The 212,706-nt window shown below is 35.6% G+C and overlaps 7 protein-coding genes and 1 long non-coding RNA gene across 12 annotated transcripts; 5 read left to right on the forward strand and 3 right to left on the reverse strand.

Moving 5' to 3' along the window:
* The first annotated feature begins 15,683 nt into the window (after positions 1–15,683).
* Positions 15,684–18,058, forward strand: LOC142972301 (uncharacterized). Its single transcript, XM_076113291.1, has 2 exons — positions 15,684–15,928; positions 16,203–18,058. Exons 1-2 carry the CDS (start codon positions 15,926–15,928, stop codon positions 17,856–17,858), a joined length of 1,659 nt encoding a protein of 552 aa, XP_075969406.1. The 5' UTR covers positions 15,684–15,925; the 3' UTR covers positions 17,859–18,058.
* Positions 17,902–19,496, forward strand: LOC142972302 (glycolipid transfer protein-like). The gene is made up of 5 exons (XM_076113292.1): positions 17,902–18,396; positions 18,512–18,567; positions 18,656–18,768; positions 18,965–19,121; positions 19,200–19,496. Exons 1-5 carry the CDS (start codon positions 18,270–18,272, stop codon positions 19,386–19,388), a joined length of 642 nt encoding a protein of 213 aa, XP_075969407.1. The 5' UTR covers positions 17,902–18,269; the 3' UTR covers positions 19,389–19,496.
* A 1,156-nt stretch (positions 19,497–20,652) lies between these two features.
* LOC142972303 (uncharacterized) lies at positions 20,653–21,431 on the reverse strand. The gene is made up of 3 exons (XR_012959448.1): positions 21,366–21,431; positions 20,926–21,039; positions 20,653–20,677 (listed from the first exon to the last, which is right to left on the reverse strand). It is a non-coding gene; the product is annotated as an uncharacterized LOC142972303 (long non-coding RNA).
* A 342-nt stretch (positions 21,432–21,773) lies between these two features.
* mRpL16 (mitochondrial ribosomal protein L16) lies at positions 21,774–24,598 on the forward strand. The gene is made up of 5 exons (XM_076113295.1): positions 21,774–21,931; positions 22,027–22,104; positions 22,294–22,451; positions 23,473–23,715; positions 24,333–24,598. The coding sequence occupies exons 1-5, from the start codon at positions 21,898–21,900 to the stop codon at positions 24,546–24,548; spliced, it is 729 nt and encodes a 242-aa protein (XP_075969410.1). The 5' UTR covers positions 21,774–21,897; the 3' UTR covers positions 24,549–24,598.
* A 282-nt stretch (positions 24,599–24,880) lies between these two features.
* On the reverse strand, positions 24,881–102,264 carry dtn (transmembrane protein 132C dtn). 2 transcript variants are annotated; one of them, XM_076113294.1, is made up of 21 exons: positions 101,804–102,264; positions 41,473–42,304; positions 38,634–38,780; positions 37,086–37,353; positions 35,049–35,192; positions 34,796–34,970; positions 34,336–34,484; positions 33,446–33,641; positions 32,697–32,869; positions 31,966–32,134; positions 31,291–31,563; positions 30,419–30,550; positions 30,102–30,142; positions 29,779–29,983; positions 29,102–29,399; positions 28,604–28,709; positions 28,304–28,422; positions 27,933–28,225; positions 27,767–27,850; positions 27,492–27,649; positions 24,881–26,957 (listed from the first exon to the last, which is right to left on the reverse strand). In XM_076113294.1, the coding sequence occupies exons 1-21, from the start codon at positions 101,835–101,837 to the stop codon at positions 26,943–26,945; spliced, it is 4,011 nt and encodes a 1,336-aa protein (XP_075969409.1). In that variant the 5' UTR covers positions 101,838–102,264; the 3' UTR covers positions 24,881–26,942. The 2 variants fall into 2 exon arrangements, with proteins under 2 accessions (XP_075969409.1, XP_075969408.1); XM_076113293.1 differs by having other exon boundaries at positions 29,102–29,414.
* A 3,576-nt stretch (positions 102,265–105,840) lies between these two features.
* Positions 105,841–108,605, reverse strand: LOC142972307 (rRNA methyltransferase 3, mitochondrial). The gene is made up of 5 exons (XM_076113296.1): positions 108,063–108,605; positions 107,597–107,844; positions 107,062–107,217; positions 106,469–106,763; positions 105,841–106,074 (listed from the first exon to the last, which is right to left on the reverse strand). The coding sequence occupies exons 1-5, from the start codon at positions 108,464–108,466 to the stop codon at positions 105,909–105,911; spliced, it is 1,269 nt and encodes a 422-aa protein (XP_075969411.1). The 5' UTR covers positions 108,467–108,605; the 3' UTR covers positions 105,841–105,908.
* A 749-nt stretch (positions 108,606–109,354) lies between these two features.
* Nop17l (PIH1 domain-containing protein Nop17-like) lies at positions 109,355–113,878 on the forward strand. Its single transcript, XM_076113297.1, has 3 exons — positions 109,355–111,493; positions 111,889–112,009; positions 112,584–113,878. The coding sequence occupies exons 1-3, from the start codon at positions 109,473–109,475 to the stop codon at positions 112,953–112,955; spliced, it is 2,514 nt and encodes an 837-aa protein (XP_075969412.1). The 5' UTR covers positions 109,355–109,472; the 3' UTR covers positions 112,956–113,878.
* Positions 113,879–124,193: 10,315 nt separating this feature from the next.
* Positions 124,194–209,955, forward strand: Elk (Eag-like K[+] channel). Of its 4 annotated transcripts, none has more exons than XM_076113299.1 (17): positions 124,194–124,513; positions 126,383–126,569; positions 175,842–175,955; positions 197,833–198,063; positions 199,312–199,449; positions 202,221–202,477; positions 202,625–202,859; positions 202,930–203,093; positions 203,276–203,492; positions 203,890–204,069; positions 205,108–205,307; positions 205,748–205,997; positions 206,115–206,230; positions 206,368–206,654; positions 206,890–207,088; positions 207,476–207,625; positions 207,711–209,955. In XM_076113299.1, exons 3-17 carry the CDS (start codon positions 175,880–175,882, stop codon positions 208,194–208,196), a joined length of 3,186 nt encoding a protein of 1,061 aa, XP_075969414.1. In that variant the 5' UTR covers positions 124,194–124,513; positions 126,383–126,569; positions 175,842–175,879; the 3' UTR covers positions 208,197–209,955. The 4 variants fall into 4 exon arrangements, with proteins under 4 accessions (XP_075969414.1, XP_075969416.1, XP_075969417.1 ...); XM_076113301.1 differs by having other exon boundaries at positions 202,221–202,468; XM_076113302.1 differs by having other exon boundaries at positions 202,335–202,477.
* The last annotated feature ends 2,751 nt before the right edge of the window (positions 209,956–212,706 follow it).

The following is a 212,706-nucleotide window of genomic DNA, read 5'->3' on the forward strand; positions in this document are numbered from 1 at the left end:
CTTAAAACCGTAACACGTTCTAGAACATTTATATTACATAATATACCGAAATAAAACACAAAAGAGTCACGTCCAAATATTAGACAGCGCGCGGTTTCGTAGGCCGTAGGCGCGTAGTCCGTAGGCACACTGAAACCGCTAACATTATAGACCCATTTACTTCGTAACCGATCAACCGACTTATGTTAATTTAATACACACGAAATTTTGTTACCAAAATGTGAATCCCCGTTATGTACCTGGTACAAAGTTGAAAGTTATTTCCCTATGACATAACGCTCGTAGCACGATGGTAAAACATCGAAGTTCACTTCGCAATTTTAACTTGAATATTCATTTTAGTCGGCATACGAATTGTTGTTTTAAAGTGTTATACCCTGAGTATGAAGCATTGAATAAATGCATAAGTAATATTGTAGTAGCAGGTAATATATTATTCGTTTGTGAGCGACCTGTACCAGAATCGTATCTTATGAATGCGTACTAAGATGTATTTCATTCAAAAAACATATCTAATCTCTACAATAGCCCGCTCAAAATACAGTAAGTTAACAAAAGCAACTTCGAAATATATTTCAGAAACATTTGCGTGTAAATTCGCTACAAATAAAGCGATCAGCAATCCCAATCGATCAATAAACAACCGTAACAATCTTATTGATTCTTGAGATCCACGATTTTTGAGATAAATTCGTTTTTTTATGAACATTATACTGATTTTTATAACACTATTCATAAATTTATTGTAACGTTACACAACTGTTAGTTTTTGTTTGCAAAACATTGATAAAGCTTATTTCGGCGCATAGCAACTGCGGCTGAACTTTCAAAGAATAGAAGTAATTGACTGTACGAGTGTTTTGTACTTATTTCAAATATCATACACATCTTGTCCATTAATAGTAGTTGAATAAAACTTAAATTATTAAGTAATTATAAGCGGATCTTGTCCGCTTATATACTGCCGTTTTAAACTAGTACATAGCATGTACCGTATTCGAACCTTAAGTCGTATTTACTAACCAAAAATAAAAAGGCATTAGGTACTTCCGGTCTCTACATTTCTTCAAAAAGCTATTGGGACTTTATAGTTTGTTTGGTTACTATGCAATCTAGATAAGGTAAAGTAAGGTTTTAAGCATTTGGTCAATAAAGTTAATTTGACTACAATACACAATTCCCAATAGTACGCGATTTCATTGACAAGCATATTCGAAAAGTATGGATATTTTTTTCTACTTTCGAGCGGTAAATTAAAAGTTTTTACATAATAGGTGTATCGATAAAATTATTAATCAGCAGCAAATCATTAAATCTTCATTGTTAGTCGTTAATATTATTTAAAGTAGCGTAATCTCGTAACGGAACTGAGGCGTAACTTATAAACAAATTACGTTCGATGTTAGTGCGCAGCGTCTTCTAAGACTCAGCAGGTAATTTCATCACGTCTATAACTTTTACTTTTTAAAATACTTTCTTGATTATCAAATTATTATGATCTCATTATGGTTACGGTGTGCAATACCAGCGCGGGCGCGTCCAGTGCACGGCTAAATGTCGCGCGCGCGGCCTCAGCACTCACAAACGGCCTTTGCAGTTCGGCGCGGTCGACGACCCGCCGCGGGGTCGTTGACTGAGCCCGCATTTAGTTTTCACTTTCGTTCACTAAGGATAACTGTACCATATACGTCACGTACATGCCCACAATTCCGTAGCCGGACCATTCGGTTCCTTACACCTGCGAAGAATACGCAATACCGCCGTTTTGGACACCACGCTTCTCTCCAAATGCTCGCTCGAAAGGCTCGACTGCAACTACTTCCCGTGATATCGTATGACGTACGACTATGTTTTCTATATGCAGATTGGAATCCGACGGGACTGGGGTCTTTAAACTTTAAGAGGTTTCGATAACCTATGCCAATTAAATTCTAATTGGACATCCTATACAAAATATACAGCAAACTTGGTGAACTCTATCCTATGTATGTGAACGTTTTTTTTTATATTATAACCATTAAAACTCATGCTCAATTTGACAATCAATTTAAAAATAATCAAGTGGAACGAAATTTCGCATTGACCTAGGTTTGTATAACAGTAACTCGTAAACTAATCAATATTACTCGTGACAATGAAACGCAATTGTAATAAGTTTATAAATATATCAGATCACGTTATTATAACGTTATACGATCGCATACCGTGTGAAACGTTCAAGCTATATCTGTCACCGGGCTAGGCAGAAGGTTGTTGCACTAATGATTGGCGGTGTCGTAACTCGGGCGTTGGACCAGTGTCCTTTTGATGCATTTTGGGTACAATTAGGTAATTTTGGCGGGTGGTGGGAGAACGGCGGTGGTGAGGGGGAGGTGCGGTGCGTGGGGTTGCGGGTTCGGCGGTGGTTGCGCAAGCGCCGGTCGTCGACTCGGTTATGTCAGCGGTTTACGTAAGCGTCACCTCGCAACGCTCTCGGGGCAGGCGCCAATTGTAGCCCCGCGACTGTTTCGCACTTCTCGCGTACTATTTGCGGACGGCAACGGTTCGTTAGCGCTCTGCACTCGCACCTCTTGACCGACTCGCTGCATTGTTCCTCCGCGCCCACCGCGCCCCCAGCGCCCCCAGCCCCGCCAGCGCTGCACGCTAAGTGTTAGCTTCATTAGTATCGCATCCAGTGCGCCGTAATCTGATGAAGAGCTGATATTATGAAAAATATTTAACCTGGATAGATCACAATAGGTGATTCAAGTATTATTTATTTGAAAGGTGGTTAACTTGGTCGGCATACATTGTGTAATGCTTAACAACCTCCAATTAAGTTCAACCTTTCATGAATCGATTAGCGCTAACATCAAATCGTCCATTGTAGCCGTTGTTAAGAACAGGTGTGCCCTAAAGGAGTAATTATGCGATATGGTTGCGGTCGAAGTAGAGAAGGGGCTGGAGCGGTTGCGTCAGCGTGCGGAGAGCGGTCGGGCTCAACGCACAAGGTTGCAGAGGTTCAATGCTCTAGAAATACGACACCCGACCCCGGGCAACCGCATGCTGCGGACCAAACCTGCGTGCGCGCAACGCGCGCGCCTCGCACACCGCCGCCGCGCAGCCGCGCCGCGCGCGTCTAGCGCACCGCTACCACCGCACTGCTGCCTATAAGGGGAAAAATATGAACATACGTAAATGAAAATGCTGTAAATTTTGAACATAGCTAGTTCTTAACGATACATTTTCTATGGATTTTGAAACAAGAATTTTATAGCGTTAAGCTTATTGAAAATAACTCAGGGATTATGCCTATATTTATGTTTAGACAAACCGTTTAACCATTAGCAAAACGGTTAATATTATTTTATCAATTTGTTGAACTAGTTATTCTAAACGATGACAGTTTTGTTTTAACGGTACACGCACAGCTTCGCAGAGTAACCTTCAAAAGAGAGAACGTGGCGTCGTAAGCACGTCCAATGTGCCAACTCTTTTTTATGTAGTTGTTTCGCAATTTTTTATAAATAATTTTGCCTTCGACCTTTGTAAGCCGCCCAATTTAACCCGATTGGTATTCCTGTGGCGGGCAGCGACGTGTGCTTTTCGTAACTTGTGGTTCAGCAACGCGCGAGCGCAACGTGATCGCCATTACATTAGCGCGAGAACCGCACCACACACGCTGTGGACAAAACGCTACTCCAACTAACATTCAGCACGCTCTATATTACTTAAATACATAAATAGTACTTTCAGTTTTATTTCAATAAATTTAAGATTTTAAGTTTGATTCCAAAAAAGCATCAATCACCAAATATGTATCCCAATTTATATCTGAACATTATCAAAAGTGAAAAACAATAGAAACAGTATTGTGGCCTTTTACTATCATACACATAATATTACCATATGACAAAATGTTCCTTAAATATGCAGAAAGCCTTTACAAATACATATTTCAACAAATATATGTACATAATTTAAATGTCACGCGAGTTGCTCATCTCCAAACTAAGCAAATATGTACTTAACGAGGACCTACTAACGTACTAAATTATAATACAGGTTTGTGAATTTATGTGACACCAAAGTAAATACAAATAATTTGTTATGTAAAGCGTAAGTCAACAAAGTTAATTTAATGTTAATCAGTCATTATAAGAAACTGAAAACTATAAAGATCGGTATTCCACGGCGTCCAACATTCTCATTTCATTGTTTCTTTTTTTAACTGAACCGTTAAACGTTGACAATTTCTCCGCTCACTTCTTTGCTCATTCTGATTACAAGAAGGCGTAGAAAGCGTCGCAATGCTTATACAACTCTTTAACCGCGCACGTGAGCGACAACACCAGGGTTCGATTTACCAAGTTTCTGCTGATTCGCGATTGCCACTTTGGCCAGAGTTCACCGACCCCGTTGGCCCGTTCTACGAAGATGCTCACAATTTTGCAAACCGGCGCCAACCATTCACGACAACAAATACAATGTTGCCATCCTCCGTGTTAATACCAGGCGAAGTAACCGTAAACGGCTCAATCGAGTGATCGATCGCATCAACATAGTAGTGGCAGATAGAGAGGTACTGTAGGAAGGGTGCGTAAGCCGCGGTGCCAGAGCGGCGTTACCGGAACGGCCGTCCGTAGCCTTTCACGCACTTAATTTGGCAGGACCCCCTTCTCGCCGCGCCTGCCTCGCACCTCCTCGCCCCAACACTGAGAGAAAGTAGCTAGCCTACGCAATGCTAGGGTCATTGACCGTACTCGAAAATGCTTACTTCTGACAAAAGTGACACATTAACAACGGGCATTTCATATTCAGTATGTGTGGTCAGTTTCTTGCACGGATGTTGAATGGTCGATGCGATTAGGTCAACCGGGCGAGGTGGCCTATATTGCTGCTGCGGAGCATCGTGGGCGGCCACGTAGGCAGCGTCTCGTCATTATATCCAACACTTTACTCCTTATTCGATGAATTTGTGGCAGCGGCCATAGCACGACAACTGTTAAATTTGTTACATACGCCACTAACTGCGATAATAGTCCGCTAACGTCCCTAAGAATAAAAAAGTTAAGTTTTGAATTATGCATAATATAAAGAAAAGGTTTACAAGGAGATCCATATCTTTTTACAGGCAAATAAAAGTTGAACATAATGATACAATTATGTGAAGTCTCACCGGTGGGAGCAGTTGTCGTGTACACGTAAATAGTATCCGATCAGATAACGAAGGGCACGGCCTAAATCTGGGCATGATCAGGGTCATCAGAAAAAGTAACCGTATTAAAAATATAACTGAATAATGCTCCACTAGTCCACTAAGCGAATGACAACGCGTACACGCCCGAGGCTACGTCGATTCGATAATGTAACTCAATTGAAACATAATAATTTACTACTATTGTTGTTATACATGCTGAGAATAACACTGATTACAGTAATTATAGCTTTCTAAAACACTTTAAGTCGGACTCGATGCGAAATAAAATGCTGTAGGTCAGCTCGCCTGGTATTCCAACAAGAATTGGTGGTGCGGATTTAGAACTACAGTAAAACAGTAATGAAAACTGTGGTTTTTGAAAGACTGTTATTTTTCCTAGCGCTTTGATTGGTGTTAATGAATTTAGCAGTTTACAATGTTTTATTCGTTGTTATAGTTTTGTTCATTTATTTTAGATTACTGTATAATCTAACAATTTTATTCTTACAAACCATTGTAAGCTAACTAAACGTATATTTTAAATAAATTATAGATGCATTCACCATTAATTATTATAATTATCTGTAGATCACGTACCGGCGAGACGGTGTACTGCATCGCTTAACATTATTTGATCGGACACAGAACGATACAAGCACGTTATTATCTGCGCAGTTGTTCATCTGTCCGTGTGCAATCAACTGTTAATTTATTGTATTGGCTTGCATGAGGAATGAGATATCCGTCTTAACGTGAAGAATAGTTCACAAGAGCGGTGTCGCACGTGCCATGGAAAAACACAGAAAACAAGGACACAGTGCAATGGTTCATTCAACCGGACGTTATTATTCAACGAGCGCACTGTGATGAAACTACGCAAATCTTCATTATTATTAACAAAGAACAGCGTTTCGAAATATTGGACCACGTACAAAGTCGTAGGGCACGTAGCGGGCCCTAAAGCAGCCGAAATATGACACGAACAACAAACGCAATGAAACCTACGCAGGCTGTTTACTGAATACGTAACATAATTTATTGGCGTGTTGTTTCATGTACTTCCAACATAATATTTTTGTTTAATTATGACCGTAGTCCAATCATGGAAATATACCATATCCGTGTAGTATAACGGCTATAAACTGATTTGCAACGAATTCGCGACTAAAGGTTTTTTTCCATGGTTTCTATTTTATGGCAGTGAGTTTTGGGCACTTAATAAATAAAAGCGATTCTTTACTAAACAGATAACAGATAGCATAAAAATATTAAATTAATATTCATACATAACTATTTTCATCATTCGGTGTTGAAAAGGTTAGAGATTAATAAGATGGGAAGTCGCTCATGGAAAATTTAGAGGAAAATATTTCTAGAAGTTTAAAGTTATTTATTGTAATGAGTGTATTCACCCTTTTACGATTACTTAACATGTCTGTGTGATATGATAAAAATTTGTAAAAACAACTTCAGTAGGCATTCGTCCCTGAAAATTTGCTTATTAGTTGCTCTAGTTAAATTCGTTTAAATTTATATGTTACGGTTTAGTTCCCGTACTATTGTCAATACGCGACAGTTACTATTGATTGACAGACCTAATTGAAAGATGATAATAGATTTCGCATGTTTCCTCAATATTTCGAACACGGACTTACCAATATGTCGAGTAAGCTCTGATTAGTTATAGTGGTTTGATTTTAACACTCACAGTTATAAAATTGATAGAAAGTGACAAAAATATGTTTAAATTATCAGAGCCTACATGACGTTTATTAGTAAGACATAGTATTTATAAGATAACACTGATTACTGCATTTAAATACTAGAGATCTAAGCTTTTTCATACGTTTATGTCACCGCTTGACACTATAGGCATGCAAAAAAGAAAGCAGAATAAAAAAGCCACCAGGCTTTGCATTACAAAAGGTATCCGGCATCGAAATGATATTATGTATTAGCAAAATTAACATTATAATAGGCGTATTCAATTTGTCATAGCAATTTCTTTTAGAACGAAATGCAGGAAGTATTAGCTTATAAGGAAATTAAAACGGTATCGATTACACAAGTATTTGGTACCTAAACTTATTTATAAGAGCGGAAATAATAATGAACTGGTGCCATTTTACAATTTCATATCATTCGTCTCACCTGTCTAATCACTGAGGTCGTTGACACGGTACAAATGTTGATTACTATTCTAGAAATAACGACGTACTAAAAATAAACACAGCTGTAAAAGATTCTTCTTAGATACTTTCAGAGGAACCAGTTTCCTTTACTTTCGACGTTACTTGTTCACATGTCTTAGTGCTATTTTGAATAATTTGCAGCATTGAAACATCGACAATATACATTTTCAATGTATTTCGAAGTTCGCGGTATAACATCGTTTTAGCTTTTTAATTAAAAGTCTAATAGCAAGGTGGAGTCGTAAAGAACTTACGATTGAACCTCGCTAGTCTAGCTCGACCTACAAATACCTTTCTGGATCGTTTTATACCATTATCATTGTGCTATGTGCTTTACGCTAGGGAAGCAATCTATCCTAATTTGTTTCAGTATTTTCGATGTATATTACCTACTATTTTTTATTACTCATGCTCAGGGTCGTATTCAAAGCTTGATAATATTCTTGCCAAACTGTAAATTAGCAATGGAGATTCTTCTTTTCAGGTATCTATAGGTACAAGAAAAAAGATAGTTTTTTTACAATCCTAGAGTAATTTGAAATGTAAATGAGTTTTCTTTTAAAACTCAATATTCAATAGAGATTGCTCTCTATCCTTGAATCAGCCATTACTCGGTCTAGTCAATGCGAAGAGAATTAGAATATTAAGTACGGGGATAAAATATAATGGCCGATCGTTCTATATGTAACTAGAGATGAATACAAAACTACTCCTTTGAAGATGACTTCATCAACTTAGCGATATGCTTCTATAAACGTGTTACTCGCTTTGATTTCACAATTTCACTAATAAATACAAACGATTAAATGTGACTGTTAAGAAATGTCTGAATATTTGTATGTATATTGGTAAATATGCAATGATTATGTACTCGCAAGTACTTAAGCCTCATTAATCAAGATTCTTAACAAACAGTTGCATGACTGGCGAATGTGTTAGAATAGTAAATAACTATTTGAATTAAAGAACATAAGATGGGGTTCAAGTAATTGAGCACTGCTGGATCATGATTTCTGTGGTAAGATGTGTCTTTAAAACTCAAGCGCGATTCTCTACAGTCTGTACTGTAGTGTATCGTGAGTTTAACATTTAAATTGCGCTGCAAAAATAGTGCCAGCGGCGCTCGCTAGAGGCGCTGATCAGATTTTCATACAACATTTATCGATAGCTAGCCGGTTGCCGATAGTCGGTAGTGTAAAGACATAATAATATCGTAAAAATAAAATCTATATTTATTAAACGCCACAAGTACAAAAAGGCGTAACCACCACACCCGCTGACGTCATTCACACACGAGACCCGTTTAGAAACCTAACATGGAAACCTAATTCATCGGAGCAGGGAATCAAGTCCGTTAGCTTCCTCGCACAACTAGCCTTATTGGTTTATATTGAATATCTCGTTTGATACCATCATACCAATATCCTGACTTGCTCAGATCTCGTTTGGACTTATACTTTGTAACTTTTGCTCGTAATTCTACTAGTACGGAAATTTATTTGTACCATCCTTCCTATAGATGTTTTTCGCGGAATTGAACAGTTAATGTTGTCCATTGTTTTATGTATTTTTTTAGTTTCTAGTATTTTTTTTTATGCAATTTCACACAGGTATAACTCTTACATTCTCATAATTCCTATAATAATTAATCAATATAATTAATTTAATTATACAAAATGTTTGTATTTTTTTGACCCAATACTGTCCCACTGTTTGAGCCCTTGAAGAAGACCCTTAGTCTTCTCCCTAAATAATTAATTTAGCTATCAATAACATCCTACCAATGGCGTGCCTTAAACTTTTCCTTGAAGCCGCGATGAGCCTCAAATAAAAAAAAAATACCTCATCAATTTTTGCCAACACAGATCACAATCTGAAACAATCGGTACTAGTTATTGACTGTTATTATTCATTAATCATTATAGAATAAAACATTTTAAATTAGTCATCTGACCGTATATGGAGATGATACTATCTGCCCATTGTTAAAAGGTACTGTTAGAATCATACGCAGGTGTTGGGTATAATTAAACTTTTATAAATTGTTCCTATTCGCCATTACGGTTATTGGTTATCTGAACCGTGAGTCGATTCGCATGTTAGTATATGTTGAATCTTTTACTGACGGTTCATTTTATGCCTATACCAATACTTTACTTATTATTATATCAGCATAGCCTTTCTTCAAACTGAGCTTACAGTTTCAACTATGGTTGCCAGATCCAGGCTGATCATTTCCGGGACAATCTTGGGGAATTTTTTCATTCCGGGACAGCTAAGTAAAATTACGGGACAATCCCGGAAATCCCTGCCATCTGGCAACCTTAGTCTCAACGGATGCCGCTGAATACCAGTATCTTACATGGAACGATTGTCCGACACGGTACCCCTAGATAAGACTGGTTGTCAGACTTTTAGGTTTCTGACTAACAGGAAACGACTGTCAAATGTCTTCGAAAATAACAGCCCATTTTTGATAAATTTGAATAATAAAAGCAATACATCGTAATTATAGATATTTGATAAATAGTAGATATTAGATGCGTCACATGATTAGACTAAATAACTACAGTATTTAATCATGTAACAACAATCCATTCATAAAATACTTAGTTTATAAATTTTTATTTATAGCTAATACCGTACTAAATACATAAATGTACATAGTAGAAGCATATTGTAGGATTTTAGAGGAGAAAACTAAACTCAAGCACCTATAAGAAAAGTTGGGGGTTTTAGCGATTTTTTTCTAAAACGAGCGATAGGAGTTCACACTAAAAATGGAAGAGTTTAACCAAAATTAATGCAATTACTTCGTGTACAAAGTTAAGTTAATAGCTCCATAATATGAAAAGTTATCTAGATACATGCGAACAATGCATATCATTGAATGAATTTAAACAAATTTTTCTATCCATGTATTTTGGCAAACTAACCACTTTCGCGTGCCAGGATTACTCTGAATTATTATAGTATTTAATTTTCACATATAAAAGTTAAGCCAACATGATTCTCATTTCATACAGTCGCTTATATAAATTAAGCCTTTTGCTAAAAGCCTCATAGTGTGGCAGTAATTTCGGTATAACAAGACAATAAAAGTTTTACACGCAATGTTTGTCGTGAAAAGCTACCAACAAGGCCTGGACAATGAATCATCATATTAAAATATTTCACCCATGAGTAAGTTGTTAAAATTCGCTGAGCTCATATCGCACTTTTAATGGAAGAACGACATAAAATACGCGTCCAGCACAGCCGCTTACGACTTTCTTCTAATTAATAATATATATGACTTGTAGGCATTTAATTTACTCGTAGGCAGTTAATATAAGGTGCATTGTTAACACGTGTACATAAAGTTCCGTAATCGGTAAAGCACCGAGCAGGTTTTATTTAATTTAATATTGCCTATTTCTCATTTAATTTTAGTCGACAGCCTAGATAAGATTTGTGAATTTTGCAGTTATATATGTTACTGTAAAAGCCCGGACTGTGGTAAATCCTAAGATTTTCCGGTATATCCTAAGATTTACCAACTCTTAATGGTAAAAGTCCGAACAATTCTTTTATTTCGAACTTTTACCCCTATTCACTTGGTAAATCTTAGGATATACCTCAGAGGCAGGTAAATGTAGCTAATATAAAATAATTTTATAGTTATAAAGAAGGAGTTTTGGGCAAACCGACATGGGTAGGTTAGGTTAGAAGGCTGAGGTGGGAGCGAGCGAAGCGAAGCTCCCACCTCAGCCTTCGTGGTTATTTTTTTTAAACCACCCAGAAGGAGGAGCCCCGCGAAGCGGGGCTCCGGCGACATCTTCAAACTCTCATTATAACTATATTACGGCATATAATTATATCCCTAGCAATATCATTATATTACGGCTCAAACACATGATAATCAACTTTTACCGTGTCGTTATGTAAATCCTAAGATTTGCCAATGAAATGGTGGTAAAAGTTCGAAATAAAAGAACGTTCGGACTTTTACCATTGAGAGTTGGTAAATCTTAGGTTTTACCGGAAAATCTTAGGATATACCACAGTTCGGGCTTTTACAGTAACATATAGATATGGTGCCGAAACTATTCGCTATGCAAGCATTTCTTACAGTTTGAACTATTCAGCTATTCTGTGATTGATGAGAGTACAAAAACATATCTTTTGAACAAGGACTTCGAGATGTAAGATATTTTGATTAATAGTTGCAGATGTAAAATGATATTCATTTCGGTGGAATATTGAAGCGCGAAACTATTAAAGTTTCAGTGAATAATTTTGCTGCATGTTGGGGAGGTAGGGTCCGTGAGAAAATGTAGAGCCTTCCTACAAACTTCCCACATTGCTATGAATTTACTCAACCTCTCCATTTCTAATATCAAATGATCGATTCGCACCAGGACGCCCACGAAGAGATTAATGGAACCCATCTATTTCACTGAAACTAATACGAAGTAGAGCCATTGTGAATCGAAAGGCTGCCTAATATTTATACATTCTTAATGAATAATCGAATTAATCACGAATTTCGATAATGAACTTAAAATTAAGGTTTTCATTAGCAGCGTGCGTAGCTGATTAACCGTCAAATTACCTTTTAAATGAATAACATATGTTTTGGTTTCATGAGAAAACCCCGTTATTAATTACATTATTTAGGTATGTATCTATGTTTTAGTTTTTCGCTTACTAACCTTTACTAATTATACCTTCAAACGTCAAAGCACACTATTACCTAATTGTATAAATCCAAAAATGATTTTTACTCGAACAAAATAAGATGGAATTAGCGATAAGTCTACTTATGTCATTACTCCACTGAACGTGCAAATTGTATGCATTACCTTGCGACACTTCGGAAAGAACAACGTGAGTAATGTAAAGTATGTGATTACGCACATAGATACCGATACATCAAAGCCAGCACCCAACGCTCCGTGTTACTAACCGCCACCGAGAAAATGTACACGCAACATGATTAATATGTTACCTATGCATCAAGTTTATAAATAATACAGTTTAAAAACAATGAACGGTACGTCGGCCGTAGCGTGGAGAAATCTAAACATCACAACCCTAAATAAAATGCTATTAGTATGCATGCCGTAGCGACAAACGCAGCCAAAATCGAACGGCGTAGTGATGGTGTAACCGCGTGAGTGAGGTAGTAATGGGCCGGGTTCGTTCGCCGATAAAAGCGAAAGTGCTCCGTTCACTGGGACAACGACCGACTCCTGCGGACAGCCCTGTCGGTTTCCTGCATCCAAGTCATCATCATCAAGCGCTAGCTGCGTCACCGAGCTCTTGTTTGCTACGTTGCGTCTACGCGCATAGTAACTGAAACCGACACCTACGTTGTTTGCTAACGAGTTTTATATTTATGAAGTGTATCTACTATTTTTTTACTATGTGTATCACATCGTTAAGTTAGTAACAAGTGATATAACCTTTTTGGTAACGTTTCATAATAATATATCATTGGCCATTGAGCTTTGTTTGCTGGGCGTAGAGACTACTATTAGCATGCTCACTGAAAATTAAAAATTAACTAACTATTGAGTACTTATTTATATTATTTCGACGTTAATTTAATATGAAAACGATCGTAAGCATTATGAGAATTTAAAATCCCTGACATTTTACCGTAAAAGACTCAAGAATCCTTTTTGAAAAATACATGTGAACGACCGGTACGCATTTGAGCGTGATCCGTGAGCACCCGAATCTGTTCGATAAGTATCAATATCCAATGAATTCGGAAACATGCGACAATGTTAGGCTGTGAATTATCAGAGTTATGTCGTTGAGCCTCATCAAACCATGAAAATATGATCGTGGGCATTTTTCTGACAAACTACTACAGGGATTCCGTAAGCACTGAAGTGAGGTATAAATTTTAGTAACACTCTTAGCTGCTTGTGTAATATATGAAAGAACCATAGACCTATACATAATGTTACTAATCACTAACACCTATGTAATAAGGCAATCCTTAACATATCTAGTAGGTACGTATGGAGACTTGAGGTTCAATCTTTTTTTCTCTAAATAAAGAGGAAACTATCAGTTTTCGTCAGACTGTTATTTGACCTCGAACCCGAAAGGATAAGGATAACCATAAGTTATTCGATAAGAAGTTATTTGATTCCATTTATCAACTGTCATTGCAGATAGCAATCATGACCGAGGACTCTGCATGGTGCGTGAGACCCTCGAGAAACGATTTGTAAATGTTCGCCCACCAAGTTTTTACCGTGGCTACCTTGCTTAACCTTTCTAATGGATGTCCGCGGTCACGCCACGTGGTCACGGCCCCCTCAAATTATAATATCTATGCACCAAAATTGGATGGTGTGAGTGACAGAATGCGGGCAGCAAATCCGCTAGGGGATCACTGAGCACTTCTGGGTCTTCAGATTAAAGTGAATGATTGACAAAGAGAAACATCCAATATATCAAATAATTATAATTGCTTTGCTCATAACCTACAGTTTTCTAAATAGCTTTAACTGTCCCGTTGTGTACTTTAAAGCTTAGACCCTAGTAGGTAGGTATCTGTTTTAACCAGGGAATATTACAATATCAACTTATAATTTACATAAAATTATAATATGTGTGTATCTGCTCAAAACCTTGCGTTTTTACATAAACCTAAATATTTAAATGTCATCTTACTGTTTGTTTTCTAATATGCAATCACCAATAAACACCGTTAAATTAATGTTGCGTATGACTTGCGAATTTCGCAAAAAGTAAGTATAATTTGGCAATGACGACGTCTATTGACAATGGTTTATTTATATGCGGCTTAAGTACGTTTGTATACAGCATCCTATATTCGAATGTGCATATTTAACAAGCTTGTTTGTGCTCCGAGTCAACAAAACAAAACATTAAAATTGTACAAATATACCGCTCAGAGCGCCGCTCGCGGGGATCGTAAAGACTCGTTTCATTTCAAGTAATATCGTTAGCTTTTGCGCTCTCGTCGAAAATGCTCGCTTATTCCACCAAAAACAAGTTGAAAGCCTTCCTGAAAATATAAAATCTGACTATAAAAACAAAAAGGTTGATTAAAGCTGCTAACAGGTACCAAACCAGTTTTATGAAAAGTATATACTTAGTTCCTATTTGTTCAGCCGCACCGTTAAAAGAATATTTACATTTTCACAATGGCTTTTGACTGTAGCAATTAGTTCAGCATTTTTCAAGGCGAATATTCTTATATAAAATGAATTCAGAATCGTGATATTAGATTGTACGTTTTTTGTATAGGGGGAAATGTAGAGAAGTTGAGAAAAATACGGTTCAAAAAGATTTTTTATACAATACCATTAAAATTTGTAGTAAAAAGAACTGAAATAAATATTGAAAGAAATAATCAGAGCTTAAACAGTGCCCAATCTTATGAGAGTCGTTTGAAGGCGACAGCGCCGAAGTAAATAACATGAAATATGTAGTTAGACATATTGCTACTTGGCTCCACCAGGCGCTTTGTTGTCTGGCGCAAACCAATACATTGCATTGATCGCGTTTAATGTTTTAAAATATTATTCCTTGCACTGCTTCAGTACCAATAACAAAAGAAATAAAAACTTTAGTTACGATTCGATTGGATCTTTGTTTGAATTTGCTGCACTCCTTGACTTTAGTAAGTAAACACTTGAATATACCTAACGTTTGAAATTAGCAACGTAATATTTTGTTTATAAGGCGCTTTCTATCGACTTTTTATAAAATTAAGTACATATTTCTTACACTGACAACATTTATCGAAAATATTGATTCCCTACATAGCACCCGCTATGTAGAGTTAGATAAAAATTCGATTAAACAAAAAAAAAGTCAGTTGTCTGAAAAGAGTCAAAATAAGTACCTACCTAATCAACTATTTTTAAATTGAATGCTTAAGCTACTTAATATATAATCTTAAATCAAAGCCTATTCAAATTAATGTCCTTGGGTAGGTAGGTACCTAGGTAGTATACTATGTAGGAATATTCTGAAACATTTTTGCAGTTTTCATGCCTATATTCAATTCTATTACACTGAAGTATCAGTGTTCGATGAAATATATTAAGTAGGTACTTATACAAGTAAGATTTTTTGTGTTTTAAAGATCATTCCAAACAACGTGTAATAAGTACCTATCTACAACAACTTCGGAAGCAAATACCTAGGCACGGCACCGGACTACCTTGATCGCAATGCTATAATGTAAACAAACTCGTCGCAAAACAAACAAAGATTTCATAGAAGATAGTGGCGCATTCTCATCTGTGTTTACTGCATTGTTCAAATTTCCCTCTTGCCAGTGGAGACAGCTAGTCGCGTACCTGTCTGGTAAGCGCAATCGTTACCGAGGCGCGTCGGTCTGCATCGGCGGGCATGCGCACACCAACCACACGAGCGTTCGACCAAGTTTAGTGAGAAGTGAGGAGGAACGGCACTGCACGCTGGCTGCGAATGGTCGCCGAGTCGCCGTCGCGCCGCGCCGCCCGCACCCGCAGTCCTCCCGCCGCGCCGGCTCTGCGCGCTCCACGCTAACCGCATCATGGTGAGTCATTCCTACTCAGTGCGACCTTTAAAGTTTAGATACAGATAAAAATAAACGATACGCTCTATTTAATAACAAAAATGCCACTTCATAAAACCGCCGCTTTAAAGCCACTTCGTTTGATTAATTTCCATCACAGAGTGGCATTAACCTAATTAAGTGCTGTTAGAATCACTAAAAGAAATCGAGGAAACTGCGTATTGATGCATAATGAAGGTCAAGCGTTGGAATCTTATTGTTTCTTTATTCTAACGCGTTGTAAAATGATTTTCAGGTAATGGACAACCGAGTGAATGAAGATAACGAAACCGACCACAACTCCTCAATTTTCATAACAAATTTTCAAAATGGAGATATCGTAAACTATTCCCTTGTTTTGATAAAGGGAATTATCACTCGAGGAAATTCCAACAACCAAGACAAACTATTATGCACGCTTAAAAGTGACAATATCCAAAATAAATCAGAATGGAATGTTTACAATGGCGAATTCAAGTTGATAATCGAATTGAAGAGAGGCGAAAACATTATAGAATTGGAGTACACGGAACAACAACGCAGAACATTACTACTTGATTATACTCCAAGAAAAACCAATCTTCGTGTAACACCGGTGTATATCATCTGTCAGGGACATGATGGATGTTTTCAAAGTCCACCTGAAGTTGATAACTCAATAGAAAGTGCTTGTTCACGAATAGCGCTTGGGTCCAAATTAATTCAAAGCATAACAGCTGAAAAACTGTTTGAAAGTGGTGTGGGAAGAAAAACATTTCAACTAGAACATGAAGTCAACAACAAAAAACCAGAATGTATAATATTTAAAAGTAATCTCAATGTAAACAAGGCGAGGAAAATGAAACAAACAGAACTCTGGTCGCATTTTGGAAGAGAATTAATGCTGTCTGATTTGGGAAGTAATGAAAGAAAATTCCTGGGCTTCATTTCTTGCACTCGGTTTAAAGGTACTGACATTGATAAGCCTATGACGCATGAAGAAATTACATCTATAACTGAAGCTTATGCTGCATTAGGTGGTGGAGGCTTAGCGCTATTCGGCACAGCTTGTCTCTATACATGGCCAACCACCGTTGACGATATTATCCCAAAATTCTTAGACTCCACGCCAGTGAACTCCAGACGATTTATGGATGACAGTGGTTATCGTGGAACCTTGGGAGGATGTTTTGCAACTACCTTAGGATCAGTGTTTCACGAACTTGGACATACTTTCGATCTCGGACATACCAAAGATGGAATAATGGGAAGGGGTTTCGATAACATAGATCGAGTGTTCATTGTTGGAGAAAAACGGTCAGCCTTAATTAAAGATAACATGAACAACTTTAATGGGAAACCTGTACAACATTCTACGGTTTCTCTGCAACGCAATATTAGTGTAACTATGAATGTAGCTGAACCTCTGCGAGTCTTAGGACCACGAAGTAAAACGACACTGGGAAATTTTGCGTCCATGTCTAAATCTGATATAATAAGAAGAAGCCCGAATGTCACACCAATAACAAGGCCATCCAGTGTTTACTCAAATATAACCAATAGACTCACAGATTCTAAGAAAAACATTAGTCGTACTAACGGGAATGACTCAATCTATTGGACGAGAAATTGTGCAGTATTATTGTCTTATCACCGGTGGTTCAATAATGAATTTGGTAGAGAAAGACAAGCAATAACGAGATACTTGAAATTTGATAAAAACAAAATGATGATTATATCAACTGCTGGCCTCAGAATAGTTGAAGTAAGAGATGAATCAAATGGAATGGTAATAGATTCATATGAATTTACAAACCTTGTGCCAGAAAAAAGGTTCTTACTGCCCTTTACATTTTCGCCTAAAACCAAAGTTTTAACTATAGTGGTTGAAGATGATCTAGGAAACGTGTTGAAACAGACTTTTTCGTATTAAAAGTTGGCGTAACAGTATTAGGAAAGTTGACAATAAAGTGAAGAAAAAGTTTGAAACAATGACATGTATGAAGTACTATAAGAATGGAAAGTTTACTTATACAGAGTTGTCTTTTAGTCTAGGGATAAAATAAGTTAACTATTAAATCTGTAAAATATAATATTAATCAGTGAAAGAAGCAATTACAATTACATAAGTGATTTAAGTGTGATCATTTTTTATAAAGCGGTAACCCCAGTCAGCAGTGGGCAACTGGAAAAATGACATTTCATGCATACTCAATAAAAATAATTCTCACCACTTTGTTTTGGAGGGCTTGTGGCATAGCGGTCTTGTGAATGTGTGTGATATTTATTTATAAGTGAAATAATATATTTTAAAGTATTTAACGGACTCGGATTCGCCTTTAAAATGGCTAGCACCTCTACGAGTGATGAATTTTCATTTTTATCAATGAGACAGTTTCCTTCTGTTATCAACGGGCGAATAAATATTGTGGAATATTTGGCGGCGGCTTCGGATTTAATAACTTTACTGGGTATGTACAAGCTTATTATATTTTACGCATAAATCAGCACTCCCATTATTTTCATGAATTGTTTAGAATAAAATAATAATTGTATTCAATAATTAAACTCGTATATCTTTTACAGAACGCTTTGGCACAATATTTACTCCAGTAAGAATCGACTTACAAGGAAATATCGATGTAAGTCCTATGAGTCACATAAATAAAGAGTACTGGTTCTGCAAAATATTTAAACCCTTTTTTAATAAGCACATTTTCCTTGTTTCAGAAAATAAAGAAGCAATACAAATATGATGAAAATTCCTGCTTGCTTGAATTAATGTTAGATGAAAAAGCTAGAGGAGAGGTAATTGCAGCTGGAGGCTGTCTTTGGCTTAATAGGTAAGCATTGCAACCACCCAACTAATCAATATTCCTAATATCTATTATTATAATAATATATTTCTTGAACTATGAATGTGATACAAAATTTGGTCTAACTTGAGAGTTGAGTTTGCCACAAATACTTCTGACAGGCTGTGTAGTATGCTATTGCCTGGTTCAATAATTAATCTTATAAAATTTGTTGCTATTTCAGGGGTCTGCTGTTTTTCGAAATATTATTTATGGAAATGAAAAATAGTTTGCAAAAGGCACTAAACCCAGATGATATAAACATGAAGCAAGTGTTCACAAGAGCATACGAGGGATCAGTGAAACAGTTTCACAACTGGGTCACCCAACAATTATTTACTGTGAGTGTTACTGTTTTATTTAACATTTTTGTTCTCAATACACTTAACTTGTTCTAAAAATATCTTTCTTTGTTTCAGATTATATGTAAAATGTCACCAAATATGCCTCAAATAATGAGGTCTCTTAATGTTAATCAAAATAATGTTAAGGAATTTGAAACAAGTTTAGAGAGTTTCAGTATAAGTTTGCATTTAGTTAGATGTAAAACAGACGATTTCTTTAGAGATACCAATATACTAAGTGACATACCAAACAAAAAAGTGTAAGACATCTAAACATATTTAAGAATATATTTTTTCATTTTAAAAGTATTATAAACTTAAGGGATGACTTTATTAGAGTGAATATAAATTGTGTTTGAATGCAGAATTGTACATAGTATTATTTATTAATGAATTAATGTATTATTATAATAATGCCTACAAATGTACTAGAGTGCTGTGTTAGCAACATTAGAGAGTATGCGCCATAGGCTATTTCCTAAAGATATGATAAGGATATGAGGAGACATTATTTATTATAATATATTTCATATGAAATAGCACCTATGCATTGCAGTACTATGTAGCCCAGTCATGTTATTTTTACACTTTAATTTAATCTATAGAAACCTTAACATTCTATGTCCAGTGCCTTGTGAAATATATGAAGGCAAAATTTAACAATTTTATAAAAGACTCAATGCATACATTTTACCAAGAGGTTATATTTGATACAATTAATTAATATAGGTCCTAGTTCAGTTGAGAGTGAAATATACCATTAGTGGTGTTAAATAGAGGTGCTCATTGTGTTATGATATATTTTTTCTCAATGGAGTTGAGACCATAGTATTTTGTGTGATATGATAAATGAATAATATGTAAATGTTTGTGACATTGAGTGTGTATATGAGTTGACATTTTGTATTATTGATATATTGACTATGGTAATTAATTTAACATTATGTTAACCATGTTTATCAATTAATATTTAATTATATCATAGATGTGTTGTATATTTTTTCAATTATAATACTGAAGCTTTGCTTTCATTCACTTTCACCATTGTATTCAAGTCCTTAATTATAAAAAGTGAGCATTTAATGTTGTGTAACAACATAATAAAAAATCTTTTCATGAAATTGTGTGTCCTTTATTTTCACTTGCCTATTACCAATTAGCAGATTAGGTGCTCCAACTTAACAAGCTTAAACACAAGCCATAAAAGAATAAGCTTTCAAAATTGATCTTCTAAATTAACAAGCTAGAAACCTAACACATTTTTTAAACAAAATTAGGTTTAATAACAATATAGTCATTCTCTTGTTTCAAGAATACTCAACTTACTGTCACCTGTCTTTGGGCTGTGACAAATAAATGCTTTTCGCGATATTAGAAGCTTGTTTCAAAGTCATATAACTGAAGACCACTTCAGTAATTGTGAGTAGCCACAACATAGCATGAAGTGTGACCTCCATTGGAGTACTCAACAAATATGGGTTAAATAAAAAGAAGCTTACTAGAGGCATTTGCATTAAAACTGATAACATCAGAAACCCTGCTAGTTCTGGCACCTGAAAGTAAAAAAAGATGTCAGTACTTATCTTGTTTACCACTCCCCTCTATTTACAGATTAGCTTTTAATAATAATTTAGTGATAAGATTAGAATTTCGTGTTATGACTAACAGAATAGTTAGTCACGTATTTTTCCGAAAATAATGTACTCATAGTAATCATAGTCATAAATTTTAAATAAGTCAGACAGACTCATAATAAGCATCTTAAATCAATGCCTTGTTTTTAAGATCATTTAATACAGACCCTGCATGATAAATTTCCATAGTGACCAAGATATATTCGTGGCGATTCAATCACTATCAGCAAAGTATATACCGTCAATGATAAATACTTTGTAAGGTGTCCAAGGCTATTCAACTGTAACAAACATTCATTTATGACTTATTCAGATTAATAAAGCTGTTATAAAATTATTATTGTAGTATTCTCTTTACCCTAGAATATAAGAAGAAACCGACAACTATAAACCATGTTATAAAAAGGTAATAATTGAAATACAGGCATTTCTGTAATCGAAGCAACGTTTTAAATTCCATATTCGCAGACTGTATATATTACTTTTATCCGTATTTAGTTACTGATAAAGCCTCTTAGCACTGATGATAATTGGAACACCTGTCCTTATCGATTTTTTATAATTAGATGATTAGATTACTGATAAAGTAAAAACAACTCAATCTAACCTCAACGATCGGTCTGTTTGTTATTGTTTATCTTTAACTGTCACCCATGACAACCAGCGACTATCAGAGACAAAATAGAGCTTTCCAGTTTTCTACGTAGTAGATTCCTTATTTACTAGGCACGTAAGCTAACACAGCTTAAAAAGCTAGAACTGTCGACATAATGCAGAGAACTGATAGGTAGGTACCTAGTTATATCAAGTGATATTGTTATGTAAATGAATTGAATAGGCATATAGTTTTTTTTTACCTATGAGACCACCTGTAGTTATTTTAGATCGCAACTAATTAGGCTCCTTAGTTAGGGGCTATTTGATAAAGGCGATCGGGTTAGGTACTAAGGAACTAAAACACTAACAGCTAAAATAAATATAACTCACTTTATAAACAAGTGGAATCTGTCAACCGTCAAGTCCAAAATGTCAAAATATATTCTTCATTTGATTCAACATAACCTAAAAAACAACAATAATATAGTTTTTAAGAAATTTTAGCATTAAACACACACATTGAATCTTATATTAAAAGCTATATGATGCTGTCACAAACGATTCGTTTGACTATAGGTAAGTGAATTTACCTACTTTCACACACAGAAGAGTCGCATAACGGCTATTAAAATGTATGAGTAAGGTTCAATATTCTTTATTTATATTTTCAGGACTGCTACGACCAGAAAGCAGCCAATTGGTACTCGCAGCTGGCATCAAATATTTCCCACCACCAAAAAATTATGACCGTAAGTAGTTTAATTATTTATAAAATTAAGAATTCAGTACACCACCCTATATTTACGTAATGATTTCGTTGCTTAGCACTGTCTGTCGGTCAAACATAAAAATAATTGTAGCCCTATAACTACGGCCACATATTTTAAGTTCTTATTGATTGCAAATATTTATGAATGCATATGCTCGCGTAATTTCAGATATTGAAATTCCGGAGCGTCAGAGGCTGCGTGTCTATGACAAGGTACCCATGTACCCATCAAACCTGAAGCCACCGAAGATGCAGAAACGTCTGCGATACATGAGAGGTCCAGAGCCCTTGCACACTAGTCTGCAATTGAAGCAATATGGTGTTGTTGTAAGTTCAGACTGTTTTTGATCTTTTATTTGTGTTCACTATTTCCATCATGAAAATCCAATTGTAGCTGATTTATTCAGTGATTATTAATACAGTACAATTCTGCGAGTACCTACATGTCTCTACACAAGAATAGGTTACACCTTTACCAGAATTACATTCTGCAGGCCTAATAATTCACTGAAACTTTGGTGTTAGGCATTATAATTGTATTCAACATTGTGATTATGGTATGATGGTGGGGTTAGTGAATGCAATCCCGATCTCGCGGGATCCCGATCTCGCGAGATCCCGTGTATTTTTTCGGGATCAATCCCGAAGCATAATATGACGAGATCCCGTTCGGGATTGTCGGAGAGGGCATTTTCAGCAGTTGGCTACATTGCAATAGACTTAAGATGCCGATTAGAAGCTCGTACTATTGATACACTTTGTATTTTAAGAGGCTACTTTCAAAATGCCATGTGATTACTTTTTATTTTGATCTCCTGGAGCTACACCTACTTTTTTGATTATGTTCATGTTATTACACCTCTTAATTATGTTACGTTGTTAGTAATATTGAAAAATAAAGGCTTTTATTTTCTTTCAAATAATAATTTATTGCATTCACCACACTATCACACACATATTACATTAAACAAGCCGTTCGAATTGTATTATTTTTACTAACTAGACGGGATCCCGAAAATCTCGGGATCCCGCGGGATTGATATTTCTGATCGCGAGGGATCTCGAGTTGACGATCTCGAGTCGGGATTGCATTCCCTAGGTGGGGTCAATACAAAGAAATTCCAACCATTATTATATTACGAACAGCTTCATACTGTAAGAAATTCTTCAAATGAAATTCAATGAGCATTTGCTATCACTATTCTCAAGACATCATTGCAATAACACTCAAAACTAAACCTTTCTTATTTAATGTAGCAAAATTGAGAAATCATGTTATATTGTCATATGTACTCCATTCTTCAATTACTGAAAATATAAAATAAAATCTGTTATTCATCTTTTTCAGGCTACAGGAGGAGGGAGAATGCGTCATCAACATTTCGAAATGGCACGTCTTGTAGTTGCAAGGAAACTGGATCAAAAGAGGATGTTTGCGATATGGAGGGTAGATCCTCCTTGGCAACCTATTACTAAGAAAGGGCAAGGCCAACGTATGGGTGGTGGTAAAGGAGCCATTGATCATTACGTTACTCCTATAAAAGCTGGCAGAATCGTCCTTGAAGTTGGAGGCAAATGTGATTATGAAGAGGTAGGTTATATGCCTATGTAGTTTAGTTTTACTTAATATGCATCTACTGCCTTGGTGGCAACTACTGAGCTGCAAATGAAACTTCCAGACCTAGATATGATGGATTTGTAGGACTCATAACTGGCTGTCCTTTATGACGAGTTGTATAGATATGAATGGATTTTGGGCAATGGAGTTTATAAGAATTGTATGAAGTGGAGTCCTTTTGTCTCTGTCTGCTCCTATGGGGAAAAGGTGTGATATTATGTACATATTTATGGTGGATTCTATGTCTATGTCTTAAAAAATGATTCACTTCTGGGTATTTTGTTCAGAATTTTTCAGCAGTTCCCTGGAGATTACAGGTTCAGGGCAAATGCGTCTCGGAGAACAAGTTTGTCACACTGACTATACTGCACAACATATACTGTCTGTGCAATAGTGTATTAGTTTGCCTATAGTGTGGTGTCACTATTGATTTTTAGTTAGAACACTGTTCCAACTTCTCCTGAAAGATCTATATCAAATCAGGGTTGGGTTAAGTAAAATGAGATTGTACTCACTGATTATATTATACTTACACTACATATACGAAATTTAAAAATTCCATGCCTTTCATATTCCTTTCTTCTTTACAGGTGTATCCAATGTTAAAAATCATTGCTGAGAGATTACCTTTCAAAGCTGAGGCAGTTTCTCATGAAAAGTTACAAGAAAAGGTTGAGGAAGAGAAACGGTTGGAAGAAACTAACCAGAATTATTACACAATGAAATATATTATTCAGAACAACATGGGAGGATGTCACAGGATGTTGTCGCCGTTCGATCACCGCTGGTATGGCAAATATCTATAAATTATTATGTTAAGTAATTAATAAGTAGTAGAAATAAAAGATTGTTGATATACAGTGATTTTATTGCAGTGAAGCAGTGTAGTTTCCTTATTGTAATAGTATAGATTTTAGGCATGCATCTTAAATTAGATGACAAGGCAATGATATTTCCGAGGTTGACTTGCAACATTGAATATTTAAAATTCTCTCTTACACCTTAATTTAACAACTATGAGTAGAAATATTATGTATTTAGTATTTTTTAGACTTGATATGTATTATATTTTCAAATTAGGGCATCAGGGGTTATTTTCAGCTTGAACACATATTCGGTTATCAAATAAAACTCGGAAAAATTAATAATGGTTTATTAAATTTGACATTTCATGAAAGGATTTTCGTGACAAGCGTCAGTTTGCATACATGTATTTAACCTTGTAGCAATAATTACTTTATAAACTCCTTTCTTACAATTATGGCAAAAACTCAACAAAAACAAATGTTTTATAGTAACAAATACTACAGCGTAGAGTACTTAGTATCTTATGACTCGTCTAACCTAACGACAAAAGCCAAACAACACGCTATTAGTATTTAGAGAGTATCATGGGTCACAATAAAGTTGATAGTGCAAGCGTGTCCGACTGTCCGGCCGACCAGGACACCAGGCTTCAGATGGTTGCTAAACTTAAACATTACACGTTCAGTAGTGTCTGGCTCCTATTATTACATTTAGGGTCACATTAATACACAATACAAGATAAAACATTTACTATTTAGTGTACAATCATAACAGACATGAAACATCTCATGATATTGTGTGCAACTCTACTCTGTCCATATATGTTAAGCGACTTCTACCACATATATTTTCTATTCTGCATTGTCATTTCCACATAGTACCTATAAATTATATAACGTCATAACAATATTTACAAAGCCTAACATACTAACTTACAAGTAAATGCAATTTACATTTTCAATAAATTAATAATGTGTTTACAATATCATACAAGCGTTAGATTTATATATGATATGGCTTTTTATTTATAAAATAGACTGCGTATAAAATTAATCCCTAGCAGTCATTTTATCACAACTTTAAACCATTCATTAGTTACAGACTTGTGTAATGTTCGGTACACTGTGAATATACCATTTATATCCTATCGTAAACAGTTTGTTGTTACAATTATCAACATTTGAAAATGTCTAAATAAATTAATACATCAGTCAACGAAACAAAACTAATATCAACACGTGAAATACATCGATTCATTACATACACTTAGTTACATAACATATATTATACACATACATATGAAAGTATTTACCGGCGAGCGGCTGAAGACGGGTAAAGCCATTTCTGTACGTGTGGAACAGTATAGAATTGAGCAAATAAATTAGCTCAGATTATTATAAGAATAATATATTTGACTAGTTCTGCATCTCTTATACTATACTTATATACTATATTCCCTAGAAACTGGCGATTTGCAGTCTTAATAATAATAACTATTGTGTTTCATTATCCAATAAACAGTAGGCGGGAAAATGAAAGTGACCTTGCAACCAGATATATTCATAAAATAAATGCATTTTCACTTTTCAACTCGCGTACATTAGCTAAGCTCTAAGTTAAGACAAAAGTGAGGTAGCGTTTTTACCTTCTAGTGGAAAAATATATACAGATCTAGAACGAATGCAACGTTACTTTTTATTTGGTATGGGAATATTACAATAGCGACGCGTCCCGAGCGAGGAGCGCGGCTCGTAGGCAAGGATGCACGGCGCATTAGTTTACAGAACAATTAGCCCGTAACAAGGAGACGTTATATCAATATACAGATAAAACCTCGCGTGAGTAATCTTTATAATTTATTATATTTATTGACATATTATGAGTATTAACTACATGCACACAATTATCATTATTAGGTACTTTAAATATGTGCAGCTTTGTAGATGACTAGAGTAAATACGTTTAACGATAATATTATGTATAAAACAGTTACAATTTGTATATTTTCGATTTCGATCACTGCAAGGATCCACTTTTAGACACATATTGTATCGAGGATAATACTTTGACTTTCAACAACTTTATTCGTAAGCCTCGCTCAGGTGTTCCAGCAGGAACTTGAGCTGCACTTTCATGAAGTTATTTTTGTGAGCGATGGAGTCGCAAAGCATTTGTGTGGGCGCGACTACATTCCCGTTGTTAACATTCTCGTAAATGTGCTCGTTGCTCGAATACGTGTTGTTGTTGTGAGTGTCAATAGTACTATCCTCCAGCCCGGCTGCCCCGGACGTATCAGTGGGTGCATTGTATACGTCGATTGGAGTAGCTTTGATGATATGCTGATATTTAAACGTAGACAATATTTGCCGGATCTTTGCAATGATCTGCTCTACTCAGGCGTTTGATTCCTGCGAAAAATTTGAAAATACATAAGTCAGATTCTGCAGCAAAATCTATAGGATTTTCAAAATTATTATCGTGAAGTTAGACTCTAATTTCTATGCTAGTGGTAGGTAAGAGTTAGCTGCTTTCTAGCACTCTACATTGATGAGAAAATAAATAATGGTTCGAGAAAAGGTGAAAAGTGGAATGTTGTGTTTAGGTGTTCACCCAGAAAATCAAATTTGCTGCAGGGTGTGAGATAATGAGTAGTACTTAAGATGAACCTTAACAAGTATAGTTAAATGTTATAATACTGCACGGCATTCGTATGTATAGTCATATAAAATGTAAGTACTCATATAAAATATTATCCTACATTTCATTTTAAATGCATCAAAATTGAGGCTCTATCATTCATAAGAAAGTACATCGAACATCGAGACACAATACAAATATGATAGAACCGCGTGGTGACCGGTGACGGGCGCGGAGCGGGGGTCGATGCAAGCGACAGCAACACTACACTAGAAGCATGGTGGGACGGTGTGTGCGGTTTATACCTTGAGGTTGTGGAAATAATGCATGATCTGATCGTAGTCCATGTGCAGGTCGTCGAGGCCGAGCGAGTCGGCGCTGGGCGGCACCGCGCCCTCCTCGCCGCGAGAGAACATCGGGTTGCCCACTATTGTGGCGCGTTTCACCTCGGGCGAACTACTCCCTGTTAACAAAAGTAGCATTGACATATAAATACAGACTCCTACAATTATTATGACAGTCCATTCAAAATACACTGCGATATTTTGAGACTTGTTAAAATGAACGATCAAAAGCTTACCTTTGTTCTTGTTGGCGGCCTCTACGAAATCTCCCTTTGACTCTTTGGATCTGTTCTTGTGCCTCATTTGTACTTCGGGTAGGCCTGCAAATATTTAATAAAATCCAATGTTAATACTTTAAAAATATAATCAAATATAACAAGGACTTTTGAAATAAATACTGACCGATTCCAGAGTCGTGCATGTAGTCAGGGCTTTCGGGTTTGGCGAATGTTCGTCGCGAGTCGTCGGTGCCTCTGTTGAGGCCGACGATCTCTCTATAGTCCTTATTCTCCATGACGAGCGGCGCATCGTTGTCGAATTCGAATAGTCGTGCGCAATCGTCTTTGTCGGTTAACTTTTCAACAGGATTGTCTTCGAGATCATTTCTATGGGGGGCCGGGTTCGAGTCGCGTTTGTAATCTTTCATATCTCGGTTCAATAGGTATGGAGCGTCCAGTTTGTTCAAATCAATAATTCTGCAACGAAAATTTTAATATCAAGTACTATTCAAAAACTCACTTACAATTTCATGAAAAAATATTTTAATAAAGTACCGGTCTGAGCGGCGGCCATTCTCTGGAGATCGTTTGGATTCGTAATCGCGGTCGTGTTTCTTTGGTTGATGCCGGGAGTGACTTCGTCGAGTTGGAGGCATGACGGTCTCGGGCAAAATCTGGAAACAGGTACAAGCACTTTTAGTAAATAGATTCTAAACCAGTTAAACGTTGCAAAACATATTTTTGATATTTCGTTTTAAAACTCTTTTTAAAGATTGGATTCCATTCATAATTGTGAATCACTTTGTAGAATTTGGTTTTTCCAAAAATAGTATTAACTTAGTAATGTTTTCTCACTTTGTTGGGGTTTCGTGGCGGCACCGGGACTTGGGGCTGTGGTGTTGAGGAGTTCCTGTGAGGCGGCACGGGCGGTCGGTAGTCGTCTGGGTTGGTGCCCTCCATCCTGTGGACCAAGAGGAGTAAATTATACCATAATTATTACAATAATGCACAGTGAAAACTACTCTGCATCTACAACACTACGATTGTATTAATTGAGTATGCACTTTTAGGCATTATGAACTTTATTTGCTAGTCAACAAGGACTTAATTCAAAGTTGTTTTAAAAATGCATAATCAATTCTCTAAATACTTTTGTTCCTTTTTATAGGAATAGGTAATTTATTTACATTAATCTTTACTATTCTATGTCACAATGACGCGACAGTAACTTGTATAGACTTTTATGGAGTCATGCTAATGTTAAATCAGTATTAAGATTATTCAATACCACAAATTCGATTATAGTATTGTGACACAAACACATCACAAACAAAACTTGCAAAAATTACTTACTGCCAATGGCTGTCTCCGGAATGGTGTCTCGTATGACGGGCCGGCTTCTTGCAATACGTCGTAGAGTCAATGACCTTCTCTCGCTTATCATTCTGGGACGGCAGCTCGATGGAGTTTGGGTTGTCGAAGCTCGTCACCATGACGTTCCCATTCTCCCTTATTGCGTCATCAGGGTCCACGTAGTTGTAGTTTAGTGGGTTGGCAGTGATCCTCATCTCTGTGTTGCCATTGTCCGTCTGCTGAGCTGAATTCCTGTTCGCTGGATGGCGGTTCCCGTTGCGCTCGATAGTCGCCCGACCTGGAACGTTGAAAGCTTCATTTTTTATTCAATTATTAAGTGTTATTACGGGTAAAATTGTTGTGAAAGTATTTGTATAGTGTTATTTAGGTCAGTAAGATTAGTTTTAGTTAAGGCAATCTAATTAAAGACAGGTAATCGTCTGTCGTCTGTACTAAACTATAGTTGCAAAATTAGCGATAAACTGAGGGTACCTAGAATATGTTTAATGAAAAAAAAAATAGGTATAGGTAAGGTCACTATCTTTGAGGCAAGCGTAAATATGCTATGGGTAAATATAACTGTGTCAAATTACAGGTTTTCTAAAGACTAGCCGATCTTAAAAATATTAATTGTGATTAGTTTTATACATAAAAATTATCTTAAAGAATAAACTTACCAAGCCAGACCCAGTCGTGTGCGTTAGTCGTCGACTCCCGGGACGGCTTGTCCCTAGCGAGGCCGAGGGTAGTTCCCACGAGGCCGGCGACCTGCAGGCGCCCGCCCTCCGCCACGGCCGGCATGGCGCGCCCGCCGCTGTTGCCACGCTCCACGCCCGTCGGCTTCACGCGAGATGCGTATACCACGCACGATACTACGAACACCTGGAAGTAGGTGAGCATTTTAATTTGTATTGTAGAGTAGACAATTAGTATAAAAATAAGAATCGGATTGAAGTGAATGATTTAATTTAATACTATCTCAATAATTTTCTTAACTTACCACGATCGCAAAACAGAATGCACCAAGTACCACGTAAATTCCTGTAAAAATAAAAACGAACACGTTTTAGGCAATATCTAAGTGAGAAAAGAATATAGAATTACCTATTTAGAAAAAAACGTAATTATCGAATTACCTATACTCCTGCCCTTTTATTGAGCAAACTTGCCAATTAAAACGAGCTAATGCAGAAATGTCATCAAGAATTGGTGAGATATAGGTACAAGTATCAAGAGATATAGATATCATGAGATACAAATAGGTACAGGTAGCAAGATATAGGTCTATCTGAATCTAAAAAAGTATGAGATACTAACCAATAACAACCGAAGTCTGTGCAGTCTGGTGTTGTGAGTGTGGTGCAGGATTGCTTCGATAGATGGAGTTGTACTGCTGCGCCTGCGCAATCGTTGGCTCGTGGTTGTTCTCGTCCTTGAATGCAGGATACCCTGGAAAGATCACATTACACTGTTACTAAAACCACAACGAGTGTAACAAGTTCCATATGATTATATTTAAAACAATAAAATATTTTTTAAGTTAATGACATTAAAAATAAAATTAAGAACGTCACTTGCTAAGATTCAAACTTCCCTGAGGACTTTTGTTTCAACATGGTTGCTTAGCAGTCGAAAAAATACGACATAAAAATATTTTTTGCAGCCTTATAGGAAAAAGGCTTGATTTTATGTAGGTACGTATGTAATTACAGAAACCAAATTCAACGTCAGCAACCTGCGTTGCGTTTTTACATTAAATTCTAACTTAATATTAAAATTCAATTTGTTTGACATAAGCCCACGCTGGCGCCCACAACCATTATTTTGCAGAATATTATTTACAAAACGAAATTAACTCATGAATTCACCCACGTTCTAATACTTTACGTAACATTCAATTAAGCTGTAGCAATATTCTGTTTATTAAGGATGCTTTTACGATACAGTCTTGTTATTACCTGCCTACGCTCGTTTATTACATAACTTTTATTTCGTACAGCTATAAGAAGAAATGTTCCACGACCTGATTGATTCGAGTCATGGGTATTTTTTTCTACGCTACGATTAGACAAAGGTATAATTTTAAAGTATATCTATTACTGGATGCATGTCTATAGGTTAGGGCTTTGAGTCTACCACGAAGTCGGGGTTAGGAGCGAAGTAAAAATCGGTATCTATTCGGTTATTACCTTTAAGAATATCGCCCAGTTCAGCCATGCCGCTTCTCATCCCGCCTCGGGCCATGATGTCATCATTCTGCGGTGTATCAGGTCTCTGCGGAGCGTCTCCTCCGCTAAAGTCTACATCCACACTAGCAGCTGCCGTAGCTATAGCACCAGGTATATTCTTGATATTGGCCGGAGTCTTAGTATCGCCTTTGCCAGGTAAAGCAACTCGTCGTAGAGGCCCAGTTCGACATTGTTCTGGAGTCAAAAGGGTCACACGAAGAAGTTCGCCGCTACCTGAAAGACAAAAGTTTGAAATAAAAGTTTGTAAACTCGCCTACGTACTTAACTATTGCGTCACGTACACAGCGCGTGACTGTCGTACCAGTTTCTAGACAAAGGTGTATGGAATAATATTTGTGTAGTCATCAACGGCGGCAGCTTCTGGGATATTTTTCAAGTTATTGCGTAAAGACGCTTTGCTGCAAGTTAAACGCGATTTCCAGTTTCTATAATCTCGATCACATAGCAACCCGTCCATTTATATACCATTCCTGACGCAAGCTATCACCACGTTTTTTAAACGACAAGTTGTTCATAAGCATTTTTGTAGCTACAACACACTTAAGTGTCAGAAACAACACAAGATTCAAAATAAAATGTCTTTAGTATTTGTCTGTAACGTAAACTAATACATACCTTCACCAACAGCAATGACTCGAGGGTGTCGTGATGCGTACATCGGTGCGAAGGCGACAACTTCAGGGTCAAGGCTCTCCACCACTAGGAAGTAGTCCGACACGGCCACGTCACGCAGTGCTGTATGACTGCCATCCGAAAACTCCAGATCTATATCCAGCAACCCTTCCTGGAAAGCGTAAGTTATGGTTTAGTTTTGTTAGAAGAGAACTGTCTTAACAATTTGTATGTACGAGTAAATATCTACTTACACATAAGAAACAAGATTTTTATGATTTGCTATCTGTGTAACTTGATCTCTTTGTATAAAATCTCATAAATATTAAAAATCTTTTCGAAGCTTATATCTACATTTTAATAGAAAATGTCGAAAACGATAAACACTAAAATATTGAAAATAAGATGTTATCGTTCGGTTGTTGAGAAGCGTATCAAATCGGCTTATACGAAGCCCACAATCGCTAAAAGTAGCTTACAGCGGGAAACTGAGAACAGAATCCCCGGGGACAGTTGAAAACGCCACTTTACAAACAAGTATTCACGTTTTCAACCCGTAGTAACAAAATAATGGCAGTATGTACTTTCTGAGAAGACGAAAACAAAGAAAGTAAGATATAGAACAGATATCGTTTCACAATACCACGAAATCTCTAGACAAGTAAAATATACTATAGAATTAATGTTACAAGTTATTTCGTATTGATTTCCCGAGTACTAAGACAGTTTATTACCTGATATTGCGCTGTGAGACGTCTAGTAACTGTCGTCTCTGAAACGTATCCATTCTCTATAGCAGTGTCTGGTGAAATGTTCAGCTGTAAGCCCGATATGACGCGCACTAGTAATCTTGAAATGGACACCTTATCGTTGCCTACACGAACCTCCCTTAGACCAATCACTCGACCTGCGAAAACGTACAATTTATCTCAAACACGAAACTACGTATGGATGTAAAACTAAATATACATGCAAATGTCGCTTTGAAACTTTTCTATTGAACTCGCATATTCCAACTGGAATAGCAAAAGCATTTTCTATCTTCCGATTGAGTGTAAAATTGGATATTCACGATAGAATTTTTATATTTCATGTTGAATTATCATCAATTTCAATTGAATGAAAGCTCCGATTTATTCAAGTCACATCGACTTTAGAATCGCTAATAGAGAGCCGACACAATAGGACGTTAATCTGTTCTGAGGGATAGACACGAACTCGGCTTTCTATATTTAGTTTCAATAGTTTTAGAAATAGATAGCCAAGTTGAAACTTGCAGATCAATAGTAGACGAATATTGATATAATATTTATGCGGGTCTTTCAAAGTTAAAGATGATTAGGTACTTTCGGCAATATTAAACTTTAATTATATAGTTAAAAGCGCAAAAATGTTTAGGGCAGATATGTATATTATTTATCTTTAATTCTTGTACTTAAATGTGTAATTTGTCATAAAGTGTGTTTGAAATATCGACATTTACCTGTAATAGGTGACAGCACTTGCACCTCCGTTCGTCCAGTGCTTCTTCCTTGCAGCACTCGTCCTCGTAACGTCGCTATCCTCGGGTCGGACACCCTGGTCAGCACCAGTTCCGTAACTTTGAGCCACGTGCGTCGCGACACGAAGTACGACACTCGCCCAGAGTCATGGTCTTTCGCAAGAAAACGTGCGTATACCTAAACAAGAACAAACTTTTAACAAACAACAATCGGAATCTCAATACGGCTTCAGATTTTTTCATAAACATTTCCTTTTGTTTCACCTTAAATAGGTCACTCTTTTCCCGTGCTTCATTTCGTTTATTTATCGGGTAAACGTAATTAATAGAGATTTGCTTAATATATTTTACTCGGAAAGGCAATATTTTTTCGCGGAATTCCAGGTGGGCGAAATGAAAAAGCTCTAAGGCTAAAAGAAAAGTAGTATAAAATCACGTCGTGTTATAAATAGCGGTAGACTGTGAGTACTTTAGTGGTTGGTAGGTCAAAGTGGCAAATGTGTCGGTGCTTACCAAAACTTTCCTCCCTATTAACCTAGAATATTCATACCCAAACTTAGTTTTAAGTGGTGCTTCAACAGCTCTAGTTACCTAGTTAGGAACAATATAGTATTTTATGAAAATTAAGACATTTTTGTGCTGAATTTTTCAGGAAAGTTAAGCTTGAATGTTAAGATTTTTAGTATCTAACATAAACTCTCTGTACGCATAAAGAAAAAGATGAGAACAAAAGTTGCTAGTAATATGTTTGGGTGTTGGCCACCAGAGGGATAGCAACATTTTCTTTTAAAGTTCGTTTTTTCTTCAATACATTTATATAACAATGTTTAGGTACGGGCTATTTGTCAAAATATAGTGTATTGTGTGGTTACCTCTACGTTACTCTGCTGATAGCGCAGCCGGCACGATCGCTGTTCAGTGAGCGAGTTGGTGGCGTCCGGTCTGGCGCCGCCCCAACCCCTTGCCGATAACGAACGCTTAGCCCTGTCCTTCGTGTTTGCGTCATCAGGGACTTTCCAACCTGTGGGTTACATTATGTTGTAAAGAATATTGAAAAAACATTATGTAGATAAAATATACAGACATAAAAAACCCCGAGGTAAATCATATTATGTCCTATGATTCAAGTTTCCCGAGCAAATTTTCAAAAACATCAACAAAGGTTTCCAAAGCTCAACATCAATCAATCGCGTTAACTAGATTTAGTATGTCACCAGAGAGTGAGAGAGCAATGACCCCTGATTATTCGCAGCTATCCAGAGATTGAATGGCTGTCCGTGATTTGACTAATGAATCCATCGGGAGGATTTGGTCGGCGCTAACGATGTTTACCTTTGATTTGTGAGAGGCGGTTGTCGTCGACATCAATCTCTAGAGGATATTCAGGCATCCAGACGGTGAATCGTGCCAGGCCAGTGTACGTGCCGTACTTGACTATCACAGAAGCATTAGATGAACCGCGGATCTCCGAGCCATCGACGTATACAGAACTGCATGATGATGATACCTGTGTTAACGAAACATCCAATTAGTAGATGTAGTAGAGGAAAAGTGAATAACTAATTGATTGAAGGTCTTCTCTTACTTTAAGCACGCTCTCGTCCTCTGAATGGCAAGAGCTCTGCAGCGTCACGTCGGCGACCTGGCCAGCTTGCGACACGATCAGCACCTTCATCGCCTGCGACACTTGACGTCCAGTCAGCACGGCCGTGTTCAAAACCTCCCAGTTCTAGATAACATTATTAACATCTTACTTAAACTGCCAGTTAGTTAAGTAAACTTTCCTTCAAACAATTCGACGGTCATTTGAGAACAATACTATCTTAAAGTATCTCTAAGTAACTAAATTTGTCTACTAGTTCTAATAAACTTTAATGGGGACCTAAAACAACACTGTGCCAACTTGAACTCTACTTCGTAGCCGGCACGTAGTCCCAAAGCGATCGCTATCATAAAACTATTTAGTTTATAAAGCAACATTCATGTCTAATAAGCAAATCGGTAGGTTCATAAGATCCATAGTCTATTAATCTAGAGCCACAATGCTATACATAAAACACTCCATCACGCACGTCGTAGTTTAATTGCTTTAATCATCTAGTTGGGCGACAGACAAGGAGCGAGCGTTCATCCGTCAGTAAGCAGATATGAAGAGGCCCACTCTAGCGGGCGTCGAGCGAGCGCCCCGGGCTCGAGTTAATGGCTCCACGCTAATATTGAGATAAACTAATTGCTTTATAAATATTATTCTGTAACTTCATTTAAACCCGCGCCGGGGCCTCACACGACGCCGACGTATGAATATCGTACCGTAACAATGTATTTGTCTGTCCCACACCCGTATCCATTGATTTGGAATGCTTCAAATTAAATTAACGTAGACTTGCGGTACACTAAGTGGAACAAAGCCAAATTGCTCCAAACTATAATAACGTTTTATGCATAAATATGGCTCGTTTACGAAAATTTAAATTTTAAATTGTAGACATAATGTTGATCCCTCAGTCGTTATTGTGACAGACTAATGGATCTAGACTTATTGCACGAAGAATAGGGCGATTAAGGCAAAATGCTGTAATGAATCGAATAGGCAGCCTTTAAAAGTAAAAGGAGATTAATTTTACTGGCGCTAATAACGAGTATATTTTTGAATAAAGCTAGTTTATAAGTCTGCAGATATAGAAATGGCGTGTCGTCCTTGTGAATAGAAAGACGCATCGATGAGTAATAGACATGAATAATAAAAGGAACGAGAGTCAGTTATTCAAAAATTCATGGAGGCGAACAAGCGCGTGAGCTGCCGTTGTGGGCGGCTACGATCCACCATGGCATCCAATGGCTTGCGATAAACCTCCCATTACAGCACTTCATTCCAACTAAGAGTATACCATTAAAAGTTAATCTTGCCGATTTGATACAATAGCTCTAATAACTGAGATAATGTTCTACAATCGTCAAATATTTAAAAATCAGAGCTCGTTGCGTCATCTCTAGAATATTAACTATATTACTGCGTACTTATATTTCTTATGGTTTAATTTGCGATTCACAGAATAGTCGCCATGAGCCATCGTAATAAACCATTTGAATCCGAATAAAGATATCGTTATAGTAATAAAAGGGGCTCCCTTGGATCCATTAATTACTAAGAAAATACCTTTCGGTTAATTTATCGCTACAATCGATGTCTCAATAAATTGTTGATTTCGAGCACCTGTCTTGATAATAGTCGAATAATCGAGTGGGTGTTCGTGATTGTAATCACTATTCGCATTTATTACTATATAGTCACTTTTAGAAAAGAAAGCAATAGAAATATCATGTGTGAAGCATCCGTTATATTATTATAGCTAAGTATATGTTTGCGGGAAAGCCTAAGGCACAATTTTAAACCTTTTGTTTACTGGATGTTACCTTAAAATTTTAATTAAGAATATAATATAGGTACACATCTCTCGGGAACATCCTTAAAAAGGTTTTCATAAATTCGGTAGATATTAATTAACGTTCTTAATTTGCTATGAAGTGATTCATCCGCGTACCTTTATTATGAGTTAGAAAAATTAAAATATTATTAAAAAAGCATTTGGTAGGTTGGCATACTTTGATCAGTGCTATTTACCTTTGAGATGGGCAGGACAGCTTGTATATCGTCCTTTTCAATATCAAGTCGGGTGCTAACTCTGTGTTCGTGGGGTGGTTCCTCTGTCGTCGATGTCGTAGTAGGTGCGGATGACACTTTAGCCGACCAGCTGATTCGCGCCGTGCCTCGTCCAGATTCACCTTCAGACCCTTCTCCATCCCCCTCTCCTTCGGCGCCAACTTCCACCAACCATGTGAGAATTTCTTCCCAACCCGGCTCCCCAACACCACTACTCTCCTCAGCATCCCTAAATATAAATCTACTTGTAATATACAGTCCATAAAGTTGCTTAGTCTAAAAGCTTTTATTGCCTAAAAGGTTGTTTATTGAGGTCGAAGAAGGTGAACGTAAACTAAATCACAGTAAATCAATACTCTTATCATGCCGAGTCAAGTTTTACAGAATATTGAATACCTAGTATTATTGTGTTACATTTCGGAGTGGGAAACACGAAATTATCTAAACAATAAAAAGTTAGTCGTGACATCGAGTTTCATTAAGCGGAAAAGCGCCAGCAAAATTTATGGTTGTGCAAATGCAAAGTAGTCGTGGGCGAAATTGTGAACAAATCCCGCTAAAGAAATGAGAAATGGAAACATTCTGTTATAAAACGCGTAGAATAAAAATAATTTTTCATTTACGTACACGAAACTCGTTTAACAAATGTACAAACCAGCAACAAATGAAATACCGCCTCATACTCCTATGTAGGTACTCGCGAAATACGAGTACGTTGGGTATGATGCACGCTAACTTTACGTTGACAAATTTTAATGCAAGTTTATTTTAATAAGACGGAATGTCATAAGCTTCAGTGCTACTTTATGATTTAACCTCTTTTCTCTCCATTCTGCATAACATGTTTAACCTGCTCCTAATCTTTCAAATATCAATGTTAAAATTCAGATATAACTACCGATTTCGTCAACGTAAGCAGCTATTTAGAATAATATCGTAAATAACACCAGAGCAAATTTGAGAGACAGAAATGTAACGAATCCTTTAAATCTTCCGTCCGGCTGACCGGCTAGCAGGCACTCTATCTGCGAACACTCCGATTGCAATAGCATTTTATCGTTTAACTGAGAGAACGCTGAATTGCAAATGGCATTTTATTGAATTTATTTTTGAAAATGAATGTCTCTTTTCAATTTCATCGCAATTTCTACCTTTATTCCTGTGTGGAAATATTGAGCAGAACAGTGAATGCCTTTACTCTCTCTCTTATTGTTAGTTTAATTTAGCAATTGTACAGACAATTTACTCTCTCCGGTCTTTAACGGATGATACTAGTTAGTGTTTAATCGTGTCGCTCAGGAAGCTAGTATGAAGATTAATATGCTTTCTTTCGATCTTTGCTAGTAAAAGAAATGTTGGTTCGAATAACTTTTTCACCATCTCTTTTTAGAATTAATCGTTGCTTAATTAGTAAGATTGAGTAATAAAGTAAAGCATAGATCTAAGACAACGTCTTTTGACAGGAACGTGAATATAACTATCACTTTATCGTTCTTATAATTAACTTACACATCGGATCCATCATCATCTCTGAGCGGCTGTTCAAGCCTGGTCGCCGTGACGGTGGCTGCACGAGGTTTCACTTCTGCCGTCACTGCCCACCTTGAGTTCGCCGCTGTCACGCTCACCAGTCGTAGACCTGACTTCACTTTCATTCTATGAGAAAAGAAAACCACAGCTTTACATGTATGTATTTGGAATAAAGAACTTTTATAAGGATTTTCTAGATATAAACTCAATATTTGTTTCCCCGAATTATCGGATAAAATTCAATACCGCTCTCGCTTAGTTCTGTTTGTTCAATGGCTGCGATCAAGTTCGTACTTTATTTGTACGACTTAACTTTTACAATATTTTATTACGCACAAACTTCTCAGATACGTACTCGATCTTCTTGGAATTTTAAGAATTTATCTTATCTGGTAAACTTTTAAGCGTTTTAGACTTTTAGTAATCACGCGCTCCGTCTACACAGCTACATGGCAAGCCGTATCTAGATAATATATTCTGTTCGTGACTAATGTAGGACGATGATCGAAAAGCCGCAGTTGGCTCAAGCAAGTGTCGCACGTTATTGTCGGAATACTAACATATATTTTAATAGTTAAAGTGAAGGCGACATAAATTTCCATTTAGCCGCTTGCAGTGTCAGGTATTCCCGGGAGAGTGCGGCCGGAGCCGGCTCGTAACTCAAAAGTAGAAACAGATACATGTATCTGCGATGAAGTTTTGGAGCAGGTGGCGCAGATAATATATGGCAAGATTGTAGGCACCCCCATTTAACTACGTAATTTTCTTACATTGTAAGGGGGAAATTATTATCGAATTTGTTACAGTTGTATCTGCGAACTTTATAAAAGAAAGCAAATGGAAAGTGTCTTTATAAGTTTGTATTGTTTCAGCAATATAGCAGAACGGGACATATTGGCAGCGAAGATTGCAATACTGCACAAACACGGGCACGTTCCAAGACAATCACACGAGAGACTCATAAAACGTCGAGTGTGTCACAAGTCTCATGTTCGGTAAAGTTAGAAGCTGCTATTTTCAATAAATATTGTTCACCTCCACTTGGATCAGCTCGCTAGGTGTACGTTTACGTTTAACTTGGCGCGGAACATTCTTGTATGTATAATGTGGGCGTTATGTAAAACAATATTTTTCCGACGTTTACGCTCCGAAATTGCTAGTGATAAATAAAATCAACGTGAGTATTGAACCATAATTTTAGCTGCAAAACTGAAACGGCGGTGTTGAAAATATTGCAAAATTCATGATGCATGTGCGTTGGTTTAAACATTTATTATATCTGTAAAATCATATTTCACTATTTGAGGATAATGTTCTTCGGATTTCCGCTCTCTAGTGGGTTAGGATAGGCGCAGTATATTATAGTTAGTTCAGATAGTGGTTATTAGTCGGATGCTTTATAGCATTATGTAAAGTGGTTCATGCGAATTGGAATAAAATATTATGGTTTTGCTGGATTATTTATTATGTGAGTGAAAATCGTGAATATGTTGTTTAGATAACATGTACCGACCTAATGTTCATACTTTACGTAAATCACAGCCTTAAATCTGCCCAATGTTCGCAGGAAATAAGCAACCCATGTTTATTTGATCAAATAATATTATGGTTTAATTACGGAGAAAATTAGATGTAAATAGGCACGTTAAGTACACCGCGGAGTTGAAAATGCTATTTATTTAACTTGATTGACGTTATGAGGCTTCTTTGATGTACGAGAAAATAGATATGCCCACAAGATTTTCTTAAGCGGTACCTTTATCCATATTTTTAAAAATCTTTAAATATTATACGCAGGCCTTAATAATATTCGCCGCAAAACGAAAACAAAGAGAAACACTAACTTAAGTCCAAACACCCGTTTCGTGTTTATTTAATGAATTGCTCCATCTCAATTCATAATTTCCAGAAAGGGGACACGTCCTTTGTTTAGCACAGTTCAAACAAAGTGTTTCATTTAGGCTCGTACTTCTGACAATAAGACCACCATCCTTTATTAATATTTTTGAAAGCCTCTAACCTACTCATATTGCTCATGTTTCTGCGCTCGTCTAGACTAAGGATTACTTTGAGAATAAAGTACCCAGCTTTAAATTATTCTTGTACGGCATCAACTTTAGGTATTCTCTAACGTAACTTAATCTCTTTAATAGCGAAAAACAAATTGCAAGTCTACAAGACTTGTTATTCTGTTGAAGGGTTGAAACTGGTTGAAAGCTAGAATAACTGAAAAAGTTTTAATTGACGCATTGAGGTCGGCACTTCCCAGTTAAGCTTTGAGATTCGACCGTTGTTCAGTACTTCAAAATAAATATGACCGCTTTGTTGGCACCTCGTTCAGCCCCAAACCACCGCGGCAAGCCAGTCAAAACTTGCCAAATTTTACAACGGAACAATCGGTTTCGCTTTGTTTTGTATAGCGGTTACATTTTGTATTAAGTTAAGTTTAAAGTAACAAAGGATGAGTTATTTGAAATTTGTCCCTTCCCTCGCAAAATAGAAGATCTCGGGTGACAAGCAATAAACCAGTCCAGTTGGGCGGAATACCAATAAATATCAGTCACGTCAGGCTGACATAACACAGAGATGCGTAAGTTCTTCCGTCGTTAACATGAAGTGGCTCATATACGTTGACAGATTCTCTCCTGGTGTGGGTATTACAAACCGCTATGTCAAGCCTTAAACACTACTACTTGGGTGGTAACGACGCAACGGTATTGAGCACCGCCATTAAATCAAGACTTAAACGGCAATGTTCGCATGTCTGTTGGAAGATAAGTGGAGTAAAATATTTTATGTTCTATAATTACGAACTCACCTGATAACGACATGAGAAATTGTGTGACTTGTGTCTCGCCGAACTACGAAGGGCAGATGTAATCGGGAATGGGGGTAAAGCGGCGCACGGGGAAGCAACAGAGCAGCGTCACCAGCGCGAGCTTCTCTATACCCAGCACGAGCTCCGGCTAGAGTTACAGAGCCGAGAGGCCATGCTGGTTGCACAGAAACACGCCCACAGGCACCCTCCCCGGTTTCACCGCTACCGGCTTCAGCAGCACTATAGGCCAATCGCACTGTTCTAGGCGGCCTTTTGCCTTTCCCATCCGCAGGCCACCAAGCAGCAGGAACTGTCAATTCAGCCAAACAAGCGCCCTCTTCTCCTTCTGGGCCACAGGTCGCTGTAAGAGTTCGTGAGCCATAGCTCGCATGTAATGTAATGCATACTCGACGTGGTCGTGTCGCTGCTCGTCTTGCGCCACCTTCTCCACCCGTGTGAAAAAGCACACGAAGCACTGGTGCATCACGAGGAAGCTCACGAAATACTAAGTGAGCAGATACATCCAGTCTATGTGCAGTCGCGTCTTGTAATTCCATTAAAGACGCATTTCTTTTGGGTGGTTCTAGGGGATCGGGTACTGCGTACCGTGCTGGTACGGTTTGTTTGGTGGAGAAAGGCCCATACGTAGCACGAACTGATGCCGGCGCAGAGCCTTGTAGTACTGTGAACCGGTCGAGTGATAATAGGGCGCCGGGCAAGGCTGTACCCATCGGTTCTGGCGGCGGGCCCGCACCACTCCATCTTGCCGTATGTTTTAGAAAAAATCCACTGTCCTTATTTTCGAAATGAACTTCGACAGCGAGCACCGTCCCTGAAAAGAAAGAAAACTATTTTTAAAATACAATCAAACATTTGTCATCGATTTAAGAATGCATAACACGTGTAAAATGTTAAATAAGTGTTTTATTTTTGGTATTATAACGAGAGATAAAAGGGCGTTGAGGCAAAACATTGGCGCCGTGCCAAGCGCATTTGTGTCCTGCAGCGAGACATCATTTGCTTTAAATTTATGTTTACAAACATCCATTTTCTTAAATCGATTACAGTATTTGCGTAACGGCTCCGTCATCGACTTCATACGTTGTTATTTTTTAATATTTTTCTTAGTGATACAGGTCATGGTTTATACGGTCGCAAAATTTTAAAGTAATTCCTACCGCACCTGCGAGATGGTTATGCGTGGGTACGTAAAATGTTATATGGCAGTAATAAGAGAAACATTTTATATGTAAGCGTAGAATATAAAGAAGATTATGTATAAGGAAGATGCGAGAGTGGGTGCTCTTGTTTGTATGAAGGATGGGCTCGCGTCACGCAGGCTGCGGCACGGCCTCGTCACTCGTCTCGTTTATTGAGCCAGGATTTGTGTCACGTTCCTCTTACGGGCGTTCTTCACGGAATTCATTACGACGCCTATTTATGATTCTCAGCGGTTGGTCTCTTATAAAATATTTTGTTACATTTATAATTGAGTTATTCCATTTAGATTGTATTTCTAACTTAATATTTAACTTATGATTCGGAGTGATTAATATAATATTCGGGTCAAACTCTATTAAGCGAATCGTCTTTCTTGTTACGGATTAAAATGGCAAATGTTCCGATTGAAAGCATTTGTTGCAAAAACATTACAAAATGTTCGTATTAGTGTAACAGCTAAACAACCACCCGAATAATGAAGATGGGATACAATCGATTAAGCATTAGCACTAACAATAGCAGTCGCAATCGTATTAATTGGTCGCCATGAAATTTCCGGAGTGCGGAAGCGATTGCTTCATTTGCAAGGAAATGCCAGGTTATTCCGCAAACACGCCACATCCTCACACTCATAGCACGGTGAGGGGGAGCTGGATAATAAAAAGCTTTAGCACGTGACGCTCTTAGAACAAAGAAAATACCACGGAATTTTCAAGTTTAAAACCTACCCGTGAAAATGTTACAGTGCCTTGTTATAATGGCATTTGTGCACTTTGCATGTAAATGGCTACTTGGTACTTATTTTTTTATTTTTATAGGTAGGTAATAATAGTGAATAATGTTATTTTCATAAGCACGAATATTTAAATGAGTGTTAATTGGCCAAGATCGTTAACGGAGTAATGAGGAGTCATTTTGCTGCGAGTGTATTGATTTCAGCTTTCGTCAGTAGTATTATATTTCCCTAATATTACTCCGTTTCGCGAGAGTTTTACCCTAAAGTACCTAGAGTTGGTACAATATTTTCTACTTATTTAACACGAAGCTACCTGCAAAAAAAATTGGGGAAAAATGAAGCATTTTGATGCCCATTTCCAATATATTCTTACACAAAGATTTTAACAATCTTTCCCGGAAATTGACAAATTTCCTTATTCTTATTGAGATTATTAAAGGTATTTTTAGCAAGTTTCTCATTTTTCTCGAGAGAGCGAGCAATACAAGTGAACTTTTGAATAATTAGTTTTAAGTTCCTAATAAAAAGGCGTAAAATATATGAAATTTATTTTAATAATAAAACACATATATCTCGCTTTCAAAAATTATCTTTGCAACCTTTTTTGTTGTATTTCAATCAATAGAGAATGCTACAATCTGATTTGCTGACAATACATTTGCGTAACAATGGCAATCAATATTTTTTTAATAAACGTTATTGTTCAGAACCGCGGCCATACATTTTAATTTCCCCCGGACGCGGTCGCACAAAAAGAGAAATTTCGCGAATTGATATCGCGTTTTCCGATCGCACCCTCGATTGTGGGCAGCGTGGGCGGGGACCACGTTACGGCCGTAATAACTGCCGCAGAACTAAATCCTTAGATATGAGCTAACCGTGCCCACTCCGCCCCTACCTCTGTCTTTATCACGCTGACCTTTCTATAACTTCTGTTTTATATACATATTCATGCAATGTACATAATTTTCACAAAATATCCAGATCTTATTTTTATTATTACTGCGTAGACCGTAGATAGGGGAAAAAACACGCGGAGTACCTTAATATTTCTCTTTATCATTTCGCAGTAAACGTCAACCCTATTTAGATAAACTTGCCAAATGAAATTTTGTTATACAATCTTTTTGACTTCATTTGTCTAGCCTTCGGGTTAGACAAAATTAAATAACTTAGATACTGTCTCCTTATGATGTCAGCCGTGAGTAACGGCCGTCTATATTGCTTAGACACTTTGAGCTAATAATATATTATGATCCTTTTTAGTAGGGTTTATTTGTTATGTTCACTGAACAATGCTTGATGGAAATCTCTTAGACTGTTGGTTCGGTAAATTCTTTATTTCCCTCCTCTGCACAGTTAAAAGCTGTAGAACTTCACAGCTAGTATTAGTATTAAAACAACTAGGTACATGTTTACCAGTGCAACACACGTCTCTAGAGAGTTTTCGAACGCTACGACAACAATAAAAATATTATAAATAGAACCCACTAGTTTTAGAACATGTAGTGTTACTAGCATCCACCCCATAGATACGTAATCTAACGAGCCCTTTCTATTTGTATTATTATAGAACGTTCCACGAATTCATTACCGTGTACATTTTCAAAATTAACCCAACATTGCGGAGCGACTGATATACGTTATGATAGGCGTATGCTAGATAAAGCCTCAATGGAGGGGCAATAAAGCGGACGCGGTAATGTGTTGGACTCCATTAACGGTAAATATTTGTTCATTTGTCATGCTGTGTTGCCAATGGACAGCTCTTTGACGTCAACGCAACCGCAGCTTTTATATAAACGCCATACATCTCCCTATTTTATGCTTAAATGATTTATTAAAAGCATGAGCTTGTCTCGTTAAAAAGTCAACTGGGTTTTACCCTCGTAGCTTACATCCAGCGCTAAGCCTTTGGGATAAAGAGTACTTCACTTCATAGGTTTTTCGTGTTTCCGGAATATTTTAAGTGTACTACTTAGCTCCGTGCGGGAGGAGACGTAAATGTTGCGGTACATTTAAAGTCATACAACGTGTCCCTAATAAAATGTAAGTACCTTAACTTCCACGTCTTGCGCTTTCAGAAAGATAACTTGAAAACGTCTTAGTAAGAATTTAACTCAAAACACTCGCGTACGAAACAACGCTTTTACATTTTCTGTGAAAAGGTCAGCGTGAAGTCGGTGCCAAAACATTATAAAGCCGTGTTTGGAATAAATGGACGTTGATTAAAAGCTGAAGAGAACAGTTGGCACTGCATCACGTATCTGCTTCAACTGCGCTTCCCATTACTCGGCTACGATAGCTTGTGCAGAAAATTAATAGGTAGCTAAAGCGACAGATAACCCGTGATTGCAAGCATATTCTTTTATTTTCTTATGCGACAAAACATCGCAAAAATAAATTTAATGTTTATTCTATTTATAACGTAGTAGGTAACAAATTACGCCTAAATAATTTCGCGGTTGTTTGAATTTCTCAATTTAAATTCAAAGGGTGTAAAGTATGAAAAATATAATAACCCAAATATTTGATTGCTTTTATAAGTCAAATAGGAATCCTAAACAAACATTCTACAAAGGTCTCTGTTAAAAATACTCGGCTCGTTTTAAAATTAAGCTTTGAGCGTAATTTAAATGTGAAACATGTTATAACAGTGCATTAATTCGATGTTATGGTAATGTTTATGGTAAGTTGCTAATGCTTTCTGATCTCGTACGAAATAAAAACGAAGTGTATTAGCGCCGTATCATCTCGGTAAATTATGTGCGAGACTGATGAAAAAAGTCGACTACTGCGGCTTCCAATTATGATAATGTGGAAGATTTCATAAAAAAATATAATCTTAAAGCTTATATAATTTGCTTTTTTATAATATTAGTGGCCTTTTGCGACTTATCTGATTAAATACGTTTGGTAAAGCTAATTGAATGATTAATGACGCCTGTAGGTAGGTATTCATTTTTTAGATGAGAAAGAAACGAGGTTTTACCTTTTAAATTATTTCTTAAAACGCAATAATATAAGATTTTCAAACACAATTTTACAATATAAATAAAACAACTGAATGAAAAGATACATATAATTTAATGTCAGCGGATAGCATTACGGGGTGATAGGGTTGTTCTCGTTTTCCTATTTGATGTGCCGCTGAACAATACAATAGGAAACGCGACGGGTTTTGCATAAGAAATTGTTTTTGTTGAAGGAAATGTATTTGTCCACACGTGTATTTTATTTTTAGGCATTTGACAACACACATTTTGTAGTATAAGTTCGTTACATTCTGTTAAAGAAAAAAATGGTTTTTCGTGTGCTCTATTATTTCAGTTATTGATTTGGAATAGTGCATAGGTTAACGCGTTAACGAACAGTTTCCCTGTTTCCATGCAATAATAAACTGTATATTTGTGAAGATTATTTCCGAAAACTTTCTGCAAACATTTAAACTTTTTGGCGTATGATATTTTTTCGCCTACATCAAAAGGATACCATATTGTCGCGTCGTGTAACAAAGTTTTACAAACATGTAGCAGCTCCTTATAACCAAGCTACTAACGATATAAAGTTGGACATACATATACACATAGAAGTATGTATATGTTTGGCGTCGGGAATATGATTGAAGGAAATCGTACGAAATATCCGATACAAAGACTTTTCTTTTTATTCTCACTACGTAGGCTTTGTAGAAATGTTTATAGTTAGTTTTCTTCTGTATAATTCGTGCATTTAGAAGAGCTAGATACAAATCTGTAAACAGAACACGGACTTCATTAGGAGAAAATGTTACTGAAAACTGACAAAATCTTGCCAACTAATTTTTGTTAGAAAATAAACAGTAAAACTCAATTACGTAACTACAAAAGGGAGAAAATAACCAAATAATTACATTTAGATTATTTTACTCGAAATATTCTTCAAGGACGGAATTTCTGTAAGAATATTTTCGGAATGATCAATATTAGGCAAAATGTACGGCCTTTCCTCAGTAAATATTCAGGCTACAATTTCATTGAACTTTATGAGATTGGCTTACCATAATTAGAGCTATTGAATTCGGGGAAATTGTGAGCTAAAGAGGTAGTTTTTTGTACAAAGATATTGGCAGAGTAAACAAAATATCCAAACGCCTTCGGCACTTCCCCTCAAAAGAGTCTTCCGCATACACGTACCGCTCATTAAGTCTTCATAGGCCAAAGAATAAAAGAGAAACGTAAAACGTATCAACAGCTTATCTTACGTGAAAGTCGTAAAGTGAACTGAACGAAATGGGTTGGTTAATGGTTCTCGGCGATACCGATGGATGAGCACCACCTTGTCACCACTGCAATCTTCGGATCCAATACGTTATTGGAAACGTACGCTCTTGGTTCCAAGGGTGTCGTTACTGTTGATTTACTTACTGTTTCATTCGCCGCGGTTGAGGAAAATACCGCGAACATGGAATTTCGGGTATGGAACATTCACATAATTTGAATAAGGAAAAATCTTCCATGAGAAGGGATACAATTGCAACACGCGACGACATGAGATATTCATATCTGTTGGATTTTTCACCGCGTCAAACATAATAAACAAGATCTGAAGATAATTCACGTCGATCTGATCATAAAATAAATATTCGTTAAGTAAAACCGATTCGAATAGCCCCTAAAATTTGTATAAAACGACAATAAACTGGAAAAAATTGAGGTGAAAGGAGGCGGCGTAAAAAATAATGGCGTACCCTCAGCGGACGAGCAAGGGTGGACTGCTAAATAAATTGTTTGCCTTTTTCAATTTCACACAACGAATCCGCAGTAGGTATCACTGTTACAGCCATCTCGTGCCTGCGTAGATGTATGTATGGTATTGAATTCGATCTATTGTTCGGTCATAGCAATCACAATCAACACAACTACAAACATATATATTTTTTGAAAATTCATAAATTGATTTGTTTCTATTGCGGGATCGACATAAAAGAACATTAATTATGGATCTATTGTCTTTTAAAGATGTCAACATGAAACAGATCTTAACATTCGAAAGAAATTCACCGAAGCAGATAAATACGCAATTTGAAAAAACAGACACGCTTGACTAAATATATCAAAGGGAGAGTAAACAAAAACTAGAATACAAACGTCTTCGAAACGATAGAAAAACATTGGGTTTTGGCTCATATCAATAAGGAAGTGAACTTGATACATTGAAAACAAAGACATTTTTTCCTCGTTGGTTCGATATGAGCAGGTATATGCCCTATTTGATAACGGATGTATTCAAAACGAGCATCATTACGTGCCATCAATAACTCGACATCGGATTTGAAAGGCTTGCGCCAACGGTGGTTATTCATGTAGGGCCCTTGTGTCTGCGGCTTTACGACAACAGACTTGTCACATACTATAACTACATTGTATTCCTTTTTATGTAACATGTACCCAGAGAATATTGATTCGCAGACGCGAGTTTGATGGATTGCCTCGAAAAGCTTTTTGTAAGGCAACTTCTCTTGCGAAAACTAGTTTTAATTTTAACTCTGGTAAAGCCGAGACAGTGAAAACCTCTTTAAATTAAGGACGTTGGGATCAAAGAGAGATACGTAACTGTTAATGAATCATTGATTTACTACTGAAGTCAAAAACTTCTAATAAATATATGTTAAGAAACTATCAATTAAGAATATTACATCAAGCCCTGTTGTATAGAACGAAGTTTTAACCTTTTAAATTTTACTGTGTCACTGCCCAGAAATTATGTGTTACCCTGAATTTCACAAACACGTAACACAATCCAGTCAGTGACACGATTCACGGATCTGTTCAATATTCAAATCCATTCAAAATTGATTTTAGTGTTCCCATTCTAACAGACGAGTGATATTTTTATAACCGAAGCTTTATGTGTCACTTTCATATAGAAAATGGAATTGAAATATGGATGACCTACGACAGCTACGACAGTTTTGTCAGAGTGTTTCATACAGGAAAAATGTGCATCGGAGACAGTGCAATCTGCAATATTAGCGAGAATGCGACTCGGAGACGACACCGAACATAACTTATTACCAGCAAGACATTCTCAGAACATGTTACGCCTGACTCACGAAACGGGACGAATGGTGATTTAACAATGTCTAAAATAGACTTCCCTGAGGAATGTGTACTGTAACTATATCAATAACACTAAGTAATATCTGAGACGAAGAAATAACTTGGCAGTTACGCGTGACACTATTCTTGCTTCAGTGACATTGTATTGAAGCTACTCTCTCATACCCTCTCTTAATAGAATGTGTAGAATTCGGAATATTTCGGCGACTTGATTCTCAAATTGTTTACTCTCAGATAATATGAACAAGTTTGCCTTGTTTGTTAGTTTTAGGTTCGCATTACGAATATCTACAATCTAGTTCAATATTTGATCAAGTTGTTACTATACGATCATCTATCTGACTCTACGTTATCTATACTTTATCTTAACTCTACTTGATTTTAATAAAGATTTTTGCTTAATTACCAAGAGCTATTAACATACGTACTAGCCAGCCAAAACCTGAGCATTACTCTGTTTAACGATGTTAAAAACATATTTACATGCAAAATGGTAGTCAGTTTGTGTTAAACCGACCACATTACGAATGTGTTCCATTTAGCTAGTTTCAAAATACTACATACGGAAAACGCCCTCGTTAAAAACAAACAGAGTGTGCCAAACAGTAATGAGTTTGGTTATCCACTCGTCCTCCAAATTCGATGCCAAACATATTAGTATGTTGACTTTGTCATGTATAATGACGTCACTTGAACCTTCGTTAGCCTGCGGGGGAACATGCGTAGTGGTATTGTTATTTATTTTTAATAACCCTTTCCGTATTGTATAACTGTAACCACGATACACGTCATTGCTACTCGACGAGACGTCTAGGGACGTCAACCTCTTGTACGGTACTTGAGCTTCGAGAGTACTCCTATGAAAAGCTCCTACGCGCAATATGTTCCTTCGAGATAATTTACGCTTCACTACATAATTCAACAGAGGCCGTAGGCTAGCATAAAAACTGATATTTGTTGTGCAACAGATCTACCTAGGGAAATTTCGCCTGATAAAATTTTCGTGACCTGTTTCGTGTCTACTTATTTTGTTTTGGATATCAAATAATATTACGAGTGAATTTGTAATATTCTTGATACTTGTATTTCTGGATTCAATTAGCATAAGTGAATCAAATCAATTCCAATATAGCCGTGGAACAAGTTCCTCATAAGACAGGATTATCCCTTGCAGGTAGCTGTCCCAAGAATAGATTAAGGTCAATTAGTAACAGGAACCGTTTCACAGCTTATTGCTCATGAACAACTGGCTGGCGTCAATAGTTCGCTGAAGACGAATCGCCCCCGCACATTCCCGCCTTGTTTACAATCCGTCTTATAGTGCCGTGGGACCGGACGACTGTGTGCGCTTTTCTTAATCGTTGTGAACGATGCGTAGGCTTAGAATAGGTAGTTATGCCTGTGTCGTCTTAATTTCAAGTGATTTATATAGCCCATAAGTAAAAGTTGTCAGACAATGCCGTAAATACATAAAAGATTCCGTGATGTGTTTGTTCAAAAGACAAAACAGACAACAGAGTCCAATACATTTATTTTAAAGACGCTCGCTCCTCTGTATTCCAAAATTATTTACATAGGTTAAATTATGTTGTACATCTATTGCATATAAAACGGCAGCTCTTTACACGGTTACAACTCTTACAACTTTGACAAATATTTAGCCAATAAGATCACCAATTTTCTGAGAAAATATCATAGACCTTTTGGGCAAACGTGTCGACGGGACCGATGTAAAGACACTTGTCACTGCCGCCTAACGGTAGTAGACCCTTATCGGATGTTTGATGACGGAGATTTACTACGAGCCACCTGTTTGGATATGATGTAGCACATCAGCTGTTTTGTTTGATAAACACTCGTGAAAGTTTTCTCGCCATCGCTTACCGGTTACGACATTATCGCCAACTTGAATACACTTAGAAGGTATTAGGCAAATGTGTATAACATCTGTAAATTCTGATGCATTCAATAAAATATTTACATATCTGCTTATTCGATTATCGACAGGATAACGCGCATCAAACATTTAAATAAGTAGGTCACAGAGATTAGAAACTGCTCTAACAAGCGGCACGACGACGTTTACCTAGCAACATTTACATTGTTCACTCCTTTGCATTTAATTGGCAATTACATAGGTTTACTGTTAGTGTCGGTAATTAGTCGTGGGGTAAGGCGAATTGTGAGGCGAGGAGGTAGGCCTCCACCGCGCGGCGCCGCTCGCTCCCCGTCACCGCACTCGACACTAACTTGTCGCGCCCATCTAAATGCAAATAAAGGGAGGGTACCCTTGATCTTGTATGCGCATCCCTCATTTGTCAACATTTTGTTGGAAAAGGCGATATTAAAAATATTTGAATATATATCGCAGAAACGAATATTAAGCGGTCATTCTGGCTTTGCTTTGATGAATACTTGTTTTGCTTTTACTCTGTGCTAATGAGAATGTAGCTTTTTATGAAAGGCTTTAAACGAAGAGTATTTGAAATAGAGTATATAATATCACATTTAATTTAATGATGCTTGAACCTACGTGTATTTAGTTAATAAATACAGACTTATTCTTATTTCAAGACTAATTAGCTTTAAATAAAATAGGCTTTAATGTTCTAACTAAATAAAACTTCAATAATTGTGTATAAGCTTGGCAAAGATATTTAGTAATATTTACTATCCCAATAAATATAATTGTACGTAATAACACCGAGAATAAACGGCCACTGGGCTTTTTCTAATCTCATAATAGTCTTCGTATACTAAGTCTACAATATTCATTAACAATATTTACGTGAGCCGTGAACGTAAGTAAGTGATTTGAGTCAAAGCAGCTTACAATTAACTAGAAAATTATTCCCGTGGGAGCAATATGTTAGTTGGCGAAAATTGCCAATTTGCCAACCAGCTGGCAGGCATTGTGTGCCAACCTCAGGGAAACAACGTCAACTCCACTAACTGGCCGAGGCACAGGTATACAACTTAATTCTGCCTGTGTCCTGGCGAACCAATTTAACTTCGGCCATTGGTGACCGAGGAATTTAGCGTATCGGTTAACTGCTCGGCTTAGTTTCTGCTACAATTAGTTCTTTTTAGGTTTCCTTACAAAAAGAGTAAAAACAGGACCTTATTACTTCGATGTCTGTTTGTCTGTCCATCACCAGGCTGTATCTCATGACCCGTTAAAAAACAGAATAACGTAGTAAGGGGGCTTCCCTTACAAAGAATGTTACTTTTTGCAGTTTTTACAATAATGTTATGGAAATCTTAAATCGGTCTTATGTTTCAACTTTATTCTAGCTTAAAGTACATCGGTGACGTCGTAGTTCATAGTCTTATTATATTGAGAAAGTTCGCCTTTCAGAACAACTATAATAAAATTATCAGTGTAATAAGAAACTTTCTTCTTATAGGTGTTTCTTCTAAAACTACATTACAATTTCCAGAACCGAAGAAACTTAATTAAGTATAAACTTTTAACTACAAAAGTTTTACTATGAGTTGTGGTTTTCCTGTGTCGTAATATCTCACTAAGAAATGAACTCTACAACGAACTAAGTTATAAAACAGGCCGGCCATTGCTCAGAATATTTCTCTCAGGTTTCATAAAATACTGGGAGCTACAAAGCCTCAGTGACATTATTATTACGTACCTTAAGAAAATATGTCTTAAATGTCTCCTATTTTCTGTAGCCTGAGAACATACTGTATGATTAATGCCGCTAATCTCCACAATATATTTAGTAGATACCTTGTAAATTATATTCATAACGTAATCCATCAAAGCTCAAAATTCTTGTTAAATGAGATTAACGGCTTTCAAAACACCGTACAGCCATCATATATTTAGCAACTAAATATAATATTTATTTTATTGAAAATTAGGTCAGTTCAATGCAGTAGTAAGGCAATTTTGTTGCTAGATACGATATCGTCTTACATTTTACCATGAACTGCGATAAACTACACCTGACTGTAGACTATATTCTACTCGAAGCGTACATCGTTACTGTACTACTACCGATATATTTATGTGACACATTCTATTCATACCGTTCTCAAATAAAATCGTCGTACAGTAAGCGAATGGAATGAACAAGCGTTTTACCATCGTTTGATTTGACAGAAATTACTTGCACGTAACATAAAAAAATCATCTATATTATTTTAAATTAGGGTTTATTCGGTCAGTGAAATTGTAATCGTGACCAATTGCAGTAAGTAACGTGATCTCCCGCTGCGCGCGCGCCCGTCCGCCGCAGCGGGGAAGCGTCACTGGCTGCATGCATACCAGTGCTACAATGAGACAAGTGGCTTATGAAGAACGCTATTATTCACGATTATTTTATTACATATCTATTGACGATCAACAATGATTTGCATTTCCGAAAGCGGGACTTTATTGATGTCGGTTTCCTATTGACCACAAAATGTACGGTTCTTAATACAAATAGAAACTGTATTAAATGTAAGATTTAATAATAAAACAAGTAGGAATAGAAATACTGTACATGCTAAGGAAATAAAGCGAAATATTTTAACAAGCGCTAACGGGCACGCGAACAACAAACGTGAGATTTCTATAAACTCCACAGCTTTAACAAACACACAGAAAATCCTCAGAGAATCCCCTTCGCCTCGTCACGGCATGTTTCAATCTATTTGAAAATGTCGTATGAAATTCGGAGACAATACAGGATCACGCTGAATCAAATCTCTGGCAGATTCGATTGTGATTGGATGCAACATGCCTTTACTGTTCTTCAAAATAAAAGCAATTTCATTTGTCAAAACTTCGATCACAAAAAGTAATAGGCATTTCATTTTCAAAGAAAATTGATTTTCAAGCAAATTGAATGAGACGTCGTATTGTATTTAAGTTACAAAGAAACATAAAATAAAATATTAAGTTATCATTTGCACACACGACGTATGTACTTAAATAGATAGAGTAATTTTGAAACTCTCAGTTGGAATTTGGCGAAGTTTCCCATCAGCAAGATTGATACATTAGCAGCAGACGTAAGTGCATGAGGTTGGGCGACACAAAGCCGGCAAGATGGTGATGCACTCTCTTTGCTTTTAGAGATATTGTCGCTGCATATGTCTCTACACTTACACTTTCGGTTCTAAAGGTAACTGCGGCTGCATTTTACTCGCGTGAAAGTCGTTCTGCGTCCCTATTTTTTTAATGTCACCGTACGAAATACACGTTTTCATATTTGTATTCACGAACCGTCAATAGGAGAGGAGCACTCAATGTAAACAGTGTGGTTGATTGAAATTGACAATTAATTGCCTATCGAGATATTTATTTTGTTGTTTTACTTTGTTTTTGTCGGTGTTTGTTTAAACGGGTATTGTCAAATACGAGGCCTTATTGATTTTCGTTCTGTCGATGTTATCTGCTAGTAATAACAATGATTGGTCTGCAATGTGTACTTTTCATGTAGACAAAACAATATCACTCATACAAGTATTATTAGTTTTAATAAGCGCAGCACGCCAATTGTGAAACAAGTCGAGACTTTTATTGATCGATTGGTTCGAAGTTATTGGTTCAATTGAGTGCAATACTATTCAACGATCCATTGGCTATCAATTTAAAAGTTCCAGCAATTGTTTTTCTTGTCGCACATTCATATTATTTGACATTCCGTTTAATCATGGTCACGGACTATTTAATTTGATCCGATATAGAAATTAAAGTGCGTCTCGTGTGCATGTCGTCTTATTAAAAGGTGGGGTGTGGAAAAACATGAATGGGCGCCATGAGCAGTCACTGCGGTGAAGGGAATCCCGAAATGTTGAAGCGTGTAATGTCACGTAACGGTGTGGTTATCAGGCGACAATCTACCAGACTACCTACAAACCACCCCTGTATAGTAACAGTGCCATTACCATAATACTCACTAATACAATTAAGATTAATGTTCTGTTTGGGTACTAGAGTCGTTCGACCGATAAGCTAGAGATCTTTATCGATACACATGTTATATGTATGTATTGTTTCATTTACGTCATGTTTTTGTATGTCAAACAGCCTAAACTCAATAGTTTATACATAGGTATAGGCGGGCGAGCACAAAAGTTAAGCTTTTAATAACCCATTAAATATTTTATTCAATCAGACAAACATTGTTTTATGCAAAACACTGCCCATTATTGATGAACTAATATAATAAAATAATCACACTATTAAAACATTGCGTAGTACAAATATTGGGCACAATCATGTTATTTTGTACGCGAACAATATAATATGCGTGTTCACACAGACGTATGATTACATTCTGTTTAATTTGTGCGCTCATTGGGACAAAGAGCTTAGCCCTGTGATTGTGAGTGATTTATGTAAAGCCAGAAATTCAGCGTTACAAACGTGACTGCCGGATATATGAGATGAGATAATGTTACGGATTTGTTATCCCGGTACTATATCAAAGCTTCTAATTTTCACGTTCGTATAAACCCCTTTATCTACTATTTCCTAAAACTGGAATGCTTTTAAAATACACTGAAGTGAAGCCTTCCCCAACGATCCGATAAAGCAGAGATCCGCTTGAACACGATGATTTTTTAAAGAAGCCGTGTAAAACGATGTTCGTGATCACGGCCTCGGAGTGAGCGCAACTCTTTGAGAGGCGGTGCACTTCTCGATTGCTCGATCAGTAATTTAATTAAAGTGAGTGCGCGTTAGAGATGCCGAGGAGGTAAACGGGAGCTTCGCTTTGCTGGGCACGAGCGTCTATGGGGAGTCCGCTTTTATTTGAACTGCGGGAAATTCCTTTAGTGCTCTTGTACACACTTGAGATGTTGGTCTAATTGTTAAAGAAGCGCACGTTTCACAGAAGCGTTGAAATCATTAAATAGTTTAGAAGATAATTATTGGTAGCCACTAGCTCCTTTCGACATAATGCGGCAAAATGGAACTTGTTTAATAACTAGAGCTATATAACGAAAACAATTTCCTGTAATTGCTTTAAATGCACTCAATTTACACCCACTTAAGTAATTCGTTTAATTTAAAACATAACGAAGGGCCACCGCGCACCACACAATTTTCGATTTTACAGTTTATACACGTAGATTGGTTAAAATTGTGGCCATGTCCAAAGCTTTTAATCACGTAAACACTTCACCGTTATTATATTATGTTTCGAAAATCGTAACAAGTAACATCATTGATGGATTAAACGAAGTAACAATACAAATAAATGGAATAATAAGAACAAACATAGTACCTAACGTAAGTAAATAAATATATTTTCATATGAGATATGTGTACCTAAGTCTGTTTAGATAAACGTACGATCTCGCTTATCTACTGGATTTTCGATTGTCTAAGCATTTTGTCTGGGTTAAGTATTACTATGTTATTGTTTGTCTATTTATTTAATATCGATGGCGAGGTTTGAAACACGGTCTCTTATTAATACTAAGAATAGAAAACAAAATCACTAAAACATTCCCGTAAATCCCACACGCGATTCTTCGATCAGCAATTACCTACGCAGTCACAAACGGAGTAATAAAAACGATATATTTCTTTTAGATACCATAAATCAGATCTTTTAACTTTGATCACACCTATAAACGGTTTAAAAGAAAGATCAAGGGACAACATTACAAACTGGCGTGACGTGTCATAATCACCCAATAAAGACTGTTGGAGGTCTGACTAAAAATAGTAGAAAAAAGAGTTGCAGCTCATTCATAAAACAGAAACATAATGAATCTCTCAGTTCTTTACAAGTTATGACGACCACAAATGAAGTACTGCATTATCTCCCAGTTGTTAATGACATGGAATGCGCGTTAATGCATTTACCTGTACGGTGTACACATTTCAAAGGGATTATTATTGTTTAATTACATTTTACTGCTTTAATCAGATTTTCACTCACTGTTCTAATAGTGTATAAAATGGCGGAAAGTTTTTGTTTGATTATCATATTTAACCTCTATTTATTTAATTGAATAAACTAGTAATTAAGAGTGATTCTGTTTACGGCAATTATTAGTACGTGTAGGTTTTAATAATATTACCTAATCTAACCTTAAAACCTCCACTAAAGTAGCCCGAATTACAGGGTTTCGCTTCAAAGGCAGCATTTTTCTTCCATTTCTTTTGTAATAGCAATTCGAGTTGATTAGACGGACGTGGAATCAGGATAAAGGTATTATCTGGTACACGTACCTGCCAGTAAGGGGTATTATCGTGTGGTTTTGTTACCACTGAGAGCCGAGTACTAGGTTAATTAAATACGCTCTTTCACGTCGCGTAATGTACAGCAAAAAACAAGACCGTGAATAATAGTTAAGCTTTAATACAATGGGTGGTTAATGTTTTGCAAAATACACGCTGCTTTTGTAGATAGCGTGTCGGCTCGGGGCTAGGACACAATTGTGTTCCTTAAACCTCCACTTGCGTTACGGATTTTCCCTGCTGCAATAAAATACATGGGGTGCTTTATCGGGTGGAATATTTGCAGGGCTGCAACTTCAGATACCGGGAATTCCGATTTGTCTCTATAATTTTATGAATCGCGACCCCTACATAGCTTTTTGGAAGTTACGTTTAGTTCGAAGTCGAGCTTAACTTGATAAATGTTACCGGAGCCATTAGGTACATGTTCTTCCTACTAATAGGTTGTAATTAAAATTCAACTGATGGGTACTGTTTACTACAACGTAGCATTTAATGAGTAGTGCGTGTTCACGACATATCATTATCTAAATTATAATACACATTATGAATGGACACTCAGTCGTCCCCCTCACTCGTGTTTGGAGTTGTAAGTTGTAACGTACGTAATAACATAATTAAAACTTCATTGATTACATGCGTGCTTGTACATAATTATAGTTTCGTTAAAACTATTACTGTATTTCATTTCGTGTATGCCAACTGCGATTCAATTTTAATCACCCATTTCTATAATTAAGATTTATTATTCACGATTTATACAAAGTTACTAATGGAAATCTAGATTTAGATGCAGATAAAGTTTCACCAAACGCTATTTGGCTCCTAAACTGGGACTAGTATTGGACCTACATTAATTCGACGCCAGACAGATAAAGACTATGGACGAAAGCCAGACAGATGTATAAATTAGGGTCCATGTTAAATTACCGTTCACTAAACGCTATTATTCTACTTGGAACTTTATTGGTATTTGTGTCTTTCTAACCCGCAATGTGCGCGGTTGGAAGTTATTTCATTAGTAAAGCGTCCCAACCAAAAGAAATATTTACAAGACATGACAGGGTAAATGAAGTGATAGGTGGATCGAACGTGTTCGGTCTTGGATACGGATAGCGTAGCGTGCGAACTGGCAAGCGGGCGGGCCGGCACTCGGCACGGGACCCATTTACATAACCGGACGTGTCACGAATAATATGGAAATGACCCCGGCGCCCTGCGAGGAAGCACGGCTGCACTACGACCTGCCGCTACTTCGATATTGCCTCGATTTACAACGGGAATGCAATCTCGTTGATGCTAATGTAATGTATGTGCGTACGTTTAAGCGTGCCGTCTCCAAGCGCTCATAAACCACACCTTCCCACTCACTCACAAAAGATTGTGTTTACCTCACTGAAATAGTGCATATCAAGTAGCTCTTTAAACCTCATGGAATGTCAATTAAAGAAAACGTACAACCTTTTAAGCCTCTACTATGGCAGGCGCATACGAATGTATGCTTATACTAATAGAAACTTGAAAATTTAGATTCAAAGAAACATGTGCAAATTACATGAGGCTGACAGCGTTATTTCAATTAATTATCTCTTTCCCTTGTGTTGGCAGATAAATGAGTCCCGAGGGCGCCGTCCGGGCTGAAAACATGAAACTTTGCTACACATCGCGCCGCCCACCGACTGCTCCAGAACCCTAACTTTTGAATTATGTATCCTTTCAAGTTTTTTACACAATTCGAGTGCGTCAAGTAAAGCCGACACGCTTCTTGAAGCTCTCCAACATTCTTAAATATATTACTCTTATTTGCTTTTCGAATTCCGATACTAAGTGAGTGAATTATTTGAAGAGCTTCTTAATGTCATTCGAAATCTTAATGGGTTTCGAAATCGTGTTATTTTTGTAGAAACTTTTCCGCGGCGCGGCTCGACGATGTTCCTGTGCCGATACGTCGGGCGATGGAGTGGCAGCCAGTTTCCGAAGCGAACAATGACTTCAGCAGCGGGTCGAACTCAATTTCACGCGTGATTTGTGCACTTTTATTTCATTTCCACTCTAACTGAATTGCTAGCGGAGCAAACTGCTATATTATCTACCAACGTATAGCTAGTCGGAACGTGCCTACTGGCTGACGCAAAACTTTTTTGGAGAACGTAAAATTTGTCACGTAAATCCTTGTCTCCAATAAATGGTGGATAAAATATGAGGCATAGGTGAACTATGAATAATGTTTTGTTATATTATACGGTTTTCAGGCGAACAATGCCGTGTATAATGGTTACGGGCGGCGCACGGTTTGACAAACAGGGGCTCGTGTAGCAACATCTTGCGGCTGACGGTAAAGTCGAGCCGACAACTTGATATATTGGGTTGCTTTGTGAGGGCGAGCGGGTAAACACACGCAACCGAGCGCCTCGCGCCCGACGCCAAAGATAACGCTCTCCAGGACGTGCCTACTAAATTATTTTTTATCTTCGACTTGCACGAGTACTTGCACTTATCTGAAGTTACAGATGAATCTGTTTCAAACTAAACAAACTAACTTTTTCTTAAAATATATTGTAAGATATTCTATTCTGAAATACCTACCTGTCGAGGTAAAACCATAGCCATGTATATATAGCCATACCTATGAATGAGTCTCTCTGATAATATCCATGACGTAATTCAATTTAAAATCTCCTCCCGTCGGTTCGCACCTCATGCAATATAATATTATGTAAAAATTGGTTAAAATTCAAGAGTGATACGCTGCGAGCAAACGACCGTAGGAACATCATGAGAGTAGCAAAATTCCACGGCTCGGTAGACAAGCCACGTCACACGGAACTTTATGACCGTCAAACGATGCGTATGTGCACTACAGTAAAGGCGGTACGTCGATAAAAAGTCCATTGTCGACACCGGGCCGCTTAAGGGCTTCGCAAATGACGGGAGGAGCACGAGGAAACGCGATAAAAACTGAGGACGACCGTCTACGTGGCGAAGAACGACAAAGAAATGTTATGTTGGCCTGAGACCTCGACAAGCGTGAAATTTGATTGGCATCTACAAAGAAAACATTGTGCAAAGCGACTGTGTCGCGTGGGTGTACTCAAACCTCGGCCATTACCGCCTCTTCAACACCCTCATATACTATATTTGACTGCAGATCTTTACCTGAAACAAATAAATGATAAATTCATTAAAAAAAAGTTATTTCATTAACCTTGAAGAATATTGCGTTAGCAGAACCACCACAGGGAGAGACTCTAATACAAAATATAATGATAAATGTTTTCAGATGCCAAATTAACCCTAATAAGCTTCAAACTTAATGTAATTTTGATAAACTAAGTTCTTTAATATACAAATACTAATTTAGTTAAAAACTTGTTTGTAGATAAATAATTGGATCCTATAAATCTTTCTCAAGAAACATTACTTTGATCAGCTACGGAATTTATCGTTTCATTAAGAAATTCTTCGGTCAAAGAAATTTCCAATATTAGGTAGATTTTATACGAAAATAGCTTCCGGCGAAAACAAACCATACCCAAAAGTTACCTACATAGGTACCAACAGCTTTTATTTTTAGGCATTATTTACTGGCCCGGTAGCGCCCATGTTTGTTATTTAACCGTCCGCGTTTATGTCAACACTTAACGCCCACCAAATTAAACAATGCGATCCAAAATATTTCACACACGGAAGAACACAAAGAAGAAATAAATTTATAACTTTATTGTAGCGCTAATACTCAATTTCAGGAAATAGTTATAGTACCACGTTCGAGTACCCACGTGTACTTAAAAGGGCGTTACGAACTTTTGAAAGTAGGTTAATTCAAAATCGCTCAATCCCTTGCGTGACTCGACAAACGGTCGGCAGCTTTCGTGTCTTTCAGTTGCCCTCTGTCGTACTGGTTACATTTTCACGTTTAGTTTACAAAAGCTGAAATAGTTTCAGAATACGCTGGTGTATTTCACACAAACAGTTCGATTTGTCGGTTGCTTTGCAAGTTTCGTAGGAAGGGCGTTGTCTGCGTCCATTATGCAAATGGAGGCTCTAGCGGGCCGCGCGGTGTACCCATTTAGCCGATCTATTCACAGAGCCTGCCCGGCAGACGACAGGATTCAACTACAACTTTGATCATTGCAACGAGTAACTCGTAAATAGAATAAATGCAGCCACTTTCAGCGCTAATGCTGAAACGCAAACAATACAAACTAGTTTTTTTCCGTTTGAATTGCGAGCGCGGCTAAAGTTGCTTTAAAATACAACCTTTATTCGAAACGTTGGAATTCACCAGCAGGTATTTCTGCCGTGTTTGTTGCTTTTTATTTTTCACTGGATTGTACACGAACTATTAGAAATGTTTTATGTTAAGTCTTTGCACAAAAAAAACTTTAGGTATAATTATTGCTGTGTACTCAAAATGAAATACTAATTAGATAGAGGGTGGACAGAATGTTGATACAAGTAATGGCTGCTATAATAATGATGATCAAGGCTGGTATCATGTGTACGCGTGTTTGGTCCCCGGGGCGCGGCCGTCGCTCCTCTATAACGGAGAGTGGCGACACGAGCCGACAAGTGTTTTGATACTATCGCGCTAATGTGTTTCGCTATAATCGATACCGACATAGGCGACACACGAGAGCGGATTTTTATCACTCAATATAATGTCTATTGAACAGTTTCATGCGGTCATTGGCTGCTGCTATAATATATAAATGTTTCCTTGGTGCCGAAACTTTTTTACAGCGTCGTTAAATGTAAGCTAATAGTAAGGAACATCCCTTTCTCTCTTTCTTAGACCGTTAAATATTAAAGTTAACTTTACAAACTGATCCAGTATATGATCGTTACAAATTAGAAAAAAAACTATCAAAAATTCTGGACTTCATGGTACTTAAGTAAAACCCCAACAAACACTAATATATATTTTACTTTGTTATATGACTAAACCACACAGTGCGCAGCTCGACTCCCGTAAAGCAAGCTCAAGTGTGACAACTCCGAGCGATACCGTCCGCCAGATCCCAAGATACGCAGAAATGTGTTGGAGTTAGACCCGACAGCGAATTAAGAAAATAAGCGGAAAGAAAATCAATTTCCTGCCTTGGCGATAAGGGAAAACTAAAGAGTAGCTATGGGTTGTAATAAATATTGTCCATTAGTAATATAATAAGCCGTAGCAGGCTTATTAAAACCCCGCATTTACTTTATCAATAATCGTTTATAATAATACACTGAAAGTGCTTCCCACGATGTGAGGCAGCAGCCCTTCCCCGGATGTTTACAAAAGGGACACATGCACTTATTGGTGTATACTCTATATTAGTAGAGCCGCAACAGCACTGACTACATTCTGAAACAGTTCCCTCACATGATATTGGTAACGTAACAACGCCATTTGCGGTTGTACAAACACATTTTTGTGTGAAAAACATGTGGGTAGTTCCACAAATTCGCACTGAATTTTATTTCGTTCATAGCTTTGCTTCAGAGAAAACTAAATAAAATAGTTTACAAGGGTTACTCCCGCAGGATACTAAACCCTTGTTACGTTTATTTGATTGAAATTCGGTTGTATATTGCTTTACTGAAAGCCGAAAACAGAATAATAAACAATACAATATATTATAAGTTTTGTATCGGGGGAGTATGTAATCAGATTGACGATAGTAAATGATGTTTGCAAACGTTACGCGAGGGCGCGGTGTTTGCGACGTTTATTTGCGTAACTATTACTCAATAATTGGTTAAGTGTGTGTCGTGTAACATGAAGTGCTGAGTTCCGTGACACTGGATTGATATACCGATATAACTTGAACTCTAGGTACTAATAAGCTCCAGTGTTCATTCAAACTGGGTCAAGTGATAATAATTGTGTTTATAATGTAAGCATTTATTAGAACTAAACTAAAGCCGCGACTGACTTATTGGCATCAGTTAGCCACAGAGTTGGGCAGTGAGTTACGAGTAGAATGTTGTCAGTTCAACCATCCAATCTGTCTATCTGTTCGGTGTTTCGAACGATTTAACAGCGGAATCCTAAAATTTCAACCATCATGTAGGCAATTTTATCGTATCTAGTACAGGATGTTGCCTACACATTAATGAAACTGATTTTAATAAACAACGCAATTAGACGGTTGCGAAAGCTTAATCATCTAGTAATCAAACCTGTTTCTAATCTTGCGAAAATCTGTACCGCGTTGCTCATATAAAATTAATATACTCATAATTATTTAAGTATGTACGTACCTACAATAAATTCATTTAAAAAATAAAATGGTTCATAACATGAACGTTTATTTAAGTTGGTTTTCCAAATAGTAAAGCTTCCATTTAGATTAAGACTTAAGTGAGTCAAGCCTTTCAACATACAAACTGCAAAATACAAACACATAAACTTTACAGCCATTATTTAGTATCTTATAATCACAAGTTTGTAGAAGGACTAATTCATTAAAGCTGCTATAAACAGATAGACCCTACTAATATTAGCCACCGACCGCATGGCTCTATTGATCGGCGGAATGCGCCAGCCAATTTTAAATGAAACACCAAAAAGCCTGGCGTCCAGCGAGTTAATTAAACAGACTAGTACTAAGGCCTAAAAATATAAACGTAAAGGCTGGTAAAACATCATTTTTGTTCAGTTTATTTTATGGGTACAAGGGTCAAATGTATTATTACAAGAAAGTCAGCGTGGACTTACTTTATACCTACTTTGTACCTGCTATTTTAATACCGTTGTACATATAGTAAACATTGGTATATTTTCCCGTATACGTTTAATTAATTACATTTCCATTTTAAATTCAATTTGTATTTAACTTGAATTGAAATTGTAATTTAATAGTGTAAACCTATCGTACGTAGAGCATACAAAATATCAGATCTGAATAATCAAATTATTACATAGCTATGTTACAAAATGCGGCGTCAGCTTTATAGGTAGGTACCTACTTGGTATATTATCTATCGGAATCTGCGACAGCAATTCGTTCCTCGTCACGTACGGAACAAACTTCAAGGGAAAACTTTAATTGGAAATACTCAGAGTTTGCTCTTGGCATCGCTATTTTCTAGGTCACTGGGACTATTGATATATTTTACTAGCTTAAGTTTTTATTAAACTTCTCAAATATGACGCTATTAAAAAGTTCACAGATTTTATTGTTTATTCTTTTATGTCCACTTTTTAACTAGTAACAACAGCACGAAAAGGTATATCCAAGCCATATAAAAATACGAACATAAATAAAACAAAGGACGTTGAATGAAACCTCATGGAAAATATCAAGTATGAAATCGGAGAATTACTGCGTTATTCATTTTTGTTACTCACTCGAAAAATAAAACAGATACGAATTCGGGCGGGCTTTTAAATGGACAGCATTAAACATGAATACTATCGATTGGGTCTCAATAAAAATAATAGACTGACTCGTTCGCCTGAATATGCGAAAAGTATTATTGGTATATTAGTCCCGATTCAGTATTGTGGCGAGTAATTTGAAAACAAATCCAATTAACGTCGGCTATCAGTACTTGGTGACGATGTAATAAAGTTGCGTGCAAGTGAAATAAATTAATCCCTCAGAGAACCGTAATTACGAAAAAATAACGGGCCTGGGTAACTTTACAAGGTGACGTAAAATGAATGAATCCGTACCTTCTGGTCGGGTTCTGGGGTCACATTTTTATACTGAAGATTATGTGGGTAAGTAACTCGACAGCTTGTAATTGAGTGCATGGGTTTAATGTAAGGTCAACCTTTAAATATATTCTGCGGGTTTCTACAGACCAAGATTTGAAATGAAAACTTTAATTCATTGTCATTTTGACCGCTGCCTAAGTGCTTGTTCACGTTGGAACTCGCGGGCGCGGTGGCGGTCGCGAGCGCGGGGACGTGGCGATTTGTGTTCACGTTGGCCGCCAGGCGGGCGTTTGGCTCAAACTGGCTCAAACTGGTTGATCTTACTTGACATCGCGAGTGGATCGCGCCCGCCACCGCTAGTTCGACGTGAACACACACGAACATCTTCACTTGTTTGATATTGGCGCGAGCGCGCCACGCGGGCCGCGCGCGACGCCGCTAGCTCGCCCGCGACTTAGACCGCGCGAACGGTTTGTACGTGAACACTTCGGTACATCGCCATATGTTTGATATTTCGCGACCGCGCCCGCCACCGCGCCCGCGAGTCAACGTGAATGAGCACTATTGCCTAGTTTGGCATACCTTCATAACATTGGTACTACTTCTACTAACTTCCAGTGGCAGCTTTCAATTTCAAACTATGAAACAGATCCGCTACAACCATTGCAAACTTTAACAATGAGGAACATAAATCGGAACGTTTCCGATAGTAGATACTTCAGAAGCTGAAATAGATGTTGCATATAATAGGAATCTAAAGCTCGAACGCCATCTGTGCAGTGCTGTCTATAATGCACGCCCCCTTTATAACGAGGCCAAATGAAAACCACAGTGACTACCACGCGACGTAGGCCCCTTCGTTTGCTATGCTAATTGGCCGGATAAGCCGCCAACACGTACCGACCTGCCTAATTAGAAATCTGAGGTAAAAATAGTGGCTTTTCCGACTTTGTATACCTACTTAATGAACCCAAGTTCAGGAGTCGGGGAACTTTACATTAACGGTGCCACTGCGTACCATGACACCACAAAATTATTGTCATTTTTATAATTTTATTATAAACCCAAACAAAGTTTCAATTTCATTGTTCGTCTGTGTAATAGTTTATTGTTATTTTACAAGCTATGAAGAAATTGAGGTCGATAGTAAAGAATTTAGGTTTACAAGCTTTTAAAGTAGGAGTAATTTGATTAAGAGGCGTTGTCGCAGCGAGGCGAGAGTTTGTTTACTTTGCAACTGTTAAAGTACTAAACATTACGTAGCACGAGGGAGAAAATGTTGGGTAAAACAAAGGCATAGAGTTATTCATGCAAGCCTATTCATACTCATCTGCATGTACTAGAAACGTGAAGTTTTCACACGCTCGCAACGCTAATGAAGTTTTTCGCGCACCGTTCTCTCCTTCATCTAATTTGCGTATTTTTATCACCTAATGAAAAGATTTTACTTGCATAAGATTCCAAGGCAGTGGAGTTGGGTTTATTAAAATAAGTTCAGTAATACATTAAAACTTGACGCCTTTACGCATAATTTTTATTCATGATATGAAAAAAGCCAACGAAATGGTGCGGCTTCTTTGAACGTATTTAAATTTTAAGATTAATAAAGTCTTTAACGTTCTTGTTTGTCGCCTGATCTTATGTTGAAAACTTTCTCGATACATTATTTAGAAGTAATTTGAGAAAGAAACAGGAAGCTAATCAAAATGTACCTACTTTGTTCTAACTTTTTCTGTTTGCACGCACGTCACTTACAAACTTCTGTACTGAAATTCACGAGCCTGTCACCGTTCTTCCGGTGCCCAAATCGTATAATCACGCTACACCGGGGAAAACCGAGGGGGAATATAACTTTATTTTTATTGTACATTTTGTTTACGTGAAACATGTAGACCCTATGTTTCGAAGCAGACGTTGAGTCGTTGCTTTAATAAAAACTAGAACGTTTTACCCGTTTTCCTCGTTTCTCGCGTTGTCTCCAAATCCTATCTGACATCTACAGTTGGTTTGAGTATTAATTAAACTGTAGCGGATCAACATTAAATCAATAAACTCGGGTACAAGTTGTACCTACTTATCTTCATCTTCAATTAGTGGATTAGTAGTCGGAGTCGTCTCGATCCCTCGCTATTGAGAGCGCCGCAAAGCCTACACATTGTTGAACTAACGAACACTAGCTGAGACGTGCTCTATCTACAATATCGAACGTATCAATTAATAGCTATTTCTACGCTGAGTATGACTAATTCGACGTGAATAAAACCGCCAATACCCTTTGTGCTGGCGGAATATAGATTAAACGTTTCAAGTGGAATGAAACGTCAGTTTAGTTGAAGTGTGCAAAATAGAATAATTGTGCTTTGTAGGCTGATAACTAAAGAGCTTACAAATAAACCGTCCTATGCTTACTTTAGTGAGATACATAGCTACTCAGTAATAAAATTATATTTTTTTTCTGTTTAGTGTCTTTTAACATAAATCCATAATGTTTTGTGTAGTTCACAAATCAACTTACTTAACAATTTTAAACTCTTGCGATTTGTACACATCGGGTCCTAGACGCAACTAAAAGTTAAACTAACTTTTCAAATCGTACTGTGTGTGACTGAGTCCAGTTTATTTCAAGCTTAAAAGAGATTTTGTGCAGTCAGCGGGCAGACGATCACACCTGACATACCGTTTCGATCCAACAATAGACTAAAAGCATTAGCGACCTGATGCAATTTGCGCTACCACTTACTCAATTAAAGGTATGTACGTACGTAGAGTCTGACTACGAGACCAAGCTGTATATCTATTCAAAGCTTTGAGACACTTTCTTTTTTTTTTGCACTAAAATATGGCATATATTATCATTTATTTTTGCCGTGACTGTTGTGTAGATAAATATGTATATAAAGAGGAGTATGAGCGAACAATTTATTCAAAAGCCCGAGGCACGTAGGCCCGAGGGAATCCGGAGTGGACAAAGGCTCAAATTCCTATTATATGACCGAAATCCACAGAGTATTCAATTTAAAAAATTCGCTTCCGTGAAAAGTGCGTAAAATAAGTGTCATGCACGTAAAAGATTGGAACAATTATGATTGAACAAGTAAAAGAGTCAAGGATGCGAAGAAAAGGGCACAGCGAAGTTTAATTGGAAATGTCTCGTGAAATTGATAAGTAGCGCCTTAAGAAGTTTAGCCAATTTGCTTCGGGAATTTGTGAACGACTTTGGATTCCATTTCCTCCATTCTCGCGTACCTTCAGTAATTCAAATTTCAGCAAAACCTGTCTAAAACAAAATGAATTATGTGGACGACATCGCGGTATTCTCTCGTCTCGAAATACTAGGATCAAGATAAATTAATGTCTATTCTTAAGCTTACGACGCAGACGAAAAATAGCACGTTTTAGAGAATTACGTCGTTATTTTTATTGCTTTATTTCAAATATATGCTCGTACTTAATGTGCCCTACTCAGTTTTCAAAGCGCAACAATAGAATATTAAAACGGGCGACTTTTTGTTAGCTTTGTAAAGCGCGTGATATGGATATCGACAAAGGAATGTTTATTCTAGAGAAAAATAGAGGTAGATATTTTGGAATACAACACAAGTTTCTGACTGCAGCAGGAAAAATAAATTGCTGAGCAAATAGTCCTGCGTCTATTATAAATCTCATTAAACCGCACAAAGGCTTTGATACACTCAGTTTAATATGAAAGTAAGTTTCATACATACATTAATGTAAGTTATTGAAGCACGGTCCATCGACTGCGCGGCCGAGTGCAACGGTGTAGAGGAGTGGTGCTTCAAAACGCATTAGCATTACTCGCCTGATGAAACTTATGCATATTGTACTACCGACTTATTTAAACTAAGGCCAGAGTGAGATAGAAGAGGCTTCGACAGGCTCTATGCTCGACGGCGAAGCTCCGGCTTTGTCAATGTTAGCTCTACACTTCACCGGTACACAAATCAAATAATTTAGATGGTGTAATTTAAATTTCATTTTATTTGAGCTTTGTGGGTCGAGCGATGTGTGGTCCAGGTGTGGCTATTATACAAGGACAAGAAATATAGTAGCTTGATGTTGGAGTATCGTTACAAAGTGGCCGTGAGTTTATTGACTTTACGTAGCATTAGAAACTGAGAACCTTTTAAAAATTGGTGGTAAATTCTTATTACTTTCTACATCTTTAACCTATATAACAATAATATATTAAAAGTGGATATAACTTGTGATCAAATCGCTATCAATTTGTATTTATTAATTCAAATTCAATTCTGACTATTAATATCAATTATGGATAGCTTCAACAAATCCAGCTTCAGTCATGAACGCGAAATTGCAAACTAATTACATCGACGCGACGCTCGCTAAAGTCACAGCGCTGAGATGTAATAAATAATGCATTTAATTGCTCGCGAAATTAATATTTGTTCCGTCCAAAGCCTGGAAACGACAAGATTTATACAAACGTTTTTAGAAACTAGTATTTTCTATTATATAACAATGTAGCTACTCGTAGATCATTTACTTATTACATGAAATTTCTAGAAAGCATCAATTCGTATTTTTTTTTAAGAACTGAAGAGAATAGTTCAGATTTTCTGTTATGTTTATCCTAAATTATACCTAAAGTGTTATAATATGCCTTGATAGTAAATTTTGGTGGTATTTACATCACGCATCACGCAAATTTCCTCAATAATGGCACCCAGCGTAAAATAATATTTTACGCTGGGTGCCAGGGGTCAGGTTGAAATGCGGTCTACCTACTCAAATAAAGTTATATGTGATTTCATTATGTTAGAAAACCCGACCACACATACCTCTCTTTGATATGTTAAGGTTTGGAAAAGGTAAAAGAAAACTAGATGTAGGTAATGTAATTGATTGTAGCCGTTCGACGTACGGCTACTATCACTACTACTAAATAAAAGTTTGTAAATGAAAGCTAACTCTTTGTAAAAAAGAACTTGATCTCTTTCTTCCTAAGCCTGATTGAGTGTCCCACTGCTGGGCAAAGGCCTTTCTTTCCTTCCAAATCTCCCTATCAGCGACAAGATTCGACCAATTGAAATGAAATTGTTCTATGTTCTACAAGTTCAATTTTTGTAGTCGGTGTCTCAACAGAGCTAGCGAGTGCCCGGAGGCGCTTACAACTCGAGGCAATATTTGAACACTGCTTTGTACAAACATATTTTTCAACAAAAGCTATTTTAACAGCACAGCCGATACACCGATAGCGACACTTCCACAAACACCGAGTATGAAAATCGTTTCACGGAATGGAAATAGAACACCCGCGTTATGTTTGTTTCTTTATAAAAATCTTATTACTCGTGTAAAGATTACACTCTTATCCTTTACGAGGCGAGAACGGCTCTACGAGTATCTACGGTCTTACGGGTATACGTACATACCTACCGCCAGTTTTACATACATAATATTCTCACTTCAGTTAATACTTTCTTTCGCAGTATTTTTCTTATACGATCTCCAAACAGATACACTATGTTTCGTCTATATACTCAAATAAACAAGGAGACAAAGGCAATAGATATAAAATTTATTGCAATCATTTTTTCCCTGTCTTTTATAGCTGGAAATAAACTTGTTCCAAACATATTGCGGGGTACGCTTTTTTACAAACGTAGCCACGAATCATTATAATTTCTTCATCCATCAATCCGTCCGTCCATATCTGTCGGCTTCGTATTTTCCATTTATTACCGTTTTGATGACATTTCGAGTGGAGTGGGTGAAACCTTGTTAGGTAAAAGTCTTGTTGTACGATTTTGGTACACACTTTTACATTAAATATGTTGTAACTACCCATACATAAGTACTTTGGCAGCAAATAACTAACAACGGAGTTTGTTGTTAATCTTTTAAACAACATGTATTATAACTAAGTAGATGTTTTAGTCATTAAGGCGAGCTACGGACCGGTATGCTCGTGACGCATCACATACTTGTGGGATGGTTTAGACGTTAAATATCTTCATTGCCCTAGCAAATACTTTAGTCAGCTGTTTCCTGCTAAGCAATTCCCGTTTCGACCCTTTATCTATAAATAGAGCGTGCCATATTACTTAGGCATAGGATAGACGCGAGTCACATCCGTTCCGAAGATGCCCAAGTTTTATTACATTCCTAACACACGGAAAGAAATTACCGCGTACGTGCGCGGTCAAAATTGCCTCCCTTGTTCATTCCATGACAATGCCCTATTAAGGATACAATGTTACAATGTAGACGATGTAGACGATCCCTAATATTACCCTGTTAAAGATGCTCGTTTCGAATGTAAAGCTTCACTTTCGAGTAGGGATGTAATTTCGAGTGGCTCATTCGAATGCACGCTCGGGACTGTCATTATCGGGTATTGTCACGTTCAAGTCTTTGCTAGCCTTGCGTTTTTGTAGTGGAAACACAAAAGAGTTTTCATCTTTCCGTCCTCATCAATATTTCCGCGAGGACCCGATTCCGACATAAGCCTTTGTTATTGATGTCAAGTTTTGCTCTTCTTTCAGTTTTAATAGCGCACGTGGAGTCGACAGATTGCGCATCGGGCTTCCATTGTTGAGGTATTACGTAGCGCAGTTATTAAAGATCACTAACACAATGGAGACATCACGCTTCTGTGTATACTCATTTGAGTATAAGGCATTTTGAACTTTTACGTTAGAACGCATTCCATTATGGTTTGGTGTAATTTACTACTTTGCCAAAGGAAAATGTTTTGCGTACGAGTTACGACTCTCACGCGCGCGAATAGCGAATGAGACAAAGGAACGGATTAAGTAAATAGCAATACATGTCATAATCCAGATTGTGGTCACAAACAACGATCCTTAATAGTAGGCCACCGTAGACTATTTTCTACGAACTTTAAGGGATGTACCTACGAATTATTAAATTTCTAAACCCTACCGAGGGACTATTTAGTTCCCCAGCAAACTTAGACTTGCAAAACTACGCCTGGGGAAATGTTTTATAAATAACTTTTACAAAAAGCCCTCGGTAAATTCGTCAAAAGAAAATATTAACTCGACTACTACTACTTAGTGAAAAGAGAAAAATCGTCCATTACTTCTCAGTGAGATAGCGAACTACCGGTCAGAGATTCCTTTCACGTCGGCACTTACAGGAAATACTATTCAATTTTTCATTAAAATGGAAAGCTCGTTTAAAAGACAAACATTAAGCTTTGCGCCATAAAACTTTCTACAGTGCCAGTGTTGACACTAACTATTATTATTATTAGAAACGTAATACTTTAAACCACCAACCCTTATTTTCCGGTTGCACAACTTTAAAGCCGTAAACATTTGACTAGTGTAATGTCCAGGTTTAGTTTAAGCAAAACGGTGTCTGTGAAGTTAGACAACAGTGGAACTGTCTGAGTGCTAAATATCTAAACTTAGTGTTTGACTCGATAATGTCCCATACGACCGCTCCAGGAGCACTTGCTTCTATTTCATTAGAGCTTCGTCGACTCCGTTTGATTATATCAAAGAGGAAATTGAATCGTTGCGAACAGATACTGTGGTACTGTATATTTATATAACCTGAGTACTAAGTTTATGTTTATGGAAGGAACTATGTCTTCACAATGAAAGGCTCTGAGTTAACGTCTTTAGTCACAACAACCTCGTACATTTCGAGGGTAATATACTATTTTTATTTGATAGAACGAAAATAATACGAGTTTGCTTACTTATTTATGTTATTACGAACGTCTAATAATGATAAATTGGTGGTTCGGTTAAAGTTAACTCTCGGTTCCGTGCTCGAGGCACGCGAGCCTTTAACCCTACGGTGCACGCAATTTAATAAACTCACTTTTATCCTCAAAAGAGAAGACTTTTTTTACTTATGCTTCAACGCCTTACAAGGCCTTGTGATGTTCACCCGACATCGTGTCCCGTAAATCAACCCGCTCTCCGAGGCATGTTTCATTAATATTTATGACTGGAACATTATCATTAAAAATATATTTTGACTGGCCGAGTATCACCAATACGCCCCATTCAATATCCTTTTATAACGACCACTTTTATTAGAGTTTACAATTTTGAATAAAATAGGTACACGACGTGTTATTTTGAACATGGACATGGTAATATTTTAATGTCATGCATTAATATTTTTCTTATATGTAAAATGTCACTGGGGATAAAACAGCGGGCTATCCACTTTCTCCTTGCTATAGATGGTAAATTAGAATCAATCAGCCGAGAAAATTGTAGTTGAAATAGGTCGCCTAAGCTGCTAATGCCTTAGAGCTTGCGGGCAGGATATATCAGCATAATCTACACCGTTATAATCTCTACAATCACGGCTGTGTACTAGAGGTAGGTATATTCGTCTTCGACTGGTTTCAATCGCAACCCCTTCAGGGAAAATAGATGTGATAGATAGATATTGAATTTTTAATAATAGTGAACTGGTTATTATCATAATTTCTTTTTATCTTACTAGCGGTTACTGGTTGCCATTAAATTACTTTTGGTTGACCGCTAACCATTAATAACTCAGCGCAGATCTAATACGAGAAAGTAGTGTACATCAAGATATACGGTATGCCATGTACTCGGCGGAATATTCATACGAAGAACAGCATATTTTGATCTTATCTCTACGTATTTTTATTTTGTTAATAGTATTACAATTTTTTTAAATTACATATCTTATAATACTCTAGATTTTGATTATGCTCTTGTCATTGATAACCAGTACGCCGACGTAAGCGAATAATTACATACTAACTATTCTTTTACTATCTTTTTATGTACAATATGCTAAAAATACTTTCCATAGCCCATTACCGGGTGCAGTAGCTACCGTTCGACCCAGAATCTTTACCATAAACAACTACCGGCACTCACTTAAAGCCATAATCAATTTGCTAAGCATATGTATCAAGTGTTGAAATTCAAATATTTATCGTCGGTTCCCAGGCGCATGCGCACGGCGACCGTTGACCCTGCACGCCCGCGCGCCCGTTCGCCGAGAATGCGTCTGCTTTCTGTACGTTGCGCCTGGGCAAGTGGGCACCCGGATCGGGACATGACAAACAACTACAAGTTCTCCATAGTGCAATGTGAATATGATGTGAAGACAGCAGCGGTTGCGACGCCGTCGCCGTCGTGCCGATTGCTAAGCTAAACATATGCGCTAACTGTCTCATTTGCGTATTTAAACTTCCGAGGAGAGGCGTTTTCCTAACGGTAAAACGTTTGTTTAAATCAGCAGGAATTTTAACTTAAGCTATTGTTTTCCGCATCTGGCATCAGCAGGCTTTTGACAAAAGACAGAGAGACCATTAATCTAATGAGTAATAAAGTCGATCGCAAAATTTGATACCATCTGACCCAGATCTTCTCAAGACCCGCCAATTATTTAATCTATAAACAAAGGCCGTACTATCCAATTAAACACACGAAACTGTCGAAGGCAATAGAGTACGCCCCAGATGTCTGTAACACCACATTTCCTAACAATAACAATATCGATCTGTCAGCCGTTACGTAAGCAACCGTTTGGCTCTTATTTCACCGCACGGAGGAAGCAACAACACACAACTATAAACATTTTAATAATACATAAGCTCAGCCGAACATTTATTGCACTAAATGAGTTATGCCTACAGGGCACAAACCGCATTGTTTGTTTTTACTAAATAATCATGTTAACCTACTTAGAACGGAAACTGAAGATTTATGGTGCCAAAGTTTATATTCCCCTATACAATTAAGAATGTAAAACATACGCAGATAAAGTATACATACAAACATCCAAAATAACTAGTCGATGGAGCAATTACCGGCCAGAGGGAAAAATATTTCTCCCAAAAAATTCGGTGAATACCCATCATTAAGGTTCAATTATACTGATTTTAATACATTTACTGAGTTCGCTACGGGAATATGAAATGTTTTTATGCCTCTATAAATTAACCGTAAACTATAACATTTTCGAACTACAAGCACTATAAGTTCGGTAATTGCAGCAATGAAAAGGTTAATTGTGTTCAATAACGGGTTTGTAAGCTCATGAAATATGTGGAAAGTCAGTCGGTTCAGTATGTGACTGTGAGTGACGTAATACAGAAGTAATAATATGCCGCCAAATTAATGACTCCAAAGCCAGACGTCTGACTCTTGGCATTACGGAGCGGTCACTTGACGCGACATCTTGATCAATGATTACTCATATTACGAACAAGCCTAACACTGCATACCGCTTCAGGCTGAAAAGTTAGTCTGTAACTAAGTAAAGGATCTTAAACGTTGCGAAACTTTACAACATAACCGTTATTTATACACGATGCAAAAAAAAACAGCAAGAGCGCATTTTCCTGAGAACTAGGTACAACATTTCATAATGTTTTATGATTTTCCAACAAAAAAAGCAAAGGAGGGCTTCTAGTTGAGAAAATAGAGTTCATACTTTATACAAAGTTCTTGACGTAAACATTTTAAGGAAATATTATGTTCTAGCAATCTGCATACAATTTGTAAATAAAAGAGTACTAACACAATATCAGAACAGTGTTCTAAAGCCATAAATAATATAATCGGGTTTACTTGACAAGTAGATTAAGTTTTTCTAGCGTTAACAGCAAAAAAGTAAATTGAACGACGAATAATATTTTTAAGATCAGACTGAATACGACCGAGATATGGCAAATTTAATATTTATGGCTAGTTCGCGCGCGAGACGGGTCACTGGTTCGAAGCAGACACGAGTCAATTTAATTAAATGTCAACGCGGCCAATGCACCGAAAGCGTCGAATGCAACGGATTAATATCACCGTTCACTCAGATACGCAACCACTCATACACATCCACTCCACACAATTTTTATTCCATTTCACACGAAGTCTATTACACGAAGTCATACACAACGCTTCGACATGTGACATTGGTATTCATATCTGTTTAAACGCCAGCATCTGCCGATCGATTCAACGCGCTACTGTCTCGGTATTCCTGGAATACATTTCGTAACAAAATGTATAAAAATGTTCCTTTGATAAAATCTATTAGTATCAAAAAGGTCGAGTACTTTTATTACTCTCTCCCGGGCAAACAAAACGTGTAAGTATTTGTTTGTCGATAGCTGTTGGACCAAACGTCTCGAGTTTTAAGCGAACGTTTAAAAACAAAAGTGTTTTGTATGACTTCATGTGGGCAATCAGAATTAAGGGGCTCCATTATTAATATCGAGTTAAAGAGGGCTTTACCTGAAGAGCTCTCGAAGTCATTAGGTCGCGGCACCCATTACGGACAGGTCTCATAATGGAAGCACCTTATGTTACGAGCCGCTCCCGCGCTAATGGCGTCAGACCTTTTTAATACTGTTAGGACTCTTAATTAATATTATTATATACTTAACTCGTTTATGTTATTGTATTTAAGATAGAAGTGAATTGTCTACAATAAAAACAATGTACCAATCGAAATCATGTCGCATTTATAAACATGGTTATTACTAAACATAAGCTCTCTGACTCCCAGGGATAATAAAGCTTCCATAATAATGAGAATTCCCACGTCATAAGTTTGTTTTATACACAAAGCAAACGACACTTTTTGTTGGAATTACAGTAAAATCCAAGACGTTAATTAGTTGGTCTTTAAGATCCCGTTTTCTAGCATGTAGGGATTAATATTGTACAAGGCCAAAGCTGGGGTACAAGTTGACACAACTTGCTTGGAAATAATAATCCACGCCTAAGAAACTTCAAACTTTTTACTGCAGAACCTTAGCTCGGGGCTGTCAGGGCGTGGTACGCAGTAACTTTACAGTAACTTGCAGTGAATAAATCTTAATAAAGAAAGTAGTTCCGGAGAATACAAGAAGCTTAAACTACAACTTCATAAACAATTATGTAACTTTCAAAGTCAGTCGGAAACTAGCCGCTGTTTACATAATTTCAATTCACAAGAAAGGAATTGTTTTATTTGTTCTGTTTACCTACCTTCCAGCCACGGAAACTTAAATCATTAAAATGAAAGAAGACTTTTTTCTATTTACCTACTTGTAAGAAAGAGATTTGCATTTGTAAAGACTTTTCAAACAATCCAGATGCGACATAATATTTTACCAATTCATTAAACTTTGCCTATATAGAAGTAGCAGAATTAATTTACTGTACTTACATAATACCCAAGCAGTCTTTCACGAAGTTGGTAGGTACTACTCTTTCTAGTCGTACATCTTCACAAGCAATGCATTTCTTATCAAAGTTTTAATATTACAAAGTTGCTACGAGATTTCCTTAAGACATTTCTCGCTTAACACAAACTCATTTTACCTGGAACCTGTTTGTAATCTCGAGCTTGAAGAAGATGAACTGACTGAATGTAATGGTATGTTTAACTAACGAGTGTATAATTAATCTAAAATAGGTGAGCGGAAAGCTTAAGCAAGCTTTGCTGTTAATTAAGAACTATTAATGAAAGCTGTGATTCGTGCAGGCGGCTTCTGTTAACTCCTGCGGGTATCGGTTCCGTTTGATTGAACACCCACTGAACTGCGCCGCTTAATCACGGTTACACGGTATGTTGCCTCATTACTGTGATGTGTTACTCCAGCGCTACGAGCTTAACGCTTTACATATTATGCCAGCGAAAACAATTTTGTTACACTCGACGCCTGAAATTGAGACATTGATGACGTCATTACCGGCCCTTATGAGCCTATCGCGAGATAAAGAATGAGGGGAAAGAAATTTTGTGGATGTAATAGGATAAACGTTAGGGCCAGGACCTCAGAAACTTCCCCCGCGCCTCCGCACCGCACCTGGTGCCAAATTGCAGCCTATAACTCAAGGGGAACTTACCCAATAGCATCGTTCTTTTAAATAAGGAAAAAATGAAGTTGTTTTGAAGAGATGTAATATAAAATATAACACAATGCTGATATAAGGGACGAAAAACAATATAAGTTAAGGCCCAACTTGGCGGGAGGACTTTGCAAAGGTCGGATGGGCAATCAAAAGTAGAACGTAGTATCGGATTCTAAGAGAATATACTGTCTAGTACTTTTATTGCGTTCTCGTTTAAATAGAGATCCGAAGTTGCCGTCTACAAAGTTCGGAACAAAATAGAGTAAAATACAAAATAAGAACAAATATATCTGCTACGAATGAACTTACACTTGTAACTTGTTGTACCTATTTATCTTCTTTTGACTAGACTTGGAGAAACTGCTGCTGCCTCAAGTTTTCCTACCTAATCAAAACTGAAGTTGGCAGAAAATAGCGTCAAAAGTTTTACTACAACACCAGAGCTGGTTCAAACTTGACGCCGACTCTAGTACGAAATGTTCCCTGAAGACGTCCCGGACTAAGTAATTCTTAACTGCACAAGACTAGTTTTAATAGTTAGGGAGAGAAATTCCAGCACTATAAGGAAATCCGGTGTTATTTAAGTCACGGGGTCTACTTGTAATAAAGTTTGACGAATACTGTTGATAAATTACGGCACACTTCTTTATTATCCATAAACATTATTTGGCAGTATATTTTTATTAACGTTTTACGAGATATTGTCAAAGTCGTCTTCCATTTTTGTACTCGCGTAGGCCCGTTTAGTATAGATGAGAAATAACCACAACATGTACACGTATATGTATGACAAACCTTTCTTCTATGAGGATTAAAATAGGTATTAGACAAAAACTGTATACAAAGAGGCCTCACGCATATTGTATAGATATATCACTTAAACTGAGACATAATTAAACAGCGGCTAAGTGAATTCGACATTTTATTATAGAGCGTCTAATAAAACACCCACTCGACGAATTTTATCGACAATGTGACGATATAAACCGAACAACGCTGTTAAAATTTTACATCCGTATCTAGAAGTGGTATTTAGCGGTCGCAGTAAAAAAGCTTCCATTGAATTAAACGCTATAATATAACGCCTCCAAATCTTCTGAAATAAACAATGTAAATCATGAATAAAATAATATTTAGACTGTCGTACAAGACGTTTTCTGAGATTGGCATACAGATTGTCCATGAGTACTAAAATATATTTGCGAGCCGACCGCCCGCGACTTGCTGTCAGAACTTCTAAAGGTCACAGAAATAAATAGTCCCTCAGTTAACATTTCGATCAGAAAAGAGCACTGCGATAACACTGATAGATAAGTAGTAGATACGATGGACAATATTATACAATGTGGACGATTTACGATTATTGGAAAACTTCTAAATCCCTAAGATTTTGTTGTTTTATGTTCGCATTTAAACATAGAAACTACTCTTGTTATTTTCTATTATTCCAGATAAAGAGGTCTAAACAAAAAGAAATAGTTTTTGTGTCCATTTCATTATGGAACATTTAATAAGTCCAGTACGTTGCCAGCTGGTCACATAGTAAGTTAATTCTTACTGCGCAGTTTTCCCTTTTTTGGCGAGGGGGAAATCATCTTCCGAGACAACTTTTCTCCATTTCCTGCAGACGCTGTCGTGTCGTAATCAACCCACCAACAGAACAAAAAATGCTCAAAGCCCACTCCTTGCTGCGAATTTTGATAATCACAACTTTAGCAGCAGTCTAGACAAATTATGCTGTCACCAACGACTTTATTACAAAGTGATTGCTTTCAGCCTATAAACCAAGGTAGTAAAATAAACATAAATCATATCGTATTATAAAATTACTCAGAAGAACAGAGCGGTAACTCTATCGTAGAGTCACGTACATGTTGAGTTTAAACATTGCAATAAGGCAAAACTTCTAACAAGTTAGAAGGTTATTATCCATGAGCATTGAGCAGCCGGGTAATACGTTGCTCCCAGTTGACTTCTATAACTTGTAGGAAGTAATAAAGAACTAACACTTGTTTCAGACGAATTATAGCTTTCGTTTACGACTTTCGCCCGTGTATAATAGTATAATTTTGCTTCACTGTAATGTAATTACGGTGCATGTATTACGAATAGACATATGTACATAGGCGTATATTTAATCTGTTCTTGACGGGATTACCCGCATGTCACATGTATGATTTGAATCGTACATCTATACAATAATTCCACGGATCAAATTGCCTGCCAAGTGATTATGCCATTGTCCCAATATCTATGGTAGGTACATGTTTATCCACGTTCATTGTGGTTAGTCTATGAAGGCTTAATTCTGCAGTCGACCGTTTGCGGCCGATTATTGTCTGATTTGCGACATGCATTGTGTGATCACTGATCAGTACATGAATTGAGACATAATATATAATCTTATGTCTGAGTCGGTGCTTCAAATATATTGTAAAACAGAACATTATGACTGATGTCAAGAACAAGCATAGTCACATTAGTCACGAAAAGAAAGGCAGGAAAAATAAAGTTCGTAAAGGTCTGATGGATGATTGACAGGCGTGAAAAAAATGTGAGAAAAATATCCAAGGAAATTCCTTAAGTGACACGAGGATTGCGTGGATGTTACGACTACCCTCCCTGTCGCGCCGGTGCGGCGTCGTCGGCATCGAGCGGCTAGACGGCGCGTCTCCATATTGCCACAATGCAACCTCGTTAAACAAACGAGCTCACACACACTGCTGGAGTCTCCTTGATGCCCTTTTGTTTAACAGAGGTGAGAGAGACGTTAATCCACGTAGACGAGGAAATGAGAATACCTAAGATAATGTACCTGTACCATACGTCGCTGTCTCAGTTTCATTACGGAATACGATGGCAGTGTGATAAAAGCCTTTAATTTCAGAATTGTACTTACAAAACCCAACGTTGCTTTTACATAATATTTATATGACAGTATCACAAAGTTTAAAGAAATCAAGTGTCAATCATTCTTAGTAACGCTTAGCGTTTGATGTTCCATGTTACGTGATGTTACGCCACGATATCATGTCCATCGTAACAGATGGCGCAACACGGTTTACCGCTTCTATATCCTATTTATTTACTAGATATTAAACATACTGACTGGCTTTCCACAAAGTATCCATAGTATATAAGAGGAAAATCTTAAGATAAGAATAATAATCAATTCAAAGAAAAGATTCATCTTTCAGATATGAATGGACATCGTAACATGTCCACCATTTTATGTGATTGCGTCACTACAAAAGATAAAATCGATACATTCATGGTATAATTCACGAACGTTTTCCGATTGTTACCAAAATATTGATGGCGACATGTACTGTACTACATTTTATTCCTAATATTTATGAGTGTCCGTGGCTATAATTGAAGAGGGTAAGACAATACTGGCAGTGGCGTAAGCTTAATTATATTTGCATTACTGAGATATACACAAAACTTCGTTTACGCAGTGGTTTTTACAGTAAGTGTTATGCTTTTCTGGAATATTGTCTGCTATGCGCATCATAATCCATTGGCACGAAACAAAGCTTAATTTTGGAACGAGGGTTTAGCGTTAATATTCTTCCGTATAATTTTGACTGTAAAGTTAGAGATAGAACGCTCGCTAGTTGTTGTTTAAGCTGTAGTAACTGTTTATTTTGAGAAACAAGTCCTTTCAAATAATTATAAATCAAACTTAATTTTGATATATATTTACGCATTCAGACATTATCTAGAGAATCTACTTACTTCGTAAGTAACGAATGCCGTTTTATGAAAACAGACCGTCAACATGGTTTTATGTTTGCCAAACAGGCTGTTCAGACTTTATAGTAGAAAAGAGCACTGAACAACGGTTCGGGAAATAAACAGAGAGCGTCGCGTCGAAGCTCCGCTTTCCAAAGTTGGGTTGCCCCATTTTACTTTCCAATGTGATTACTAGCAACACAAACAATTCGCAGACCACAATCGGTGTTTTTGCCGTCGGTGAGCGCAACAAACTGCAAATTGCAGGGTCAGCATGAACGTTTTGTACAACGGCTGACACGATGCAACCATTATCTATGTAGCAGAGCGCACCGCAAACACAATGAAACCACATTAACTTGCGTCTAGGGAATATGTGTATCATTACTTGCGTGTAATTTGTTTGGTATTAGTTCTGCTCGTATTTTATCAGTAAATTAGTTTAAAGCATGCATAGTCCCATGACGGTTCTTTCCCACAGGACCAGAGATAAACAAGTATCAAGTACTCTGATTACTATAAATCTCTTTTGATAGCATAATTAACTTCTCTCTATCCTATAACAATCGCTGCAAGATATTTTGGAAATTAAGGCAGAGTTTTATATCAATTAAAAAATAAGTTATATATCGCAAAATCAAAACAGATCAGTATACTTCACTGCACTCCTTTCTCTACTTTTTTGAAACACAACACGTTAGAGTGTGGTATCCAATTCAGCCCCAACTTTATGGTGCTAATAGCATATCGCGATACGTCTCAACCGATGTTTTCGTAAAGTAACTACGTATTATTCCCTAGTGTTTTATTTAGGCTCTAAAAGCTTTTCAAACTTCAATTTATTAAGCAGCATGTAAGGCGGTAGGTCGACGGTCCACCTTAAAAGCTATTAGCATTGAATTTAGGCATCGCGTGGTCATTCTGAATTCTCTGGGTGGGGAATATTTACAAGAAATACACATTTAATCAGAGTGTGGCGAACAAACCCTCATTAAAACGAATTAAACTTGAATTTCAAAGCAGCTTAATTCGGGTAAAGAGTTCTTTCATTCTTTATTCATTGAAACTGGAATTATGTACCTTATTTCTTTGTTCATGTATATCCGATATAAACGACGACGCTTAAACAGTTAAGAGTAACGCTTTGTTGTGGGCCCTTTTATTTCGCACGTTTAACTTGTCCCTTGTTTTGTGACAGGATTAGGAATTCATATCTTTTCAAATTGCTTGTTTTTCATCATAGCCTATAGAACCAGTATATATTAAAATAAACTTTTTACCCTTACAGTAATCTCTGAAGATATTTCTTGTCGAGCGTCGCACATACATAAGACGTAGCGCTTCACCTTTGTCACTTCTAACATTGCTACCTTAACGTTGCAACCACAACCTTTACATAATAACTACTACGTTCAGCGCTTAAATAGCAAGATTAATAAACTGGTTGGAAATGAAGAAAGACATAGATTTGCAGTTGTATAAGAATCGTGTGTAAACACAGCGGGGGACTCCGCCATTTCGACGGTTCTCAGTTTTGCAGGGAACGTATAAAAGTACATAAAGTTGCGGTCACAATGGACCTGGCGTTCAACTTGATCGCTAAACGTTTTACCAACAAAAGGAACTGTTTAATGTTACGGCACGCACTGCTAGCATTAGACACGGTTTAATAGTGGCTTTATTTCACGGTCGTAGTTAAATCCTTGGTATTAGCGTCGCGCATGCATACGTGTCATTGAGAAGCGTGTAATTCGATTACACAAATCGTAGATCAACGTGATACAATGACGCCGAGATTGATGTTGTGGACACACAAAATCAATCTTACAATCAAAAAGACATAAATCTCACAGTAAATCGATCAATGGTTTACAACTACGCGTAGCAATCATATTTAATGTCTCTTTCCTGGACTTTGATGTTTAAGCCCTTTTGAATACACGCAGCGGTAGGTAACTCGGTGTTACCGTTATTCTTAATTTTATCACTTTGAATGCCAATAAAGCAATCGTAAACTACAAACTATAAATAACTTCTATTGCCGATTTTAGCGCAATAACCTGTCTCTAGTTTTTATCCAAAAAATAATATTAAGCTCTGAGGAAATGTATGAAGTAATCAAGCCACGTACGAGGCGCATACAGACATTCCAGACATGTTTCGGCGTCGAACTCTCCTAGAAATTGTCGGATTATTACGTTTTTATCTGATTAACCGATTAGTTTAATTCCACGTGCCTTTATTTAGTAAATTAATTTCACACGTCAATATGTGGTTACAGATTTGTAACGCTAATTACTTTCATTCACGATTGAGTAAAGATCTTAATCGAATTGAAGATTTATGTTGGATGTTTTAAGTTTATTTAGATGTTGTCATGCTTTTATTAATACACAAGTTTTCAACTTTATGTATTATATCGAATACCTACAAGGGTTACCTTCAATAATCTAAGACTTTAATGCGTGTACACAAACCCTAAAGTTAGCGGTCCAAATACAAATCATAAGTAGAATTCAGCAGCAAAACTTTCAACATTTACCATGGACGTATATGAACATAAAAGTTAATGATTCATTTGCACGGTAATATTTCATATTAATGATGATCTAGTGGGCAACATTATACGCAAAGTTTCAATGTGAGCCATGCAGAAACGGCCCGGCTTTTGACATTGTAACATAATGACTTAACAGTGATTTAAAGGAATGCACGAAGTATGAATATTAATGGAAATTTTACTATGAACATTTTACGGCGCGCTCTTATTTCTCTACTACCAACACTAAGTAGCAATTTTTCAGAACGCCAGCGGCATCACGTTTTCGGAAGCACTTCAAGTCAGCTGTTCTCGGAAGCTTTAAAACTTCATTTTTCGTCTAAAAACAAGTTAGCAACAGTGCGTGTCTTGAATGGCGGGTGAGTCGTTAACTTTGGCGTGGTTATAAATCTCGTGAATGGCCAGCTTTATCGGCGTCCGTTAGACTCCCACAAACTGACGCTTCAAAGCAATATCAAAGGGAATTTAATTGCCAACTCGACCGACACTTACAGACATTATTACTCTAATAACAATCTGCAGATAATCCTTATGATGATCACGATAATTACAAACTAAAGACTAATAAAGGAGCTGCTCAAAGCTTACAATTTTATTCTGACTCTACAATTTTACTGCTTACAAGTAACTAAATTTTTATCGCTCTCTGGCGACACGGAATTCCTCGGGGAAAGAAAATATTTTACACTGAATAAACATTTGAAACATTTTTACAAAGTTGGGGAACATTTTTACGAGCAATAAATACTATTGGAGGTGTAGCTGCGTACGACTCGTTTCTGCATAATGCATGTTTAAGCAACGCCACGCGTGGCATTTCCTGAATGGCCGTGCTTGTCAACTAACCTTTGCCTCTATGCTCGAACACTATTAGGATAACATATTGTAATGAAAAATAAAGGATTTAACATAGAAACGTCTAAATTTTACTAAGTCCATCTCAGACACTTACTTAGTAGTTTTACTCTACCGTTCTATGCTACGTTTTCATACAAATTACTGGTTCGGTTCAAAACTAGCCTAATCACTAATAAGAAAAATATAGCTTAGTTAAAAGAAGTTCCTTAAAAATACCTTTAACATCTGAGACAACGCAATTGTTCTCTTTCCAGAATAAAATTCTATTAAAGGTCTTAACAGTTTAGTTTCCAGGTTACTATAATAGATATTTGCAGCAGTGGTAATGTCAACACAAGTCTGTTTTAATACAATTGTTATTCCAGTTGTAACAACAACCAAACAGAAAATGAAGTGATAAACTTTACGTAATGTCGTTTACTTGAAATTGCTGAAGTAACAAAATTGCACCATGGCATGGTAGCACTAACGTAGGTGAGGGAACACCTAAACAGCTTGGAAAAGATTAATGGGCTTAAAATTGCATCGCAGCTGTGCAATAAAAGCAAGCCGGTGGAATCAACGGCGGGCACCAAAATGCAGTGTTATATCACTTAAACGTGTGAGTGCATCCACGCTATTTCACTGGAATTAAAAGGGAATGAATTTTAAAGATACCCATGTTGACCTCTTTTTACAAATGTACTCCGAGATAAAATAGCGTCCATTTAACTACCGACTAAATAACTTAGTGAAATATTACCGCGATTTAAATTGAAAAGCGCCCTCTCTTAATTCTATTATTTTTAATGCTATCACCACGCTCCTCATTTTCATACTGCGCTTTATCAGGCACCTGAGTTAAGTTAATGAAAGACGGAATTTGAATTTATATCCGGCTGAATAACGTCATCTCTGAGTGGCATAAAGGCAACTGACATGCACTGTTACCGCATAGAATAATATTTCGGTAGGAACACGGACAGCATGTGAATATCCAAACTATGTTGCTCTAATTTTATATACGTAAAATAGCTAGATGTAACCTGGTGTATAAAATATGTAGTGAAACTTACTAGGCTTGACCGGTACGACATACAAGCATGTTTGTGAGTACAAGAAGGGACACAGTAAACAATAGAAATAGAAACAATAGCAGGCCCCATAATTATAAACACTGAGCTTGAAGCGTATAGAAAAGGTACAATGTCTCCAGAAACAAATTTTAAAAGGTCTTGATTATAAGAATGCTCGCATACGGTGTAGAATTAGGTTACAGGTGTAATTTAAAAACAATTGTTTGTGAGGAAAAGAAAGCCAGTATTTGGAATGGTGTTTTTCTATGAGAAACATCTTTTATAGCAGATGAACCTTATGTTTACAGCCTTAAAGGTTAACGTTTGTATTCTTTGCAACAAAACTGGGATAGTAATGTCGCGCACCATTAATTTTCCCAGCTAAATAAAGTTTCAGAAACGGAAAAGTCCACAACGGAGTTTTCCTTTGTTGCTGAGGGCAAATAACTTGTGGGACGGGAAAATATACAGGGACCACGAAGAAATTCTTGAGATCAAACGATATAAGAACAGAATGTGTTCTATGAAAAGAAAGATAAACTCGAACTAGTGGGTGGCTAAATGTATAGTTATTTTATGCACGACAGAAAAAGTAAAACGTATTCGAAAGGCTCAAAGAACTAGAAATGTAATGGAAAAAGTTTCGTTTGCTAAAAACTAAACCCAAGAAAAATATAACGATTGATTTAGTGTAAGAGAAGTAGACGGCGCCTATATTTGTCCCAAGAATAACTTTGCAAAGATAATATATCGCGTCACCCACATTCATTAATTGCATGATATCGAACAATTGCAATAAACATGTAATTGTTATCATCCGTAATTACAATTTCGTTGTAACAGTATAATTTTACTAGCCATTTATTTTGATGTCATACCGTCTCTATGAAACAATCAGTTAATTTATTCAATATGAATGGATTGTCGCCAAGTGACATCAATTAATGTATATTGAAGTATGAGTTTTGCATGCACTTCATGTATCGTATGCGACACATGATACCCCTGATACCGATGACGTAATCACGCGAGAATGTGAACATTCAATCAAGTCCACAGTATGCATTCATGTATGAGCTTTTTATCATTAAGGTACTTTCGATCACGTTTCTAGCACGCCTATATTCTATTAATGAGAGAGACTCTCGCTGGATTGCAGCAAAATTGTAAGTCATAAACTTTGACATTTGTCGAAACGACCAAATAATTCATAACGCCATTTTAAAACTAAGTAGAGAGAAAACTTTGAAAATATTTTATCCTTTGGGATTCATACAAAAATAATTCTCCAGCTGATACCAAACTTCCACTATCAAATAATATTAAAGAGTCGGAATTGTTATAGGGGTTATAATATCCACACAAATAAAGCCCCGAGGGATTCCTATTAGTACATAAAGTAAGATCAAGGGTCGCTCCGAGTGCAGATAACGCGATTATCCTTAATAAATGTCTCAGTTCTAAGCATGCTCGAAGAAGATAATATGACAGTGACAAATGTACTAACGCTACTTTGTTATCAGAACGTTACACATAAGCAAAAAACAAGGAAACCATGAAATTATGAGTACATGAAGTGCCAAAGCAAAGAAATAGGACAAATATTTTCGGCCGGCACCAATAACAAATCAGCACTAAAGTTATACGATTCGCAAATTAAACCAATTCGCGATGACGTCGGTTGGATCGATAGCCAGATAAACAAGTTGGGGTGGGGCAGCGACCCCTGTACTCTTGAGGACGCAGATGCCCATACACGGACGGCAACATTACGACAGTTAGACGGTTTAATCTGGTCCCCACGCGACAAACTAGGGTGGATAGTTGGATACTCCTACAGACACACTCGCGGAACATTCTTTGCAATCATTTTGGGGTCTGCCGTGCTGATTTCGCACAAATTGTGAATTTAGACCGAGGGGAATTTGACGAGGTCTTTCATTTTAATGAGATGCAATAAGCAATTTATTTTTGTGAAATGCAAAATTCGTATTCCTAAAATATCAACTTTGATCAAGGGACTTATCATATTTTCTTGATAGACATGGATGGATTTGTGATAAATTCAGTTATTTTAATATAATATTACTAGCAAAAGTGTACGTGGGAGAGCCCAGATTGTCTAAAGCTTTATAAGTACTGATACTATACGAAGAACACAAGGCACTAATGTAACCGATAGCTTTGCCGTACTAAACAATTCGAACAATGCGGTTCGCGTGTAATCTTCACAAAATACCCGATTTTACACACACACGCCTCCGTTCTCTGTACCGTATAGAATTTACGGAATATAGGTATAATAATATATTAATTTCCGAAATGTATTTAATATATGAAACAGTTAGAAGTAGACAGTAGTTTTGATGAAATCAATATTCATAATAGGTTCATGTAATAGCACATAAGTAATACTAGTTCCAAGTCATACATCAATTGTATAGCAAGTATTTATAGGTGTATATTAGAGGTATAATCTTAGATTTACTATTTAACCGGTTCATCATAAGACCGACTACAACTAACCGGAAAATTTATCTCACAAAAAGCAGCATAAACAATGTCTGCCGCTTATTTCACGCTAATTTTAAATTTTGCAACGTTGCAAAAATGCAAAAAAGTATATGGTAATGAGACTTCGAAGATGGGGATAAAATTTTTAATGGGAATAATTTTACTGCTTTGTAGCAATATAAACATCTTTTAACAACTTTACGACATATTTAATTTAATGTCAGCGTGCAACATGCTGCTGGCAGTTTAAGGCTTTGATTTTTAATTACGAAGATTTATAATTACCTACCTCCTTGGTTAAAAGAAGTTTATTTTGTTAAGCTCTGTGACTGAAAAGCTAATGGATTCTCTGCAGACATTGCAAGCCAACGCACATTAGGAATTTGAGTCGCAAAAAAATTAATCACACGCTCGAGGAAGGGGGAGTTACCCCGAGCTACATGTCTAATCCCCCCGAATGGCGCCGCAGTGACAATGTGAAGTAAACGACACTGTGACACTTCGCGCGACTTGCACGTTTCGCGCCGATTAATTCTGACGATAAAATGGCATTATCGCTTCACTGGCTTGAGTTGACTTCAATTTGTGTTGTTTTTGAAGGGTATTCCGATGGAAAACATGTTTGCTTATATATTAAACCTCGTACACGGCAGTGAACTGAAAAGGATAATAAATAATTTGCAAACGTTTATTAAATTTAAATTTAATCAATGATTTATAGATTGAAATAGAGTAAAAGCATGTCTACATTCTATCTATCTAGGTATAGGAAATCTATTTGTAAGGGAGCAGAACGTCGGTGAGTTTCATGTTTCATTTGATTGGAGGTGTATCGGATAGCCAGTCCGTTACGTAGGTGCCGCATTGTGTGGCTTCGTAGCCGCCGCAAACTGTTCACCGTACACCTACCTCAGTGGCGGTAACACGCTACTCTTGGAATATTGAAGGATTTATAAATGTATTACTCGTAAATCTGCTGGAATCTATTACGATGCAATGGAGCGTACGTATCGGCTTACTTCGTTGCATTTTGTTTCAGTTGCATCATAAAATCAAAGATCTTAAATACCGCCTAATACGATGTTTGATATGCACATCACACGATACAAAGGATCAATACGTGGAGCCTAAAATAAAATGTAACAATAGGCCGGGCCGCATTATAGGACAACCGCTTAAAATGCTTTCCATGTTTGGCGTCATCCGGCGGTGACCGACGCTGCCCGCACTCAGCCCGGAAGTAAGACATGGGAATCTAATCGCTCCACTCGATCTTATCTAACTCAAAATATTTTAACTTTCATGAAAATAAATAATCGGCGTGTCAAAGAGTCATTAATTTCACTTGTAACCAGGATGTTAGTTCTGACGCCAAAGAAGATTGTTTTAAGATAGCGCTATTGTATTCCACTTTTTACATAGTTGCTTTGTGAACATCGACACCAAAGTGAATGTCGTATTCTTTTCATAATTTTGTAACACATGTTCACGCAAATAAATCTTTTTGTTATGATCTCAGACAAAGCAAATATCACTGTAAATAAATCAAACAAAATAAAAACATCTTTAGAGCAAAAAATATTGTTACGTCATTCAGCAGTTGGCATAACAGGCGCCTTCAAAAAGCGAGCGTGAATCGGCAAATTGTAACTAATGGATCTCCCAGAAGATGAGTCATGAGTCCCACATGTCACTTAAAGTAAGTCACATACTGATTTTATATAGACGCGGGTACGGGGTCCGTTATTTTTGGAATGACGGGGAGTAGAACCATCGCCAGCATGTTCACAAAAAGTTACCCTTCCGACCTACGGACAAACCTACGAGAAATACATCACAATCAAAGCGTATAATATTCTACATTTAGACATGATAAACTACAAAAACAATGACATCTCCTAGCAACATTGTCGAATATTAATTGGTCTCTACTATTCGTAGTAATATATCAAATGTCCGTAAATTAAGCTTAAATAAACAATGTGTCCTACTAGAAACAAGAGTTGCAAGAATTGACCCAACAAATACGATGCATGACTCGTTTTAATAGATATATGACATCAGAAGCTTTGGTCTAAAATTGTAAATCTCAAAGCTTATAAACAACCGTCATAGTCAGCCAAGATGTCACCACATTCACCACATTCGGATTACACAGCACGAAAGCTGGATTTCAAAACGTAAAACATGGATTCCCATTGCGTAAAAGCAATTCAATCTCCTAAGCACACACATGCGGACTTCATAAATCTCATGTCAGATCGGTAGAAGCGCGTTTTATGTCATAAATACGGCGGGTATGTATGTCAAAACATGGGGGATTTGGGCGCAGTGTCTCCCTGCGCGGACGGCCCAACCGACGCCAACCGAGATAATGAAAAAAAAAGATTTATGATCAAACTCTAATCAAATTTTATTACCGTCTACGACCCTTCACGTTATTATTCCTTGCGTACTGCGTTTTCATTATCGATTTGTAGTTCACTATGTCATCTTAAATAACGCATACCGAGGCCAAGCTGTAAACGAAGTTATACGTTTTATTTTTATATTTTGTGAATATTATATTATAGTGCCGACGCAAACATGAATTTGCTCCAATATTATTACCCCAAAATACAAAGCAGATGAAAAATCAAAACGTAGCCAAGTTTCCTTAGCCAAAGGGGTCGTGAGTCACATTACCATAAAGTTTCCAGCACGGAATGTGGTGTTGTAATATAGCGGGCAATAATATAGCCATTCGTACGCAACGTGGAATAACGCTCGCACTTCCCCTCCTCCCTGTTACCCACCATGAACCCGTCCTTCACCTCTCTGACCCAATTACGCGGAACATATTATATTTTTTAACCCATACACTTCGGACACCCAAATGCCTAATAATGCCATAATAAAATGACCATGAACTTGAATGTTGCGAAATGTAAGTAGGGTTAATCCCTCATGAAGTCATGACGTCGTGTGTGAATACAAAACAAATAACTTCCGTCCTCACGTATATGCACATTAATTAGATGACGTAAAACTTCATTCACGATAAAAACAATGGTTCAGAGAATCAATTTATTTGTTCTTTCGTTATCAAACAGTATTCAATGTGGCCCAGTTCTAGCATTGTATGATTATAAGTTCATATTGTTGGTCGTAAGGTCATCGAGAGCATCTTCATCATTGTTATACTTCCATTTTCATTCAATATTTACTTTATTTACAATTCCTAATTGCAGAAAGTAATTTTCTCCGTCTTGCAACTACTTTTTATAGACTGAAAATATTATTTTTACTGTCGTCTCGTTTTCCAGTTTCACGAGTTGTAAGTGTAGCTTTATTGCTAATGAATAAGAATGTATAAAAATGTACAATACTTTCTGGGATCCTTTCAAAATATTTTATAAAAACATCCTTAAAATTGCCCTCAACTTTAGTGAGAGCAAAGGGTGGCACAAAAAGGTCTATTATATAAACTAAAGCGCAATGACTTGAATTAGTTATTCAGTTGATTATACTCCCCCTGGCCACTCTATCATTATCGTTTTACTTGGCGCACGTGCCGCCGTGCCAGCACCCTCGTGCTCTTCAAGGTCGATAATTATAGCCTGCACAGTCTTTTGTTCCACACTCTGGTCCCTCTTTATGAGTAAACATTATTTTGTCATTGCAGTTAAGTACCTCCACTTTTGAACTCTTTCAGAATTTCAAAACATATTTTAAATCGGTTGCAAAATGCACATTAATATTTTAGCTCTCTGCGCCTAAATAAGTAACGAGTTTTTTAAACAAATAAAAAATAGATACATATTAAATGAACTTTGATGTTCTCTGGAAATTGTTTAAAAACAGGAGGCTTAAATTCCAATGTCCTTAAATAATTTCATTTTAAAAAGAAAATACGACAAAAACTGAAAGAGTCAGCCAGAAAACTAAAGAAAACTCAGTTTTAACGTCAAGAATCAATCATGTACTGTATACTAATTGGAAAAGTTTGACTAGACTAGCAAGCCAACAGTTTTGAGTAACTGACTTACTGACATTATTAAAACAAAATTTCACTACGATTATAACAACAGAATCGATGACAATAGCGGATCATATTTCAGTAGAGACATGCTGTTACTAGACGAAATATCTTAGGAAAACAATCAGGAGAAGATCCCCACGGAGCAGTCAGTTCGATGACGGTAGATTAATTGCAAATTCTACTGCGAACAGTTAGACGTTATAACTCGTAGCAGTTTGGAGACCTGCTTCTCCGGCCGCTGGGGAAATAACTCGCGCACTGTCTGTTATCGCGAACAAACCGAAAGTATCTCCACTTACAAACATCATAACTCAATAGAATCTCCAAGAGAATGGAGAAAATAACATCTACTAATACACTATTATAATAAATTATACAGTTAATAGTGAATTTATGTGCGTTTTTAGAGTTATGGCCAGCTACCGCAACACGTTTCCTCGCCATTCTACATTTTAGTATTATGTTAAAGCGAATTAATTCTAAAGTTTATACAAACGTTTTATTGTACTCCGTCTTAACATAAGCGGTAAATGAGGAAACTTTTGTAATAAGTTTATTTATACTAGAGATTAGGCATTGCGGGTCGCCCCGGACTCTTCGGGGAAATTTAAAGCTGCCCAAATTGCACCTGGGAAATCACATTCCTACGAGAATGTTTTTTTAAAGAAATAACGAATAGTATCGCACTTATAGTAGCTAATGTATATATGTGCATATAATTATATCGGTCTACACACTTACACAATAAACCGAGTTAATGACAAGCACTGTAAGTAAACCTTTGCGCTGTAATAACTTACTACGATTATCACTTACAGACTGCTTTAATCATTCACCCGCGGTTTCTGAATACAATTAGCGGTAGTTTATCTTTTCAATAGTGTTTTTTTTAATATGAGTTTTAACGCTATTGAATAGATAAACTACCTTTAAATATACTCAGAAACTGGGGGCTAGTCATTCAATAATAATGAAATTCGACTTAACACTCATCTATACAGTATACAATAGGTATAGACTAAACCTACACAATCGTACATTTAACAAAGTGAGTCCGAACCAATACTTTAAACGGGCGCAATCGATCGGTTCTCCAAATGACTTACAAATTCAGTTAAAGGTTATTTATCTAAGTTGAGCTCTGAACTAGCCAGTCCTAGGTCAGACAACAATGTCTGATAAAGCTCTACGAACTGAAAAGGTGAACGCGAATTTATTCATCTTGTTTTTTGTTGAAATAAATATGAAATTACCGTATGATGAGTCGTTTGAACGTTAAATGTAAAATAACAATTGTTTTATGAAAGACTTGGTTTTCTTTTTAATTTGGTCGGATTTTTTATTGAAATATAATATGACAATGTAACAGTGGCGAAGGGTCATTTTTTACAAAAGGTAAGCCGGAGCTATAAGTCATAGTACCTACATTTTATGTACATCGTAAGAATGCCGACATAAAAGTAGCGTATTACTGCATAATAACAATATGAGTGTATTATCTACATTCGACTACAGTAGGTATCTTATTTCTCTCTCTACAGACTAATAATACAAAGGTACTTACCATTGGCTACCTAATCATGCTTGTTTTGTGTTAAGTTACTCTGTCTTCAGTAGTAACACGTAGGTAACACAACAGCACATATTTAAGATAACGTAGGGTAAAGCACCCAGTAGTCAGCCCCCAACCAGTAGTCAGCCTTTACAGGCTTTATATCCATATAATTAGTGTAGAAAATAGTAAAGACCAATAAAATAATCATTAATCGAATCTGTATAATCTTATTGACTAATATGCACAATTACGATTCGATAGCATGGCAGGTTGACGTGTTACACTCATTCTTATGAACTGCCATGAAAGACATGGGCAAAAACGTCGCCATTGCTATTTTTTTGTTAAGGATTCGTGTTTTAGTTTTTGGCATGTTTTTAAATGAATTTGATGCAATATGGAACGAATTGATATTTTATGCTAGTATTTAATAGTTTATCTTCGATAAAATCATGCATTGCAGGCGTTTTATTTGTCTTTTGTATTATAAATTAACGTGGCCGACTATTGGGTTTGCAAAATATGAGGTTGATCCAGTACTCGGCCATGAGTGGCTGACTACTGGTTTTTTTGCAATTCTCATATATGTGGTTGAAATTAACAGGGCGAATACTTCTCAACATAACTATTGCGTTGAGCTAAACTCTTCTAAGACAAAAATAGTATTTTACCAGTAGTCGGCCGCATATAAAGTCAGTGAATTTCATGAGGCCGACCATTGGACCTACATATCCCATAGTCGGCCGTCAGTTTTGCTAAATGAAATTGGGTCTTAAATCCTTTCATTAAGGTTCAAATTTGTGGACGGCTATGTTGGCACAAAACTTAGTTACTTGTTTTCGAATAGTATCATATCAAAAAGACCAAAAGATCTGTATAAAGAGGAATAATTGTCATGTGCTATGGTGGCGATCAGAAATGTTATGAAAATCATGGAAACGAGTCGAGTACTCGGCATTTCACACATTATTATGACACTACAAGTCCGAAATCGTTTAATAGTCGCACAAATGCCCCGTACCATACGGGGCTTTGTAAGCTAGACTAAGTGCACTCCCAAAAACAAATGACTGCCTTAAGAAACTGGTCACGATATGCTGGAATCAGCTTCCAGTTTCACCGGATGCAGCTGAATAGCAGTGTTTTACATGGAGCAACTGCCTATATGACTTCCACAACCCAGTTACCTGGGCTATACCACGATTACCATAAGACTGGTTATCAGATTTTCAAGCTTCTGACTAATGGCAACGATTGCCAGAGATCCTTGAATGCCCGCCGGGACCTACAATTTACCATGCCTTCCGAAACACGAAGGAATTTTGGGAAATGAGAAAAGAAAGGAATGATACCAGTCACTTCTATCATCTACCTTCTATTTCCTAGCCTACCATTGACTTATGTTTCAACACATCAAGAAAGCTAAAATAGTTTTATAGAAGAGAGCATCTTTTGTAGATTGGGGAGAGTTGAAAAACAGAAGGAATAAAGGAACAGAAAATAAACTTTTATCGCTGTGAACCGTGTGAAGAAAGATTGACTAGAAAACATTTAGAAATCAATTACCTAAGTGCTAATAACTATAAATTAAAATCTTGAAAACCCCCGATTTCACAATATATTTTTTTATTTCATACTTTTTATAGGTTGGTGGTTAGGTTAAGCCATTCTGACTTTCCCACCACCAGCTTTCTCAGCATGCGAAGCCATTTGAGACCCCGTCCGAGTAAATTTGCAGACATTCGGTTAATCTCCCCACTTTAACCCACTACAACTTTTAAACGGCTCCACCGATTTTCATCAAACATGTCTAAAAACACTCGCACATATGTCACCTTTAATTAAAAAAAAACTAAATTGAAATCACTGCATCCTTTCGGGAGTTATGATGCCATAGACAGACAGACACACAGACAGACACGTCGAACCTTATAACACCCCTCTTTTTGCGTCGGGGGTTAAAAATTAATGGATGCATAAATTGTACTGCATGGTATTATTGCAAATGAACTTTATTTCCTGGAGATTTCAATAAAAATATATTTAAAATAGAACATTTGTATTGAGTAAGTAAGAGGCTGACTACTGGGTAAGACATGGCTGACTACTGGCGAAATGGGGCTGACTACTGGTAAAAAGTGCCATATTTTGTTTAATGTGGATTTTTTCCATAATAATCTTATAAATATGATATTTTTTTTTATTTTTTTCTTAAAGTTTAATAAATTACCTTTCATACAATGACTAATGATTTTACATCTAGTAGTAAATGTTAAAAATATGGCTAAATCAAATTGACATTTTCACTAAAAGGCTGACTACTGGGTGGTTTACCCTATATCGAACGATTGATGATTGTCTCGCACTGGTTGTTTAATAACTTATTATACAAGCAATTTAGAATGTATTCATCAACAATAAAATATCAAACACATTATGGATAAACGCAGAACACTTTTATTGTTATGAGTTTAACCTATAAATCTGACAAAATGAAAATTTACTCAAATAGAAACATGCAAAACAATTACTGTTTTATATACTGATACATTCACAATTATGCACAAACACAATTATTAAGGAATAATGTTGTGATAAACACAAATATTCTAATTTGTAATAGAGCGCGCGAAAGATGTAAACAGTAAACAAACATGACCTAATGTCAAACTGGACAAAAACTAATACTTATGCAGGATGCTTAGCTTATATTTTCCATCTCGCTCTTGCACGCGGCTCGCACCGCGACAGAAACATGCGTAAGATTATGTGTCCGCCGCGGCGCGAGCGCTGTAGCGCGAGGCAACCCGCTCTTCCTCCGGCTTGCTCGCCACTATGCAGCGCGGTGCGAAGCGCGATCCAAAAGGTCGTAAGCGACATCGCCGCCATAGTTTTTATTGTACGCGATTCTCGATCAGCGCCTCCGGCTTATTTCATTATTATTACCTCACGTTGCGTTTTTAGCGGAGCGTAATTTTTGAAGTGTAGGCGTTTTCGTACTGTTTCGATTAGATTAATGATTCTAGTTAAAGATTTCGGTTTAAATATTGGTGATTATTAATTAATTGTGTTTTATTTGGCAATAGTAAACAATTAATTTAATATTAATATTAAGTCTGTCCAGAAAGGGAAGCCGATAGGAATCGAGTTGTATGGAGCCTTCGCCACTGCAATGTAATAAATAGTGTGGGCTGGTAAGCCTAAAATCTGCTTGTTGCTAAACTAAGCTGATATTGCTATCAAAAACAAACTAAGAACAAAAACAATTTTCCAATCCCCTGAGTTAGCATGCTCATGAGAAACTGGCATTTTCTATTCCAAGTCTGTTTTTGCTCCAAAAAACCTACGCTTCGTGTAAGGAAGTTAAAATCCATATTTTAACTTCATTCTATTCCATAAGGCTGAAAAATATTGCACGGGAACTTTTTACAACACTGACATATGTACATAGCGCTATCACGAACTCTCCATACAATCATGTAGAGTTCGCATATACTTAATATTTAATAATTCTTCTGTAAGTGTGTATGTCACTGAACTTCTCTTAAACGACTGGACCGATTTTGATGAATTTTTTTGTGTGTGTTCAAGGGGATCTGAGAATGGTTTAGATTCACAATTTTGTCCGCTGGACAATGTCTTTTTATTTAATTTTTATGGCAAAACAACGTTTGCCGGGTCAGCTAGTACCTAATATCACTCTAAGCAAATTCTACCCCTTTTTTTGACATGGATACTTGAGATGCAGTGTTTTTCATCACACATCGTAACAAAAGTATGCCTTATTTTATTGTTTAGAAAGTCAACTATGATTTTATATAAGTAATTACGAATCGAAACAGTAATAACATTAAAGTTTGTATTATAGAGTAGTGTAAAGATATAGCATAGGTATTAAAAACAAAACTCATTTATTTAAACGTCTAGGCTTCGCGCAAATATATACTACTTACATGTATTTAAATAGAAACTACTAAGAAGCAGGCCCTTAGGAATGAATGACAACATACATATTGCAGATAAGCCCTACTAAGTATTCTTGCATCGTTTCACATGTGGCTTAAAGTATGCGTACGCGCAGTAGAAAGCAAGATCTGGATTATTCACGATATCCCTTTCTGTACCCTGTTTAACAACATACAAAGGAAAAGCCATACGGTTTTGCAAGTTCCTTTAACGAAACAACAAAAGCTGCTGCAACAAAACCTCGCGCGGTTCAATATACCGTTACTTGTTCCCAACTTATATTTTGTGAAATCCTGCTTTGACTGCTATCCGATATATGACTATAAAAATATAGTATAAATATGCAAAACAAGTTAATTTATAACACTCTAACATTTTGTATTGTATTACTCAGAAACTTGAGATTTCGTAAACAAAATTCATGAACGCTCCAACTGAAGAAAGAGGTCATTGATAAAATATTTATTGATTTATATAACTTTTAACGCATACATTTTAGTGAGCTTATGCTAAGTCGAGTCGAGAGTTCGAGACACATAAATATAGATTTTTATCGTGAATATGTATGCTTTAAGTGCCGAATAAATTGTAGGCTTCAAATTATGGTCTTTTACAATCATTTGGAGGCGCGTTAGAAATTGTAATGTATTCATTTTCCAATATGTTTAAGTAGTTCTATTACATCATATTCAATTCATAATACCTATCAAAGCACTTTGACAAATAACTAAACAATCAATAAATTGGATCATAAATTATATTCACACGAGCGTACGATCCTTTAGCTACCGAGGTGCGCGGGCGCAGGCGTAAGCCACAGACGCCGCGCCGGCGCAGTACCCACCAGTGTAAACACACACACCACTAACATCTGAGATGAAAGCCGACGCTGCCCACTTATCGACTGCACCCGTTTTGATTATGTCTGTTCTGTCAACACCCTAAAATAGGCATACACACAACGCCGCATATCTTCGAACGACTAAAGAAAAAAATAAACCGTTTCCAATATTGCACGCCACGTTCAAAGCAATTATTTAAATTAGTGGTCGACCCGTAACGAATACATTGTGCTAATATATTAACGTTGGTACGCAATTACTGTTCGGTAGATTTTTGAACCGCAATAAAATTTTACCAATAAATACATCAGCTCTACTGTATGTATCATTACTCCAAATAAATAATAAACCTTTCGGTTTGATAGTTCTGATAAAATGTTGTATAATGATTTTAATTAGATTCTATATTACAGACCACAAAGAGGAAACTATAAGTTACCCGACACCATAATACTAAGATAAATTCTTAACTTTAAATGCATTCAAAAAAGAAACGGAGGCCAGGTGCAGTCCATATCCGCCCGAATTAAAAGAAAAAAATGGTTGCTCTTTGAGAGATATAGCACTACATTTATTTTTTTAACACAAAGCAGTTTCGTTTGGCATATAACATATATTTTATTTCTGCTTTGAGTGCGATTGTATCCAGAATTTTGTTCATAGACATTTTTATATAGGAGGTAAAAACAGCGATTGTACTCGAGCGTGATCAAACGTCTATTCAAATAAGTAAGTAGATGCGTCTAATATCTTCAGAATAAAAGCTCGAGGTTCGATGAAAAAGTTTTATGACGTACTTGGAAGATTGTCAGTGACATTGCGGCTTGCCAACCTCCTCTAGTGGCTTCAATACACCTAACAGTAGATTGATGAGGGCGAGGGACCCAGATTTTTTCTAACTTTCCCTACTTTTTCCCAAAAAAACTTTTCGATTTATCATATTCTGTTTGAAATAGGGCCCGAAAGCAAATTGTTTGAGAAAGCGTTCAATGATGGGTATCTCAAGCAAATAGGCATGCCTTGAAATAGAGATCAAATGTCACCCGAGACCTAATAATTTAATGTGTTCTTACCTAGACTAGAGCGTAAAAATAGACTTCGTCGATTGTACTAAGAGAAATCTAGGCGAGGATAAGTAGATAACTAATTGAATCCCAAAGTAGTAATAAGGGCGCAAGGGATTGGGGAGCAGCTATCAGTGAACTCTTTTCTATCCGTAGTTTGTTAATATACCTACCTTCATAAGTATTCCTTCTTAGGCTAATCGCAGTAAATCCAAAATCTTCGACAAATTTGCAGCATAAAAAGGGATTTCAATAGTAAACATATAATGTCCGTCGTGAGATTTTTTCTCTATATTCGTGCAGATATTTTTAGTCCAGTGATTGAGCGATTTTATTTTAACAAAAGTAAACCCGTCGGACGACTGAGTGCCGCTGTCTACCTGCATTGAACACCTGTCGCTATCGTAAATAAGGAGCTTAAATCCCTTCTGCATAGGTTTATATTATGAATGTCTTAGCAAATGTTCATTTATTACCTTATCTGAATCGAATAGTAGAATATTATGGGAACAATTGTAAAGACTTTTGAGCATGAAACTTTCGAAGAAATGATTTGATACAACTATTTTTAGCCTCCTTCTTTAACAACGGTATAAAATGGCGAAGATATCCGATCAATTTATACAGATACGAGTACATGCTGAATCACGATTAATTTAGTCTATAAAAAGGCAATACCATTGATGGTACCGGCAGATGTCCATGTAACAATAGATACGCTTTCAATAATAATCCCGACTCTATCGCAATTTGAAGGCATTCTTATATTTAAATTACTTGTGAAATCGTAAAGATAAGCATATACACCAAATCATTAAGTAATCTTGCGGTTAAAGGTTAAAATTAATTAAGGCCATTGAATTAAAAGGAGGAGTAATTAACAAAAATCTGTTACCTACAAATAACAGTAATTGTTCCGAGAAATAAGGTTAGCGCCCGCAAAAAGTGCTCTCCTAAAACAGTCCCATTTGTTCCCTGAATGGCCCGGGATGAGGGTCCCTTGGATAAATTATAACTTATTTTTGCGTGGGGCTTACACATGGTGCTCGTGCGTGAGATAATAATTGTGATAAAATGAATGTAAACATTCGTACACAACCGAATAATCAACTACGTAGAAACGTCGGCTGTAATTGTAGTCAACTCAGATATCAAAATGGTAAAGCACAATAACAGAAACATGCATCGTTTACTTACCTCTACAAAAGTTATAACTTAAAGAGCATAAACACGAAACTTTGGATAAGAAAACACCAAGAATTTATAAATAAAAAACAAGGCAAATTAAAAAACCCGTTTGGAAACAGCACTTAAGTCCACTTCTAAATTAAAATAAAACGATGGTTCAGCGTTAAGCTTGCACACAAACAAGAACATGGCATGTTATCTTACCTGTTAATAGGAACAGCAGTATTAGGCGCCGCATGACGGAGTGCTTACAAGAACAGCGTGGTAACGTTTACGCGCGTGTATTCGCCGGGGCCATCGTCAACAGTCCCGTCAGTTCAACTATGTAGCCAATGTTTACGCGACTCAGCTGACGTCCTCGTCTATTATGTTCGCCAATTAACCACACACTCGCGCACTGCGGGATCCGCACGCTGCAGTGTCAACGGCCACGAGCTTACGAGAAAAACTAGACACTTGGCGAAAGCTGTCCTTCTGAGAAACGAACGGAACTGTCCCGCGATTACCGCTGTCTTCGGACGACTTACTCATTCATGTTGCGAAATACAAAGTACGGAAACTAGACGACGGTCCCCTCTGTGATGTTTTCATCACACATGGCTAGAGCGGCGACGAAAGCTCGGGCGCGCGCGATCGCAGCGCACGGCGGCTGACTCGCGAGTTGCGTGAGTGGGCCGGCAGCGGCGGGGACCGGGGGACCACGCCTGCGCACCGCGCCCGCACCGCACCACCTCCAGTATTGACCGACGACGCCTCCTTCCTACATTTCACATCCTTAACTAGCTACTACGAATTCTCCTTTGAAAAATCCCCTAATTCCATCCCTCCGATTGAGATAGGCCACGTCTATGGCCCATGAAATAAGAGCACCTTGATATTTACAAGCAATAAAGTTTTGAATTACTTTTTAGACAAAATTACTTTACCTACATAAGTACCGCCTACAGGCTGTGAGAATTTTAATCCCAGGCGTTCGAGAGGGTAATACAAGTTATAAACCATATTACGAAGTTAGCGAATAGCAAAAGTCAACCTTTCTTGGAATGTTTCTCTTTTTTTCAAAATAAAAGCAAGTTTAGGCTCAATACATATACAATGGAATCACCCATAAATATTTATTGCCTCTACGAAAAAAGTGACCCTCTAAGTCTCTACAAATATGATTTCAGTTAGAATATGTACAGTTGAGTGCAGACTAATGGATATTAGGTACCTAAATTTTTATTTTAAATACATTAGCATAAGACGGAGTAGTCTAACATGATATCTAAGAGATAGATAGATATTATACAAAAAACCATGATAACCTAGATATATGAAATATGTATTATGTATTATTATTAGTAGACGTGAAAAATATTCTTGTGCTATGAATGCATAATAAAAGAAGGTCGTGATTGATCTAGTCTAGGCGACAGCCTAGTTGGACTGCAGCCTATATACGCAGTTGATGACGTCAAACTAAGTTGGCAACGAATGGAGACCCGCAAAACGAATTAACTTGGGATGTAGTGCCACTCAAGGATGACATAAGCTATGTTCTTTAAGGCAGACACACTTTATCATGGAGATTATTCGAACGTTAGCTTTTCGTGCAATGATACCCTACTTTACGTAACTGGGCTTGTTTAATTTGAATGTTGAACGTCGCGTTTGCGATTAAAATTATCATTCCTTTTCTTTATATACTTAACTATAGTTTACAAAACAACCAATGTAAATGGTTGATATTTTTGTAAATGAAAAGTTAAATAGGGAAACAACTAAGGAGTTCCTTGCGCTCTATACTTGGGTGCGATCGTGACAGAGATATGCAGATGGAGCGAACTTTTAAGATAAGAACGCAATGGAAGTGGGTTATTTAGATAATAAAAACAATATACATATTTTACGTTCTACAAACAATATAAATTAAACCGCCTAATTTAGATTGCTACGATTCGTTTTTGTTATTCTACCCCGACTCTATATTTGAACTATTTTACTTAAGACCTCCGAATTACGGAACGTTTGATCTAATCTATATCAAATCTAAATATCGTGACTTAAAAGCACCTTTCAGTAGATTGCTATGAGTGATATTTGGCTTGTAGTACAATAGAAAGGTAAATACACAACAAACGTTATTCGTAGCATTAAGGCCGTTTACTAAACCCTACATAGTCGTTGTAAGCTCCGCTTCACTGCCCACGTGTTTATTAATCCGTAGGTCTTGGAGCTCACTTCCTTATAAACTACAATTAGTGCGCTCAATTTCCTATGCTGTTGCAATGTGTTTCATAATACCAAGGTAAATTAAAATGCTTTCCCATTACTGGGTATGAACTATAAGAGTTACTATGACTAGGGGCAAAGCTACAACCTTTTGAGACCATAGCTCTAGAGTCATAAAACATGGTATATAGGGTTGTTAGTAGGACTTCTCTGAACTGTGACTCGCTGTATTTAGCTAATTTATAGTGGAGCATAGTCTGTAATTACGTCACTAAACACTACTTCACACTTCTGTACAATGTGTGACATCTGACTTGTATAACTATAAGAGAAATGTGAATATGGGTAAAGCGAAACTTTAATCTAAAGATCAAAAAACATATTAGGAGCCTACATTACGAAAACCAAAATGTTAATTATTTTAGGACGCAAAATTTACAAACAAACGCAACTGTTTACTACGTTTCGATACATTTGTGTATAAAGCGTCTAAGGCACATAGTTTTCCCAAAGCGACTCCCCTAATCAAATGAGTGACTGTTTTCATACGTGACGGTGAAGGAAAATATATACTTTCTGTTACAACCACTAGGTGGCACTGTACTTTTAGTATAGATCGAATGTTTGATTGTTTCCAGAAGTTGTTGCTATTATATTTGTATGAGTAATGGTTTTTTCTTTTAAGATGATTAATTTTTTTTTCGGTACCGAGTGGTGTATAACTGCTGAGTTTCCTAAAGACTAAACAAACAGACAATATAAACATATAGTTGCCTCTATATGTTCTTTCACCTGACTTAAATATTATCAATAATCATTTGTTTAAGGCCTAAATTTAAACAAATATCAGAGTTATAGGACTAATAATGGATTATTAAATTAGTCCTTAAGTTTAAAAATAGCTATAGTGATATTGATAATGATTATAACTATTTACAGCCTTCGTGTCCGACACGATTGTCTGAACCTGTAATGTTATTAGTTCCCCGGGTTCACTCATTCACTGGCGTGGGTGTTTATTGAGAAAAATGTGAAACATGCCAAAATTTCCACTCTTAGTTAATGCGTAGTCCAGACAGAATTTTGTTCGTCAGGTAAACAAATAAGGTACCTTTAATTTTCAATCTCGCAGACCGATATTGCATAATGATATTAAGGATTTTGTTCGATTTAAAGTCTTCCCAAAACCTCCACGAAGAAAAGCTTTCGTTTATGCTACTCGTGTTATTTTTTTATCAAGTATAAGGAAGTTCGTAAGACAACTATAGTAAACAGACTGAGTCATATGCGCGACAAACAGTTTTAAGGTACTATACCTAAAGTAGGCTCTGATAGTGCCATCATTATACGACAACCAAAGGTTACAGCGAAGGTCCCCTCGCTATTTACTACGCACTACGTAAAATGTTAGCGCGATCAAGGTTAATGCGCTTCAGCGACAAACGCAGAGGGTGTTTACCAACGATCCCCTGATTAAAAGTTTATCCCATCGGCATCGTACAGCTTGTAAATGCGCATTCAAACTTTGACAACGCGATTCAGGTTCTTTTGTTAAAGTCCTTAAAGTTCTTTAACTGGTTGTAAGATGTCGCTAGTAGACTTTTCTGCTACCGGTATATAGAATCGATTCTAGTTTCAGCTAACATTATGTAAGTTTAACATAAGTATGCGATAAAGAAATGCTAATGTTTTCACATGAGGTAACATTTTTCTCTCGTTGGAGAGCCTTTGCACCAAGCATTTCCATGTTCAAACACGGTTACGTTTCTATGGCAACACCAGTCTTGCACACAATAGAAAAATAGACTCGCGAAGTAAACGCCTTGAAATCTTATTTTCATAAGGTCGTTAATTTATCTTCAGTCATGTTCACCGAGAAATACGAACGTATACGCATAAAAATGCTCGTATACGCAGTAATACGCACGATTACCTACTAGCCAAATATATTAAAAATTATCAAATAAACTACAGAGTAATCAAAATCTATGTTATATACTAAAAGAAGATAATAAAACTAGTTTTACTAAATTTTATACTATATTCTTATTGATACATCAACAATACAACTACATACTAAACAACTAAGTACTAACTAATTAGCTTGAACTTCAGCCCCATATTTCTCCTTCCTCAATGCTTGTATGAGTTGCTTTCTGATTTCAAATGCGATTACTGCTGTCGCCATACCAGTGTTTAAACTGTCAACTCCTCTTTGTAAAGGTATGTTTAATCTCAAGCCGTTTTTACTTGCTGCCAACCTGAAATAGTGTTACTTTTAATACGAAAATCCATTCAGTTATATTTTGAGTTCATCCATACTGATAGGCGCGCTGATGGCGCTGCAAGGACTATTTGTATTTGTTTCTTTTGAGCTTTTCTAAGGGGTTATGTATTTTATGTTGTCTGAATTCAATTTGCTAGTATGCAAGTGTATTTTGGGTAGTTCCTTGTAGAGAAAATATAGCCTTATTCCTTAAATGGAATCAGAAATATTATATTATACATAACTCATTGAAGATATGTGGACAACTCAGATCACAGAAAATTGATGGGCAAAGGTCTCTGACAACATAATATGAAACAAAATCAGTAAATCCCTACAAAGAACTACTTAGTTGACTAAAAGTACTAAAATGCTTAGGAAATACTTACAAGTAGCTATCTTGACTAATTCCCTCAGTCTCTCCACCCAGAATCAAAGTGGTATGTTTCAATGATGAAAACTCAACACCGTAATAAGGTAAAACTGGCATTGGATTCAGGTCTAGATCCTCATTGTCATCTGAAGCCACTGCACTTGTAGTGTTGCTATCAGCTATGAACACAGATGTGTTTGGTTCTAAGTGAGAAGGCATGTCTGTCCATTCTATTGAGTGGTAGATTGGAAGTCTGAAGTGAGCTCCAGCTGCACTTCTGATCACTTTTGGATCCCATACATCTACACAACCTGTAATACAAAATGTTTGTTATTATTTTGGGTCCAGCAAGTAGTATGATGATAGTGAACAACGGACCATATTTTGAAACAAAAATAAACACTGAGTCACTGAGATTTTCAAAAAGATTTATCAGGTGAAAAAGGAAAGTTTGGTTATGAATCTTATGCAATAAAGGCTAAGTTGCATAATTGATTATGTAAGAGCAATAATTATTAAATAAGTAGTATCTGCTATACAAAGATATAGGAAATATTAATTATTTCTTTTTTTAGTCCAATTTTCATAGCTTTAAGATAAAAATGTTACCTTTTGACAACAATACTTTTTCACAGCCAGCACCAACAGCCACTCGAAGTATAGCTCCGAGGTTCCCAGGCACTCTGATGTTATCACAAACAAACTGAATTGGAAGAGACTTGGATAGACTTTTTACATTTTCTGCTGTTGGAGTTTCAAATACACCTGAAAATATTACATAGCTGTTATAATAGTTATTATTGTGCTTACCCTTGCTTATTTATTTTTTAATTCTTAGCTAATTTAGTAGATCCTATAACTGCTTTTAAAACATGTAAAGTGCATTTACATTTTGCAAGGGGAAGAGACTTGCGGTTACATTATACAAGTGTAACTGAGAAGTAATTTTTCTTTTAAATTATAATGCTTTATGCTGGACTTGATACTAAAAATAATATGTATCTTTGTTACAAATAAATATGCCACAAGTGCTATGCTTCTGCTTGCCCTAAAAACTGATCTAAGATGGATCTGGTACAAGCATTATGTGTAATGCTCCACAAATTCCTTGAGCATGTCTTAAGCTGTGAAGTATCCAACTTACCAAAGATACCAGGGCTGGTTTCAACATCACTCCAAAGTTGCATTTCTTTATAAGGTATTTTATAAATCCTTGCTCCAGTTTTTGGCAAGAATGGCCTGACTTTCTCTAAGTCTGACGGTCTACTGAATATTAAATATCTAAGTTTACAGTTAGCTTCCAGCCCATCGACTATTAGTCTCCATCCTTCTACTAGAGTTTGACCTAATCTTAACCTTTCCTTTTTGGACTTCAGTTTTACCAGGAGCATGCTGTAAAGAAAAAATATTCTTCAATAAAAGTAGTATTTAAAGTGTTTGATAAATGGGATTAAAACCAAATCTAGTCTACTAGATAAAAAATATAAAGTTCTGGTCATCATTACATTTGCCTTACTTCCTTAATACTATTGTAGATATTAAATGATTTTTATTTGTAGGGTAGGTATTCCAGTACTATATGGTATACAGTACTTCAAATTATTGCTCACCTAACTCTAGGGTCACTTTCTTTTAACTTTTCATAAATAACATCGCCATTATCGTCAAAAACCTTTTGCTGACTCAAGTAGAATTTCTGTTTTTTTAACTTTTCTTCCTTTCTTAGTTTGATTTGCCTCGCTTTTTCTGGCGGTAGTGATGATACGGAAGGCTCTTCCTTAATGCTGTTTACCTCACTTATATCTTTCTGTTTTGACTCCTTTTTCGTTAAAATTGCGGGATCTAAGTCTATTATCTTTTCTTTTTTAAGATCTGGTTTAGAATTTGCATCTGTAGGTAGTAGAACTTTAGCAGGAGACCTGTGCATCCATCGACCATATAACCTCACTGAACCACGAGCCGGAGACTGACGAATGAACGTTTGTAACAAGAAACGATTAATAGCAGTAGACATGTTTATAAAATTAATGCTAAAGTATACGTATTGATAATCTTAGTAATTTGTTATTGTCTTTTTACATGTCCAATCTGTCCAATTGCAATATCGTATTGTTTTGACTTTTTAAGTTTTATGACAGTTTTGACATTTGAGAATACAACATGTGAATTATGAACATTAGTGATGTTACCACATACCTCTGCAGCTCTGAACCTAGATGGATAGCTAATAAAAAAGCTGTAGTGGCAAAGCTGCTAATTTTATTAGGATTGTGATGAGATATTCAGCTACAGCTCGGATAATGATAGTTAATTTGTTTGACATCATTCTATGACTGCAGTATTTAATACTTCATGTGTAGGCGCTGGTGTAGTAGATCGGTGGTTCCATTATTGGATTCTTCAAGAAACAAATATTATTTTTCTTAATTTTTAAAATAAAATTAAGAAACATAACAAAATTACATATTATTTTAAATTAAATTAAAATCAAGAATAACCAACGATTTTATACGACAAAAAGTCCCCAGGTTAAAAAGCTTGGTGGATATTGGCCAAATAATAAACTGAAATTGAAAAGCTGCTATAAAAATATAGCATTGATGTACAACACTAACGCCGTCGAACTGTCAGATCAGCAGTAGTTTTTTTTATCATTAATGTTGCTATAGTTTAAGATGTAGGTTTGTAAAAAATCGTTCGATGGATATTTTTATGCATATACAGAAATTATTATGAAACAACTATGAGACATTAAATATAAATTAAACACTTATTTTTACTTCTATTTTCGATGTAAAATTTTATATAATTATTTAATGATCTCGTGATTAGAAAAGATAAAAATTGCCACACCTAAAATTACGCGTAGGCTAGTTCATTTTCTCTTCCGGTCTAATCCATAAACTCCATATTTTTTGTGTGTACAACATTGCATACTTCTTATCATTCGTCAGCTGAAAATTATATTGTGGATGCATACTTGTGTTTATTTATAAATCAGCAGAGAAACTCTTAACAAAATGGCAACGGGAGTAACACCTCGTGACGAAGAATCCCGGCTCACACGGGAAGATCTTGAGAATATTCAGGACGCAATGAAGAGCAAGAAGTTTCGAGATCTTCTAGCCGAATATTGTGAGGAGATACGTGACCCGGCGAACCAGGAGCTTTATCAAAAAGAAATGACCCAACTAGAAAAAGAACGGGGCTACGATGTAACGTTTCTCAATCCGAAGGGAGGTTATGTTATCAAAACAAGTGTCGCCGGCGACAGAAAAGCCTTCATCAATATCTGCAGTAGCGATAACGTTGGCAAACCAAACTATAAGGTCGATGTAGTCGACGGGAAGAGGGGTATGAACTGGCAAATTCCATACTCAATAATTCCGCCGCGAGACGATTTCGATCATAATAAACAACGTTGCGTCATTTACGACGTAGTTTACCATCCGGACACTCTCCGCATGGCGGCCGTTAACAAACAATTTCGTGAATTGGTAAACAAAACTGCCTTTGATGGATTGAAGCAAACATATAACATCCACCTCGACAATAACAACTTTCGCCTTACGAAGACTGAATACAAGGGAATGAGTTTACCGGCTGTTATCAGGAAAGAAGACCCCAACTATCAACCGCCTGACGAAGAGGAAACTGAACAACTATCCCCCGAAATGTTGGAGAAGCTTTACCCTCAGCACATTTACTCAGAAAATAAGTCTCAAAGTGAGACTACTGCTCCCAAAGCAGCTCCGAAACCGACTAGGAGGGTGAAGACAGCTAGTAAAGAGTTCACTCATACTGCTCAGAATGGGTACACAATACCAAAGTATGTGATAAAGCAACAGAAGGACATTGACTTCCAAGACTTTACCTACAATAAAGACTGCAAGCAGTACAGTGCCATTCCCAGTAAAATAGTGGTTGAAGTATATCTGCCTCTACTGTCTTCTACTCAAGACTGCACCTTGGATGTTGAAGAGAAATCCCTCAGTTTGACCTCAGTGAAGCCAGCCAAATACAAGTTTGATATTACTTTACCTTATTCAGTTAATGATGAGTGTGGGACTGCTAAGTTTGACAAAAGTAAACATATGTTAATAGTGACTTTGCCAGTGATTAAAAAAGACTTAAGTAACCATAATGATAATACAAACTCTTTAAAAGTAGACAGTGGTGTTGAAAGTGATAATAACTCAGGATCTCAAAGTGATGAGGATTATCAACATTCTAAGCTGGTGACTGAGATATCCTCTACTCCGGCTGATGCAGTAGCAGTGCCTGAGCCCTGCAGTCTTGTTAATAATAATACTGACACATTCTTAGACTCTTCCCTAGGTTACATACTCCCTCCATACACACACAATGTTCTAGATGACATTGTTGCCTTTACTTTCCATGTGAAGAACACAGAACCTGAATCAGTCCAAGTGAAGAATGATGGTAATGAGATCTACATCAAGTTCACTACAGTAGGGGCTGGTTTTGTACCAGTGCACTATGCTGCTATTATAACATTTGATGATGATGTTAAGTTTGACAATGTGAGTGGAGAAGCATGGGACAACAATGTCATCTTGCAGCTGGAACTTTCTGGAAATGTTCCACAGAAATTCAGCATTGGTTTGAGCAAGGAGTCTTTGACTTGTGAATACTTTGATGTGTCTCAAGTTAAGAAGACTAAGCCTGAGGAGAAAATGGAGGAAAATGAGGTTGAGGATGTGGCTCCTGTTGTTGAGGTGACGAACTTGGGGATGGAGACTAACATAGTTGTGTCATCCAACCATGAAGAGTATGATGAGGATGATATTGAGTCACCAACTTCAGAGGACAGGGACATTGTGTTCACTGACTCAGGGATGTGTGTGAATGGTGCTAAGAGCATACTCCGCAAGCCCAACATGATGAGAAGCTTCTCAGAGTCCAGTGCAGGAGACATTGCTTCTTCAATGGACTACATTAGCTCTGATTGTATTCCGGAGGAATCAAGTTTGAAAAAGACTGTTAGGTTTAATGATGTTATTGCAAAACAATTTTACAGGTACGTTAGACTATTAAGTCTTGTAAAAATACTACTGATCAATTGAAAGCGGACATTTAATTCCTATTTATCAATGTAGGTTATCAAAACATTCTGTACATAGAGTATATCAATGTCATCAAAATGTCAATACCTATAGTATAATTATGTAGTTATGTTTGTAATCTCATACATAATGACGCACACTAGATACATAAAAATATATAATCGTTTGTATATTATTGTCTATACCTATTTGTTATGCAAATGTATGATTGTAAACAAGTTACAGGTATACCTTATCTATATTTTTTTTCTAATCTATTTGACTGTTTGATAAATGTGATATGTTATCATATCCAAAACAAATGGCCTAAAATATATCACCTTATTTAATGTATGTAATGATATTTCAGGTATAATTCTTCAATAGAAGGGCAGAAGAAGAAGAATCAACGCAAGAAGAGCAAAAAGCGTAGTCAAGACAGACGCAAGAGCGAGAGCGAGGCCGAAGATGATTTTAGTAACATGTCTGAGGTAATTATCGTTACATATTGATTATTATTTCCATGCTCCAATATTTAGGACGGTTGCTATGCCACCAATTAAATTTCGGGTGCCGGACCCGCTTAACAAATATATTTTTATATGGTTCAGAGTTGATTTGAACTGCAAAAACAACAGACTGTTGAAATTTTGCCAATAAACATCAGCCAATATCTAATCGCATGCACCCTAAAATAGGAAAATTACGTTACACAAAACAAATAATCTCATGTTATGTAATTGTTTTAAACAGAAAATCTAAAGGTTGTATGAATATCTAGTTTCATACAAATGTTCAGCCAATTAGCAATAAAAAAATCATAAATATTAATCAGTCGTGATATTTGCGAAAACGCTAAAAGTGGTAAACAATAATATTTATGTAACTGAATTTATAACTTTCCGTCAGCGCGTGATTCATGCGACATATTTGGAGACGTGATAAATGGTTTGTTGTCATTCTACTCGGGTAATCAAATGTTATGAATAAAGACAACATTGAATACAAATTTTCCTAGGACCATGGTCATTGACCCTCACATAGCAACTATTTTTTACATTGCAGAATTTGAAGCCAAGATTGAAATCTGCTTTGAAACAACGACGGGACAGCGGCCTCGCGGACACGTCTGACGCGGAAACTGACTGTAAGAACACCCGCTATGAAGATTCGTACAACACTGCCAATAGCGACGTAGGAGATTCATCGTATGGAGAAAAGTCAATGTTGAACATTGTAGATAATAAAGAGAATGTAACTGACCAGTCAGATGCTGACATTTGGGAATCAAACAAAAGTAAAAAGGAAAACCATGAAACTATAACATGCGAGAATATCAAACACACCACTGGCCTCTATGATCCCGACAAACTAAACAAGGGCCAGTACTTAGAAGTTATGTTCAAAAACGATCTCATATTTGATTTAGACATGTGAGATTCACCATCACTGTTATAATATCCTTTTAAAAAGGAATTTCGGAATGTTTTCTTGTCCTTATAGACGTAATTTATTAGAACATCCAGTGATTTTATTTGTTTAGAAATACTTAGCTAGTTTAGTATTAGATATTGATTTATGATTTAGATTATGATTGATGTTCCTTTCATTTTAAAGAAATCTTATTATATTTGCTAAGTTTATGGCAATGGGTTATTATAATTTTAAAATCAAGTATTTTATTCTAATGTGTTCAAACTTTGTCAATTAAGGTTTCTTATAATGTACCTTATTATTTGAAATGGATGTTGAATCAAAATTTATCTCAAAAATTAGTAAAATGTTGAAGTATTAGTAGTTATCGTATCATGTCTAAATCGAAATAATTTAATTGTGCTCACGTTAGACAATATCCAGTAGTAGAACCTGCATTTGATGGTACAAATTAGACGTATGTCATTGTAATATTGGTTATGAGATAGGAATTGATTTTGTAACGAGAACGAAGCCTACCTCTAGCCTAAGTTAGATTATACACATTGCACAGCGACGTAACATTAGATTGCTAGATATACACAATGCAAATATATTGTTTGAACACTGCATGTCTTGCATGCCTAAGGACTGATTAGATGTCCACGTTAGTCGAAATTTACTTTAAGAATTTTGCAATAACATTGTTGTATTCAACAAATCAACATCTTAACACAAATCAGTGCCTTTTTTGTCTTTTAATCAAAATTACCAGTGAAAATGTTTCCGTCGACTGTTGTCATAGACCATGCATTTTGTTTTATTCATTAAGTATCTTGTATGTCTGTACGAGTTATCGTGCTAGTTATGTTTTATGTGGAGTTTACAAATTATTTAACAAGGAATGATTGTGATTTTGGTGAACTTAGTTTAATACATGGATTGATTCAAAATTTGTGTTTTAATATGAACGACGAACCTAAATAATTTATACATAAAAAACTATGTATTATGTATAAATTATTTGCTCACATACATTGTAGTACTATGACAAATAGCTCATAGTATCCACTATCCAGCTAAGTAAACAGTCAAGTTTACAAAACTTAATTAATATTACACAACTGTCATTTAGGTATTGGTGGTTAATTTTGTCCTTTATCTACCTCCTCAACCTTAGACGAATTGTGTTTAGACCTACTTTAAAAAATGAGGAGGTTTCAATACATCTGACTTTTTTTAAACCATTAGGAACTTAGGAAGTAACTCCGTGACCTTAAAGATGAATGAAGAATCGACCACAAGATTGCGTATCAGTCATCATATCCGTATATTCATTTTGTGAACCAAGCCCCGCTTAGAGAATCGATTGTAAACAGAAATAAGGTTTAGGTTCATAGCGTGTACCAACTCTAGTGGACACCTAGTTTACAGTCAAGGCAATAGATGGCGTTACATGTCTCCGTGGAGCTATGAAATACTCATAGTGAACGAAATCATCTATACTGCCCATATAAGAATACTGACATAGCCAAAAACGTTTTCCCACACTTACGATAAGCCTACGACTAGATTGGACTTTGACTAATTTACCTACGGTCGACCCAAGTTTAAAGCATGATGTCATAACTTTGATAGAAAAAACTTATATCTGCCTACTTCCAATTTTATTGAATTGATTTAGGCCTAAACTACTAAATGCTAGTAAAATAAGGCTTGAATGTAACAGTTCCACCTGACGTCCATATCAACAAAAACATGACCCTCTATTTGTCCTCGTCGTGTGACGAACAAAGAAACCTCGTCTGTGAGTATTTAGTTCGGGCAAACAGTTCGCTTACCCGCTATTTATCTCTTTCACGCTCAATTAGTTCGTTCAGAAAAAATAATGATTCCCGTTACCTCTACGGAATATTTTTGAGTAGGTGGTAACGATATTAATGATATAGAATGATAAAAGCTATCGAAGAGTGTGCTGTCCACTTAGATACCTTTTTAGTACAATTGAGATACATTCATAATCAATAATTTCTGCTTAGAAATCGAGATGACGGCACGTGACGATTTCAATAATTCCGCCAACATCTTCGGAACAACTTGAATAAATGAATTAAACCCATTAATATCCCACTGCTAGGCAAGGGTCTCCTCCCGGAATGCAGGAAGGGTTATGCCTTGGGTATACTACGCTGACCAGTGCGGGTTCGGAAACACTTATTTAGGTCTTATCTAGAGAACCCGTGGCACCAACCTATGGTATGTACTTACATACATATTAGGTATTCAGTACGTAAACAATGTTTTTTAAGGTTGGAGTGGTTGGGTACATCTTTGTACATCCCATGACCCAAAAGGTTAATTATTAGATATTGGTAATCTAATATTTTATATTGTGGTTACATGAGACTTTGTGAAAATTAGGTGGGAGCACAGGTTTTCATACTGTTTCGTATTCGATTTTGAAAACAAGGAGACTATTAAAAGCAATATACCTACCTGCCTTGCAGCGGCCAATAATCTATTTATTTCGCTTTTTATCGTTATTACATTCGATATAAGTTGCGGGCTATAATCGCTTTTGTCATAGCAAAATTCGTCTAATCATATTATATCTGTCGTAAGTTTTCATGATTCCTGTAAAACATAATGTTATTGTTTTCAACAAAACCAATTAAAATAGAATGTCAATTTGCTGTGATTTCGCGAAAGCATTTAATAATTATCGAGTTGAGAATTTCCCTCCTGGCACGTGGCGTCCATACAAATTTTTATATTGTTTTTCTTTTATGAGAGCCCAATTTTCAGAAATTCTTTATTGTAGATAGGCACCACTATTATTAATCATAATCAAAAATTTATATAACATGCCTACTTATTATGTTTTTGTAAACATAAATTAGATTGTATCAGTAATGTTTTTTTTTTTCGCGATAATAATATACCTACAATAACGACGTTGGTTTAATCCAAAACCTTACCTTTGATAACTTGAACATAAAATACTTAATGTCGCATAATAGAAAAGAATAGCAAAGCACAAAGGCTATGTCGTGGGAAAATCTAATCTCATTATGCATAACATATATTCATAAGTTTCAGTAGCAATAATCGACTTTACGGCATCATAACACGTTTTATTACTAACATAGAGATAGCTAATGTCAAATAAAAGCGTTATATGAACAGTTAATTAAAGTGGGAGTAACTGTATGCAGTCAAGTCATAGTTAAAAGGTTAATTAAGTAAATATAGCGTGAAATATTGAGTAATTTGTCTGTGGAACCAATTAAGTAAGACTAATTACGTACGCAAGTTGCTGAGCGAAGTAGCGAGTGGAACGTAGCGAGGTGTGAGCTTGTGAAGCCTGCCATGTTGGTTTTAGAGCTTCCCTTGTTGTTATTAGTCATTACTGCATAAACTGTTGCCGCTCCAAATTCGTAGTAAACACTTAAACCTCCTCCTAAATGGGAAATTGAATTTTGAGCGAGCGGAATTTTGGGTGGCCGAAATATAGACGTAGGTCGCTTAGTAGGTACATACGAGGGTAAATGTGTAAGTTCAACTTATTTTCAAGCTGAAATTTTCTGTAAGAGAAATTTCAACGGAACGGAACGGAAGTTAATGTTTTACAAACCATTCTACCAATATTACGAATCTTATTGATCGGGTTGCCAATTTTCCATTCCTTTACAGATTATACCTGTCCAGTGAGTAAGAGTACTCATCAACTTAAAAGAGATTCGCAACTAAGTTTTAAGATCAAAGACCCTCAGTAACTTAACACAAAAATATTGCTTTGCTTATAGCTTTTATCCTACTTACATTAAAGATTGTTGGAACTAATTTCTTAACTTAGCTATCGGTAGAACTGTCAGTTTTCCTATGGAGGAAAATATCTACCTAAGTATTTATGTCTGAACTTTACAGGGTTAAGTCTTATTCTAATAAAACCTTAAAGTTCAGTCTAAGGTTTAATGTCTTTTGTGAAGATGGAAAGACTTTCTTATGAAGTGCTTCGAGGTCCATTGACTGTAGCCGAGACCCTATAAATTGGTCATCGCGGTAAATGTTCATTGAGATGCTGAAAATGTCAAAAATAATTAAGATCGTCTAGACGCCGTACCGTTGAGTTCTTTTCTTTACTTTTAACAAAAGGCGAAGCTAATTACCAAATCTTAAGAATAAGTACCTATTCGCATTTTTACAATGCAGAGTTAGTTTTAGTCGGTAAAATGTTCCAGTGTTTTTATGAAGACAAAGTTTAATGAATTACGATCTCGAACCTCTCAGAATCAAAGTGATCAATTTGTTTTATCGTCAGATTAAGAACGCGGCCCGAGAATGATTGATTATGTCATAAATATTCGGTATTCCAATCGTCATTCTCTGAAATTCATAACCATTTTACTTATGTAAGAATAAGATTGATTTAGAGAGAGGTATTAAATTATAAGTACACCCTCATCTTACACGTACACGTACATCTTATATTTTTTACTTTCCTATGCTAAGTGCCACACTTTTAAAAATTATATGTTAAAATATAAAAAAATACGAATAGGTACACATTATTTTCAGTGAAGCTTTTTTCTCGGCTTGTAAAATCACTTACAACATTACGATTTTACGCGTCGAGATAAGGAGTCATAATGTATCCTTCGATCATCCACGTGAAAAGCTGCAATTTTTATTTATACCTAACTCCGATATCGAGTTATTTATTTTTATGCCGGCATTATCCGGTTAATCTGTCAACATCAGAAAGCATCGCAATATCCGTATTTAAAAAAGTTTGTTTCTATAAATAATACTGCGAACCTATCTGATATACGCGTAAGTTGAGTTTAAGACACAGGTAAAACCCTGCTCTTTTAATTAGTTACTAAACTAAGGTAAACTTTAAAATTTTAAAGCAAAATTAACAGTGGAAGATCAGTTACAACAGCAAAAGTATGACAAGATACAAATAAAAAATTTAAAACGGTACCTTACAACACTTAATTTGATTGAGTAGATAAGGTATAATTAAATAGTTTTGTCTACGTCGCTGTTTATTACCAAAATACTTTAAAACCATTATTTTTTATATAATCCAAGGGCTACGGGAAAACCTTAGCTACGCCTTCGTGACGCGAATTAAAGTATTTTTCATTGTGTAAATTAAGGCAATGAAATTACTGAAAGACGAAACAGCCAAGCGAATGTTTTTATTCAATTTTGGAGAAAAAGAAATCGCTAATTTAATTAGCTTTTCGTATTACTGTAATATTTCAAGATTCTGATTTGTATTTTATTTTTAAGGAAGGAATTTGTATTCAATAATAAGATTCCTTGATAATAATCTTTGCTCTGAATTTCATTTTGGTCATTGCATTGCCGATCAAGTCGACAGTTTATACACATTAAATATATCTCGTCAATACTCACCTAATTATTACTATCGAGATCTGTTTTAAAGAAATTTAACTTATTGTTAGATTAAAACGCATAATATAATAAAAAAAACTGGCGTATATCTGGTTCTATAAATATCGGAATGACTTATGTTCTGCTGTTTCAATCATATTTATGTTCGTTAAAAGTTTTTCTTACAATTCACCCCATTGTCTTTTCAAAACTTCCATCTTCCAAATTATAGGTACCTAAGCGATAAAAAAAAATATCGATCGATTATAGAATTATGCGTGATCATGTAAAAATGTTTGCTACCGCCTTCGAAAAGGTTTGAAAAAGCGCAAGTCGTAACAAAAAAGTCGCCTGTAACACTTTATTAGTAAACTTTTAAGCATTTTGTTCCAGAAAAACAAATGTGTAGGAAAAATACTGAAGTTTTCAGCACAAAATTTATAATGATTTTGTTCGTAGACTTGTTACAAATGAACCTGAAACTTTGTTCTGAACTAAACTATATTAGCGGCTGTTAGATAATTGGGTTTATTCTGCGGGGGCCTAATTTTCCCTAAAGTGGCTATCGGATTAGTCCCATAAATGGCACTACGGCTGTTAATAAATGGATTAAGTCAGTGTTACTACTGGAAAGGGCCTATGAATAGATTATACCTACCTCTAGAATATTACAAAATGTACAGACTTTCAAAATGATCTTTATTTATCGATTAATTTACAATTAAAAACCGCTCTTTTCTACCGATAAACTATGACGTGTTTTGGAAAGAAAAGAGAAAGCCTAAACATGGTTTGTTTCCTTCGATATTTCTTGACAAGTCATAGAGGTTGAGAAAATACGTCAGTAAGATTTACTCTTCCGGCAATCGGAAATCTTTTCAGGATTTCCCATCCACAAAAATAGACGATGTTATCTCAAGCTGCGTTTGGTATTATGATAACAAATGTTAAAAAAAGATTCAATCATTTCTTTGAACACAAATAATTTTGATCGAATATATTTTCCTAAAAAAATATTTTTCCCGCAGAACATTTTTTAAATACACAGCGAAAACACGATATCCAGGAACCAAAAAAGATAATTAAATGAAGTTGAATGAAGCAATCTCTCTTTATCGAACGTTCAATATATTGCCAGTTGGCGAATACTTTTGACCCATTTAGTCCAGCTGTTTTCGATGACCGAGAACAAAGGCTCACCGTTTTTGACGTCAGATAAAGTGTAATGGCTGTTATTTTTAACGGCAGAACGCCATAAAATACAGAAAGAATGTCAGAGGAAGTAATCCCGGAGTTGAACGCTATTGTGGACGTTGTAACAATGCCGTGATTAATGATATGAAGTAGCTGAAGGCTTCATACACAGACCGAGTTGTATGAGGAACGTGCGATACAATACCCCCTTTTGTCTGTCTACGCAATACGGCGAAAGTTTACTACTCACTGTAATGTAATCAACAAAAATAAGATTTTCATTAGTGATCTACGCACTTTATTTTATATATTGAATGCTCGCTAGTAAGTTATATGATAAAGCTTCTTAACATCTTTATTTTCATTAGTCTTGATTAAAACTAGGATTAATTTGAACTATGTAAGCTTACATTGCAATACATAAAAGTGATCCCCCGGGTGGTTTACACGTTAGCTAGATATAATAAAATGTATACTCGTTTGAAATCAAAGTCAGCACTCGCACGCTCGTTCAAATTTACTTTTTCCGCCGAGTTCACAAAAGCTGACCGTCAATCCAGTTCGTCATTCTCTTTTTGTCCGAGCTTCCATTCTGGCGTGGCCGACGTGAAAAATTCTTCTGTATTAATGCTCTTATCGTCCTCGCATTGGGTCCATTACTGTGTTTTCGTAATGGAAATCGATACCTCCACAATCTTGTGGAGAGCCTTTATCGACATGAGGGTCTAGTGCAAGCACTTGTGTCGTTGTGACCTCGGCTTTACTGGGATTTGATACCGCCGACGACAAAATCATATTAACCTTGCCATAATTCACGTTTCAGTAAGGTAGATGCGCTGCTCCGACCTAACGAAGTAATTTGTATAATGATATTAATATGATACCGACGGACATTCCCCGCTCCGAACATCATTTTAAATATTCAGGTTTAATGTATTTTTTCTTTGCTTAAAGCTTCAGGTAACCTTAGGGTGATCATTCACTTATACGGTTTCAGTCAAAAAACGCATTTCACTAAGTGTTTATGTAGTGTGAACATAAAAATAGATTGAGAGCTTTTCTTTCCTATGAAGCTTAAACACAACATTTTTATCAAAAACTTGATGTAATAGTTTGTTTTTAATCTTAGAAAACTTTATAATGTAGGTAAGAGCCGAGACCTTCGTCAAAGAAAGATGTAATCTTAAACAAAGAACTCGAGCAGAGTGGAGCAGCACCCTTATACAAACACATTTTGTATTCATACGTATACACAGATACGTCTCGCGTTCATATTTACAAACATTTATTGCGTTTCATAAAGGTAAGCTCCAGTGAGTGAGGGAACAGCTACAACGCTTGTTATACTGTCTATCAAACCGTGCAAACTATTGTGAACTATGTTTTCATTTGTATAACGCTTAGAAACGATACACGAGTCGACTGATATATGGACAGACGTAGTTCACACAAAAATTCACAGCTTGTGTTTCCTAACTTCAAAGCCAAAATACACGTGCAAACGATAACTGTCAATTTTATTAATACTTTGACGTGTACTTTAAACCGAGTAAGAATAATTTCCGGCAATTTATCCTGTTGCTTATTAAAATTGTCACGTAGTTACCGCCTACACAAAATGTGACTTTTGTTTTAGTAAGCTTAAACAGAAATATTTACACAAATGTACGACTGTTTTGTAATTGTATGGATGGTTACACATTAGTTCGCCGCAGGCTGAGGACAAAAGGGTACCCAAGCACCCTATTACCTTTATACGAAAACCAAACACAGCAAACCCGAAGTGCTGGCCTTACGTGAAACTATTGAAAGTGCCTAACGTGCGCTCGGAGCTCGTTCAGTTAGCCGCCCCTCGTTTGGACTTCTCTAACGAACATTTTTCTAGTTTGGCAGTAGCAGGAAATGAGAAAATTGAATTCCGCGTACTCTTAATTGGGACAAAATTTGTATTAAAAAGGTAGAAACGTAATACACGGGCACCATTAGATGAATGATGCGGATATCAATTTCAGAGTGGTTAGCAGGTAAAGGCCTTATTCAAAATTCAAAACGATTCCAGTTTTATTTCATTCGAAGTTTGAGTACATATTGAAATAAAATTCGTTCAAAATTTAATTTGGGTAGGCATAGGACAGGTACTTTATTTTGTGCTAAAGATGTACCTTACTGACTGCTCTATTAAATAAGGGTAAGATATAAACAGTAAAATCAAAAAACTTTTGTTCGAAAAATAAAGCTACTTTTTTATTCCGAACACAACTTAAGTTTGCAAAGTATTGGAAAAATGTTGGGCAACACTTAAAATTATTAGATATTTTATATAAAATCTTAATTATAACTCGAGGCTGAAACAGTAGCAGTAAAAAGGCCACCCTTTTCATTCTTGACCTAAAAACGTCGTGACAGAAACGTGGACATAATTTTAATATACCTTAAAGCGGAAACTCGTTGCAAAAATAAATAAGTAAATCTTTAAAAATGTATCTCGCTTCCTCAAAGTAAGTAATAAATATTTTAGGACTTTAAAATTCACTTTAGCATTAATTAAAAATAATAATCTTTGAGTGCGCTTTGTGTGCGGCTTTTTACAGTTACTCCTTTTTCTACTAAGTACCCATTAATGAAAAAAACATTCACCGATTTATTTATAAATTTATAAACAGTAAAGATATTTTGTAAGCTTATACCTGCAAATAAACGAACAAAATTACCTTCTTAAAGTAGATCAGTAGAGACAGAACGTTGAAATTCATCTTGAAATTTTGATGCGAGCTTTTCACTGTTCTTAATGTTTGTCATTAAGGGTAAGATGACAGACGGAGGACACGTCCGCCCATACACATTTCCTCATACAAAACTTAAATTAATTTGCCGAGAAGTAAATTAATTACAAGTTTTTAAGTAGATACAAGAGTCAACAACGCTCACTGAATTCAAAATGAAGCCTTTCTTATGCATAATGTTATTGCGTAGGCTTAAACGTAAACTTGTAACATAAAACTACGCTATTACGCCGCAGATGCTTTTTAATATTAAAAACATAGTTTTAAACTAAGTACTCCTGTGGAGTTTTGAAGTCCGCTGTTAGTTCAAAAAGTTATAAAATTTCGTCGTTCAAGAGGCATTATAATTTGTTTTACGAAAAAACTTCACTTTCAGCCAATAATGCGGATTATATTATAAATAATTACTTTCGTATATGAAATATAGTAGTAAACATTGTAATAAAGCATAATGCATAATTTGTAGATAGCTATTCTGCAACACAGCAGCTGTAAGAGCTATTCATATTCATATCCGTATGAATGCAATATCGAACAACACAGCTCTCTGTAAACAAGCATACTACTTAATAACAAACTGGGTTAATCGTTCTAAAATATACCATCGAGCCCTTCTTACGTACAATTGTGCAACCGTTTCTTGCAACCGTAAATGCCGCTCTTTACACTAAATTCTTCAAAAGTGTTAACGTTTTTAATGGAAGAGTTTGAACTCATTTGTTTTACGACTCATAAAGCTTTCGGAATGAATTATCTTAATGTATTAAGTGCCTAATAAAACTATTAAATGCTTGTCTATTACTAGACTAATTCGTATTTTACGAAATAATTCATTTATCACGGTGTAAAATGTAAAGTGGTTTGGAAGAAATATTTTAGCTGCAGAATTAAGTTACAATTAATGTGGTTTTATTACAGTGGTTATATTTCAGATAATAATTTTATGATATAGGGCTTTAAGGCTAACTAACTAATAACCTTCAGGGCGTCTTCGGTGACCCAATCGTATCGCAATACTTATTAATATAAAAAAAACGTTTTTATTTGATGTTTGTTCCAGAACAATTGACACCCCTGATGCCCCCTATAGGTAGTATCAAATTTTGCTGATACAACATTCTTGGAAAATCCAAGATTAGGATGCCATCATTATTTTTCTAGCACGTGAATATACAAAATCTCTTTAGGCTCACTGATGTGAATCATCTTTCATCTTTTGTTTCATAATCGTCATGTGATGAAGATATTAAATTAGTTTTTATTCAAAAGTTATAAAAATCCTAGTTTGAAATAGTTCCAGAGTAGTTAGTTAGTAATAGAGTTTTCGAATACTGATATGAAATAGTTTTTAATGTGAATAGTCCCAAAGCATTCAGAAATCTTTTTGTCAAAACATAGTTCAGTAAAGTCTTATCAATTATAAAATTTGTTTTTCAATATAAAAGGTACAAAACAGTGTTTCAGAAGGCAAAAACATACAAATTTGACTATTTCTATCCTTAAAGGGAGCTCCTAAATAATCAAATGATATTAGAATTATTTAAAACAACGAAACAAAACAAATCGGATAATACTATAAAAAGTAGCCGGCACAAAGAAAATTGTAAGCTACCAGATAAACGTTTATTAGATTTAACTGAACGAGATGTACAAAGAGTGTTTTTACTGGGAAAAGACGGCAAGTGATGTGGTGACGGACGGCAGGAGGCACGGTGTCGGCTGAGGTGCTGACTCCGGAGACGATAATGAGGATGTAAATTGGCGTGTGCGGCGTACGCGGGGTGGCGCGCGGTGTGGGGCGGGGGTGGCCGGGCCGCCCAACCTGTGGCGTATCTGTTGCGCCGCCCGCCCGACCGCGCGGCCCGGCCTGGCCTGGCCGCAGGCAGTCTGTGTCACCGCGCCGCCGCCGCCGACGTCGCCGCCGTCGCGACACCCACTCGCGACAATCGCGTCCATACACTTTTCCGGTTCAAAACACGTGTATAATCAATTTATCTGATCAATTTTCGCATTACTCGATCCTAAATATTATTTTTGAATTTTATTCTGTCAACGAATCAAAAATTAAGATATTTTTCTTTTTATTTCTTAGTAAATCTGTTTCTGTCTCTTAAAATAATTTGAAAGTGATTTAAGTTGCTGACATCTTGAGGATTTTATTATATTTCTGCAATATATGACTTGATTTCGTCTCTATTTGTAAGTATTTTAAGAAAATAATCTTCTTTGTTTTCGGAATGTGCTCTTGCAAGATTGTTTGCCCATTTTCCCTGTTGATACCATGTGAAGTGAGTCTTTCAAATTGCCATTATTTAATTCAATAAAAAGGACCGCTATTCTATTTAATTCTAATTCTATTGCAGTTTTCTAAGTAAGGGATATTTAAATTTGGACTAGTTTTAGCTTAGTTTAAAAGTAAAAATACTTGTTACCTATAAATATTGGTGATTTTTTTCTTGAGATTCTAACATTGTAACAATTACTGTGTAAGAACATTGTTCAGGTAACAACAGAGTATAAATAAATAGAGAGCTAAATTGTTACAACTCTGTGAGGCTTTCACAGAAACAAAAGAATTGAGATTGTTTTATTCAAATTCTGTTCTCTGTTTCTTGTTGTTCTTTCAGAAAAAATGTAAATTGTTATAAATAAATTAAAACAAACACAGATTTCACAATCGAAATATTTTATCTGTTCAACATCAATGAACACAATTCGACGTAATATTTGTTTTTGAAATATTCAGCTTATTATTTTTGTAATTTCATATTTAAGTTAATATTTTGTTCCAATATTCGAGACATTCTTTCTACTTTCAATAATATTAACTTTATCTTCTTCTTTATATTATCGCAGTTGAAAAGAATTATGAAACTTGTAGTAAGCATAAGTACCGTTAAGTAGGGACCCCTGTTTCTTGGAAAAAGTTTTTAAGAGAAAGACATTAGGGATGTCGCTATTTGAATATTTCGTTCATGGTTCAATTCGCGGGGAAATCATTATGTCTCTAAGGATTCAGGACAACGATTTGGGGCGCTGTTGCCACTCACTATTTACACAGACACAATAGAACCTTACTGTGAACCCCGGGGACTTTATACACAGATTTGAGTGTTATGTTCCGGCTAATGTCATTTTGAATAACTGGCAAGATACGAATAGGGTGGAGTAAGGCCGTCTTTTAGAAAGGATTATCATATTGAGCTTTAGGTCAGTGTCACTGACTTTCAAATGTTGGTAGTGATTCATCCATTTGAATAATTATTCAATTGTTTTTAGATATATGGGATGTATGACTAATATGATGAGGTAACAGACAACACTTTAGAATAACACGGATCTAGACACTTGTTCTTTATACGATAGAGCTTTATATAATTTTCGTGAAAATCCAGGAGTACTAGTGAATGAGCGAAATGTAAATTAACAATAACAGACTCGACTATTCATTGGAATTTCAATGTGAAGATGTTTGGAATTCTACCAAACTCATACGTTAGGCTTATAAGCCCTTGTTACCTGGTACAAGCGGTTACCTAGTATGTCCATATCTCTATTACACAACGTGCATGTTCCGTGTGATATCTTATCACACCCATCACATTGTCCACACCTACTATATTCGTGACAAGCACTCTCGAACAATTTTGACCTACTGGTAAATGAATAACAAATCAAAGTAGGTAGAACACCCACCTCCAACGATCCCAAATCGGAAAATAGGTTTCATTATAAAACAATTGTTTTCTTCAACCTTAATGACAACCATTAAGTTGAATTGTTACCAAAGTTATGAAACAAAGATTATAAGTAGAATTTAAATAAATATTGAAGCGATTGTCTGTTTCAGTGTGCAATTATAATGGCCATTCGATTCAATGCTCGCTCATTAAGTCCCTGAACTTATCGTAAATAGATAAGGAACGCTATCTATACACACTAACAGATCGATAGTATGTAAATGTAATTCGGGTTGCAATATCGTATAGTAATTTCACAATCCGTTGTCCCAAAAAATGATAATGAACCATTCAACCTAGTCATAATGATAATTGTTTTATTCAACAGGATCAGAGATCAAGAAGTGGTGTTTAAGTTGTAAATGAGTGAAACATTTGTGGTTGACAGTTTGAAAATAGTACTGAAGAATCAAGTGCAGTGTAGTGCGTCTGGAAACTATCTGGTGTGGGTCCCGATGGCCGGCTGTGCCCGGCCGCGCTAGATCGATCCCGCCTCAGCGGCGCGGCTCACGTCTGTGAGTGCATTCCAACCATCATACTACGCCTAGTACACGCCTATGTTATGTGCATCGCTGCATACACACTGCATGCATTCCCCCATACCACCCGCCTACTCCGACACAGACGCGGTGAAAAATCCCATAACACAACGAGCAAAATATGCACTCACACAAATATTTCTAATTTTAATCGCGCTTGCCTCGTCAGCCAGGACGTGGCTGAGGAAATAATACATTTATTGAAAGGATATTGAACTACAGAACGATGAACGACTGTTCGTAAAATCTATTTTAGACGTACTAGCGAAGAATCAATTTCTGTTCACGTTTTTGTCGGGTGTATGGTGTCGTGTTGTCATGTTTCAGTCGTTCAGTTGATACTATCACTAGAACACGGACCGGGTGTATACAACAGGTACCTCGTGGAATGGTGCCAACTACTGTTGTCTTCTGTTTCTCTTTAATCAAAAGCGTGTCTATAAATTAAGTTGGTTGTGTTTGTTTGTTAGAACAAAGCGGCGGTTACTGACACAAAAATACCCATTGAAATATCACAATCATAAACCAGCATGACCTGGCCGGTTATTTATTTAAACGAGGTAATACTTACACCGTACACGTTCCATGGAAATATTTACGGTTAGAATACGTGAAGGATATAAAGCGAGCATGAATCCGTGGTACGTTTAGCTATGAAGAGATATAATTACTTTCGTATTTATAAAACATCCAAAGGGAAACAACCCTTTTTGCGAATATATACTTACTGAAACCCTGCCCAAATATAAATACGAGGCAGAATTAAAAATGAATGGTGAAAGAGTATTGATTCGCCTATTTTTATATACTGGAACCCTGTAACGTGTTCTAATTGTTATCATTTATCATAGAAATACCGAGATAAAACGAGCCGACTCTAGAAGGATCGTTAACGTACTTATAAATTATAATCAAGGCCGTGCTAAGCATGGACAATTATTTTCTAGGGACGATTTTCAGGCAAAAATTACATTTCTATTTTACCCATTTATATAGGGTTGGCACAACAATGTTTATATTGGGTAAATAAAAATTAATTAAAAGCTTACAATATAAATTGTACCTTAGTACGCTGAAAAGAGTTCAATGGCGAGAAACATGAAACGTTTAATAAATTGGCTACCCAAAATACTTACTTAGAAATATCACATAGACCGTACTTAGTCTTTTAAAGTTTTCAAAAATCGTACAGGCTATTCAAATATGTAATTTGTTTAACATTTTGAGATTTTTATACAATTTTTAAAGCCATTATTCAAGATAAAATATCAGCTTAATCAATAAAGCGGAAAAACGGCACGGCTCTCGCGTAATTTTCACGGAACGTGCCCAAAAGATAAAAAGTTAATGAAAGGGGTTAGTAACAGATACGTTATAAAATTTTCGTTCAAAATATGATGAAAGGGCGGTACTTGGTCCCATCTTTGATAAGATTTTATTAGCAAGTCTTGCGTTTCACGACGCGGGGTAGCGATGACGTCGCGTACAATGTTGGATGCTTCACGTAGGGTCGATCATTAGCTTTTATTTTGTAAACATCAAGATTATATCGCGAACATGATAGCGCTTATTAAATGTGTGAAGGTAATGAACTTTGTTCCTTCGTAGCGTCTCGGGGATGAAATCATTTTAAATTCCACAAGATTTATAGACTAGATATGTATATTAGACTAGCAGCCCGGTTTAAATAGTTATTTTACGAAAAACCTCTACAATTTTTAAACACATTTCCTCTTAAATAACTCTATCTATTAAAAAAACTGCTCCAAAATCCTTTTTGTAGTTTTAAAATTTTAAGCACAGTCATACGGACAGACGCGGGAAGCTAATTTGCTTATAATATTTTCGGTCTCAAGAATAAATAAGCTTTCATTATTTATAATAATTAGCGATGTAATGAGTGTATGTTCAACCCTAGCTCCTAATTAACTATTACAACATACAAAAATGACGCCACTGTATGTGTCATCGTCTGACGAACAAAAAACAATATTTTATGTCTGTTCCATACTACATCGAAGCAAATTGGGCATGAAATTTTGCATAATTTTGTGAATCTGCATAAACAGTTGGTCATTGAGTTGAAATATGTATTACACGGTGTTTAAATATAAAATACAAATACGTTCAGCACTATATTATTTTCGTGTGCATTGCAATTATTTCTTGAAATCTATCGAAAATAAATAAGAACTACATAAGACTTTTAATTGGATCAATGTCTTCTCATTCCTGATTCAGGGAGAAGACCCTCTCACCGAAGAACAGTAATGGGTTGAATTCATTATTATAAAATAATTTTCAGCATGGTTAATGCCAAATATCCCATCGTCGGAAGCAATTTTAAAGTGATCAGTATAATGACAAAGTTGACACCGTTTAGCAGTAGGAAGGTATCAAGAAAATAATCTTCGCCAAGTCTCTCGGGACAAAGCGTCCGCTCCGTGGCAGTTACGGAAATGTAATAACTGATATTATGCATTTTATTGAAGATAAAGTCTACAACGAAGTCAATTCTCTATTGGAATTGACTCTGTGTTTATCGCTTCAAATCTTTTTATGTAAGAGAGTTATCAAGCATTGTTATCGCGGTTACACAATAGTGCTTATGTATTTATTGTAACAATATATCTTTGAAAATGTACATATTTCAGTAACGTCGCAAGTTCTAATAGTAATAAGTGGCTATCACTCGAAAATGAGATAATATTCCAATATGTAAAGGAAGATACTACCTAAAGTACACTAATTGCACAAACTTAAGATATATGAGCAACATAAATCATAACGGGATAAAGAGATCTAGGAATTTCATAACGTTGTCATTTCGCGCACAATCGGGCGGAAAATTTATAAGCGGCGGAGGATAGGCGACTTGCCACATACACTCACTGTACAAATAAACAGCAAGAGCTTGAACAAATGTACTGAAGTATCTCGATTTATAAAGTGTAATTGAGACTGAAAAGGAGCAATTTGCTCTTTCAATAATATTTCTTTCTAACGAGACGGTGCAATGTCGTCTGCAATCTAATAAATTGATATAAACTAGCTGCAAACTCACATGTCCCGCGGCTACAAACTTGTTAGCGACATTTATAGTTGTTTTTAAAGAAGTGGAATATTAAAGACTACGAGATAAAAGCACCGTGTTTTACACGAGATCTCTGATACCATTTATGTTAAAAATACTGCCTTACGATCTGAATAAACTGAACAAATAATAAAAAGAAATGTCTTCTATCTCGAACGGTTGGAAAAGAAAGCCTTTTAACGTAGTGCTAATATTTATTTAACGCACAATCAGTGAAAAAGAACAAAAATCTCAATGTTTCCATACAGAGAACAATTTGCGATTTTTTATATTAAATATATCTTTCCGATCCAGTGCAGCACGGCAACACCGGGGATTTTAACGAACGACAACCCTGAATAGCTAATGTAAAGCCGGGTCCACACTAGTTAATCTTGCTTTGTACTGTATAGTCCCTTTGTATCATCAGAGTACTTGACAATACGCTTTTGTGTGTCGGGTTATGTATGTAAAGTCATTTGTTATTGATATTTAGGCCGCTGAAAGCGAAACCTGTTTCACACAAGGGGGTCGGCGTACTTAGAACTCAATGAACCGAATCTTTTTATAAAAATCCGGTTTACATTTTTGGTTAGTCATTGCTTCTAAAATTCATCTCATATTCATGAAAGAGATATTAGTTGACGTCTGGTTTTCAAACTAATGCTGCGACGCGAGGGTTTAATTTAAGTAACGTACTCATACATAGATGAATGATTTAGAATCTAGTTTGAATAATCCGTTGTCAGCGGTCAAAAACCACATTTTAAACTTGAATTTGGTTTAGAGTGGAATTCAAAGTGATCATTGATTTTTCACGGCTTTACTTAACAATTCTCTTTCTAGAAACAGAATATTGTAATATTTTAATATTATTGTGCTAGTTGCCACTTAGCAGCTTGGCGGCTCTACGTCGCGGTCGAGCCTCTGCTACGTGCTCCTAAATAATAATGCCGTTTCTGCTGAAAAAAACATTTAGTCATTGAAATAATATCAATTATGTATCGCCTGTATTTTAATGACATTATGATGTTTAATGATTTTTAACTAAAAATTAACCATTGAATAAAATTGTGTTTAGTAAGTTTAAAGGAAAATTCAACATGGATTTGGCTGTCACGATGTTTATGTGACGTGAAAATGAAAGGAACGAAAGCGGTACTAGGCCTTTGCCAACTTATCGCTCCTGTCTACTTCAGTGGCCAGGGGCGACGTAACGCCATCAATAGACACCCTTCTCGTCTCACCTGACGTTGGCTGACTTGATAATGTTTAAGAACCGTGAACTGCGGGTAAACACAATCTATATTTACGCCCATGCTGCACTCAACATGAATCTGCAAAAAGCGAACAGATTGCTTTAAACGAAACGATACCAATATTTTTCGTCCGCGATTACCTCAGCAGCTGTTTCGGAATAGTTTATAAACACTATTGTACAAATTTAAACCAATTTTTATTGCCTCCCAAAAAGTAAGCCAATTAACGAGAATGAGTCAAGGCTTGCATTGTTTTCCAGAGGCTGGCAAGGTGCCAAGCCCCGCAAGAATCGGCTCCTAATTAATAGAAATCTCTGAAGGAAATATAGGTCAACTTATTTAAAATAATATATAGGTGTGCAGGGCGCCTGTACAAGGCACCTTGCATTTTCTTTGAAGCAAAGGTTAAATAGCAACAAGTTCATTTTCTTGTTAATAGAAACACTTTGTAAATGTTACGTCTCGATATTTACAGGGACGTCGGAAAACATAAATTATGTATTCTGAGCTGAACGGAACCGCTACCTACACTTGCTCTTTAGTATATTAAATATCTTTAAACACTTCACTGACAACAGTGACAACCGATATTAAGAAGAACCTAACATTATGATCAATATATCTATAATATCTACTACTGCTACTACTAATCAACTAATTCAATTAATAACATTGATTGTGATCGTCTCTAATATGATCATGGAGCGTGCTATAAACCAGTAACCTAATAACTTTTGCACAAAGACAATAATATTGAATTAAGATGGTCTATAGATAGCCGTTTAATATAATCCAATTAAAGTGTTCAATTTTTTTCAAAGTTACCTACCTACCCATAATAACCCTACATTATGTAATTTTTTGCTTTTTCCCTACATTGTCGCCGAGGTACAATACGTTCTACTTACACTTACTTGAAATTTACTCCCAAGCAGTTATGAAAACATAGTGCCTTGTACATCTAGATTTCTAACAAAATAAAAATACTAACAACTCCTAGTTCTAAAACTCAAAATAGAATTTTATTAACAGGTTAGCATTGAGTTCTTGATTAACGTTTGAAAATAATTTGTAAAAACGAGGTCGGATCGAACATTGATTGCTAACGAAACAGTGATTTGTGATCTTGTCATTATCGATTTACGAAGAAAGCTATGCGTGATTCAGTGTTACCTTTGTAGCAGTCTATTTTTACCGTTACACGTGTGCTATGTACTATCGAACAAACTGAATCATGACCCACCATGTGCTCATTTTCTAAAACACGTCTATATACGCGTAGGTCGAAATTGGCTTAAACCTACGTTTCCTTGGTAATGAATTTGTTATCTGTCATTATTGCGACAAATCTTTGTGCGCCAATACAATAATGCTTTGCTACCGTTTTTAACAGGCTCCGTGGCGTAGTGGGTTGATGATACGACTGCGACGCTTCAGGAGTGGGTTCGATACCCGCTCAGGACATGGTTTATTCGGCCATTATAGGAAATAATGTAACTATAAAAATTTAAATAATATAGGGTAACCAGCACAGTTATTACCCGGTTAAGGAATTGATACACAATTTTGGTCTATAGTATCTTTGTTTAGTAAAACATTGACATAAACACTATTATAAACGCATCTTAAATATTCTTTCTAAAAGAACATCAGTCCTTTGTTTCAATAACTTTTTAATAATTCAATATAAAACACTTAAAAACCAGAAATACTAGCGAATACTGTTAATTCAAATGTGTTATCCTTAACAAATATTGCAACAAACTTACTTTTTATTTTCGAACTACACACCTGTCGTACAAACGTCGGACATGAGTTCTATAAATTAAAAATGTTATCAATATTCTAAAAGTGACATATATCGCAAAATTGGGCAATTCTCAGAAGGGTGAGTTTTAGCGGTTTTTCATCAGAGAACGTATATAAATGAATAGATTTTATTATGGATAATTTTTATTTCTACGTAAACGTAAATTATCTATCGAGGCCTACGTTTAATGTATCATTTGATATTGTTATTAAAATAATAAAAAATAGAATACAGTCGAAATCTAATTTATATGGCGTGTCCTAACGTGAAATTGATCTAATTATGGTTTAAAAAAATATTGATTTCTTAAAAAAATACTGAATTTATTTATGTACATCGGTACTTTGACTATTTAACTATAATTTCCAGTATTATATTTTTGGTTTTATAATAAACTACAATAGTTATGGAAGTTTTAAGAATGTCCGAACGCATAAGCATAATTTATCTGGCTCATCTTTGCGTTAACTTCCCACAAAAACCGTCGCTTGCACAGCCGGTGAAAGCTCCTGGCCCGCTCGCTGCTAGTCTCCTCCGTGTTTTAATACCATGACCATGTTTCTTTGCTGCTCCTCGCCAAAATTATACATGATATCGACTCCGAAATTGGATTTTGTAAGGTAAGTAAACTAATTTTTATGGTCGTATTTTTTTTACCAATATTGACAAAATATTATTCACAAAACACATCAGATTGTTTCATTGGGGTTTTACAACATTATTTTCTTTTTTTTATTCAATAACTGTATTAAAATAACAAGATAAATGGATTTTTATGAGAAAAACTAATAAATCTGGCCCTAATTCACCTGGGTTTCTCTGGCGAATTTGCACCAGATAAATGAGATATGTCCCAGGTAAATTATGATTTCAGTAAATTTTCCCTTATTAATGACTAAATTATTGTTTATTTAAGTTCTAGATCAAAGAATAGGGGAAAATAAAGAAACAGACTACAGAAGAAAGACTTGTTAAAACGGTGAGCAGAGAGAAAACAGTATGAATATGTTAAAAGTAACCAACAGCTGTTGAAAGATAAAGAAGAGAAGGATAGACAGATATTTCAGGTACAAAGGCAAAAAAACTATTGAGTATTGAAGAAATATCATCAAGACAACAGATAGTGTGAAGAAAAAGATGTAGAAAGAAATTTAAGGCTTATTATTCACGGAAAAAAGAACAAAAGAGAATCGCTATTTTTCTGAAATATTATACTCATCCTGAAAATAAATGATAGCTACTGCTGGTTACACCGTTGTCTTCATCAATTTTGTACAATTGTCCAATAAGAAAATACCCATAAGATTTACAAAAACGATAAAATCTATACCAATATTATAAAAGTCGAAATTTTGGTCGTTTGTTTGTTTGTTTGAACACGCTAATCTCAGGAACTACTGGTACGAATGAAGATTTCTTTTACTGTTGGATAGCCTATTTATTGAGGAATGCTATAGTCTATATATCATCACGCTACGACTAATAGGAGTCGAGTAATTCATAAATTAAATCCAATCTGAAAAAACATTACGACAAGTGTAGAAAAAACCTTAAAGTAATTAAAATAGTAATTGTTTGTGTCAAAGAAAAGTAAATAGTACTGAAAGAAAGATAATAGTTAAAACCCCTTTACACAAACATAATATAAAAAAATATGAAAGTAGAGTCGAACTGATTTTGTTATATCGACCACTGATAATTATTATGGCATAGATAATACAAGTTCAAAATCCTTCCAAATCTCTTATAAAATATTATAAATAAGTAAATTATATGATCCTGATCATGTACTTGTCTTATTCAAGTGTATCTTGATTATATTTGTACGAGCTTTATAACAGTTTTGAAGATGTGAACTATTTTTACATTTCTCAACACTTTTTTCCTATTTACTAAGGTTCTTAAGAGTTTACCTGGAAGTGTTCCTAATTGTGACTGTGATTTATTTATTATAAGCCAAAGAAACGGCTGCTCGCGTTTTTTATTTCACATTTTTCTAATTTACCTGTGCCTTATTTCTCATTCACCTGGTCACATCTCATTCCGCTGGTAATCAAAAATTTTAAAACATTGTATTTCATTAACTAATGCGACTACAGGAGGGCCTCCGCTATTACCGAGTTTCTTTTTGAAAACGCTATGATATTACTGCGATATCTTCGCCAAAATAAGAATCTAAAATTTTGCCAGATAAATTATGCAAAAACACTTCATTTCTGAGAAATGCCCAATTAATTTGATCTGGTTACTTTAGAAATTAAAATAAACGTATTATTCCTCAACATTGGCAATCACTGTATGATGGGCAATGACTATAGTGGTTACCCTAATCGTTTCACAGATTTCTCAATGACGTGCTATTTGATATTTGACACAAATAGGTTTTTTCGTGGTGAAAAGAGTTTAGACTATTTACATTCTAGATTCAAATTAAGAGTGATTTATCGAAAAAGTATCTACGTACTGTAATAACAAAGGTCAAAGTTGTCTGTAGTCGTAGATACATCATAACACAGTAGTATGCATGTTTAAAATGTCCTAAGTGCAACTTTGACGTTAGAGATGAAATTCTTACTGTTTTGACGGTGTCAAGCGAATTATCGGCAAAATGGGTCATGATTCAGTTGGTTCGATAGTACTTCTATTGTGCGATTACAGACGTCTTATGAAACTTATCAAGTCGCTTTCGTGTCGAGTGTTCGACTAATTTTGATTTACCACTTACGAATGGACTATTCGATAGACAAAGGTACAGTTAACATATGAAAACTGTCAAAATATTGTTAACCTAATCCTAAATGAAACTTATCCAAAGGTAGAACAGGATTAAACAGGACAACTAGGTAGGATTTATACACGGTTTTTGGTATATCTACTTGCACTTATATTTGCGGCAAATTTCCGTTTAATACCAACTATTATACTCTTGGAGCAAATAATTCGTGAGCGGCTTTCAATCTGAAATATGCATAAGCCTGTTGTGGTTTTTAATATAACGTCGATCGTGATTGCACGGATGGTCGAGTGGAAGGTGGTCCCTTAACCGTACCTATCTACCTATGCATAGATCGACTTGGGTGGCTGTTGCTACATATTTGCAAAGAGTCCTCATATACCTTGCTGTGAGTTGTTGGTCAGTTGTGCGTATTTGAAATAGTCTGTTTAGTGCCACCACGAGCTTTTTCAGCCTTAATAATGATTTATTTATGAACGATTTATACCTTTTTCTTTACATATTTTCTTCAAAGTTAAAACCGCTTTGTATAATTGGTACTGAGATAATGTTATGACAGCCAAAAAGCCGATTTTTGCATGACTGAGCACAGCGCACTCAAACATAAACCCACAGATTTCCGCTTCGGCGCGAATTATCACCATAGCGATCCCACACGAAATTAATTGCATACCAACAAAGAATTCCTATCATTTATTGGCAATCGTCTATTTTTGTGACCCCAATAAAAATTATATAGCGAACAATAAACAAGTCTATAAAACAATAAATATGTGAGCCCTCTGAAAATGTACATCTAATAGAAATGGCTTTCTTTCAGTTGCTGTCAGGATTAACTTTTATGTTGTAAGGTATTAGTGCACCTTCGCTTAGTTTTTGCTTTGTCTGCAAACATTATTATAATAGAAATAATAAAATATAAAAAGCTCGTTGTAATCCGGACGTCTGGAAAACGGTTTTCATTAGACTGAAGTCTAAAGAGCTAGCTTTAAGGGCAAGCGTTTTCAATATACTGCCACTAATTTAAGCTTCCGCAACGTTACTGGGTCAATGTATTCTACCTAACCCTCATTGTAACCGGTTTACATCCCGTAAATTGTCCTTTTTGATCAAAGACAATGTGGCCGAACCCAACCCGCTACTTCACAAAAAGCTCTGCTTCGTAAAGTGGCTCGGCGATTTGTAAAGCAGTAGATTATACAATTCAGTGCGCTATATATTATGTATATTCTTGTTTTGATCTCTCTCTGAGTAGGTGGTACTTTAATAAACTTGTTATCTATGAGTGTGTATCTTTTAGTCTATTTCTGTCTATTCGTAAACGATAAAGAGGGAAAATATAGAAGTCCTTGAGACTTTTATGTATCAAATAACTGATAAAAGTAGTCTGTGCATCATCATCACACGCTACGTTGGTTTACCCCAGTTCTGAACTAGCGATAGCGTAGGAATATTGCATTGTGCAGACAATTTGGATCCAAGCCAACAATGAGACCACACTTTGTTGTTAATAGTCTACCGTATATCTATCATCGTACTTAATTTTATTAGTTTATTCACCTGCGGTACAAGCCTGCCTTCAAAAAGACACATTGCTATATAAACGATATACACGTAATAAATAAATAGATAAAGCATACATTAACGAGGAGGAACGACTAGTGTGTGGTGGTCTGCTAAGAAACAAAACTGAATGATTTTCCGATAGTAATAAATGTTCTTGCGTGTGTCTATCTGTCTAGGTAAACCATTACGTGTCTACTGCGTTCGCTTCTAAACATATGAAAACCATTCCAGATATAAAAATAGGTACAGTAATATTTTTGTGGCTGATAATTACATCGTGTAAATATCAGATACGATGGCAGGCGTGGTTTTTTCTACGAACGTAAAATCAACATTGAACGGCACACACTGAAACCGAAATAGTGTGAGCAAAATAAAAACAAACAGCGACAAAAATATTTATACGAAACTTGCATGAGCCGTGTGCGCTGCAACGCATTCCCGTGAGAATAAACCCTATTTCATATCTGTGGACAGTCGACGTATGGAAAAACAAAGGCAACTCTATTAAAATGTTACAAGTCGGAGGAGTGAGGAGTGAACACGAAGGTTGACGTTGTCATATCGCTGTCAGCGATTACGTGCTGAAGCGTTAAATTTTTCACTTTGTCGACAGACAAGGCGGACGCCTCTGGACGGCTGATATAGGCCACACGGTAAATTTAGCATAATCACCGCTTAAATAGAGAGATGTTTGGGAGGGTCCATAAGAGGTACACAGCTACTGGGTGTGTACATACAAAATCGTGCTCGCTTTAATCTGATACACGTAGACATAGCAGCAAAGTACTCGATACTTATCTCGTATTTGAGTGAGAGTTTTTATGAAAGTACTTTATCAGCCCGCGAATGTGGACGATAACTTTTCAAGATTTATGTTGTTAAATTAACGACTTTAGTCAGCAATTACATTTTTACATGAAAATAAGCGAGAACTTGGTATACATAGTTATAACATAATATATAGTAGATACGTAGTAGAAATATCTCGCAAATGCCAGATGACTGACGTTTTATAATGATGTGAGTGAATCCTCCTCGTTATCTAGTAGAGTCACTCGTTCATACGGCTTACAAGCTCGAGCATCATAGTTTCATATTATTATATACGGCTATATCGACATCGAACATTGAACTGGAAAAAAATACATTTCTTGTGATACATCCGACGAAATTACTCGCTATTATAGTTCGAATACGGAACCTTCGGAAATGACATAACATAAGAAAATGTCTATTGACTGTTTCATACAATATCCTACAGAATCTTTCTGAAAATATGTCCAGATATTTGTCGTTTTAAGAAATTTCATTTATTTGATCCCCTTAGCAGTATCTCATTTATTCCACTTCTGTTATTACTCAACATAATGCCTGCTTTATAAAATAGTCTTATTAAAAAGGACATAAATTATTTCAAATATAAAATTACGTGTGTTGTCCATAATGATGATGATTCTCATAAAATATTCACACCCCTATCTAAGTACTGTATTACAATGTCGTTTTACACCATAATTAATTTGACAAGTGTTTAACAAAATGTTGGACGGGCAGTTAAACGCATGGCCGCATATTGCAGGCCTGTAAAGTAAAACAATGGTCCGATTTTCATAAAAAAGCATTGCGGCCGCCTGCGAGCGACTGTGACGAGTTGCGAGATCATTTGCACACCTTTCATAATCATACGACTCAACAAAAACAATTTATTTTACTCTTTCTCTATCTCACTTAAGTTTTGTATCGAATCGACATGACAGATTTGTTTGAAATTCCACCGTCACTAGCTGTTAAAATGATGGCACTAATGAATGAAATGAGATCAAAATTAATGTCTCTAAACTACTATTTGGCACCAAAATCACAACTAACGGGATAAAGAATTAATAAAGATCCTCTTTGATGTTTCTGTCAGACGCTTTAATACACTTGTAACTATTAACTAAGAACTTATACCTCAAAGCTTACAACTATCTTCCTTACAACTATCTTTACAGGTTTGTACTTTACAGCTTTGAATCAATAGTAAATTTATCTCTATCTTAATAGTTTATCTGTTCAAGGTAACTATGAAGATTGTCAGTTCGCTACAAATCTTACGTTGAACAAACTTCCTCGGAACATTGTCTTAGAAGCTTTTGTAAACTTTCAATAAGGAATTTAATCTGACCCTCGCTCAATCAAGAATTAACCTTTTAAAGTCGATGCGGTCGGTACATTAAATATTAATACTTCAAGCGGAAATCATAACACTGGGCAGAAAATGTTGTGAGTTAAAGCGGACCGTTTACTGTTGGCTTTTCAAATGTATTTATATAACTTATGAAGGAAAACATGAGGAAACGCGCTTTAATAATATATTCCGAACGTATGCTACCCCCTGCTAGCTGTCAGTGAACTGATGAAAGTATGAATATCGAGAGAATGCTTACGATGTGATAACAAAATGATTTACGCCAAACATACCAGTCAAATATTGTAAACACGTAAGTTCTTGTGTGTACCAATAACCCTATTCTGCGTTCCCTAATTTGAGCACAGGTTGTGGTTATAACCCGCAAATGCCGTTGAGGAAAACATTCTCAGCAAATGAAGGCGCAGAAATAATAAAAACATTATTAATAGTTATATTTCTTATAGACATAATAAAAATATAAGTATTCTAACGAAAGGCGTGCACATATAAAATTATAGCATATAATAAAATAAAGAGGGGGAAATTATCATCATCATTTTGAATTATTATATGTTTTCGTGTAATCTTTTTCTATAAATTGCCGTCAAAATATAGTTCGGCTTCCAGTTACAATGTTATATTTAAATTGCTATCGTTAGTCATAGTTTCCTACATAATAATATTATGCGGCTATGAATAGAAATCACTTCGGAGTGTAATAATATCTTTTAGTTATGTGGAACATTTTGCTATCTATAAATAGGTTTTTACATACCCTGCTACGATTCCCGTCTTACTTAAACTTGAGGTAAACAGCTATCTTTCAATCGATATCAAGACTTTTAACGCTTCTTGCTTCATCATAATGATACGGCTATTGTGTAACGTGCGTATTCACCATATTGTTACATACATTCGTATGACGAAAAAACTTACAGGCATAGCTTACCAAATTGAACAAATACGCAAACACAATTTTTCTACAAAAGTACCAGCATAAAACTTTAGATGTTAAGTAATAAATGAAGGAAGTTAGTATTTTATACTGGCCATTACAAGATGTAGACTACATGGGCGGAAGCTAAATAAAAGTAAAAACCCACTGCCATATCACAGTTGTAATTAAATCGATTTCCTGTACTTTCTCATTCGCTTTCATGGGACGGGCATATGCATGTAGCTGTTTACTTCCGTTACATTACGGTACCAATTTTCTCAAACTACAAGGCCAGTATCACAAGGCTTGAACAGCTTTTAAAGGCGAGGTTTATATTTTTTCTTAAATTTAATTTGTAATTTTTTGTTGGTTTTTCTATAAATGGTCAAAGTGGTAATAAAGTACGATTATTTTAATATTAGTTTGGACTATTATCTATCTGAGACCTTTATCACGTAGATAGCTGTTGTGACGTACATAAATTATGATCATGACGACGTGGGTACAGAGCGCCGAAATGTCAAGTAGACCATGATAAAAACACATGATCGTTTTAGTGACGTTAGCCTCCTCTAATTGATAACAGTTTAGATTTACATATAACAGTAAAACAATTAACAGAATCGAGCTACAGTTCGATTCCATTATTGACTATCGACTATCGACAAAATTTGTATAAAAATATAAACTATAGCGCTCACTAGAGACGCTGATCAGGTTTTTATACTAAATCTGTCGATAGCTAGCTGGTTGTCGATAGTCAGCTGTGTTAGTAAAACGCCCTTCCGAAATTGACCATCAGAAAAAACCTTTTTAAAATTATTATTTATTTAAATCTAAACGTTTCGGTGAAATATTTTTGAATTGAGCTATATAAATTGTAAATTGTAATAGTTTCAAATCGTTAATTGTTTGAACTATGTTTCAAAACGTCCAATTCAGGCGTTAAATTACGGTAACATCGGTATCATCGTGCTTGAAGCTGTTAACAGGAGAGCAGTGGAAGGATATTGTGAGACATTATGTTCACTCGGCTTGGCACGGGGATTAATCAACGAAGCAATCTGTGGCGAGATTGAGTGTACGCCTCGCCACCGCTCCTCCAGTACAACTAACTAAATGTTGGTATTTAAACGTCTTTTCAAATAGAACCTTTACGTAAACTATTCTATCTCTGTAGCGCGATTTACTACACTAAGAAGAAATAGTGTCTATAGCTTTTAAAAGATTTTTTTCCAAAAAAATACTTTAACAAAAATCTTTTCTTTTTAAACATGGTTGCGACGTTGATAAATTATTTTCCAATTTCTATATACTATTTTTCTATATCACGTTATCTTAGAATGGCTAGCTTTATCGTTAACCTTAGTTTGGTATCAGAAATTCTATGAAATTTAAAAATACTACTCCTGTTAACAATTTCAAATACGTTTTGTGATAGCGGCGTGTTCATGTTCAAACCCAATTCCCAGATCGAAAAATTTTATAAATTACTCTAGGTGCTTGGAAACTTGCTTTGATGATTTCAGCTTTAAACTGATTTGGTAGAATTAATTACGAACCAAGCTTTCCTCGTATTTAAGCAGTGCTGAAATACCCGACTAAATAATTACCTTTGTTTTACTACGAAAACTATACTTTAGTGCTTGAACATTAAATTCAAACGAAATGAGAACATTTTTACTTGCCCGTAAAGTTCCAGTATAGAAAAAATTACTCATAATTCGTAAGTACCTATATTTTTATTTCATTAAAATGCAATAGCCGAGTATTTGTAAAAAGCTTTTTCACAATGAATGTACTTTTCAATTTCTATTTAGAGCCGTACATAGGAATGTTAACAGACAAAATCAATGTAACTATGTATGTGCCTACGGTTACGAGTTTCTCAGTGTTCAGATTATCACCTTGAAAGCTTATATCTACTAATGAACAAATGAAGCCAGAACAAATAACAACTTTGTTAGTTTCAATGTTATTTAGTTCATAAATAAATTGTAAGCTATAAATACATACGATGTAGGTGTGTTACATTCTTAATTCAGTACTTTTACTTGTAGCGTTTATTTACTAAACACGACTCGGCCCGCGTGGTTTCTTTTGTCAATTATAGCCTATGTACTCCCACGTCTCGAACTATCTCCATTACCGTTGGGACAAGGTGTATGGGATCGATGGGATCAAGATTTCCACCGGAATGAAATCAATGGGACAAAATTGTACTATACCCGGACGAAAACGTCCAGCCCGCTAAGAAATATTAATGGTAATGATGAAGAAACAACAACAACAGTCGTTTAGGTACGCACCTTAACACATTATACAATATGTTTCTTCGTGTTTACAACCGTTTACAAAGGATTTACACAAAAATGACATGAACGGTAACACTCGTAATAATATTACGCCAGAGAACATTAATCATGCGAGTTTGTCGCTGAACCCGGCTTTTTGTATGCATATTCGCAAGCTTAAATGAAATTATAACTCGCACAAACTCACGGATTTCACTTCGTGAAATCGGTACTTTACTAAACTGTTTTAGCTGTATATTTACAGGATTACATGTATGCTTCAAAAGGAATTTGTATCTAAGTGTAATATTGACCAGAAAAATAAAATGACCTACACCAGAGTGCCGTTGTATTACACAAATTATGAAATGTACATGAATATTAAAACATAAAATACCATTGTTCCTTTTCTGAGAAAACCAATTTATGAAACAAAACTCCGTGGGTAACTTCCTCTTTGAGCGTATACTTTGACTGTTTCTACAGTAACCCCGTGGACAAAAACCTCCAGTCATGTTATACAGGGTGTCCCAAAACTCAACGATAATCCGTGACAGGATGAAAGGCCAAGTCATACCGGTTCTAGGAAAAATAAAAAAAAAAATCCATATCACTTAGTTCAGCAATAATAGACACTTTTCAAAAAAGTTGAAATTTCACACCCTTGGTCGCATTTTCAAGTCCTGTGATCACCAATGTCACAATTTCGCTGTTTTTTTTTGAATTTCGTGATCTTCATTAAATATGCTATTAATCGTAAAACAAATTAATGCACAAAACATTGTTAATTTAATAAAAAAAGTTAAGTTTTAGTGAGTCATGGTTCACAAAAACATCGTTAGTTAACTTTGACGCTTCATATTGAAAAAAAAATGTACTACACTACCCTTGGCAAGTTATTTCAAAAGTTGGCGCATTTAATCAAGATTTCAAAACTGTGCAACACTTGTCACTTTTCTTGTCATTAAAAATGTTATTTTTATTTGAACGACGAGTATACTCGAAAATGGACGAACGCAGTGGTACAATTGTATGGCGTCCTCGTTCCCGCGATCTAAATCCAGTAGATATTTTTTACTGGGAATGCGTAAAAGAAAAAGTCTATTCGAAATCAATACAAAATCTATCAGAACTTCGCCAGAAAATTGACACAGCGTCAGAGGTAATAAATGCTAGGAATTTTGCTTCACTGGTGCAAAGATCTTTTGTAAGGCGTTGCAGAGCCTGTATTCGTGCCAGAGGAAAACAATTCGGAATTACTTTATTTTAAGGAGAATAATTTAAAAAGAACGATGGTTCGTTCATTCTTTTTTTTTTATTATCATTACCTATTATGTTTATTACATTAAATATTGGTTATGGACTGACTCAATTACATCTTTACTAAAAATAATTGCTTTCCTCTGGCACGAATACAGGCTCTGCAACGGCGTACAAAAGATCTTTGCACCAGTCAAGCAAAATTCCTTGCATTTATTTCTTCTGACGCTGTGTCAATTTTCTGGCGAAGTTCTGATAGATTTTGTATTGATTTTGAATAGGCTTTTTATTTTATACATTCCCAGTAAAAAAATATCTACTGGATTAAGATCGGGGGAACGAGGAGGCCATACAATTGTACGACTGCGTTCGTTCCATTTTCGAGGATACTCGTCGTTCAAATAAAAATAACATTTTTAATGGCAAGAAAAGTGACAAGTGTTGCACCATTTTGAAATCTTGATTAAATGCGCCAACTTTTGAAATAACTTGCCAAGGGTAGTGTAGTACATTTTTTTTTCAATATGAAGCGTCAAAGTTAACTAACGATATTTTTGTGAACGATGACTAACTAAAACTTAACTTTTTTTATTAAATTAACAATGTTTTGTGCATTAATTTGTTTTACGATTAATAGCATATTTAATGAAGATCACGAAATTCAAAAAAGCACAGCGAAATTGTGACATTGGTGATCACAGGACTTGAAAATGCGACCAAGGGTGTGGAATTTTAACTTTTTTGAAAAGTGTCTATTATTGCTGAACTAAGTGATATGGAATTTTTTTTTATTTTTCCTAGAACCGGTATGACTTGGCCTTTCATCCGGTCTCGGATTATCGTTGAGTTATGGGACACCCTGTATAAAAACCTGTGTTTTAATCATATAATTACATAACTTTTACTGTTGGTCAATGCTTGACTGTAGAAGTAAGTTACATAAACCCTAAAGTAGATGTCTGACGATCATTTCATAAACTCATTTTTGTAACGGGACGGAAATTAATTTCATCAAAAATACCAAGATGGCCGTCAAGCCTTTATAATTAAACTCTTTAGTCCTCTAAAATATTACGTAAACTGATATTACCTACGTTTTATGTAGGTCCAAGTCCTGTTTTGTTTAGGATCTCAAATTACGTAAGCAGTTTATTACGAATTTAATTAACTTAAAGGTTTGGAACTGACTACTGCCCGCAGTGTTACCTAACTATGTATACAGTGCTAACTACAAACAAAACAGAGTTTTCGCTTTTCGCAACAGTAACTAGCAGTTTCGAGCTCAAATCCAACACAATTCTAACTCGACATGAAGTCTCGTTAGTACAGGAAAATCTGGAAAAAAGTAGAAAGCTTAGTATCGTTGTCAGGTCATTACACTCTTTTAGACATAACTGCACGACAAAAACAATAGGAGTGAGAAGCTACTTCCGTCTCTACATATACTTCTCATTTCTTCTTTGCTCACATTCTATGTCTAAATACTAGTCATGACTTAACGAGTACCAGCTACCACTTTAATACCTAAATTATTCTCATTTCGAAAGAAAAAGAGACCCTTATTAAGGAAAATACGTACTTACTACATGTTTTTTGAGATCATTACCTCTTGATCATATTAATATAGTTGTCCGAGCTACCTAATAATGCCAGTATCACGGCCGACGTATTTTGATGTATTATGTCAATATATTACCCTCAGAAATACGTATTATATTATAGGTATGTGTATTAGGTACGCCCTTAACGAGCAAGGCTCAAGTTATTATGACCTTTCTTCGATCAAGTTATTGACAGTAATAAATTACCTACAGATTTGTTGGATGTCGGGACTCGATATAATTGAATTACACAAAATAACTCCGTGACGTGGTTGATAGTCTGAGAGTCCGACTGTTGATCATGAGGTCTCGATTTAAGTTCCTGGGTCGAGCATAAAACTATTGGTCTTTTCTTATTTATACAAGAAATTTCTCAATAGTGGCCCGGAGATTGGAAAAGTGCCCGGTAAATGGCAATAGGCTCGCCCCCTTGTACTTGGAACCAACATTGGTAGCAGCGAACCTTGGGTGTATTTCGTACGTATAACTCTGCATAACAAGTATATTTACATGCGTGATACTATGTACGTATGTTTATATAAAAAATAACTATTCTTCTTGTTGATAATATGAACTATCTTTATAGCTATATAGTTATATGATATCATTGCGTAGAATACAGTACTAACTATGTCTTATAAATGGCGTAGTTGTATACGTGTATATGTGAATAGTTTATAGTTTTGAACTAATATAAAAGCCATATGTATTTAGAACAAGGATGGTACATTGAAACTGTTCAAATAGTTCTAATGACGAACTAAGATCAGATTATTATGTTCATAACTTCATAATAATATATATCATAAAATATAATTATACGTGAACCTACATAATATATTATACGACACAATAAAACCATTGATAAAAGAATATAGGTACTAATAAACGTGAATTTGTACTGGAATAAAATACAAATATGTAGTTCAATTAGTAATACCGATACACGAAATATTTATTCACACTTCAAAAAGTCTCATAAATAAGTGCCGACGTTTATATAAATCGGATGAGTTCATCTGAAACGTTTGATAATTTTGCGCCACTCTCATAACTGTCACATATCTTAGTGAACAGGGCGAATCACCACGTATTATATTAATTTTATTAAACCATATGATGTCAGACATCAGTTGTAAAGGAATTCTACATGTCTACGTTATTCTAATCTTCAGTTGCATGCAAAACAAGTGTTATTTTAAGACGCGCGTGAATCATTTCGAAGACAATAGACTCCATGTTGACCCGTCTAGTATTCTAGAACGTTTGAGTTACAGCCAATGTATGGAAACTACACACTGTTTGAAATTGTACGCTATTGGAAAGCTGTTATAGTTTAAGAGCAAAGTTGTTGAGTATCAAACATGCATCACGTGCATGAGAACACTTGTAAATACGATTCTCCCTCGAGATAGTATGTCGATTGTTTCGTGCATGGTTTACATATTCCTTTATTGGCTGGAAACAAACTATCATTTATATTCAAATGTTACATATTTACATAACAGTTTTGGAATTGGAACAAAATAAATACGGTATGAAAGGAATTCACGGCTTATCATTCGACGGTTTTGAAGTAAACCTTTGAATGGATATCAAAGTTTGGAAATATTATCAAAAGACTCAGTTACAGTTCAGTAATAAAGTAAGTCCGAGAAATTTCATTAATTTTAGGTCGACAAAATATTACCAAGCTGTTGACAAAATAAACTTGATTTTGTAAATAACCGTTTCAGAAGGTCTAAATTTTCTTTAACGTATAAAGACTCTTTATTCTCAGTTTACGCTCCCATAAACGTGTGTGGCAGCTCCACACCCGTCATTCAAATCAATCATCTTATCCCCTTGAACATAAAGCTACGGGCGTGTAAGGCTTCAAATTATTATTGTTCTCTTCCGTCCCCTTTGATTTAACGAGGGAGTTTTCTGTGTACAATGTATCTGAATGAATAATGATAAGATTATTCCACTCAGAACATAAGCCAATTATGGAGTAAACACTGATATTGAAAGAGCAAAGTCTTGTAACGCTTAGCCGTACTCCTGCTGGGTACAACATGTGTTGGAGACGTAAGTAGGTTACTGTTGCCGGCCGAACCAACAAAGGAACAAAAATAGGAAATAAAAATAACCTTGAGCTTCGTAGGCAACGTGCAGGCCTGCTGCCAGTGCTGCCACCCGTCACACTTGCTTTAATTAATTTGTAATATTCTTTTTCGTGTTTGACATTTTACTTCCTGTTTGTTCTTACAGAGTAAATTGAATTGAAGATGTAATTTTTCTATAATAAAATAAGTTACGAAGTAAGTTTTTATCGATGACGTACCTAAACAAATACGCAAGAACATAAAACAAACTTTATCAATTATAATTTTCTTCTTGTTAAGAGTTTTCTCATTATCAAATTACGTAAAAAGTCTATAACCAGAACTTATCTGTAATTTTGATAAGAAAAACAACTAATCTGATTTGTACGGTAGAGTTTGATATAATTGGGTTTATATTGCGTATGATTATGAGGTTATATATAGACTTATGTGATTTAGTTCAATCAATTTGCAAGTTCGTTGGCTTATCAGGCGGGTGAAGGGCTTAGTATTATCCCTCGCTGTGGTTAAAGGTTAAAGGAGATAACCTCGTCAACTAAGCCTACAATACGAGGAACTCTCTATTTGAACAATCAAAGCCAGTTTAAAGACAAACCGTTTAATTGGAGCGTGAAATTGGTCATCTTCGACGTCGCCCTTATGCCGAATGGTCTGAGTTGTATATCTCTTAAATCGGATTAAGATACTTATCCTCTTTGAAAGTGTCTGGGTGGCGTCTTTTATTCCTAACTTTTTGGACGAAAATAACGACACAAGGAGGAAATTTTTGTATCGTTATTTTATCCGGAAAAGTACAAAGCCTATGTACCTACTATATAAAGAACTTTTGGCTGTTTGCGAGAACTTGTGATAGTACGGGATCTTGGAATTGGGAACACGACAATATTAAATATATTGTCCTTTATTTAGTAGCAATTAGCTAATAACATAATTGTAAAGGTATATTATCTAAACTCGTTACGAGCTACATATTTGGTATCTTACTTTCTTTTCTTAAGAAAGAGTGTTGTTTACGTCTGTACAGCAACCAAACAAATGAATTTCTCAAATTCTTTTTTAATAAAAGCCCGTCTCCGTGACATGTTGGTAATGAAAAATAAATTATGACGTCTTTGGACACAAAAACCCGAGAGAGTTGGTTGTTTACAATATCTGGGACAGAATTTGTTGCCAGTTAAACACAATTAAGATCTGTCCATCATGCTGGCTAGGCTCGACTCGGGACAAACAGATAAAACTCACCAACTGTTGTTTGTGATATTCTACAAAAATATACTTAGAAACTTTCTTGTTTGCGAAGAATCATTCGCTTACGAATTTGTAAGTAAGAAATTCGTAGTGTAAACATAAAAATGTTACATTTTCAGATGATATTCCGCCTTGAACGTACAATCTGAATCGATCCGTTTATTGTTCAAATATTGCCGCTTTAATCTAGGTATTTACTCTTACTTACCTATTTGTTTTGCACTAAGCGGAAAAATACATACAGATCCGAATCGAAGCTGCAACTGTAGTCTGCACTTTAAAAAAAAAATGTAATCGTTTGTTAAATTGCCGTAACAGATATTTTCACATCATGACAAATATCCAGTTCACAGATCTTTTGGTTTTATTCGTATAATAAAAAATATCGCTAAACCGGTATAAATAACGTGAAAAGTCACGTCTCTTGACCTATATCAACCCTGTGTCAGATGATCCCCGCTACTTCCATTGTAAGCATCAATTATGTTAGAGGCTCATGGATAAAATTTATTTCGTCTTTTCCCAAATCTGACGTATATTAGGTACAAAAATCTTTTTCAGCTCGAGACGGACTTGAACACAAAATGTTCCCAAAAATCTTCATTTTCCTTATAAGTACTTCTCGCAGATTTTTCACTTCAATCCTTGGGTACAAGAACGAGGGCGGTTTTAATCGCTCTTAATCTCAAACTCGAGATGTAAATAAATGTAAAGGGAAAAAAGATTTTCTAATTGTTTAAGTAATGTTGTTAGCTATACTAGGAAGCATAATGTAGAGCAATGCCTTTTAGTAGGTTTTAAGGTACTAATTACCTATCATGAGTTACCTAAATACATAAAATTTTAACCTTATAACAGGGAAATAGATTGATTCAACTATGATTGAATCCTCAAATCAGTAACAATTGAGATAAATTATTCTCATCACTTTCTAAGATTGTAATTCAAGTACTTTTTCCGTCCATTTTAAGATAAAATTTTGCTCCATTCAACAGAGTGATTGATTTACAAAGCGGTGTTTAAATAGAAACAGTACTACAAAGTGTCCGCTATTAGCAAGTCTAAAAGGCCCGCTGATAAACGAAATAGATATTTTATGTCATTTTCGTCTGTAGATGAAAATACTCAATAACAATTTTGGCGGTAAAAAGTCAACTCAAACTCATTTTCTCTCATCATCTCGTTAAACGATTTATGAAAAACTGTTTAACGGAAAGCCTGAAAGTGGCGTGCATCTAAATAGACATAAATATTTCAGGAGTAAATTGGACTGGAGAAGCGGGTGTGGGGTGACCCGTAGAGACAGGGGAATACTCCGGCTACAACTGATGAGTTGTCAACAAAAAATGGCGTCACCTGACTCTTATTATTTATTGCTTATTTTTTTCCTTTTGAAGTTAAAAAGACGTGAAAGAAAAGAAAAGGAAAACGCTCGCAATAAAGATAATATTTACTTATTTACCATGAAACGTCGTTATTTATTAACAGGTAAATTTGTACCAATGTTAGATAAATTGAGCAGTTAAGAATATAGTGGTTGTTACTGGCATTTCAATACAGCCGACTCCAAAGCGAAATCCTAAATCGAAATACGCTGAATTCCTTATTCCGATATTCACGAGGGCTTGTCAAGTCCACTTGTAGCAACTCAAATAAATGTTGTCGAGCAAGTTGAAGGTTATGGAAAAAGTTTGTTGATTATAAACTCTCCACAAAGGCTGTCAAACATTTCCTTTTCAATACAAGTTATAATAAGGTAAGAGAGTATGACGTGTCAGAAATTCGGTAAAAAATACGAAGTTCGTCTTGAAAAACTGTTTTCTATGTATCATAAACAAAATATACATAAGTAAGACCGCACACTGATAAACTAATTCGTAAATATTGGTAGTAAATCATGTGATAATCTTTGTTAGCTCTGTCTACGAGGCTTGAATAAATTGAAACGCTCTCATATTTCGATGTGAGTGATCCTAGTAAATCGATATACTAGATATCTGTTATTTGAGTACCATTGTTATTTGGTGGCATTGAAATATTGTTTGCAAACCGAGATTGATTTTAGCAATAGGCATCGAAAATGTAAATTAACAACCTTCGCACTAAAGCTGAAAGTATCATAGCCATAAATTTAACCTGTAAAGATAAATCTTATCACAATGACCTGTTATTTATACTAATATTATAAAGCTGAAGAGTTTGTTTGTTTGTTTGATCTAATCTCAGGAATTTTATATAATATCGAACACAGGAACCATTTTCGATATATTATATAAAATAACGTTTGACGATACTAGTTGTGGACAAGAAGTACTTTTATAATTCAGATCAATCAAATTAAATAACAAATTTATATTTCCGATAAGTTAAGGCCACTCTTGGAATTTTTGTGTCACGTACAATCTAAAAGTAAATTTGACACGAACACGCTACCCGCATCACGATCTTCTAATCTAATCAGTCCGTCGCCTTTTTGGGTAGGGAAATATAAATTCGGAATAAACGTTTGTTATTTTTCACTCATTAAGGGCTCATCCCTGCGCATTGAAAAGAGCGTCTCCCGTGGGGATAAAATTTACAGTTCTCGATGAAGCTATTGATGACGTCAGTAATTTGAAGAAATTTTCTCTTTTCATCTCTCTATTAGATGGATATTTATACAGCATTCGTTGGAATTACTTTCTGCCATCTTTATCAAGTAATAACTTGTTAGGGCAAAGCCCTTATTGACATCATTATTTTTATAAAAAATAAGCTATGATTGTCAATTTCTTGAACTCTGATAAATATCTTTAAGTGGTTGCCCGTTGATAAATCGATAAAATTACTGAAGTCTAGTTAGTTAAAATATCTGTGTGATTTATTTTTCTAGAACGCTTTGATTTATAAATATTTTGTCACTGAACATTTTGTATACGTTCTGTATATCTAATTCAAAACGGTAATTTATTATTTTGTTAGAGCATTTGAAATTAATTGTGTGTAGTCAAACTAATGAACACGGTCGACATCAAATATATTACTTCATTATGAATAGCATGTATATTTGTTGTAGGTTAGTTTATAACAAACTCGGTTGGCTTGCGGAACTTTTACTGAACCGAAACCTCGAGTTGTGATCTAGCCCGTAAAACTAGGTCGAGACTGATCATAGCCAGGATGTTTTAGGTTCGTAAACTAATAGTTAAATGGACGTGAACGTGAAACTGAAGGCTAAATACAACTAATACTGAATAAAGTCAAGGCTTATTCATACTAAATCTAATTTGGTTACGATATTTATTAAACAAACTCGAAATATATTTAATAAACAGTTTGTTATTCATTACTACGTAGAAAATTAGCGTACAATGAGAGCGGCTCTTAAATTTTCAGATGAAAGAAATCGCGAGCACGAGACGGTAGCGAACTAATGTCTTCTTTGTTAAGAGAATTGCGCCAAGGCTGAGGAGTAATACTTATTTGGAGGTAACTAATTACGCTGTCAATAGGATTTATCGTTAGAGACCGAGAGCTATTATGTTATCTCCTTTGTGCATAAGTTACGAATTAAGTAAAAGGTCGAGGGGTCTTAAATAAAGAAAAAAGTAAAAGGTAAGATTATTGTCTACGTAAAAGCTTATTTTACTTTTAATGCAAAACCATTACATACTTTTAAGTTAAGCACAAAATACAGATGCTTTTAATATACAATAGTTTAGAAAATATACAAAAGTAACCATGGTCATATCTGAATACTTTTATTGATAGAATAATCGACATGGTAAACTAATGTAGCTATATATAAGGGAACCTGTTGTACCTAGGCCGGTTTTTTAGAAATATATTTTTTATTGTGATTTGACGTGCAGCACACAAATCATATTTGCATATTTTGAAATGTCAATTATTTGGGTACTCACCAAAAAAATATCAGAAATGTATATTTAATACTTACATAATATTTTTAAATTTAGAAAAAAATGGGAAATGTGGCCAAGGTACAACATACCCTATGTACCTAGGCCAGTAGTACGTTGTACCTAGGCCACATTGAAATTTGGGGGTAATTTAAGCAAATTATCAAGTTTTGTTAACTAAAATCATTTTATTTGATTTATTACAGTACACAGTATTATTACAGCATACAGTATTTAACAAAACATTTTAAAAATTCTCAAATGATCAACATTTAGAAATGATCAAAATTAAAATAATATTCATAGCTATTTTTATGCTTTTCAAACAAAATATTTAAACAAAAACAACTAACTTTTTGCCACCGTTTCGTTACATCACATCGCTGCGCCTGCCAAACTCCATATGTGTATTTTGATGTTAAAAAAAAATGAATCTTGTGTCCCAAATAAAAGAAAAAGTTTTCCAAAATATCACAAAAGACACATGTGGAACTTGGCAGGCGCAGCGACGATATCTATACTAATATAATAAAGCTGAAGAGTTTGTTTGTTTGTTTGTTTGTTTGAACGCGCTAATCTCGGGAACTACTGGTCCGATTTGAAAAACGACCAATAGGAGCAGAGTAACAGTGAAAATGGTTACAAAAACGGGGAAAATTATGATTATCTTAAGTGACGCAAGCGAAGTTGCGCGGGTCAGCTAGTCACATAATATAATATAGCAAATCAATATACCTATATAGCATAGCAAATGGAAAACAAAATATTGAAACAATTATCTTTACCTATATATAAATTATTATTTCTCTCTTAAATTTTAATCAGTCATTTGGACTAGCTATTATAAAAACACTATCAATAATGTAGATATATTAGCCTTAAGCATTTAGTAGAAATCCCAGTACTTCTGTATCTCTGGAACATAATAAATTTCTCTGTTCTTGTTAACTTTTTGCGGGGTTTTAATTTTTTCGACAATATCACTCATCGGGTACAGATTTAAGTCCTCTTTTTCAGTCCATTTCCAGTTTTTAAGTATTTGTATCGATTTCTGAAATAATAAAGATATTTTATTAGGAATATTATTACGTAAATGTGAAATAATTTAATAAAATATTCTCCTGGCCAAAGTACAACATCCAGGTTGTACCTTGGCCACTGGCCAAGGTACAACTGATCGACAGTGACCGAGGTACAACACTACTCCAACTTCACTAAAACGGTGGATTTTATATAGTTTAGAGTTAAGTATCTCGTAAGTGTTTTATTGTGTTGAGACTTGTAAAATCAAAGAACCGATAGCATATAACAGTTAAGTGACTATTAGAAAACTTTTAAAACTATTAGACTTCAAAATATATTAGAAATACTTACTTTTTTACACAAAAAAGTTTCAGCGTCGATAACACCAAACACCCGCTTAATGGCGGTATGCGACTAACTACACATTGAATAGTCTGTAGTGACGTATCGAATACCATAAACAGTAGAATTTAGTATCGTGCGAATATATGAAAACGAGCCCAGTGGCCTAGGTACACATAGTGCCAAGGTACAACAGGTTCCCCTATCAATGTTTTAATCTTTCATCTCGACCAATTTTATTAGCGCATTCATTTGTGGAAACGGATGATTGCCTGACAACGGTGCTATATTTCACAATACCCCTTCATAAACCCACTCAATCTAAAATCGCAACACGATATAATAATATACACGGGTTTTTTACATATAAAATGTTGCCATCGAAACGGGAGCCGGAGGCATAATCAAGCAACTTGTAAAGAGAAAAAAACAGACGCGATTTATCAGAATGAAACGTGAACGGTGAATAGCTGAAATGTGTTTGCACCAATGATATTTACGATATTTTAAAATAACCAACTAATTTACAACCAATTTTTCTTTGCATACAAAATAAACGGTACAACGGTAAAGTGTTTCGAAACAAACGAAGGTACGTTTGTTCTAACCTCTGAAAATAAATTTGAACTGTAACGTTAGCATAAACATCGTACTCGTACTATGAAGGGAAATAAATTCTGGTCGCAACCTGACAGTGTTGAAATTAATTTTTCCAGTAAACAAAACAATATTTCATAACTTGTGATTGGCAGTTTCAATTTTTTGATATTACTTTACTTTAGAAACACGACGTGTTTCACCGTTGTGAATTGTGTTGCTTTTACTCATTGGGGATTCACATGTCTCAATTCTGTTATTAAAAACTGGGATCTTAGACAACTCTAATTCTTGCAGAATAACAATTTGGCGTCGGCGCCTTAACAAAGTTATAAGTATAGATGTGGCTGGTTATAATAATTGCCGTTAGTTCAATTATTTTGATAGCCACTTAGCTCATTTTAGGCACTCTCCTCTGCCGAGGCGTTGAGATAACAAAAACGTTACACCGTTCGTATTTTCCAAAATGATGTCTTAAAATTCGTTTTCAATATCAATATTTTCGTTTGCTTTATAGACAATCTCGTTACTGTTGAAATCTTGTTACCAAATTTTCGTAGAATCATTTCATCTCTACTTTACAGATTCCAAGAACATTATGAATCACCATAAATTGTATTTATAACATACCTTTGTGTAGAAAAAAAATTCTAGACTGAAATAAACTCTACTGAAATAAATAAAAAATGGCATTTAATTTGGTAAAAGTGGAACGAAAATTTTTATGAAAGTTGATGCAACAAAGTTGAACAAAAACTGTCTGCATTTAACTGCATTTTAAACTACAGTTAATCGCTAAATTATTCTGGTAGTTTTTCACATTTGTCTTTCTCAGCAGTTGTTTTAAGACAACTCTTACAGTAAGAATAAATGTGGGACCAGCGGAAAATACAAATCTGCAAATTAAAGAGAACATTAAGTACAACTGCGAATCTTTTCTGTGGTTTACAGAAACTGATATATTATTGTATACATTCTTATTTATAGTAAAATCGAAAATACGATCGTTTCATTTTGAGTTCAAACGTTTGCAATTCTTTTCTTTTGATGATAATGTAATCCATCAAAGTCACGATGATTAAAAACGCGACCGACGTACAAAACTTAGAATCAAACCAACATCATGTAGGTATCCGTTGCAATGACAACAACTTAGTAAGCACACGAACCTCCTCCACACGTAGCAAAATGTCAATCATTACACTAAATCACTAGATTGGCCCACTATATCCGTATTACGTCAGTCTAATCGTGGCATGTGCATTGAGTCCCAGCGACGTGAACGGATCACGTTCATGTAATTTCATACGGAGGCTCTGGCCGAGACATGGCTGTCATGGCGTGATGCGCACGCTAGACAGTCATTGATGCTCGCCGATCATGATTGATGCCGTCACCCAAATTGTATTTCGAACTACGAGACAAGATACTGGCTACATGACATCGCTTTGGGAAATAGAAATGAATAAGCCAGACATTTTAAAATTAAATTCGCATTGTTCAAGATTTTAAAATATAAATATTTTTTTTGTCTGTGGGTTGGTCTACGGTGCGAGGATAGAATTTAATGGATTATTGATTCAATGTTGTTTCAACCAAAATAAATATTTGTTAAGTTTTCACTAAGTATTAAAAGGTTTTCGAAGATCTGAAAAGGTTGCTCTTAAAAAAAATGTGTTCAGAAAGAAGATTAAACGTTTATTAGAGGTAAATAAAAGTTTTCAACAATCCGTAATTTTGATCTACGTTGCATAACACTTTACCTCTTTACTTGACCTCTCGGTATAAAAACGTCCTTTTGCATTTGCGACATAAACGTAAACCTTGGTAAACAACTTTTCTAATAAAATATTTTATAGCAAATGTTCTCTTACACTGCGATATCGAAGTGAGATCCATAACAAAAGCTTTTCAATAACTCCTGAACTCACTGTAAATTCTAAAGCAATTGTTACTAAGAAGGAATCGAGAACGGAGTGCAGTTCGAACGAGACGAGGCAGTAAATTCTGACTTAAGTCTTCAAGACCGAGAAACCAAACAAACACAACTTTTAACTCGTAAATCACGAAAAACTTGTAAGTGTTCTTCAAGCTAACGCTACTGTGAATGGAAAAGTTCTGATGAAAACAGTGCCGTAACATTAAAGATTGAATCCTGTTGGAATAATAAAAACAAACAAGGGATAAATACCAATTTTCATAAAATACCACGATATTTTCTGATGAAAATGATGCATACAAATGGTAGGTATATGCTGAATCAGATAAATTATCATGCCTTCTTAACAGTTATAATAAGCTTCTTTGCAGTATAATAGTAAAATAAATAGTAAAAATATTCATTAGTAAAACCAGCACAGTGGAAAGTATATATTTAAAATATATTTAGGAATAACAAATTAGGTGCATACACGTATAGCCTCGTAACAACAGTAGCTACTAATTAAAATAATTCTATTTTGTTCTGGCTTAAAATTAACAGCGAGAAAAACACAAAAGCGCTACTTTATCTAGATTAGCACAAACAGTTTTTACATCAATTCCGCATAAAAAGTTTTTCAAGAAGTGCATCAGATGGGGTAAATTATATGCCAGTTTCAAAGAGCTGTTCCCTTTTAGCTTTTGAGTAGAATACAAGATAATTTTCTTTCAAGTAGTGATGCAGAAACGAAGTGTTTCAGTGTGTTAAGACAATATTAATTATGCAGTTAATGTGAAATATGTAAATTTCATGTAACTGGTTGTTATTTCTGCTTTATTGTCTCGTGTACTAACTTCTCGAAAGAGGTTAATTACTGCAAGAAACCATATTATTTATTACGTAATAATACCAATTTGAATATGCTCGTGACAAAAGCTTCTGTCAAGTGTAGAAGTAGACTGAATAGAAGAACAATAAAATACAAATATATCAAGCACTTTATAAGCCTTCGTAAGACGTCATTTGACTCAATATACAATAAAGAATAATATTCAAGATGTCGTAACAAAGTTGAAAAGCTTATTGTGCAACTTCTTATTGATAACAAAGGGCGGAGATACGCTTCGTATCATTCCGACCGCGTGCAATCGACATTGAAGAATTAAATTGTTCCTATATAGTGGCAAGCGAGTAGACCGAGATCAAAGAAATAATAACAGCCAATGTTGTTTCCCCTACATACGGCTTACGCGGTAAATTATGTACGTACAAACAATTCAGAGACTGATCTGCATTTTATTGTTCCCGGTACAGGTAGGGCTGCGTTGTATACGTTTTCGCGTATGTTATATATCTAACAGACATTTAAAACTTACACTTTTTGTGTGATATAAAGTAAGTAGTACATCAGCTTATAAGAAGTTTTTCCATTAACTCCATAAGTAGTGCGTGTCAGCTGCCATCATCTCGGCCAAGTTCTAAAAGACAATTTGAGGAAATTGGTTATTTCGTAGGCTTGCAGTTTATCGCTAGTGTCGTATAAATATAATGTAGTCTAGACCCAATTCCTTTAACACTTACGGCCGGGTACATGGAGTGTAAGATGCGTTGACATTTATTTCGTGTGCCGCCGTAAATATCATATGTTATGTGGTTTCAAAATACGTCTCGTTTTACTATCCAATCTGTAGATGTGATCTGTATGTAACGTAGCTACGAACATAAATGTCAAATGAACGTGCAAAAAAGACAGGGAAAATAATATCATACTAAGAGCAAAACGCTAACGGTAAAATTAGTTTCATGCTAATTTTGTCATTAGGTAGCCCTTTTTTCTGAACTCCAGTTCATTTTCTAGACAGTTTAAGTGATCTTATGATAATTCCGACTCAAATGAGATTATTAACATAAATAATGTGACGGTGAATGAGTGTGTAGGTACCTATAGATTTACGCTCGTGGCTAAAACAGGAGAGGACATTACTAGGGCACAAAAAACAATAAGTAAACGTCGATTTTTATATTTCCTTCTCATATGAACAGGATTATATCAGAGTCCACAAAAGGTTAGTCTGTAAACAAATATCGACATCAATGTCATATAAAAGTTTATAAGAAGGAATTACGAAGGTACGTAGAAAAAATATATCTACAATCCATTTCACAAAAGGTTGGAAACGGTGACCCGCGTGGAACTCATTTTTTGTTTTTTAAAAGGCTTTCCCAGATTTATCCCCTCAGGCGCTTTATAGGAGTTTCCAACGAATAGCTTTCTAGTTTTCATTGATTTAATTGCTATCGGACATATTGTCTTTTGTTTATTTTACAAGAATCGTTTGTTGTTATGAGTATCTTGTTTCATGTTACACGTGACTCGCCACTACCCACGGTCAAGAATGAGGGCAGTTGCGAGAATCACGGTCGTCTGTATTCTCAGAAACTGCAAATGAAAAACCTTAATAGAATAACTTATATATTTATGGGAAAACAATTCTGACCGTAAGAAATAGATATTCCTAGAACAATTAGTGTTGAGTTTGTGCCATATTGTGTGTTTATGTTGACTTCTACTTGGCCTTATTGAATTTGTAACAGTAGGTAACCGTTTTACGGAGATGTAATGATATTACCTTGAGTTTATTCGTATTGGCGTTCAGAAACAAGTCGATCGTTTACCTGAATTACCCACTATACTCCGTTTTTATGACACAGAATACCTGTTTGGAGAATGGCGCACGGAGATAATAAAAGTAACTGCGTGTTATCTAGCAACATTATGAGATGGAAAACTCACAAAGCCTGTATTGAGGGATTAAGGGAGATTCGAGCGGTAGCGCCGACGTATGAGTCTGAGGAATTACAGAAACATTACGACATTAGTCGTATTACCCAGCTGGGGCTTGTTCACAATTCCCATTCCGTTTCTATATTAGACACATATTTCAATTTGTTATTTTTCGTGTTACTTTGGTTCCTTGCTGAGATTCCGGCCGATGACTGATGACTTTAAAGATTTATCGCTTATATTACGCGTACATAAATCACACTATTTCCAGCTACAGCATAACATTTCATGGGAAGAATTAATGCTTTTAAACGAAATATAATAGAAGTGGAAGTAACGTTGGAGTATTTATAACTTCTGCAAATTTCTAAATAGTGAATTTGTTAACTGAAGCTTTCGAAAAGCTACGAAAACAAAGCAAGAAATATAAACAGTGCGATAATTAATTGTAACTGCTCTCTCGGTGAAGATATAAAATGTAAAAAACAGTAAAGAGAAGCCCTCGGCATCATCAATTAATTACTCCAGTATCCATTTCATTTGGACTGAAATGAAAGAAAGTACTTTTACTTTGGCCGAGGAAAACTATGATTGGCTTTGTGATGTTAATATTTACGAGTACATCGCCTGTGCTGTTTGAAATCAAAGGCTGTTGTAGTAATGAAACAGTATTGGATTTGATAGACACGCCGGAATACTGATTTGATCTCCCTTACTTTAATTGGTTGCGGTATGCTCGCTCTCGCCTCGGTGAATCAAACGCATACATACACTTGCAATAATTAATTGAGTTTGACTTTACATGAGCATGCACAGCATTGTTATAATGGAATATTGCAATAATTATGAGTGTATTAGCATGTATTGTCTGTGTTTACACTAAATGTTGTATTGTCTATAGTAACTGATAAGTTAGAGCTTATTCACAATACTGACTGACTTGTGCGAACCTTTTGCCATGTTAATGATCTGCTTGGAAAATAAAAATTGAGAAAAAGCATGAAAGATTAAAAGCAAATATTTTTTTTTAAATCGGTCAAGCCATTTCGTAGTACTTTAACCACAAACAGTCTTGTGTCTGTTTTTGATTTTCGTATATTAATCTAGAGGCCCAGTTTTGTCCGGATATAGTACACTTTTATCCAGTTGTTCCCATTCCGTTTATTAATCCCATCCATTTTAGTTATGCGCGTATTATTTTAATTCAATTTATACAGATTAATTCTTCTTATTTTGTACGTTTGAGCTCACTATTATTATGTGGTAGAAGTTGGGAACGTTGTGGTCAAACCCTATAACGCAAGTTGGTAGTACAAACGGCACGCTGTCTACTCGAGTAGTTGACACATGTATTACAAGCTATTACACGTACACAGGTGCGCTTGCTACTGACACGTGTCTTTTCATGTGTTCTTCTATAATTATACTTACGTACTTACGTTATGAAGAAATTTTGAATGTTTGTAGAGTGTAGTTTCGCAAGAGAACATTTTAAGCTGATCTTTTTTTTTTAAACGACGTACAGCACTTACCTTCACCTACGGTACAATATTTATCTATTTTGGAAGACTGCATTGGGTAGGTATTCTTTCTTAATTTCTAATAGACTATTCACAAGTATCACGCTTCACACTTCTTAATCAATAACATCAAATACTTGAAACATCGCAGAAAGAAACGTTCGAAATTGTCTCAACAAAAATAAAGAGATAGCCAATCATGAATAATGCCATTTTACAAAATCAGTTTTCACAAAATACTGACAAAGATAGTTTCCAACTTATTCAATTGTTTTCTTACCAGCGCAGAAACTCCATTCAAATGTATGAACGGAATTTTCAATATCGGTCTCGCTTTGAAATTCGCTTTGCTTTTATAGCGGAGAACACTACGGCTGAACAGATATGGAAATATTTGAATCATAAGTGCAGTGATTCCATTTTTCTGCTAATGTTTATATGTATATTGGTAAATAGCATTTTCATGTACCGTTTGAGATTGGCAAGTTCCATTGTGCAGCATTCTGGACGTTTTAAACTGAATGTTTGTAAAGCTTCCAATTGCTGTTCGGTTCATTTGTAGCCTAAATTGTTTACAAACAAAATTGTATCGCAATCAACAATTAGAAGTAATCGTTTGAATATGAAACAGCAATTAAACTGCGATCATAAATTGGAAGTTTGGAGAAACTATGAGCGTTCTACGTGTAGTGATGTCAGGTTACAAATCAATATACAACAACCCGCAGTATAATAGCAGCGATATTAATATTAATTAAAAGCTTTGATTTCATTTTGAATCTAGTTCAAACGCTTTTTTCTCTGAATAGCAGCGGTTCTATCCAGTGAGACAGTACTTATCTAGAATTATAAAAAGTAATTCATTGAAATCAATCATCAATATCTGCTACTGAGTGTTGAAAGTTAAAATTTGCTTTGAATATTCCTTAGAAAGTGTAGAGGAGCACTAAAAGAGGGTTTTTGAAAAATCCTCCAGAAGACGATGGAATTTCACGCGGGCAAAGCCATTGTCGGAAAGCTAGTAACAATAAAATACATATAAATTAAAATGCTTTGACACAAATCGAAACAGCCTAAGTTTGAGAGAGTGCGTCATTCCTGTTGCATGTTTACATTTTTTCGTCCGGCTTAAAGACAATGATTTATTCTTCACTTTTTCACACGCAGATTTAACGTCTAAAAATAAAGTGAAATGTCAACGTTCGGGAGACAGGTCTTTGGCCGCTACAGACAGCGCAGGACTTTATATTATGTCTATGTGTAAAAGCTTTTTGTATGACATATTACATTGTACGACACATTTTCAAATTCGGTCGGCTATTAAGAAGTTAATGAAGCCAACTTTATTATATGATAACTACGATATTATCTGATAACTAGTTAACTTTGGGCTGATACTATTATAATAATACAACAAGCCTCTTTTAGTTTGCTAATGCGGCATCTAATTCCATATTTATCATTAGACATGTTGTTATTGAATAACTATGCAATAATTTATGATTAATTGAAACGCACATATTAATATTTCATTACACACAAAAACCTTTTATTACGAGTATATTGATTGATATCGTTTTTTCCTTCATATAAGTAAGTGCGAGATCAAATCTTTTTTTCCATATCTCGCAAAGCTTTGTAATCTACGGCACAAATCCTGGCAGGCGTACACGTTAATAAAGTCGATGGCTCTATAGAAACGAGAGCTGACACGTCCATCCCTTCGGAGGTGTTTTGTATGACGAGGATTACAAAAGTACGTAATCAAGTATATGAGAATAAGGCGAAGTCAAGAATGCTTGTGAAATGGAACTCCCGAGCCAATAACGTTATTAATATCAAACTAAACTTGTTTATGTTCACATTCGAATGCTAGTGAAAATAACTGAATTTTGAGGCCTCCGTTGCGCATTGGTTAAGCTGGATGCCACGCTACTACCAGAGCATGGGGAGGTCGTGGGCTCGATTCCCACACGGAACAAATATTTGTACGACCTACAAATAGTCGTTACAGTAGCTCGATTTTCTACTACAAACGACTACCGACAACTGGCTAGCTATCAAAAAAAAAATACGAAAATTTGTTAAACGCCTCTACCGGGCTACGTAAGAACTATTTTAGCGGTACAATTTAGCAACTTTTGATAGTCGACTCTACCGATTGTAGAAAATTGCACTACGGGTTGTACTTTGTGTCCGTATGTTTATAAAAAACCCCGCGACACAAAAACAAATTTTAGTGAAGGAGTTGTCTATTTGTGCGTAATTTAGAATTTCTATTAACTTCTAAGATATCTTATTGCAAAACACTTAGTGGGAGTTGTTCGGTGATTAAGATAATGAGTCAATACAGACGCTTACGTAGTCAGAGCCTTTGAGTAACAACTTAGTGGTTTAAGCTGAGTGTATCCGTCTGTGATTGCATCTTAAATACATCTATGTACAATGCACATGGTTGCTAGTCGGAGAGAATGATTGTTCTCTGTGTTTAAAACGTTAAATAGGGAGAACGATTGCATAATGACTGACTGCGACTGATCCCCGAATCAGAAAATTTAAGGAAATTTTATAAGCCTTTAATATTACATCAGCAGTTACTTTCGATTAGTTTGTCTCTTATTATTTAAAAATAAGTATATGTTTTATTAAGAATCTATTATATTCTATCAACGTCAATAAATCTTGGGAATTTTATTAGAAAATTGGATGGAAGTCACGTGTCTTTGTTTTCCTCAAAACAAACGGAATCATTAGTTTTAAAACCGTAAAGGAAAAGCTAAAGACACTCAGTATTCGTCTACAGATTGAAGCTCATCAATCACGAGACGAGAGGCGATACAATTTCGCTCTACTCACCTTACAGCCCTGACGACACCCACGAGAAATAACAGAAGATATTCTAGGGAACACACTGTGTGAATATTAATGATTATACAGTAAAGTAGTAGGCGTGCGCTAAACGATATAATAAGTACTTAGATACTACTACTTAATCACGAAATTCACGCGACTCGCGCACTTAGCTGAAGTTGAATTTCCCTCGTTATTATAATAATTGCCCGCGACTTTATCTGCATGAGAAGACTTCACGGGGTAAAAAGTAGCCTATGTGTTAATCAAGGTAATAAACTATCTATGTATCAAATACTAGCTGACCCGCGCAACTTTGTTTGCGTCACATAAGAAATAATGAAAAAAAATATCCCCGTTTTTGTAACATTTTCCGTTGCTACTCCGCTCCTAATGGCCGTAGCGTGATGTTATATAGCCTAAAGCCTTCCTCGATAAATGGTCTATCTAACACTGAAAGAATTTTTTAAATCGGACCAGTAGTTCCTGAGATTAGCGCGTTCAAACAAACAAACAATCAAACAAACAAACTTTTCAGCTTTATAATATTAGTATAGATTATTAAAATCCGTCAAGTAGATTTTGCGTGAAAGGGTAACAAACATAGATACATCCATTCCACAAATCTTCGCATTTATAATGTTAGTAAGATAGTACGATACATATTATAACATAATATACATTTAAATATAAACAGAAACATTTCTAGTTGTTAGTTGAGATGTTTTCGTTCTATGTATTTTCGTCTCCGCATAAATTGTGGAAGTATTATTTTATACTGTAGCCGTTTAGTGCTCAGTTTAGCGCGCTGAGTGAGATTATTTTAAATAACTTTTGTTAAAACTACGGTTTAATCCTTCGCGAGATGATGTCTAATATTTTGGTAAACTACCAGTTTTGATAATAATATTATTATAATAACTGCAGTTTAATTACCGAGGTTCTAAGCTTTGTTATATTTGCTCATGGCGATGTTACAAGCCAAGCAATACGAGATGTGCTATCTTTACTACTTTTTACTTTGCTATTTACCGATCTATATTAATAGTATTTTACCTGTGAACGTTCTTGACTAAAAAGAGGCTAATCGTTAGATTTTGCTTTAAAGATAGAGACGTTGAAAAAGCTGAAATGTTGGTATCATAAAAGCCACATGAGACACAAAACAGCCCATTATGTTACAAAGCAACATTATGTTTATGTACAAAATTATAATATAAAGCAATGATAATATTCCCGTGAACGAGCTAATTAACTTCACCAAGCTTCACCGAAATATTTAACCAAATTAGTGTACAAAGAAGAAAATTGCTTTTGCATTTTGCATTATCACTGTGAATAAAAAGTATTCCTAAGTTTTTGAACCAAGTGAAGGAAAAGGAAGCTAATTAAGATAAATGAAATGAAAAGATAAAATGTTTACGTCTGCGTTTTGTAAAGCGTTGTATTTAGCGCGTGAGTGAACTGTTACATTAATAAAATCGTACATTCCACGTTATTTTATATACAAGTCACAACAACAAATTCGCGTGACTTTCACAATTTAGTGCCGTTTCAAAAATGTATTGAATTCTATTCATTGTAGCCCGCGGCTCTGTCCGTGTGTTCGAGGCCTGTTTTTTCCGTAACTGTGCATTTTTTAACGCGAAAATGTGCTAGCCGTGGCACACTTTCCGCTTGTCTACTCTCAAAACCGTTCAGCGCCATGATTGAGTAATGGATTTTCCATCCGGGCCTTTTCCTTTGCATTTATAATTTGAGTAGAATGAGATTATTGAAATTATAAACAGTCCGTAAATCTATCTTGTTTTCAAAACAGTATTAGCAACTATACAGATTCAACGCGTCCCCAGCGGGACAACTTTGGTAATATCTTGCGGATTTCTGGCTTCCCGGAGGAACAAACAAAGCTTGTGATTTATTCGAGCTAATAAAAGCGTATTCTTTGAATATGCATGCTTTTGGAGCACCAAAAACTTTAAAGCGGGACCTCTTCAGTTTTCCTATTAACTTTCATGTTTTCGTAAATATTTGTCGAGGAAAAGAATCTCTGTTAGTATAAAGGGAAATATTTCCTTTGCAAACATGGCTGGGACGCTTGGACAAAAATAAATGTTAAATATTTCATATTACTAATGTTAGTTTTCATTTTGATCTCGTGGACAAGCGGATTAACTACAATTCAAACAATACAAATCTAGGTTTTCAATTTACGCTGGAACTACGAATATTATCCATATAAAAAGTCGTAATCAGAACAAAGATAACGTAACTTTCATGAGCGTGAACATTTTTCACAACTCGGTATTATCATTTATATTTAGCTACGTCATAAAACGTAAGAGCTACGAGCGCATACATACCAGTCTGACGTTATATTACTTATCGCGCTGAACGTCCACGATCTAAATAAAACGCCGGAGGGAAACACATTCATATCTGCAACTTTTACTCATAATACGAACATAAATGCATCGTAATATTATCATAACAGTACAATATTTTTAACTCGGAACCACTCCATTTTATTTATTTCAGTCACAATTCTCTCAGTTCAATGTCGAATATAAATTTCACTTCGTACTTTCATGAAATTTTGATGAAAAGCACATGCCTACCGCCGTGCGGGTTTCTTCGAATTGGATTCTTAAATTATTAGATCATAAAAACAAAAAAATACTAACACACAAGACATTACAAAACGTATTTACGTTATCTTTCCTGGTTTTTGCGTAAAAATAGTACTAGTACATTCAGAGCCTGTTGTGTTGATACAAACCGCATTGCGATTCATAAAATTTATGTGAACCATTTTATTATAATTAATCAGAGATGGCTTGTGGTTTTTGAATCGTAATCAATTTGCACCAGCTGCAAATAATGTTCATATTAAATCAGAAATGACAAATTAAGGCCGTGTGGTATAAACTCATTTATCGGTCATTACAAAAGCTCCAAGGAACAAGGACCCTCTCTAATTAACTCTGTCAAGATATACTGTTTTTATTTTACACCGAAAAATAGAAATTCTTTCAACTGAGTATAATTTGCAAATGGTGTCTCGAACAACCCTTTTAGTTATTCTTGAAATGGCTTCATGAAAAACGTGGACTCGTAAACTCGTACCTACATTTTTAATGGAATTAAAAGGTTTTTATCCTTGTTTCGTATTTGCGCACAAGTTTACAACAACAGTACAGCCTATTGTCGAAACTGTTTTCCTCCAATCCCATTTTCGGGCCGAAATATTGACAGTTGATCTGATAAAATTAGTTCCCTGTTTGTCGCTCGGGACATATTGTGCTTCCATGCATTGTGCCGGTACATTTACGAGAGAATGATGCGAAAATGTTTTGATCCCAAAATTGCTTGGAAATAAAAATGAATTTTGTATAGTGGGGTTGTGTAAAATCTGATTTAAATCTCAGAATAATAAAAAATAAATTGAAACTTTAGCGTAAAAGATGTATAGCATTAAAAAAATATTTCATTGCCTGATGTTATATTAAAACAAACGAAGCTTCAAGTAAAGTATGTCTGAACTCATGCTGAATAATGGAATGGAACTGATGTCAGAAATTTGTCCAGCGTGAATCTCTTTAAGTATTGTTAAGCTTTGGTAGGTTTGATTTTGTAATCTCAAAAGATTTACTGGCTTTCCGCACCTTATTGCGACATTGTTAGCTCATTAATGGCTCATTACAATTATTTTGTAATTAGTCACGAATCAAGGGACAGAGAGTACATTCTGTAGCGCAATTAGGAACTCATTGTACTGCCTAAGTATTCGCCTTTTCATACCTAGAACTACAAGAAATAAAAATCTTTTGACACATACTATGAGGGCACTGAATGAACTCAATTCTATATGAATGAATTGTCGAGAGTGGCTTGATAGTGCTTCGTAATGGCCTGACTGCTGTTTCGAATTTAAGATCGTAGAACACATATTCTGTCACCCTGCCACTGCATCGGTTTTTGTCACCCTTTTATAGAGCTTTATCTTGACGTGGATTTGCGATTAAACTACGCTTATAATACTCAAAAATCGACTAAGCTGTCGTTTATGTTCAAAGATCATTCTAGTTGATAGGCGTCAATAGAACTCACAAAACGAGGATAGAACTTATATTTTATCATAACTCCCTTATGATCTATGTTGTCATTAATAGTTTCATACAATGAAGACTGAAAGGCTCTAGTTTACATGTGTGTTACGGCCTTTATTTAGGTTCATGCTATGATTTCTTTTTAAATAAAATTGCTTTGAACTGCGAATGGAAGCTACTATTCAGCCAGTAACATCGTATGCAATCTTTTTTATTTCGAGAGCTTTCTTTTCTTTTTTAATGTGTGGTTTCCCGCCAAGCCCTTTTTCTGTACAAGGGTTGCGGTTTGGTCTTAATTTCGGTTCGTGATTCATTAAGCATGCGTTAGTGGTGGCTACCCAATTGCATTTTAAATTAAGGCCCTTGTCAACAGTAGCCTGTCTGCTGCTTGGAAATTGATTCATGAATTTAAAGGACAGTTGATAGTGTTTTAAATAGAAAAGGAATTGTTGTGATGAATGGTGTAAAACTTTTGCTTCACCTTATAGTCAGTTATTTAATCTGACAAGACAAAACTATTTTCTAAAAGAAGAGATATATATTTATAGAAATACGCCAGTACCAAAGAGCAAAATCTTAAACCAATAACAATTAATTAAAACAATGAGATTCGATTTATTCTTACGTTTATTGTTCAATCTGCAAACTCAACACATCCCGTTTATGCGAAGTGAAAGAAAATGGATAGCAAAAGAGCATAACGTAAGCTCGGAAAACCATTAATTCATATTTACTGCCACAGCATTTATGAAACATAAAAAGTTTATGGTAAAGTGGGAAGGCTGTAGTATTCTAACGCCGTTCAGTACATTTTATGGGTCACCTTAAATAAGAGCTTTAATTAGACATACTACAAGATTTACGCTTACGTAATGAGAATCTCGACGTAAAAACCTTGCCACATAAATAATCCACTTAGCCAACGGATCTTATTAAAATTCATGAATAGGACTGCTTTCTTTCATATATTCGTGGGGCACGTTACCTGCAGGTTGTACCTTACCATGTCCCCAAAATATGTTTAGAATATTAAGATGAATAACACAGGTGACAAGAACTCTTCACAGTTGAGAAAGTGTATATTAAAGGCGGCACGTATGTAATAAAATCTTATTTAATACTATTTCATTATCATATTATCGTTTGATTGGTTATAGGACACAAGCGCTGGTCCATAATATCCTTTCTTTTATCCTTCATTGCATTCAGTTCAGCGTGAGTTCCGAAATCAATATACCTACTAACACATCACATACATCAAACTTTTGTACATGGAACCTTACTAGTAATTTCAGTCCGACACAACCGGGTACGGTCTGACTTCGTCTCACATACAGTTTTGTTCTCCAAACTTTGAGCAATGTGTTGGAATTCGTAACGCCTTTCCAAACCATTTCCCATAAGATTCATGTAACAAATCCCATTAAAATTGTGCTGGTAATACAAACTTATGACATAAACGGGATTATAGTGGGACATTCAAGGAAATTTAACTTTCTTCGTGAGTTGCATGTTTTGTGAAACACAGGTGTCGCTGATGTGCAAATACACCATGTTTCTTAAATGCGAAGGGAAAGTTTTAATACAAAAAGTTTGTACATTATTTTATATTACTCTGAACACTTTATCACTAGGTAGAACGTTGCGAGGATTTATTGTACAACAGATCTACAACAGTTAGCCGTAAGGCAGAAGTTCGTAGGCCCTCGACCGAAACCATTTTTCAATAATCGGGAATTACTTCATAAACAATTAACCTTTCGACATTTAGAGCCGCAATATAATTCAACAAATATAAATAGGTATGTAGCTTGGGGCTATTTCTGAATCAGTCGCATTTTATTTATCAGGCTTTTGTAATTGCGACTTCCATTGTTCTATTAGATTTGACTAGCTGACCTTACTATGTATAATTAGGTTATCTATCCCATATGATGAAATACTACTCATTTGTGTGATAAAATTGAGGGGTCTGCCTTATCATAGAGATAGCCCCCTTTCAGAGCAATTGCTAATGTATTCACCAAACTATCATGTCATGATATTAGGCCTGAGTACTTTTACTACCCTCTGTAAGTTTGTACAAATATAGACATGTTATAGAATTCTAGGATTGCTTTCCTCTCCCATTAATTAGGCGAGTACTAAGAAATTACAAGCAAATTCTGAAGCACTTAATAACTTCGTCGCTATTTCCTTTTAGAACTTGTACTTATTACTCATTAACGATTTCTTATGAAAACAGCTTTCGGCCGTTGCAAACCTTTCCTAAAACAATAACCATTTTATAACAAATATAAATGTATATAAGCGATATTCGATACTTGGGAGGGACAAGCGTCGGGCGATTTACGATATTATGGGACTATATGACCCACACTTATCATTATTTATCAACTTAACTGCCTTTTGTGGTTAATGACTTTGAAGGATACTTACGAAAGACTCATTGTTACCGGGCAACTAATCTATACTTTATATTAGTACGATATATGAAGGTAGATTATGAGAGCAAACTTTGTTTTTATGTTATAGTTGGTTTTTCTTTCATCCCGCTACATAAAAGAGATACGGCTACGTAAATTATGTAGTAAGCAATAGCTGATTAATATGAGAGAATAACAAAATAACCAAGATGGAAGAAAACTGAAATTTCAACAACGGAAGGTCTTCATTTAAAAATATACTGCATATTATAACCGATTATATTTTTATATTCCCCAAGATAATATTCACGATGTTTTCTCAAACAACATGGCTCGTAATAAAATTCAGTTTTTGTATATTATTTTAATTATTTGCGCAGTTAGAATTGGAAGGAATAATAAACTTCGGATCCGCACCAAGCAATTAGATGATATTCATAAAATATCTATGTCAAGGGGATTATGATTTTTTGATTTTCATACTTTTATGAATCGAAGCAATCACTTCGTATTATTTGTTACCAAGGTTGTATAGATTAAGCTTAGTAATGGATTGTTATTTTGAAGTCCCATATGAATATAATATATTTGAAACGTTCAACGGTAGGTGCCAATAATATAAGTCTATAGTCTAGTATATCTATACAAATATTATAAAGCTGAAAAGTTTGTTTGTTTGTTTGCTTGTTTGTTTGAACGCGCTAATCCCAGGAACTACTGGTCCGATTTGAAAAAATATTTCAGTGTTAGATAGTTCATTTATTGAGGAAGGCTACAGGCTATATATCATCACGCTACGACCAAAAGGAGCAGAGTAGCAATAAGAAATGTTACGAAAACGGGCAACATTTTGACCCATTCTTTCTTATGTGACGCAAGCGATGTTGCGCGGGTCAGCTAGTATCTTATATGCGAATTTGTACAATTTATATTTGCGTACTTTAAGTATATACTATTTCTCTTCTAAATCGGTACAAAATATATGATTACAAAATAAAAGCACCCACCCGTTGGTAAGCAAAAATAACAGTATTTTCTTTAACAAAATCTCACTAACACCAAATGTTACAAAAAGAGCACCCTTTATATTGTATACTTTGATGTCATATTTCTACAATACTTGTGTAGAATTGTATAATACATTGTGTTTGGGTCGTATTCTAATGGTACTTACTTTGATTTACTTTGTGAGAACTTGAGATTCTAATCTACAACAATACAGAGTAACCTTGAGTCGTTAAGCGGATACTTTTAAAGGTTCAACGACCTCTAGATTAAGTATACCGAATTCATATGAAAATACAAAGCGGGAATTGTAATTAGGGATTTAGGGATTAGTTATACTCAATAGACATTATTATAGGAGGAGCCCGGAGAGTTCATACATCTGGGGGCACGGAAGTGCCCCCGCAAGTCAAGCAAAAAAAAAGCGGCACGGCCGTAACATCCTTTTCTCGAAGCAATTCGGGCTATTTTTGACACCCCTATAATTTCGTTGTGGATAAAACAAGAAGCCTGGATTTTCGGCAAGTAATTAGTCATTGTATAAACACGGTATATTTAAAATTTCAGTCAATTTGAACCAGTAGTTTAAGAATGACAACTTGTTAAAATTTTGAATTTTGTCACTCACTGATTCACTGACTCACTGACTCACCGATCATCAAAAGTCTAAGGTACTTCTAGCAGACTTAGAAGCTTAAAATTTAGAATACAAATAGGGTTCAGTGTCTTAATCATGGGAAAAATTTAATATTTTCTAATTTCGGTCCAGTTTTCTAAATACACCAACTGCAACAATAACTTTGTAATCCCATATAAATGTATAAGATTACAAGGTTACATTTGCAGTTAATGAATTATTATCACTGTAGAAAATAAAATAAATAGGTGTAATTAGGTACCTACTATATGAGGCATAACGGCAGGGGGTATAGGGTGGGTAAGGGTGTTTAGCCCATGAAACTGAACAACATTCCCATAGGAAAATATGTTGAATTATGAAAAAAAAACGTCTTTCTATACAAATTGGACTTATGTTCGCTCTACAAAAAGAAGTGAGATGCCATCAAAAACATTCTGTAAAAACCTCAAGTCTCGCCGTAAAAAGTGGTGAGATCTATATAATACCAAGTCGATTAATCTATTTAGTCTCTACATAAAGGACCTTCTGTCTTAAGTTATTACGTATGTTATTATCATGCCAATTAAAAAATATATATACCTTTAAAACAAATAGATCGACTTGGTCATCGCAAGAAAACACAAATTCGCCATTAACATTTCAGGAGCATTAACTTCTCGTCGTGCTGTGTAGTGTGATCATGCGATGACCAGGTCGGTCTATTTGTTTTAAAGGTATTTTTTTTTAATTGGCATGATAATAACATACGTAATAACTTAAGACAGAAGGTCCTTTATGTAGAGACTAAATAGATTAATCGACTTGGTATTATATAGATCTCACCACTTTTTACGGCGAGACTTGAGGTTTTTACAGAATGTTTTTGATGGCATTTATATTTAGTGATAATTGTTTTCCTATAATAAACTTTCATAGGTACGTAGCGTATAATAATACAAACATGTAGAACTGTTAGAACTACAATTGAAAATGCTAATCCACAGTTGCCACATATACAATTTTGTATGTCCGAAAATTACAAAGACACAGAATTTTTGTGTAACATTAAAGCTGTACAATTAATTTCAGTTTCGCCACGTTAAAAAATCTTGTGCAGCTTAAATGTTAAAACAAAATTCACCGCAGATATAAATACTTAAATATCTCATATATTATGAAGCTGATATCTAACACGTACTGAAAATAGCCGTTATATTCACGCCCTATTTATCAGCACCGTTTTAAACTCATTTACAGGCCTGTCGGATGTTAACCGATTACCACTGCGACCATCACCGGGCAAGCCTTCACAACCCCTCATAAAATACCTATTAACTTAATAGCCTCTTCATACACAAACATGAATATTAAACCACACACTTTTACTCAAATATTTAACACTAAGAATACAGAAATATATTTTCTCAACAAAATGTTTTTACATTTTCCATCAACGTTAAAACAAAAATATTATTGTATTCACAAAAAATGTTTATCAATACTTCGAATTTGTGCAAACATCTTTTTAAAACTTTTCTGCAATACTGAAGACACAATAAGTGTAAAACGCCGACAGGAAACACAACGAACTGATTGTTTTCATCATAGATCAAATGAATGAATACAGTGAGAAAATGTGCAGTTTTTTTCCTAGCGATCGGAGCTCAACACTGATTTTCTGTGTTCAACCTGACTTATTGATCTTACTGTTAGCAACGGAGCTTATACAAAACAAAATAATATGCAAATTGTAAGCCGGCGGTAACCGTTTGTTTGCTCAACGGATGTAGACACTAGTTAATAGGCGCCAATGTTTATTTGAACGTCTCTTCAAAGATTGAATGAGGATCTCATTGTTCATATACAAATCAAGACTGGAATTGCTGCCAAATTAGCGATAGTAGGTAGAAGGCAGGTATACGTTATAAGTTTACTAAAGAAGTAGGATATAAGCAGACGAAGTTCGTAAGTAATCAACCAAAATGTCCGTTTGTCCTAAACTTACCCAAGGCAATTTCAAAGCGGATTCAACTTAGATGGTTAGTCTATAAGCTAGTAGAACTTTATCGTTTAGTGCGCTTGCCATTCAGAATCGTAATAGCATAACAAAACGCGTTTATAATCGGGATAATAATTCACCATTGCTGTAAATGTTATTTCTATAGGTTTCCATAACAAACATAAGCCATTTGCATTTAGTTTCCTGAGATCTTTCACAAGTCGTTAGTCAATCTATTTCATCCCACGCTAAAATTCGGGGCGCCGTCGACACTCGGTATAATAAATTGCAAGACCACTTTTGTATTTGATGTCGGTCCTCTACATTTTGATACTTGTCCCTTCCGCTTTTCTGCCGATTCTAGGGTCCATCGAGGTGCTTCTATTTTTGTTCAGTTATGACTCGTGTCACGTAGTAACGCAAACTTTAGCATAGCTAGCACCTTTTAAGGCTTTGAGAGCGCCTTTGAACTTTTTATATAGTCTTCCTAGCCTTTGAGAACCACTCAAGGGCCGTAACACGTCCTCGTACCGAAACCAAAAGCCAAGTTAGTTAACACCTCAGAATATTTCAACAGTTTTTGCTCTTCTATGTTTCGATAACCTAGCCTATTACTAAGCCATAATATTATAATAGTTAAGTACACAATAGTTAAACGCCCTTCGAAATGAATAGATCCCGTCTGATTAATTCGCACCCTAATTTACATAATACATGTCTACGTTCACAGGGATATGACTGTACGTAGTGTACGTAGATGCTTTATACGTTCAAAAACGCTGAATCTCGATCCGGGAGGGAACGATTGCTCTCATTAAGCTTTGTTCTGCCGCTTTTTATCATTCGCTTTTAATGAATACCTTGAGTCGAACTACAATTTTGAATGAATGAAAAGTGCACAATATACCGTTCCTTTGTCCTTTGTGTTTGTTGATTTCGCTCCTTTGTGTTTATTATACCGAGTAATGATACAAATAACTTTGCTGACCAGTGCTTGTAATTACAAATATTAATTAAGACTCGCCTTTCATATAACGTGGTCTCTTTGGGTATTTTTGTGAATTAATTATCTGTAGCAGACCGCAATATCACAATGTACTAAATAAGTAATCACAAACATATCGACGGTCCCTACGTACATTCCCTCAAGTGGTACTTACGGGATTTGCCTTTTTTGTTTCCGTGACCTTCCGGTTGTCATATACTTTCGATTGATCAAAGAAAAATTAGTAAAAATGCTTTAATTCTACCCTAAATCAACACTCGACAAACCCCAGAACTACAACACTTCCAATGTAAAATGTCACTAGTGAGAGTTAAGACATTTAATTTTTACATTGGCAAGTCAACAACACCCCCGCGCGCCTCCCCCGTAACTCCCACATGCGGGCTTGTTGCGCTCGCGCAAAAAAGAAAATGAAAAATGTAAAAGATAAAGGTAAAGCCATCAAAATATCGTCAGGTAAGTTGAAATAAAATGAATATATTTTAACGTTTTTATTTTATTTTCTCATAAAAGACAACAAATAAAGACTTCGTGCAAAATTTCATAGCTCTGCGATTGATAGAACTTGAGATACAAGTGTTTGAAACTTCAAACCGCTCTCCTGTAAAATTTGCGTTTTCCAATTAGGTTATTGTACGTAGGGACCGTCGATATATAAGTTCCGTTTTATCCTCCAATCTCTCGAGCCGGAAAATTGTGGTCCGTTATGTTACAATTTTCGGCTTTTCCGGTGACATAGGCTCACTATAAACTAAATTTACACAACATTAACGGACAACGGACACCATTTGCGATTCTCAAATGGCCAAAAACTCCACATCATCAATCTAGAGGCAACAAATGCGGGAAATGGCGCGAGCAAAATACGAGAGACATGAAAAATCTCGCCGCTATTGGTCCACTGAATACAAATAGCTTTTCTATAGGTAGTCGCAGATTTATATCGAAAGCAGCTTACCCCAAACTTTTATAAAGATCCTAAGAAAGTAAAATTAAAGTAAACATTGAATGGATTGGAAAATGTCGATGTTTGTTTAGGACGATTGAAGAGTATAATGTCTAACAAGGTTTATTGTTCTAGGTGGGGAGTGGTGAGCGCGGGGTGCGCGGTGCGGGGGGATGCCCGTGCGCAAGGGGCTGCTCGCGCCCCAGAACACCTTCCTCGATACCATCGCCACACGCTTCGATGGAACCCGTGAGTATTACATGCTTTTTTTTACAAATAATTCTAATAAACATAGATATGACCATTGGACAAAATGACTTACTAATTGACCATAAGCACGCTCGTATTAGATCAAGAGGAAAATAAATTTTGATACCAAACAATAACATGCACAAATACACAATACCAAGGTTTAATTATTGTAAAAGGAATCCGGCTCAGATTCTATTAGAGGATTGAAAAGAGTAGTACCCGTAGTCTCTGCTGGGACTTTTGAAACTCAACTCATTACTTTACAACTGCAGTACTATTACTTTTTGTATCTTGTAAACAGACTGTTTGAGATACTTTGTGCTCCTAATACAATTCAATTTAATCTACGTTTTGAAGAAAATCTTCATTGCACTTAAATACGACAATAAAAGTTTTCCCATCTAGAACTTACTCCTGAATTGCTGCTCCTGTATAGAAAAAGATGAACTTAAATCAATTTGTTTTTTTAATTTCCTTGGAAATATATGTATCTAGTTTGTAACACAGTTCAGAGCAATAGACTTGATGAATTTCTTGTAGCTAAAAATTACAGTTAGAAGAATATTTTTCCATATCGGTCTACGCCATTCCTCCTGCATTTTAGAAGTCGGTAAAAAGTTAATTTTCTTACATGCATTTTCAATATTTTTAGAGATTTGAAATAAATTGAGTCTAGATTATAACTGAATGTAACTAGATTCTGATGTAAATGTGTCTAGCGCCAATATGGCAGACACATAATCGATGCAATTTAAAAGCTTCCCACAAGGAAATCACGCAAGTCTGCTACAGATTTGAGTTCCAAAAGTCAACGTAAGTTATGCAGTGTGCCCTTTGCCAGGCTCAATTCCCCAGTGGTCGAAGTTCAAAAGAGCATAGGGCAAGTAAATATGTAAATCGCATGCAAACTACTCGAAATAGGTCAATCATTTACAGATTACAGATCACAGTTCACGTAAATGTAATGCCATCAAAAACATTCTGTAAAAACCTCAAGTCTCGCCGTAAAAAGTTGTGAGATCGATATAATACCAAGTCGATTAATCTATTTAGTCTCTACTTAAAGGACCTTCTGTCTTAAGTTATTACGTACGTTATTATCATGCCAATTTAAAAAAAAATACCTTTAAAACAAATAGACCGACCTGGCCATCGCATGATTTAATTATTAGTATGTATCACACTATACAGCACGACGATAAGTTAATGCTCCTGAAATGTTAATGGCGAATTTGTGTTTTCTTGCGATGACCAAGTCGATCTAATTGTTTTAAAGGTATTTTTTTTTAAATTGGCATGATAATAACATACGTAATAACTTAAGACAGAAGGTCCTTTAAGTAGAGACTAAATAGATTAATCGACTTGGTATTATATCGATCTCACAACTTTTTACGGCGAGACTTGAGGTTTTTACAGAATGTTTTTGATGGCATCTCACTTCTTTTTGTAGAGCGAACATAAGTCCAATTTGTATGGAAAGACTTTTTTTTCATAATTCAACATATTTTCCTATGGGAATGTTGTTCAGTTTCATGGGCTAAACACCCTTATCCACCCTATACCCCCTCCCCCGTTATGTCTTATATAGTAGGTACCTATTTACACCTATTTATTTTATTTTCTACTGTAATAATAATTCATTAACTGCAAATGTAACCTTGTAATCTTATACATTTATATGGGATTACAAAGTTATTGTTGCAGTTGGTGTATTTAGAAAACTGGACCGAAATTAGAGAATATTAAATTTTTCCCATGATTAAGACACTAAACCCTATTTGTATTCTAAATTTTAAGCTTCTAAGTCTGCTAGAAGTACCTTAGACTTTTGATGATCGGTGAGTCAGTGAGTCAGTGAATCAGTGAGTGACAAAATTCAAAATTTTAACAAGTTGTCATTCCTAAACTACTGGTTCAAATTGACTGAAATTTTAAATATACCGTGTTTATACAATGACTAATTAGTTGCTGAAAATCCAGGCTTCTTGTTTTATCCACAACGAAATTATAGGGGTGTCAAATATAGCCCGAATTGCTTCGAGAAAAGTATGTTACGGCCGTGCCGCTTTTTTTTGCTCGACTTGCGGGGGCACTTCCGTGCCCCCAGATCCGGTATGCATAATACCAGTTAACGGCATACCTACAAATGATTTAACAATATTATTACTATAAATAACCAAGTAATTGGTCCGGATTTCCTAAAACTTGAAATTAATTATTCGAAGTTAGAGCTTTTTTCCTAGAAATTACACTAAATCGAATATGTTTTAATAAATAAATAGTTAAACCGCAAGGCTTTGTTTGTAAAAGCGTGTCTTTAAGCACTCAAAAAATTAGTTAGTTAGCAGAATTTTACTAATCGGACTTGTTCCCGTAATTTGTGCGGTCAAAAATCTAAATCCTGGAACCAATTGCAATGTTTAATTACTATCAAACATCACTGAATTCCTATGAATTGTTCAAAATAATAAATTAAACCGCGTGTACTGCGAAATTAACATGTTTACGCCACTAAATTAGTTTGTCACGAGTTTAACACGAAAATCCGTGATATATCACACAGTACTAATGTTAGAAATGCAGACGGTGCATCTAAATCTGTGTTATCTTATGAAACGACGTAGAGAGTAGTCGTGCATGTTACTCGATTGTAAATTGTAATTAACGTTCACATTTTCTCCTACGCTGTGTCTTGCAGCGTAAAGTACCTAGGCCGGAATAAACTTGTTTACGTGTGACCTAATAACTAAGTTTTACCTTAATAATTAAGTTTGAAACAGCTGTGAAAAATATCTTTATAATATCAGGATAAATTTGACTCGTCGCAATATTTACCTATACTATTAATGTAAAGTTGGAGACGTGCGTAGTTTGTCTAAAATAAAAAACCTTTCATAAGGTTAGTTATAAAGGTTATGTTTGATCCCTATTCTTCAACTCTCTTTACATCAAATTTAGTTAAGCGGATTGGCTGCAAAAATGTTACAGACAGATAGACAGCATTCATGTATATTATTAGTATAGAATACTAGAATAGTTTGTCTGGTAAATGCCACAGTTCGGAAAATTATTTTCAGCCCGGTCATGAAATTTTACAAAATGTTGAACCTATAAGCGACCATTCATCGCGTTCTGCGGAAATTAATCGGTGAATGTATAAACATGGCACCGCCTACTGCATGTAGTTTTATAAAAGCGTGGCCGGCTTTATCGGTAAAGTGAAAAGTTTGTTTTTAATATGAACAAAAATTACTTTGTCAGTATTTTGGACGCTTTTATAATTTTGTCATTCAACGGTTTTTGTTTAATTTAGACCAAAAACGAAATAAGGTAAATGAAAACGGTATAATTATTGTCAAAAGCAAAAATAACATAAGAAGTAATAAGTCTATCTATTAATATTTGCGTTATTTATTCTTAAAGAGGTAGACTCTAACTTCAAAACAGTCAATAAATTAATTCATTATAACTTTGGCAATCTTTAATCAATGTTTGACAGAAATTTAATTTGATTTGGGTTTTGTGGTGTTTGAACTCGAGTTTGGTAAATTACCATTATTTTTACTGTTGTGTTTGCAGGTAAAAGGTATAAAACGGTGTCATATTAGCAGAACTTTGAAAACATCCCCTTGAAGGAGACAGCGTAGTATTTAAAAGTAATTTTAAAGTTCCACCTTTAATTTTCACAAAGAGAATAATAACATTGAGTTAGAGCTTAAAGTTCACGCTTTCACCGTTCACTTAACAACAAATAACTTAGAAACATTCTAAAAGGAAAGTAGATATACAGTTTTTGTTTAATACGCACCTACGAAGTTAATACAAACCCACCTTAACTAATACGGTTGGTATAATATAAGCTAACCTAATACTAAAGTTCTTAGAAGATAAACCGCGAAAGCAAACTTATTTCATCGAGTAAATAAATGTGTTGCGAAGAAACTCTCGTCTTTAGATAATTTCGATTCTTTCATAAAACTTGTCGTGTTGTTTTAATTAAATCTTTTCTTATCATTAAGCCGGGAATCCTGGAAACGAAATGATTAAGAAACAAATTATGAAGATTGTTATTTGAATAAACAAGACAGTTTCTGCTAATAAGTCATTATACGGAAACAATTTACACTGATATTATAAAAGACGTTTTTTTCTCAGTTTTGCTACGACCAGTTAAATATATATTTGTTTTATCATTTTTGTTACTTTGACTTTTTATCTCGGGATCTATCTAGAACAACGTTGGCAGAAATATAGCTAATAAGCAACCAAATCTATACCAATATTACCTGATACTGAAAAGTCATAGTGTCTTTCTGTCCAGTTTTCACGGATTAATTACTAAAATAATTTGGATAAAATTTATGCCTGGAGAATGGAGTCATAAAATATTATTAACGTAAAAAACTTTCAGACTTACAGAGTTGCAAGTAAAAAACATAGGTCTAAGGGTCCTATTATTATAGTAAAGATGTACATACTTTTATTTTGCTTATTATTACAAAAGAGAAAAGATTTAAGTCATATGACTTAAATCTTTTCTCTTTTTGGGCTTTTAGGGTCTACCTAGCTTTTCGACCCAAGATTTTACCGTCCATATTTATTTTATTTGAAGCATAAATACAAATGAAAACCTCTAGATTTAGATAGACCTTAAAATGGAACAGAAAAACCACCGAACGGTGTAAAATCTTGTAAAAACAAGAAGTCATAAAATTTTTTGAAGTTTGTAAGGATAAATTGCAAATGGTGGTTTTGGGCCTCTGCATACGTCCGTCTGAGTACTGTAATGGGCCCGTTTTCATTCATTTCGGTAATAACTTTTGCCTGTGATTAGTCGCTACTTAGCTTCGAAATGTCGGCCTGTCCGTCTTCCTTTTTTTCTGGATGCTAAGTAAGACATGGGTTGTTAAGTCTTGTTGTTTTTGTACAAGAAATACGAGATAGTTTTTCGAGAACTGGCTGAAGTGAAAATGGTTCGTTATGTGTAGATCTTATTATGTTTCCTGAGAAAAAGTCTTTGTTTCTTTTATGCCTATTCAAAAAAGATAGCCAGCATTGAATTGTTCCTGTGTTGCAATTTTATTATACTTGAAGCAACGTTCCACCAAATGCAGAACCGCTTATTGTACAAAAAATTGTATTAGTACGGGATTGAAACCCACAATCGCTGCGCAACTACAGAGGCATAGGAACCACATTACGAGCTATAAAATAGTTTCATAATTATGGGATTCAAAAGATAGCAAGATTCCCAAACTACTTTTCGTTAGTAAAATCTCGGTAATTACTCTGAGTACGGTAATAATGTTCCCGTTAAAATGGCAATAAGCTTTCCCGAGTTCATGGAACGAAATCATAGCCGGCGAAAGGGTGTAACATCTCCGGCTTATCCTTGACCTATTAATTGACTCAGTGATCAAAGCTGACGCATTTAATCGAGCTGCAATATAAATACGCTACCCCGACTTTGTAGTTGCAGACTTAGAATTATACGAGTTTATTAGTTGTTCATCTTTTGATTAAATGCGGTTTGTTTCAAGGTGCCAGTAGCGCGATTCTCTACAGTAAGTAGTATCGAGTTTGACATTTAGAATGTACTGCAAAAATAGTTCCTACGGTCTCGCTAGAGGGCTGATAACATTTTCTAACAAAATTATTCGATAGTTAACCGGTTTTCGATAGTCAATAGTTATTGAGATTCGCGTTACAGTACCTACCTACTTTTTATGTGTTTCATAGATTATCTGCAGTATTTCCGTAACCCAACTACTAAGACTATACCCTACTTGTTAATTATATGTACGTTATAATTATGTCAAATTCAAATTCAAATTATTTTTATTCGCAGAAAATATGGTATTAAAGTTGGTTATCAAAACAATACAGTATCACATATTTTGTCATTAAGACATGCAAATATTAGGCATTAAACATTATGTAAAACTAAAACTGAAATTAATATACTCTAATCATTTTTAATCGTTTGTTTCCTTTAAACGTGATTTACTTGCTCATATTCTTATTCGGCTACCGCTTAGCTTTACTTATCACGTAAACTATTTTTGTATTTGCATACTGTTAAGACAATCTAAAAATAAAAAAAATAATTACACCCTGACCCCATAGGCAAAGATTAAAAGCTAAGACACGCTAATTGATTCTATTTCTTTTACTCTGCAGGAACTCCGAAGTTATTTTTATACAGTGGGCACATAGTCATGTAAGGATCTAGTACCTATTAGATCATCTAGAAGGCTTAGTCACTCAAGGTTACACGCCCACGGTCCGAGTCTGCGATTAATAGTGGCAATTGTCCACACGACTCTATACAAATAATCTATTTCGACGATAATAACTACTATTTGATATTTCTGGGTCGCTATTATCATATAGACCAGAATAAACCTTATTTGGAAACTGCCCTTCAATAACCTATATTGAGAACACGAAATATGGTTTTTGGTGATATTATTACAATTCAGTAAGGTTATTATAATAAGCAATTGGTTATTTCGTAACTCGTGATAGTTTGTTACGCACGTCCACAATTTTTACATCAACTGAAATGTTTGTCTAATTTCGATGAGACCTAAGATAAAAATGATGCCATCAAAAACATTCTGTAAAATTCCCAAGTCTCGCCGTAAAAAGTTGTGAGATCGATATAATACCAAGTCGATTAATTTATTTAGTCTCTACTTAAAAGACCTTCTGCCTTAAGTTATTACGTATGTTATTATCATGCCAATTTAAAATAAAATACGTTTAAAACAAATAGACCGACCTGGCCATCGCATGATTTGATTATTAGTTTGTATCACACTACACAGCACGAAGAGAAGCCAATGCTCCCGAAATGTTAATGGCGAATTTGTGTTTTCTTGCGATGACCAAGTCGATCTATTTTGTTTTAAACGTATTTTTTTTAATTGGCATGATAATAACATAAGTAATAACTTAAGGCAGAAGGTCTTTTAAGTAGAGACTAAATAGATTAATCGACTTGGTATTATATCGATCTCACAACTTTTTACGGCGAGACTTGGGAATTTTACAGAATGTTTTTGATGGCATCTCACTTCTTTTTGTAAAGGAAACATAAGTCCAATTTGTATGTAAAGACGTTTTTTTTTCATAATTCAACATATTTTCCTAAGGGAATGTTGTTCAGTTTCATGGGCTAAACACCCTTACCCACCCTATACCCCCTTCCGTTATGCCTCATATAGTAGGTACCTATCTACACCTATTTATTTTATTTTCTACAGTAATAATGATTCATTAACTGCAAATGTAACCTTGTAATCCTATACATTTATATGAAATTACAAAGTCATTATTGCAGTTAGCGTATTTAGAAAACTGAACTGAAATTAGAAAATATTAAATTTTTCCCATGACTAAGACACTAAACCCTATTTGTATTCTAAATTTGAAGCTTCTAAGTCTGCTAGAAGTACCTTAGACTTTTGATGATCGGTGAGTCAGTGAGTCAGTGAGTCAGTGAATCAGTGAATCAGTGAGTGACAAAATTCAGGAACTTTAACAAGTTGTCATTCTTAAACTACTGGTTCAAATTGACTAAAATTTTAAATATACTGTGTTTATACAATGACTGATTAGTTGCTGAAAATTCAGGCTTCTTGTTTTATCCACAACGAAATTATAGGGGTGTCGAAAATAGCCCGAATTGCTTCGAGAAAAGGATGGTACGGCCGTGCCGCTTTTTTTTGCTCGACTTGCGGGGGCACTTCCGTGCCCCCAGATCTAATGAACTAGCTCTACGTAGTTTAGTAAGAACAGCCGCGCTGATCAATCTCTGAAGTTAAGCCACGCTTGCCGAGGTTGTTCTGTGGATGGGTGACCATCTTATACATATCGAGTTCCTCCGTGTTTCGAAAATCACGTTAAATTGTAGATCCCGCCTGTCATTTTCGAAGATCTTTGACAGTCGTTAATAGTAGTTAGAAGCTTGAAAGTCTGACAACCAGGCAATGGCAGTGATAAGGAAACCCTGTAAAGTGCAAGAACAGAGAATACGATGTCTCTATTAATGTTTTTCCATACCAAAACATACACAAATAACTATAAATAACAAAACCCACGTTTTCGGTACAAATAATAAATGCACAATCGCACACATCTCTCTAAATGACTGATTCAACTAAGATTTCAGGTTTAATTCCAGTATCGTGTTGTGTTAATGTCTGCTACCAAATTTGCTGAAAACCGGAGATTAACTCTGTACGTTGCAGATACGATATGCCAATACTGACGAATTTCGGTTGCACTAACGCTGCCTGTTTCATAGATTCTGCACACGTTTCGAAAAATCGTTGCGATAATTCTAAAAAAAATATTATGAGAAAATATTCTTTTCAATCTCGTGCAATAATTAAATTTATGTCTCACATTTCGTTACCGTTTCTGGCTTTCTTTATTGTTCTATGAATCGGTACTTTCGCACAGACAGCATGGAATATTTAAAATTAAAACTTATTTGTCACATTTTCGAACAATTTCGTGATTAATTTCCTATGAACAATTTTCGATAGCTGTTCAACGACTTGGTAGTGATTTCTCTGTGAATGTGTAGGCTCCATAACCTAGCGTTCGTTAGTGCAATACGTATAAAGCAACAGCAGGCAAAATCTTCTGGATATTCTGCAAAATTCTCCTACCTATTGATTTTGCTTACGTACTGTGTATGAACGCATGAGCGCAATTGTATGAGCCGAGCTTCGAAATTTACGCCAATCTACACGAATGGAGCTGGAATATTTTCTTTCACTTTCGAACCATAGCTGTAGGTAACGCCTGTTTATAGTAATTAAGCAAATGAGCTTGCATACTTGTAATCAAACATTTAATTTATAGAGAAGAGAAAATAGTAAAAGGTTTTATTGTTTTTTTGACAGATATATTGTACTGGCAGCCGCCCGCACCTTAGTCTGCGTAGTCTTTTGTTTTTCTGCTTTAACAACACTCTTTTAATGCTGATCTTTCTTATAAAAGTTTTTCAGCCAGTCAGTCAGCCACTAAGTAACGGAAGAATGTTATATTACCATATACCTACACCATATATATGTGTGACCAAAATGGTATCAAAGCATATCAACCTGCACCAAAACCTTTGACATCTTTTAAAAGCTATTGTCGAGTGATATTTTTGTCGGGCACAACAAGCAAACGGGCCTATTTTGACGTGGCATCTGAAACGCCCAGCTCACTCGCGTTGACAGGGGGTAAAGTAGCCGTTTGCCGTGGACATCTATGGAATGTGTGAGCCTATAGTTACTTAACCCTTCTCTGAATAACTGCCTGTGATCGAGCTAAATTTATTATTTACTAGTGTCTGCCTGCGACTTCGTTCGTGATAAGATTTTTCGGTATAAATAAATGACCTACTGCCAAAGATAGATTATAAACGGAATAAGTACAATTCAGTTTATAATCTATCTTTGGCAATTTCATCAAAATCCGCAGTCTTGGCGTATTGAGTAACTAACATCTATGGAAACTTTCAGACCCAAACTTTCACATTTATAAATTAGTAAGAATAAATAAATAACGGTCATTTGATTCGAAACTAAACAGAGTTTGTACTATGGTAATCAAAAATAATTGACTCTGGTAAGAAGTAAGTTTAGCAAGAATAAAATACGCATTAGGTACTATTATTGTACATAATCTACACAAATATGTAGTACATAATGAATGCCTATTTATCTGTACTGTTTGCGCTACACATTTGATAGTTAATACTAGCTTAACGCATGGCTTAGACTAATCCTGCTTTTGACAACAGAGATAAATATAATATCTACTTACAAAGAAAATGATTTAGTAATAGAGCTAGACTTAACAAATTATTTATACACAAAACATTTTGCGAAAATCACTATCTATTGTTGATAATCGCATGAAAACCCGTTCAGTAGATTTTGAGTTTATTAAGAACAGACGAACAGATATACGCAGCGAGAGAAAATAAATTTAATATATATGTAGTAGTACAATAAAATCCTTTTAATAGAATCTAGAAATATAACAACTAATTTAAAATGTAATCTTGGTAATAAAAGGTAAATAAACTAATCTAAAATCTGATCAGATTAACTAAAGTAATTGAAAAGAAAAATATTTCTTCAAACTCCCACTAAAAATACTTTTCTGCTTAAAGAAAACTTTTGTCAAAAGTTAGCTTGCCTTGGATTTAGATAATTTGCACACGCATAAGTAAAATATGTATCTAAACAAAATACTTTTCAAACGGATTTACTGATTCAAAGCCACTTTGCTGTGGTCGTAAATCAAAGGAATAAAAAAGGATTAAGTACGCTGATTATGAAACTTATTTTAAATAGTTTTAATCTTCACTCTGCTGTTTGATCAAGGCCTTTTTAAATCATTTTATCGGCTAATCGTTTTATTACTAGGTCGCGGCATTCCGTTTATATTTACGCTTTTTCTATTATTTTTTACTCATGAGGCATCAAATTTTAATGAAAATACATTTTTAATGGATATAAAAATGAGCTTTCCTCCTAACAATTTCTTTACATTCCACGAATATTTCCAAAAGAGAATTAAATGCTTCATTTTAATTCTAGTGCTCGCCATTTTGAAACACTTGTAGCCATAATTTCTTCAAGTAAATCCTCCAACGTTTCCATTTAGCAGAACAAGATTAAATAAGTAGATTCGCTAAGACATCCGTACGGATAAATGACTAAATTAGAAGATTAAAAAGACAACGAAGAAAATGTACTTAAATTACAAATTTCATTAAGCACTACGTTGTTTCTAAGAGATGGCAATTTAACCGAATACGATGACTACGCATTCAGTTATTCTGATTATGCTAACAATCTGTTCATTTTATGTAAACTTTACGAAACCCCTGAAAAGGCATTATTAACATTTTCACTAAGATTATTTAATGAGTCTGCTCTTAACAAATTTCGCTCTTCTGTTTTAGTATATATTAGGAGAAGGCAAAAAACTAACTTAAGTAATGCTTGTGAAAAATCTTTAATTTCTAGACTTCATAAAAATGTTAGAACTTAGCGCTTGGAGATTAATTATGAATCATTAATCACTAAAAAATAATATTCATTAATCATACTATTCCTAAATGTGCGAGGTATAAAACGGGCCTTAATAAGCGACGGAACCTTGAAGCATTAAAGCTCAACGAGGTTTAACAACGAAAGTATGAAAAACGCGAAAAAAGTGTGTAGGGATTGAAACAGGAACGAGTATCAACTGCTATTCAGCTAGCAACCACAAGCTTACTCCCTGTAGGGCTTTATAGGAATTCTGATGAATGCAGGGGATTAACTCTGTCAAAAGAAACCAGCGACATTTCGGAGCGAACAAGAAAAGTAATAATATTTGTACTGGAGTTGAACAAACTCAATTTATTTCACGAATACAATGTTAACGTGTATGCTGAAACGTACAAAAGAGTACGATAGTGGTTCTGTTTCAATACAGATTCATTTTCACAGAGCCTTATCGTGCAATAATTCAGTGGTGTTTGTTTCCGAACACACAACACAACTGTACACAATAAACATGAACAATGCCAGTAATCAGTCGCATCGCATCAGGTTAATCCGAAGGCTGATTTGGACACGATTGTTTGGAAAAAGATAAGGTGATAATGAAAGGAAGAATCGTTGGCATCTGTCGCTAGATTGCTTAAAAGATAGCGGCACGTTTTTTTATCGTATGCTTCTATCTTAATAGATGTAATCGGTTTTATTACACAAAAATCTAGGTTGAGGGATAATAAAACAAATTGGCTGTTCGTCGTCACATTGTCACTATAAATTATGTTTTATCATTCATGTTTTTATCTAGATGTGTCATAACCGTATGATTATAGTAATAAACCTTAGAGTACAAGAATAATTTAAAACCTGTATTAAGCGCTAAGAAATGTTGAACCGAGTAGACAGATTTTTGTGAGCGTGAAATCTAATAAACGACTGAAGGGGTGAGGGCGTTGCCCCCAACCTAATCTGTCCGTCATATAGATTTACTTTTAACCCTCGGGTCCTTCGGGAACTAATGCACACATACACTGGCCCGTATGTTCGCCATCAAATGTTATAAATATCAATCTCATAAGTGATCAATCTTCTGTGATACGATTGTTCATTGAGCTCGACTATGAGAGACGCCAATCAGCTTCACAGGGCTCCATGGGCCACCGTTTGATGGATGGAATACGCTTTCGTGTAGGTAATATAATATTGCATAACATACAATCGTAAACATATGATGCACATCATCTTACTGAAGTAGTTTGATTGCACATTATATCGGGCGGAATTGGCGCCAGTTTCAATTAACTGCCTGTTATTTCTGTTCCGCTCCCTGAACCGCCGGCGCATTGACCGATTCAGTAAAATTAGCCAGAGATTCGCAAACGTGCACTATACTGCACTCATGACCGCTATAAAGTTATTTCTAGTTGTAAATCGTATACGATCACTTAAAACGTTACGATGTGACTCTAGCATTTGTAAATAATAACTAAGTATTCATTTGAAGTGTGTTTATCGAAACCAGAATATCTTGAAAGGACAAATAGCTGAGTCGATACATCAAACAACGTGTGCCGGAGGCGAGGCGAGTAACTGGATACCATTTGTTCAATTCAAATCAGTGCACAGTGGCGCTGTCGAGAAGTGTGTGATTGCGTCACACTGACTCTCCCCTGATTAACTATATTGATCCATTGAGTAAATACGTTTATTGAAATGCGTTCGAATAGTCCAGCCGGCAACACGACAGAATGATATGAGTACACACGTAATTTTTAAACCATCCCAAATGACCGTCACTACTCTGTTTGTTCCCTGTGTCAATATACCTCTCTCGCTCGCTGTACCTATGTAGATATGCGCCTTGATCCTGTTAATCCCATCCATTTATTTGAGAGAGAGCCGATTATTATTCCATTTGAGTCAATGGAACGCTCTGATAGCTGTAATTAGTATAGATTGCAGTATTAATCAACTGATTAAATATAATACGTTGCGCGAAATTGATAAAGAAATCGGTCAAGGTTTTTATATTTTCACGATAGTTACGTATACTTTATTTTTATTCCTTATCTACATACATACTTAAAGTCACGTCTAGGCACAGACCAGAGAACGCCACTTGGTACGATCTTTACAAACTTCCTTAGTTTCATTTACACCCATACATCTTGTCATACAATCTTTATCTACTCGTAGAAGAAAGAAAAGAAAATAAATTTATTACTTACTTGTTAGATCGAATGCCACAAACGTAGCTTAGGGGTCGGATGTGAATAGATACTTCTGTCATCAACATCGCATCCGTTAGCAAAATGATGTTCTGAACATGTGAAAAGAGCGAAGGTCTAAGTGTGTTCTATTTATAGCGGTTCGTGTGCAGTGAAATGAAAAGATTCGCGTGTGAGAGCATCTTGTTGGACCGCTAAGAAATTGCCACCAGCAACGAAAACTGTTTACAATACACCGCTATACCATGCGTCGAAGAAAAACGTTCCATACATAGCTCCGAGCATTTCCTCTTCCCATCAGTTATTTTTTTGATATCACAAGATAATTTGTCGCGAAAGACGCGTGTATTTTCCTATTGCCTGAGGGAGGGCTGGCCATCCAACCATACTTATAATATATGTATTGTATATTACCATTCGTTATCATGATATATTTACTCGTAATGCGTGTGTACATTATTCATACTACACAAATATTGGGACAAGTGTAATAAGTCTCACATCAATCATAGTGGTTGGTACAATTTTCGTAATTTGATGTCAATTCTATTCCTTTTTACATTAATATAGACATTCTGTTTAATATTAAATTGGACGTGTACTTAACTTGATTACAGTATATTACTTATATTGAGTAAACTCTATACGTTCGTTTATTCAGTATCTTCATGAAAACTTGTTAAATATGAAAAGTAGTACTTAATATACGTAATACATTTAATTATCATTACAGAGAACAGGGTACATGAAATCGACAATAAAGCTCACGTTATCTTTTTCATAATAAATTGCGGTAGTATTTTTTTAAACCAAGACGTTCATATACAAATTTATAAAAATACGATTATTTATATAGAGCTTCTTTTAAAAAAGAACTTGTTGTTACAACGAGATTTTTATTTTTGATCCCTGGCAACGTCGCCGTCGATAACCTTCTGATCACGGCACTAAGAAATAAGCTTAAAAGAAACAGTTCCTTTTAAATTCGCTACTTGATAGATAGTAGTTTGGAATTTCCCCACAGATCACGTTTGGCGTGATGCCGATCAACCGCAATATACTTAGCTGTGAATAAAACGGAGAGAAAGAGGAAACTAAAAAGGCCTCACATCTTTACTTCTACATAGTTATTTTGTATCTTCTTATATATAAAAAACTAATCGCCAAATGTGTTGCTGAACGCATAACTCAGGAACGGCTCAACTAATTCGACTTTTTGTTAATTTTTTTAATAAGAGAAAAGACTATAAAATGCAAAGAAAATTAGCGAGCACCAACGACAACAATCAACAAGTCAATATCACACAGTAGCATGCGATAATAGATAAACCAATAATTATCTAAAATTGAATCACTCAAGACTTCAAAAAAATACCTAATAAACAATTTTAATCGTGTCTTAGACGACACGTTCTTCAGAAGTTTATTATTTTGTTCATACACAAAGCCTCCGGCTGTAGACCCTAATAGCCTATTATATGTCTGATATTTTCTCAACTTTCATATTTTCACGCAGTTGTGTTTTTATTAATAAAAAAGATTTCACCTTTTGTTACTAAAAGAAAATTACGCCAGCTTTACCTTAAAAACTTGAGTCCTGGAGCGAAGACTATATTATTATTATTGCGAAATAAAGATTATTTTAAGTGAAGGGTTTTGGTGAAAATGTAGAAGCTAAATGTGGCTATCTTTTAATAATTTAATGTATATTGTGTCAATCATTTCAAAGCTTTAACTGGGATTAAAATGGTCTGCTTTAGATATTAGGTCCTAGACTAAACGTTAATTCTCACTAACAATAAGTCTAACCAAACTTTGTGTGGCTTCAAGAGTACTAAATCCCCACTAAATCTGGTAAAACTTTACTATCTGAGTATTTCAGAGAACAACTTACTTATGTATGATATGATATTATTTGTGTCGTTTGATATTATTCAATAAGCTCCCCTACATTATTCCAACTTGTATTTAATCCCACGTGCAAATAATCTACCTACACGAGTAGCATAGATATCGTAGTACGTACATAAATAATGTACAAGTACGTATACAATTTGTCGTTACAGCATTCATATTCCAGGCTAATTATGCTCGTAATTTATGTTTCTGTTATTTTAATTAAAAGCAACCATTTAAAACGGAAGTTAATTTCGACTTTGACGTAGGTTTTCAGACTGTACCAACAATTTATCAGTGGTGAGCAATTTCACGAAAAGTTAAAAGTTTGGAAACATTAGCACATCAGAGTTGGCCAGCCCGCTGCTGCGCCATCCACGCAACTTTAGCAAAATGTTTCATCAAACTCCTCCAGCACAGATTCAATATAATCATGGATCATGTTGCCGACGAATATTTCAAACGTTCGATGAAAAATATCGAGCGTTAACATATCGACTTGTTTATAACGTACAAAGTATTTATCGGCTCTGAGAGATTTATTTTTAATCTATAAAGTAAGTCGATAGTAATTTGTATGAAATTGTGTTATGTTTGACTTTTGTTAATTAAGATGAATCATACCTGCATTTTGTTCCATATTTCTGAAACCTTGAGATGCCGACAATGTAGAATTAAGTAGCAAACAGAAAATACATTGTTCGGAATCATTAATATATTTATTACTATTTTAATGTTAGTGTTGTGATGTATTTTCAGTTTATTAATTTCCTAAACTGATTTAGACATTTTACGATTTAATGACGAACGTAGTTGGTACTTAGCCGTCTATTCAATCTTGGGTCACATTCTAAAAAGTTATCCATTACTTACATTGCTTTTTGTCTCAAACATATGGAATGAACTTGTATCCCCTTAGCAAAACTCTATAACGATTCAAATGCTAGAAGAAGTCAATATAATCGATCGTAACAACAAGTAATCACTCAAATATAATATAAATGAATGATACGAACGCGTGTTTACAAACACATCACTCACACGTATTATGATGCAAGAATCACGACGTTTCTGTCCAATAACTAACACCCCACTACTCTATTATGAAAATAAACTCAAAGCAAAATATCTTTTTTGTTGAGCCACGTTTGATTGACGGCAGTCAGGTTAATAAATTCAGCATTGTGTTGGCTGGAATACTCGAGTTGAATTTACATGATACTTTGCCTACATTCACGGCGGAATGGGCTTTGTGTCTCTCACTACGTTCTACATTTCGACTGTATTTGCGTGCAACTACCTACGTTGATGTGATAAACTACGTATGCTGTATTCATTGTTATTACGTTCTGTGTCCCTGCTATCAAAATTATTGTGGGCAGGTAAATTACTCTGGTACACAATACGGACCAGTAATGTCTAATATACAGTGTAGACGCACGTTGTGTGTGCCAATCCAATTGTAGCTGTTTCCTAATGGCTGAGATATTACACGAACTAGAAAGCTTCGTTTTTCTATCAGCAATGGACGCTTTGTTATTCTATATACGAATTAATATTTAGAAGACTTAATTTATTCCGATGCTTGAAGTAGTGATAGGTGTATTAAAGATATAGCTTACCAATCATTAACGAAACTCCATTAAAATATACATGCCATTAAACATTTGCTCAAATTATAAAAGCAGCCATTTATATATCTATCATACTAATAGTTTAAAACCTTAAGTTACTAAGTAAAAGTTACAAGAAGTAATTCATACTCAAATTTTGTAGTGAGTAAGGTACCTGCGGGTATTAAGGCCTGTCGGGTAATAAGGCCTAAATAACAAAAAACGTACGAAATACAGTAGTAGACGATCAAGATTACAGTCACACAAGCTCAGAGAGTATACGAGTCGCTGCAAAGTGGCGGACACACTCTTGCACTTCTCCCCCCGCAAATATCGTCGAAATCATTCAGAAGTGCGGTTCAGCAGCACGAATTATAAAAATTGACTCCAGTAAAACGTAAGTTGTTTAGAAAATATCATATTTACAAACCTGTATTGACTGTCCGCTTATTAATTAACGTATGCTTGTCGTTAGATTACCGTTTTAAGAGACTTGTAGTTATAAAAAATATATTACACAAGTCGACAAAAAATTTTTTTTTTTTTGAGTCTGTGTTTTAGTGAATATTTTCTGATTATATTAATCAAAAAGAAAACAGGAATAACATTAATAATAAATTAAGTTTGCTTTTGTACTATATATAACGAAAACTAAATATATGGGGTTTTGGCAGATTTTTTGAAGAGCCGTTGCATTTATGACGCAAAACCAGGGGTGAGGGGTCTGGGGGTGTATAGTGGGTGGTAGCAGAGTGTCATGGCAGTATGCGCGTGCGCGTTCTAAAGGAATAACATATTTTTTTGCGGCATAAGGTCTAAAAATGGCATCGAAAAAGTGTAAAAACGACGTGGACTCTTTTTGCTACATTTGTGATGAATTTATTAAAGTGAGAGCCAATAAAATTTGTTTATCATCAAATAAGACATTTTGTGAAGCATATGAAGCTTACTTTAACATGTCAATACGAAGTCAGGATAAAATATGGGCACCTCACTTCTTGTGTAATAACTGCAAAAACACTTTAGAAGGTAAGAAAATACATCTTATATTAAATGAACATTTTATGCCTATATACATATTTTTTGAAATATACATTAAATGTGTACATCGTTAATAAATGCTATTTATATTTTTTTCAGCTTGGTACTGCGGAGAGAAAAAAAGATGAAGTTTGCAGTACCACGAATATGGAGAGCCTACTGATCACATCAAGTTCCTATTTTCACACAAGAAAAACCAAAAGTATTTATTTATTTCTAAAAAAAATTTTTTTATCCTTTTTTGTATTTTGTGTTTCTTTATGCCTTATTCTATCATTTAAATTAATAAAAATATATAAATCATAACTTTTTTACTCTTATATATTTATAATTGAAAGTGAAAAGAAGACCTTTTCCATTAAAATTTAAAATTCGTTCTAAAAGCTACAAAAGCAAACTTTATTAGATAAAAATATTATTTCTTTATTTAGTTAGGCATATGTAATCAAAATCAAAGGTACAGAACCCAGGCTCAAAATTCGTGTTGACCAATGTTATTATTCTTTTCTGTAAATAGGTGGTTGGCGGATATTAAGGCCTATAAAATTTTACAATAGGCCTTATTATACTCCTATTTTTTTAACTGCTATATAAGTAGGAGCGTGTTTTTAAAATGTTTGTTAGTGGGTAGTATATACGTAGTTTATATTTTCAATTTATTTATTATTGTTTTCAGTGCTTACAGTCACGATGCCTCCCAAACAAGCATTGTGGTCAGAAGGCGATCTGACAAAAATAAATCACAAAAAAAAAATGATCGGTACGGTCATGCCTGCAAAGAAGATAGAATGGATGATGCAATGAGGCAATGTTTGCGATGCTTCAAGTGGTACCACGAAGAATGTGTAGGTTTGACTGCAGAATATACTGACGATTTTCAATGTCCTGATGGATGCGAATAAGGACAATTTATTTAATTTATTAAGACTACTATGCTTTCTATTGCCTTATGTTAATGATTATTGATGTCAAGAATACTAATTTACTTAGTTTAAGTTGATTTTTGAATAGTTTATAGTATAGGCCTTTTTACCCTACCCTATTATAATAAGGCCTAAAGACAGCGTTTTTTTAAAAGTGATATAATGTTTTAGTTTTAAGCTTTAGAAGCTATTTTTTGTTTAAACTCGGTAGTAATATAAGTACATGACTGATTATTATAAAAACAGGTTGATTATATTGAATATTCTTCATTTTATTACAAATCTCCCTTAGCTAGGCCTTAATACCCGCGGGTACCTTATACTTTGTACTTAACCAGTAGTACCCTGAGCATCGGTGCATTAACTTTACGACACGAAAAATCCATCGCAATGTCCATCCATCAAAACTTCTCCCGCCTTTGTTCTATTGTAGAATATTATGAAGCTTAATTTTAACTTCAAACGTAAACTAACGAGGTTTCGAAACACATTGATGTAAAGATACAAAAATACTACAAAAGTTTGGCAATAAAATATAACTCTAACATTCCTATGTGTAGTACTCGTAACCAGCGGTTATGACAAGATGAAAACAAGACTATATGTATGAGAATGAGGCAAGGGAAGTTTGTAAGAACCGTACTAAGTGGCGTTCTTTGGGCTCTGTCCACCTCTATGGGAAAAAAGCGTGCTATTTTGTATAACATTCCTTTGCAAAAAATAGTATAGAAAGATATAGCTTCCTAAAATTCAAATCGAATTGAACGTCTTTTATAATCTGTAAACGGTGTCCACTTATGCAAAGCGCTACCTGTCGTCTCGCAGTGTGAATTGTTCGAATATTGAAGCTACGGGGAAGTCATCGCAATTTTATAGCTGACAGTTTAAAATTTCTATGAATAACAGATTTTACAAAAAGTATGTATATGTGGAAACTTGTTCTAAGAAAAAAACAATTACAATATTATTGCTTATTGTTTGACGAACAAGACTGTAAGAATGAAATTACCATAGATCTTCGCATAAATCACAACTATTTTACCATTCTACCCATTCATAAATCAGTTTCGTGATGGTTTCTACTGATTTATGATATTGAATAAGGTTTCAGTAGTTTCTCGCAGTCTGGTCGAACAAACAAGGCAATATCTGAAGGCTACGATCAAAGTAAAAAATGCTGCTATATTTTATTTTCCTGTCCTCGTTCATTATTCACACCGATAACGACTCAGTTGTCATTATCTGGAGAGTTATGGGGAGCGAGAAATAAATTGTTAAAGTCCATTAACTACGAAATTATCCTTTTTCCTTCCCGAAATTTTTCCTTTTAAAATTCCGTTTCGGAATCGCGAGCCGTACTCAAAGTGAAATAAAATATGAAAAGAGTCACGCGTCTCGTGGGTGCAAGCACTTAGATACTTTCATAGAACGCTATGAACAAAGTTGTGAGATTAAACGCTCATAGTCCACTTGGCTCTTACTGCGGGGGGCGGGCGCACCTCGCTACCACCCGACACCAATCAAAACTTTAACCAACCTCCTGTACACGTACACGGCTACAAACCCTTTTATTATTATGTATACTTCCACGCACATTTTTACTACAAAAGAGTATAAAATGCGTAGGTTTTGATCGGACGCCCAAAAATGGCACGTTCTTTCCCCAGCCTAAGCCTACCCACTTCTGAGTATTCTATATGTACAGACTGATATTTGCTTTCGCCACCTTTTCGTCTCTATGTTAATCTCATCATACAACCAAAAGTACTTGTTCGTGAAAACCACAAAAATAACACGGATTAACTGTTACAAGAGATGCGAGATACATTGATTGAACAGGAATTAAATGTTTGTACCTAAGCTTTCAGGAACAAATCTTGTAACAAACAAATCATAGTATCGAGGTACCTTTCAAATACAAATTTGTTAAGATTTTTGTATTTCTTCATTCTGTACAAGTTCCTAAAACTTTTATATAAAGAGGGAAGTCTTGTTTGTTTATACATCAGGGACTTGCATAGCAACAGAGGTCATTAGTTTATTGCAAACATTCATGTTACAAGATAATATATTTGCGTGTATCTTGCCCTTAACATAGTGAGTACGTACACGTTTATGAGCCATATTGAATTAAATTATGTGAACTGTATACCTGACCCGAGATTACACAACAATTATCTAAAACTACAGCATAATTCCATTAGTCGGAACATTGTTCCCAGTTCAGAATTTACTGAAAATTATAAAGGCAATCCAAACTTTGTAGTCGACGGCTAGTTGTGCGAAACACCCCGGAAAATGTAAGTTACTAGTATAACTCAACAATGTCAGTGTCGAAGTTATTTTATAGCTCTCCTGTTGCCCAGTAATGTGTTAAAAGCATTTCAGAACGCTCTATCGCTTCTTTATTTCAACATGTTCCTGAACAATCTTTTATGCGCATGTTTAGTAAATATTAATGTTTTGTTTTCGCACACAAAGAGAAGTTGTAAATAAATTTTTCACGTGTTAGGTCTGTTAAAAGCATGACCCAATTTTTACTAGCAGAAGCTTTGAGATACCTAGTGTTTGAAATTAAAAACTAGGGTTGCCTTGAAGTGAAATAACGAGTTTTTTAATCAGATAATGGTATTTGGTAACAATTAAAGCTCTTAGTAAAAGTGATTTTCAATGAACAATAAGGAACCGATTTATTATCATTGACTTCTCGCCGGTTGTAATAAAACTTATTGGGATAATATCCCAATTTAAGATATTTTACATAAATCGTGCAGACCCTTTTCAAACATTTATTATAATAATATAGCCTAGCAGAGTAGTCCCAAACTAGCGGTGATTTCATATCTCCGGACATATCTCTACAATTTAAGTCGTAACTACTTATTTTCCTAAAGTTTAAATGTTTTTTGTTATTTGTCATACCTAAAAGAAATATTATTAAAATTATTTGACGATTCAAAAGAGTGGCTAGGAGTTTTTTGCCAGCTCTTCTCATTAGCCCTACCTTCCGAACTGGCGGCAAATTCACTATCCGTTTTATTGACATCATAAGTGTCAGCATTATTTTTACCTGAGTGAAGAAATGGATTGATTAAGATTTTTGTCAACAGACAGCAACTTCGTGTTGGGCAATGCTCAGGTGCCGGCGTACCCGATCGTATACTGCTCAGACGGGTTCTGCGAGCTGACGGGGTGGGCGCGCGCGCACATCATGCAGAAGGGGTGCGCGTGCAAGTTCCTCCACGGACCAGACACCAGGGATGAGCACCGCCACGAGATCGACGCCGCACTCGACTCCAAGCATGAACTCAAACTTGAACTTATATTCTACAAGAAAAATGGTAAATACTTTTTTAGACTGGAAATTGTAGATTGCTATAAAGAGGTTATCAATTTCATTAAAAATAGATGTAATGCTAATTATTAACTATGATAATCCTATATCTTGCTGTTGATGATCTACTGAGTTTACAATAGCAACTGAGAGGAGATATATGTTTATATTTTAATAGTTTTAAATTAAATTCGTTCTCATTATTGGTGTCTTGAATATTTTATATTCAGGTCCAGCTTACTTTGATAGAGGACAGTTTAAAAGGCTCCGTAAAATAAATACGAATAGAAACGTAAAACAGAAACATGGAATTCTTCGAAAACAAAATTATTTATAACTCAAAGTTGTCCCTCTAAAGAAAACAGACAAAATGCAGAATCATTTTCGACTTCAATTAAAAACATTAAGATATTACAAAAAGGCAAAAAGCGGGGCGAATAAAATGTGTAAAATAATATTGTTCGAAACACCATTACGTAAATTGCAATTTTAAAAGTATAAAATCCAATATCAAAAAGCTTTTCCGTTGAACTGCGGCTTAATAGCAATAAAACCATTTATTGGTATTGCACTTTTGAAACGGCTATCTTAGTTATCCCGATTGGTTCGGTTTTAACGATAATATGCTTTTAACTAAGTTTACCCATTAATACTGTTATTTGCTTTTAAAATAGCGAAGTATCGGTATTTAATAACATGAACCGGGAATTTCTCTCCAACATAATTTTCTTCCAAACGCGTGCATTGTTATGCATCACTCTATTATTTGCTAATTGCTCATTATGTTACTACAATGAAAAACGTTTTTAAAGTTTAATTGGCAATTAATAACATATATTTTCTAAATATACTCTCTCAGCATAATGCCAGCCATTAAAATATTTGAAGAGGAGATATTTGGAGAGTCATTTCTTAAGTCGAGTGTGGATTCTTTGAATTAATGGATTTGCGAAACATCGTCCATGCCACAATCGTAAACAAAACCAATAAGGGGTTTACGATTCCATTCGACAAAATTAAACTTTTACAAGCACCCAGCTGTTCGTATCACCAGCATTTACTGCCTCCAGAACGACGCCACACCGTCACTATATTAAGGACTATTCAACGTGACGTCCCGCCAACGCTTTAACAATGATAACCCTCCAACGAGAGCTAACAAAATTGAATGCTACATACATAATCAATGTTACTCAAGGCATTCATTTCTTCCTTTTGAATATCAATAGGAATTTACATTCATTTAACTTTACAGGATCTCCCTTTTGGTGTTTGCTCGACATCGTCCCAATTAAAAATGAGAAACGAGAAGTGGTTTTATTCCTCGCCTCCTTCAAGGATATCACCAACACCAAGATGGCCGCCATGAACACTAATGAGAACTTCGACAGCGGTGAGTACCTTTGTTAAGATGATACTTGAGACTCCTTAAGAAAACGCAAGCTACAAAAATTATTATAAGTACCTTTCAAATAGTGGCCTTGATTCAAGGCGGTCTGAATACTTAATGAAAAAATGTTTTTCCAAGGTTTTGACGGTTGTGCATTTGTATTAACCATACTAAGCACGTTGTTCTAGTGCTATAGGTACATCTATAAGGTTGATAGCATTAGATTGAGCTCCCGTAGCTCCCAGTTGCTAGCGAGTTGCGAGCATCACCGCACGGTAAAGTTCCTTTACGAGTGTTTGCATCGTACCCACTGTGTAGATTGATAAAATTAGACTGTAGCTAGACAGGCAATAAGTCTGAGTAGATAGTAAATAGATTTAGAAAGTAAACACTGCGTAGTCAAATTAATTCAATTGTTTTTCTTTATATCTATAAATTGATCACAATAGCTAAACACGTTTTAAGTTAAGGACGACTTAGCGCCGATCTGTTTGCCAAGCAGCTCCTTGATAGCGTTGTAGGTGTAAGCTCAAACAACAAGGTTTATATTTTATTATTATGTTTGGGAACATTTTTATTACATTATCCTGTTCCATGCCCTACGTTATATTTTGAATGAATATATTTTTAGAAATATTTACATAGAATGTATCGTAAGAGCACATGCTTCACGTTTAATCGACTTCATTTATGTAAATTAATATTACAAGTAAATGATGATTCAAATAACGAGAAGATTATCTTAACTGACTTGAACATTTTGGTAAGTTATTTGAATTCTGCCGACGTTTGAGATTAGTTCCCCTCTGCGCCGGCAACTTTCAATAAAACTTGAAGCATAGGCTATTTGTTCAAGAATTCAAATACCCTTTGAATACCATAAACTTAAATATCGAACTAATTGAAACCACCCTGTATTTCGATGTAACTATTGAGTAACAATAATTACTTGAACTATTTACGAAGCCCTTGTTTATTACTTTGAAACTTAATATGTCGCCAGTCTGCAATTTTTTGAATTTTTTCGATCTATACTTTAAGCATACATTTTTGGTTATAATTTTTACACATTTATTATTTTTGACAAATGAAAATAAAGAAGTGTAAGACAATACGGTCATTGAATTTATACGAATGATTATTTGGTAATTTATCGCATATTGATTTCCCGTTTACGGACCAAGAATAATGATGACATAGTGTCGTCATCCATCGTAGACGTTGTGAAGGGGATTATGCTACGGCCAGTTTGTCCCCTACTTTTCTCATAAAAACAGAGCCTCTTAGAAGCCCAAAAGAATTCATGAACATTAAAAACGGTATTTAAGAAAAACATGATAACTGTATTGTCTTACACGTTGTGATACTTTTTAAAAATGGAAAGCATGCATATGCACGTTTTTTTTTGTAGAAGTATCTAGCTTTTTTGACTACGTTAGTTTTAAGCTTAGTTTATTTTGTATCTGCTTAAACCAATACTGTACCACAACACACCAAACACTGAACCCTGCTTAGTTTGTTCTTTCTTTTGAAAACGTAGTGTAGAGTAACCTAAGTTAGTTTTAAACGAAGTTTTACGTATATAGAAATTCTTCGAAAGTTTAAATGTTTTTATACGTATATATAAATGTTATTAGGACATTTTCTCTAGAGTGTAATAGTTTTCTCTGTTAACCGTGTAAATTATTCCTTATTTGTAATTTGTGGTGTAAAAGAAAAAGTAGATTGTCGACAACACTACCTACAGTCATAGTCGATTCATAGAATCCACGTGTAACATTATTCTAGAGTTATTTTATTTCTAAATTTACTCAGACTTTAGTTTTAAATGGAAGCCGTACTCAGTGTTCTATGCCTTTTGTATTCATTGAACGTAAAGATTTATTTAATGAACTTAATTTATTAAACTAGAAGCAGTCATGGGTAAAGAATGCGGTTATATTGCGTTATTGCGAAAAGTTTTGAAGCCACAAAGAGGTCCTGTCCACAAACTTGGGATTAAGTAATCCATCTACTTTACCCTGGCTGTGAATTCGCATTTCTTTGTTTCGTAATAAGAATGAATTTTGTGTAAAACTTTTATTATTTATTATTATGCTCGTAGGCTGTGTTTTATAAATGTTAAAAATTGTGACGTCAAGGCACGATACAATTTTAATTTTAGCTAACTTATTTTGATCCTAAATGTTTTCAGTACAAGTTTATTTTCCGTAAAAGTTCTGAATATTATTTTCGTATATTCAAACGTCGCATCGTACGCTTGGTACTTGCTTACTTTTGTTTCTGGCGACATTATGCTTTGATACCAAGTCACGACAATTTCAGAATAATTTAATAAATTAGAGGCGCTATTCATCGCTCAAGATACAGTATTTCAAAATATAAATAACCTCATAGTACTAAATCCAATCAAAAGCTTCCGCGTTATCGGCAATACCGATAATTTCTTCCTCGGATGTTTTGAAGTTTCGTGGTATCAAAGCAGCATTACTGCCTACTTACAAGATTTTCTTATAAAATCTGGAAAGATAATTCTCGGATCCAATTTGTGTTATGATATTTGCCGCAAATATGTTTGAACATATTTCAAATTTGTTTACAACGGTATGGATCGTGCTTACAAGTACATTATTTTAATTAAAGTGAATCGAGAGATATGTTTCATGAATGTAAGAAAATCGTACTTGGGGCGTATTTTCCTTACGATTAGTAGATAATCGTAGCTGGTGTGCAGCCAGTCGTCAAGTGTGTAACAGGGTGGTTTGTGCATGCAGGAGCCGCGGTGCGGCCTTCGGCTGGCGTGGTCACTCTAGCGTTATCCCCATTTGTACCCGCAGCGGCACTCTTGGGCGCCCGGTTCCGCGCTGAATCTAGTTGCCTACTTCCAGACCCCAATGGCAATCTTGACCCCGAAGCGCCGTCGCCCGCCAACATGGGCAGGCGACGTTCTAGGGCGGTCCTATACCAGCTTTCAGGACATTATAAACCGGATAAGATGAAAACAAAATTAAAACTCAACAATGTTAGTAAGGTAAAATTATTTGAACTAACCGTAACTGTAAGATGCGCGTGAGTATGTAGGGTACCTAACACGCTTTTAGGATTTTGCTTGATTGAGAGTTACAAAAATGAAATACAAAAAACTGATCATAAATAAAATGAGTTGATAATTTTTCAGAATCTGTTGCATTCGTCAGATCCTCCTTTGCCCGAATACAAAACGTCGGCATTGAAAAGGTCAAGGTTTATAATATCACATTATGGAGTGTTCAAGACATTCTGGGACTGGCTAATTCTTATAGCTACGTTCTACGTGGCGGTGGTGGTGCCGTACAACGCGAGCTTTGTAGACCCAGGACATCCTAGAATAAGTGTAACAAGTGACGTCGTAGTAGAAGCGCTCTTCATTATCGGTAAATTACCTCCCTGTCTCACCTTCATCTCCTGTAACGGAAAATATTACATCGCGTATGCATTTTCCAGATATAGTGCTCAATTTCCGTACGACATTCGTTAGTAAGAAAGGAGAGGTGGTCTCCGATTCTAAGGCGATAGCCCTCAATTACATCCGGAGTTGGTTTGTGGTGGATCTCCTGGCCGCGCTCCCGTTTGACCTACTTTACGCATCGGACGTGTACAGCGGGGCGGTGAGTTAATAATGCCAACTAATTAATTTAACAGCTTTATTATTCATTTACTGCTTTTACTTGAAACGGGCCCAAATGTTTTCACCGCATTCCCGTACACAAGCGTCTCACGTTTCATTGTACCGTTCTTAACGCTTTACTTTGTAGTTTTGAATAATTAAACTGGCACAATGTTCTCACAGGAGTCGACACATGGAAACGTGCATTTAGTAAAATTAACAAGACTGTTGCGACTCGCCCGTCTGCTGCAGAAAATGGATCGATACTCGCAGTACTCGGCTTTGATACTGACTTTGTTAATGCTCTCTTTCACTTTGCTCGCTCACTGGCTAGCCTGCATTTGGTTCATTATAGCCGACAAAGAAATAGAAATTCATAAAGACGAACCCTGGGATTTAGGTAAGTCATCATCAATTAGCCTATTACTTTTTCAGTGGCCAAAGGAATCTTCAGTGGTAAGGCGGTTCACAAAAGAGATAAATGAAAATGGATTTCACTCCGATAGCCAATCCCGAATTATTTCGTTTTCTTTCATTATCGAGGCTTAAACGGAGAGCTTACAAGATTCTAAAGACTTTTAAACTTTTTGTAATGGTATTTTTAATATTTTGGTAGATAATTCGTAACTTTTTTTAGTCTTGTGTTTTAAACTTCTATTTACAGTAAACAAATCAGAAACTTTAAATCCACCATAAAGGCGATCCGCATTCACTTCTTCAGCTTTACGATACACCGATAAGTTTGTTAGATATACACTTTGCTTTTACGTCGTTTGAGTAAAGTCAATTAATTCTAGGTTGGATAAATACCTTGGCGGAGAGACTGAAACTGCCGGTGCCGAATATATCGCACAGTGAGAGTTATGTGACGGCTCTCTACTTCACTTGCTCATCGCTCACAAGCGTCGGATTCGGCAACGTGTCCGCCAACACACTTGCAGAAAAAATCTTCAGTATAATCACTATGCTGATTGGAGGTACGATCCCTTCAACTATTTTCCCCTAGCCACGTAACTCCCTTATCGAGTTTCGACCCACATTTGCAATTCACTTTATCTTGTTTATCTTCAATATTACGTTTTTGTAACATTCCTGCGTTGACTTGTAAGTGAAGGTAAACATTGATAGGTTTACTCGACGTGATATACCAAATCATCTTTAGTAGACTAAATTTAAACAACTTCACAGAATATCCTGTTTCTTTGATCGAACGTCGATAATATACAGGCTGTTATAAACCTATCAAATTCTAATTGGATTGCTGCAGACATCTGAAGTGAAACGTAACCAAATTGGCTAATAAGTTAATTTTCGTGGAAAGTATTTTGAATTATCAAGAAGACGATAGCTGAGATTACGCGTACAATCTCTCGCGGAATCATGACCTAGGTTTATAAGCACATTAAGAAGAACAAAAATGTGTATATTTTGAATAGTTTATTTCTGTTTTAAATAAATATTGATGACACTTTGATATTTAAGCTCAATAATATAAATGTATATGATGTGTTAATAGACCATATTTGGGTACGACAAATAAAATGATGTATGAATGCGAGACACGTTTGATAATTACATACACAATGGCAACACGCCACAGAGTGCGTCCCCGGGCGACCCTTAACACTGCAAAATTTTCGCGGTTCCACAATTAACAGCTTGCCGACAAACCACAACAGTTAGCGTAAAAGCCGTGTTCAACATTAATATCGCATTTTGAAGTTAATAAATGAGGCGCCCATAGCCAGTTGCGCTCACCGATCTGTGGATTAAGCAACCGATGGCGCGGTCATTCCATAGATGGGTGACCGCATAGTGGTATTTGAGCTGGGCGTCTCCGTACTTCGAGGGCACGTAAAAAGTCGGTCCCGGCTGTTGCCTACTAAGATAACAGTCGTTAAGCCATGTCAAAGGCCTCTTGGGCGGCTTGAACAACTTTGACACTAGGTTGTCCACTAACCATACGACAAAACAAACAAGTTAATAAATTACAACAAGTATTTTAAACGTTTCAGCACTTATGCATGCTGTCGTGTTTGGTAACGTGACTGCTATTATTCAGAGGATGTACTCACGACGGTCCATGTACCAAAGCAAGTGGCGCGATCTTAAAGATTTCCTGACCATTAATCAAGTGCCGAAAGAACTGAAACAGCGTATGCAGGATTACTTCCAAACGATGTGGTCGTTAAATCACGGTATCGATATTCACGAGGTAAATATAGAATTATGTTTAGAAGCCAATTTTCAGCTTATTCTAATGAACCTATAACATGTGTTTGTACAATTTTAAATTATTAAGTACGTGATTTATCACTGCCTGTAAAATCTTGTTTAATATTGTTACGATAAGTTCAGAATACATTTTAAGTCGGTAAGGAAGTATAATGGAGATTCAAGTATGAGATAACGGTTGCTTTGAAGTTAGACTGAATTTCAACCAAGCTTAATGAGTTGGAAACGAAATATATTTTATGCGATCTACTTAATCTGCGGGCTACATTTTTCATAAGATAATCTTTTATCAAAACCTTTACATTTCAAAAAACCTCGTTTGCAAGTTATGAACGAAGACCTGAATGTAGATTCACTTCGCTTTGAAGTCGCATGAGAAAATGTTTAGCTAAGCTATTTTTGAGGTCTGTTTATTTTTAGACGCTGAAAGAATTTCCCGAAGAGTTGAGAGGTGACGTGTCGCTACATTTGCATCGTGAGATACTGTCTCTTCCGATATTTGAATCGGCATCTCAGGGTTGTCTAAAGCTTCTATCCCTACACATTCGAAACAACTTCTGCGCCCCGGGCGAGTATCTCGTCCACAAAGGGGACGCTCTGACGTACATCTACTACATATGCAACGGTTCTATGGAAGTGATGCAAAACGAGATGGTCGTCGCTATACTTGGTACGTACATTTAATGATACCGCGCTACCGACTCGTTAGAAACTTTTTATCAATATGTTTGTATAGTGTAACACTTATAGCTTATACGAGAATTTACACGTACCGTTTACCAAACAGGCAAAGGGGATTTAGTGGGATGCGATATGAATACCCATTTGCAAGCTTACAACGGCTCCGGTACGGGCCAGAGTAATAATCCTGATGTAGTCGTGAAATCGAGCAGCGACGTTAAGGTAAATGAATTATTCATTCAACAAATTACTTGATCGTTTTACAAGATTTCGTATACTTTTAATGAGATTTACTTTCAATAATAACTCTTAACATGGAGTAATTGCCTTCTTATGAATGTGTTATTATTTTCAAACAGGCTCTAACATATTGCGACTTGAAGTGTATTCACATGGGTGGCTTGGCTGAAGCTCTAAGACTGTATCCTGAGTACCAACAAGAGTTTATACACGACATTCACCACGACCTAACGTACAATTTGCGAGAGGGATATGAAGCCGAACAAGAATCCGATGGAAACGGTCACCCATCACTCACATTACCTTCGATATCTGAAGACGACGAAAATGCTGCAGAAGACACAGCTCTGTCACCGAAAAAAATGCCAACCTCGAACACAAACAGTCCACGACACGCAAAATTCAGGTTCACCATTTAGTTATCTAAACTATTTTATATGTATTTGTTCAAATATTATTTTAGCGTCGCGTTGAGCAAATAACTTTTGTTTGATTTGTAATATTCCAGTTAGAATTGCATTTCGAAATTATTGAAACAACATTTAGCGTTTGATAGTATTAATAATTTCATAACATACGACGTAGTAAATTTAATAGCAGCGCCAATTGGTATTTATTTTATAACTGAAATGTATTCCCAGGATGGATGGACAACGGCTCACACACAGAGAATTACGAGAAAGAATAGAAAGGCAACGCTCCGTGGCAACGCCTAAAATTAGCCGAGCCGACTCCTTGGAAGGCCTAAATTTAGAAGTGCACAATACAAGATCGTCTGTAGACAGACTTGATACCCAAGTGTCGAGCTTGCATCACGACGTGGCGGCACTCAGCATGGAGGCAAGTCAAATAATGATGTCATGTTTTAATTACACTCAGGTCTGCTGCCGACCCATTTGCCTAAACCAACATAACAAGGGTACACCTCAATTAAGACAGTGATGTCATACAGATACGTGAAACATGTAATCTTATTTTGATATTATTATGACCGTGTTATTGTTCTATATCAAAATTAATATTCGCACGTTAGCTTAACGAACGAGACTCATTAAAAGCCTTTTGTTATATGTTTAACTCTAAATTCTAACTAACTCATTATATGTTAGCTCGAACATTCTTGTAAAATTCCATCATGTATAACTCCACTTGAAACTTCTGAACATTGTTGAACTTTAGTACTCCGAAACAAAACAGCAATTACGGTGTTATTGTGTTTACAAACAGGTCCGCAACGCCATACAAGCTCTGCAAGAAATGACGGGTCCCCCACAATGGCACGCTGCACATTCCAATCCGAACCTTCAGTGGAATGCTCCACCGAACCAGCTCGCCCGGAGCTGTAGTCACCCTCCCGATGTATTCTGTTGGGATCAAGTAAGATTATCGACACTCGCTTATCAAATAATTGTAATGTTAGCGTTTAACAGATTGGTCATGTAAGCATCATTTTGTTTAATAGCAGGAACGACCGGTTACTCCAGAGCGTCCCAAAATACATCGGAGCACACAAACTGAGCCATTCCTACATTGCGTCACGCAGTACATTATGGAACATCCAGCTACGGTGATGCTACTTTTGGGCCTCGATCCCATGGCGAACCTAGCTCCTGTCATTCAACCCACAGTCGACTACTACGCCGACACACGTGGTCGAAGACCAAGTACCCTCGAACAAATCGTGGAATCTGAACCCGGTAGTCAAACACCTTCCAGTACGGCGAGCGAAAAGTTCGAGCCGACGAGAAGTCTCAGCGGCAGCACCAAAGATCTAGAGGTTCAGATTGATATGGCCAAGTCACCAGAAAAAGAGAATAAGAATTTGAGTGCTAGCCTTAAACGCAGTCGATATTCCGCCAGTGATCTGTGCGAGGCGTCCGAACGACTGCTCGCGACCAAGTCGACTCACCCGAGCACGCGCAGCCTCAAGTTCAACATCAACAGCTAAGTTAATGATTCCATTTCGTGTTAATACATGCTCACTAGACTTTAGACTTTCAATAATAATGCCATTAGTTTAATTGTAAATTTGGTTACTCTAAACTTAATCTTGTAAGTGTACTTTCATTTACTTTATAAATACTTGTACTATAAACTTTTATCATTACTTCTCAATCAACGAAATCTATCTACATTACTTATATCATTACGAATATTTTCTTATAAGTATGTATGTATATGAATCTAACAGATACATACTTATCGATTGTACATATCAAGTTTATGAGAAGTTTTATTGTTAGCTTAGTCCATAAAAACTACTTTGTCTAGTCATTGTTTAGGCTTAATGGAAGAGAGAGACGTGATGATTCTGATTTGGATTTATAAGTTTTATTCAGTTCTACAAACATTACGACAGATTCTTTTTAAAAGAGTGAGGGATTTCGATTTTTTGTATTTGCGTTGCAAACTTTATTTACATAAAAATAATTGGAACCACCTTAAAAGTCTTCGATAAAAAAACTAATGACGCTTACGTCTGCCTATAAAATTGTTCTCTATTTTATAGTATCTACATTATAAAGTGATGCCGAAAACTCGGTTAGTTCTTATAAGACAATACTTTTATGAAGTACCAAATCTCACCTGATCTCAAATACATTAAAATCTATTTGTAGATACTAGTAGTCTTCCTGGATGTGAAAATATTTCATCATCCTACACAATAGATATAAATATTCAATAATATATTAATGTGCCAAAACATGTATATTTCCGGAGAATTATAGCACTTAAATATATTTTTACGTAGGACATTTTTGATTCCCTTTCAGTGTGACCAAGTATGTAAGTGTAATGAGAACTAAAATTTATTATAAGTCGAACTTAAAATAAATGTTTGTCAAACTACAGTTTATAGAAAACTTTTGAATTTCCATAGGCACTGTTTTCGCATATTTCGACCCACATAATCCCGGATAGATTTATAGTAGATAATGGTGATGTATTTTACCCTGAGGGATATAGATTTTCGATATTTTGGAACAAAATTCCAAGGACTTATTATTAACTTGACATTTTCTCGTAAAAACATCTACGATAATAAAGTAATCTGATACCGCAGTCATTTAATGTGCAATTACAGTAAGTAATTCAATAGCTAAGTTTGTATAAATATCGTCTGGAACTGTTTGTAAGCAATATACCTTGTAGATTATATAGATTTATACTTGGTAAGTTCACATTTTATTGACGTTTCTGTACATTATCGTAATTGAGATTTTTGGATGACTATTCTGACCTCATCTGTATCATTTATTTTACAAAAGTCTGTGTCACGTAATGAGAACGTTTAACTTCTGATGTTAGAGTAAAGGGAGTAACATAGTTATTTATAGCCCTATTCTTCCATAACATTATATTTATATTCTATTAGTAAAAGTAAATTCTAGTAGGGGAATGGTATTCAAAATTATCTTTGATAATAATTGTTATAAGAACGGAAACGCTTACTAGAATAATTGATTACTTATTAATGTGGTGTACGTTGTATAGAACCCATGAATGTGATATGATGTTAAACACGTGCAGTGCCTAAAATCTCGTTTATTTATTTATTTACTTGATTCTGTATCTTTTTATTAAAATCTAAACTATTTTACTAAGCGTTATGATTATGCGTTTTGAAAATATTTTGTACATATTGAAACTTAATCTTGTAGTACAAAGTATTAGTTACCATAAAGTTAAATAAAGACAAATTGATGTTGGAATATGTATTTTATTGTTTGCCTATAAACCAAATTTATTGATATCACAATTAATGGTCTGTGCCAATTTAAGAATTCATACTCGACCTTGCAGCTCAAAGGGAAGTTATAAAGAGTTAAGAAAATAAACGCACCGTGCACATTGATTCTCGCGGTCGAATGATCTCGTTATTTAATACAGATATATTGTAAATAAATTATGTCTGGCATTGAATATTCTGAGAAGTATACAAGTCATCCATAACAAAATTATATACGAAGGCCATTGCTTTTATAAGAGGAGTTAAGAAAAATCCATCTTATTACATTAAATGCTTACGCATTTGAGCAGACTTCGAACTTCAAAACTCCCGAAATCCCATTTTCATCCAATATAGAGTAAAGGCTCAAAAACTTTATTGTGTCTACGTCTAGAATCCCACGTATATTTTCAACACGGCAAGAGCTGAATCTATTATCGGGCGCGATAATGATTGCACCGACACCCTCATCCCCCTGAAATCCATTAAAGCCGCTGAACAACATTCTGAAAGTTGGTTAACCGCAATAACTTTTCTTTTTACGAACTTTAAAGACAATACGATAAGATATTTTTAAACTAATCCGGACAACGTGCTCTACTCTGCGAAAATACGATTAGTTTCTCAACATTTTAAAAAAAATAGAGCCTGGCGGCTGATTTTCACTCAGACTGAGTGAGTGTCAGAAATAAGAATTAAGTAATACACGAAACATTTCAAGAACTTTTGCCAAATAACCTCTCGAGCGCCCCAACGTCAAAATTCAAATATACCGTTAAGCGTCCAGGCCAAAAATGGCGCGCGAAATTGAATTGGCGGTTGGCGTTTAAGCGCCGATTCCGTCATATTTTAATACTAACACCCTAGTCATACCTTATATATTTGAAATCTACATAAAATTTGCTATACATTAAAAAAATAAACCACAAATAATATTTGATAGTGGTAGTACAATAGTCGGTTTAATCTGAGTATTGTGTGCTTTAGGCATGTGTTTGAAGAAAGTCTAATAAATATTTTTAGGCAAAATAAATAATATGACGAAAGGTCTTATCGTGTAGTTAATGAATAATGACATTAAAATCCAACTGTAAAATATACTCAAATCTTTAAAATTAGTTAAAAAAAGGATTTACAATATTGGTCATAAAGGAACATGTCGTTGGGTCAGATGTTGTTTAAGGTGCTCTCTGGCCTACATCAACCACTTATTCAAGTGTGTGCATTAGATCGTCGTCTCATTTCATCAGCTTCAATGTCAAATATGTTTGAAAGGGATAAACATAGGTTTAGCATTTCGTTTTTACGTTTTTTTAATGTAAGATCGTTTTGCCGTACCACGGTGGCGGGGCGCTTGACGGGGGTAGAACATTCAACCGTGACACGGTGGCCGGGCGCTTGAGAGGATAACTGTCATCGCCTATGAATTGAGAGTCATTTCCTGGATGAAAGAAAAAGAAACAAGTTTTTCACACCCGTCGAAATGAAATAGCAGTTTTCCTGTACATTATGAATACGAGATCAAACGGCATTTAGGTAATCAAGATACTCTTTATGATTGTAAGGAATTAAGTGAGAAAAATATTAGTAACTAAGAATATTTTTGTGAAAATTCTCACGTAATATTATTCTAATTTATATAAAGCGTTTATCTGAGCGCGGTGTGTTTGCGTTGTCATTTTTATCTTCATAGTGTATGAGCACTTAATAGCCGGCACAATCTCTATTTTCATGTCACTCATTTGATAGTCTACAAGGACGTTCACGTTTGGAGGACGCACATAGAAAAACTAACGGAGATAAAAAATCTACTACCATACTCTACACAAACATTAGAATGTAGTAATTAATGCTCAGTCATGAACATATTTTAGCGAATAATTGTTTAAAATGATATATTATTATGTAGGTATAAGTAAAGAGCTTCTTGTCTTGTCTTTTTAAACAGTGTAAAATGTACACATTTTACACTGTTTAAAAAGATATTAACGGACACAAAATCAAAATATAAATCTACGCAAAACCTAGCTGAGCTGGTATTTTATAAAAACACGTTGGCGTACAACATACCTCAAATTTTAACACACCCATTCACTAAAAAGTAATAAAGCTATTTGATTTTTTATTTCAGCATAAATAGCTGACATTTTTCACCGATGGAATTCATGTTGAATTTTTACTACCAGGAATATATTTTATGTCGTTTCAGGTAGAATGTGATTACTTTTTTAATTTCCGACCGCTGATTAAAGTCTCACTGCAGGTTGAAAGTGCCAATGCACTGGCCTAGTTTTTGCCACTGTGGATGCTCAATGGAGATTGCGAGCTACACTAGATAGAAGGCACCAGAATTCGGCAACTATGCCCTATTTTAGCAAGAATGTTGACGTGTATTTTTCTGCTTTTTGGAAAAGTTTGCATGAAGTTGCAACTTCGTGGTAAGTTTGAAAATAAAACAGTTTCAATAGTAGTCTAGTTTCTAGCGTAAGTCTTCGAATTATGCTATCAATAACGTATGGAGTATGTTAATATTTTTGATACTTTCATAAGTAGGGGCTTACAAATGTGATATGAAAGTATCAAAACATTATAATCAGTCTAATCATGTTGATTTGTGATTAAGGTATCACACTTGTCAAGCTTAATGCTATCATTATTTTTGAGGGTTTTACATTCGAGAATAGACAGGTTGACATTTAAAATGTACTACCAAAATAGTTTTTACGAT

This window comes from Anticarsia gemmatalis, chromosome 4 (genome assembly GCF_050436995.1).
Source record: "Anticarsia gemmatalis isolate Benzon Research Colony breed Stoneville strain chromosome 4, ilAntGemm2 primary, whole genome shotgun sequence".
Taxonomy (NCBI): Eukaryota; Metazoa; Arthropoda; class Insecta; order Lepidoptera; family Erebidae; genus Anticarsia; species Anticarsia gemmatalis.

Excerpts from the sequence above, each read along its gene's own strand:
- mRpL16 (XM_076113295.1), top strand. The coding sequence starts at position 21,898 with ATGATGCTGTCACAAACGATTCGTTTGACTATAG. Across the intron at positions 21,932-22,026 it reads AACGATTCGTTTGACTATAG|GACTGCTACGACCAGAAAGC; the intron begins GTAAGTGAATTT and ends TTATATTTTCAG. Across the intron at positions 22,452-23,472 it reads TGAAGCAATATGGTGTTGTT|GCTACAGGAGGAGGGAGAAT; the intron begins GTAAGTTCAGAC and ends CATCTTTTTCAG.
- Elk (XM_076113299.1), top strand. The coding sequence starts at position 175,880 with ATGCCCGTGCGCAAGGGGCTGCTCGCGCCCCAGAACACCTTCCTCGAT. Across the intron at positions 199,450-202,220 it reads TAATGAGAACTTCGACAGCG|GAGCCGCGGTGCGGCCTTCG; the intron begins GTGAGTACCTTT and ends TTGTGCATGCAG. Across the intron at positions 207,626-207,710 it reads ATGTATTCTGTTGGGATCAA|CAGGAACGACCGGTTACTCC; the intron begins GTAAGATTATCG and ends TTTGTTTAATAG.
- Nop17l (XM_076113297.1), top strand. The coding sequence starts at position 109,473 with ATGGCAACGGGAGTAACACCTCGTGACGAAGAATCCCGGCTCACACGG. Across the intron at positions 111,494-111,888 it reads ATTGCAAAACAATTTTACAG|GTATAATTCTTCAATAGAAG; the intron begins GTACGTTAGACT and ends ATGATATTTCAG. Across the intron at positions 112,010-112,583 it reads ATTTTAGTAACATGTCTGAG|AATTTGAAGCCAAGATTGAA; the intron begins GTAATTATCGTT and ends TTTACATTGCAG.
- LOC142972302 (XM_076113292.1), top strand. The coding sequence starts at position 18,270 with ATGGCTAGCACCTCTACGAGTGATGAATTTTCATTTTTATCAATGAGA. Across the intron at positions 18,769-18,964 it reads GGCTGTCTTTGGCTTAATAG|GGGTCTGCTGTTTTTCGAAA; the intron begins GTAAGCATTGCA and ends TTGCTATTTCAG. Across the intron at positions 19,122-19,199 it reads TCACCCAACAATTATTTACT|ATTATATGTAAAATGTCACC; the intron begins GTGAGTGTTACT and ends TCTTTGTTTCAG.
- LOC142972307 (XM_076113296.1), bottom strand. The coding sequence starts at position 108,466 with ATGTCTACTGCTATTAATCGTTTCTTGTTACAAACGTTCATTCGTCAG. Across the intron at positions 107,845-108,062 it reads GAAAGTGACCCTAGAGTTAG|CATGCTCCTGGTAAAACTGA; the intron begins GTGAGCAATAAT and ends TTTTCTTTACAG. Across the intron at positions 106,075-106,468 it reads ATTAGTCAAGATAGCTACTT|GTTGGCAGCAAGTAAAAACG; the intron begins GTAAGTATTTCC and ends ACACTATTTCAG.
- dtn (XM_076113293.1), bottom strand. The coding sequence starts at position 101,837 with ATGCGGCGCCTAATACTGCTGTTCCTATTAACAG. Across the intron at positions 30,143-30,418 it reads ACAGACTTCGGTTGTTATTG|GAATTTACGTGGTACTTGGT; the intron begins GTTAGTATCTCA and ends TTATTTTTACAG. Across the intron at positions 27,650-27,766 it reads GGCCGCCAACAAGAACAAAG|GGAGTAGTTCGCCCGAGGTG; the intron begins GTAAGCTTTTGA and ends TTTTGTTAACAG.